Genomic DNA, 246,578 nt, shown 5'->3' on the forward strand with positions numbered 1-246,578 from the left:
GGACAATGTATAAGGGATATGGAAGATTAGATGATTTTTGTTGGCATGGCATCAAAGATCTCTTGATCTAACCTCAAAATTTTGCCTCTAGTTATTCCTCCTTTAAGACATCTTTTTTAATTCTGCAGCTCCAATGGAAAAAAAAATAGAGCAATTATAATGTATATGAGAGGAAAAACGAACCTAAAAATTGCAAAAAGGTTTCTTATTAATAGGAGTTGAGAAAAATTAAGGGATTTCAAGTGCCAAACCACAAGGAAGTCAAGATATGCAATCTGTCCATTAGTTTGTAGTGTGTTAAGATTCCAAGTCAAAGATAGATAATGATATTATCTTTGCAATTTTTTTTTCTGGCAAGAATAACAACTGGGGCTGGCGCTGTTGCACAACAGATTAAGCCACTGTCTGCAATGTCAGCATCCCATTTGGGCTCTGGTTCGAGTCCCGGCTTCTCTACTTTCCATCCAGCTCCCTGTTAGTGCACCTGGGAATACAGTGGAAGATGACCTATGTCCTTGGGCCCCTGCATCTGCTTGGGAGCTGAGGATGAATCTCACGGCTTCTGACTTCAGCCTGACCCAGCCCTAGCCATTGAGGCCACTTAGGGAGTGAATTGGAGATCTTTCTCTCTCTCTCTTGCTCTCTTTCTGTAATTCTGATTTTCAAATAAAATAATATTTAAAAAAAAATAACAACTTTTAGGAGCATGGCAATAGAACAAAGTAGCAATATTCTGAATTGAAATGAGAAGGTTTTAATGAAATGTTTAGCATAAGTGCCTTTTACATGTCAGAAACTGACCTGTTTGGAATACATCACTGCATAAAATAGACAAAAATCCTCACCCTGGGGTGGGCATTTAGCTTAATGATTAAGATGCCTTTGTCCCTTAATGGGGTATTTGGTTGTACATACAGCTCTGTCTCTTGATTTCAGTTTTCTGCTAATGCACACCTCTGCGTGGCAGAGGCAGCAATGATGACTTAAGTAATTGGGTTCCTGACACCCATATGGGAGACCTGAACTGAGCATTTGACTCCTGGTTTTTGCCTTGGCCTAACCTCAGCTATTGTGGACATTTGGAGAGTGAATTAGAGAATGAGTCTGTCTCTGTCTCTCTCTCAAATAAATAAATTGTAGAAACATTATAAAATCCTCATCCTTGCTGAATTTGTGTGGAGGACACTAAACACCATAAGTAAGTAAAATATGTAGAATAACCAGAAATATATACACACCATAGGGGAAAATAGAGAGTGTTTTACAAGAGATAAAAAGCGCTGTGGTGTGGTAATGTTATAATTTTAAGAAGGGTAGACTTGATTGGCAAGATGTCATTTGAGTAAAGATTAAAACTGATGAGGAAGCGAGCCCTGTAAGTATTTGCAGAGGGACCAACCTGTGCAAAGGTCCTAGGTAAGATTGTATCTTGGAGGTTTAGAAGCAGCAAAGAGTTTAGTGTTTTGGTACTGAATGAACAAAGAATAGGAGAGAGGAGAACAGAGATTTCATTATATATTTTGTACAAAATACTTTATTACAAACTAACTGTATCCTATGAGCTTCTAAAATTTAGCAATTACCTTTTCAAAAACTATTTATTGATTGGTCAATATGATTAGGCCAATAAGATCTGAGTTATGGTCTGTTTTGGTTAGGTGTTGTTTTTACCTATTTTATAGTTTCTCAATGTAGAATCTCATTTTGTAGATAGATGGGAGCTATTACCTAAACTGGTGTTTCATCCAGGTATGTTGGAAGAGTACTTGTAAAAGAATGTTCTCTTGTTTGGATCTAAGGCTGCAAAGTTGCCATATGTAACCATACAGCTATAGATTTGGCTGATGATGAAAAGGACATAGTTTTACTGCAAAACATACCTATGAGAGAAGAACTGCCAACAATCTCCCTCTAGTGTCCAAGAAGGAAAATGTGCAAATTGTACCGGAATGGAATTCATTTGGAAAAGTGCAAAGTAAGTTGATAGGATGGAGTTCATTTTGAGCTTTGCCATTGATGACTTGGTAACTGTGGACCAGTTAGTTCTTCATCAAAATCTTCAATAAATAGAGTTTTGTCTGTATTATTGTGTAGTATCTTACACCTGATGCTAAATTATGTCTGAGATTAGTTTTTACTATGTGTATTGGTCAATTGGTAACTAAAGTTATATATGTATGTTTAGTGCATAAACATTTAACAATATCAAACTCTTAGATGGGACCAAGGTATTTTGGAGAAAGTCAGCATTTAGGACTTTCTATCCAGAATATTTATTCTAAGACCTATTGCTTCTTTTCTCCAGGCAATATGAATGCTTAGGAAATAGCAATTCATTTAATGTTAGCTTAATTAAACACAAGAAAACAGGTCTGTAAAAGGAAATCAAATATTAAATTCTGAAAACTGGGTCTTATGCCATGATTTACCTCTTTTTGTAGTAAACTGAGATTTGATAGATTATTTTTAATTGATAGAATGTTAGGTCTTCTTTTAAAAATAATTGTTTTAAAGACAGTTTTTCCCTCTAGATTTTTAGTTAATTACTTAGCTTTTTCTATGCATTAACATTTAAAATATTTTACCTGAATATAAATGAATCTTAAGGTTTATATAAGTGAAAGAAAAAATGGAAATTAGCTGTAAACTTTTAAATCGCTTTGAAATATGTGTAATAAAAATTTGAAAGATACTCTTCACCTACCCACTCAATTTTACCCCCTTGCCCAACATTAGGAATCAAATATTTACTCAAATGTTTGGCTTTTGCACACAAACTCCAAAAGTTAGACTATATTTTTATGTATTGTACCTTTCTTATTTAACTATATAACTTGGAAATATTTGCATGTGATAACTGTAGACTCTCTATATTTGTATGCTTACATGCTTATAAATACACAATACATGCTTATATAAGACTATCTGCCTCTATATTTGGGTATTTACAAGCTTATCCATCCACCTATATGTCTATCTCATCTATCATTCATAACATTTCCTAACAAGCTCCCTCTGTTTATCATTCATTCCCATCTCTTTCTGCTCATCTACACCATTTTATCTCACCAAGGTCTGACTTTCTCTACTTTCTGTTCAGAAAGAAAATACTGCCAATATAATCTGAGTTTGCGTTTTCTATCAGGAATACAATGAGACTCAGACTGTTATTTTAGTTCTAATTCCAAGTTTTGCAAAGAAGTAAAGAATTCATTGGGTTGGGTCAGATGTGACTACAAGTCCATTTACTGTGTTCAGAAAGCAGGTGGTGTTTATGGGAATGTGACTGCCCGCAACCTTGTGCTGCAGCTATGAGAACTGTCATTGTGAGGCAATGAAGTAGGTTCTCTGAGACAAGGATGGGGATCTGAGTATCCAGTTCATCAAATAATCTGTTTAAACACAAAATGCTTACAACTTTCAATTAGAGTATCAAACTGTCCCAAAGATGATCCCTGGCTTCTGGGCCTGCTCCACTGTTTCTCATCACCTGTCAGATACTTTCATTTGATTTGGATCTATCCCAAAAAAAAGTGCCTGTCTAGTGATGAGTTGGAAATGTAAACATTACCCAGATTCAACATTTGCCAACTCATGATCAATCTAGTCTTAATTCATTCCTCCCCCAAGTTATTTAGAAGCAAATCACAGATAAAAATTCATTTTGACTTTTTTAGAAAGTCAAGATTTTTGATAAGCCTCATTCAAAATGATAATGATCCCACCTTAAAACTTAGCAGTAGCTCTTAAACTTATTAAATATCCCATCATATCATTTTCAATTTATTTGCTTGAATCTGATCTATGTAAGATCCATGCATTGTAAATTTTAATGCATTCCTTTTTTAATTGAAAATTTTTTTATTTACTTGAGAGGGAGATGTACAGGGATCTTCCACCTATTGGTTCACTTCCCAAATGGCTACATCAGCCAGAGCTGGACTGAGCAGAAGCGAATAGCCCAGAACTTAATCTAGATCTCCCATATGAGTGGCAGGGAGCCAACTACTTGAGCCATTACCTGTTACCTCCCAGGGTATTGCAGCAGTGGGAACTGCAACTGGAAACAGAATAGTCAGAATATGAACCTAGGCATTCTAATGCAGGTTTTAGATATCCCCAAGCAATGTCTTCACCACTGTGCCAAATACTGATCACCTAAGCCATGTCCTAAGAATTAGTTCCAATATCCACCCCTTAATGGTCTTTCAGTTTACACATTTCTTCCTTCATCACCCTTTTACTTGGCAGTGTTTTTGTTGCTATTGCTCTTTGTTCATTGCTGCTAAGTCGTTTGTCGTGTACAGTCTAAATTTTATTGCCTTCAAACCCAAGGAGCTATGAAACTTTCCTTAGTTCCTTGTGTACCTGAAAATTGGTACTTAAATCTAGTGGCTTCATTGAGTTCAGATTAATTTTTTTTTGCAAAGTAACCTAACAGGTGGCACCTCCACCTGTTAGGTGAAGCAGCCCATTAAAAAAGAATGGTTGTCTCCATTTCTCTAATGTCATCAAATGCTGATGATGATTGCTTTGATTCCATAATTCTTCAAGATTTAAGAATGATGATATCTTATTCTTACATTTATTTTCATATTTTAACCTCAATATGAAGAAACTTCCCAGCAATCTATTTGCTTATCCAAATAAGAGACATCTCTGTAGAAATACTTTCAATGTTTGAATTTTTGTGATCTGATAGGGAAGAAATGAATTATTGATACAGATAATAAGAAAAGCAGTATACTGTAATCAATACACAGTTATTCTTAGGTGTTGAAACTTAACTGAAAAGTGATCACAGTTAAATATAAGAGTGGGAATAAGAGAGGGAAGAGATGTGCAATTCTGGACATGCTCAAGCTGACTTGCCCCAAACGGTAGCGTTAGAAACATACCAGGGGATTCCAATTCAATCCCATCAAGGTGGCATGTACCAATGCCATCTCACTAGTCCAAGTGATCAATTTCTGTTCACAATTGATCATAATGATAGGACTAAGAACCAAAGGGATCACATAAACAAGAATAGTGTCCGCAAATACTAGCTGATAGAATCAAAAAGGGAGAGAACGATCCAACATGGGAAGTGAGATACACAGCAGACTCACAGAATGGCAGATGTCCTAAACAGCACTCTGGCCTCAGAATCAGCCCTTAAGTCATGCAGATCCGGCTGAAAAGCCCATGAGAGTATTTCAGGCATGGAAAGCCAAGACACTCTGGCAGAAAAAAAAAAAAAAAAAAAAAAAAAAAAAAAAAAAAAAACCACCAAAAACACAAAACCTAAATGAAAGGTCTCCGTGAGTGAGATCCCAGTGGAAAGAACAGGTCATCAAAGAAGGAGGTACCTTTCTCTGAAGGGAGGAGAGAACTTCCACTTTGACCATGGCCTTGTCTAAATATGATCAGAGTCGTTGAACTCATAAGGCTTCCATAGCCTTGGCAGCTCATGACAAGAGCCTAGGGTGATTACTGAGGCCATAAACAAGAGTGTCAATTTGTTAAGTCAACAACAGGAGTCACTGTGCACTTACTCCTCATGTAGGATCTCTGTCCTCAATGTGCTGTACATTGTGATTTAATGCTATAACTAGTACTGAAACAGTATTTTTCAGTTTGTGTTTCTGTGTGGGTGCAAACTGTTGAAATCTTTACTTAATATATGCTAAACTGATCTTCTGTATATAAAGAGAATTGAAAATGAATCTTGATGTGAATGGAAGGGGAGAGGGAGCGGGAAAGGGGAGGGTTGCGGGTGGGAAGGAAGTTATGGGGGGGGAAGCCATTGTAATCCATAAGCTGTACTTTGGAAATTTATATTCATTAAATAAAAGTTAAAGAAAAAGAAAAGCAGTATAAAAACTTGCTTTTTCCTCTTTGAAGTTTTCAAAATAACAAAGTGTTACTTTGAATTCTATGGAAGTAACCAATGAGTTTTTTTAAATTGTTAGAATAATTGCTCTAAATATATTTTGTGGGGTTTATATATTACAGTTATTATCTTACTGATGTCTAATTTCTCAGTGGAGACTTTTTAAGTTGGCTCCTAAATCCTTCAAGTATGTTGAGCCTAATATTGTGTATTTTCTACCTGATACTTACAATTAATATTTTCTATGAAGATTGGTAGATACTTTTAGGAGATAATAATACTTAAAATTTAAATGCTAGTGTACAGGGTTTATTTTGAGTGCACCCCATGAATCTTACACTTTTTTCTATTCTAATGGCAAAAAGTCTGGTATCCCATCACACAAATATAACCACTATTGCACAGAAGCCACAGAACAATCTTAGGATAATTTTGCTAGATAAACCTATTTCCCTTCATATGAAGTGATATCATTTGTTCTTCCCACTGACAGTATATGAACGTTATCATTTTTTCCAGCCTTTCTGTAGAGGTATTGACAATGTTTGAATTTCTGCAATCTGATAGATAAGAAATGAAATATTTGTGTAGTTTTAATTAGCATTTCTCTTATTTTGTAAGTATCTTTTTAATATTTTAAAGAGATTTGTAACTTCTTCCTCTAAATTCATGATTGTAATTCAACTCTCTAGCCTAACTTAGTGACTATTACCTTTAATACTAGGCTGATGTAGTAGAGATTGCAAATATCCTTTTCTTGTGTCTGACTTTCTCATTTAAGCATTAATTGATTCTGTATTAAATAAAGATGCCAAATTTTATAATGAGGCATATAGATATAGATAGATAGTATTAGTTTTAATGTGAGTGATATTGATTGATTGATTAAATAATGCCAAATACATATTTTATATTTCTGGAGATGATTATATAATTTCTCCTTAGCTTCATTATATTGATATATTTCCTAAACTTGTTTCAAATAAACCTAATTCAGTTGTGGTGTATTGTTTAAAATTTCTGTTGCATTACTACTATGTTAATGTTTTTCACATCATTATTCACAAGAGGGTTGGTCTGTTATTCATTCTTTTGTCTTTCAACTCTCCTTCTCTCAACTTTTCACTGTATATGTCCATTAAATAATACTTATCTCTCTGTGAAGATCGCCATGTAGTCTTATCGGCAAGATAATTGAATATTTAATATGAGTTCTTATTTCAACGTCTCCTCAAACATAGTACTTCTCTGAATCTTATTTTCTTATAAATTTCTAAGGATGATCTTGTAACATCTCTGATTTTCGCATTCACAAACCTTTTTGTCCTGAGCCTTTGCACAAGAGGATCATTTAGTTCATATTTTCCTTCATTGAGTATCTTGAATATGCCACTTAATGTCTTCTTATGTAAACGCAGCAGTTGAAATGTCTAAAATAAGTAACACAATATGGCCATTGCCTAAAGGATTTTTTAAGTTCAGTAAGTTAACCAGAATCTGCTATGGCATTGTCCATGATGGATTGACTTTTCCCTGTGTTGAGTTCTTGATATGTAGTTTCAAATATTTCTTTTTCTCTTGCTATTTTAGAAAAATTTCTTAAATTATTATATTTAGTGTTTGTTTCCATTGCTTGAATTTCAAATTTTGGGTAAACTATTGTAAGTATGTTGGATCTTCTTTGCTAGTGTCTATACTGATAATTTTTCTTGAATTCCTTTTATCTCTTCTATTATTTCTTCTTAGTTTTTATAATTTTCCTCCTTTCCCTCTTATTATTTCTCCAAAAGCAATAATGCTACATTGCTGTTTCCAGCTTAACTTCATTTCCATAATATTTTTCTTGTTAAATATCTTTTCAAATACATCTTTTCTTGACACATATTAGAACTTTTCTAATTCTGATTTATAATTGTCTTTAATAATTTCAATACTTTCCTTAATTTCTTCTTAAATGTTATGAAATATCAGGGTACTGTTTTAAATGCTCTTTGGGCATTGCCTTTAGACTTGTTGTAGTGATGCTATTTTAGTCATTATTGTTTTCTCCCTGTATTAAGTTTTTGCAGATTGGGCCACAGTCCAATTTAATTGTCCATTTTTAAGTCAAATAATTTTTTCTTTGTACTTAGAGAGAACATTGGGCCAGAAAAACTTTTCTAGCTTTGTTTCTCCTGGCACTTCCTCTTCTATAGTTTTAATGAAGTAATCTTGAAAAGGGTCTCATATTTTTGATATCTGCCTTTTCCCCATGCTCGCTTATTTAGACTTTTTCTTTTTGTCTCTATTGTCCCTGGCCTACTCAATTCAGATTCTATTCCCAAGTGTTTCTCCTCGTCAAGTGGCCTTGCTTCTTGATAGGGGATCACAGAGATCTTTACTTCCTGATTTTGTTTACTCTTTTCAGATTGGCTATGTTTTTTCCAATGCAGACCTGTTAGAGATTTAGATTCCTTTTCTCTTGGAGACCCATTGCTTTTCATTCAAATTCTTCTTTTACAGAAACTGATATTAAAGTGAGCCTTGAAAGTTGGTGATTTTACTTACCTTGTATCTAACTGTATCTGGATGTAGTCTCTGTGTGTTGCTGTTATTGTTGTGTTGGTTTTGTAATCCATTTTTTCTTGCTCTGATCTTAGGTAGACTTGAGGAGCTAGAAAAGGTGTACCATCATGGATTCTCAGATTTTAACTTCAACTGTCTACCCACAGGATTCTTAATAACACTCCCCTTTTATTGGGGCCACCTTATTTGATGGGTTATCTCCAGCAGAACTAGAGGTAAGATCAGAGTGACATAAGTAAGGAGGGAAACAACTCAAAGTGGTAATTTTGGAAAGAACCAAATAAAAAATGAACAAGTAATGTTAAGGTGGTGAACAGTCACAGGGAACAAAGGAGGACACATACCAAGATCATTAAATTTAGCCACACTGCTTTTCAAGAGCCAGAGAAAGCCAGAGAAATTGGTAGGAAATAAGATTAAGCAGGTGTTGTTAAGCTATGGTGCATTCATTTTTTTTTTTTTTTTTGACAGAGTGGACAGTGAGAGAGAGAGACAGAGAGAAAGGTCTTCCTTTTCCATTGGTTCCCCCAATGGCCGCTGCGGCCGGCGCACCGCGCTGATCCGAAGCCAGGAGCCAGGTGCTTCTCCTGGTCTCCCATGAGGGTGCAGGGCCCAAGCACTTGGGCCATCATCCACTGCCCTCCCGGGCCACAGCAGAGAGCTGGACTGGAAGAGGAGCGACCGGGACAGAATCCGGCTCCCCAACCGAAACTAGAACCTGGGGTCCCAGAACTGCAGGCGGAAGATTAGCCAAGTGAGCCGTGGCGCCGGCCAACTATGGTGCATTCATTGGACCCTCCACAACACTGTAGATCTTCCTTTGTATCTGAGTAGTTTTACAATGTCACGTGAACAACTTCTGCACAGGCCCTCACAAAGCAACATGGCCTGTTGTGTACAGTTGGGTAAGGTAAAATTTTCTGAAGTATTTCTATAAAAATCGGCAATGTAGTTTTTGAGGAGTGTTGCAACCTTCTAATGGAAGGAATGGATGAATTTATTTATCAGTTCTCCATTCAATAACACTGGAATGACTTTTCAACACCTTTCTCCACAAAAGTCCCTTTGTAAGGACTTCTAGCTCCGCATCTTTCTTTCCATGATGAGTGTGCACTACTGCCATCTGCTGCATGAATTTGGACCTCTCATCGTGTTTCAAAATGACAGCAACTGCGTAAGATCAGATTTTTAAAACATCAAAACCCCTTTAATAAAAAGGCATTCTTTTATTGTTAGAGAATAATAGCATGATGAGTTTCAGTTTCCATCTCCTGCAAATATAGATTACTTAGAAGCATTGCTTAGGATGATTTCCTTAGAGGCATTTCAACTTTTAATGGCCACCAAAATGGACAATCAGATGAGTGTGTCTGCTAGGCAGAAAGTGATTTACAAATGAGTGGCAGATATTGTACAAATTAACCAATAATTAGCAGTCTTAGGCTGTACTAACACTTAGCCAAAGGGAATGAAGAGTGTTGGGCTGTAACAAATAATAACTCTGGTTGGACCTTGTAGCTATGTGCTTTCCTGATGGAGTACCTCCTGAAATCATGAGAACATACTGGACAAAAGTCAGATAATTCAGTGAATTTGCAACTAACACTTAAAAGCTTCTAAATGTGTTGTCTCTTTCATGTTAGAAAGGATCCCAATTTCTATATTCTTGGCTTAAGCGTTATGTAGAGGGGAAAATACATTCAAGATTATTTTTAAACTTTTGAGTAATTGTATTGCATACCAAGATCATATGTATATAACACATTTTGTTATTAAGAAGTCAAGTGGATCAAAGATTTAAGCATTTCATTTTCTTGTTCATCAAAAAAACCCATTAATATTGGAGAACAAGGTTAATACAATTTTAGTTATAACATCTAAACAGCTGTTATAAGAGGTAGTATTTCATTTTCAGCATATTAAATTTGCACATATATTCTCAACACTACCAACCAAAATCTGTTTTATGGATTTCAGAAAGAAAAACAAAAATAAAACCAAACTAAACCTGAGCTTATGACAACTCATACGTCTTGATAATTTAAACACTAAGTGGTCAAGTACACATATATTAAAAAATGATTTCATGAAAACTTTAAATGAAATGAGATATTCCCCAAGTGTTCACATATTTAGCACTGTCTTGAATTAATTAAAGGTACTGTGATTCCAAGTGACTATTAATTTACTGAATAAATTGAACAAATCAAATTAAATAAATGGACAAATTGAGTTAGTAACAGAACAACCTGATGATTGCTAGATCACTCAATTTTTGATTACCACTTCCTTTTTCTTTGATCTACGATGATTTCATTTTTGTATCATGTACTCCTGTGTTTTATTGTTTCCATCTTTCATTAACTAGGTACATTTTTAAATGGAGAAATGACCTTATCTTCTTGGCAAAAAGCTTGTTATTTGTTTTCCTTTTCAGTGCCCAAGTGGAATCTTGCTAATCACAATCAGACTCCATTGGCTGAGTTCAAATTCAGCCGTCATTCACATTAAGAGGAAAAGTGAAGAAATTAATATCATTAATACAGTCCTAGAGGTAAAATGGTAACAAGAAGGATTTAAATAATGTTTTTAAGTAATGCAGATCCCCTGTTAGGGTTTAGAACTGTGTTAGACTGCTGTGTACTTTTTGTACAAAAATATTCCTCTTTTCTAGAATGCTTTAATAACCATTATGTCTAACAGTGAATCTGTTATGGGTTGAATTATGCCCACACTCAGTTCATATATTCCCGCCCCAACCCACTGTACCTCAGAATGTACCCATATTTGGTTATGAGCTCTTTAAAGATGTAATTATATTAGGATGAGGTCTTTAAGCTAGGCCTTAATATAATATGAGAAGAGGAAAGTTGGCCATAGACCAAGAGATGACCATGTGAGAATACAATTAGATCTGCAAGCCTATGAGAGAGTCCTCAGAAGAAACCAAACCTAATGATCTTGATCTTGGACTTCTAGCTTCCAGAAGGTTGAGAAAATTAATTTCTGTTGTTTAAATCATCATGTCTCTAGTATTTTATTATGGCAGATCAAGCAATCTAAGATTCCATCCTCAGAGCAGAGGGCCTTTTAAAGTTCTCTGCTCCTGGATCTTTTACTTCTGAGAGTTTTGCCACCTTAGGAAAAGTTGCAATATATGTGCCCACAAGTTGGATCATTGTGTTATGTATACCTTTTACCAAGAGCCATACCTTGGCTACTTTGGGGAATCAGTGTTGTATCTGCTGCAAGGAAGCAAAAGCACTTCCTATCTCTTCTGATGGAGTTCCATTTTCTTAAGATATTTAGTTGTATCATTATTTTATTTGATACTTGGTTTTTATTATTTTTATTATTGCTACACATTCCAAACCAGTTACTGAAAAAATTCCTTAAGCTGGTTGGAGTTTAATATCTGAGATTTTCATACTCCAAAGTCTTTTTGAGCTCAGCTATTATAATCTATTCCTAGAGGATCAAAATGTAGGCGTTATTAAAATGATCTTCCAAAGATAAATTAAGCATATTTTGATTTTCTGTTACCAAGCCCAGTTAGGAGTCAAATACAGATTTTGAGTCATCACTTCAGAATCTATTCCCATTATATAAAAAGCAGTTTTTCCATTATTTTCTCATTTGTACCACAGTTCATTTTATGTGTGGTGTGAGTATAGTTAAAATTTTTCCATATTCATTAGTCAAAGTTTCAGATAACTGAAAGGGAACAAACACATTGCACCATGACTGGATTTGCTACCCTGACCTTTCATTTTTTTAATATTCCCTCCTTCAAATGACCACATCATTTGTGACTGAATGAAGTGCCAGATTTTGAATGATGCTTGTTTTGGAAATAACTGAATAATTACAGAGTAGAAATCAATCCATCCTGTTGTTGGCCAGTAGAGGTTCACAGAGATTTTACCCAGCTCACTGTGGCTTGCAAATCTGAGCATTTAACAGTTGACTAAAACCAACCAACCAACCAACCAACACAATCCTCCCCCAAACAAAGCAAAAACAAAAACAAAAACAGACATTTAAAAACAATAGGACTGGAAACTACTACTGGTCCAGATTATCTAAAAGTTGCTTGTTTTTTTTAAAGATTTATTTATTTATTTGAAAGTCATAGTTACACAAAGAGAGAGAGAGAGAGGTCTTCCATCTGCTGGTTCACTCCCCAATTGGTTGCAGTGGCCCAAACTGCACCGATCTCGGCACAGGAGCCAGGAGCTTCTTCTGGGTCTCCCATGTGGGTGGAGGGGCCTAAGGACTTGGGCCATCTTGTACTGCTTTCCCAGGCCATAGCAGAGAACTGGATTGGAAGTGGAGCAGCCGTGACTTGAACCGGCGCCCATATGGGATGCTGGCACTGCAGGCAGCACCTTAACCCGCTATGCCACAGCCCCGCCCCCAAAATTGCTTGTTTTATTGTTCCTTAGGATTAGATTTTTTAAAAATTTTATTTATTTAATTGAAAGGCAGAGTTATGGAGAAAGGAAGAGAGACATAGAAAGGGGAAAGATCTTCCATTCTCTGATTTATTTCTACAATGGAAGAATGGACTAGGTCTGGCCCAGGTCAAAGCAAGAAATCAGGAGCTTCATCCCAGTCTCCCATATGGATAGCAGGGGCTTTCATCCTTGGGCCAGCCTCTGATGCTTTTCCCAGGCCATTAGCAGGGAGCCAGATTGGAAATGGAGCAGCCAGGACTCAGATTGGTGCCCATGTGGGATGCCAGCATGTCAGGCAATGGCTTAACCTACTACAACACAACATGGTCCCCATGATGAGATTTCTTACAATTGAATCTCACTCAAGAATTAAACATATTTCCCTTTCACCACCAAATATTTCTTGGTATTTCACTACTGTTTCCAAAAATGAATCTTAAAACAGCTTGCCTAAACTCAGTACTGGGAATAAAGGGATCACCAGGATGGATATATACTGTAAAAAAAACCACAGAAAATATGAGATCATAAGGAAAAGTATGATATTAAACATTCAAAGATTATTTCTAAGTCATACCTGTCAATAGTCACCTATGTGTACAAGAATCATTGGAAGTTTATTTACTCAAGTTTCAGATAACATTATTTGTATTTTTAATTGGTTGGATGCAGCAGTAGGGAAAAGATTTGCTCAGTAATTTTCTTTCCACTGGATGGCAGGTAAAGTATTGAAAAGGTGACTGATTTATCAGGCTCTAAAAATAGAGCCAATGGCTGACCACTTTTTCTGCTTCTGATTGGCTTACTGTCAAGTTCCCTTGAACAGTCTCTCACTTGTGTAAGTTCATATCAAGCATAGCTGGTGACACAAATGTAAACAACGAAGTTGTTTCTCATTAGCTGAACTTCTTGTCCACGCGATGGAGGCAGGAGGGAGCTTAACAAGGGAATCTTGGCCAGCGCCACAGCTCATTAGGCTAATCCTCTGCCTTGCGGCGACGGCACACCAGGTTCTAGTCCCGGTCGAGGCATCGGATTCTGTCCTGGTTGCCCCTCTTCCAGGCCAGCTCTCTGCTGTGGCCAGGGAGTGCAGTGGAGGATGGCCCAAGTGCTTGGGCCCTGCACCCCATGGGAGACCAGGAGAAGTACCTGGCTCCTGCCATCAGATCAGTGCAGTGCGCCGGCCGCAGCGTGCCGGCCACGGCAGCCATTGGAGGGTGAACCCATGGCAAAAAGAAGACCTTTCTCTCTGTCTCTTTCTCTCACTGTCCACTCTGCCTGTCAAAAAAAAAAAAAAAAAAAAAAAAACAAAAAAAAAAAAACAAAAACCAAAAAACAAAAAACAAACAAAAAAAAAAAACAAGGGAATCTAAGGCACAGATCAAATATGAGATGTAATTTTTCATCTGTAATCTAAAAATTATTCCTATCCAGAAACACAAGATTTTCATTTTATCATTGCTAGTTTACTTTAATAAAATTTATTCAAAATGTCACTGACAGCAGCACAAGATACAGTTGTTCTTAGCCAGTATGAGAAACATAACACATGATTAAATCCTCAGTGTGTGGACTACAGGTCCAGGTATTTGGATTTAGTGTGGAGAGGGACACCCATAAACTTTATTTTCCATTTCCTTAAAAACCACCAAGGTCTAACCAAATGAATAAAGATCTTCATGTCCATTGTCTGCATGGGAGATGATTTGAGGTCCTATAGTACCAACTAAATAGTAATCTGTCTTTTTAAATTTGCCATTGAACAATGCTTTTGTTCTTATTGACTCAAAGTGACCATTATTTAAGGTAATTTCTTTGGGTTCAGCCACAAATGTAGAAGTATTGCCCATATATGACTTATTATTAACATGTGCATTTAAGTTCCAAGGAAAGAAAAGACTTTAGGGGATGTCATTAATCCTTTATATTTCATAGTCACATGATTTCAAGCAAACTTGGAAGTTCTAGGTATCTTGTGAGAGACTATGTTCTGATTCTGGCGGAATTCTGAACCCAGTGAAAACAGAGGAAGCCTCAGAACTGTGGCTCTTAAGAGGGCGTAGAGGCAGATTTCTGTGTCAAGTAGGCTGCAAACCTCCCCCAGGGCTAAGAACCCAACTTGGCCATCTGTGTGTCCACAGAACCCCAAACTCAATAAGTGTGTGGTGAATGCATGAACAGCTGCTCAGCAGACTGCCATCTGAAGTCTCACTAGTGTGGGAGAGACATAGTGGGATGAAAAATGGTAAAGAGCAACACAGAAGAGGAAGACAACAAGGTGTACCATTAGCTTATGGTTGGAGTTAAGTATTCAGAAAGAAACCAAGATGCTACTCAGAAAGTTGTGGCTTTTCTATGGAACCAGAATGACCCACAGCTAGAGGAGCAGAGAGGAGAGGGAATGTACAACCAAAGGAGAATGTCCATAGAGGCACTTTTTTTCTGGACAAGACAACCTGTCATCACATCTGAACAGTCTTGTTAACACTCTAATTATGTTATTTCAAGTGACATAAAAATCAATTTTCAAATTCAAATATAAAACTGTGTTTCCATACTTAGTAAAACACACAAGAGACAAACACATGTCAGGTTATGAAAGTAATCCAAAGGATTATGTTTATTGGCATTGGTTGGCTTTATGCATGCATCTCTACTTGTCTACCTATGGTTTGTATATGTCAGTTTCTTTTTGTCAAACAGTTGTCCAGAAAACGTGATCGTGAATGAAATTAGCTTTGTGACCATTTTAGCTAATGCTGTATGTTTCAGGGTTTGATTTCATATGTGTGATTTTCTTTCTAATTAATACTATTATTTATTTTCATTTTACTGGAGAGAGAGAGAGAGAGAGAGAGAGACAGCTATTTTATTTCTGATTTGATTCTCACATACCCACAAAAGCCTGGGGGAACAAAGTTGAAATCAGGAGCCTGGAACTCACTAGGGGTCTCCCATGCAGATACCAGCTGCCCAAACTCACAAGCCATAATTTTTTTGCCTCCCAGAGTGTGCATTAACATAAAGTGGAGCTCAGAGAGGAACCCCAGCATTCCAAAATGGTGTGCAGGTGTCCCTCACAGATTCATCCTGCAAGGCCTGCACCGTCAGGGAGAATGGGACGATGGTGTTCTTCCACAAGAAGCACTGGGCACAGGCTCCGGTGAACATGTCCGCTTTAATTAATGACCACATACACTTTTAAAGGGCATAACTAATTCAGGGCAATATAACTCTATAGGACAGAACTGACACTGGCTCCAATATGCCTCTCCAATCAGCTTGAAGGTCACATAGCTAGGGTAGCTTTCCAGGTGGGCCTGGGACCCACCTCGGGAGCAGTTTACCTGATTGGCAGAAGGCAAGGGTAATTGGCAGAAGGGGGGGAAATGTTCCTAGGGCTGCCACCACCTGTCATTAGTCAGGCTAGCTGCATGGGCTAGGCAGGCAAACTCACGGGATCACTCACAGTATCTCAACTGCTATGCCAACTGCCCAACTCCAATATGGAAGAATATTTGTGCAAAGAAGTTTCATGTGAACTTTAATTTTAAGTATTCATAAAAGTTTGCTTTGGGGGCATGGAGAGTATTGTGTGAGGCTCTGAGGAATCTCTGACTAATGCTTCCTGGAGTGAGGGGTTTCTCGGGCATGAATGCATTGCACTTTACATTTCTTTTCTATTTAGTTGTACACATGAAGATTTTGGCCTATGGATATGGGTAGGATTTTGGTTGGAGGTAAAGGAAAAGGGAATGATGCAGAAACAGATGAAATGTGTGCAATTTTTTTCTTGTCTCATTTGAATTTTTTTCGGCATATGGTTTAGATCTTTATCCTTCAGAGTAAATAGTGGGGCGATTTGTTGCCTACATATCCAGTTGTATTTTCTATTTTCCTTTTTCTTTAAAATATCATTCAAAAAATATCTTAACCAGTAAATTTTCAACTCCGCTTTCTCTGTATCTGTAATGTTTCTTGATTGACACATCAGAATGAGGCAAAAGATATAACCTTTTTGTAAGGTCTAAAGGCTGAATCCCAAGTGTTTATTTATAGAGTCCAGATCAGTTTCCTTGCCTTCCACTAGTGCCTAAAATGCCTCACCTTTCCTTATAAACTTACAAGTCATTTCTGCTCATGTGTGTGTGTGTACATAATTATGGCATACATATCATTATATATTACCTATATATTATACATGTAAACTTGTAGTGGCAAGGACGATTAACATGAGATTTACTCTCGTACATCTTTCTGCATAAAAACCATTATTGTTGACAATAGGTACAATGTTCTAGAGCAGAACTCTAGATTTCTACAGTTTATCTGTTTATCCAAAACCTTTAAAAATAACTTTTATTGAAAAGAACAGAATTGAAAATTATTTTGTGAGAGAGAAAGAGATAGAAACAGTGAACCCATTCCCTGGTTCCCTCCCTGAATGCCCATAGTGGCATGGACTGGCCAGTCTGAGAGCCCTGAGCGTCAGGAATGCAATCCAAACTTCCACATGGTGGCAGGGACACAGTTGCTTCCGTGATCATTGCTGCTTTCCAGTTTGCGTATCAGCAGGAAGCTGGAATTTGGAGTAGAGCAAGAATCTGAACTAGGTACTACAGTATGGGACTCAGGGGTCTTAACCCTGGGGCTTAACTGCTCGGCCAAGTATCTGCTTTCTGACTCAAACTTTGTACCTGTTGATATAGCAACTTCCCATTCATTCTTCCCCCAGCCCCATTCTTTAATTCTCTAAGTCTGACTACTTTATATTTTAAGTACTCCATGTAAGCGGAATCATGCAGTACTGGCTACCTTATCTTATCCAGCGTGCCGCCTTTAAGGGTCATTCATTTTATTATTCCTCAGCATAATTTGTAATAAGTGCTTGTAAAGCCTATTATGATGAGAAATCTTGAGGGTGGGGATTGTGGTGGCTTGAGCCACTGCTTGCATCCCATATTGTAGTGCCAGTTTGGGTCCTGGCTACTCTGCTTCTCATTCAGCTCCTTGGTAATGAGACAGGCAAGCAGAGGTGGCCCAAATATCTGAGTTCCTGCCTCCCACATGGGAGATTTGGGTGGAGTTCTTGTCTCCTGCCTTTGGTCTCGCTCAGCCCTAGCTATTGTGGCCATCTGGGGAGTGAACCAGCAGGTGGAAGAAATTTCCTCCTCTCTCTCTCTCTCTCTCCCCCCTTTCTGACTCTCAAACTCTATCACTCTTTAGAATCAATCAACCAATCCTTTTTAAAAGTATGAAAATGTCCACCCTAATGCATTCCAAAGATAAAATACGTCAGAGGATTCGTTGAATTTTAGTTCCTGCCTACTTGCGTATGAAAACAAAACAAAGCAAATCTTTCCCAGAATGAGTAGTTTCAAGACAGTTTTACAGGTAAGAACAGAAAGATGGCAAAACTGGAGCTGTCTCTGAAAAACAAGCTATAAATCCACCCTTAGCGTTGTTTGGGGAAAAATAAAGAGGTCACTAGTGTTTTCATTTAGCAACAAGTTAAATTTGCGCTCCTGGACATGCTAGTGTGTCACATGATCAGGTGTGAACGCTGAGGAATCGAAGTCTGAAAATTTCTGAAAGTATATTGCTGATATACTGTCCTTATCTAATTCCAAGTCGTGGCTCAACCTATTGACTTCATTATTCCACGTCATGAATGCCTGTGAAGAAAAATAAAAGCGCCTTTCCAGCATTGCCTTGCATTGCTTTGGAAGTCAGTGCTCTTCTCTCCCGCGCTTCTGCGCCTGCTTTAGCGGCTGTCACTGGCGCCCCCAAGCGCCGCGAGCCCGCGCAACCCAGTTCTTCTTGCAACCGCCTTCCACCTTTGCAGACGGGAGTCGGACCTGGGGAGCCTGCGCGGCTGACAGGAAAGACTTCCCTTAGAATTCCCTGGGGCCAGGAAGCAGGGAGAGCCTAAGAAGGCAGGACTTCAAAGTCTTCACGCCCCTGTTCATTCCAGTATGAGATTTCCTATTTGCAAAGGGGACAGTTGCCTGGCATGGTAAAGATGCCCAATGGAGCTATGAGGTCCAAGCCCTCGGAGCGCACCCAAGGGCACCTCCTTCCTGGCAATGCTTCGGAGACATAGACATATCCTAGGTGTGTGGCGGGGCTAGGGGTGGAGAAGGATGAGACGGAAAAGACCCAAACACCTTCCGAGGGTGAGAATCAGCTCGCTCACTTTCCCCTTTTGGCCATCTTTCCCCAAAGCTTCTATGCGGAACAGTCAGGCGCCCTTAGGTGCACCTACACTGCGCTGCCTTCACGCCCTCGCCGGGAGGCACACGCAGAAAGCAACTCTAAGTCGCAGATGCTCATTTCTCCAAAGCATATAGCGAGCTTCTCCAGGGCTCCTCACCGAAGCAGGGGCGCAGGACAGATGGGAGGACCAAGGCAGAGCAGCGGCGGTCACACTGGGGCAGTTCGCCCCTATCCAGCTCCACTTTGGTCCTCGGATGCTTGCCAAGGCCCCTCTACTCCTGGGAGCTGTGGGCAGGAATTGGGAGTCCCCCACCTCTGCATTGTTCCTCTGGAGGTGAATCCCATTTTTCCATTCCTTTCGGAGTGGAGGAAGAGTGGGAGGGTGAGCAAGGGAAGAAGCAGGCGGGGGAGCTGGGAAGGAGAGGAGGGGGCGGGAGCGTGGCGGGTGAGAGAAACGTTTTCACTCTTTGTCACTGTTGAATTGGGGGCGGAGGAAAAAACCCACGGAGAGAAGCTATAAAAAGCAAGGAGGGCGGGGGGTGGGGGAGGAGAGAGCAAGAGCCCGCGCCGGGCGCAAGTCCGCTCCCAGGGCATCGCCGCGTCGCCGGCCGCGCACGGCTGCCCCGTGTGAACCAGGGGACAGCGCTTCGCGGCGACTGTGAGAGCGCGCGGTCAGCGCGGCTCGCCTCGCGACTCCAGGGTCGGGTACCGAGGAGGCTCCCGACCCCAATTTGCCGCTCCTGCAACCTTGAAAAAGGAGGACCTGTGTCATGCAAAAGTTGAAAATAAGGGTAGGAAAAGAGAGGAGAGAAAAGTAACTGAGACCGAAGGAGAAGGGACTGGTGCGGATCTCCTGTTCAATTAAGAGGAGCCTAGAGGCGCGGTGATCCGAGCGGGAGCACGGAGGTGCGCAGCGAGGAGCGACGCAAGCGGCGCGATTCGCCGGCTGGGTCTTCTTGCACCTTGGGTCACGCCTCCTTGGCGAGAAGGCGCCTCGCCTTTGATTGCTTCCAGTTACTGCAGAACTTCCTGCCCTGGTGGAGAAGCGGGTCTCGCTCGCTCCTGGCCTGAGGCTTGAGACTGAGTTCCCAAGGTCCTGAATCCCCGCACCAGGAAGGGTTGGGAGAACCAGTGTCTGCCAGCCCTCGCTCCCCAAGCGAGGGGCCCCGTGTTGGGGTCGTCCCTGCCCTTGACTCCGCATCCTCCTGAGCTTTGCGCCTCCCCGGGAACCCCTCGCCCGGAGATGGCCGGCAAGGACTCGTCCCGCTGCCTACTCCTACTGGCCGCGGTGCTGATGGTGGAGAGCTCACAGCTTGGCAACTCGCGGGCCAAACTCAACTCCATCAAGTCCTCTCTGGGCGGGGAGACGCCTGCCCAGGCAGCCAATCGATCTGCGGGCATTTACCAAGGACTGGCTTTCGGCGGCAGTAAGAAGGGCAAAAACCTGGGGCAGGTAGGAAAACCCTCCCAATACACTCCTCAGCCAGGAGAGCTAGGGACCTGCGCTCTTGGGCTCACCCTTTGCCCTGGCGCCCCGCAGCCATGGGAGCACAGCCCCAGGTGGGGCGCGCGCGGCCGCTGGGGAGGGGATCCCTGCAGCTGGGTGTGTGCGGGCAAGGGTGCCTGGGTGGCTGCCGGTCCTGCACTGCACGGAAAGGGCGGGTTAGTGCTGGCTCTCACCTGGGCTTTGGGACACGGGCACGTCTTGAGGGCGAGTGCGTTCCGGTGGCGGAAAGCAGCTAGGACAGTTCTTCCACAAAACGTGAAGATGCGGCCGATGGAGATGTTAACTTCAGCTAACACAGAGTGACTATTGTATCCCAGGGACTGCTCTAAGCGTCTTCCGTGTTCCCACGTTTAATCTCCCCAGCGCTCTACACTGGGCGCTTTCCCATTCTGCAAAGAAAGTAACGGAGGCACGCAGAAATTAGTGAGTGGCCCCGGCGAAGGGTCAGTGGCCGAGCGAGATTTCAGTGTGGATAGGGTCGGTCCAGGTCCTGGCGACCGTTATATTTTACTATTTGGAGGGGGATATTTACTCCTTCTCAGGTTTTCCTCTCCCAAGCACATTCTCCCTTCAAAGTAGAGACACAGAAAACCACTCCAAGAGACGCGCAGTTCTTACTTCTGTAGAAATGTAAATTAGTCTTCCACTAGGAAGCCAAATAATAAGGTGACAATGACAGTGACAGTATCCTAGGCACAGGTGATACAGCAGGGACGCCTGGGGCGTTTTTGCGAGGCGGAACTTTCCGCAGCCGTCTCTTATTGTCACGCAGGCAGATAGATTGACAGTCGCTTGCAAAGAGTTGCACAAACGCGCACACCGGAGCCAGGAGCGCGCGCTCTGGGCACCTACTGCAGGCTACTCGCCGCGACCAGGAGAGGGGGCTCTGCGGGCAATGGGAATCGCGAAAGCACCACCTTCCGCTCCTTTGGGGGGCAGCCCGAAGCGAAAGCATCCCGCAAGTGTCAGCCGACTATGGCGGCCCGTGCTCCCAGATCCGGAATTCTTTGTGTGTGTCTCTGTGTGCTTTTCTTCAAAGGAGCCTGAGGCTGAGAGTCTGAGGGCTCTGGACGTCTTGCGCCATCCCTGCCCACAGCGCTGGCAACAGGGAGCAGGTTGACAGCGAGGGCCAGTCCGGGAGAGAGCGCGAGGAAGACTCAGGCCCGAGCTCGGCCCCCTACTGCCCTCTCATGGGGACAGTTTTGCTAATTTTGCAGTTCGAGAAAGCTTCCCAGGGCTTTGAAATGTCATCTCATAGGATTGCAAAATCTAATTAGAGGATTTTTTTGAGGTTTTCAAGAAAAATAAACTAACTACATATGCGTGCATTGCACCTCCCGCGGACAGATGCACCTGCCTCTGAGCTTGTGTGACCACTTCACCCTCTTTGCCTGTCCCTAAGAGACGTCCTGACATAGTCTGTAGCAGTGTGGCAAGCAGGCTTTTCGCAGTCCATCATGATACGGGGTAAGGGTAAGCGAGAATGGGCTTTTATAGTAAGACTTTTATTTTTTTTTAATGCTATTGACTTCGAAATCCATGTTATCCACTTAACAGTCTTACTGTGCAGCCTGCCCAGGACACAGGGACCAACCCCATGATCATTCTAGGTTTCATTAGATTCTAATCCATGCTTGACCTGGGAGCTTCTGTAAAGCACTTCTGTATCTGTCACACCACTGGGCACAGACACCTGATGTTCCTCGGTGAGATTATCAGTTACATAAGCCCTGTCACCAGCCATGGCCTTGCAGAGTAGACTGAGGGATATTTCCCAAAGCCTGCTTTATGCTTTGATAGTACACCTGCACATAAACAGGTGCAAGGATGTATATTTATTTTACTACCTCTTCAAATATCTACTGAAGTATGTTTTTTTTAGAGTTTGCAACTCTGCTTGCATCACCTCAAACTGAAGATACATTTATTAAGAGATTAATTGAATTTCTGATATTACCTGTATAATTTAGCAGCTTTATAGTATATGTTTAAATCTATCTAATTAATTATAATACCAGGTCCTTAAGGTTTAACCTTAGGTTTGTGAGAAAAATGCAACATATTGGAGACAACGGTAAAAGAAAATGAAATGTGGGGTTGAATGGCAGGAGGACAGCTAGTTAATGAGAGGATTATATTTTGGATATTCTGGCTTCTCACTTGTTTAGCAGTGGATCTAAAATGTGTACTTTTATGAGGAAACAAGTAGTAAAAACATCTCTTTGAAACAAGAAAAGGAACTCTGAATAATTACTGGTTTCTTTATCTTCCTTATTCCGCTAGTTATGTGGTCACTGAAATTCTCAGTATTCTTATTTTCCAAGACAGGATGGAAAATAGAAAGACTACTCAAGATGAAAGCTATCACTTCCTTTTACAGAGAAATTTCTAGAAGTGTAGCTGAGCTGAATTTTTATCCATCACAGTAGAAAAATGCAATTGAAATGATTGGAAGTGAAGTACCAGCTGGTCAAAGTGGCTAAGGATGCAATGTCCTTCAGATGCCTAATGTGTTTGATTTTCCCCTACCTCTTATCTCGATTGAAGATATTAAAATATCCCACCTTTCAGAGACATAGGATAAGAGACTGCAGGATGCAACTTCAAATAGATGCATGAAAAACTTACTTTTTATTGAATAAAAATTTAGTAATTGTCTATTTTAATTTTCAAAATAGAAGTTTAAATAAAATTTTATTGTCGTTGCAGAAGCAATTGTTGAAATAATTTAATCATTCATTAATCTACAAAGTGAAATTTAGACTAAACAGGCTCCAAGGTTTTCTCGATTCGACCTAGCCTGATTTCATGTGAAGAGAAACACACTTATTTGTAGGAATTTTACTTGTTTTATAGGCAAGGTAGAGTGTTAATAACATCACTCTAGAGAGTGTACTCTTGAATGCTAGGAGAGATTTAGAGGGCCCAGAGAGAGAAAACTGTGTTCTGGAGGTGTTAACCATTCTGATTCTTAGGTTGGCTTTCAAAGACACAACTATGGCTCAGGATGGAAACTGACATGGAAATTTGAGAGTGGTGATACTCAGTTGTTTGATACAGAATTAACAAAAATTTTTGCTGAGTTATTCACCATAAAGTTTTAATTTGGCTTTATATTTGCAACTATTGCAAATCAGTTTTAAAAGGTGGCCCATGTGTATCTATGGGGTAAATTAAATTGCACGACCGTCACTAATATATATGTATACTTCAGTTCCCAAGGACACTATTTCAAATGTCTGCAATTAAAAGCAATTTTAAACACAACCTTCAACATCCTGTGGATAAATGTATTTCGATTAAGTGTGCCTTTGCTAGCATCTCTCTGGAGTTTGAGGTATCAATTTTCATTTGCCACCTTGAAAACAAATTTAAAAAATCCAGCAATTAAAATAAATTTTTATTTACTATTCACTGTTTCTGTGTAAATGAGAAACATTTAGATTTGTGTTTGTAATTCTTTTTTATTCTTTACTTCTTTGTCATTTTTAGATTAGCAGATTTTAATTTGAATGCAATGCTGTAGTATTTTCAAATTTTTTAAGTGATGGATAGAACATGGCAAATGATTGTATTTTAAAGTAGACAAGCCCCTTGGAAGGTGTCTCTAAAAGGACACTCAAACCTGCTTAGCATCAATGCAGATTCATGGTTTTCTAATATAAGGCGGGTACTTATTTTAGAGGACAGGTTTGGATGTAGTCAGGTTTTATGAAAAGAGTACTTGAAATACAATGAGTCAGAAGCTTGAGGGAGTGGGTTTGAGAGTACTAAAATTTGTAGATTGAATTTTTTTTGTACATAGGAACATCCATGGAAGTGCTCACTGAAATAAATTATATACTTTATTTTCTGCAGGGTATCTTTTATTTTTGAAATTATCCATCACTTTTTATTTATTTATTTATTTTTGGTAAAACCCCAACCCAACCTAACCTTCGAATGAGAGTGAACAATCCACTATCTTCTCTGGACATTAACTGATGCCTAACATAATCAGGAATGCAAACCATTTTTTGGATGAAGTTTTCCAAATAATTTAAAAGATTTTGAAACAATTTACAAGACAATTCCTTTCCTTTCACTATGAATCATAAAGGATTGACAATTGATATAAGTGAAAGGTTACCTTGTGAATAACAAGATAAGTATTTTAATGATAAGCTAAGTTTGAGCATTCAGCATTTTATTTTCATCCTCGACTAGAGAGCGCAAGAGGACAAGTTTGCTTAAATTCACTGCAGCTGTGACTCTGACCCTGCCATAGTCTTCTTTAAGTCCCCTCTGTACAAACTTTTGCCTCCTCTCGTCCTTCCCAGGATGTCTCAAGCAGTACAGCTTTTAGAGTACATAACGCAAGGGCATTAAAGTGTGATTGGCATGTTCTGTTCTAAGACAATATTGGCGCTTCCTCTTCTTTTTTCTGCACTGTCATTTTGCTGCACATTAAAAATATTTTGTTAAATTTTCTTGGAAATTTACATGTATTTGCCATTTTCAGATGCAGGCTGTTCATCCTTTGGCATTGAGGTGACATCAAAATGAATTACAATCTTATTTTTACCCATGACTTCCTGACTCCCAGTTAAGTTGTTTTATTGCATTATACTGCTAGTCACTTGTGATCATCTATAAAAAGGAGATAAACCTGCTTCTTGTTATTTATCTGACCATTGAAAAGATTTATGGGCTACTTATGTCTGTATGAGCCTCTTATTAAGTCATTTAAAAATTCTGAAGCAAAACCCAAAAGGAAATAAGATAAATCATAATTAATAGATTAACTTTTGTGTTGTATATAATTGCTTTAATATTACATAGAAAGATTAAATATGAATGCAAAAAAAATAGTATTGCTGTTTAAGGTTAGCTAAGGTCAATTTTCTTTTCCTCATCTTTCTGTTCTTGCCAGGAACAAGGGGAGAATGTCATATTTTTCTCTTAGTTTTGGTTATATTAGGACAGATATAAACTGCTCTCACTAACAAAGAGATGAATTGATACAAAATTTGGAGGAATTTTTTTTAATAGGAACAGGTCTCTACAGGAAGTCACCATCCAATTATTTAAAATAGGGGCTTCCCAATGTGTCTCTCGTGTTTGTAACTTTGTTTTTTTGCCAACTTTGGGTTCAAACTAGTGGCGGAGAGGCCATGAATAACACCAACTTTGGTACATAAAACAACTATAATGTAAAAATTTCATAGCCATACATTTACTGTCTCTACTCTGTCTAAAATAAATATAAAATTAGTGAGCAAATAAGTACATTAAATGGCAAAATTAATCAAAACATCACAATAGAAGGAAGAAAATTCTCAAAATGGAATATCTGTCCAAATCTTTCCTAAGAGATATTTAGCTCTCCATGTTATATTTTATCATGTAGAATAAGAATGTTCTTTCTTCTGGGGACTGGGAGATTTGAGTGATTATCATATTTCCTTAAACTGGCTTGCAAGGAGTTATGGCATCTTTGAATTACAGTAAGAGCTACCATTGTTTGTGATTATTCATCCTCTGCCAGAGCACAACTCCTAAAGCTCCAATTGCATTAACTCTTTATCCTTGAGGCAGCCTTGTGAAGCAAGTCTTAATGTAACCCTCATAGTTTGTAAATGATGGAATAGTTTCTAAATGACAAAAAATTTCACAAGACATGGAGAGATTATACAATTTGTACAAGTTATGCTGCAGTTAAGTGGAGAAAGCTAATTTCCAAATCTTAGCAATCTAAGGTTTAGCTCTGTATACTGAACCACTAGGCTATGCTGTTACCATTTGCTAAATTTATCCTGGATTAAAGGGGAATGTGGGCTCTTCTTTACTCTTTTGTATTTTCTAATACTCTGAGTGTAACCCTAGTTTCATTAAATCCACATAAAAGCCCAAACCCTCTATTGCTGCCAACTGCTACTCTGAGCATCCCAAAGTATGTCCGTACTCTGTGGATGCAAAAGCAAGCATCCTGTACAGCCCTTTTGTCTCTGCTTCTCCTTGCTTCCCTACCATGGGACATATCTGTTATCAAGGGAAACACAGACTCTCCTCTTTTTTTCTACTCTTTCTCTTTAAATAATAGTATTGGCCCAAGCAGAAGGGGATGTTGGATGAACCCTATCTCCTCCTCTTCTCATGCAAACCATCACACAGTATCATGTAACCATCCCCCTGGAGCTGAGTGTACCAATACAGCAGTGAGGCAAAGGCATCTCAATGGCTCCTCCACAATGGTTTCAGGTTGGTTCTCCTGGCATCACTTGTACCCTGAAAAGATGGTGAAAACTGTGTAGGTTTTGAATTTATTACTTTAGGGTTCCCTTTATCTTTGACACCTCCTATCTTCTTTTCAAAGAATCAGATGATCTGCTTCAGGTTGTAGCTGTATAGTTTCTGGTCATGCTCCAAATTCCCACACACCATTGACTAACTTAATGTCTTTCTCCAGTCCTTTTGCTTTACTTTTTAATCTGTATAATGGGGTTAGCAACAACAACAGCAACCATAATAGTAACAACATCTGACTTTTTGGGTGACAGTGAGATCACATGGAATGACACTTATAAAAAGATAGAACAAATAGAACAGTGCACTGAATTATCATGCTGACATCATTGTTACAGTTGCTATTATAGAAATAAAGACAATCAAGTGCTGATGCATCAGATGAGAAGTGACTGCTTAATCTCCCCCACCAAATGGGATGCTGTGACTAAATTAATGCAAAGTCCATGAAAAAAACAAATGAACTCAATTATGCTAAGGTTAAGAATTGTAAAACCAAACAAGGCAAAATAACCTTACACACATACATGCTGTCACATTTCTCATTTTGAATGTTAACATTAGAAGGATGACAAGTCAGTGTTGTACAGAATAAATCTAGCACTTAAATGAGAAAATAATGAAATCATGGAAAGTACAGAGAAACAAGGTTAGCAGACATTAAAACAAAATCACAATAAACGAAGGCAGTAGGAACCCAATAACTGAACAACCTGGTATAGCCTGCTGCCAACAACATTAATTTGATACTCTCCAGAGTAAGATTGCCCCTGTGAATGTAAGACTTGACACTTTTTGCACACTGTCTGGGCCTACATGGCTTGCTGGGAATTTGGAAGGCCAAATCTTTGATGGTCAGCTGTCTTTCTTTCTTTCTTTCTTTCTTTCTTTCTTTCTTTCTTTCTTTCTTTCTTTCTTTCTTTCTTTTTTACAGGCAGAGTTAGACAGTGAAAGAGAGAGGCAGAGAGAAAGGTCTTCCTTCCATTGGTTCACTCCCCAAATGGCCACTAAGGCCGGCGCGCTGTGCCAATCCGAAGCCAGAAGCCAGGTGCTTTCTCCTGGTCTCCCATGAGGGTGCAGGGCCCAAGCACTTGGGCCATCCTCTACTGCCCACTTGGGCCACAGCAGAGAGCTTGACTGGAAGAGGAGCAACTGGGACAGAACCGGCGCCTCAACCGGGACTAGAACCCGGAGTACCGGCACCGCAGGCGGAGGATTAGCCAAGTGAGCTGTGGCGCTGGGCTAGCTGTCTTTTCTAGGAGGACTCAGAAATTGGGAGCTGATTATTTCTATTCAGTTCTCTTTACTTTTGTATTTTATTTATTTTGAGTAATTTTTTGTGATTCCAGTAAATTGGAAATATTTCAATATAATATTTAATAAATACTTTAATATTAAATTAGGACTGAAATCAATCTTATAGAAGCATGTGATAAATGTCTTTTAATATATTAAAAACTATTTGCCATCAGTCTTTCTATCTGGTAATAGACCAAAAAAACCTCATCCAAATGGCAGGGCAAAGGGAAAAATTACTTAAAATCACCTGAAATTATAGTCAAATTGAAATAATGGTTTTCATTTGCTCATTCTAACTTCACTTCATCTTAACCCTTTGGAAATTTTCTTAGCAGGCATTGTGTTCATCTCTTGCAGTACAAATTCTTTTCTCCAGAAATCATTCCCTGTACTCTACAGGCTGTTGTATATTCATGATACCCATTTTATTCCTTTGATTCTCAAATACTGTGTGATTTTTGTTTTCTTCTCTTGCTCATTTTTTTTTTCCTTCACTGATTCCTCCTCAACCATCCCTAACGTCATGGGTGTTTACTCAGTCTCTCTCCACAGGCTCCTTTATTTCTTGTGTACTTCTCTGCTTGACAGATAATTTTCCTTCTTTGGAATCATTTGCCATGTATGCAGAAATTTATCTTTTGCTTGATAAACCCCTGAGCCCAATCTCTTGCTCAACTGTGTTTGAAATCCTATCAGAAACAAGAATAAAATTCTTCCGTGGCAAAATTACGATTTTTTGAAAAATCTAACTTCAAATGGTCAAAAGTCCAGTCCAAAAGTTTTCTCAAAGCTATTAATAAAGCTTGTAGACTAATGCAGGCTATAAGAATCAAGTACGATTGTCCAAAAGTCTTCCTATGCTCTGTTCTGTTTCATTACTCACTGGTGATGAATGAAAGATTTGTAGGTTTCTATTTCTATTCTACATTTTGTATTTTTAAAACCATATGTAATTGAATTCTTGAGGTCTAAAGGGCTTTTGATTTTTTTTCTCTGATAGACTTTTAAAGAGGTTTGTCTGATGAGAATGTGCTTACAAAATATTACATATTATAATACGTATATACATATGTTAAACAATGTATAGTACTAACATTTATAGCTTGAGTTATGTACCAAAGAGTATATTTTTTGCTAAGTAATCACTTGTTAATTTTCATGTGAAAAAAACCTCTTAGAATTTACTTTCAATTTGATGGACTCTTAAGAAATAATTGAATACTTAATCACCAAATAAGAGAATTCATCAAATATGTTTAACCGTTGTTACTCAAGATGGCAAGATTTATAAAACAGACTGAAAGTGTTTTTTCATCTAATGTTTAAGAAGTTGTACAACAAATTAAAATAGGCATAGCTAGACCTAAGAGACACATTAGAAACCACCTAGTGTGACTTCCTCATTTTGCCCAGGATGGAGCCAGACTGGAAGATATTTGTGATCTGCCCAACATACTGCAAATAGTGATTGTGACAAAGGAATTTTCATTGGATCTTGGTTCCTCTGAGTTCTAATACAAGCCTTTAAAAAATGAAAAGCAATGCCCTTTGTAAAATCTATACTAACAAAGCTTTGTGAAAGAATTGAATTCACTTGTTTTGCAGGGAATTAAAGCTGGTGGGAGACAGATTATATGTAGAGCTTCCTTTCGCTTCAATCTGCATATGTTAAAATGCATTATCAAAGATTACAATGTCATGATGACAACTGTGTCAGTAGGTTTTAAACAAAATTAATGAAAGGAAGAGGCTTGGACTGTTCTGTCCTTGCCCCTTTTTCCTGTTCTGCTATCTTCGCCTTGCTGCAGGGTGTGTACTAGAAAGGCAGGGGCAACAAACAAAGGGAAGAAAACAGGGTGTGCCGTGGAGACCACCGGTCACTTGACCTTCGTCCAAGCATCATCTAGGCTGAAGGCCAATGGCTTTAAACATTTTCTGACAGAGAGAAATGCTGCGATCAATATATTTCCTACAAACTCACTCCCGGAAAAGAAACAAAAAAGGATTTCCAAAATAAATACTTAGGATGGGTAATGCAGAATGATGTTTTTACATTTTAGTTTTTTCCATTTTTTTCTGTCCTATATTATTCTATTGTTTTACACATGCACATACATGCCCACACATATTAATACCAGTCACTAAATCGATTGATCAAATTCTGCAGTTAGAAAACCACCAACCCTTGAGATACTACCCGGCTTGGGCAGTCAACTCAGGATACACTACTTGGAGATCAGAACTATTTCAGGGGCCAGTGTGGTGGCGCAGCAGATTAAAACCCTGGCCTTAAATGCTGGCATCCCATTTGGGCGCCTGTTCTATTCCCAGCTGCTCCTCTTCCGATTCAGCTCTCTTCTGTGGCCTGGGAAAGCAGTAGAAGATGGCCCAAGTCTTTGGGCCCCTGCAACCACATGGGAGACCCAGAAGAAGCTCCTGGCTCCTGGCTTCGGATCAGCTCAGCTCCGGCCGTTGCGACCATCTGGGGAGTGAGCCAGCAGATGGAAGACCTCTCTCTCTACCTCTCTCTATAACTCTGTCTTTCAAATAAATAAAATAAATCTTTAAAAAAAAAAAGAAATATTTCAGGATAGTCTTGGAATTGGCAGCAGAGGGATATTAGAGAGAGACAAGCAGCGTACATGGAGAGTAGCTTCCATCTTCTTAAACCTCTTCCATTTCCCATATCAACTGCCTCTGGCTGGAGAGTGATGGATCTCTTCACATAGGGATGGGCTTAACCTTTTCGCTTCTTCTCTCTTCTTCCCACAGTACAAGAGCAATAACTATAGGGGAATTTGATATGCTGATGTTTCAGGCATAAACATCTCATAATTGTGTTGTTTTCTTTGGGCATATGCCTTGAACATCATCATACTTTTTTCCTAAGAATATGCTCTTGAAGATGGTTACAATTTGTACATGGTCCAGCAGTACAGATTCAGGCCACTTGGTTAGCCTATTTTTAAAAAATATGCTGGGCACTGAACAAATAATTTAACACCTTTAAGCTTTGTTTCTCTCCATAGTAAAATGGTGGTCAGAGTAGTGGTGTCTTTTCCTGTCTCTACAAGCCATAAAATATTGCCGATTTGCATCAACATTATTATAGATTGTTTAATGAGAAACAAATTTCAGATCTGCCCATCCTCAATTTATGGAGGGAAAATCTGAATTAGATAGTTAGAATCAACCCAAGAGCAATATATGGTTACTGAATATAAATTCAGTTTCCATTTTGATAGATTACCTCCTGTATTTTTTTAAATGGGCACATAGATTGGAAGTGAAGGTGTTTTCTAGTTTGTCCCCTGCCCCATTTCTGTCCATTCAGTTGGGTTTCCTAAAAATCTCAGTATCAGTAGTAGTACCTTGACATTTCAACACTTGTTTTCTAATTTTTGCAGGCTACAAACAGCTCTTTTGTCTACTTTCAGAATACTTTACCTATCATGTTCTGGTAGAGCATTATACCTTTTTTCCCCTTTCATGTCTGGATTGTTCTACTATTTTTATAGTTTTAAAATGTCTTGGAAAGGTGTGATAAAAATCTCATTATTAGAAATCAGTGTATTCTTAAGATTCTGAAAGTACATTTGAAGATTCTATTTTGGACACTTTAAAGGTTACATGGTTCAGAATGGATCAAGATCAGAGAAGTAAGCAATTGTGAAGACAAGTTGTATTGGTGAGAAACAACACAGTCTGGGACAGAGGAAATGTATTCTGTCAAACATTTTTTCCAACAGGAATGTAGGTATTTTTCAAAGCTTTTGAAAACACATCATTACGTTGCTAAGCGGGCATTTCCTATTGAACAATTTAATAAATCTGATTATCATGTTACATGAGATTCTTATCTCTGAGTGGTAAAAACAGTGAACAAACATAAGAAAAAACTGAGTAAAAATTGTATCCTGAGAACCGATGAGGGTTTTTTTTTGGTTATTATTAATAGCTTAGTTTAGGGCCATTTTAGGATTGGAGAAAAACAGCCCAGTTACAGAGCTTTCACAAATCTCCTTTCCTCCCACCTCCCTGTGATTTCTTGTGTTATTTACAATTTGTTAGTGTGGCACATTTGTTGCAATTGATGGACCAATATTAATATATTATTATTAACCGAAGTCTCAGTTTACATTAGTGTTCCTCTTTGTATGTTACTTTCTACAGGTTTTGAAAATATATAATGATACATATTCACCATTACGGTATCATTCACTGCCCTGAAATCCTCTATCTTTCACCTGTTTAAGCCTTCCTCTTCTCCTAATACTTGGTAACCATTGATGTTTTTACTGTCTTTGTCTTTTTCACAGTGTCACATAGTTGGAATCATATAGTATGTTACATTTTCAGAATGACTTCTTTCACTTCGAAGTATGCATTGAGGGTTTCACTGTGAACTACAGTGGCAAAAGTAAGCAAAGGATGGTAGGTTTTTAAATTTTGTGATTAGATCTCCAGAAACAGTCTATATATTCATCTTCCTTGGGATTACACTCACTTGGACATTTGACAGGCAACTCATAACGAACATGTTCAAAACAAAATACATGATTTATTTGTCTCAAACTTGGTTCGCTTCTTAGATTCCATATAAAGATTGTTAGCATCATTATTTAACCATTTGTACAATTTAGAAACATTATGTTCTCCCTAATCTCCATCTCTCCTCCAAAGCAGTTATTCTCTAAATTTACAGGATTCTACTTCTCCATTGGTATCTATACCATTTGCTGCTTTATTGCCATCCCAGGGGCCTTGACTCACACAGCACCATTATTATTTCTCAGTAGACTATTATAATATTGTAATAGCCTTGTACTTCTCCAAAATATTTTCCAGATTATTTCTAAAGTAAGATTTCTAAAGCAAAATCTCATTAGTCCATTCTCCATCTATGTCCATTTCTAGAGCATGTTTTCCATGTTTCTCACTACGGCACACGGTATTACCGTTTATCTTGTTTCTACCTACTTTATATCTCAAGCCACACAGCTCATGAATGGTAGAGCAGGGATTTAAAGCCAAGGAGTCTTACTTCCACACTTAAGCACTGTGCCATGCTGCCTCATATATGTTGGAGGCAGAAGAACCCAGCTAAAAACCTCTGATGAATTCATTTCAGAATTCAGATGGGATTCCAATTTTTGAGGTAAGTGAGTCAGCTTGCTAATTGCTAACTTAGTCCTTAGGTGTATTCGATGTTGTGATCACAGTCAACAAATGTTTACTATGTGTAGAAGCCTTGATGGGTCCTTGGTGCGTGTAAAACAAATGTAGTGTTCTTGAGGGATCAATTTGCAATTGATGGTAGAAAGAGGTCATGCTTCTATTTCCAATACAATTTTACAGCTGGAAAAATTGATGAGTTTTTCATTTTCTTAAATATAACTAAGGGATAAACACTTGCAGTTCATCTCTTAAGTTATCTAACTAGCTTCAGTTATATTAAGAATGGAAACATTCTGATTCATGCTGTAAGCAAAGCATAAATAACACCAAAGTCTAGATCAATCTCCATGCAAAACCTTTTTTTTTTTTTTAATCAGAAGTATAGTCAAGTTATTTCAGTCATTCTACAAGGTGACCCTCTGGATCCTTTGGTGACACTTGGGATGAATTCTAAGAGTAAACTGTTTTCATGAACAGTCACAAAAAGTTCTTATTGTGCTGGACTTTATGCTGAAAATGTAAAGTAGTGATTTCTGCCTTTTATTGTTCCAATATTTTAGAAGGAAATAAAGTTTGATTTTTTTCCATCGTAAATACCTCGCAGTTCCCCAAGGAAGTCTGATTCTAATTTTATAATTTACAAAGTACTAAAGAAATATTAGTGGGAAGTGGCAGGCTTACAAGGAATCAGAAATATGGGGAGAAATAACAAATATAGAGTGTAGGAATCAGTGGTGACCTCAGCGAGGACTGGCTGTCAATTGAAGTGGACACAGTCTTACTACAGAGAGGGTGGAGGGAAGGAATGTATATTGAATAATGTCAAGGAATTTGATAAATAAAAGTGAAAGCTTAAAAAGTTGTCATGGATTTTTTAAACATGCCTTTTTAAACATTGTTTTTCTATATTAGTCACCACAGAAAACTCAGTCCTTTGCTATTTTCCTATAAATCTTTCTTTCGAAACTAACTTCAGAAGTAGTTATATATTTATATTTCCTAATCTATAGTTTTATGACCATAAGCATTGTGTTGTTTGCATAAAGCAAATGCCCCACCCCTCCCAGAAGGTGAGGATGTGAAAGAAATGTGATGGTGCTTCTGGAAACAATTCCAGAAAATTCCAAAAAAAAAAAAAATGTGCTGAGTCAATGAATCAGTATTTTGATTGCAACTGTGTACTTTTTTATTAATTACTTTAAGGGGACAAGCCCTCAGTTGGGTTGATAGATTCTTAGTATTATCTTATAATCATGTCTTCTTCATTAGAGGGACCTGATCAGAATTTATGTAATACTGTTGCTATTCTAGAGAAAATCATGCGTTCCAGAAGCAGTTAATAAGTGTAGGCCAACAGTATGTTCCCCACCCCAAATCCACTCTTTTCCTGAAAGAGAAGTCAGAGACAAATCATGTCCAGCCAACTCCCTAGAGTCCATTCTAGTGACACACTTTTCTTCATATGTGCCTTGTTAATTAAAATATGTGCACTGAGACAAAAAATAGGTCTCTCAAAAGTTATTCTTTTTAAATGCAAACATATTCTACTACATTTTCAGAGAAAAAGGCTAAACTTCTTAACTCAGTATAAATGTTTTCTCCTTGGTCAAATTATTACAATGTTTCCAGAATCTTTAGAAATCCTCGTAAATTTCCTTGCTTGCCTATTTGCCCTGCTGCTATCTTCCCAACATTCTTCAGAAGGAAATGGCTTTTTAACAAGAAAAATTCTCTTGAAATTACATTTTCAAGGGGGTCCTAGCCACAGCAGCTGCAAGGCATTGTAATTGAAGCCTAGTCTCTGTTGGTTCTCATTGTTAAGTGCACAAATGACCAGCTCTGAAGTCTTGTGCCACAGCCACCTACTGATTGATTACAAATTGGATTGGCATGTGTATTATGAATTTTCTTGTTAGAAAACATAAGCTTTCGACACAAAAGAGCAACTAGATTTGATTATTTGGGACATGCAAAATTAAGTAATATCTAAAAATATGAGCCCGGGTCTTGGGAACCATCAAAGAACAATAATGTAACAACCTCACCACTCTGTTTTGAAAAATATCCACTGTGGGAGAGTTAGGAACTATCTAGAAAAGATGCTCTGATGATGGGACCAGGGTGTTATGGATTTTCAAGACCTACTTAAAATACCTTAGGAAATCAAGGGAAGGCAGCCAATGCAATGTACAAATGATTGATTCATATCCACCCTATCAGAATTAAGAATTGAACACTCAGATGAGTGCCAATAGAAGTCATCACAGAGGGACTTAATGTTTGGTTGTGAAGGAATTAGATTTTGTGGTTAGGATGCAGATGGAAAGACAAAGAACGTAACTGACAGCTACTTGTGATTTATCATAAACAAAATCCAGTTAGATAAATAGGCTGACTTCCAAATCACAGTTATTGCTTATCAGTAAATAATGCAGTTTGATATTCAGTGGGATTTCATGATATTCTTGCAGTATACTCTCAGCAGTTTCCTGCCTCCAGAGTTAATGTGGTTGGAGTACATGATGTCTTCCTTCCAGAAGAGAGGGAAAACTATGTGTTGAGCACCTGATTTATGCCAGGAGTTTTGTTATCTCAATTTTCTCCATACCCTATGAACTTCTGTGATATACAGAGCACTAAATATGTATTTGAGGGAGGCAGTCATACAGGAAAGAACCATGTCACTCACAAACAAGCTTAATACTTGACATATGTGGTCCCATGGGGCTCAGCTTCAAGTTCAGTTATTTGATTACATTTTCTAATATGAGAGAATTTGGCATTGATGAGTTAAATGGAGTGACACCACTCAAGTTTTGTTTTTGTGAAAGTGAATGAGATTGTTTTCCCCATATGAGGCTTTGTTTTGATTTGTTTTAGAGGGTCCCACAACTCTATAGAACTATGCCTGTATATTCTGCAAACACTATTGAAGTTCTTGTATTGTTGTCTCCAAAGAGGAATCCAAGATTATTGTAATTTTCTTTTATCTTCAAGGGGAGTAGGTTAAAAGCAAAAGCAAACCACTACTGACAAAAACCAACATTTAAAGACCTGATAAGTACTAATGAATAGTTAAACATGGTCATCAGGATAGTTTGTGACAAATACAGCTTCTGCAATTACAAATAAGTAGTAGTTTGTACTTTTCTGGATATCAATTTTAGTGGAGGAAAAAAGGTAGTTAATGCTATTGGTTCAGTGGAGTCTGGATCATCCACCATATTTTCTCTGACCAGATTTTCATTGATTAGAAAGCCAAGGCATATACCAAAATGTCTCATTGTATTTTAGAAAGGCTTGGAAGGCAGATACTCCTTTGTTGGTCTGATTGTTGCAAACCCAGCGTTAGGAACATAGAGCATTTTGGGAATGTGCACATGCTTAACACCTGCAATTTTCTATGAGTTGTAGTCATACTTCATCAGTCACCAGAATGAAAAGCCAAATGCCGATCTGAAGGAGGACTTCTGAGGCAATTCTTCTGGAGCTAGCAATATACCCTACTTGTCATCTCTCAGACATAAGCCTTTAATCCCCTCTTCCTAAAATTGTTTATTTTAAAATGTGAGAAAGTTTAAGGATGTCACAGCTGAGCTGTGAGCTTTCTCTTTAAAGAATCCCATCCTTCAAACCCATCTTCAGCAAGGAAACTGGCATTTCATGTGCTAAGCAGATGGCGTTCTGCAGCACTGGCCGGCCCTCATCTGCAGCTGGGCTGGTCTGGTACACAGGTGTCCTGATTTGGACCTTCTTGAAATTCTGACACCACACTCTCCTCCATTGGGAAGTATGACTTGGCGATGCTATTTTCCAGTGACAACAGATATACTGGCCTAGCAATAACAGCTCTGACTAAGGTGATAACATAACTCACTGACTCACATTGTGCTGGGGCTGAAGGTGGATGGCTTGTTCTAAGAGTCTGGGCCAACGTTTTGGTTTTGATTTCCTCTTTTATATTGCGTATTGTCATCCATGTCTCCTCCCTTCACCTCTCAGAATTTTGGGCACTTCTTAGAAGGGTGGAAATGTCCTGAAGAGGGAAAAAAATGCTGCAATAACCCAACAAACAAATAAGCAAACAAAGCTACAAATTGCAGTGAAATGGGTGGCTTTTCCAATCATGGGTAAATATTGAGCAACCACATGCCAAAGTTAAGTAGTCTTCGCGGGTGTGAAACTGAGGAAAACTAGACAAATTCATTAAACTGGACAGCATTTGACAAAAACTGTAAAATGAAGGAAGCTTCAAAAATGTAGGCAACAAAGAGAAAATTTAGTTGCTGCATAATCTTTTACAGAATTCATTTCTGTCTCACCAAAAATATTTCTCAGTGCAGAGCCCAGATGTTTTGAAGTTTTTTTTTTTATACAGAAAGCAGTACTTAAGAACTTTCCCATTCCTTTCCATTTTAGTAACAGCTGCTTCTAACAACTGCTTATAATGAATATGGCTAAATATGAAAAACAGTAGTGAAAATAAATGAGGAAGTAGATTGTACTACAATTCAGCCCATTAGATTGTGTTCTTACCCTGTCTTTTTGCTTTCAAAAAGTGAAGGTTTATTCTATAGAATTATGTGTTAGTTATTGATTATAGATTATGAGAGCAGCTTATAAAATAAAGTACTCAAGAAAACAGATATGTAAGAAACAACATAGGTTTACTCAGAGTAAATCATGACATGTTAAGCTTATTATTTCTTTAAATTTTTTATTTCATTTGTGAGACAGACAGACACACAGTGGGAGGCAAAGACAGCTCTCATCTGTTGGTTTGCTCCCTAAATGCCGACAGTGGCCAGCTGGATAAGGCTAGAGCCAGGAGACAGGAACACTATCCAGGTCTCCCAAGTGAGTGTCAGGAGCTCAGTTACTTCACTGCTGCCTCTCAGGGCCTGCATTTAGTGGGAAGCTGGAGTCGGGAGTTGGAACCAGGAATCAACCCCAGGTACACCGATGTGCAGCACAGGCAACTTAGCTGTTAGGCTAGAGACATGCACCCCATTTTGTTATTTCCAGAAAATTATTAATGTTGTAATTTCTTGAACATGGGGACTGGCATCTGTGTGATGATGAGTCCTTCCAACTTTGATTATTCGCTTTGTGATCTAATGGTCTCCTGGCTTTAAATATGCCAATGACTCCCATATTTCTATCTCTAGACAAAACTTGTTTCTTGAACTTCAGATTAATATATCTAAATACTTAACATTTGTACTAATAAATATTTCATACTGGATATATTCAAGCCCCAAATTTTCCCTTTTCTAAACCTGCCACACCCATGGTTTTCCCCATCTCAATTGATGGTAACCCTACTTTTCTATTTGCTCAACCAAAATACATAGATTAATCTGTAACTTCTCTCTTTCCTTTACACCCATAATTCATCCATTAAGAAAACCCCTTAGCTAAGCTCAAAATATATCTCTAGACCTAAGAAGACATATCTGTTAAAGGCATAGCTTATTATCAGCTTTTCAAAAAATACCTTAGGCATTTAAATTAGGTTAAATAGGATACAAACAGGGCAAAGTAGACCTTCCTAAGAAAATGACTTCATATGGGTATAATAAATATCCCTCATTTTATAGTCTTGGATTTGTTTTATCTGTCTGCATTAGAGCATTTAAAAAATTGGTATTCTAGGAAACAGTTAAATCATCAAGTCTACCACTGCTAGGGCAGGAAAAATAACTGATGGAGCATTTAACTATACCCTATAAAACAAAGCACTTTATAAATCCACAAATCCAATCTTTTATTATAGGAGTTGGATTCTGTAAGCGTTTTTTAGTGACTAGAAAACATAACACCCATGTGTAAGTATTCACTTGGCTTCTCTGATGCTTTACAACTAATTTTTGGTTTCCCTCTATGTTATTGCATATAGATGTTTAGTAATGGACACTAAGCTGACAAAGAGAATGATTTCTATTATTCTCTACGATGTTTTACAATGATAAGCTGTGACTTGGCTCCCCTAACTTAGACTTTAATAACTTTGTTCTAATTTAAATGACTTACTGGAGTGACAAGCCTTATTTATTGTTTAAAAGGTTAAGGAAAATGATATCATGCATCGGGTGTTAGGATATTGTTATCACATCATTTATGATATAATTTTATAAAGAGTATTAAGTTTCTCTCCTTTAATTTTCATTCATGTTACCTATGTAATGGTTTACCTATCATTGTGCTGTATAGATATATGAGAGAATTGGTTCATTTTAGGAACTAAAATAATCTGTTTAACCCCAATATCAGTTCCTTTTGTAATCACATTTACAGAAATTACCACTCCTGTTTTTTTTTTTTTTTTTTTTTTTGACAGGCAGAGTGGACAGTGAGAGAGAGAGACAGAGAGAAAGGTCTTCCTTTGCCGTTGGTTCACCCTCCAATGGCCGCCGCTGCAGCCGGCGCACCGCGCTGATCCGATGGCAGGAGCCAGGAGCCAGGTGCTTTTCCTGGTCTCCCATGGGGTGCAGGGCCCAAGCACCTGGGCCATCCTCCACTGCACTCCCTGGCCATAGCAGAGAGCTGGCCTGGAAGAGGGGCAACCGGGACAGAATCCGGCGCCCCAACCGGGACTAGAACCCGGTGTGCCGGCGCCGCAAGGTGGAGGATTAGCCTATTGAGCCACGGCGCCGGCTCTCCACTCCTGTTTTAAGACAGATAAAATATACAAAGCTGTATTAATTGACATCATGGGATTGATAAATTAAACATTAAAGCAGATTGGAGATGTAGATCACTGGGATAAGATAGAACTATCTAAAAGTGATACTAGAAAAATTGGGTATCCATGTGGCAAAAAAAATGATATCCAGACATTACTTTATTACATATAAAATTCAACTCAAATGCATTAAAGTGTTTTAAAAGTAAGAATATTGGTTTATCCAGTGTCATTTAAAAAAAAAAAAAAAGAAAACATGTGCTGGCACTGTGGCATAGCAGGTAAAGCCATTACCTGCAGTGCCAGCATTCCAAATGGAAGCTGGAACGAATCCTTGCTGCTCTACTTCCAATCCAGCTCTCTACAAATGCACCTAGAAAAACAGCGTAAGATGGCCCAAGTGCTTGGGTCCCTGTACCCATGTGGGAGATCAAGATGAAGCTCCTGGCTTTTGGCTTTGGTCTGGCCCAGACCTGGCCATTGTGGCCATTTGGGGAGTGAAACAGTGGATGGAAGACTTTCTCTCTGCTGCTGTGTCTTCCTCTCTGTAACTCCACCTTTCTTAGATCTTTAAAAAAAAAAAAAAAAGTAGTAAACAGGCCACTCACTGGGAGACGTATGCAATATAAATAGCCAAACCAATCCTTGTCTGACTAAGGATTGGTGTCCAGAATATACCAAAAATTTCTGTAAATCTGTAAAGAACAATCTGGGAGATAAATAATATAATAAAAAGTGTAAAACACATGATTAGGCATTTGATAGAAGAGTAAAACAGTGGCTAGTAATTACTGGAATAAAGTCTTAGTCTAAGGCAACAAGAAGGCATATTAAGATATTGATCTTCCATTTTAAAACACTCAATTATCAAAAAGTAAGAACACTGACAACAGTTAGTCTAGGTGAGGATGTGGGACTGTAGCATATGATTCATGTGAATCACTAACACTGCTCAGCAATAACTTGTAATTCTGAACATTTCAATTCTATTCCTAAGATTATAACCCAAGACATGGCTGAGCATGTACACCAGAAGACATGCACCAAAAGGATCCTAGCTTTTAATATCAAAAGATGGGAAACGAGACTTGTCTTTGCTAACAAAGTTTTCTTTATCTATCAACTATATATCATATCTATCTATTTATCTATATATCTAAATCAGGGTAGATTAACACAATAGAGTGTTATGGAGGAAAATAAATCAATGAATCACACCTAGAAGTGAGCATGATTGATTTGAAATGCAATGGTTAGTGACAAAAGACTATTTACACATTTATCTTACATATTTTTTAAAAAGCAATTACTGAAACAAGAAAGGCAAAGATAGAGTACTATCCTGAACATTCAAGATAGTGTTAATTTTGCAGAGTCAAAGGAGTTGGGATAAGGAGGCTTGAAAAATAGTATCAGGTTATTGTTTCTAGTTCTTAGTTTGTATAGTGGGTCACATTTGTGTTTTTGAGAGAGAGAGAGAGAGAGAGAGAGAGAGAGAGATCTTACTCTCACATCCCTTGGTTTACACTCCCCCCTCCCCCAAAGTTGCTGCATCAGCCAGGGCTGGATCAGGCTGAAGCCAGGGGCTAGAAACTTCATCTCAGTCTCCCAAGAGGTGACAGGAATCCAAGTACTTGGACATCGTTCACTTCTTCCAAGTGCGTTAGCAGAGACCTGGGTCAGAGGAAGCATAGCCGGTTCTTGAACTGGCATCCCATATGGGATGTTGGTGTCCTAAGCAAAAGCCTAACCTGCAGCATCACAATTCCAGCCCCAACATTTGTGTTTGATAACCTAAAATATTCAAATATATTTTGCATATATCAAATGTTTTGTAAGATAGCTAAAAAATAAGAAATTAAAAGACAATTAAAAAAATCTGAGAAACTGTATAATGTGAGGATCTTCCATTCAGCTGGGATATCTGCAGATGGGCGTAGAGAGAAAGGCACACCCTCTGAAAAGTGCAGTCATTTTAAAGACTAGTTTTTAGAGGTCCTTCCTTGAGGATGATAGGATAGGCAGTACTAGAGAGAGGTGTGTAAAAGTAGAACTTGGATTTCAGAGGATGTAGCTGAAGTTTTTGTGAGTTTCTTCCCTGATCGATAGTTAGAACCCCTATGCTATATGACCCTGTGTATCCCTCTGCTTATTCACCATATATGAAAAGATCATGTTTTCAGTATTTTCTGCTTAACCCATGAATGGCTTTCTTTTTAATATTTAACTTCTTCTTTGGAAGACAGAGAGAAACAGACACAGAGGGAAGGAAGCTTCCCATTCACTCCGCAAATGCTTGTAATAACTGATCGGGCAGGGGCTGACACTGAGCTAGGAAGTCAACCTGGTCTGCCACATGGGTGGCAGGAACCCGACTGCTTTAGCCATCACCATGCCTTCATTTTTGCAGTAGCAGGAAGCTGGAGTCTGGAGCTGGCACTGATGATTGAATCTAGGTACTCCAATGTGAAATACGGGCATTGTAAGCAGTGTCTTAACTGCAAGGCTAAATGCCTGCCACCAGTTTTCTTTTAGAAAAGCATTCAGGGTCCAGAAATAACCCCTTATACAAAACATGTCTCTATCCTATCAATGCAACTTCCTAGGAAATTTGAGAGGTGAAATTGCATATAATGAAGAAGAAGAAAAATGAATATTAAGTTCCAATAATGAAGCAGAAATATTGGTGAAATTTATTTTAATTATATTTACAAAGAAATGTACACTTGTTCTCCTGTGAATTTTTTTGCATTTACTTGCTCCCTGGGTTTCTCATGCAAGTAAAGTAGGTGGTAATTAATAAGCTGTAGTAAAAGGTTGAAATCGCTTTAAAATCTGTTTATAAAAATTTTCTCTGTAGCAATATTATATACAGGAGATTTGAGATCTTCTGGCAGGTTAGCTCTGGATGCCTTCTGCTTGTTATGCTTGAAGAGTATAGTTAAAATGATTTTTGTTATTTAAATAATGAATTACAACTAATTAGAGACTTCTTGTTATGTAGATGAGAGGATCTGGTGGTGCTGCTGCTGCTGCTTCTGCTTCTGCACTTTAAAAGCCAAAAAACAAAAGCAAAATGGAAAATTAGTTTTTCTAATTTATTGAAATTAAAAGTTGCCTTATGCCAGTGGTTCTCATTCTTATCCACAGACTCTTGGGTGTGTCCAGGACATTTTCAAAAAGTTTAAAAGGTCAAAATTCTTTCCATCATTAATAAGATTCTTACAGGGTCTTTAGATGATTCTGGTTTGAGAGTAATTTCATTAGATAATTTGTATTCTTTCTTTTCCAGTGATTAGGAGCAAAGTAAATAGAAATTTTCAAGAGTTTCAGAATTTAATAGGATTATAAAGCAAGTAACTTGTCTATTTTTTTTTTATTTTGATGTTTAGTTTCTGATGTTCATATTGAGGTTGCATCACACATATATATTCCTTAGTCGATATTTACTCAGAACCTCATATGTCACAAATATTATCCTGGAATGAGGAATACAAAAAGCAAAAGCTCCTGTTTTCTTAGGATATTTAAAGTAAATATTGGATTTAGGTTAAATCGATAACAGCAAAAATAGTATAAGAAGACATGGATGTGTACTTAGTAGATTATTTCAATTAGGAAATAGGAATAGAAGAACTATTTCTGTTGTCTAATGACTTTCATGCTGAGCTGTCTTAATTATGAGTTAATGTCTGTTTTGAAGGGAATCATTGGACATTTTGTACTTTAACATTGACAGGGGCTTTACCCAAGAATCTATGGCACATTCGAGGATTACAGGCACAATAGCCTTATTTGTTTCTTACCTTTCCGGAAGACAGCCTACTGATGGGTAAATCACACTTAAGTGAAAGGAAAAAAAAAAACACAGGGTTTTGTGTGTGTGTATGTGTGTGTGTGTATAAAGAACAGCTAATTTAAAACCATAAAATGATGGTAAACTTCACAGATGGCAAAATGCTCTGGGGTCCCAAGAGGAAAATAAATTCGTTTGAAGTACAAATTTGAGAAATCGAGGCCCAGCCACCTGGGGCCAATGCTTATTCTCTGTAATCTGAGGAGAATTCCCACAGAATTACAGAGACTTAGAAACTGGTTAGCAAGTACTCATTTAAAGAAAAATCTCTGTTAGCCAAGGAACCTAAAATTGCTTTTGCGTAACAAAATGCCTGATTCCACTTTGATAATGATTCAAGAATGTCCCTTCCAATGCTGTGTCAAAGTAAGGGCTTGCTCATTTTATTAAAGTGACTTACTTGAAAAATATTGCTGTCCCTTTGCCCTCCCCCAGCTGCAAGTTCCCTTGCTAAAGTATGATTTCATAAATTTATTCTGAAATAAAATTTCATTTTTCCTTTGCTCTCCTCCTTCCAGCTGCAACTTACTATCCGGTTTTGTGCAATAATTAATACATATGTTTAAAATAAGAACTCATCTTCTCTCCTCTACCCTCCCAGCTGCAGATTTCTAGCTCCTTTGCGGTTTTTTTCCCCAGATTTTTGTTTGTAGCAATATTTCATAAATACAGAAAAAGCTCAGATTCTCCAGTACCTCCTTCCAAGCCCACAATGTTGTGCCAATTCCCAGTGGTTCTGATTACTGCCAGTGGAGATTAGCTTAGGCCCTTCCTCAATTGCAACATTGCTTTTACATTTCTCTATTTTATTTTAGATTTGAATTCTCTACTCCCCAAAACATTACATGCCCATTAGCCAAACAAGGGCATGTTATAATTTTCAAATGTTGAAATGAAAGCAACTGTGTTCTATGGTTGAAGATGGCAGACATCCTACTCTTTAAAAATAATCATTTAATGTATGATCTATAATCACGTTATATTAAAAATGTAAGTATATCACAGCAATTCAGGTGTCGAGAAGTTATGATTGCTTGTATTATGATAGTCCTTGTGTTTGTGTTTTTTTTTTCATTTATTTAATAGATTTGCAAGTGGAAAATTCTTTGTTATTCTGCAGCATATAAAAAGACATAACAAATAATCAAATATGCCTCGTCATGATACCAAAAGTCCAGTCTTTGTCAATACTGCCAAATCAGAATAGCAAGGACGAGGTTTGGAGATAAAAAAAGAGCAAGTTTAATAGTCTACCAATAGATGAGGAAGGCAGCAGACCGACGTCCCAATAACTACTATCCTCCTGAGTGAGGGCAGTTCAGTTTTGTTTTTTAATTTTATGTATTTGTTTCAAAAGCAGTTTTATATTGAAAGAGGGAGAGACATAGACAGAGATCCTTCTTCTACTGGTCCACTCCCAAATGCCACAACTGCCAGGGCTGAAGCCGGCTGGAGCCAGGAGCCAGGAGCTTCATCTGGGTCTCCGATGTGGTGGACCACTGCTTTCTCAGGCACATAAGCAGGGAGTGGGATTGAAAGTGGAGCAGCTGAGACATGAACCAGTACCCATATGGATGCCAGCATCTCGGGCAACAGCTTTACTGGCTATACCAGGATGTTGGCCCTGTTCAGGGATTTTAAATTCAAAGGGGATTATAAGTGAGGGCTTAGGAGTAAACAGACAATGAACAGTATATTTTTTTTCTAAATCCTGAATGTCAGTGAAGTTTTTTGACAAACATGCCGAAGGAGAATTAATAACTTGATCTTAACATGGGTGGAGCATAACAGGATGTTCTGCATGGGTAAGTAGCTGCAAAAAACCATTATTTTGCTGGTGTCCGAATTAGGCAAAGCATTTTGTTGGGAGATTCTAATGTTTCATTAATCATAATGAGGTCCACTTACCCTAAAGCATATACATAGTTAGGTTTATTATCCTCTCAGTCATCCCTACACCATTATACCCTATTACAGTCATAGGGTAACTATTCTATTTCTGTTAAAAAATTCAGTTTTTATTATATTTATTTGTCATATTTTTGCATACTCTTGAAAATTTCTGCTTAGCGAAATTTCAAATCTAGGAAAACTGTTTTACTATTACTACTATGCTACCAAAGTAATTTTATTTGACTCATACTGTTTTATACTTTAAAACACTGAAAACTTGGAAACAAGTATACGTCTAGTAAGACATTAAATAATTTGAAGTCTAGAGATGGTTCCATGTGACTGTGTGTGTGTGTGTGTGTGTGTATTTGTGGGAAAGGTATCCTTGTGTGAAGGAAGTATTGATGGAGACTGATCTTCCACACTGAAGCTGGAGTGAGTTTTCAAAATTTCAAATCTGATGAGCTCTCTCCCTTTTAACATAAAGTCTAACCTTCTTAATTGAGTCATGAAGCCATGATTTATGGATTTACCTTTCCTTGGCATGTGGTTCTGTTTCTTTTTTTTTTCTTTTTCTATATTACAAATTGTACTTGGATGGCTCTTACTCATATATTTTAAGATCCTATATGTCTTTCTCTAAAAATACAACTTCTCAAAACAAAACAAGTTTTCCTTCCAGGTGTTCTAATAGCATCTTGCATTTACTCTCATTGTAACAGTTGATATACCAAATACTTATGTTTTTGCTTTTCACTCTGTATTCCCATTCAAACTGAAAGATCATATCTTTTCTACTATCAGGTACCCAATGTCTAACCCTAACAGAAATAGAGTATGCTTTTTACCTATATGGTATACTTGGGTTTAATGGTGATGTTTAGTGATTATCAATTCCTTTTAACCCTGTTTTAACAGAAGTTGAAACATGAGTAGGGGTATAGCTAACAGAGATCTTTGGAGTCGACTCAAATGAGGAAAGGAGTAAAGATCAGGAGATGACATAGGGTCTCATTTGGGAAGCTTTCTCATTCTGAGAATTAATGTTTCCCAAGAGATCAGCAATCCCATACAACCATAAACAATTGAACTCATCTCCTGCCATTTACCTCATGTCCTGGCTGTATCAAATATGTCACTCTATGTATATACTTAGTATGACATCATCCAACAGTATACCACTTCCACTCTTAGCCATACACTAGCACCATCTGATGGCCAGGCCATACCTTACACCAATGAAGTCAGATCTCTTGGTGTAAAATCCAGATACCATTAGCTTTTTTTTTTTTTTAATTTATTTTATTTATTGAAAGAGAGTTACAGGAAGAGGTAGAGTCAGAGAGAAAGAGTGAGGTCTTCCAACCGCTGGTTCATTCCCCAAATGGCCTCAATGCCCAGAGCTGAGTTGATCTGAAGCCAGGAGCCAGAAACTTCTTCCAGGTCTCCCACGCAGGTGCAGGGGCCCAAAGACTTCGGCCATCCTCTACTGCTTTCCCAAGTTATAGCAGAGAGCTGCATCAGAAGTGGAGCAGCTGGGACTCAAACTGGCCCCCATGTGGGATTCCGGCACTGCAGGCTGGGGCTTTAACCCACTGTACCACAGTGCCAGCCCCACTATTAGCTTTTAAAGTTCTCCAGATAATTTTAGTGTGTGTCACACTGTGATTCACTGCACTTGAAGAGGACAACAAAACTGCTGATTTGGAATCACATTCAATTTCACACTGATTATCAAGGAAAGCCATCTTTGGGTTAGAAAATGACTTAGAATTATGATATCTGGCACCACCACACCTAAGGTATTTGATTTTTTTTCTCAAACCACTTTTGCAGTGTTATAATTTTAAAACATATTTATTTAAAAATGTGATTTGTTTTCTTTATGCCAACTTCCTTAAGCCATTGGTGACAGCAAATTTAGATTTTTCATGACCACGAGAGAGACAAAATTCTTCTATTACTCCTGGGTCTGTTGACTCAGAGAGGATATTAAAATCCTTTGCAGTAGCCTCAGTTTAAGAAAAAACTTAAAATTAATACAAACACAGCACTTATGTGTTATGAATTCAGAATCGTCTTATTAAAGGAAAAAAAGTATTAATCTAAAAAAGTAAAGTTGATACTTGTTCTTCCAAGGTAAATCCTGCCACTTATTTTATCAATTATCTTGAAAATTTGAAGTAAACTCCAGTTTTAAATATCTTCTCTTTACAACATTGCAAACGCTGTTCCTTTGAAAAGTTTTCTGCCTATCAATGTGGGACATATTTTTCATATTATACTGCTTATTTCACTTCCTCTTCTTCAAAAAGACATGTTCTATAATCAGGGAAGGCTAAGATTTCATTTCAGTTGACTTTCAAAATGATGTAGTTTCCCATAAAATTTGAGAACAGCATTTGTCCAAAAGGTTCTTATTTAACAGTTATGCATTTCCCTAATTTTCATTTGATTTGTCAGATTCTCAGCTGCCCTCTTACTTCTCTCTCACTGAGTCAGATTGAGCGGTGCACAGTGTGGGTGTGGGGAAGGTGTGAGCAGACAGGAAAAACCAAAGTGGAAACCACCTGTACTGAATACAGCCATTAACTGAGTCAAATAGAATTTAACACTTGACAAATACTTGCAAGTAACATGATCCTGGACTCACTAACGATTTCAAACCAATCCTAGAAACTTGACGCCGATAAACAAACCTTCAAGGTTATCAACAGATGGTTTGCTGAAGGTGTTCTTTTTTCCCACAGCTGGGGGCTCATGAGCAAAGGAAGGGGACCTGAGAACAGGGCAGGCTTCCTTCCTGGGGCAGACTTAAGTATGGGGAAAACTTCACTGCTTTGAAATGATCATTGTATAGTAGAAATTCTTTCTGATTCACGTTGCAATACCCTATTCATGTTACCCAGATTATATATACAGGCATGATTATTATTAATAACATGAGAATAGTCTACTTTGCAAGTTATTTTAGTATGAGTCCTTGATCCATTACCCTGTTGCTTTTTAATTTTTATTCCCACAATTCACATTCTAGCTCATCATCTATGTGCTAGTAAGTCACAGAGAATGATTACTTTCTAGCCCTTTCATTTTTATCTTCAACCCTCTCTTAAATATTAAAAGTGATCTCTGAAGTTGTATTAAATTTGTACGCAAAAGGGAGCTATTTGTTTAAAGTCCCATTGGCATTAAAATTCTGGTTTTTGTATAGCTAAGCTGTTTTGAAACAAGGACCATAATTTTCCTTGAAAAGCTTCTCCAATGAATCTGATAGATTGCCAGATTTGGGAATCCAAGTGTTTATTAGATGAGGTTGAACAGCCTTTTCCTGTAGCCAGGGTTGCTTAATCAGTGGAATAAGATACCTCATGGAACTTACTAATAACTGTATGATCATAATGTGACTTATCTAATGCTAGGTGTATGGGTCCATTAGAAACCTGATACCCAATAAAAAACTCATTTTATCGCCTCACTTAAATCTTTGAAAATATTCTTCAGGTCTTTAATTGCAGGTTCAGAACGATAAAGCAAATAAGATACATGGTGTGCATACGTGATTTAAGAAAATGACAAACACCAAACACTACCTGAGAAAGAAGAAAATAGGATGATGTCAGAATGCTGTAAAACTATCTCCATCTATCTTGGGGAAAATTGTGTTAAGAACTCCAAGAGGAAAGAGCAGATCTTCTTTTTTACATTTTCTGTTTTATTTTGTTTTCTGCTGTTGCTGTAATAAATTGCCACAAAATTAGTGGCTTAAGTCCAAACTGTTTACAGTTCAACAGACCAAAAACTGGGCTAACATGAAGGTATCATGGGGCGAGTTCCGTGCTGGACACACTCAGAGAAAAATCTAGGTTTTTGCCTTTTCCAGTTTCTAGAGGCTGCCCACATTCCTTGCCTCAGGGCACTTTCTCTCTATTTTCAAAATCAGCAACAGCAAGTAGAGCCTTTTCACATTACAGGTCTCCAACCCTACTTCTGAAGTAATCTCTCATTCTTGGTACAGATGGGAATGCTTATCTAGTTTTAAAGACTCATATAAGATTGGGCCCACCTAGATTTTTCAGAATAATCTTTCCATCCTAAAGTCTTTAACTTAATGACATCTATGAAGTCCCTTTTGCTATTTAAGGCCACTTTATAGGTTCCAGCAATTTGGGTATGTATATATTTTTACCTTTAGACAATTGTTTTGTTTGCCAAGCTTCTGTTAGTTTATAAAATTAGAAATTATATTGTGAGGCAAATTTTTAAAAAAATTTACTAGAAGTGATTTTCTGGCAACTCTATCTCTAGTGAATTTAAGATAATTAAAGTGACTTGCAGTTAATCGTAGAATAGATTCTACTCACCCTTGAACATTTCTTACAAACACATCATTGTGAATTTTAGCATAGGTCCATCAATAATAAGCAACATATTTTTCTTTTTTATTTTTATTTATTTATTTATTTATTTATTTATTTTTTGACAGGCAGAGTGGACAGTGAGAGAGACAGAGAGAAAGGTCTTCCTTTTGCCATTGGTTCACGCTACAGTGGCCGCCGTGGCCGGCGCACTGAGGCCAGCGCACCACGCTGATCCGAAGCCAGAAGCCAGGTGCTTCTTCTGGTCTCCCATGGGGTGCAGGGCCCAAGTACTCGGGCCATCCTCCACTGCACTCCCAGGCCACAGCAGAGAGCTGGCCTGGAAGAGGGGCAACCAGGACAGAATCTGGCGCCCTGACTGGGACTAGAACCCAGTGTGCTGACGCCGCAAGGCAGAGGGTAACATATTTTCTTCAGTGACTGCTAAAGTTGAGATCCGGTTGAGCACCAGATGCAGTAGTTAGTGTATGAAAAATGCTTGTCTCTGATAGTTGAATCACAATGAAGTGAGATGTCCATAGTTTGAGAAGTACTTTGGAACTGAGGCTGAATAATGGAGTATATGCATATTCACTCTCATTGTTTGGCCTGAAACAGTGGCTTAATTTAAATGTTCTCTCTTGCATTATTTTTTTAATCATCAATTTTTTTTTTTAATTTGAGAGGCAAATAGACAAGATATTCCATCCACTGGTTCAATCCCTAAATGCCTGCAGTAGCTGGGGTTACACCAGGATGAAGCTAGGAGGCAGAAATTCAATCCCAATCTCTCACTTGGAGGAAGGGTCCCAAGGATTTAAGTCATCACCTGATGCTTCACCTTTAAGAGTGTGCATTTGGGGCCAGCACTGTGGCACAGCGGGTTAAAGCCCTGGCCTGAAGCGCCTGTATCCCATATGGGTGCTGGTTCTAGTCCCAGCTGCTCCTCTACCGATCCAGCTCTCTGCTATGTCCTGTGATAGCAGTAGAAGATGACCCAAGTCCTTGGGCCCCTGCACCCATGTGGGAGGCTCGGAGGAGGATCCTGGCTCTTGGTTTCAGATCAATGCAGCTCTGGCCCTTGTGGCCATCTAGGGAGTGCACCAGTGGATGGAAGACCTCTCCTCTCTGTCTCTATCTCTCTCTGTAACTTTATCTTTCAAATAAATAAAATAAATCTTAAAAAAAGGGTGTGCATTTGCAGGAAGCTAGAATGGGCAGTGGAAATAAGACTTAAAGCCAGGACCTCCAATATGGGATGCTAGTATCACCAGGGACATCTTTACAGTTAAATCCAATGCCCTCTCCTTTTGCATTCTATTTTATCAATTCTTCAATCCTTCCACTTCTTTCTTTCCTACACATATATAGGCATATTTTTTTTTTTTTGACAGGCAGAGTGGATAGTGAGAGAGAGAGACAGAGAGAAAGGTCTTCCTTTGCTGTTGGTTCACCCTCCAATGGCCGCCACGGCTGGTGCTCTGCGGCCGGCGCACCACGCTGATCCGAAGGCAGGAGCCAGGTGCTTCTCCTGGTCTCCCATGGGGTGCAGGGTCCAAGCACTTGGGCCATCCTCCACTGCACTCCCTGGCCACAGCAGAGAGCTGGCCTGGAAGAGGGGCAACCGGGACAGAATCTGGCGCCCCGACTGGGACTAGAACCTGGTGTGCCGGCGCCGCTAGGCAGAGGATTAGCCTATTGAGCTGCGGCGCCGGCTAGTTTTATTTATTTATTTATTTTAATTTTGACAGACAGAATGGACAGTGAGAGAGAGAGAGAGAGAGAGAGAGACAGAGAGAAAGGTCTTCCTTTTGCCATTGGTTCACCCTCCAATGGCCGCCATGGCTGGAGCGCTGCGGCCGGCACATCGTGCTGATCCGAAGCCAGGAGCCAGGTGCTTCTCCTGCTCTCCCATGTGGGTGCAGGGCCCAAGGACTTGGGCCATCCTCCACTGCACTCCCGGGCCATAGCAGTGAGCTGGCTTGGGAGAGGGGCAACCGGGACAGAATCCGGTGCCCTGACTGGCACTAGAACCCGGTTATGAATGAAAGTGATGTTGATCCATACATCTTCATCAATGCTAATTTATGACCATCCCTCAGAATAGCAGTAAAAAAAGAGCATATGATTCTCATCCTGATGAGCTTTTGCTCATGTGGTAGTTCAGTTTGGAATGTAGACTTAAATAATTTCTAGAGCATTGCTTAACCAGTTTTTGCAGGTAAGTTACCTGTGGGTAAGTACTGATTTTTGCAGGTAAGTTACGTGTTGTGCAAATTTAGGTTTTGCAGGAATTTATGGAACCTAATAATTTACATTTAAAAATAAGGCATCTGCTGATGTGATAATGCTGCCCCATTCATGAGACAGATGAGTTTTACCCTTCTGATGGTATGTTGTTGCTATGGTAATCCTATCTTGTGGGACAGGAACCTGCAGATTCAGGCATTTGGTGTATGTGCTAGACTGAGGAGCTAAAAGTATAAAATTACCATGGGTGGGATTGTGACTGGATGTCCCTGAATCAGAATCTGTCCAAGGCAGAGCTATAGGCCAACTTCCTGAGCCTTGGAGGGCTCTTGGTACAATGAAGGCTGGTGGGATCATACAAGGAGGTGGCATCCTGAGGCTTCTCTAGCCTTAAAGGGTTTCACTTTGGAGACCAGTCTCCACCACAATACCAAGAAGGTGGAATATGAGTACAATGTTAGGGCCCCTTTGATGGTGAACTCTAACTAGTCAGAGTGAAGCCAGAGAAAACTCTGGTGGAGACCTGTGCTGGCCCTAATGTGCAGATTGGTCATCTGTCTTGGTATGGAGATAAAGACTGAACATGCTAGTGCCCGATTCCTTCTTAGTGTCCCCAAGATAGCTGACACACACAGGGAGAATTCCATGTGAAGATGAAAGCAAAACTCTGTTTAGGACATCTGCCATTCTATGAGTCTGCTGTGTATCCCGCTTCCCATGTTGGATTGTTCTCTCCTTTTTAATTCTATCAATTATTATTAGCAGACACTAGTCTTGTTTATGTGATCACCTTGACACTTAATCCTATCATTATGATCAATTATGAACGGAAACTGATCACTCTGACTAGTGCAATGACATTGATGTCCTAAACAGCACTCTAGCCTCAGAATCAGCCCTTAAGGCATTCGGATCTGGCTAAAAAGCCCATGAGAGTATTTCAGGCAGGGAAAGCCAAGACATTCTGGCAAAACAACAACAACAACAACAACAACAACAACAACACAAACCTAAATGAAAGATCTCTGTGAGTGAGATCCCAGCAGAAAGAACGGGCCATCAAAGAAGGAGGTACCTTTCTCTGAAGGGAGGAAAGAACTTCCACTTTGACTATGGCCTTGTCTAAATAAGGTCAGAGTTGGCGAACTCAAGAGACTTCCACAGCCTTGGCAGCTCATGACAAGAGCCTCGGGTGATTACTGACATCATAAGTAAGAGTGTCAATTGTTAAATCAACAGCAGGAGTCACTGTGCACTTACTCCCCATGTAGGACCTCTCTCCTTAATGTGCTGTATTATGTGAATTAATGGTAAAACTACTATTCAAACAGTACTTTATACTTTGTGTTTCTGCGTGGGTGCAAACTGTTGAAATCTTTACTTAATATATACTAAATTGATCTTCTGTATATAAAGAGAATTGAAAATGAATCTTGATATGAATGGGATGGGAGAGGAAATGGGAGATGAGATGGTTGCGGGTGGGAGGGTGGTTATGAGGGGGAAGCTGCTATAATCCAAAAGTTGTACTTTGGAAATTTATATTTATTAAATAAAAGTTAAAAAAAGAAAGCAAAGATCTACAAGTCAAGGGCCAAAAGATTGCCAAGAAACCAGCAAAAAGTGGGGGACAAGTGTGACTGGTGATTCTCCCTCAGCAGAAACAACACTGGTAGAACCTCAGCGGAACCCACAACACTGCCACCACTTTCAGATTAACAAGGTTCTCATAGAATTGAGCTTAGAGGAATCTTATATGCAGGCTACCCTTAATACTTTAAGAAGTGCCATGAATTAGGTGCTGTTAATCATCTTTGGAAAGTCGTGACTTATCTAAAGCTATATCAAGCATTTTATATGTTAACTAATTTAATCTCTCAAACAGTGCCAAGAGATGGGCATTTTCATTTCTATTTCACAGAAATGGAAGTAAGGGTGAGAAAAGTCAGGTGAATTTTAAGTGCATAGTTGAAATCAAACAAATACTGTATTAGATTACTTGGATGGTTAATGTGTTTGCTTACTGTTGTGACAGTGTGTAGACCTACAACCCCAGATTCATTACATAGAATGTTAGAATCAGATTGAGTTTTAATTTTTATACCATATAAATTGGACTATACCAAATTTGCTTGTAGCATTTGTTTAGTGAACAGTGGTTTTCTCTTCCCTTTTCTTTTTCCTCTTGGCACTGGGCAACATGGAACCAGGCGAGCAGAAGCATGTGAAGCCCTCTAGCAGATAAACATTTTCCATTCACATTTTGTAGAGACTGAAAAAAAAAAAAACAAATAAAAATTCAAATGGCAAACATTGTAAAGGCATTCCTTCATAAAAATAAATTTTTGGTGAAGAGGTCTTTCATTTGGAAATTAGATCCAGCTTCTGTTTATGGAAAAAACAAGTAAAGGGCAGAGAGAAACAGTAAGTCTGCTAACTTTATAGTCACACGCTAATACTAAAGAGTTCAACTATGCCAAAATGTAGACTTAAAAGATTTGAACAATTTGTTTGCATATCTATGCACTGTGAAATCAGGCATTGTAAAGAAACCATCTTGCAACTAGTTCAGAATGATATAATTCAGGACAGATTTTTCTTTTTTCCCCCTCTACCACATGGTTTTGAAATGAAGATTTCTCTTCTTTGAAGGAAGATGGAAAAGTCATTATGTTCCAAGTGCAAAAAATTAAGTTCAGAGTAAGATTTTCAGGAATCGTAACATTTCACTTCCCTCTTAACTTTGATTGGGTGGGTGTATTTCTTGTCAGGAAAGGCCAATGAGTTTCCCAGAGTTGAGATCTGTACTGGTTGAATGAAGGGGGTGCAATGATAAGACTTTCCCATTCCAAAGGACAATGATTTCTGTGTGTTGTGAATTCAAAATGTTTATTTTTCCTAATCATTCCAGAAATTGTCCTTAATACATTGTTACATGCTTTTCCTTATGGAAAACAAATAGTCTTTCATTCTCTTAGGTTAGAATCGTTCATTCTTTTGAACATACAACATATTTTTTTTTCCATGAGCAAGAACTGAACTGTGAGAAATGGTAAAATAAGGTCTCTGGCTCCTAGGAATTTAAATTTGCAAATAATCTCAGATTTTGGCTAAGAGCCTTCAGTGTATTACTTTATTTAATCCTCACAACAATCAGTACTAATTGGCCCAAACTGCACCACTGTTGTCTATGAAAGCCATTTCCTCAAATTTATTCCTGAGTTAGAGAATCATCATATGAAAGTTAAATTGTTTATTTAGAAAAGCTTCAGGAGAAGAAAGCCTTTAGAATTACCAAAACCTCTAGCAATTTCCTGGAGTTGTTATAACAAAGCACAGTGAGCTCGGTTGCCTAAAACAACAGCAGCTTACTGTCTCATAGTCTGGAGGGAGAAGTTGAGGGTCAAGGTGTTGGCTCTGAAGACCCTGGGGAAAGGTCTTTCCTTGCCTCTTCACAGCTTTTTCTGCAACTCTTGGCATCCCATGGCTTTGTATGTTGTAGAGATTTGTGATGCTGAGAAGTGCAATGCCTGTCTCTGCTGGGGCTTTACGTTTCTAAGCTGAGAGTCAGGATTTGTTTTTGTTTTTTCAGTCAATCAAGAGAAGAACCCTATTCGTATAAAATTGGTGAGAGGTCAGGCATACATAGTTTCCCCTCCCAGGAAGCCTCAAGTCTATGATCTTAGAACCAGTTAGAGTTAGTACAGTTCCAATAATTGTGGACTGGAGAATAGTTCTCCCCTTCTATAGGCTTTTTTAAAAATTATTTTTATTTTATTTTTTTAATTTTTAAAGTTTATATAAGGTGAAAAAATTCATATATACAGATTTAGGAGTATAGTGATACTTCCCACCATTTACTCCCTCCCACCCATACTCCTACCTTCCCTCTCCCTTCATTTCATATTCTTTCTTTTAATTTTTACAATGACATACTTTCAGTCTATTTTATAACCATAAGCTTAACCCTCCACTAAGTAAAGAATTCAACAAATAGTAAGAAGAAACAAAAATCACTGTTCCTCTTCCTCGACAGTAGAGACAAGGACTGTAAACAATAATTAAGTCTAAAAATGCCAGTTTTGCTCATACACATTACATTTTTGGTACTTTATTTGTTACCACAGAGCAGGGAAAATATAATATTTGTCTTTTGGGGACTGCCTTATTTCACTAAGTATATTAGTTTCCATTTGCATTCATTTTGTTGTGAAAGACAGGATTTCATTCTTTTTTACTGCTGAGTAGTATTCCGTAGTGCATATATACCATATTTTCTTTCCATCCAGTCAGCAGTTGATAGACATCTGGGTTGATTCCATATCTTAGCTATTGTGAATTGAGCTTTTAAACATGGGGGTTCAGATAACTGTCTCATATATTGATTTCATTTCATTTGGGTAAATTTCCAAGAATGGGATGGCTGGGTCATGTGTTAGATCTGTTTTCAGATTTCGGAGGAACCTCTGTACTGTTTTCTACAATGACTATACTAGTTTATATTGCCACCAACAGTAAATTAGGGTACCTTTTCCCCACATTTTCACCAGCATTTATTTTTTTTTTTTATTTCTGTAAGATAGCTATTCTAACTGGGGTGAGATGAGATCTTATTGTGGTTTTGATTTGCATTTCCCTGATGGGTAGTGATCCTGTGCATTTTTTCATGTGTCTGTTGGCTGTTTGAATTTCTTGCTTCAAAAATGCATGTTTAAGTCCTTTAACCATTTCTTAACTGGAAGATTTGTTTTGTTGTGGTTGAGTTTCTCGAGTTCTTTATAGATTCTTGATATTAATCCTTTATCAGTTGTGTAGTCTGCAAATATTTTCTCCCTTTCTGTCAATTTTCTCTTTACTTTGAGGAATGCCCTACAGGTTTTCAAGGTAGTGATATCTGAACTTTTTTTTTTTAAAAAAGGCAGAGTGGACAGTGAGAGAGAGAGAGACAGAGAGAAAGGTCTTCCTTTGCTGTTGGTTCACCCTCCAGTGGCCGCCGCGGCCTGATCCGAAGGCAGGAGCCAGGTGCTTATCCTGGTCTCCCATGGGGTGTAGGGCCCAAGCACTTGGGCCATCCTCCACTGCACTCCTGGGCCACAGCAGAGAGCTGGCCTGGAAGAGGGGCAACCGGGACAGAATCTGGCACCCCAACCGGGACTAGAACCTGGTGTGCCGGCGCCGCTAGGCGGAGGATTAGCCTATTGAGCCGCGGTGCCGGCCGGATATCTGAACTGTATGGACATGGGCAATAGAATTCAAACCTTAGCTTTTTCACCTGTAAAATCAAGATAATAACCATTATGTAAGAATATTTTAAAAAGATTTACTCATTTATTTTAAAAGAAAAGTTATATATATGTATGTGTGTGTGTGTGTGTGTGTATATATATATATATGGAGAGAGAGAGAAAGGGAGAGAGAGAGAGAGAAAGAAAGATACTCTATCTGTTGGCTCACTGTGCAAATGGCTGCAATAACCAGGGTTGGACCAGGCTAAAGCCAGGAGCCTGGAGTTCCATCCATGTCTCCCACATGGGTGTCAGGGGCCCAAGTACTTGGGCCATCATTTGCTGATTTCCCAGGTACATTAGCAAGGAGCTGGATCAGAAGCAGAGCAACCAGTAATTAATGTAGAGCTCTGATGTGGGATGCTGGCATTGCAGATGGTGGCTTAACCTGTTGTGCCACAACACTGGTGGAACATAAGGATTTTATGAGATGAGGCACAAAGTGTCAGATGTCATTGCTGGCAGATGAAGGCCTACAGAAGTTTTCTTTCTTTGTCTTCTGGTTCACATGTGTACACCATAGATGTAAGGGACCACTATTTTGAAAGTCTGGAGCAGGGCCTTTTCAATTTTCATATCTAACAGAAATAAATAGTAAAATGTAAAAAGATTAGTATTTGAAAGATCAGAAAGATATTGACTAGCTACCAAGTGCTTATAACGCATTGAAGTCGCAGTTTTAAACTGCCCCTTTGCTCCTTGAGAAGAAGATTCCACCATGAGTAACCATTCAAGTACTAAAAGAAGTTTAGTGTCTAGTGTTAGAAAATTGATGGTGAAAATTCTGCTAGATTGACAAACTTATAATAATCTTGTCTAAATGTTATAAACAATTCTTTATTCTAATTAATACAAGTGCTAGATTATTGATGTCTTAAACAGAAACACTCTAATTAAAACTCCAGTCAATAACATAATTTCAAAACGTTTGAACTGTGGTTTCTAAAGCTACAGCATGCACAAAGAAACAAAAACTGGCATTAAACAAGGGCTACCCTATTTAAAAGTAGGAATTCACTAGATTTGTATCACATCTTTTAAGTTCAGTAAGTAGTTCTAGTGGATTTTTATCTTTTGTTATTCATAAACTGTGCATTGTGTTTTAAATATTTTGTCTTCTTGTTATTTCTATTTGTCTTTCTATTTTATCTCCCCTTTACACACTTTCCTCTTCTGTAACTGCATGTACTCTTATCTCCTCTTTCTGTATTTCTTTTCATATTACATTTTGCACAATCACATTTATTCTTTCTCATGCTGATAAGATTTCAAAATGGTCCCTTCCTTTCATAGGCACTATTTTTCTGCTATCAGTACTTGAAGGGTTGAAATCTTAACACATTTTAAATACTTCAGTTTATGTTATAGTTTACATTATTTATATGTCCGTTTAATAACAAGTTAAAAATATGAAACAATTTGACCGAGTTTTGTTTTAATTTGCTGTTTGTTTTGTCATTATGTAACCATATCCTAACTAAAGAAAAAGTGGATTACTTATCAAGTTCACGTTAAAAAACTATATACATATATATATATGTATGTACATGCATATGGTTTACAAATTTTTTTTTTGAGGTAGGATCGCTATTAATGTATGCTAAAAAGCCTATAATCTATGATGACCAAGGCTTTTAGCTGGATGACTTACCTAAAGCTGTGATGCTCACAGAACACTAAGAAAGTAGACATAAATTACCACCAGGAAAGGAAGGTAACTAGCCTAGGAACACAAAAACTCAGCTCTGGGGCCAGGATATTAATCCAAGCCTTTCTGGTCCCACGGTTTATGTTTTCTGGAAGCCAAGTCTTGGTTTCTGTTGTTGTTAGTTTATTTTTCTTAAAGAAACTTAAAGTGGATATCTTTAAAGCATTACTTTCAGGCATATTGGTTAAATCTGTGATTCTCATTTTCAATGTTTCAGTTACTAATCTGAAAAATTTTCACATAGAATCAGGAACCTATTTTTATCAGTTATACAGTTATATCCTAACAATATCTATTTAAGAGATAACATGAAATTACTAGGGATTTTATTTCCTCAAATATAACGTTTCTGATGTGGTACTCAGTAGTAAATATGCTTTCTATAGTTAGCACCACTAAACTAATTGCTGTTTATAAATAAGTCATAGAACTTTTTTTCCTGAATAGCTACAACTCTTCAAATATGACTTATCTTAAGAAAATCTGACAAAAGATATATTAAGCAAACACTGTTGGAAAGTACTGTTGATATTTTATAGAGCTATTCCCTTTATGTGAAAACTCATTACAGATTTTTATTTAAAATTTTTAAAAGACCATTCTTATTTTAAAATCAATATTCTTTTTGACTAGAGCTACTGAATTAAGTGAGGAAGTTATAAACTACCTGGTGGTACATTTCAGAAATTACTTTTAGGAGGAACTGACTGGTTTTCCTTATTTTAATGAAGGAAAGTACACATATATAACTGTATGGCCTTGAGTAATCAAAGTGATCAATTTGAAAGATAAAAGTGGATATGCTTCCTGCAGAAGGAAGTCTAGCAAAGTAACTTGTATTGGGGCCATATTGAGGGCTACCACATTTTGAGATTGAAACAGAATGGACTAGGAAAACCCAGTACATTCAAAATAGATTAGAACAATATGATTCACTTACTTTGTGGAAAAACAGGATGTTTTAACAACTGAGAAGAAAAGAAAAAATCCTTCTGCTTGAATATTTCAAGAACTGCATGCCATTTAGCATTCTCCTGCCTTACCTACTTAAAATGTTCACAAAAAGAGTGTTTCATATGCCCATTGAGCTTCGGATCACCCTTGTTCTTGAACAGTTCTGACAGCTTTAAGACTGTAATTCTAGAAACAGGAGCTTGATGTTAAGCATCTACACATGTTCTCCATTATTTCCTCCAGAAGAAAACAATAGTTGGGTAAGATTGTGCTCTAATGGAATCCATTTTCACTAAATAGGTACATTTAGTCAGTTGTAATTTGGTAGACCATAAAAGAGAAAAGAGAAAAAACTATTTAAAGTAAGGAGTCAAGTATATGCCTATTAAAACATTTCTGAGTAACTGATTACACATATGAGCATAACTGAAGATTTGAATATTTATTTCAAAATATACCTGAAGTCTTAGATATCATTAAAAAAACTCAGGACTCTTATCATGGTTGTTTTCATTGTGGACTTACATGTGCCTGTCTCTGATTAGTTTTTTTGAATGAAATTTCAGGGAAGCTTTTCAGTTGACTCTGTAAAAGAATTAAATCCTAAATAGGCTGAGAAATACATGTCTTGGGTGCCTAGATAGCTGATTGGCCCCCAAAATCTTGTTGACACATTATGATCTCTAATATTTTAAGAGGAATTAAATATTTTGCATGTTGCTTTACATGTATAAACATGATCTGTAAAAATATACTTCAAAAAGTTTGAGCAAAATACAATTAAAATATATTTTGGTGCCAGAATCTTGAAAATTTTACAGAGTTTTTCATAATATGCATTCTATGAGCTCTCTGAATACCCTTTGGATACTTCAGAAACATGCACTTGGCTGGTAAAAGGTCTTAAAATCATTTTAAAGGACACAGTAATTGAAATTTTTTAGCCAGGAAAGAATTTCTAGCACCATTTGAAGTGTTAATATGAAATAACTATTAATTTGGTCATTCATTTATTCATTCAGTAAACACTTGTTGAGAGCCTGCTGCTTTCTGACTCTGTGCTCCATCGGCTATACAGACTCCTCCCATGTCGCTTCCCTGGGGTAATTCTTTGTAACTGAAAGAAGAGCTGGGCCTCATGGGTGACCACTGTGGAAATTAAAATTTGTTTCGCACAAGGTGAACATTTCTAAAAATCATAGGTTTTGTAAAAAAAGAAAGAAAGAAAGAAAAAAAAAAAACCCAGTTGAGCTGTTTTGAGTTATAGAACTCTCTAAGAATGTTCTAGACTGCTGTCTGTCAGTTTGTAGGGGATGTATAATGTACGATAGTTGGTGAAACTCTCTAAGCTTCCTATCATCTCAGTGAATTATTTAAAATATGGTATGTATTTATTTTTGGTTAAATTAAATTAGATTTTTAGAGTTCACCTTGACCTCCAGAGAAGAGCTACTCAGACATTTTTCAGAAAAGCAGGGAAGAAGCTTACTGGTTGTTTTTCTGTCGCAACTGCCTTAGGAAGGAGAAAGCCACTTTGCACAGCTGTTTCCCCAGTCCTGATAGTTTTTAGACCATCAAAACAGGACACAAGGGAATTATGGAAATCTATCTCTACCCTTTGACCCTCTAATTTTGTGCAGGAGGCTAATCACCAGACATTTCCCTTTCTTTTGATGTCTCAGGCTTCAAGGTAGTTGTAGTCTTCAAGACCCATCAGTTCAAAATGGACCTGAATCCGCAGAGTTTACCTTAGACCTGTGGGCTCAAAGGTGCTTTCAGGAGCCTTTCTTGGTAACATAGGAATTTTAAATTCTGTTCTCTGTGAGAGATGTTCAATTATGTTTCCTGGGAATAGGATGCAATCCTGATCAGAACACTTGAAACAAGAAATCTCCAAGTTGTTTGCACTTTTTTCCTTTGAATAGCTTGTTCTATGTTTTTCATAAATTGAATTACAAGCTGTTTTAAGACTCTGATCTACAAGTCGTTCTAAGTGTGGACAGCTTTGTGTCTAAGCATTGCTGTCATTTAAAAGACGCCATGAGTCCGAAGATCCAGAATGAAGAAACATACAGTATCGACGCACATTTCTTTTTATTTTCTTCACAAATGAAAGACTTCTGAAATAGACTCTTCAAAAACAATTCCTCAAGACTCTTCCCAGCACCTCCTTTATTGCTCTCAATATCACAGACTTGACAGTTTGGGACAAATGTTCATTCATGTGGATCATCGAGTAAAAACACGGAAGTAAAACTGCTCTTGTGCATCTCCTGGAGAAAGGTACATAGAATCCTGTCAGTGACCTCCATCTACACACGAGAATATTTTGTTTCCCCCTCCTTTCTATTATAGATAATTAGGTAAATTCATGTGAGTAAATTTATTTAAAAACTATTTAATGGCAAGTGATAGACCATTTAGGCTTTTATCTAATCTGAAAATTAAAAAAAAAGACTGCAAATGGTGAAATTTCTGAGATAAAGTTTTAATTTTAACTTATAAATTCTTTATTTTTTAACTTTTTATTTAATAAATATAAATAATTTGCAAATATTTTTTCCAATTCTGTTGGTTGCCTCTTTACTTTCCTGACTGTTTCTTTTGCAGCACAGAAACTTCTCAATTTAATGTAATCCCAATAGTTAATTTTGACTTTGCCTGCCTGTGCCTCTGGGGTCTTTTCCAAGAAGTCTTTGCCTGTGCCTATATTTGCAGGGTTTCTCTGATGTTCTCTAATAATTTGGTGGTGTCGGGTCATAGATTTAGATCTTTAATGCATGTTGAGTGGATTTTTGTGTAAGGTGTATAAATTCTGATTAAGGGGCTAGCATTTGGCCTAGCTGGTAAAGCTGCCTTCTGTGATGTCACTTCCCATCCAGCCCCCTGCTAATGGCCTGGGAAAGCAACAGATGATGGCCCAAGTGCTTGGGGCCCTGTACCCAAGTGGCAGACCTGGAGGAAGTTCCTGGCTGCTGGCTTTGGTCTGGCCCAGTCTTGGGTGTTGACATTTGGGGAGTGAACCAGCAGATGGAAGATTTCTTTCTCTGTCTCTCTGTCCTTCCCTCTTTCCATAACTCTGACTTTCAAATAAATAAAAATAAATCTTTAAAAATATTCTTATCAAAGTGGGAACTCTAATCAACATAGTTTCCATAATGTCTATAGCTAAAGAGATATGAAATAAATGGAATAAATTTCTGACTCACTGTCAAAGAAGTTGCCTTAGAAAATAAAATTGACTATTACTATTTTTAATATAACATTTAGTATTATTAATTTGCCGGAAACAGAGATGGAAACAAGTAGGATTATAGGAAATTAGCATTAGTTAATAGCTCTAGTTTTATATTTTATTAATGCTATCAACTTACTTAAACCTATGAATCCATACTTTTTTAAAAAAAACTGCTTGTCTTGAGAAGCAGCTTATTTTACTAGAAAAATGAATGAGGAAATAAGTATTTTTTATGTCCCTAAAACTATTGAATTCCAGTAAATTTCTTATGCCCCATGTGCTGACCAAACAGGAGCCCTTGCAAAATTTCCTCCAGTGTCAGGTATATAGGACATTCTATGGAGGAGCACCAGGACTTCAAAGAAGAGCAGCTGGGGGCCATATGGGCCAGCAGTAACTATGAGAGAGCTAATTGGTAGGTTCCCTCAGCAAGGTCTTCTTTTTATTCCCTAGTTATTGTCCTATTGCACAAAAGAAGTCCTGGCATTGAATTACAACACAGAAAAAGAGGATGTGACTCTACTGCAATTATTTTTTTTTCTTTCATAGTAGGTCCACTCTGTATACCTTAACCTTTAAATAATTTAATTTCACAATTATTATAAGTTTTAATTGTGGACTTGTCCTGAGGATCATTTGTGTATTTGTGAGCATGTGTGTGTGTGTGTTTTGAAACACTTTTTTTTTTTTTCCTGGAAGAAGGAAGGATGGGTGCATCTATCTAAATTGCAGACCAAATGAATAAATGGATTCTGAAAAATCATCTGAAGTGAATGGAAGCAAACTTTAGATGAGTTGTGGCTACTTTGGCCTTCAGAAATGGCCAGCAGTGCTTGAGCATTCTGTGCAAACTCTGGAAGTTTGGCTCTTGTCTTTAGAGGTCTTGCACAGATTGGAAAGGACTCAGAGATAAAGCTCCACGGCTCAGCTTGGTGAGAGGGAAGGATGGAGTGTGAACTTGATAGTGGAGAGTTTGCTAAACACAGCATCTGCTGGCAGTTTACAAAAACCACAGAATGCTCTTTAAGTTCTTCAAACCGAATTGCTTTAACCACTAGCTAAGGTTACAATGCATGATATTATTATGCTGCAGGCTTCCCCCACCCCTCCAAGTTAATATCTTTGTTTTGATTTTGGCTGGGGAAGTTCCTTTGTTGGTCAGCCACAACATTTCCATTAATTCACATAAATTCTCCATCTCACAACTCCTGCCAGTTTTCTCCCTGCCCAAACAGGATAGATAACATTAGCAGTGTTGCGTGAAACATCTGAAATTAAAATTATATTTTCCCACAGCTTCCGACCACTGGATTGTGAATAACTTTAGTATCATTCACAATGTTCATAATCAAAGCAATGAACTTGGAAGGATTTTTTTTTTATTTTAACTGGGAACTGAGCCTTTATGCATTTTATTAAAATTGTTTAAAGATTTTAAGAATAAAAGGAGTACCAGAGTTGCTTCAGAGATAATTTCTTGATCTTGTGAAATCTAGTTTTCCTGTCTAGGTTGCCCAGAGCAGTAGTCACTAAGAGCTGGTACTGTTTCCCCCCTTCAATTCCTGGCAGCACAGAAGCTGTTAGGTCTCCCACGTCTAATCAAGTAACCCCGTCAGTCAGAACCCAAGTGGCCCGCACATTTACTAAATACCTACTAGATGTGAAGCAAATGTGTCCTCATGGGTGCCCTGGCAACTACATGGTCAGAGTTAACTGGAATATTTTTTAAAGGTTTATTTATTTATTTGAAAGAGTTATACAGAAAGAGAAGGAGAGGCGGAGAGAGAGAGAGAGAGAGAGAGAGGTCTTCCGTACGTTGGTTCACTCCCCCAGATGGACGCAATGGCTGGAGCTGCACCGATTCAAAACTAGGAGCCAGGAGCTTCCTCCTGGTCTCCCTCACGGGTGCAGGGGCCCAAGGACTTGGGCCGTCTTCTACGGCTTTCCCAGACCATAGCAGAGAGCTGGATCGGAAGTGGAGCAGCTGGGACTTGAGCTGGCACCCACATGGGATGCTGGCACTACAGGTGGCAGCTGTACCTGCTATGCCACAGTGCCGGCCCCAGCTGGTATTTTAAGTTTAAGTAAACTGGAGAAATGAGGCTGTCACTGGGATGGTTAGGGGCCTGCATTTAGTGAACATTTTCCATGTCCTAAGTCTGGGAATATGGATCCATATATATTTCTTTTGAATGCCTGACAACAACCCAGAGAGATTATGGTAGGTTTATTATTGTTGTTATTCATTCAAACTTTAAAACTCAGTTGTATCCACAATAACTCTGTAGGATAAGTTCTAATGCTCTGGGGGCATGATATAGTAAAGGAAGATTTCTCTTTTCCAATATGTGTATGAAGTGCTATCTGCCACATAATCTTTTTTCTTTTAATGATTCACATTTCATAATAGCTTACTAAAGGCTCTGAGTAGTTCTGGCAGCAAAGAAACTTGTTTTGTTGAAGCCAGCATATCTCACATTGATTTTAATATACACCGCTTATCTTCACTAATGCCTATTAACATCTCACAGAGCAGAAAATACGAATGGCTGCTCCAGACTTTCCACAATAGCTTGAATCTAGAAGCAAAACTTAAATGACTGGTAAGTGGGGAGGAGACAACAGGTAGAGAAGAGTGTGATTCTAGCAATTCTGCAGTCCAAATTAAAGCTGCTGGACTCAGGTAAGCAAAGGTTCATCCCAAGCTCCAATCAGAAAACATCTGGAGACTGGCACTGTGGTGCAGTGGGTTAAGCCTCCATCTGCAGTGCTGGCATCCATATGGGCACAGGTTCAAGTCTTAGCTACTCTGCTCCCGAGCCAGCACCCTGCTAATGTGCCTGGGAAAGCAGTGGGGGATGGCCCAAGTTCTTGGGCACCTGTACCCAATTGGGAGACCTGGAGAAACCTCCCATTTCCTGGCTTCGACCTGGCCAAACCCTGGCAGTTGTGGCCATTTGGGGAATGAACTGGTGGAGGGAAAATCTCTCTATCTCTCCTCTGTCCCTCTCTCTCTCTTTCAAATCAATCAATCAATTTTTAAAATTAATTTATTTATTTGAGAGGTAGAGAGTTACAAACAGAGAGAGTGAGAGACAGATAGAAAGGTCTTCCACCTGCTGGTTTACTTCCCAAATGGCCACAATGGATGAAGCTATGCCTATCCAAAGCCTGGAGCCAGAGGCTACTTCCAGGTCTCCCTTGTGGGTGCAGGGGCCCAAGCACTTGGGTTGTCTTCCACTGCTTTCCCAGGCCATTAGCAAAGAGCTACATCAGAAGAGGAGTAGCTGGGACATGAGCCAGTGCCCATATGGGAAGCTGGCACCACAGGTGGAGGCTTAGCCTTCTATACCACAGCACCAGCATCATAAATCAATCTTTAAAAAAAAAAACAAAACAAAACAGAAAAATAAGAAAACTGTTGACAAGTGCAGAAAGAAATATGGAAGAAATTTGGCACTTCACTACAGGTTGGCACTTAATAAACCCAAAACTTTAGCATTTCTGCTACATCCAGATAAAAATCTTTCCTCTAAGAACATGGTGATTCCAGGACTTAGGGGAGTATAGTTCTTACATGTAACTGCTAATTATAGAACAAACATGTTCAGGTGGAGATGATCTTATTACATTTGCTTTTAAAAATTGTTGGGTTTTCCTGGCTCCCTGCTTATCCCAGAACTTTGAGAAAAATCTCAGCAAGTGACTTTCATTCAAAATCTGATAGCCAAGAGGAGGGAGGGTGGGACTGAGTGCAAGAGGTAGGGTAGTGTGGGAAGCATCATTGTGCTCTTAAAAGTGTATGTTTGAAGTACATGAAATTTGTTCCCTTTGTATAAATAATGTTTTTAAAAAAAATCTGATCACTTTCAGGATGAATGGGGTCTTTTAGAGCTTAATGTTAGCATGGAAACAAAGTGGAGGGATGGAAAGGAGGCCATGAGAACAACCAAATGGCAAAAGGAGTCACAGAATTAACTGTCACATACTCAAAGCTGGTGGGTGACATAGGCAGAATGGCTATTAAGGATTTAGAAAGTTTGAGATTGAGTATCAGTGGTTTGTGGGATTTGGCAAAATACAGTTAAGGAAAACTGGAATTCTGGCCTATACACATGTGTGTGTGTGTGTCTGTGGTCATGAATGTGTGTGGGTACATGCGTGTGTGTGTGTGTGTGTGAGGCCAGATCAAAATGAGTCAGCATGAAACAAAAGCACTGTGCCAAATTGGAACTGTGTTCAGAAGGTATCATTAACTCCATCCAATTGAATGGCTGTGCTAATAGAAATGTAAATTACATTTAAATTATGATGTTCTCTAAAGGTGGGACCAGGAGTTTGGACTCACATTAGTAGGAAAAAGAGTCCTTGGAAGTCCTTGAGTAGAGGGGTGACATACAAAGTGGTCTTAGAAGGATTGAGTTGGTGCCACATGATGAATCTGGAAAGAGCGCAAGCAAGTGATTACAGTGCAGGCAAAGAGTATTGAGGACAGTGTGGTGAACACCTGGGTTCCTACTTCATTGTGATAGAGCTAAATGGAGGCATCTGAAGGATTACTGGGTGGAGGGAGAAGACAGCTGATGAAGAATGCAGGTGTGCATTCCTGGGTGATTCCTAATACGGAGGCCGAAATAATGAACAGAATTTCATCCATATAATACATCAACTTTGTCAATACACAGAATAATTAATTGCACAATTAATATAAATAGTCATCATTTTCTATTAAAATGTAACATTTCAATAATTGCTAAAATTCTATTCACAAAAGATATCTGAAAGGAATTGTTTCTATTCTCAATCTATGAGTATGTTCCCAGAATAAAACTTCTTCAACTAAGAAATAAACGTCTCAGGCCTGCTGTCTTTAACTTTCCACCTTAAATAGTAGCTATAGGTTTAAGCTTTCTTATGACTGTCATTTTCTTCTAATTGTACAGAAGGAAAGGCAAAAAAGAGACGTTTAAAGAGAAGTTTTAATTTGAGCTTTGAATATTTTTTTCTACTTGCTCTTTCTTTCTCCTTTCTGTTTGGTGCCACGGGAGATGGACGTGTAGGAAATGCATCAGGGACTTTCTTGGTGCCCAGTTTATTTTGACCAACAGGAGTATAAGCAGAAGATGCCGTGATGAGAGAGCTATATTGGAGAGTGCTAATTCCTCAGGTATATTTTCAATGTCATCAACTTACTAGATTATAATCAGTCACACTAGGAGAATTTCAACCATGGAAATGAGCAAATACTACAAATCAGGTATTTCTCCCCTCCAAAATTTGGATTACCAGCATGCCACAGGAGAAGTAAGTTCCAAGATATTTATTTTTTTGGTTCCAGCTGTACTTGGCTACCTAGGTTGACTGTGTATTTCAATTGAAGGTACATGGCATGAGCTCTCCCTATACCGTTAACTTTCTTCAGGTTTCCATAACCACTCACCTTCATCCTTCACACTCATAGGGGATCATGGTTCCCTGCCTGCTGATCTCAAATTAGTGTATGCCACTTGTTTTGTTTCTCTAACCCTGTATCGTCCAATACGACAGCCACTAGCAACATGTAGCTATTGTCCAGTTGATGGCGTGACCACCACAGTGGTGTGACTGAGAAGCTGAATTTTGTTTCTTATTTAGTTAAAATTAATTAGCATTTAAGCTTAAAAACAAAAATACTGTCAAATATTTACCATTAAACACAACTTTATTATTTGATAGGGCTATATTTTACTTGAAGATTTATTATTTGAACAGATATAATCTGTACTGTAAAACACATTAGATTTCAAAGACAATACTGAAAGGAAAACATCTTAGTAAGACCACGTGTGTGGTCTTATCCAAAATTTTATATTAACATGAAATATATATACATATATGTTACTATATAATTAACATGTTAATATAAAATTTTGTTAATACATAATCAGATGCACTTTTAATATGTTAATATAAAATTTGGATATGTTGGGTTAAAATAAATATATTATTAAGATTTATTTTACCTGCTTCTTTTACCTTTTTTAACGTGCTTACTAGGCAATTTTAAATGACTTTATGGCTCTGCTATTGGAAAGTTCTGCTGTAAAGTTGACCCAACTACTGCTAGTGGTCCCTTTATCACACCATCCTCAAACAACTGGAATATGCTTTTCACTTCCTTCTGGAACCTGATTCGGTTACCATCAAACAAACAAGCAAACAAACAAATAACACCCTTCTGTGACTTTTTCACTTTATTCCTTGTGAGCAAATTATCATTTTATTTTTAAAGAGCTGAGAATCAGGTTTTTTTGCAGAAGATATATTCAGTGGGTGTCATTAGTGAGGCAATAGCTAATAGTTGGCTTCTAATACCATTTCCTCAGTGATTCATAGAATTTTGTAGTATTTTGTGGAATAATTCTCAAAAATATTTCCCAGTGTAACAAAATATTGATATTGCTAAGTAGCTACCACATGACAGACATTTTTTGGATATATTAATTCAATTCCTCCAATATTCCCAAGAGACAAGAATACTTTGAGATACCCTCATATCACAAACCAAGAAACCAAGGTGTGAAAAAAATTATTTGCTCAAGTCACAGGACTGGTAGATATGGAGACCAAAATCAAGACCAAGTTTGCTTGCCTTTGTAATCTAGGATCATTCCAGCATACCAAGCAATAAATATTTCTTTCTCTAAGGCATTTTAAATACAATTTATGGGTAAAAGTTACTGATTTTACTAGATACTGATTTTAAAAGTCTCCTCTAGATGGAGGTGGTCTATACTACACTGTCTCTCACCCTCAGGTCTCATTCTACCTATTCCATGACCCTAGAGGTAACAACTTCTAAAGACACCTAGAAAAGACCAGATCTCACAGTATGTCTATGAAAAGTTTTGCCTCTAGGGATGGCTTTGCAGAAAGAAGAGGCAGAAAGTTATTGAAATCAATCAACCCATTTGGGCATCCTGTATTCAGCTGTCAGTTCCAATCCCAGAGCCATGTGAATCACTAGGCGATCTCCTTTCCCTTTTAGGGCACTGGGAAGGGATGAAAACATGGATTCAATGATGAAAATTGTAACCATTTATAAATGGGACCCAGGTCTTTGACTTTGGAATTGAAGACTTCACAGTGCTACCACCAATTTTTATTTTCAATGTAGAATTTGTTTCTCCTGCATTTGACTCTGATTTACTAATGCAGTTCTTCATGGGAGTTTTAAAATGATATTTATACACATGTTAGCACTTGCACTTGACTTCACATATCCTCTCTTGCTAAATGGGTGTGAAATAAAAATATTTTTAAAATGCAGATAGGCCCTGTATTTGAACCCATGTTAAGTCTGGAATTATGTACAGCTGTGTGCCATTAAATAGTAAAAGGCAAGCAACAGGAACTTCCAGAGTAACTGAAAAATTGGTCATGGTTTTGTACTCCTTATTTAGTGCAAAGAATTCTCTGGGTGCACAATAAATAGTGACTGATGAAAAGTGAAAAGCAAAGAATGCTTCCTCCTATATCCATTTTATTTTTTGGTGTGATCTGATATAACTGTGTGACCATCTAGACATCCTCTCATCTTATATCTTCTGAAACTGAAAGTAGAGGGTATAAAAGCAGAGCTCGGAATCAGGCTGACCTGAGTTCAGCCATGCTAAGTGCCCAGTGTGGACCTGTTCTTTCACTTCTCTATGCCTCAATTTCCTTCTTTGCAAGAAGAGGATAGATAGTATGTCAGGATTTTCAGGTGCATGCAACAGAAAACAGCCCTTAAGCAACTATTATTTTTAAAGAAAATCTATTGTAAGGGTATGAGGTAACTGAAGGCATCAAATGAAGGACTGAAGTGGGGCTCAGAGGACACGTACCCATAGAGCTCCAAGGAGCTTACAGGTGTTATTAGGGTGCTACAATTAGAATTAAAGAGCCAATTGTATTGCATGGCTATGCCTCTCTACTCAAGAAGCAAATTTCCCAGAAAGAATATGAGTAAGTTTCTTGCATGCCCTTCCTTGGTCAAGGGAGGGCAGCCAAAGGCAGAGTGCCCTGATTGACAGCACCATCAAATGTAGTCAGTGATGGAGTCCTGGTTCTAAAATATCTGATTGATGGAACACAGGAAGGGGACATGGGAACCGGATAAGCAAAAGAAACAGAAGTGTTTTAGAGACTGCAGACTTACAGTCATTCAAATGATGTCACTGCCAAAGGCACACACATTGTATGTAGAAAGTATCAATAAAGATAATTTTAAAGTTATATGCATATTTAATATTAAATATATGTATAACATATATAATATATTCTGAACAGAATTTTGATTTCACTGGAAAGTTTACTAGCAGGTCATTTTAACATTTGTTATCTAACTGGGGAGAGATATATGGAAAATAAAATGAATAGTGATGCTGTCTCAAATAGTTAACATGCAAAATAGTTAACATCCAAAAATCTGCCTTTGCTGTTTCACATATAAGCCAACAATAAATCTCACACCATCTATTTTGGTTATGGTAAATCATAGTCGTATGTGGTCATGATTGTGGCTAATTGTGGGATAAAGGATGTAATTTTAGAGTATGAATGAAATATCCTCCTGTTGACATTTTATGCAAGACAGTCTGGGAACAATAGGGTGAGAGCAAACAACTATGTGATATGAATCCTCCTACAGAGAGAATAATAAGGAACGTTTAAGGATTCTGATTCCTAATGATGTTTTTAAAAGCCTGAATGCTCCATATTTAGAATGTGCCAGCTGTTTCAAATTAAGGAGGCTGTAGACTTCTGACATGAGTTCATTGATGATGGGATTTGTGTGTGAGAACAACTCATACAGTTATGTGTGAACAGAAAATCCTGAACTATTAGTTTATAGAGGAATACATTCTGTGGTAAATGGCTATTCCACACTAAGATTGTCAGTCTACATTGAGATTTATAACTTTTTAAAGAGAGGATTTATTTAGCACTTGATCTGAAATGGCCTATGGACTGTGTGACAACTCCAAGAACTTAAAAGGGACCAACTTTGTATTTAAAAAAAAAAAAAAAAAAAAAAACTTCTGCTTTCACTTCACAAAAGGCAATGTCTTTCATTAAAACTGAACAATTAGCCCTGTCAAAGCAAAGCCTCAAACAATTAAAGTAAGACTCAAAATTATTTCCTTTCTTGGAAATCTTTAGTAACAGGCGAAATATTTATACAATATGAAAAGAAGGCAGAATGTGCCCTTTGCTTCTATAACATGTCTCAAGTAAGAGAAACTTGGAGTGCACTGATGGTGGCCATTTGGTGTCAAGATATACTGGTAGTGCCTGCCAAAACTTTTCAGGGAATTCTCTAAATAAATATGAGTCAAAGGAAATTAAAAATTGTGCCATTTTATAATTATACTATGCACAGTACACTGTAGTAGGTATTCAAGTGACTCAGTCACCACACTTTCCATTCTAGAAATGACTTAGGGTTCACATAATTGTCTGACACCATTAGTTGGTGATGCAGAGAAGGCTTGACTTCCTGGGATCTAGTTTCCTGATTATCTTCCTATCTTCCTTCCTTCCTCCCTCCCATCCTCCCTCCCTCCCTCCCTCATTCCCTCCCTCCCTCTCTCATTCCCTTTCTCCCTCCCTCATTCCCTCTCTCCCTCCCTCCTTTCCTTCCTTACCTTTCTCCATCTTTCCCTCCTTCTCTCCTTCCCTGCCTCCCTTCCTTCTGTTTTGTTAAATGTTTTGAGATACTTGTAGATTCACATGTATTAGTAATAAATAATATATAGAGATTTTATGTATGCTTTAACCAGTTTCTCCCAGTGATAACATCTAGCAAAACTGCAATACAATATCACAACTAGGATATCAGTGTTGATGCAGTCAAAAGACAACATTTCCTTTTATTATTGATTTTTTATTTATGTAAGGGGAACAAATTCCATATGCACAGATTTAAGAGCATAATTTAAAATTCCCACTAACAGTGTAATTAGGGTACCTTTTTCTCCACATTCTCACCAACAGTTGTTATTTTATTTGTGGATACTAACTATTCTAATTGGGTGAGGTGAAACCTCATTGTGGTTCTTATTTGCATTTCTCCAATGGCTAGTTATCTTGAGCATCTTTTCAGATGTCTATTGGCCATTTGTACCTCATTCTTTGAAAAATTCTTATTCATTGAATTTAGCACATTTCTAAACTGGATTTTTCACTTTGTTGTTGTTGAATTTCTTGAGCTCTTTATACATCCTGGAAATTAATACTTTATGAGATGTACAGTTTGAAAATATTTTCCCCATTTTCTCAGTTGCCTTCTTACTAAGTGTTTTCTTTACTGTGATAAAGCCTCTTAGCTTGATGTAATCCCATTTGTCTATTTTTGCCTTTGTTGCCTATGCTTCTGGGGTATTTTCTAAGAAGTTTTTGCCTATGTCAACTTCTTGCTATGTTTCCCCTGTGTTTTTCTCTAGTAATTTGATGGTTTCAGGTCTTAGATTTATACCCCTGATCCTTTGTGATTTATATCCCTGATCCAATGTGAGTTGACTTCTGTATAGGGTGTAGGATAGGGGTTTAGGTTTCATACTTCTTCATGCAGAGATCCAATTTTCCCAACATCATTTGTTGAAGAGGTTGTGCTTTTTCCATGGAGTGATTTTAGTTCATTTGTCAAAGATTAGTTGGTTGTAGATGCGTGGATTAGTTTCTGGGGTCTATAATCTGTTTGGTTGCTCGACATGTCTATTCTTCTGCCAGTACCAGGCTGTTTTGATTATAACCGGCCTGTAATATGTCTTGAAAACTGTTATTGTGATGTTTCCAGCTTTATTTTTATTGTTAAGGATTGGTTTAGCTATTTGGGGTCTCTTGTGTTTCCATTTGAATTTTATGGTCATTTTTTTTTCCAGATCAAGAAGAATGTGTTCAGTATTTTGATTGGTATTACATTGAATCTGAAAATTGCTTTTAGTATGAACATTTTGACTCATGACATTTGTTGTATATCCTACTGTTTATTTAATGTTTTATAATTTTCATCCTAGACATCTTTCATATCCTTGGTTAAATTTATCCCAACGTATAAAAATGTTTTGTAGCTATTGTGAGTGGGACTGATCTTACAGGCATGGCATTGTTTGTGTATACAAAGGCTATTGATTTTTGTGTATTGATTTTATATCCTGTAACTTTGCAAAACTCTTTTATGAGTTTTTTTTTAAATTTAATTTAATTTAATTTTTTTGACAGGCAGAGTGGACAGTGAGAGAGAGACAGAGAGAAAGGTCTTCCTTTGCCATTGGTTCACCCTCCAATGGCAGCCACGGCCGGCGCGCTGCGGCCAGTGCCCCGCGCTGATCCGATGGCAGGAGCCAGGTACTTCTCCTTGTCTCCCATGGGGTGCAGGGCCCAAGTACTTGGGCCATCCTCCATTGCACCTCCAGGCCACAGCAGAGAGCTGGCCTGGAAGAGGGGCAACTGGGACAGAATCCGGCGCCCCGACCGGGACTAGAACCTGGTGTGCAGGCGCCGCAAGGCGGAGGATTAGTCTAGTGAGCCATGGCGCCAGCCTTATGAATTCTAATAGTCTCTTAATGGAGTCTTTTGGTTCCACTAGGTATAAGGTCATATCATTTGCAAATAGGAATAATTTGACTTCTTTTTTTCCCGTTGTATCCCTTTTAATTTCTTTTCTTGTCTAATGGCTCTAGATAAAACTTTAAGAACTATATTAAATGCTAATGGTGAGAGTGACCATCCTTGTCTGGTTCTGGATTTTAGTGGAAATGCTTCCAGCTTTTCCTTATTCAACATGATGCTACTAGGGGTTTGTCATATATTGCCATAATTGTATTGAAATATATAAGAGACAAAACTTTCATTACTACAAGGATCTCTCATATAGCCTTATATAGTCACATTCACTTTTCTCCTTCCCTACTTCTATCATAAAACTGTCATATATTTAGAATCAAACAGTATCTAATCTTTCATGATTGGCTTTTCTCACTCAGTATTAGCTGTGTGTCGATAGTTCATTCCCTTTTATTACAAAGTAGTACTCCATGGTATGAATATACTAGTTTGTTTAATTATTGAGACACATGTGAGTTTGTTTTCAGATTTTAATCATTAAGAATAGATTTGCTATAGACATTTACATAGTAATGCTCATTAGTAGCAATATTTACTATAGCCAAAGGTGAAAATAATTCATATCCCTTCACAGTCCATTGAATGGATAAACAAATTCTTGTCTATAAGGCTTGAAATCCTGATATGAACTTTGAAAACAACATGCTAAGTGTAATGAATGATAAAGCAAGCTAAAACAAAGATGGGTCAGGGGAGAGGGAAAATCCCTGTTCTCTGAAATGATCAAGCAAAGCATCCTTGAGCAGCCTCCAAAAGATGGGCTTTATATAGCATGCTTTGAAGAGTAGGCAGGGTTCTCACATAGTCAAGGACCACAGGGGAGGCAAAGGGCAGTACTAGAAGATTGCCCTAGAAAAGGCTCATCATAGGGCTGGCACTGTGTCGTAGCAGATACAGCCTCCGCCTGTGACGCGACATCTCATATGAGTGCCAATTTGACTTCTTGCTGCTCCATTTCCAATCTAGCACCCTGCTAATGGCCTGGGAAAGCAGTGGAAGATGGCTCAAGTGCTTGGGCTCCTGCACCCACGTGGGAGACCCAGATGAAGCTTCTGTTTCCTGGGCCTTGTCCTAGCCCAGTCCTGACTGTTGCAGTCATTTGGGAAATGAACCAGCAAGTGGAAGATCCTTGTGTCTCTTCTTTTCTCTGTAGCTCCTCCTTTGAAACAAATGAATAAATCTAAAACAAAAAAGAAAAAAAAAGAAAAAGTCCATCCTGGGGAGAGAAGGAGGCTCCTGGTTTCCAGGAATAATAGACCAGTGTGACATTATGGTCAAGTAGGGAGAGATTCAAATATAAAGGGAACAAATATATGATAATGTGTTTTGAAGGCTAGTAGAGAAACCTATTTGTACTCAGACCCTATACTCACACGAGTTTCCAAAGGAATTCAAACAAGGATACAGGCTTTAAATAGGATATGAAAAGGTTTTCATTTGTGTAGTTGGTTCTTACTATTTTAGGCTGAAGATTGGATAAAATTTAATATTTCATAAGAAACTTCTTTATTTTCTTAATTACAAGCTAGAACTGTTTATTTGCCTAATGTGTCAAAATGAAATAAGAATAATTTTATTGTTAAATTTTTTTCTCCTTCAAATTGACCAGTTCTTCAAGTCTTCCTTGGGCACAATTTTATTTTAGTCTAATTCCATCTATTTTCCCCAGATAGGCTTATTTCTGATAAGTAAATAGCAGACAACAATTTAAATAACTTTTGAAGGCCCCGTTAGAAATTCTTATCAACTTACAATGGGGTAACATATCAATAAATCCATGGTAAGTTCAAAATAAATTTAATGGACCTAACCTATCAAACCTCATTGCCTAGTCTATATTAATCATGCTCAAACACTCTCATTAGCCTCCAACTAACACAAACTAACACAAAACTTGTTTTTAAATGAAGTGCTTAATATCTCATGTAATTTGTTATACACCGTATCCAAGAAATGCTTGCAATAAGTGCTCTGTAGAGTGCCAGTTATTTCTCCTGTAACACCAGGGTTCATTGGGAGCTGTGGCTGCTGCCACTGCCCTGCATCACAGAGGATGGCCAGCCTAAGAAATCACCCAGATACCAAATGTGAGGCATTGTTTCTGTGAGATAGATATGTGTTCTCGCCATTGTGATGTCCAGAACTTGAAGTTTGTGGACCATCTCTATGTGCCACCTGGCAAAATTATGAGTAAATTCTTTTTACCCAGTTGCTTTGTCAATTTGGCAGCATGTTCAAAAGCTGGAATCTTGATCTGTATGGAATCTGTTACACTCATTTGCCCTCTTTGAGTGGGGGAGATAATGGCTTTCTTTATATTGTAGTAAGGATAAAAAGTTGATAGTGCTTTAATCTAATCCTTGTATTATTAGGTAATAAACTTTGTGAAGGCTTGGACTTTTTATTATAAATCCTTATTATATAAATCCTTATTATTATAAATTCTCCATGTACTTCTGAATCTGGCACATAGCAACTAATTATTATTGGTGGCAACAATACCATAGTCCATATATCTTCTTTTACACATAGCACCTGTTAAATAAGTTCATTGATAAATAAACAAATTATGTTATATGAAGTCTAATTTAAAAATAATTCAACATATACTATTTTATGTAATCATAGTAACTAATCCAGAATAGAGTTTTTTTTACTTGTTTTTTTTTTTTTTTTTTTTTTTTTTTTAAGATTTATTTATTTATTTGAAAGCCAGAGTTACACAGAGAGAGGAGAGGTAGAGAGAGAGGTCTTCCATCCGCTGGTTCACTCCCCAATTGGCTGCAATGGCCGGAGCTGTGCCCATCCAAAGCCAGGAGCCAGGAGCTTCTTCCAAGTCTCCCACGCAGGTGCAGGGGTCCAAGGACTTGGCCCATTTTCTATTGCTTTCCCAGGCCATAGCAGAGAACTAGATCGGAAGAGGAACAGCTGGGACTAGAACCGGCGCCCCTATGGGATGCTGGCACTTCAGGCCAAGACGTTAACCCACTCCACCACAGCGCTGGCCCTGAGTTTTTTTTACTTGTATCCAAAGCAAACAAACAAAATTGTTACAGAATTATTACTTTTTATCCTTCTAGAAGTAGATGTATAATATAATATTGAGCAAAAGACAAATCATGTGTCTTCCATTGGCTTCATTTAGTGTTTAAATAAACATTATGGATATTGCAAACAGATAGATAAACAAAATATAACATTGTCATATTATGTTATATAATATGTTAATATATAACATGATTAAATATTTAGAAGTTTAATTATTTCTAAAAAATGAGTTTTAACATTTAAATTTGATTTTTGAAAACCTTTTGCCAGAAATTAGACATCAATAGACATCAGAGAATTCGTAAAGAAATAAATCATTTTAATGTATGTTTAAAAATTGCTCTCCTATGAGTGAGTCTTCTGTTCACATGAAGAGACTCAGAAATGAGAATTCCATAAGTCGTTTCTCAATGGTTTACTGAGAACTCACCAAAGGAAAAATCCTATGACTGTAATGTAATTGGAAAAACCTTTATTGTAATGTAAAACTTCTGAAAAACTTAGCAAGATTACAGAGAGAAGTCTCTGAAAATGTAACATTTCTGGAAGAATTCTTTGGTGGAACCACACCTCAGCAAGTATTAGGCAACTCACATGATAAATTGTGACAGAGACTGGTTAACCATTCTTCAAAAATTCTTTTCTGTTATACAGCCTGCATTTTTGTTTCCCATTATTGTGAGTGGGACCAAGTAAATGAATTGTGTTTTCATTTATAAACTTTGCTAACAAATATTCAACAGTTGCAACAGTTATTGTAACAGTTATTTAGAATACCATCTTTATCAATTACAAAGTTATTTGTTGTACAGCAAAAAAAATGGATAGACATGTACATACCTGTGCATTTATGTACACATATATGTACATATGTATATATGTCTGGGGTATATATTGACATACATATATGTGTAGATGCCATAAAGATGCAACTATATATGCTAGGTTGAAATTAGTGAGTGCCTCAGAATATGTTGAGTTTCAAATTACCTCGATAGCAAAAGAAAACACAATGAAACAGAACAGACATATCTATCTGTTTAGCAATTGTTTTGATAACATTAAAACTTTATTTCAGAACTTTTATAATATCCTATTTGGGAGAAACATCTTGTAACATATCTCAGTGGATCAGTAACCATAACACATATGCAAAAATGAAATTCTATGTGTAGTTTTGTGGGTGAGTTTTTAAGACTTATGGTAGTAAACTATTTGAAGTGACTAGTTTTATGAATTGTCCTCTTATGAATTTGACCATTTATAAAGGTCTTCTGTGGTTAAATGTCAAGGCTGAACAAACAAACACCTGCATACTGTGATATATGAGAAAAGACAGCAACTGCATCCATACACGTGTGCTACAAGTTTGAGTAAGTTGGTAGTGAGGCTGAGAATAGCACTGCATCTGCCTGTGTTGTGTGTTACATGCACACTTAGCAGAGCCGATCCTGAACACGTGTAAGCCCTTATGGTTTTGGCCATGGTCAGCAATACTGTCTAACAGTGATGTGGGGCTCCTTCTAGGATAAATCATGAGTATATAATTTACCATGGAGTAGCCTATTTATGGTACACAAGAGAATACCTTGCTGTTTTTTTCACCACAGTTATTAAATCTTAGCAGCAGTTAAAATCCAAGATGCAGTAAGACTGCATGAGATGACAGGGTGCTTCCTACTCTCTTCCTGGCCTTGAAAAAAATGATGTTAAGTAGTCTGATTAAAACTCAGGAAATGGAAAGAATGTGAATTTTGAGTCAGGTGAACTTTTCTTCAAATCTTGGCTTCTTATTTAACCTTTGTTAACTTACATTTTAGGCTTTTTTTTTTTTTTTTTACAATATGGAGAGCCATGTACCTGGTCACTTTTCCTCATCTTCCAACACCACCTCTTCTGTCAATTCTCTGTTTTATAAATTCTAAAGTACAAAAAAAGTTTTTGTAGCACTAATGCCAATTCATTGGATAAGAATATAAAAGCCTCTTATATATTGATACCTATAGGAAAATGTAAGCTACAGTTCTAAGAACTTTATGTATATTATGATTTTAATCCTTACATGATTAAATAACCTATCTGATGGAGGTTATTAAAAGCAGTTTGCTGATGCTTTTCATAATAATCATAAGGAAGAATAGTATCAACTTCTTTATAGCAGTAATTTAAGCTCTGCGAGAATAAGATAGGTCTTATCTTCTTGTATTTTAACAAGATGTTAAGGTGTACTTAATCACTAGTCAAGAAATAGTTAATATTTTTTCTTGATACTTTTATTGCCTCATCTAGAAAGATTACATTCCAAACACTCTCTGCCTCTAGAATCAAGAAACTAAATAATGAATATCTAGTTTACAAATCTAGTTTGTGAATAACCTTGATGATATAGTTTTGTAAATTGGTTTGTTCATTTGTGTAAAGATGTGGGTGGAGAAAAAATGAGTGTGGCAGAGGGAGGGGAGGGGAGAGAATGAGAGAATGAGACTCTAGAGTGAGAGCCAGCGAGAGAGAGAGAGAGAGAGAGAGAGAGAGAAAGAGAGAGAGAGAGGCTAAAGAGACAATTCTAAATTTCAGGCAAGAGAAATTATCCTTGAAGACATCAAATTGCATTTCACTAGTTTGCATTGCGAAGGGTGTGTTGGCAACAAAAATTTTAGCATTACCATTACCCTTCCTTATCTGCACTTATTAACTAGTATCACAAATTTATGGATATTCCATTAACAATGAATTTCGGGTACCAAAGAAAGTAGTGTCAGGTTGCTACATCTGGATTATTTTCAGGAGCGGAAAATAAAATAACGAGGATGCCAATTGGGCCACCCACTGCAAAATGTGGGTGACCAAATGAGCCAACAGAACCTCTAATGAGTATTTACGCCAAAGGACTCTGCATGTAAACTACTTCCAGACTGATGTGGTGCCAACCTCAGAGGATTAAGCCTTTCAATGGCTTTTGTTGATCAGCAGCCAAGGCATCTAGGAACAAAGAAGGGGTCTCCTTATTAAACGTATCAAGAATATTACTTTCAGACAAGAAGAATGTGGAAAAGGGATCAAAGGACACTATAAAGAAGATGGAAGACAGTAGAAATAAAGTAACAACAGCATCCGTCATACTCTGGATGCGGGGTGATTTTATTTAGTTAAGGCGTTATTTTTCAGAAGGCTTTAAAGTGTTGTTAAGCATTTATGTGGTCTGGCCTGCATTATAGGTAGTTGTGTGCATGTCTTTGGTTTTGCTCATCATGGGGGCAGGGACTTCTTTGCTCTGTCCCATCAGTGTGCCATTACAGTCCTTTACCCTCCCAGCATTAAGCAGAGTATAGAAATAAGCTACTTAATAATGATTTTTGAAGTATACTAAGTGTAATTATGAGACTACTCTTGTTTTAATACTAGAGAGGCTGTGAGGAGAAACATAACATAGTTTTCTTTTCGGACAGATAAATCAGTAATACAAAGAAATCACATGTGTAGAGAGGGAATAGCACAGTATCGTTTGGTCTGGGTTTATTCTGACTCATGGATGCTGTATATTTTAGACAAATCAAATCCCCAAAGCAATGCAAATGACAGAGTGCATGAGGAAAATCACATTCTCCACATGTTTATATAGAGAAACACAAAGGAAGACAACATTTGCATACTGTGACAAAAGTCAGTGCTAGAAAAGATTTTAAGATGGCCACCCAAACAAATGTTTACTTCAGTAAAGCAAAGCAAGGCAAAACCAAACCAAAACTAATTTGGCATTTTTAAATTTTAAAACATAACAATAGCAGTAACTTTATTTCTTTATTCTTTTTCCAAATAGCTAGGTTGACATTTTGGAAACCTTACCTCTCTGGTCCTTCTCAATGTCATCAATTGCATTTAATAGCAAGATTTCTTAAGAAATAGGGTAAAATGTGATGGATGCCTGTTGGTTTTCTCTATATAACTACACTATATAAATGGAAGATTTTTCTAATGATCAGCAATTCCATAGTCCTAAAATTCTGTAAGTTGAATAGGCCCAGTAGAGTTATAGCAGTTCATAAACTAGACCAGAGCGAAAGCAGAGAGATTGAACTTTGATCCAAGGCAAGGAACACCTGTTAGGTCAATCATTTGAGAGCTGTATAACAGCAATAGTGATGGCAAATAAAGATAGTCTTGATGGGTATGACATGAGGAAAAAAAGTGGTCATGTAATCATCATAATAATGATATTAGTAATAGTAATAGCTATTGTTGATTGCCTGATGCACAAGAATTTTGATGAGAATTTCACATACATCATTTCATGAAATCTTTAGAGTGATAACCTCAAAAGTAGATAGCCTTTACTGTATTTTAGATGAACACCATTTGCATACTTGATTACATATATTTAAAAATTTCTGAAATGTGTATTTTTTAAATTAAATGATCCACAAAATACCAGAAGACATTCTCAGTTTTTTTTATTTTTTAAAGATTTATTTATTTATTTGAGAGGAAAGTTACAGAATGAGGGAGACACAAAGAGGTCGGTCTTCCATCCACTGGTTCACTCCCTAAATGGTTGCTGGAGCTAAGCTGATCTGAAGCCAGGATCCAGGAGCTTCTTCCAGGTCTCCCACATGGGTTCAGGGGCTCAAGCACTTGGGCCACCTTTTACTGTTTTCCTAGGCCATCAGTAGGGAGCAGAATCAGAAGTGGAGCAGCTGGGACATGAACTGGTGCCCACATGGGGTGCCGGCACCACAGGTGGAGGCTTAACCTACTATGCCACATCGCTGGCTCATCTCAGTTCTTTATATTAGTTAATACCTATGGTCTTTAGGATAACCTTGTGAAGTAAATAGTAATATTATGGCTATTTTGTAAATGTAAAAATTGAGATCAAAATAAAAAATCATGCATCTTGTAAGTGGTAGAACTGGAATTAAATTCCAGCATGTCTGGGTTGAGTGTACAGAAGTTTGACAAAAGCTCAAAATGCAAATTCTGATGAAAACATGGGCCATGGTTGACTTTTGCAACTCATAATATCCCTGAAACTGTACACTAAAAGCTTTTACCCTTTACTTCTCATTCAGTTCTTTAGTTCTTGATGTCTTATGTCTCTAGGGAGTGGGGATCCATAGATTTGAGCTGAGAGGAAGGTTGGAATTGTGAGGGTATCTGAACAGTTCGAACTCCTGGGATTATTTCTCTGTGTCTTCTTTTATCTGTCTCTACCTCTACCACCACCAGTCAATTCCAGATTGACAGATTCCAGTCAATTCCAGAGCGTATGTGGTCTCCCTAGTGGTCTATTACTTGACTATTCTTTCTCCTGGCTCTCTAGCTTAGAAAATAGTAGCCTATTTCTCATACTGGAAGCAATCATGCAAAGTAAATATTAAAAGCTTTCAAAAGCTAGAGACCTCAGAGAAATAGAGGGGTGAAATGATGAGATAACAGGGGAAAAGAAACGTTTCCTTCTTTAACAGTATTCTCCCAGTTAAATACACTTGCTGCAAGTTATTTATTTATTTATTTTTTGGTGTGTGTGTAATTTGGGCTGAATTTCTGGGCAAAGGGCTGGGAAGCCTGGGAAATGATGAATTAGAAAAAGAAGCGTTAGTGCTGCTGAGAGAGTTGTTTTTGAGAGTGGTGGAGTCAGAACAGCAGTCAAGGTTCTGGACAAGTGGGAGCAGCTGAGATACACATTGACCTCTGTGAGATGAAAGGAAAGGTGTTCTAAACAGTGTAAAGGTTTGACCCGAACCAGAGTAAGTGAATCCTGGATTGATTCTGAGCTAAGAATGTGAAACTGTTTTTTATTTTTATTTTTTTATTTTGGGGAGGGGGACTCACCCTAAACTTAAAAAAAAAATGAAATAAGCATAAATCAGCTAGATTCCAAGAATCTAGCACTCAGCTTAATTCCAGAAAGGAACTAGGATTTATTTTAGGTAAAATGCGGAAATTTCTTCTTCAGTATTTTGTTTGAGTTTGGGAGTGTCACTAAGTTGACCAGTAACGTTTCTGTAAAATACATATTGGCAACATGGGAAAAGGAGGAAGAGTATGACTGTATATCTTCAGGGATTGTCTTTTTTATCTTCTTTTGAATGGGGAAGTCAATAATATTAACTCCTTTCCTCTTAACGTAAGGATCTGCAACAAGCGCCAGCTCTTCAAATTTCAATAAAACCCCATGTGTGACAACAGCTCAGGATTCCTGCCAACACAATCAAAGCCAAACTGCCCAGAAAGCCATATGGAAAATGAAGAATCAATGACTTCATTATCCAGCTCACTTTATGCATCCATAAAAATTCTACTATCTGCTGGGCACACCGTTCCCCAGCAACTTGAAATGTAAAAATAACATTTGTAGTAATTTTAAGAATCTGTGAAGCATGGTACATTATTTTTAATTTTACTTTAAGTCTTAATCACAGTGAAGAGCTTCCCAGTGGTGCTGGAGGGAGGGGAGAGAATATATGAAATAAGTGTGTGTGTGTGTGTGTGTGTGTGTGCTCATATAGATGTATGCTAACATGTTAGAGACAGGACTAGCATGAGACTTGTATCATCTTTTTTTTTTTTTTTTTTTTTTTTTTTTTTTTTTTTGACAGGCAGAATTAGACAGTGAGAGAGAGAGAGAGACAGAAAGGTCTTCCTTTTCCATTGGTTTACCCCACAATGGCCGCTCCGGCGGTGCGCTGCGGCCGGCGCACCTCGCTGATCCGATGGCAGGAGCCAGGTGCTTCTCCTGGTCTCCCATGGGGTGCAGGGCCCAAGCACTTGGGCCATCCTCCACTGTACTCCCAGGACACAGCAGAGAGCTGTACAGGAAGAAGAGCAACCGGGACAGAATCTGGCGCCCCGACCGGGACTAGAACCCGGTGTGCCAGTGCCGCAAAGCGGAGGGTTAGCTTAGTGAGCTGCAGCGCCGGCCAACTGGTATCATCTTAAGAAATTTGCTGTTTATTATCTCCATCTATAAAAATGGTGGCAACAATATGAGATTACTGGGAAGCTATGGAGAAAGTTTGAAGAGCCACATCAGTAGATTAGGGCTTTACTTAGGTTATACACCTCCAAATCTTATATTCTGCTTTGTTTCACTCTCTGAGGTTCCCACCCTTTCTCCTTCTCCCTGCTTTCCTTCCTTCTTTCTTTTCTTTCTTTGACAAGTATTTATCAACCTTAGGTATATTAGGATTGCATATTAGGTACCTTGTTGAACAAACTGCTGGTGGGGAGGACAAACAGATCTGTGGCCTTGGATTATGGCATCACCCTCAGTAAAATCCAGACTGGAATGTGGGTCACAGCTGAGGCAGTCTTACCTGCCCACACGTGGCTCTCCTTCTGGCGCTTTGCCCTGTTTGTCACCATGCTGTCTCCAGCCACAGGGACTTTCCATGAGCCATTTCCACTTTCTGGCACTTTTCCTCTTCTTGGCTTTCCCTTCAACTGGTGGACTCATGGGCATCCCTCAAATCTCAGCTCTTTGGAAAAACTTTCTCTGACCCTCAATCTAGATATGATTTTTTTTTGCTATGCGCTGTTATATCATACTATCTCCTACTCAGACTTGTCCTATGTACATCATTAGTTGCCATCAAATCCGAAACTACAGTAAGCTTTGTGTGGGAAAGTGTTGTGTCTGCCTCCTGCCACCAAGGTGTAGTCAGAGCCTGACTCAAGATCTGGCCTCTGTTGAGCACCCAATATTTATAGTTGAAGGAATGAGTGAATAATTGAATGAATGAATAGATCCATGGAGGAACTTCATTGTTACCCATTCTTTTTCCCATGAGTAACTGCAGAGCTTTAAATAATGTTTTTTTTTTTTTTTTTTTTTTTTGACAGGCAGAGTGGACAGTAAGAGAGACAGAGAGAGAAAGGTCTTCCTTTGCCGTTGGTTCACCCTCCAATGGCCGCCATGGCTGGCGCGCTGCAGCCGGCACACTGCACTGATCCGAAGGCAGGAGCCAGGTGCTTCTCCTGGTCTCCCATGGGGTGCAGGGCCCAAGCACTTGGGCCATCCTCCACTGCACTCCCGGGCCACAGCAGAGAGCTGGCCTGGAAGAGGGGCAACCGGGACAGAATCTGGCGCCCCGACAGGGACTAGAACCTGGTGTGCAGGCGCCGCAAGGCGGAGGATTAGCCTAGTGAGCCGCGGCGCTGGCCTAAATCACGTGTTCTTTAAAATTCAAAAAGTAAACATTTTAAAGTGTGCTCCTGTAATGCACAAATGGACTATAATAATGCAGACGATTCTTGGAAGACAGCTCCCATCATGACCTTTATTCTACTTATTATAAAGCAGAAACCTAGGTCTGAAAACTTGGTAGTTTTGAGGCAGCCTCCAGAGAATTATGACTTCCAGGCTCTTCATTAAGATGCATATTGTTTAAAGAAAAAAGAACCCAGAGGCTTACAATATGCTCTTTCAAACATGACTTTGTGAACAATGGTCAAGCCATTTAGCTTACTTCCTAACAGATGAGATTTAAATAAAAAACACAAGTACATTCCTGGGAAAATTAGAATGGTTGAAAATATAGAAGGGATGGAGAGTGGACTATTAATAAGAAAAAAATTCCTCAAGAAATTGACTGTGTTGGTATTCAGTTGCAGCCTTTGCGACTGAAATTTAGAGTATGTATTATATGAATTTGGGCCTGTACTGCCCATCCTTAGATAAATCCTATTGCATTGAAGGTATATGAAAAGATCAGTGAATTGCTATATTTTTCTTTAAACTCAGAGTCTGATTCCAAAGGGAAACATTTGTTATTCCTCTGTGAAGGCACATTACATCACAAAAGCCAACTTTTTACTAGAGTCAGTACACTAACTACTAGTTGATAAATATTGTGTTAAATAATTTCAGTCACCACATGAGTATAAATGATCTATGGCTTACTACAAACCTACATATCTAAGTTCATTTGGAACCACAAATTTAATTAAAATCCTTTACATTTTTCCAAATTATTTATTTATTTTTAAAGATTTATTTGTTGGAAAGGCAGAGTTACAGAGAGAGGGAGAAAAAGAGAAAGAGAGAGGGAGAGAGAGAGAGAGAGATCGATCTTCCATTTGCTGGCTCACTCACCAAATGACCACAATGTCCAGGGCTGAGCCAGGAATAAGCTGGGAGCCAAAAGCTTTATCTGGGTCTCCTGTGTAGGTGGCAGAGACCCAAGAACTTGGGCCATCTTCTGCTGATTTCCCAGGTGCATTAGCAGGGAGGTGATTGGAGGAGTTGCATCCTGGACAGGAACTGGCATACATATGGGATGCTGGTAACATCACAGGTGGTGGCTTAACCTGCTGAACCACAAAACTGGACTCCCACATTATTTTTAAATCTTTTTTTTTTTTTTAAACTTTTATTTAATGTATATAATTTTCCAAAGTACGACTTATGGATTACAATGGCTTCCCCCCCATACCGTCCCTCCCACCCACAACCCTCCCCTTTCTCACTCCCTCTCCCCTTCCATTCACATCAAGATTCATTTTCGATTATCTTAATATACAGAAGATCAGCTTAGTATACATTAAGTATGGATTTCAACAGTTTGCTCCCACACAGAAACATAAAGTGAAAAATAATAGATGATTTTTTTTTAAATGATGATGAAATCAGAGCAGACCTATTGTCATGTTTAATCCCAGTGAGAGTCAAGTTGGGAATTGATAATTTCTTTTTTTCTTTTCTTTTTTTTTTTTTTTTTACAGAAGATCAGTTTAGTATGCATTAAGTAAAGATTTCAACAGTTTGCACCCCCATAGAAACACAAAGTGAAATATATTGTTTGAGTACTCGTTATAGCATTAAATCTCAATGCACAGCACATTAAGGATAGAGATCCTACATGAGGAGTAAGTGCACAGTGACTCCTGTTGTTGACTTTACCAATTGACACTCCTGTCTATGGCATCAGTAATCTCCCTATGCTCCAGTCATGAGTTTCCAAGGCTATGGAAGCCCTCTGAGTTCTCCGACTCTTATCTTGTTTAGACAAGACAAGGTCATAGTCAAAGTGGAGGTTCTCTCCTCCCTTCAGAGAAAGGTACCTCCTTCTTTGATGACCTGTTCTTTCCACTGGGATCTCACTCGCAGAGATCTTTTGCCAGAGTGTCTTGGCTTTCCATGCCTGAAATACTCTCATGAGCTCTTCAGCCAGCTCTGAATGCCTTTAGGGCTGATTCTGAGGCCAGAGTGCTATTTAGGACATCTGCCATTCTATGAGTCTGCTGAGTATCTCACTTCCCATGTTGGATCACTCTCCCCTTTATTTACTCCATCAGTTAGCATTAGGAGGTACTAGACTTGTCTATGTGCTCCCTTAGACTCCCAGTCCCTTCACCATGACCAGCTGTGAACTGAAACTGATCACCTGGAACAGTGAGATGGCATTGGTACATGCCACCTCGATGGGATTGAATTGGAATCATCTGGTATGCTTCCAACTCCACCACTTGGGGCAAGTCAGCCTGAGCATGTCCCAAATTACACATCTCTTCCCTCTCCCATTCCCACCACCATGTTCAACAGGGATCACATTTCAGTTAATTTTCAACACTTAAGAATAACTGTGCATCAATTACAGATCTAAACCAGTCATATTAAGTAGAACAGATAAAAAAACTACTAAGAGGGATAATGTATTAAGTTGTTCATTAACATTCAGGGCTATGCTGATCAAGCCACCATTTCCCATAGTGTCCACCTCACTCCAACAGGTTTCCCTCTTGGTGTTCAGTCAGTCGTCACCGATCAGGGAGAACATATGGTATTTGTCCCTTTGGGACTGGCTTACTTCACTCAGCATGATGTGTTCCAGATTCCTCCATTTTGTTGCAAATGACTGGATTTCGTTGTTTCTTACTGCGGTATAGTATTCTAAAGAGTACATATCCCATAATTTCTTTATCCAGTCTATCGTTGATGGGCATTTAGGTTGGTTCCAGGTCTTAGCTATTGTGAATTGAGCTGCAATAAACATTAGGGTGCAGACCTCTTTTTTGTTTGCCAATTTAAATTCCTTTGGGTAAATTCCAAGGAGTGGGATGGCTGGGTCGAACGGTAGGGTTATCTTCAGGTTTCTGAGGAATCTCCAGACTGATTTCCATAGTGGCTTGACCAGTTTGCATTCCCACCAACAGTGGGTTAGTGTCCCTTTTTCCCCACATCCTCGCCAGCATCTGTTGTTGGTAGATTTCTGCATGTGAGCCATTCTAACCGGGGTGAGGTGAAACCTCATTGTGGTTTTGATTTGCATTTCCCTGATTGCCAATGACCTTGAACATTTTTTCATGTGCCTGTTGGCCATTTGGATTTCCTCTTTTGAAAAATGTCTATTGAGGTCCTTGGCCCATCTCTTAAGTGGGTTGTTGGTTTTGTTTTTGTGGAGTTTCTTGATCTCTTTGTAGATTCTGGTTATTAACCCTTTATCTGTTGCATAGTTTGCAAATATTTTTTCCATCAAAATGTCCATTCTCCCAAAAGCAATTTACAGATTCAATGCAATACCAATCAAGATACCAAAGACATTCTTCTCAGATCTGGAAAAAATGGTGCTGAAATTTATATGGAGGCACAAGAGACCTCGAATAGCTAAAGCAATCTTGTACAACAAAAACAAAGCCGGAGGCATCACAATACCAGATTTCAGGACATACTACAGGGCAGTTGTAATTAAAACAGCATGGTACTGGTACAGAAACAGATGGATAGACCAATGGAACAGAATTGAAACACCAGAAATCAACCCAAACATCTACAGCCAACTTATATTTGATCAAAGATCTAAAACTAATTCCTGGAGCAAGGACGGTCTATTCAATAAATGGTGCTGGGAAAATTGGATTTCCACGTGCAGAATCATGAAGCAAGACCCCTACCTTACACCTTACACAAAAATCCACTCAACATGGATTAAAGACCTAAATCTACGACCTGACACCATCAAGTTACTAGAGAACATTGGAGAAACCCTTCAAGATATTGGCACAGGCAAAGAATTTCTGGAAAAGACCCGGGAGGCACAGGCAGTCAAAGCCAAAATCAACTATTGGGATTGCATCAAATTGAGAAGTTTCTGTACTGCAAAAGAAACAGTCAGGAGAGTGAAGAGACAACCGACAGAATGGGAAAAAATATTTTTAAATCTTAATTTACTATATATAACATTAGGTTTTCATTGGACTTCAAATATAAGCAAAATCATCTCAGAACAATTAATATTTTTAGAAGAAAAATTTAAAAGAATCATAAAATATTAAAACAAGTGAAGTAGTTTACATGTACTAAATCACATTTTTGGTGGGATGCTTCAGTTTTTACTGCTTTTTAATTGGAAAGACCTGTGTAACTCTTGGCTTTAACATTCTTGGGAAATCTCTTCCTGCCAAGCTTTGAGAAATATCTCATTAGGCTCACAAAAGATTATGCTGCCATAGCTCATAATATTGCAGCTGAAATTAAGTATTCCAAGAAATATAACATATTAATTATCTGTCAACAAAACAAGGCAAAAGCATATTTCTAGTTTATGTTAACTGCTTTCTTAGCTGGCATCTAAATGTCAAGAAACAAAATTTATGACCTGGTTAAAGTGATAAGAATGTGGGAATACTAGCAAAATGTGGAAAGAGAGAGGAATACATTTCTCTTACCTTTATTTGTTTTTAAATCAAGCAGGTTTAATGGTAATGGATGTTGTATCTGTGAGGGTTTCCACATAAATTGAATCAATAGTTCGTGTGTTTGTGAGTTTGTGTGTGTATGGGCAAGTACATGTGTTTCTTTCTCTGTCTCTCTCTATACATATATACATACATACATGTTATATAAGCAAATGTATTTTAAAAAGTTAACTTACATGGTTGTGGGGATGGCAAGTGTGAAATCCATAGGTTGGAAACACAGAGGTGATATGCCAGAACTGTACATATTTGGGGGTACAATGTAATATTTCAACATAGGTATGCAGTGTGTTCCAATGAAATCCAGTGCTGAGGCAGAAATTTCTTGTGTTCTGGGAAACCTCATTTTTTGTCCTTCTGACTTTTCAGCTGATTATAGGAGGCCTACCCATATTTTTGAGGACAATCTCCTTCCCTTAAAGTCATGTGATTATAGATGTTAAGCACATGTGAAAACACACCTTCATAGCCATCCTGAGTCTGTCTAAACACCTGAGTACCGTAGCCCACCAAAATGATACATGAAACAAATTATTGCAATCACCAAGGTGCTCACTAGTCTCCAACTTTAGTATTCATCTGTCCTTTAGTGGCAATTTAATTCCTAGCCATAATTTAAATTTTAAAACACAGCGGCTTAGAAAAGTCTTGTATTGATGCTAGTTGTCTTTTTTCCTTACGTTGCTCCCCCTTCATCATTTCTTAGTACATTGGTACATTCATCCAAGGGTCGGAAAGAGCAGAGAGTAAATAAATCTCAACCCACTCAGCTATGCACTTGATCAACAGATCAAGTACACAAAACACATTTGCAGTCCACTGAAGCTTTGGGACACTTTTCTCCTAATAATGTTGAAATAAAATTAAACTAAAAGAAACACAATTTCAGTGATGTGATTAATCAAATTCACATATTAGATAACAAGGTCTGGCTGTAGGTTTAAAAATGACCATAACCGAGAAATGGAGATGAGTGGAAACATGCTTTGAGATCCAGAAACAACTAATTTGATACAAACATACTGTGATTTCTATTGTTGACAATGTCATTGATACTGCTAATACCACTGTGATTCAAATTTACATTCACAATTGAAGGATGTGTTTTCAGAGGTGAGTGAAAAGAAAGATATCATGTTTTGCCAATCAAATACAGAGACCTCGTTAAGAACCATTCCATTGTTTGATGAGAAAAAAAAAAAAAGAATCGACTAGCTGAGACTTGGAAATCATCTGTGGATTTATTTTCTCTAATGTTGCTCTGATGACAAGCATAACAATGCTAGTAGCTAACACATAAGTGCTAACTGAGTGTTAGATATTGTTCTAAGTGCTTAACATATGTTGCATTATATTATTCTCATAGAAACTCCCTGTGGTAAGATTTTACAGATGCACAGAGACATGAAGTAACTTGTGTGAAATCACACAGTTTGTAAATAGTGGAGACAGATCAAAATAGCATGTGGTCTTTTAACTGGATTATTGACTGCTGGTTTCTTTGTATTTACCTGAGTTGTACAGCAAGTGATGGCAGGACAGGAGTATGTGATTTTTTTTTTTTATTCAGTGGAAAAATTTATGGAGCACATTTTGAACAGGCAGTGCTCACAATTTGCAGGCAGTGTTTCATACTGCCTATCAACTTACAAGTGTTTGTTAACTAATTTGTTGATGTTAGAAGCTCAAGAAAGAGAAATCCCATAAACTCAGTCCTGCATGAAAGTCTGAGACTCTTAACTGTTACTCTTAACCTGTGTGTGTGTGCGTGTGTGTGTGTATGCATGCATGCCATGTGTGTCCAGGCTGTTGGTAGCTACAAACCTAAGAGTTTGAAATTCTTTATAAGTTTAAAATATTTTGAAATGTATTGTTCCATTGTTGGTTGACTCTGCTGGAGTTCTAGAAACACTTTGTTGTGGAAATGTCAAGGTTTTAGAACATTTAGTGAGCTTAGAAATTTAGAAAAATTAACATGGTGTTAAAACATTAAGTATTAAAGGTTCTTCAGCTCTAAAAGTTTTGTAAAAACAGACAACCCAGAGCATGTACCATTTTTCATCAAGATCAAAGCACTTTGTTTTCAGAAAGAGCTAGTGAGTTTAGGATTACTATTTAGAACATGCGACGCTTTAGCACCTGCTGGTTTTTCAGAGATAGGGGAGATGAGATTCCAAGACCATTCTTGTGTCTGAAGAGTTTCAGCAAAATCTAATGTGAATATAAACATTCTCCTTTGTCCAAATAGTAATTTTCCAAATAACAGATGATGCATTTAGGAGTTAACCTTCTTCTTACATTAACTGGTATAAAGGAAAACTCAGATAAAGAGAGAACAGAAAAGTGACATGCTTGGATCTCTGGACATGTGTTTAGTTATAATGAATAATAAATATACATTGACCATATCATTAAGCTATAGTCCATTAGCTGGAGCAGGCCTATTATGATGGAATGAACAAACCAAGTAAGAAAGAAGAAAACAAGAAAAACATAAACCAGCCCACTTCATTGTTCTTTTAGAGTTTAATTACTCTCTATTGTTATGATTTAGAAAAAGAGAATTTGGCTAATTAATTATAAGCATTTTTTCTAATTGTAAATTATAACTAATACAAAGGAAAGTTTACACATTTTATAACAATATGAATATAATATGAAACATCTTGAAACCTTAGGCAGTGTGTTTTAGAGCTAGTTGACAATATTATTTATTTATTTATTTCAGAGAGAGAGAAACAGACTCAATCATCTTTACTGGCATCTTAAATGCTAGGCCAAAGACCCAAGCTATAAACTATTGTTTATAAAACAGATTTACAATGGATATCTAGATATCCATGATTTTCTTTTTACAAAACTAGTTTTACCCTTTCTGTCTAAGTTTTCGCTTTTTTCACTCCAGTAAGTAATTATTTCATCAACTGATGACATGTTAAGGAAATTCAGAAGTCATATTTCAAAAATTCCTTGTATTTCATTGCATATAAGATGAATTGAGTTATCTGCACACTGTGGGAGAAAAGGTAAACGGGTTTCACAGGAGCCTAAAAGTATTTGGTGAATGAATACTGAATGAATAAGTGAAAGAGGAGTGACATTTGCTAATAATAACTTTTAAAGTTACTGCTCACTTTTACAAGTTTCTATCATTACAGATTTACTCATATTTTTAATTTTTTTACTTGATTCCACATGAAGTGTATTCCCTATTTTAAAATGTAAAAAGTTGAAATTCCCATTAAAACTTGACTATTTTGCTATTCTGTCCCCAAAATGAAGAACTTATGGAAATAATGAGTTTAGGTACCACTTAATCACCATATCCTCTTAGGAGACATTTGAAAATATAGACATAAAGAATCAAGTGGATTTCCCAGATAAATAAAAGATATTTAAATAAAAGGGAAAGGGGTAATTTCCTTGTGTTGAGTACATCAAGCCAACTATTTCTTACTGACATGAAAGACCAATTTTCTAGAATTCCTGAGAAGGAAGAATGAGATCAATCAAGAGCACAAACTTATGAGGCAATCAGACACTCATAAAAACAGCTTAATAAAGTGAATTTTTGTGATGTGGATATGTGGGATATTTCATTTCTAATCCACAAGGAAAACCCTTTTATATGTTTGGAATATTTTCCAATATGGACAAATAAAATCTTTTATTAGACATCTTGTGATTTCAGAAAGTTAAACACAATAATTGAGCATATATTTTTGGTTTTTCGAAGTATTGTTTGCTTGATATGATTAACCATTAAGAAAATAAATTTAAACATGTCTATTTAATGTCTTTTTGAAATCTCTTAAATTCTAAATAATAACTTTAATAATACAATGACAACATTTTGTTTTATTTAAGGGATAATGGGACCACTAAAAAATAAGGCTGAATCTATTAGGAATGAGGGCAGTTGGTAGAACTGGAATAAAAAATTACAAGCAGCTGTGCTCAACTGCGTAATTTTTTGGCCTCCTTGCTTAATTAAGATTTTACCAACTATATCCTTTAAAACTGTTACTAGTTATGTACCCATGAATTTAGATGTACTACACAACGCCTGCTATCTACTCCATGAATTAAGATTACTCTTATTTAGTGTATATGAGAGGGATTGGGACAATATCACCCTTTTTCATGAATACAGATACAAATCTTGTGAATTATAAGTAATGTGCATTCCAATGTACATATTATCATTGGTCTCAAGTTTATATCTATTTTTGATTGCTCCTATTAGAAGAGATCATGAATTATATTTATATTCATACTTCAGCTTTAAATAGTTAAATTTGTCAGTAAAGTTCTCAATAAAAATAAATGTAGTAAAACAGTTCATTTTAAGGCATTGTAATATAATTTATGCAATATTAAAAAGGTATGAAAATATGATTCAGGAAGATGGGCAAAAGGTCTAGGTCCACTTAGCCTTTAAAGCCTGCAGCTTTAAAGAAGATGTCTGTATCACATTAAGATAAACTAAAAGCTCATTACATTTCTAGTAAGTTATTATTTTTAAGATAATCAACATTAAAATTTATCACTAAGTCATATTCATTATTACTTGATTTATGAAGATGATAAATTTCCATTGAGAGAACATGTAAAGTTGCTTTGCTGAATAATTTCTCAAAGTTCTCTCCAATTGAAATAAGCAGTGGTGTTAATTAGGAACTTGAGAGATCACAACATGCAATGAAGAAGCCTTTCCATACTCTCCATAAATGTTTCTATTCCAGCTTTTACAGACATAGCCTTCTGTTTCACATTGATGGGGATTCTGTATACCATGGACTGCTTAAAACCTGCTTTGTTGGCCGGCGCCGTGGCTCACTTGGCTAATCCTCCGCCTGCAATGCCGGCACCCTGGGTTCTAATCCTGGTTGGGGCACCGGGTACTAGTCCTGGTTGTTCCTCTTCCAGTCCAGCTCTCTGCTGTGGTCCGGGAGGGCAGTGGAGGATGGCCCAAGTGCTTGGGTCCCTGCACTCTCATGGGAGACCAGGAGGAAGTACTTGGCTCCTGACTTCAGATAGGCACAGTGCCAGCTGTGGCGGCCATTAGAGAGGTGAACCAATGGAAGGATGAGCTTTCTCTCTGTCTCTTTCACTGTCTAGCAAAAAAAAAAAAAAAAAAAAAAAAAAAAAAAAAAAAAAAAGATCTGCTTTGCTGTGTTGCATTAACATGGACAATTTTCAAATCTGATTTAGCTTGTCATTTGAAACAATGGAGTAGTATGTTCAAGAATGTTTTGGTTCGTGATTTAAATGCAGCTATGACAATCATCTCTGTTTTCCTCTCTTCTTTTCTTATGATAAACTTTCTTAGGGGCAACTCTGGTGTAGAAGTTAGGACACTGGGTTGCCCACATCCCATATTGGAGTGCTTAGGTTCAAGTCCCGTTTCTGCTTCTGCTTCTAGCTTCCGGATAATGCACAACCTGGGAGGCAGCAGGTGATGGCCCAAGAATGGCAATCCCTGCCACATGATCTAAATGGAAAATATAAAGAATAAATGGTAATACTATGGAATAGAAAAGGAATCAATAAAACAACTAAAACTTTTGAAATCCATAAGCATAGTTCTAGGACTTTAAGATAATGCCTTCGAATTCTTTTGTGGGGCTGGTGCTGTGGTGCAGCGGGTTAATGTGCTGGCCTGAAGTGCTGGCATCCCATATGGGCGCTGGTTCTAGTCCCGGCTGCTCCACTTCCGATCCAACTCTCTGCTATGGCCTGGGAAAGCAGTAGAAAATGGCCCAAGTTCTTGGGCCCCTGCACCCTCGTGGGAGACCCGGAAGAAGCTCTGGCGACTAGCTTCGGATCGGTGCATTTCCTCCAGCCGTTGCGGCCAATTGGGGAGTGAGCGATCGGATGGAAGACCTCTCTCTCTCTCTCTCTCTCTCTCTCTCTCTCTGTGTCTCTGCCTCTCCTCTCTCTGTGTAACTCTGACTTTCAAATAAATAAATAAATCTTAAAAAAAAAAAGAAATCTTTTGTGAGGTTTTAGGTAGCACAGGAGTTACATCAGGGTGGGGAGAGACAACAATGATGGTTATTTTGTACCTAGGATATTATGTAAATCAATGAGAATAATAAGATGTTTATAGCACTTTCCAGTGTTCTTTCTTTTTTTTTAAAGATTTATTTATTTTGCTTGAAAGTCTGAAGTCAGAGTTACACAGAGAGAGGAGAGGCAGAGAGAGAGAGACAGGTCTTCCATCCACTGGTTCACTCCCCAATTGGCCGCAATGGCCGGAGCTGCGCCAGTCCAAAGCCAGGAGCTTCTTCTGGGTCTCCCACGTGGGTGCCGGGGCCCAAGGACTTGGGCCATCTTCTACTGCTTTCCCAGGCCATAGCAGAGAGCGGGATAGGAAGTAGAGCAGCCAGGTCTCAAACCAGCGCCCATATGGGATGCCGGCACTGCTGGCGGAGGCTTTACCTGGTACGCCACAGCGCAGGCCCCTTTTCAGTGCACTTTAAATAACATATTATCTCACTTGACTACTCAATGTTGTAGTAAGTAGAAGAATCATTATTATACTCACTGTGTATTTGTGAAAAATTGAGGCTTCTTTGGAAATTTTCAGAGATATTATACAAATTGTGTACCAGATCTGGATTTCCTTACCACATTGTATAGCAGGACCTTTGTATCATACACGAACTGGATGTTAAGAGGTTAAGATAAATCCACTAGAATGATTAAGTAAATAAGCAGAGATTTGAAGACTGAAGTACTCCGTTTTGTTACCAGAAAGTGATAGATCTGATTGCATTACCATTAGTCCCACGATTCTGGGATTCTGGAATGTCCAAAGGAGGCTGAAGTATTCCCCCTTATGTGGGGAACACCCTGAATTTCATAAACATTCTCAATGGACCCAGAATAACGCCATCTCTCAGTAGCCTCCAAGCATCTGAGGCTTGGTTAGGGAGGGTACGAAGTCTCAAAACTTTTCCTTTTCATCTACAGAGTGAGGCAAGTCAACCATAACCTTAAAAATCATCAAAAATGTAATTGATCCTCCAAGTGGTAATAGTTAAAGCCTTGTCTGTCTCCCCGTCACCCTTGTTTTATTAAATACTGATTACTTTGCCATTTGTAAGTAGAGCACAACCACTGGGAATGTATGAGCAAAGTTCACACTAGAAGAGTGTTCTAGCCCTTTCTTTAACATTGTGCTATAAATGTGTTTTTGTCTATTTCCATAGAGAAAGGTGAAGTCCAATCTCCCCTTTGGAGGAATGAATACAGTGATGGGGATGGCCAGCACTCAGTGCTGGTTGCCTTGGAAACAGCATCTCAAATCTTACACTAACATCTGGTGTGCTTAAACTTAACAGCTGGTTGTCTACAGAAGAATTTGAACAAGGAATTGAAGCACAAATGGGAATACCACAAAATAAAAGTGGTTACCTAGGAGGAATACCAAGAAATAACTAAGCTAAAGCAGGAAATTAGATGCAACTCGCAAAAGAGAGAAATGTATCAGAGTTAAAAATACAGATAAAAGAGAACCTTGTTCCTATAAAGTAAAATAAAGATTCTATGTTCACATTTTGCCTTATTTTTATGAGTAAATTTATTAACACATATTCAGAAGATGAAAGATTAAAATTTGGAGTAACAAAACTGAACTCTGTTTTTAATCTCTTCAAATCTTAATAGAAGTGGCAACCATGAATACCAGTTTAGTTAAATCTCTTGACTATTCATGGTAAGATGTTTTCCTAGAAGACGTTGATTAATAACTTTTAGTTCCCTCTTTCTATTCATGAAATTAAATATATAATTATTAAATTTTAAGGATTTGAGGCCAGTTGTGTATATACATACATACATATACATAAAAGATATATTTATTTATTTGAAATTCAGAGATACAAAGAGGAGGAGGAGGAGAGAGAGAGAGAGAGAGAAAGATTCTTCCATTTGCTATTTCAGTCCCCAAAAGGCCATGACAGTCTGGACTGAGCCAGGCCCAAACCAACAGCTTCATCAGCATCTCCCACATGGGTGGCAGGGGCTCAAGCACTTAGGCCATCTTCTACTGCTTTCCCCAAGCTGTTAGCAGGGAGCTGGATTGAAAGTGAAATAGCCAAGATTTGAACTGGTGCCCATATGAGATGATGGCAGTGTCGTAGGTGGTGGTTTAGCATGCTATGCCACAATGCTGGTCTTGCTAGTTATATTTTTGAGAAGGTTGATTATTCTTTATGGATTTACTGTATACATACTGATGTTAAAATAAAAGTCATTTAAAATCATACTTTCACTTTACCTAACATATTTTGGCATCAATATTACTAAGCATTTTGAAGGACACAAGATCTGACTATTTATGAAAAATTATAAATAGGTATAGTGAAGGATTTTAGCCTTCATCTGAGTTGGCAAGTCCATTAAGCTGTCAATTCCTACAGATAAAAAAGCCATGCTATAACTGGCCTTTTACTAGCTGATTTCAGAATAGCTAAAATAGACATGGGACCTTTCCTATAAAGAAATTGCTCAAAACTAAGAGTAGACTTCCTTATAGGGTAAGATATAATCATAGTGCATTAAATGAAACTTCCAATGTAATAAGAGTGCAAGATTTCTTTTGAGTAGATCTCCTAGAAAGAACCAGAAAAACTGGATAGGAGTTGAAAGAGAATTAGACCTCTGCTTTATGGAGAATAGAACTTAGCAGTTGATGTTCAAGAAGGAAAAGACAGACCCTCAAGGTCAGTATTTTCTCACCAGAGCCAAGACTGGATTGTTGCTGTTTAGTCAACACCACAGCAAACAAGCAGCTGTTTCCAAATATGTGTTTGTGTTTAATGACATGTAAACATGTAAAAACAATTAGTAGGTTGAATGTATTATTTTCCATTTAATACAAATGTTTTCTCAAATGGTAGAAATAGTAATTATTTTTTAACAACCAAATTATTGATAAATTTTTTTAAAAAATAAAAAATTGTAAGAACAGTTTGAGGCTCCCAGAACCTAGAACTAAGAGTCGTTAGTGTTCTTCCATATTTGCTTAAAACTTTGTTAATATATTTAACTCTATCATTAGAAATACTCTGGGAAAGGTATTTGGGCTAACAGTTAAGGCTCTTGTTAAGATGTCTGCATCCCATGGAAGAGTGCCTAGGTTCCAGTCCAGGCTCTGTTTCCCAATCCCAGCTTCCTGCCAATGCAGGTTTAGGGAGGCAGCAGATGATGGCTCAAATAGTTGGGTTCCTGCCATGTACATGGAAGACCTGGACTGGGTTCCCAGTTCCTGGGTTTGGCCTAACCCTGTCTGTTGTGGCCTAACCCTGTCTGTTGTGGCTTAACCCTGGCTGTTTAGGAAGTGAGTCAGCATGATGAGAGCTCTCCCAACACCCTCCAGTTCTTTGTCTCTCAAAAAGGAAAACAAAGAGTGCTCTGGACACTGTTTCCCTTCCCTCCTTTCACAAAATTACCCTCCACTCCCTTAGTCACAGGACTACAGGTCTCCTTTTAAATCTTTCAAACTCTCCCAAATTTTCACCCTTTTGGAGAATATTTAATAATACATAGGAAAGTCATGCAGAAGAGATGATTTTGATTGAATCTTGATGAATGTAAACATAAACATGTGGCATTCAGAATGCCAGAAGAGATCCAGATGTTATGCAGTGAATGGAAGTTGTCTGCAGTGTTGAGGAACAAGTGAGGTGCACTGTTGCTTGGGATGCCATCTGCACAAAATATTAGAATTCACAGAGGAGGATAGAACTCTAGAGTGGGTGACTATACAGGAAAATAAGAAATCTGGGAATTTCTATGCTAGAAAGATGGGAGAATTTTGAAAATTCATTTAAGACAAGGGTAAGAACCAGGTAAATGTGTGCTAGAAGCCATTGAGAAAGATGGAGGGAGCATAAAGGTAATTCCTGTCAAAAGAGTTGATAATGACACAGTGAAGGATAACCGATTGAATTTAGCTGTTAGAAAGTTAGGATTGACCACAGGTGAGTGATGAATTTCTTTTGTACATTGGTAGAATCAACTTTCAGGTTAAATGGTAAATTGAGGAACCAATTAGTGGCCAGAAAGAGCAAACCACATGTATAAAATATTCATTCAACAAATTTATCAATCAAGAATGATCAAAAATTAGGGAATTTGCTAATAGGGACTTTGTACAAGGTAAAGAAACATTGTTAGTAGATGGGTGGCATTGAAAATACAGCATCTTTTTTAATGTAAACTCTCACTAGCCGAAATCAGTAAAATAATTCAGGTAGTGAGGCAAACTTTAACAAGAGGAGGGAAAAATAACTGAAGGAGCAAGAATCTAAGGAGCCTAGCAGAAGAATGAGCAGTAGGGAAGAAATTGACTTCTTTAAGGAGGATTATGCAAAGCTGACTCTATGAAATATAGGTACTCTTTTTTTCACTTATTAAGCATCTACTGTATTCCAGACACTGTTCTGGATATTATAGACAAAGCATTTTTTTTAGAAAGCCATATCTCCGTGGTACTTATACTTAGTGATTGGAAACAGATGTAAGGGAACAGAACAGATAGCATGTCAAGTGGCTGAGAAGTGCAATAAGTAGGGGAAAATAAAATGGGAGAGGATGCCAGGGAGTGGAGTATTAGGGATCCATCCCTAAAATGTGCATTGGGCAAGTACTTGAAACAGGGAAGGGATGGAGCCATGTGGCCCCATGAAGAAGAGTCTTCCAGGCAGAAACAACAGCAAGTGCTCATCCTGCCAGTGGAAGGGGATCTGGTTGCATGTCCAGTGCGACTGGCGCAGGGTGAACCCAGGGGTGAGTCGTGAGAAAGCAGCACAAGGTCAGCTCACAGTCAGCGGAAGAAGTGCAGGTGCCCACACTGAATGAAATGCAAAGCCATTCACAGTTGTATCAAGTGATCTGACGTGACAGGACTTACATCTCCATGGGCCCACTTGAGCTTCTGGGTTCTGAATAAAACAGTGCAGGGGAATTTGGGATTAGAAGGCACCAGTGGAAGTCTTGAAGAAAGAGAGAGCAGTGCAGATGGTGGGAAGAGGTTGATTTTTTAAAACATTGAAGATAGAGCTAACTGAATTTGTGGAATTGATTTGAAGTTGAGAGCAGAAAAAAAAGGAATCCAGGATGGCTCCAAGGTTTTTGGTCTGAACAACTACCATGTCAACTTTGTATTTACTGTCAAGAGGGCTGATGTGAAAAAGAAATATAGCATCGATAATATTTTTGGAAGATCTCCAAAGGATTGTCCCTACCTGTAAGGATTTTTGAAAAACATGTATCTACTGGGGCCATTTTGATAGTCTAATTTGGAAGCGAATTATGAAGACTGTGCAATGCAAGACCTGCTTTGCAATATATAGGAGGGCTGGATATTCAGTGCAACAGTTAAGATGCCACTTGGGATGTCTACATCCCAGGTTGAAACACCTGAGTTTGAGTCCCCGCTCAGGTCTCCATTCTAGCTTCTTGCTAATGTGCACCCTGGGAGGCATCAGGTGATGGCTCAAGTACTTAGGTCCCTGCCACCCAATTTGGAGATTCAGATTGAGTTTCTGAATCCTGGCTTTGTCCTAGTGTAGACCCAGCTGTTGTGTTGTGGGCATTTGGGGGAACGGATGAGATCTATGTGTGTTTATCTTTACCTCCTCCTCCCCCTCCCCCCTCCCTCCCTCTCCCTCTTCTTGAAGACCTCACTCAGGAGTCAATGTTTAGAAAGCACTGAACACAGAGCATGGCCTGTAAGAAATAGCAGATAGTTGATACAATTTTTTTAATGTGCTATGTTAACTGTGTTTATGCTATTTCATGTTTTTGTCCTGATGTCTAGTTTGTTCTATTAGTTGGAAACAAACAGTAAAAGGGGGTCACGCCATACGGTTTCTGTAATGCAAAAGAAAAGCAGACTAATTACAATTTGATCCTGGGAACATGGCAATTTTTCTACTAATTGAAAAAGATAACTTGTTAAAACAAGCAAACAAAAAAACCCTGAATTTTAAAAGCTTATTTCATTCATTCTATAGATGGGAAAGCAGAAGCCCACATATGTTAAGTGATATGCACAAGGTCTACATGCTAATTGATGGCTACTGGGACTTGAACCCAAAAATTCTGTATCCCTGTATACAGTGATCCTCACCACAAAGCATTGTCCATCTTGTTTGAATCCAACAATCATTTGTACAAAGATCCTGTGTATTTGCAAGCACTCCCTTTATATACGTAAGAGCTACAAAGATTTTCTTTGTACCTTTATTTGATGCATGAGTAGAAAATAAGCAGAAGTCACAGCAGTGACAGAACTAAGTCTTTCTACCAATAGTTAAAACAAAGAGCCAAAATCGCCACCCACCCACACACAGCGCAGTCTAGAAATGTGTGAGTAATTCACATCACCTGGCACCACGGGCTTTGCAGGTGTTCATAGCACACATCCTTTGCTGGTAAATAGTTTCCTGGTGTTGCTTTAGTCCCAATGTCACTGCATAAAGAAGGATCTCAGACATCAAAGGAGGAAAGAAGATTAAAGCATCACAGCCCCTTAGAAACAAGACATTGTCAGCTCTACCATGGACTCTCCCACAAAGTTCCACCTTACCCAACCTCAAGCCAAGTGTCCAAGAGGACGTGCACAGATCTGGTGGGCAGATGTTGGATTGCATGTTGGCTGTTTTACATGTTGTCATCTGTATACATGTGCACGGTGGAGGGGGCAAAGAAAATGGGTTGGGGTTGAGGCTAAAACATTGGCATCAACTTACACAGAGATCCAAGAGAGGAGGGGGTGCTCCAGGCAGTGTAATCAGTGCATTTAAGAGGGACTTTTAGTGCAATTGGACTAGGATACTGGCATGAAACCTGAATGGACTGGCTAAGGATTTGTCTATGTAGAAAGCTCTGTACATAATGTAAATCATATAGTTTGCTGCACAGCCTTTTATTTGGAGATGCTTCAAGAAATATAAAAAAAGCCCTCATACATTTCATTGTTTAGAAAAATAATTCACTCAACAAGAAGTTAATGACTACTATATTCCAAACATTGTGTCAGACGCAGGAGAGGAGGTACCTCCAGCTCTGGCCCACAAACACATGGTTTGGCTATTCTCTCAGGAAACCTGAAAAGATAATAAGCTCTGCTAGTCAAATAAAAGGGCTGGTTTTCAGCAAGGAATAAACTTCTACTCTACATAATATTTCATAGCTGATGTGTTTTCACCTGCATGTTTTCATTTTGATGGCAATGTAGCCAATAAACCCTTGAGGGAAAGAAAGCAAATGCCTCCTACAAGCTTACTTTGTATAAATTTATAAACATCGTTGATTGAGTGAGCAAAACCTGCCATCAGAAAATATGGGAATGGGCAACTCAGCATAGCACAGGGGCTCTCAGAGTGTGTTTCTGGACCAGCAACTTCAGTGTCAACTAGGAATTTATTAGAAACACAGATTCTCAGGTTCTGCTGCACAACTACTGCAGTAGAGAATTCAAGGGTGAGAAGTTGTAATCTGTATCTGGATACATCTTCCAGGTGATTCTGATGCCCAAGTTGAAGAACCTTAAGGGCTGTTAAAGAATTCAGAGTTAGAAAGTCTGGGTTTAGGGCTGGCGCTGTGGCGTGGCAGGCAAAGCCACTGCTTGCAGTGCTGGCAAACCATATGGGCCCCGTTTCAAGTCCCAGCTGCTCCACTTCCAATCCAGCTCTTTGCTATGGCCCAGGAGGGCAGGAGAGGATGGCCCGAGTCCTTGGGCCCCTGTACCCACTTGGGAGACCCAGAGGAAGCTCCTGGCTCCTGGCTTCAGATTAGCACAGCTATGGCCATTATGGCCAATTGCGGAGTAACCCAATGGATGGAAGACCTCTCTCTTTCTCTCTGCCTTTCCTTCTTTCTCTGTGCAGCTCTGATTTTAAGATAAACTAATAAATCTTAAAAAAAAAAGTCTGGGTTCTGCTGCTAGCTCCTAATCTTACTCAACCCCTGCCAAGAAACAGTCTGAGTAGGCTTCTGCAAGTATACAATTGCAATTAATAATTCTTATCCAAACGTCTACTTGGGCAGGGAGTTTTATTTAGGAGTCACTGAAATGCTATGGAACTGAAAAGAGGCAGTAGCTGTACACTATTGTTAAGGTAGTAAATGCCATCAAAGTATTCATTTTGAACGGTTAATATTATGTTATGTGAATTTTGCATTAATATGTTTTGTAACTTTTATTTAATAAATATAAATTTCCAAAGTACAGCTTTTGGATTACAGTGACACCCCCCCCCCCCATAACTTCCCTCCCACCCGCAACCCTCCCATCTCCTGCTCCCTCTCCCATTCCATTGCATCAATATGTTTTTAAAAGTTCTTACCAGTAGGCTCTTAAAACTATATATAAGAAATAAATGAAATTTGCTCCATTTATATAAATTAAAAATTTATTTAAAGCAAGAAGTTCTTATTCAACCCATTCTTTACTAGAGGGGAGACTATGTGAAGGCTCTTTGCAAACCAAAAGGTGCTATACAGATGTGAGCTTGTGGGAAGGCTGTTTTGAGATTCTTTTATTTTTCCTGAAAGACTGAGAGCTCTGCCATTTCAATCCTATATTTAGCAAGTGTTACCAAACAAGGTAGCATTTTAAAGTAAATCTTTTTTTTTTTTTTTTTTTTTTTTGACAGGCAAAGCGGACAGTGAGAGAGACAGAGAGAAAGGTCTTCCTTTGCCGTTGGTTCACCCTCCAATGGCCGCCATGGCCGGCGCTGATCCAATGGCAGGAGCCAGGTACTTATCCTGGTCTCCCATGGGGTGCAGGGCCCAAGCACTTGGGCCATCCTCCACTGCACTCCCTGGCCACAGCAGAGAGCTGGCCTGGAAGAGGGGCAACCGGGACAGAATCCGGCGCCCCGACCGGGACTAGAACCCGGTGTGCCGGCACCGCAAAGCGGAGGATTAGCCTAGTGGGCCGCGGCTCCGGCCTTAAAGCAAATCTTTACAACAGATTTCAGCACTGTCACAAGGTGAAGTGCTATGGCTGTGAGTAGGGGAGTGCTGGCTGCAACTGATTTGTTTAGGGCCGATAACATCCAGAGATGTAAACCTGTACCTGCGGTTGCACAGACACCTGAGTTCTTCCAAGACTGAGAAATTGAAAATGACTGGATACGTCAAGACACTCCATGTAAACCTGGAAGGTTTTTAATTAGGCACTTCTTTTCCACTTGTTGCATACTCAGTGATAATGGTGTTGCTTTTGCTCCTTGAAAGATGCCTTGAGATTGTTTGATCCCCACCTGGTTGTGAACTCCCATAACAGTAGTTGCTTGTTTCTGTCCTGTACGAGTCTCTTGGGGGCAGTGTCTTAGCCATCTTTATGTCTGCTTAGACATAGTGGTTTTCTGTGTGTACCCTTTATAAAAGGCCTACCTTAGTAGGTCTTCAGTAAATAGTCAGTGAACCACAATGGTTTGGAATGGGTATATTTTCCTGTTCTTTGAAATCATTTTATTTATCAAAATTAAGAGTGTAAAGTAATCCCTTAATATCATCAAATATACAGTAAATGGAATTCCTGAATTTTTATAATTTTAGAAATTACCAAAGAAAAGTGACTACAATTAAAATTTTGGTAATAAAAACCAATGGTGTTTTTTTGTTTGTTTTGTTTTTTATTTTTTTTAACTTTTATTTAATGAATATAAATTTCCAAAGTACAGCTTATGGATTTCAATGGCTTCCCCCCCATAACTTCCCTCCCACACGCAACCCTCCCCTTTCCCGCTCCCTCTCCCCTTCCATTCACATCAAGATTCATTTTCGATTCTCTTTATATACAGAAGATCAGTTTAGCATACATTAAGTAAAGATTTCAACAGTTTGCTCCCACACAGAAACATAAAGTGAACAATACTGTTTGAGTACTAGTTATAGCATTAAATCACAATGTACAGCACACTAAGGACAAAGATCCTACATGAGGAGTAAGTGCACAGTGACTCCTGTTGTTGACTTAACAAATTGACACTCTTGTTTATGGCCTCAGTAATCACCCTAGGCTCTTGTCATGAGCTGCCAAGGCTATGGAAGCCCCCTGAGTTCACCGAGTCTGATCATATTTAGACAAGGCCATGGTCAAAGTGGAAGTTCTCTCCTCCCTTCTTTGATGGCCCGTTCTTTCCACTGGGATCTCACTCGCAGAGATCTTTCATTTAGGCTTTTTTTTTTTTCCCCAGAGTGTCTTGGCTTTCCATGCCTGAAATACTCTCATGGGCTTTTCAGCCAGATCCACATGCCTTAAGGGCTGATTATGAGGCCAGAGTGCTGTTTAGGACATCTGCCATTCTATGGGTCTGCTGTGTATCTCACTTCCCATGTTGGATCATCCTCTCCCTTTTTCATTCTATCAGCTAGTATTTGCAGACACTGTTCTTGTTTCTGTGATCCCTTTGGTTCTTAGTCCTATCATTATGATCAATTGTGAACAGAAATTGATCACTGGGACTAGTGAGATGGCATTGGTACATGCCACCTTGATGGGATTGAATTGGAATCCCCTGGTATGTTTCTAACTCTACCGTTTGAGGTAAGTCAGCTTGAGCATGTCCCGAATTGCACATCTCTTCCCTCTCTTATTCCCACTCTTATATTTAACAGCGATCACTTTTCAGTTAAGTTTCAGCACTTAAGAAGAATTGTGTATTGATTACAATATTCAACCAAAAGTATTAAGTAGAACAAACAAAAATACTAAGAGGGATAACTGTATAGTGACACATAGAGTGCCTAGGCAAATTGTGAAATTATTGTGTAAATGGCACATCTGCAAAATATCTTAGTTTCCAGGAGCCTGTTATTTTCAGGGTCTCATTAAAATATGTCCATTTGTGATATTCTCTGACAACTGTGGCATCTGTTAGTAGGAAGAGTGTTTTTGGCTGTTGAGATGGTGAATTTAAGGATCCAAGGCTGGACTGAGGATATGTGTAGAGTTAATGAACTCTAGTGAGAAATGTGAAAAGCTCATCCTCACCACACCCAGGTTATGCACCCAAATTCCCAGACAATTTCTGTACTATTTTCAGCAAAATTTGTCCTCAATGAAAACCATACCACTCTATCACTGGAAACATATTTTTGCTTTGATTGGGTATTAGTTGAGGACTCACCAGTGAAGCAGCTAGACAGTGGAGCATGGGTGTGTATTATTACCCCATCTCTGTATATCCAGACATGTTTATCTAACCATGGAAGGATCCCACTGCAGACTTGAGCAAGAAGGAACACATGGACATTAAATAAAGTGCTCCTGAGAGCCCTCCAAGCATGTGTTGGCAGTTTATGACACAGACAACTAATTTGTTAATACTTATGGAGTTCATAATTTTGAAGACCAAAACCTTTATGCACAGATGATGTTAGCCATTAATTAATATGAATTATTATAATATAATCAGTAATGGGCTGATTACTCTGCTAACTCATTAACTCATTCTTTCTGTAAAGCTGGATATTGAGGATTTTGATTTCTTGTTGGGAGTTTGCTCAGAAAGTGGGACTGGAATTTTTAAGCAAATTTGCTCATTTTTTGAACACTTCCATATAAGAAAGTCATTCTACTATCTCTTGGAATCATCACTTACAAGTTGTAAGTGGTTTTCTGTGTGTACCCTTTATAAAAGTACACCTCCAGTTCTCCTTGCTGTGGGACGAGCAGTTTGATTTTAAGGACCCATTGTTGGCTTTTTCAAGCCATTCCACTTAAAAAAAAAATCCCAGGCAGATTAGATCAGCAGGTATTAGACAGTTCTGTGCTCCAGGACAGGAGATAAAAGGCAGCGCATGACCAGACCCTCATGCTTTTGATCTATCCTCTAACAGGAGCCTGGCTAGTGCTGGCTTTTTGTATTAAAAAATCCCTTCATTCAATGTTAATGTGGAAACGACTTTTTTGTGTGAATAAAGCTCTGGTGATCTCATTTAAACTCAGGAAATGTTATAGTCAGACCATAATCCATCCTGTCTGATGCCTGCTGTGCCCAGGTGTGCTTGTCTCTTCCCTCTTTCAACAGAGTAAGTGAATCCAAACACTCTGGTCTCTATTTTGTGCAGTTAACCTAGGCAGGACTCTTATGAGGACTAAATACACAGTAATATCCCTGACTCAATTTTTAAATGTACAGTAAACTTGAAATTTAGGAAATTCAACCTGGAAGGCAGATTCCTTGTGATTTGTCTCTTTTCCTGGGGAAATGGACTCATATCATTATTCTGCAACTATTAGATATGAACTCAGGTTGAAGAAAGTCATCTTGGAAATATCTGTAAGTTGTCAAGCCTAGGGGCATGGCCTGCAAAGTGTATGGATGTTTCTAAAATTGTAATTAGTGGAAGCATAATGAGGGGAGCTGATTAGGTGTTTATAAGAATTGTACACATTATTTGAAATGAATTTCATTTGAAACCCAGAGGCTCTGTCTACATTTTTGGTGAAAACCGTTGCGCCAATGATATTTAACTAACTTAACATGGCTAAGTTGAACTTTGTTGAAGTTAGTTTGTTGAGCATGGCACAGCAGGTGTCAGATAAATGTTTTGCTGGTGGCATCTCATGAGGCAAGATTAGGAAAATGGCCTTTACTTGTTAGTGCTGGTTTTTGTATGGTTACGATTAAGGTGTAACAAGAAATTGGATTCCCTTAATACTACCAACGTGTCTAAAAGAAGTCATTGCTAGTTACTTACTTGCTTCATTGCAGTACACCTCATTGTGGTGGAGGTTAACTAGGAATAGTAGGATCCAAGGAACTAGGAACCTTGGATCCAGTAGGATCAAAGGTAACTAATTAGGGGTAAGGGGCACAGAAAAGTTAGAAAGGAATAACTAGGATGAGACTATCATCAGCTCTCTCTGATCCTCAGAAGTATCTACTGTCATAGTTCCCACCTGCCAATAGCTTAAAATGATCTCCAGAGGACACTTAGGAGAAAGGTTCAAATACAGCCACTACTCCTGATGTCTATCAGGGCATCATTAATGCTGTGGCAGATACCATCAATACCAGTTAGAAATGGAAGAGCCTACTTTTAACTTAGATAATTTATTCATGCAAATACAATTAGCTGTAGGAATGTTATATAATAGAATTGATAATAATTCACTTGAAAAAGTGAATACAATGGCTCAACATGAAATACTTGCAACTAAATTCCCAGTCAGAAAATGCTCATTGACAACTTCCCTTTGTTGTTAAAAGCATGTGATTTTCAAAATAAACATCTATTTTCAGAGTAGTTTTAAATTTACAAAGCAAAAATTGTGAAATAGTATAAAGAATTCCTATATACCCAACACCAACACCCAGCTTTCTCTATTAACATCTTATATTAATATGATGTATTTGGGCCGGCACTGCGGCTCAAAAGGCTAATCCTCTGCCTGCGGCACTGGAACACCGGGTTCTAGTCCCGGTTGGGGCGCCAGATTCTGTCCCGGTTGCTCCTCTTCCAGTCCAGCTCTCTGCTGTGGCCCGGGAAGGCAGTGGACGATGGCCCAGGTCCTTGGGCCCTGCACCCACATGGGAGACCAGGAGAAGCACCTGGCTCCTGGCTTCAGATCAGTGCCGTGCACCGGCTGCAGCGGCCATTGGAGGGTGAACCAACGGTAAAGGAAGACTTTCTCTCTATCTCTCTCTCTCACTATCCACTCTGCCTGTTAAAAAAATTAAAAAAAATGATATATTTGTCATAATTAATGAACCACACCCACTTCCTCTATTTATTTTACCCAAACTTCCTGTTTCCTTCCCACACATCCCAGCTTCTAGTAATCATCATTCTGTGTTCACACTGATATTTTTTTAAGCTCCCACATATGAAGGGCAAACATATGGTACTTATCTTTCTGTGTCTGGCTTATTTCATTTAACGTTATGTCCTCCACTCCATCCACTTTGCTGCAAATAGCATGTGATTTAAGGTACATCTTTGTTATATAGTTGTAGGTTAAAAATGGCTTATATAGATCTTAGATGGTTCTTAAAAATAAATTTCAAAATATCTTCAAAATGACCCTTTTAATTTTCAGGCAATTTTTTTTAACCATTTCCAGATGGGTTCTTATGAATTTTTGTCAATTCAATGCTACTTGCTTCCGACCATTGTTGCAATGAAATTTTGTTAATTCATTAGTGGACGAATTACGGAATGCTAAATTATTCCAAGCATTATATGGCCACTGTACAAAGAAGGAAGATGAAGAATTCAATAGAGCGTACTCTATATTATGGTACAGATAAGCATGGAATGTCAACATGGTACAGATTAAAAGGGACTCTGACTCAGCTGGGAGTAGAGTAGAGAGCTAGTCCAGGTTCACAAATAAGAAGTTAATTGATATAGTTTCTAAATGATGAGTTGGAAATATTCTGATGATGAGGTGAATGGTTGAAGGATGCTCTTGACAGGGGGAAAATGTTCACAGATACAGGGTCCTGAAGGAACCTGGCTGACTAAGTGTTGTCCAAGTAGCCCCAGATAGTTGGAGTGTATAATACAACCACTGGAGAGGCAGAACAGGGATGGTATACCATGATAAGAATGAAAGTGTTTTCTGGTCATCTTTATAGTACAGCTCACTTGGAGAAAACAAACAAAAAGCAAGGTCAAGTTCATGCAGCATTCTAGAGATCATTTTGGGTACACTGTTTGATGTGAGGGGTTTTGAAGAAAAAAAAAGTTTGGAAGAAAGTGTAGGGTTACAGATTGATTCTAGCAGAGTTGCATAAAATTTCATTAGCCGTTTGGCTAATGAATGCTGTTTTTCCCCTCCACTTGCCAAAATAGCACCCAAGTTGTGCTGAACCAAGGCATATCCATCCCAGTTCCTGGGGGATCTTGGCTTTCTTAACTGTACTCTGCTTCTCTTTTCTGCTTGCCCTCCCCTATCTCATATTTTACATCCCTATATTTGTGGCAAAAACTGCTGGAATGTGAGGCCAGCCATGGAGGTGTAAAAAAGAGTCCAAGGCCAGTACATCTGGGGAGCTTTAGTCATGAACACGAGCCAACAAAAGAAGCAGAAATACAGAGGAGCATACTCTTTGCAAAGGCTGGAGGAATCAGTGGGATAGATGGAAAATGACTTGAATCTGGAGACATTATTTAATTTTTCTCATCTGGTAACAAATCTTCTGACCTCTCTTGCACTATTAAGAATGTGCTGGTCACCACACCAAAGCAGATGAACTGGGATGTGGGTGGCGTGGGGGACCGACTTCTTCAATATGTGCTCTTTGGGATTACTAACACATTGAGTATGTCATCACAAGATGTACCACATTTCTGAGGCTGATATTTGAACACTAGGGTCACACAAACCAAAGCATCTATCATTTGGCTCATAATTTCCTCCTTTTTTCAGTCCTCTAGAAAGGAATTTAAATAGAATATATCTGATAGAAACAGAGTAAAAGTGAATGAGTGATGTCTTTCTCTGTGCCATGTTGTTCACTGCACATCAATTTCCTTTGCCCCTGTGTGCTGACCTTCCCTTCTTTCTTCCACACAACAAGATTTGAAATTGGTTCAGGGGAACAGAATGCTGAGCAAGTAAGTCCATGTGCTGCATATTGATATATCGATTATTTTTTTTGGGGGGGAAAGTATTTTAATGAACAACATGTGGTCATACTATTGTTATTATCAGAAACCAAAAATAAAATTACCCTGCAAGCTGTGGCTTTTCAACTCAATCGTTCTGAAAACGTCTGAAACAAATGAGTAACCTTAGCTATTGTAAAATTTCATCTGTTATAAAGTCAGGCAACTGGTCCACCAGGATGCTTACACCCTATTATTATGTTGAGACTCTGACACTGGCTCAGATGCTCTAAAAAATAGGTTGGTCTGATATTTGGAGGCCAGAAATGGTTAGATTGACAGTATAAGTATAGTTGGAGTGTGTCTTGCATAAATTGCTATGTGATAGCCGTCTTATCAAGCCAGCATTTCAAATAAATCAGAATGGAGCAGAGATCCTTACCCATTTTACAAGTTATAAAAATATAGCCTTTGGGCACATAGAAAATGGGGAAGGATAAAGTTGGTAAAATTAGCGGGTTTGCACCATCTGTTTCTCTTGCTGCTAGATAAGCTGGCTTGTTTGACCTGAGGTGTTAGTCTTTCATCCCATTACAAATATAACCTTCATCTAAGACCTTGCATCTCTTAGGTAGAGATATTATAATCCATCTGGTCTAAAACTCCTTACAAACTTACCACTTATTTTTTTCCAATTTCAGAAGCAAAATAAATAAAATAAAATAAAATAAAATAGTTCCCTAGGCAGAGTTCTGTTAGAACTATGAATCCTAATTTGGTGCTACATTTTTATCATAAAATATCTTAGTCAATTCAATCTGCATGCCACTCTCTACTGAGGAAACTTCTTGCCCCAATTCTCCAGATCACCTTAAGTCATTGACTCTCCATACCAGTGTACCTGGGAGGATGAAATGCTGCCTGCTTTCTGGTTTATAGACTCTCAGATCAAAGAGGAACAATGAATAATTTTGAAGCCATATTTTCATAGGGCTTAAAGTATCTTGTAAACAGACATGAAGTCCGTTCACTGCAGAACGAATATTGAAAATTATATTTTGCTCTGCCCTTTTCCATCTTCCCTATCATAAAAGAGCAATCTTTAATTTTATCTGCTTCTATCATCTGTTTATTCAAATCATAAAATGAGGCCAGTAGTCATTTGACTATTTTTCTGGCCTAATTCTGAGAGGAATTGAACAAGACATAAGCAAGATTATAGAAGGATTGCAGTTTGAATGTTCCACAAAAAAATGAAATCAGCCAACACAATAACTATCGGGTCAATTAAGTAATTATTAGAACAATGCATTAGAACTGTTGGTGAGTGTGTGGTGTGTGTGTTTGTGTGTGTGTATCAATGGTCTGGTTCAGTCAACAATATTTGTGAAATAAAATGTTTAATCAAGAAGTTACAATCTTGGTGCTTGATACTTCCTTCAAGAAGCCCTGGCTTTATAGATCCAAGTTCTTCCAATTTTTTTTAATATGAAACCATAAGGCACAAATATGAAAGAGATACCAAATGTCACTTTGAATCTTGTCATATCAATTATTTTAAAATAGTACTAATTTTTCTTGCTAATATATACATTTAGTGCAAATGAGAAAATGTTTAAGAAGGTAAAATAAAGGTAACATGTAAAATAAAATTTCCTCTTTCCTCTGCTGTATATACTCATTCACATTTCCATGGGTATTGTTTGTTTCCTGATAACTGGAATAATGTACACATTTAGGTGTGTGTATGTGTGTGTGTATGCATGTATGTATATGAGTATTTAGATTTGCATGCTTACATGTATAGAGATATTTATACACACACAGATAATAATAGTAATCTCATATCCTTAAGTCTAACCCCATGATATATTTTTAAATTTCATTTATTTGAAAGACAGAGAGAGAGAGTGAGATCTCCCCTCTGCTTGTTTATTCTCCCAGTGTCCACAAAAGCTGGGGCTGGACCAGGATGAATCCAGGAGACTGGAACTCAATCCAGGTCTCCCACATGGGTGGCAGGAACACAAATACTTGTGCCATCACCTGCTGACTCACAGGACATGCAGTAGCAGGGAGTGGAGCTGAGACCTGAACTCAGATATTCTGATATGGGATCTGGGTGTCCCAAGTACCAAATGCCTGCCTCCCTCATGATATTTTAAATGAAAAACTGCTTACTTAAACTTACGTGACAATTCAAACTGTTAAGTATTTGTGATTTGGGCTGGAGAAATGCTTACTAATCTTGAGTTATTCTATAATAATAAGTTAAATCTTTTCTAGACAGAAATTCCAAAAGATGTTTTCATATGTACCTGAATATCAGTTTCTTAAATTTTAAATGTGATTTTCATTAGAAAAGGGAGAGTTGATGCCCTACAAAGAATAGGAAATAATAAAAACACACATCATCTGTTTATCATGCTAGGTATGAGGAGGAGGAGTCCTTATTTTGTAAAGAGCCACAGGATACAAGATACAAAGAAAACTGAGAAGCTATACATTGCCAACAAGACACAAGTGTACACCACATGAGGATATTAAACAATCAAGCCGTAATGGCTGTGCTGACAGCTCTGAGTCCACACTGCTTTCTGCCCGAAGAGCACGGGTGTTTTGTTATGTGTTATTTTACTTTTCCACATAGTTTTAGAAATTCTCAAGCCCTTCCCTAAGCACAGTGTCTAAGGACCAGGAGTGAAGATGAACCTTCCTGGAAATAGTGGTGGTTGTCAGCGAGCCTCTTACTTGACTCACGTCACTGTCATAAAACAGATTCCCTATTTAGACTCTGCCTACCTGATGGTAAGAGTGCATCCATATCTTATAGAGACCAAGCACTGCTTAGAAATATTTTTAAAAAATTTTCTAAAGATTTTTTTCTATTTTTCTATATTAGACGTAGCAGTACAGACAGGAGAGAGAGATGCAGTGAAAAGTCTTCCATCTGCTGGTTCACTTTCCAAATGGTCACCATGGCCACAGCTTGGCTGTTCTGAAGCCAGGAGCCAGGAGCCAGGAGCCAGGATCCAGGAGTTTCTTCTGGGTCTCCCATGTGGGTGCAGGGGCCCAAGCACTTGGGCCATCTTCCACTGCTTTTCTAGGCCATAGCAGAGAGCTGGATCAGAAGAAGAGCAGCTGGGATTCCAACTGGTGCTCATGTGGGACGCCAGCACTGTAGGCGGAGACTTAGCCTACTCAGCCACCCCTGCCTGTGTGATACTTATATGGGAGGTACCATTAATCTCTTTTTTATTTTTTCTTTTTTTAAAAAGATTTATTTATTTAAAAGTCAGAGTTACACAGAGAGAGGAGAGGCAGAGAGAGAGAGAGAGAGAAAGAGAGAGAGAGAGAGAGGTCTTCCATCTGTTGGTTCACTACCCTGATGGGCCAGGAGCTGTGCCGATCCAAAGCCAGGAGCCAGGAGCTTCTCCCAGGTCTTCCATGTGGGAGCAGGGGCTCAAGGACTTGGGCCATGCTCTACTGCTTTCCCAGGCCACAGAAAAGAGCTGGATCAGAAATGGAGCAGCCGGTATCTGAACCGGTGCTCATAGGGGATGCCAGCACTGCAGGCTGCAGCTTTACCCACTATGCCACAGTGCTGGCCCCCTATTAATCTCTGAGTCAACTGTATGAAGCAGTGTTTCCCTACCTTACCTTATTATATGATCCCCAGGACGGAATTTGTCAAAAATACAGATTCCTGGACCCTATCCATCTTACAGAAACAGAATATTTAGGAATCAGTGATTAAGTAGCTTTTAAGATAAGATTTATTTATTTGAAAAACAGTGTGACAGAGAAGCTGCCTTTCCCAGTTGCACTAGAAGCAAGGCGGACAGGAAGCAGAACTGGCACTCTACTACGGGATAAGGGCACCCCAAGCAGCTGCTCAAACTATTGTGCCACAGTGCCCACCATTAAGTAGTTTTTAAAGAAACCTCATGGGCAATCCAAAGGCATAATGAGACATCACATCACCCTAGATTGTTTTTTTAATTAATTTATTTGAAAGGCAGTTACAAAGAGGCAGAGAGAGAGAGAGAGAGAGAGAGAGAAACAGAGACAGAGACAGAGATGAGAGGTCTTCGACACGCTGGTTCACTTTCCAAATGGCCGCAATAGCTGGAGCTGCGCTGTTCTGAAGCCAGGAGCCAGGAGCTTCAGGTCTTCCCACATGGGTGCAGGGGTCCAAGGGCGTGGGCCATCTTTTACTGCTTTCCCAGGCCATTGTAGAGAGTTGGATCAGAAGTGGAGCACCTGGGACTCAAACTGAGGCCCATATACGATGCCAGCACTTCAGGTGATGGCTTTACCCACTATGGCACACTGCCGGCCCCTAGATTGGATTTTAAGAAAGACAAACAATAATAAGTGTTGGTGAGGATGTGGAGAAAACTGAACCCTTATACACTCTTGGTGGAAATGTAAATTAACATAACCATTGTGGAAAACAATATAGAGTTTCCTCAAAAAAGCTAAAAATAAAACTACCATATGATCCAGAGTTTTATCCAAGGGAAATGAAACCCATATATCATAGAGCTATCTACACTCCCAGGTTTACTACAGCCCTGCTCATAATAGCTAAAAAAGGGATACAACCTAACTGTCCATCCAACAGTGAATGGGTGAATGACACAGATACACAATGGAGTATTATTCAGTCATAAAGAGGGACAGAATCTTGTTATTTGCAGCAAAATACATGGAACCAGGGGTTCATTATGTTAAGAGAAATAAGCAAACACAGAAAGACAAGTGTCACCTGATCTCACTCATATGTGGAGTCTTAAAAATATGTGATCTCATAGAAGTTGAAAATATAACAGACTGAGGTGGGATTGGAGAGGTGAAGATGGGGAAATGTTGTTTGATGGGTATTAAGTTATAGCTAGATAGGAGTAAGACATTCTGGGCATCTATTGTACAGAAGGGTGACTGTAGATAATGGATTGTATATTTCTGTGTTATAAAGAAAATATAGAAGATATGGTTTTTGAAATTTTAATTTTAAAGAAATGTTAAATGCTTGAAAGGATAAATATAGTTACCCTGATTGGATATTATACAATGTATACCTATAATGAAGCACCACCACATAATTCCCTATAAGTTGGTACACTTTTTATATGTCTTAAATCTTTTTCAAAGATTTATTTATTTATTTGAGAGGCAGTGTTGGGGGGAGAGAAGTAAAGAGGGAGAGAGAGAGAGAAAGAAAGACACAGAGGAGACAGGGACAGAGAGATCGATCCTCCCTGCACTGGTTCACTCCCAAATGGCTAGAATTGCTGGAGTTTGGCTGGTCTGAAACTAAGAGCCAGAAGCTTCTTCTGGGTCTCCCACATGTGTGTAGGGGCCCAAACACTTTAGTCATCTCCTCCTGTTTTCATAGGTGCACTAGCAGGGAGCTGGATCAGAAGTGAAGCAGCCATATGGGATGCTGGTGCCACTGACAGCAGCTTCACTCTCTATGTCACAGTGTTGACCCCTTAATTTTTTAAAATATTTATTTTATTTATTTGAAAGACAGAGTTACAGGGAGAGGTAGAGACAGAAAGGTCTTCCATCTGCTGGTCCACTCCCCAGATGGCTGCAATGGCTGGAGCTGTGCCAATCTGAAGCCAGGAGCCAGGAGCCTCCTCCGGGTCTTCCACATGGGTGCAGGTGCCCAAGGGCCCAGGCCATCCTCTATCACTCTCCCAGGCCACAGCAGAGAGCTGGATCAGAAGTGGAGCAGCCGGGTCTCGAACCGCCACCCATATGGGATGCAGGCATTTCAGGCCATGGCATTAACCCACTGTGCTACAGCGCTGGCCCGGCCCCTTAAATTTTTTAAAAATAGGCCGGTGCTGTGGCTCACTAGGCTAATCCTCCACCTTGCGGCGCCGGCACACCGGGTTCTAGTCCCGTTTGGGGCGCCGGATTCTGTCCCTGTTGCCCCTCTTCCAGGCCAGCTCTCTGCTGTGGCCAGGGAGTGCAGTGGAGGATGGCCCAAGTGCTTGGGCCCTGCACCACATGGGAGACCAGGATAAGTACCTGGCTCTTGCCATCGGATCAGCGCGGTGCGCCGGCCGCAGTGCACCAGCCATGGTGGCCATTGGAGGGTGAACCAACGGCAAAAGGAAGACCTTTATCTCTGTCTCTCTCTCACTGTCCACTCTGCCTGTCAAAAAAAAAAAAAATTGTATCTCATGGTAAAAAATTTCATGAAGTTTCTTCTCTGTGTTCACATTTTTTATTTAAAAATTTTTTTTTTTGACAGGCAGAGTGGACAGTGAGAGAGAGAGACAGAGAGAAAGGTTTTCCTTTTGCCGTTGGTTCACCCTCCAAGGGCCACCACGGCTGGTGCACTGCGGCCGGCGCACCGCGCTGATCCGATGGCAGGAGCCAGGTACTTATCCTGGTTTCCCATGGGGTGCAGGGCCCAAGCACTTGGGCCATCCTCCAGTGCACTCCCTGGCCACAGCAGAGAGCTGGCCTGGAAGAGGGGCAACCGGGACAGAATCCGGTGCCCCAAACGGGACTAGAACGCAGTATTAGGCCGAGGATTAGCCTATTGAGCCGCGGCGCCGGCCGAGATACAATTTTTTACCATGAGATACAAAGACACACCCTGCTGATGTTACTAATTATGGTCATTTTATCAAGGAGGAAACTGAAAGTCAGTAACTTAGTTTTGTCTCACACAAAAAATTAATTCTGGAGGCATAATTCAAATTGATGTATAACTCCCAAATTCATCCTACCATGTTACCTTTTCAAAAGTCATGTGGTCAGGCAAATTTATAAGGCTACAATGAAAATTTTATAGTGAAACAATCAATCCTAGATTTGTAAGATGCCTTAAAACCGCACAGTGTCTCCCTCTGTTTTAGTTAGGATTACAGAATTATAAAGAACTTTGTCCTGGGATGCAGATTATGAAGGACTCTAACCATGCTGCAATCCTAAAATGCTGCTTTTTCCAGCATGAAATAAATGTATTTTGGCCTGTATGTTGTGAACAAGTGGGGAAATAGGAAAAAACAAAGACAATCAAGAGTCAGGTAAGCCACACAGTTTAGATTTCTCTAGGTGCTGAGACCATCTGGAAGAGTTTAGCTCTCCACATTCACCCTGCGATCAATAACAGTAATGTACATGTTCCTGCTGAGGATGTGGTGTGTGTTCAAAGTAGAGAATTCCCTAGCATCTCCCTTCTGCTTAGGGACATACAGAGAACAGGGCGAAGCAAGGGCACTTCGAGAGGACCTTGCCTTTACTTCATGGAATTACTGTTTCTCAGGATTTGAGTGAGGCTTTTCAAATACGTTAGGGAAGCTAATGGAACACTGGAAGAAATCCATCACTCCTAATTTATAATCCAGGCAGTTTTAGTTGATACTCTCTCGGCTTTGAACTTTCATATCAAAAATCAATTTTCTAACACCATATCCTGAAAATGAAAATGAGTAAAAGGTATTCAAAGATTTTCCAGGGAGTGCACAGCATGAGCTGTTTTAATGAAATCAACTTCCAGATCTTCCACTTCCAGGTTCTTTTTCTTGAAAATGTACAAGCTTATGCATGGATTTACAATTATTTTTCTTGACATTTTATAGAACAGGGGGATGGAGAAATCCTCACACATTCCAAATGTTATTACAGTGCATTAGCTAGAAATATAAAAAGCTCTTTTGGTTGACAAACTGAAGCAAAATTTGGAATTTTGTTTTTATCAAAGATATTCTTTTTTTTTAAATGGTAAACTTGGACTTATTAACTTTTTAGCTATTTCAAATCTTTAGTATTTTTTAAAGATTTATTTATTTATTTGAAAGGCCGAGTTACAGAAAGGCAGAGGCAGAGATAGAGAAACATCTTCCATCAGCTGGTTCACTCCCCAGATGGCCACAACGGCCAGAGCCGCACTTATCTTAAGCCAGGAGTCTGGAGCTTCTTCAGGTCTCCCACATAGGTGCAGGAGCCCAGGGACTTTGTTGTCTTCTACTGCTTTCCCAGGCCATAGCAGAGAGCTGGATTGGAAGTGGAGCAGATGGGACTTGAATCGGGGCCTATATGGGATGCTGGCACTGCAGGCAGCAGTTTAACCTGCTATGCCACAAGAGCCGGTCCCTATCATAGATATTCTTAATGAATAGGGCACCTTAAATTCACATAGGTACTCCCTCTCCGCTCCCCAATCTTGTCCTTAAGTCTTTATTTTTTAAAAATTTTATTTAAGGGATACAAGTTTCCTGTATTTCATATACAGATTTAGGGACATATGATACTTCCCACCCTACCCTCCCTCCTGCTCATGCTCCAACCCTTCTCCCTCCTCCCTCTGCTTTTCCCACTCTTTTAATTGTTACAAAGATCTATTTTCAGTATACTTTATACTCATAAGGTGAACCCTATACTAAGAGTCCAACAATTAGTATGAAAAAGTCTTTCTTTTTAATGACATTTCTTTTACTTATTTGAAAGGCAGAGTTACAGACAGAGAGAAAGAAGAGAGAGAGAGCGCATCTTCCATTTGCTGGCTCACTTTCCAAATGGCACAATGCCTGGGTCTGTGCCAGGCAGAAAAGACAGGAGCCTGGAATTCCATTCAGGTCTCCCATGTGGGTGGCATGGGGTCTGAATACTTGGGCCATCTTCCTCTACTTTTCCAGGCACATTAGTAGGGAGCTGGATCAGAAGTGGAGTGGTCTGGGCTGGAACCCTGCAACCATGTGGGATACTGGCAGTGCAGGTGCTGGCTTAACATGCTGTGACACAATGCAGACTCCAATTCTTTAAAAGCAAAACTTGGCGCTGATTGGAAATTCTGGATATAGGACATCCAAGAGAGCTGATAATTTGGAGACTTTAAATTTAGCTGAATGGGGGCCGGTGCTGTAACACAGAGAATTAAGCCACCTCCTGCAGCACCAGCATCCCATATGTGCTCTGGTTTGTTTCCCTGCTGATCCACTCTGATCCAGCTCCCTACTAATGTTCCTGGGAAAGCAGAGGAAGATGGCTCAAGTGTGTGGCCCCTGCACCCATATGGGAGAGCTAGATGGAGCTCCTGACTTCTGGCTTTGGTCTGGCCCAGCCTTGGCCATTGTGGCCATTTGGGGAGGGAACCAGCAGATGGAAGACTTCTCTCTATCTGCCTCTGCCTCTCCCTCTCTGTAACTCTTCCCTCCTTCCTTCCTTTCTTCCTTCCTTGCTTCCTTCCTTCCTTCCTTCCTTCCTTCCTTCCTTCCTTCCTTTTTTTGACAGGCAGAATTAGACAGTGAGAGAGAGAGAGAGACAGAGAGAAAGGTCTTCCTTTGCCGTTGGTTCACCCTCCAAGTGGCCGCTATGGCCTGTGCAATGCAGCCAGCGGACCGCGCTGATCCGAAGGCAGGAACCAGGTACTTATCCTGGTCTCCCATGGGGTGCAGGGCCCAAGCACTTGGGCCATCCTCCACTGCACTCCCTGGCCACAGCAGGGAGCTGGCCTGGAAGAGGAGCAACCAGGACAGAATCTGGTGTCCCGACTGGGACTAGAACCCGGGGTGCCAGTGCCGCAGGCGGAGGATTAGCCTAGTGAGCCGTGGCGCTGGCCACTCTGCCTTTCAAATAAGATAAATTAATCTTTAAAATAATTTAACTGAATCATTCCCAATGCAGTATTTTAATCTCTGAATAAATGTTGTGATTATAGGTTCAGTGCTTTAATAAATAATTAAAAGCTACTTTATTAAGTTTTGCCAAGTTACTGTGAAGGTAATCATATAAATATTTAATATTCTATAACATTAGTATAATGAACGCATGTTGAAAAAATTTAGATGGCAGATATGTAAGAGATTATAGATTTTTTGAAAATCATTTTAGAGATAACAGGCACAACATTTGCAAATCACTGAGCTGATTGTATCTGGATCATGGCTGGTGTTCAACAAATACAGACTGGATAAATATGTACTTCTGTATTGCATATTGAGTGAGTACCAAGCAGCTGCCTTAATGAAGCCATGGCTGCACATCCAGAACTTTTCCCCTAAAATTTAATATAATACAATTTTCCTGGCCTTGTGTTTATAAATCCTGAAAGATGCATCTAGTACACCCCTATCCCTGGAGGTAATTGTAGACAAAGCGAAAGATGAGATTGCACAGCCTTTGGCAGGCAGTGTACAACTGCACATAGCCAGATTGAGTTATGGGTCTCCGCACCTCCCGCAGGTGCAATTTTATTGTTTGATTCTGAAATGACCACCTTCAGGGTAGTGTAACTTGCATGTCCGTGGAAGTATAGATCTGTCATGTGAAATGTCTTAACAAGGGAAATCAGTGTTTTCCCTAAATACTTTGTGTAAGCCTGTGCGATGTGGCTTCCCAAATATCATGGCCAACCTTCTACTAAGCTTTCAGAGCTCCCAGATCCTTCCCCATCCCAAGCCCTTTGCTGCTACCTCCCTCTGTCCACTGGCCTCAAATGTTTTTCATTCCCACAGCTGGGTCATCCCCTGCAGGCTTTTTTCTGCTTGCCCGGCTGATGACGTTTTTCTGGCTCCAGAAAACTTCCGAGATGGTTACAGCAGTGCTTGCGGGGACAAAGGATTGTCCCGATTAAAACAACAACAACAACAAAACTAGGACAGTCTTGCAAGAGTCTGGATGGGTGGCCAACCCACATGAACACTTTGTGATGATTCCCTCAGCTTTCCCCCTTCCTCATTAGACAGGAACACTACCTTCATTTTGAAAACTTGGGAGTCAAACTGAAGTTTTAATTGTGGTCAAAGGTCTATTGAATGGTTGGTGTCACTGAGATACCTGAAATTCTTTTCTCATTTCATTATTCTTAGGTATCTGATTATTTCTGCTTCTGCATGTTCTAAGGTATGGACAGCGATTGAAACGTAGGGACAAATTCAACCTTAAGTGTTAAGTCTTGAATGCTAGACATTTTCCCCCTATAGTTTTAGAATGACTGGGAAGGGGAAGGCTCAATTATTTCAAATAATATGGAGTAATTACACTTAATTACACTTAATTGTACTTTGCATTAGAATATTATATAATTATTATTCTTTGTGTGATGGGCTTTGTCTTATAACTATAATTTCCATTGAGTCTAGATGGAAATAAAACTGTTGTCAAGAAATGGAATGAGAAAACTTTGTTTACAGTTTTGTCAGTGCTTTCTGCCAGTGTTCTGTCCTTCCAACAGCTGCAGAAGAACATGCTGTTGGTATTTGGAAGCCTCTAGAAAGAGGTGTGGCCAAGTTTATTTTTCTAATCCCTAAATTCAGCAAATAGGTCATCACTCAATCACCTTATCTATGTGTGCATTAAACCCTCACTAATAAATACTCATGCTTGTGAGATGTCACAGTGGGAGCTGAAAGCCAAGGCATGCATCAAAGTCTGCAGATTCTCTGCCACTGAGCACATATTCCTTATTTCCAGAAGTTATTCAACCTCTCTTCACTAGAATGTTAAAATTTTTAAGCAGTGACTTGAAATTAACACAGAGAAAATGGACTTAGAAAAGTCCTTTATATGCCAAAAAGAAATGCTCATTTCTGATAGACTTTATTTTCAAGCTGTGTCCAATGTGTTCACTCTTTTTTTAGTTCTTGTCCTGCTTGTAATGATCACTAGCACTGCTATTTGTGGAAACCACTCTATTTTTAACCTAGAAAAGGGGTTGGACAAGTGTCTGTGTTTTTATGGAGTGATCATGGACAGCTCTCATACATTTTTAATTTATGGCCAATCATCTGCTATTATTAGCTATCCCAGATTAATTCATCTGCTAAGTGTGAGTGAGGCTGAGTAATGAATGATTCTGCCTGAAGTTGTGTTTTCCTGAATGCTTACAAAACTTACTTTCTGACTGAACTGTGCAACATTTTCTGTGAGACAAGCACGCTAAGATCTCTCTGTAATTCTTTCACTGATTTACACTCTTCCACACAGAATATCACTGTCCCTCTGACAAAAGAAGAAACCATGTTTAGCCTGTTTACCTAATGTCCAAGGTACTGAAGAGCTATATAAATTGACTCTTAAGTTCCCTAACAAGTGAAGAAAGAAATGAACCTTTTATCCACCTCTAAAATAAGTTCCAGATAAACATATTATTCATTTCGTTAAATGGAAACGTAGACTAAGGCACTCAAGCTTACTTTTTGTTTGTCACAAAAGCCATTATCAAATGGGAACAGGTGAGAACCTTTGGAAGCCAACATAAATGGAAAATAAATATTTTCCATTTGATATGTTGCAAGTGACATTTTAATTAATGTGTATAGTTTCCTCCAGCAGTTCATTCATTGCCAGTCATGCTTCTTCAGGGTCTTTCATAACTACTATAATCTCTCTCTCTAGCCATGACACCATCATTTTTTTTTTTTGATAAGGAAATGCCCAATGGCAAGTTGCAGAATTTTCATATTTGAGTAAAAATGTCTTGTTTAAAGCACTTAAAAACACTGCATTATGTTGAAAACATAATAATAGCCATTATTGGGTTAGACCTACATTTTCTCTAATGGGAAACTTTCTGGCTGAGTTGATCTTTGCTGGGTATGCTAATTTTAGAAGGCAAAGCAAGCTCCCAAATATCGATTGGTTTCCCTAAAACACGTCTCAATCAATCTATTTAATACCTTCTGGATTTCATTCATATATAAATGCTGTTTACTGGAACCTGGGGTTTCATAAAAATATAAGAAGCTGAGTAATATAACCTTGCATTTCAATTATTAAAATTTATTTTTTAAATTTTCAAGGTGTTTTGGGATCCTATTCCCAGTACAAGTTTACAATATCCAAAACCTTTCATATTAAAAAAAGTTCCTATATTCTTTTTCTGACTGTGCCTTTTCTATTTCAAGCTAATTAAAAGATATATTGCAGAATAATAAAACTGCATATCCTCTAAATTAGTCTGTCAAAGCAAGACTCTTTTAAAAAATTGAATTGTGAGAATTTTCCCATGCTTTCATTCAGATAAAGGATTATAATGTGTACTAATTTTTCTAAGATCCTTTGCATCAAATAAGTACTGCTTCAATAGTTTTTATTTACCATCAACTGAGAAGAAAAGATAATGATGAACCTTACTACTTTAACAAACAACTTCTTTTCTACCACTAGAACTGTTTTTTCAGAAAAGAAATAAAGTATTATTCTATATTCAGAATCCTGGGAGTGTCTGTTGTTTGTCTTGTAAATAGCACGTGATATTTTAGGTAGTACATGTTTATTTCCGTTGGAAGAACATGTCCTATTTTTTTGAGGAAGGAAAGAAACTTGTAAGACATCAAATGTCTCTTGCAAAACAATTTGATGAAATAAATGTAAATAAATCAGAAACACGTGAATTGCATTTCAATTAAAATTAATGGGCTTAAATATAAAGAGGGTAAAGTGCTTGAGGGAAAGAGTGTGGTAAGGCGGGAAGTGACATTTGTTTTGTTTTCATCAGTCTTGGATTCTTGAAAAATGGCCCAACACTTCAACCTCATTCATAGTCTCTTCAGACTCATAATGGAGTTACAGAGTGGGAGAATCATGCAAATTAACTTTACAGTTTTATCTGGCTCCAATTCCAATGTATGTATCAAACATTGCCACTTTGTAATTCTTCACAATCATTCTTAATTTGAAGTTGGTGATTATCTATGTAGTTATTTTAAGGGTACACAAGAAACTGTAGTCAGGCTCAAGCACACCTTTTTTTTCCCACTCAGACTCTGAAATAAACTTGATATTTATTGTTTCTTTCCGATTGAAGATGACCAGATCTAAATGGAAAATACACCATGGGGGCCAGAAGTGTATACACATATGTATGACATGGGCAGAAGGAAAAAAGCTGTTGGAAGAAATGGTGAGAGAGCAAGAAAAAAAGGAGTAAGAAACACATGCAGAGCTGGACCATTGACTCCAATTCCACGGGGAAAACACTCAAATTGCACAAGTTATGCAAAAGTCACAAAAAATGTATCACAGTTTTTTTTTTTAATAACCATCAGCTTTTTTTTTACTGTAGTTATCCATAGTGCAGATTTTTAATGGAGAAAGTAAAAGACATTTTCTTGATATTAACACAATGTCTATTCCACTGTGTTTTACACTGCTTTTTGTTTATACTTTTTAAACTTTTATTTAATAAATATAAAATTCCAAAGTACAGCTTTTGGATCACAGTGGCCCCCCCCCAAAAAACTTCTCTCCCACCTGCAACCCCCCATCTCCCACTCCCTCTCCCATTCCATTCACATCAAGATTCATTTTCAATTCTCTTTATATACAGAAGATCAATTTAGTATATATTAAGTAAAGATTTCAACAGTTTGCACCCACACAAACACAAAGTGTAAAGTACTGTTTGAGTACTAGTTATATAGCATTAATTTTGTAATTATATCATTTATGCTTACTTAAAAAGAAGTACAGAGCTTTTTTATGTTTTGTGTGTTTCAATTAAAATAGAATTATTCAACGACTGAATATCAGGGAAAAATCAAATTCCCAAACAATATTTTACAAAGTTTACAAATATGTTTCCATGCCTCAAAATATGAGTAGGATTGATGTATGGTCTGATATTTTAAGTCCTCAGTTCTCAGTCTTTGAAAATGGGAACAACTTAAATATTCTCCAAAACTTGCAAAAAGGCAAGAAGCACATAGGTAGAGCATATACAGATGGGGGAGTCTGTTTCTTCTGTAGTGGTCTTGCTTTCTGGCTTGCTGAAAACAGACAGGTGCAATTGGACTTCAGCATCTCCCTGGCACCCAGAACCCTGCTGCTGCTCATCACCAAGTCTGGAATGGGGATGCTGCTTGGTTTCCCTGAGCCAAACAGTTTATTTTCTCAAACTGTTCTGGAAGTGTTTTTCTTCCTTGCATTTCAACAGGCAGTTATTGTGAGGAGTCACTCAAAATATTTTCTCCATAATTTGGCGTCTAGCACAGTACTTTGTTGTTTTATTTAAATTTCTTTTCATTCCCCTTTAGTAAATGGAAAGTTGAGTGTCTAAACTATTTCATTGCACCTTCAATTAGTAGTAATCCAACAATTACAACTGTTTCTGAGTCTCCAAAGTCACTCTTCATGGTCTACTATCAACAAAATGTCTAAATTCTAATACCAAAGTTGTATTAATGAAAATACACCAGTATTACCATGTTAAGCTTTGTCACTATCAAAAGCCAATCTTTACAAGGTCTTCAATTAAGTAAGTGTCATTCTGTAGGTTGACAACATTATTACAACGGTCTATTTCCTTTCAGGAGGGACAGATTTATTTCCCACCATGACTTGTGACAGCAACATTTCCTGAGTGTATCAGGAGCTAATGCTTTGCCATTTGTGTTGTTCCACTTGATAACAGGCATACCCCTGTAGCAGTGATAAGGAATGTGAAGTGGGGAGGTATTGCCACAGTCCCCACCAAGGATCATCAGCCTGCATGGTGTGTCGCAGGAAAAAGAAGCGTTGCCATCGAGACGGCATGTGTTGCCCTGGTACCCGCTGTAATAATGGTAAAGGTTCTCACTTAATGTTTATGGGCTTCTTTCTTTTTGTGTAGGGAGACTGTCTTGCAAGTTAGGCTCATTTCTCCCTATTTAGACTCACGAAATAAAAGGAATCTTTTAGGACTTGGATAGATTAGATTACCATTTAGGATTATCTCCCAGACTTTAGTTTTCTCCAGGCTCTCACCACCTTCTGTATTTTGTGACTCATACTGACACAGGATGTTGGCATGTTGAAGTGTTATGTATAAATAGCTAGAGGTTCCATTCTGCTTATCATGCAAGTGAATACTTTCATGCCAAAGAACCAAAAAAATGGAACCTACTGTAGTTTAATAATGTTATAGTGAGTCAGTCTTCCAGTTTCATACCTTGGTCCTGTTATTCAGGATCTGTTGTGACACCCTTAAATGGTGAAGCAGTAATTGGTACCTCCAAATGGAGACACAGGATTCCACCTCAGCATGATTTTACCCAATATTAATAACTTATAGGCAGAAAATTCACATTAATTATGAAATGAAGACTCACAGACAACATGTGACAAAAATATTAAGTAATTGCAGAAGGCAATCAGAAACATATAATTATTCAAACAAAAGAGCAATATCAGGCTCATACTCCACATCTATTTGTGATCTCTGGGTATAGACCTACTGTGAGTATGTTGGACAGGAGGTAAAGGGAAAAAGACCTCAACTAGAGAAGCTTACAGTGTGCCCTAGGATTGTATTGTTAATTAACAAAGTGATCTGCATCATGGGATGGATGACTAGTCACAAGGTTTAAAAATAATATAGGATAACAGGAATTTGATTTTGTACTGTCAATCTAAGTACTCATATATTCACAATAATTCAGTGTAATTCCGCTTTTATTTTTATTTGCCCAAGGTCACTTGGTCTTGAGAGAAATGAGAATTTAATCAAGGAATCCTGGCTCCAGTGTCAAAGTGTGCTATACCCTAATATTAATAAATAAGTAAATGAACATATGGATGGAAAAACAGATGTTCAGATAGGCAGATGAATGGCTTTAACTGTATATCAGGAGCATATAGAATTGTATTGGTCTAATTGCTTGCATCTCCATTTCTAGGCATCTGCATCCCAGTCACTGAGAGCATCTTAACCCCTCACATCCCAGCTCTGGATGGCACTCGGCACAGAGATCGAAACCACGGTCATTACTCCAACCACGACTTAGGATGGCAGAATCTAGGAAGACCACACACCAAGATGTCACATATAAAAGGTAGGGCTTTGTTTATTTTTTCTTACTTCATAAGAAGTAAAAAAAAAAAAAAAAAAACAAATAATTCTATTGACTATAAAAATAAATCATAAGTAGGATATTTTAATGGCAACTTTTTAACTGAAATTCTTAATTCTGAGGATGCTGGAGATTTCTTACAGAATATTACAAGAATTGCATCACCTTGATAAATCATGCCATTTTCTAAACAGGCCTTCCTTTTTACATGGAATTTGGAAGAAATATTGTATATAAACATTGTTGTCACATATATATCAAAGAATAAAATATTTTTGAAAAATAAATGGGAAAATGTAGCCATCTGATTAAATTGTTAGACTTCTAAGTCATTTTATCACCTTTGCAAATTAAAAAAGTTACCATAATTTATTTATCTGGTCATCAGTTGATGGACATGTGGGTTGATTGTATGTCATAGCTATTGTGAATTGAGCTGCAATAAGCATGAGTATACAAATAATTCTTTTCATATGCTGATTTCATTTTATTGGGGTAAATTTTCAAAGAATCTCCATACTGTCTTCCATATTAGTTGTACTAGTTTACATTCCTGCCAACAGTGTTTGGGTACCCTTTTCTCGACATCCTCACCAGCATTTGTTGTTTATTGATTTCTGTGTAAGAGCCATTCTAACTAGGATGAGATGAAACCTCATTGTGGTTTTGAGTTGCATTTCTCTGACAGCTAGTGATCCTGAACATATTTTCATGTGTCTGTTGGCCATTTAGATTTCATCCTTTGAATAATGTATATGCATGCTCTTTGCCCACTTCTTACAGGATTGTTTGTTGTACTGCTGTTGAGTTTCTTGAGTGCTTTATTGAAGCCTAAACACTGATGGTAAAATTTTGAAAGCATAAAACACTTCCATTTTTTTAAAGAGTTCTTCCAAGTGTCATCTGTGGATTACTACTCCCTCAATATGTTCTGTGAAAAAAAATGTCATATGTTCAAAAGAGTTTTGAAATAATGCATCTTCCCTTTTTTTATAAATTTACGATAAAACATTTATATACTGAAAGCTCTGTGAAGTCCAATGATGATAAGGAAAACTAGTCACTTTTTTCAACATTCTGTTTCTCATGCTTTCTTGTTTTTTAGAGCTGATATCCCATGGACTATCTGACCTATTAGTTTTGCCTGGAACACTAATAGTTGCATAGATTGTGCTAAGGGTCTGGCAAATAATTCCTCTTATCTTTTTTTCTACCTTTCCAGAAGTTCAAAAATTTTTTTCCATAGCTCCTAATATTTCTACTCCACAAAATTCATATGCATTTGATATTACAGAAGTGTCCTTTATTCCAACAGATGCCTATCTTACTGTATGGTTTCAAATTTACTCATTATTTTCATTTACTTATATATGTAACTTTTCTGATGGCAAATGAAAGAACCTACTGTGCTGAATGGCTAGAGAATTATGATTAACCTGTGATGACACACAACCCTTTAGACCAGGGGTTGACATGGTTTGGCTTGTGAGTCCAATTTGTCCTGCCTCCTGTTTTTATAAATAAAGCTTAATTGGAACACACATTTATACATTTATTTAGACATTGACTGCGGCTGCTTTTGCAATACAACATCAAAATTGAGGAGCTGTGATGCAGCTTATGGCCTTAAAACCCTACCATATTTATAACCTCACACAACAGAAATATGCAAAACTCTGATTTATCAGAATTACACATCAACCCCACCATGATGTATGGGGGCTATACTGGCTTAACCACTTTTCGCTGGCTAAAATACCTAGATTTGTGCTTCCATGTATTTCTATGATAAGTTTGTAGATACTGCTGGGCCTCTTTGCCCTCAGATGGGCTCATTGTCAATTATCTGCTCTGCTTTGCCTCATGGCTCTATGAAGGCTGCATTTTCTGGATTCCTTGTTAGTTGTGTCTGCCAACATATTCTCCCACTTCCACTGCCTGAGGTAGGGTTTGTGGCAACACTGTGTCTCCTGGTGGCTTCAGCTGCTACCTGTTGGGATTCCAGTCCTGGCCAGTTATTTCAGCCACCAGGTTCTGACACCACCTGATTCTTTGGGTCCTTTAGCCTAAATGTGGTAGTGGCCTCCTGTGACTGCTCACCCTTCTAGTACATTTCACCCCTGCCACCACCTGTGGGACTAATTCTCTGTATGAAAAATAGTCTGCCTGGGATACTTGTAGTTTCCTTTTCCTGGCTGGGCTCAAAATGATTCATGGTCCTATGAGTCCCTGAAAATTTCAACTTCCTTCTTCACTAGGAGGTTATTTAAACCTTTCAAGAAGATATCAAGTTAACTAATTTGAAAGCAATCCTTTTACTTTCTTTTTTTCACTGACCTAGAGGGGGAAAAAAGTAATGATCAGTGAAATACCTATTAGTAGACTATGAAAAGTAACTAGAAGATGATGCATAGTCCTGGCTATTCATTGCATTTGATGTTTAGTTGGCAAATAATGGAAACAGACTGATGTTTATGTGATTTAAGGGAGAGTCAATTGGTATGAATCTAAGACATTTCTAGCACCTGAAAGCTAGAATAAGTAAAAGTGTCCTATGAGCTTCTGACTGCAAAGTTGATTTTTTTCTGAAGTGTCAGAGTAATATCATCTATTGATCCTCATTTCTGTAGGGCATGAAGGAGACCCCTGCCTACGATCATCAGATTGCATTGAAGGGTTTTGCTGTGCTCGTCACTTCTGGACCAAAATCTGCAAGCCAGTGCTCCATCAGGGGGAAGTTTGTACCAAACAACGCAAGAAGGGCTCTCATGGGCTGGAAATTTTCCAGCGGTGTGACTGTGCGAAGGGCTTGTCTTGCAAAGTATGGAAAGATGCCAGCTACTCCTCCAAAGCCAGACTCCATGTGTGTCAGAAAATTTGATTGCCTCTGAGGAAAGCATCACTAGCAGACTGTGAATTTGTGTATTTAATGCATTAGAGCATGGTGGAAAATAAAGTTTGGAATGCAGGAGAATGGCTAAAGTGAAGAATGTAATAAGAATGTAGATCACAGAAAGAAAAAGAGAACTGGATTAGAATGGTTGACCAATGCAACACAGCCTTGTGTTTCCATTATGCAACTTGTTTATGTAAATAATGTACACAGTTGTGAAGATGCTATTATTAAAAAAAAAAGCACACAGTGGAAATTACTGACGATTACCATGTGACTTTCCAACAGTTTAGGTTGTGCTGGAAAAGAGATTTCCTTCAAATTGGTGATTGACTATATGAATAGCACAAAAGCCATATTTCTATTCCAAATTGTAGTTTAATAAAATATTCTTAGTATACCTGGACAAACGGTAGGCTGTAAAACATGAAAACAGTTGGTAAACAGGAATTAAAAACCTGGAGCATAGTTAATTTGCAACATAGAATCACCTTTTAATTTGGGACACTACTTTTACCACTCAATTAAAGGCCTTCACAGACAAGAAAAAAGTATTTCCCAGATGCCATCAAAATAGTGGCAGGTATTTCATCAAACTCATTAGAAAAAAAAGCAAGCTTATTTTTCCTTAGCTTGCTTATTTTCAGTTTTCAAAAATATAATTTCACTTGTAAAATTAATAAGATCCAGCATAAAACATTCTCTTCAGATTTTGAAGGAACAATATTGCACCCCTCTCAATTGTATGTGATTCCTATTCTGAATGTATTTTATTCTCCAGACTATGTCATATTTTATCTCACCAGAAAACGTTGTCCATTGTCCAGGTTTTGGCAACCCATAGGTTATATATTTGAAGCACAAGCTGACTTTTCATCTTTGAAGCCAGAGACTGCACAACCTAAATGGAAGGTCTTCATGGGATTTGCTATCATAATACTCATTATGCAGATGGGTATAGCATAAGTCACTAGCCCTTACTATTCTTAAAATCCTTGTTTGATATTTTTGAGGCTCTAAAATAATCTTCATATGAGTAGGTCTCACAAAATGGACTCCCAAAATAGATAGTGTACTGGAGTTCCATTGTCCTTTGTAAGCTTCTATCCGGCCAATGGCACCCTCTAATTTTTCTGCACCAGACTCTCTGCAACAGCTACTTTATTGCCAAAGATATAGTTTCTCTTGAGACTAAAAAATAGAAATGGAATAACTTGTAAAATTTATATATTGTGAATCTATGCAAACCACAGGTTCTAAATTCTTGGAAACCACTGTACCATATATATATATTTTTTTGCTTAACTCGGTTCTAAGTAATATGTCTAGAACATAAAAGAATAAAAAGGTTATCTTATAATTATTACTTTAAGCATTTATAGACCATAAATGATTGTCTAATTTTCTTTTACTTAAAATCCACTGCAGTCTCAAATTCAAGTTCTCACAATACAAATGGAATCTTAGTCAGTATATGTATTAAGGATTTCAGCTTACTATATTTACTAGATTGATTGAGATTTATGCTTTCCACACATGTCTGAAAAACAAGTAAATTGTAAGCTAATTTATCCAAGAGCCAATGTTTGTACAAACAGATGGCTATAATCTCTGTGATATGCAAATGTAAGATTTTCAGTCAAATGTTTCTTATTCAGCAATTATATTTACAATCTGGTTTTCATATTGCTTCCCCAATATTAACCCTTTCAAAAATTATTATTTGAAGTAATTTATTTACTGGAAATGTTAATGAGATGTATTTTCTTATAGAGATATTTCTTACAGAAAGCTTTGTAGCAGAATATATTTGCAGCTGTTGACTTTGTAATTTAGGGGAAATGTATAATAAGATAAAATATATTAAATTTTTCTCTTCCAAAAAATTAAATTCAAATTTCCTTGTGTTTTTCTTCTGGAGAGAATATTCATAAAATAATAAATTCTCAGAGTTCTACTTGCTTCCTCTGATTTCACCACCTGAGTTGGGAATCTTTTGGATGGCAGCAGCATGAAATGACCCAAAGCAGTTTACTGCTAATAAAGACTGTTTATTTCATGACAGAGGAGTTGTAATTGTTAGAAAGTCACCTCTTTCTTCTTTAAACCAAAGTATCCCAAACTTTGCTTTCTACACATTTATTTATTTATTTATTTATTTTTATTTTTATTTTTTGACAGGCAGAGTGGACAGTGAGAGAGAGAGACAGAGAGAAAGGTCTTCCTTTGCCATTGGTTCACCCTCCAATGACTTTGCCTTTTGGGACATCTTAGAACAAGGGATCTCCACAAACTTCTTCAAAACACTTGAAGTCAGTATGAATTCATATTGGCTTCTACTAGAATGAGTCCATATACTTTTTCTCTCCAGGCCAAAATTTTCCAAAATGGAGATACAACATGTTTAAAGTTAGTAGTTCTTTTCCATATAGAACAGAGAAGGTACAAAATGTCTTTATTTGTATATGGAGGTAGACTAGCTTACATTGGCCTTGAGTAAACTCAAGTTTACTAACTAGGAAGTGGATCTTTCCTTTGGTTTCTGAATCCAGGGTTATCAGGAGCATTTGACAAACAGAGAGTTCTGGGATGGTAGTAAAAACCCATGTTAAATTAAGATAATAATCACCCAGAAATGTAGAAAATAAACATTGTGTGACAGTGAAATAGAGTCAGTGTAGCATTGGCAGCTTAATGAAGCTAAAACCATCTCACAGCTAGAGGTAAGCTTCAAAAAGCACCAATGAAATAATATGCTCATTGTTTTCATTAGTCACTTGAACTACTATTAAATGGTTAGCCAATGGAATGGATAATCAAATTTATATTTCCTAGTTAAACTCTATTTTTAGACAGTAAAAATCATATAGGTTGTATTTTTCCTTTCCACCATGCTCAGTGAGATGCTCTGACATAGACAAATTGTCTTGACTTTAGTTTTTAGCTTAGAAATAAAAATAGAATTTCCAGAAATACATTCAGTGACACTTTTTTCTTCATTCACATTCAGGTTGATTAAGAGAAAGATTCCAAAACTTAAAGCCAGATGACATATTACCCTGTTGGTGACAAAATTAACATGGGAGAATGTGGCATATGTTTGTGGGCAAGCGGTTATCTCGACACTAAACACCAGAAATAGATTATGCGCTCATTCACAGGCAGCTCCAGACTACATCAGTTCTACCATGTGGGATGCCCTGTAAAACTCAATAATGGGCAAACAAGAATGACATGCTTCCTTCTAGCAGTCAGCACAAAAGAAGGGGTGAGGAAGGTTCTGAACCATGCACTTCTTGTTCAAGAATCTCCTTCAAAATTCTACAAAACTGGAAAATTCTTACCACATGGAAAATGTGAGTAAGGGATAAAATGAGACAAAATTTACCATTCCAGTCCAGATTAAATTAACATTAAGGATTAACCTCCCATATAATTTTTAGAATTTTATATTTTAACTCATTTTACATAACTATTTCCATTATATTATCTAACACAAACTATATGAGATTCTCTCATGAAATTAAATGACACACTCAGTATCTGATGATATTATTTATAAATTTACTTCAATAAAATTTCCAATACAGAGATGCCCCATACTGGAATATAAATCTTCTATCATAAATTCCCTGGGGGAGAAACTAAGGTATAAAAATGAAATCCTCTTGCATGTTAAAGTCAAAATAAGTTGAAATCCAAAAGAATTAAAATCTGAACTGGTTTTCTTCCTTTAAGGATGAGTCCAAAGAAATCAAAGTTGAAAATTATCATATTAATGACTAAATTTTTTCTCTTTTATTCCTTATTCTGCTCTGTTTTAGCCAAAGGAATTTTTGATTCCTTAGTAAGGCAGATTCCTTCCGCAGCTGTGTCCTGCACAGTTTCTCATTGGAATAAGTGTACAGTAATAAGATCTTAGGAGTTTTGTTAGTTTGACAATAATCTCTGATATAGTTGATTTTTAATAAAGTCCAATGAATTATTAGGACACACAAGAGTAATCCAAGGGTACCACCACATTTAGAAAACAAGAGAACCTCTAGTTCTTTGGCAAAGTATGTTAACACATGGAGCAATTAGTGATGTCAAAAGATCTAAGAAAGGTGTGTGGAACAAAAATAGATGAAGAAAAATCTTTGGTTTTGCTTTGCTAAAAATGCCAGCCAATCCAAATCATGTATGTGGAATGCATGACTTCTCAATTTAAATTTATACAGGAACAACATCCCATGAAGAATTGGGTATGGTAGGTTGGGAGGAGAATTCACTTGTGAATTATCTCCTTTTACAGAGTGGTATTTGAGGCATTGCTGCCTCATGCACAGCTGGTCACGTTTATAAATTTGCCATAATGTTAGGCTCATTAGCTCTGGTTACACACCTAGCATATACAAAATATCAGCAGTGCTTAGCTGAGAGTGCAGTCTGTCTAGAGATGAGGCCTCCATAATGTCTGCAAGTTAAACTTCAGTAGGGCCATGCCCCAGTTGTTGAATATGCTGCTTCATGTTTGGAAGTATTTACTATCTCATTGCTACATTTGTTCTCATTGTAGAAGCACATCAGCATACTCCTGAACTAAAATTACTATGATATTTCTGAAAAGTGTTTCTCGTTTAAAAATATTTATTTATTTATTATTTGAAAGGCGGACAGAGAAAGAGAGAGAGAGAGAGAGAGAGAGGACTACCATCTGCTAGTTCACTCCCCAGATGGCCGCAACGGCAGAAGTTGGGCCAATCCAAAGCCAGGAGCTAGGAGTTTCTTCTGGGTCTCCCACGTGGGTGCAGGGGCCCAAGCACTTGGGCCATCTTCCACTGCTTTTCCAGGCCATAGCAGAGAGCTGGATCAGAAGTGGAGCAGCCAGGACTTGAACCAGCACCCATGAGGGATACCAGCACTGCAGGCGGGGGCTTTACCCCCTAAGCCACAGTGCCAATCCTAAAAAGTATTTCAACAAAGATTATATTCCTATGATCCCAGGAAACACTCTCAACTTATATTCCTTCTCTTGACTTTTCCACTGAATACCTACTATGTGCCTGGCAAAGCTGTAGGCACAGTGAATAGAAGGGAATTGAGCCAATACATTTTGCATTCTAGTTGTTTTTTAAAGTGATGGCTAGGAAGCAAAAAACTAACTACGTAACAAACCTGTCAACCCTATAGGGGATAGTGTACTATGAAGAATATTGAAGCAAAATGAAGGACCAGAGATAGAGAGATAATTAATTTTATTGTAGATTCTCTAGTCAGAGATGATCTCTTAGGGAAGGAAAAAATATGAATAGAAGAAAATAGACTGTGAAGCATCCAGGCAATAACTACTGAAGGCCTGGATTAGTGAAGAATTCAGAAGATATAAGAAGTTGGACTTAATGATGCTTTGAAGGTGCAACCAACTGGATTCACTGTTGGACTTGGTGGAAGTTGTAAGAGAAAGAAGGGAATCTCTGTATTCTGGCACCATGACCAGGTACACAGGAAGAGAAGCTGTTGATAAGAAAAGTTTAAAAATATCTTTCTCCTGTGCAGTGCCCTTGGATTTAACATATAAATAAAAATTGACCTTAGTTACCCATGGTAACTCTCCCACCAGGCATCTTGAGATCTTACAAGGTGGGGTTGGGGGGGTATTCTATGAAAGAGGGATTACATCGACAGAGAGAGAGCTTGTTGCATGTACTAAGGGTAGTAGGTGCAAACAAATGGAAGGCTGAGAGGTGGCAAGAAGATACAGAAAACAGAACAAAGAAGGATCACAGCACAGAAACTGAGAAGTGCAACTGAGGGTGTAAGAAGGACATGTATCAAGCAGAATGCTGGAAATCCAAAAGGAAGCTTCAATCTGATACAGATGTCAAAGGGTGTCAAAGAAAACTTAGAGGAAGAGAATAGTAGATCACAGCAGTAGGTTTAGAAAATTACTTTAGCAAAATGTGTAGCTCAGGCAACACTCCCATTGACATTGGGCCAATGAATTGCATTTAAGAGTAATTTGTCAAAGCAAGTCACAGCTCTCTTTGAGTATTAAGTAATTGTATAGTGCAGGACCTGGGAATTCTAAATAAATAACAATATGCAAGTAATTGAAGTACTTTCATGAGAAATATACTTGCCATCATACTTCTCACACATACGTCATGAATACCACAGCATAAACCTTTTAAAATTTCCTGTGGGTCAACATCTCTTTTAGATGCCATGGACTTGTTTTATTTGCTCCATACCTTCCCACTTCACTGCACCTGCTACACCAGTCATCATTCTGTGTTTAATGACCAGTCAGCCTCCAGGGCCTTGTAACAGATGGAGAACATCAGATCAGCTAGCACACGTAAAATATTCTGCCTTACTTAAGCTTTACCAATAGATCTTGAAATTGAGCTGGTTTCATCTTCCATTTCTTTGGTTAACTTGTCTATTATTTCTTCCAGCTGCACTCTTGTCTGATTCAAGAGTCATTGATTCTTTGCCCAATTGCATGCCGTTCTTAAAGCTAATTTAGATAACAGTAAAAACAAGCAATATCAATTGGAGTCTCACAGCAATGTTCAAGTTGTTTAACACATACCTTACAACTTTCCAAGATTCAAATATAGTGATGTTTTTATAATGCCTGAGAGAAATTTTATCTATTTCAAGGGACCTTCATTTCTCCAGGGTGAGCGACTTCCCTAGCATACTATGTCCTTCAGTTTAAAACTGTTGAAAATTAATGTTACCGTGGAGAAACTTGGGGACACTGAGCAAAATTTTCCTTAAAACCAATGAGGTAAAGACAACTTAAAAGCATTTAGAATTTATTTCTTTAACAAATTTGAAGTTGTTCAAAATATTGCTTAAAGGTTACAGAAGAGAATAGATGTCTGTTATTACAGGAAAGCCTACCAAATGTTAAAAATAGAACAGGTGTCGAGGATAACCATCTGGGAAGAAAGGGGGCAAGCCAAAGCAATTCAAGAAAATGTTCAGGAAGCAAAGGACACATAGACTTTCCTTTTAGAAAACATGTTTTCATGGCTTGAAATAAGGTGAAGACAATATTAATTGGGTGAAAACTGGAAGTTAGGGGTGGTGGCCTCACAGATAATGCAATGATTTAGGGACTATCCAAATAGTATTGCACTAATACTACATTCTTCTCTGGCTCTTCTAGTCATCATACTCAGAGTGTCTCATCATCAGTTAGCAAGAAAGATTGTTTAGAAGGACTCTCCCATGAAATACAGATATAATTATAGTGATAGTAGTCTTACATGAACACACTTCTTACTTTGCCTCAAAATGCTATTTAATGTTTTACTCTGCCTTCTTTCTTACACTAAGATTCTAAGTCTTCTTTCTTGCGAACATTTGTCATGGACCAGGTGCTGCCTTAGCAGCTTCTCAACATCATCTCATGCCATTTGTCACAGCTAACAGATGTGGAGGCAGAATTCAAGACCATGACTGTCCGAGGCCAGAGTTAGCCCTCTTAAAAATTAGCTGTCTACCTCCATGAGCACAACCAGCCTTTTATGGCTTGGGAGGATTCTGTGTCTTAACTGCTGTCACAGACTTCATCAGAGCTCAGGCTAAAAGCTAATTTTGATAACCATCTCAACACTACAAGCTTTGCTAACTACTTCCTTAAGCAATTTCTTAGCTTTCTCCAAAACCATAGTAGTTAGGACAGTAAATACATGACTCTCTCCCCAGAAGAAGATGTGCCTCCCTGCTGGCTTCTTTCAAGAGACAAACTCAACCATCAGTCAGTATATTAGCCAATGTTAACAATAACAGTTTATGGATATGTAACATTCCGCAGGTTGTGAGACATACAGACACTATTTCATTTGATATGTGGACAGTTGAAAAGAAGTTCAAAAGTTCAAAATTTCACAAAAAGAATGGAAAGTAGGAATGGGACTTACCAAATGAAGATTTGGAAGTATGTGGCCTGAGTTAGCTTTAGCATGGCTAACATTGAAACAGCAATTGAATCTCCCTTCCACCTCACCTCACATTCTGCTGTGAGATAGTTTAGGGTAAAAAAAACATATTATGATTTCTTTGAAAATAATGTTATCTTTTGAAAGGCCAGCTCTACAGAGTTTATACTCTGTTCTGCACTCCTTACCCAAATACTACCTCTGTTCAGATGATACACAGAATTACAAAATATTATTAAAAAGCTAGACATGATTCTTTGACTGCATATACTTTAAAAACTGTCCAATCATCTTGTCCTGGAAACTGAAGGGCAGACTGAACAAAATGGCTTGCCAAGGTCACTGGGTTGGAGAGCAGAGGAAGTAAACGTGGAGATTCGCCCGAACCATAATAAATATGCTTTGATGTCACACCTGCATTTTATTTGTGGGCCAAGTTTTCTTACATGTTTTTTAGGAATATAGTGACATATCTTGTTTGTTTGCATACCATGGCCTTGAGAATTTATCAGCTTCTGGAGAAATGGAAATTCCTTGTGTTATCATTTGACTCCTCAAAGAAAAAGATAGATGAGTCTTATTGTCAGTTCAGCTTTTGTTTTCTTTAAAACTTTGGGTTTTGATGAATAATTTTCACCAGAATATAAAAGTTTCCCTCAAGAAACATTTGTTGTCTTGAGAAAAAACATCAACTTGGAAAATCAGAATCAGGTAGAAACAAACTTTATGACCACAATTTACTAGCAATAAGGAGGTTTTCTTCTTGAAACACACAACTTTTAGTTGATAACTCTTTTCTATGAAATTGGACCAATCTGGAGAGATTATCATTGATTATTTGATGTAATTATCAAAGATTGCAATATATTTGAACTCAGTTATCTTTGAAATTTTAAGAATATATGAAGAATGGCACCTGCCTGAGCTGTTGATCTCTCTTTGTATTCCTGTGTCCCAGATCTACCAAAATAAACATCTCCAATGTGCATGGCTCCCTGAATCTCCAGCTCCTGATTTGGTTTTATGAAAGGAAGACACCTGATAATGTGAACAGAGAGCTCAGAGAATCTGTCCTCTTGTTGCTTGCCTTGACAGGGCAGGGTGCTCAGTTGATGTATTTCTCTGTCACAAGTTGTGAGGATTGGGATGGAAATCTTCTCTCTAACTTCTCCAGGCTTCTGGAATGGTGGTACCTCATGTTAATCCTAGATCTGGGTGCTTCAACTTATTTGTTTCTTTTTATTACCCCTGCTGATACCATTACCATCCATTTCCCAATCTTTATTCAATCACCCCACGTCCAACATCTGTTTCCTGCTGAGCCTGTGACTGACACCTTGTCTGTGGATGTCAATCTGATTTTCCTCCTTCTGTTTTCCTTCAGAGTCCATGAAAGTCTGGTTGTCATATCATAAGGATGGTAAATGGTCAATACTAGAGTTTCATGTGCCTTCCAATTTTGTTTAGTTGTTTTTTAAGATTTTATTTATTTATCTGAGAGTTAGAGTTACAGACAGTGAGTGGAAGAGAGAGAGAGAGAAAGGTCTTCCATCTGCTGGTTCACTCCCCAAATGGCCACAATGGCCAGAGCTGTGCCAATCCAAAGCCAGGTGACAGGAGCTTCTTTGTGGTCTCCCACGTGGGTGCAGGGGCCCAAGCACTTGGGCCATCTTCTATTGCTTTCCCAGGCCATAGCAGAGAGCTGGATCAGAAGAGGAGCAGCTGAGAATAGAACCGGTGCCTATATGGGATGCTAGCACCGCAGGTGGAGGATTAACCTACTGCACCAGGGCGCCGGCCCCTTTTGTTTAGTTTTGTCTTTACAATGTTGTTTTGTGTAGCTTCCAAGAAAATTTATATGATTTTACAATATTTAGAAAATTGAAAGTTTATCACTTAGTAACAGATTTCTAGATTCTCCTGGAAAGTCCTATAGCACAGGAAATTCTGGGCCACAATGTCTTCCTGTCAATTGACTGATCCTAAGAAAGAACTGTAGGTCTTTCACTTGCGTATGTTCCCACTACTCTATGATGCTTAAGTAGCAGTTGCTATTTTTTAATTGATTATGAGTAAGCTTGTTTAAATTATGGAAAAATTATTTTTTCATGATTCTTGGACCACAACTACTCTTGAGTTTCACAGTACCTTCAGAAGAGCCTCTAGATCCAGCATTGTTTGATCTTCACCGTGTTTCCTCTCTCACTCCCATTCTCTCTCTCTGCTCCAGTCACACTTATTGCCTTTCTGTTCCTTAAACTCATCACACTTTTTCCTATCAGATTTGTCCATCCTTCACTCTTCTTGCTCAGGTCCATTTCCAATGGAATTTTACACGGATTTGCTTCCTTACTTCATAGAGGTTCATCAAGTGGTATCATTCAATAGCTCTCAGAGTCTGAAGATCTATATTTTAATAGGAGACTCTTGAACTCATGCATCTAGTATCTTGTTTCTCATTTTTCTGATTTATCTGTCTTTTGTTTTGTTTTCTCCTGTACCGCTACTTCCTAGCCTCATCCTGTGGCAAATGCATAACTTGAACAAACACCATATGACCTTTGCATGGTCCAGATTGTGAATATTGCTTCAGTGCTGGGATTAAGGGGTATAAGAGCTATTGTGCAGTATTAAAACCAGATGGTGTTACTTTAATTAGAGTAATGGGGGTTCTTAATCAGGAAAAGTGCACCAATAAAGCCAGGATATATCATTAGGAGCACTAAAAAAATCAGCAAAGTATTGCAAAACCATTACTTTGGAATATTATTGAAATTTTTCTGTAAAAATACGTTTCCATTAACATGTACTAGTAAGCTCTTTCTAAAATTGCTTCCATAATCTTTTTTTCAGTTCTTCCAATGAAGAGACAAAAGAGCATAAATGTCTTAAAAGGCACATAAAGAGAGAATTTTGGTGCTTTATTTGTGGGATAACGGTGTGTATGTATACGTTTTCTACTTGTATAAGGTGTGTTTTCCTCAGAAATAAATAAAATAAAAGACAAATCCTCCCTTTGGAACCATTACCCACTAAAGATTCCTATGAGAGAAGTGAAATTTAATTTGGGAAGGATGAATGGAACAATCTGGTCCCATAAGTAGTGCAATATACTTAGCTCCACTCCAATCATTTTAATAACTCACACCAACTCTTGATCCTGTGTGCTTGCCTGTGTTTTAGCACTTGTACGTGCATCTCTAGAGACCTCAGCATTCCTTCCATGTTTCTGACACTTGTGCTTATACATTTTGGGGCTGATCCTCTCTCCTCCATTAGATTTGAAATTTATGATGCATCAAGAGCTTTGTAACTCCCCACTCCACTTAGTAGCTCCGCAGCTGAAGACATGTCTTCTCCACAAACTCTCCCTTAGACCCTCTGACCCCTGCTGAGCCTTTCCTTTGCAAAATTCACGTTGTACATTTTACTGTATCATACTCCACAGCACTTTGCTGAAATAACATTTGCTGAGAACTTGTCTTGTGCTACACACATTTTTTTCTGTACTCCAAATTCATTACTTAATTAAATTTTCAATAACTTCCTGTATCAGGTACCATCTTTATACCAAGTAAGCAGACCGGACTGAAGTATTTGCTCAATTCAGAAAGCTGGTCAATGCTAGCACCCACCTAGATTTCTTACTTTGGAGATGTCTTTTTCCATTCTGCTTGATCACATTGTACTGTATCCTATATACTCAAGTGGTTCCCAAATTATGATGAATTGATTTACAATTTTTAGACTTTATGAGCATTCATAGGAACGTATTAGGAACATTCATTAGGAACCATATTTTGAATTTTGATCTTTTCCTCCAGATTAACAGTAGGGAGCATAATAACTCTGGAGATGCTAGGTAGCAGCAGTGAGGAGCAGTTGGCCCCACGGTCATGCATGTGAGTGTACTGTGTTGATAAGCTATGATCGGCAGATTAGGTGAATTAAATGCATTTTATATTTATAATATTTTTCAGTTCACAACGGACTTGTCTGAAAGTAATGCAGACATAAGTCTAGAAGCATCTGAATATATATGTCTATTTTTACATATAAATTAGTTCAGTCTCAGCCCAATTACCCTCTGTAGTACCCAGGTCTATCCATGGGACACACTCAATAAATGCATCTTAGTGAATTCAGAAGCCTTACTTGGAAATCAAAAGTTTTCATGAGAGTCTCCATAGTCCTACAAAATCTCTCCTAGCTGGTGAAAAAAAGTTTTAAATTTATGAGACTTTTGCATTTCTATTTTGAAATTACTGGAGTAAGCCAAAGAAATGGATTTATACTGTGATATGGAGATTATTATTTTCTGAATCAAAGCAAGAAAATTTGAGTCTGCAAAATCTCCCTTACAACAACACGACCTGAAGCAATAATTCCTTTCTGGTATAGACTGAGTTATAGTGTAATTTAAAATACTTCACCTTAATTTATGCTGTGAAGAGAAACAGATACCAGTAAAGAGAAGAAAAGAAGGAAATACTACTGATTAAGCTTCTCTCTATTTTTGTGTAAGTTTAACTGGTATTTTAAACTTTTAAAATTTTGTTTTGAAGAAATTTCAAAAAATTAGCCATAGGAAACAAGGATATCTGTGTTTCTTTGTCCTTGTGTAGGAATTCTCAGAAATCTATGGTGCTAACAAACAGTGTAAGGTGTTCATAAATATTGCAAACTGATTTGCAAGAATTTGTGTGTGTGTTATCATGCGAAGGTGAGAATGTTCATAGCTGCCATCAGTTCCTCTAAGGGCTTTGATCAGTAACTGCGAAGTTAAAGATCAATAAGACTATTACTCATTTGATTTTTATACTGACCTAAAAGTTGTTCATTTTTCTCATGATCAAATAGAGTAGCATATTTCATTTACATGAAATAAATTTTTAAAGGTTTAATTTCAGGATGGTGAAAGTAAACAAACAAAATTATTTACACATTAGGAAAAGCAGTTCTCAGGATCAGTTTATATTCTCAAAAGAGATTGAGGGCTCCCTCCCCACACATTCAAATGCGTTTGTTTATCTGAGCTATATGTATTATTATTTACCATATTAGGAAGTAAACAGGACATGTTAGAATGTAAGCATGTACAAGCATGAATTCCACTAACCCTTAAAGCAACAATACTGTTACACACTTTGAAGCCTTAGAAAACTTTATCATGAGAGATGAAGAAGCAAAAATTACTTGTTCTTATGAAAATAGTTTCAACTTTACAGCCGTGAAAAGCTCTAAGGGGCCCTCATGCTTTCTCAGACTGCATTTTGAGAACTACTGTTTAGAGAAACTAAATTTGCATTTGGTACTATTTTCATATCTATTTTTGTCTTTTGAAAAGATAAACACAAATTTGAGACTCCTTTCTGGAAAACAAATTCAATTTTATCAAATAAGTGTTAATCAACTGTGGTACCCTCACTCACTCTATTCTTGATTTTCTCCTGCCTTTTATTATTGTATTACATTTAAAAAAATTTTTTTAATTTTATACAAAGTATAAAATTTCATGTATTTCACTTATACAGATTTAAGAATATAGTGATACTTCCTATCCTACCACCCTCCCACTCCCATTTCCACCTTTCTTCTTCCTTCTTCTCCTAATTCTCTCTTAATTTTTATAATGATCTACTTTCAGATTATTTGCACTCATAAAACTAATCCAACACTAAGTAAAGAGTTCAACAAATAGTAAGAAGAAGAAAAAACACACCATTCAGGGCTGTAAACAATCCTCAAAGCTCAAAATGTCAATTTTACTCCTATATTTTACATTTTAGGTACTCTCTTAGTTACCACAGATCAGGGATTTTATGTAGTATTTGTCTTTTGGGGACTGGCTTATTCACTAAGTATAATGGTTTCCAGTTGCATTTGTTTTGTTGCAAAACACAGGATTTCACTCCTTTTTTATGGCTAAGCAGTATTCCATAGTGTATATATACCATAATCTCTTTATCCAGTTAGCAGGTAATGAACATCTGGGTTGATTCCATATCTTAGCTACTGCGAGTTGAGCTGCAATAAACATGGTAGTACAGATAACTATTTCATATGCTGATTTCATTTCCTTTGAGTAAATTCCCAGGAGTGGGATTTTTGCATCATACGGCATATCTATTTTCAGCTTTGTGTGATATCACTATACTGTCTTCCACAATGGCTGTACTAGTTTACATTCCCCTTGACAGTGGATTAGCAATATGTTGATTGCTGTATGAGAGCCATTTCTATGTGAGGTGAAACCTCATTGTGCCTTTTATTTGCATTTCCTTGATGGCAGTGATCAGTGATCCTGAGCACTTTTTTGTGTGTCTGTTGGCCATTTGAATTTCCTCCTTTTAAAAATTGCCTGTTCAAGTCCTTTGCCCATCTTAACTGGACTGTTTGTTTTGTTTTCGTTGAGTTTCTTGAGCTCTTTATAGATTCTTGATATCATTCCTTTACTAGTTTTATAGTTTGCAAATACTTTCTCCCATCCTGTCAACTGCCTCTTCACTTTGCTGAGTGTTTCTTTTGCAGTACATTAGCTTCTCAGCTAGATGTAATCCCAGTTGTCTATTTTGCCTTTGATTACCTGTGCTTCTGGGGTCTTTTCCAAGGAGTCGTTGTCAATGACAATGTATTGCAGAGTTTCCCCAATGTTCTTCTCTAGTAATTCGATGGTATCAGGTCATAGATTATATCCTTGATCCATTTATTGCATTTGTTTTATCTTAATATATTGTGCACATTAAAAAATTCTCCTAATTCCTTTTCAGACAAGATAGTATTTAATATTTGAAGATACAAAAAGTAAACATTAAATCACCGTGAAATGCAAAGATGCAGACAACAATTTCTTAATTTATTCTGAAATTACTAAGGATCATGTCATGAAATGATTAGAAAATCTGTACCTTTGAGTACATTAAAAACCATACTGTGTAATACAATAATTGCATAGTTAGAAGGAGTAGTGGCTTTTTATTCAAATCTTGTCATTTAAAAATTTTAATTAATATAAAGAGAACAGATTTCATGCATTTCATATTTACAATTCTAAGAAGATAATCATACTTTCCCTCCCACGTCTTCCTTCAATCCCTCTACCTCCTTCCTTTTTCTCTTTAATTTTTGAAAAAGCTTAATTTCAATCTACTCTATAATCACAGGTTTATTGTACCACTAAACATAATAGTCAACAAATAATAACAATGAGGACCACAGTTCAACAGGAGTTTAAAAAACAGCTAAAAACAACAATCAAATCACAAGACGGTCATTTCCTTCCTATGCATTTTTGTATATTTTATGTTAGCTACCACATAGCAGAGAAAACATACATTTGTTTTTACAACTGGCTTAATTCACTAAGCATAATGGTTTCCAGTTGCATCCATTTTGTTGCAAAAGACAACATTTCATTCTTTTGGTTTACAGCTGAGTAGTATTCCATAGTGTCTATACACACCACATTTTCTTTATCCAGTCATCAGTTGATAGGCATTTGGGTTAATTCCACATCTTAGCTATTGTAAATTCAGCTAGAGTAAACATGCATGTACAAATAATTCTTTCAAATTCTGATTTCATTTTGTTTGGGTGCATTCCCAGGAGTGAGATGGCTGGGTGTCATATGATAGAACTATTTTCAGATTTCTGAGTGATCTCCATACTATCTTTCATTATGGTTGTGCTAGTTTATGGAGAAGGTACATAAAGTAGCAATGTTTTTGCTTCAGTGCTTCAATTAATAAATATGATTTTTAAAATTTTCCTTTAATACTTGGTGGAAGAATTATCTTGGTGCATGGTGGATGTATTGGCTACCACTCGGGACACCTACATCCCCTATCAGAGTGCTTAATTCCAGTCCTAGCTGCTCTGCTCCGCTTCCAATCCAGATTCCTACTTGTGTACTTGTGAGGCAGTGGATGAGGGCTTAAGCACTTGAGCTTTTGCCACTCCCAGGGGAGACATGGATTGGTTTCCTGGCACCTGACTTTGGCCTTGTCCAACCCCAGCTTTTGAGGCCATTTGGGAAGTAAACCAACAGATAGAAGATCTCTCTTATCCTCTTTCTCTCTCTCTCTTGCTACCCATTCCCCCACCCTTGTCATTCTGTCTTTCAAATATATAAATAAACCTTTTAAAAAGTATCTTGGTAGAAATATTAAGTGTTTTATCATATTTTTGTTAGCTGCAATTAACATTTTGATTAATCTCATACACAAGGGAGCCATGATGCCATGTGTCTTATATGAATTGAATATATAACAGTTAAATATGTCAGAACAGTGAGGGTCTTGAATGGGATTGAGTAAAACAGAAGCAACCAATATCTGTGTCTGTGGATTGTTCATCATTGACAAGAAAATACCATATCTTTCATGTGCAACTGGTATATTTCCCTCCCAGTCAGTAGCCCATTGTTAAAGATAAATGTTTGAAAACAGGAGATTTTTCCCATGAAACCATAAATCTGTGTTTGTGGTATTGTCTAATCTCTGTTGTGGGAATGGATCTGACATCACCATCTGAAAATTATGACTTCTTTCAACCCAAAACCAGGATACAGAAGATGATGAAAAAAATTTCCTCTTTAAATTCAGGCAAATGTCACAATTGTGTATAATTCTGTTACCCACTTTGAGAGGAAAATGGACTTAGGGTTTGCTATCCTTTAATTAGAATGATCTTTCAGGAGATGTCATGGTTTATGTGTTCTCTAAAGCCATTGAACTGAGACCTTCCTTCCCCTCTGGCTAATCCTGGGCTGGAGAATGCAAATGTCATCACTGTAATATTACAAGTCATGGAAACAACCCAGAAAAGAGGGTTTTCATCCAAGGGTTCAAATCAAGTCCATATTTCCAGGTCCCCAATCACTTCTCCATGTTCTTTCATTGAACATTTCCAGCATACATCACACCTTGCTGGAAATATTCTTTAAATTTCACTTATCAGAATGATATGATGCAAAAGTTGTGCTTTATGGTTGGAATGCAGCCAGCTGCTTATTTATCTATGTATCTCTCCTTCAATCCCTGATATCACTCTCCAAGAAAAATGCTATTGCTTTCGTTATACTCTCTTGCTCCTCCTTACTTTTCTTTGGCATTTGAACATATGTTGGAAGCAATGACATCATACGCTAACATGCTCTAACAGAATACAATTGCTTTCAGGCTAGATGCTCACAGCAAATATTAAACATACATCCTATCATCCTAGCCCTTCCCTGCACATGACTGACCATCTCTACAACACCACAGAGAAACTGACTCACAGAAGGTCACTGTGTGATCTAACAGTGCGTCTGAGAACAGAAGCCAGCAGCCCCCCAGGTCTTTATAACATTCTCACTGGATAGTGGTGTTTCCTTTAGGGAAGGAAGCACTGTCTGGGAACAGGCCAAGGATCTGGTCAAGAGAAGAACAGGTTGGAGTTTTTTCTACTCTGAATGAGAATCATTTCAGATACCTCCATAGCAGCTTGTAGGTAGATGTGATCTTTGCTGAGTGTGTATGAATATATCTTTCAGTGCAAAGATGATTGTGCTCCACCTTTGGTAATGATATGAAGAGAATTTTCAAAAAAAGTTTCAGAGACTAAAGGAGAAGTGCTGTTCTCTCCTGAGAATCCCAAACACTCTTTGAGAAAAAAAAAGCCAAAATCAACATAGAAACCAACAAACAAAAATAACTTAGTATGTAATCTATGAACACTGAGAAAATACACTCACCCATCATTTTGAAAAATTAATAGATTTTGTTGCTGTCAATTGAATTAGTTGGACAGCTACTTTAGGTGACACTATTAAACTTGATATTTTGACTTATTCAGGCCTCAGAACCAGAAAGTATCAGTACACCACCCAACAATACCCTTTGATCCTTCACCACCATGGTTGAACTCAGCAACACTCAGGGGGAAATATTCAGGTAAAAGAAAAACAGGGGCTGGCTAAAGCCACCACCTGCAGTGCTGGCATCCCATATGGGTGCCAGTTGGAGTCCTGGTTGCTCAACTTCTGATCCAGCTCTCTGCAATGGCCTGAGAAAGCAATAGAAGATGGCCCAAGTCTTTGGGCCCCTGCATCCATGTGGGAAGACCAAGAGTAAGCTCCTGGCTTCAGATCCATACTGCTCTGGCCATTGTAGCCAATTGGAGAATGAACCAGTGAATGGAATGAACCTCTCTTTCTCTCTGCCTTTCCTTTTCTCTCTGTGTAACTCTGACTTTCAAATAAATAAATAAATATTTAAAAGTAAAGAAAAGCACAAATTGTTTTCCATCTGTATTTCCAGCCCAAAATAGGTTCTCAATAAATATTTGTTGGCTATAATGAAAAAATTGTTGTCTAAACCCATGTTTTTTAAAGGATTATCATTTTCCATGCTCATTTTATGCAGAAAAATGTATTATTACAGAAAAGGAGGATTTTTAAAATTTATTTGACAGGTAGAGTTATAGATAGTGAGAGAGAGAGACAGACAGAAAGGTCTTCCCTCCGTTGGTTCACTCCCCAAATGGCCGCCATGGCCAGAGCTGCCCCGATCCGAAGCCAGGAGCCAAGTGCTTCTTCCTATTCTCTCATGTGGGTGCAGGGGCCCAAGCACTTGGGACATCCTCCACTTCCTTCCCAGGCCACAGCAGAGAGCTGGACTGGAAGAGGAGCAACAGGGACAGAACCCGGCGCCCATGTGGGATGCCCGCGCTACAGGTGGAGGATTAACCAAGTGAGCCACGGCACCGGCCCAGGAGGATGGTTTATGTGATACTACATAATTCTTTATTTGGTGGAGGGTTAAGCTTGTGATTATAAAATAAACTGAAAATATGCCATTGTAAAAATTTAAAGTAAAAAGAAGAGAGAAAGGGGGTGTGGGACCATGGGAGGGAGGGAGGGAGGATATGGTGGGGAGTAGCATTATACTCTTAAATCTGTATATATGGAATACATTAAATTTGTTCTCCTTATGTAAATTAAGAATGATTTGATAACATTTGCTGTGAAAATACCTTTGAGATATATCATTATTCATTCAACAGACATAGGTGTCACTATTGAACTAAATGTGTAATTAACTTGATTCTACTTTGAACTCTTACTGACTTATTCCATTTTGACATTAGTAAGCCCAAGTAATGAAGTCACAAAACTCAATTAGTTTTTATTTTTCAGAAAAACAAGGCCAAAAGGAAGAATCAGAAATTTTTTTTACATATAAGCAACATGAGAGTGAAATTTTTAAAGTTACTGTTTGTTCATATTTATAAAGTTACCTATAATCTAAATAATTTTAAAATAGTTTACTATATCTTCAAGTTAAATATGACAACCATAAAGAGATAAATAGACATTTGTCAATCAGTAGTCTGGAATCCACTATAAAGTAACATATAAACTCCTACTAGGGAGTGATAAACACAAATTAATTACCAACACAATGGGAATGGGCTGGAAGGAAAGAATAAAATATATAAAATACATCAAAGTAGTACTTAAGTTAGTAACCTTTCACCTGACTTACGTTGGTCAGGATCCAATATTGACCAGAGGGACTGGAGCTCATTCTGATGATGTGATAGTAAAAAGCTGTGAGTTCAATATGTCTGGTGGTCTTGGCACCATTCCTAGAGAACTCAAGTTCCCAGCACATAACTAAAGGACTTCAACTTTGGTCTAAATGGCAGTCTTTGTTCTGTCAAAAAGGACTAAAAATGGAAATAGACCATGGGGACACATTTCTTTCTTTCCTACTGACAGACTTCATCTCTGAATGAGTGGAAGGGACTCTGGTGGTCACCCTGGAGAAGTGGTGTCCAGCACCCTATTCTCACTCTGCCTTGAGGTCATGGTGGACTCGGCTCTTAGAGGACTTCTTCTCAAGGCCTAGTGCTTTCTTTGGGGAGCATAAAGGTATATAAAATTTATCACTTGGAAATACAGAATGATTTCATGTGCAGCCTTCATATTAGAGTCCTAAAGGAGAAGTGATGAATAAGCTGAGAAATTTTATTTAGCAGAACTATTCCCTCGGGCATGAGGAAGAGTGGGCCACGGTCATCTTTATTAGAAATTATGCACCTGAAGGCTCCCAGACTGAGTGAGAGATCACGCACAACCCACTCTAAAACATTTTTTTGAAAATCTTTAGAATACATTAGTGCATTAATACTCAGGGGTTTGACTCCGATTGCCTGATATGGAAATCCCAGCTGCTCATCCTAAAAAGCTAACACTTTATATTATAAAGTGTTTCCCCTCTCTTCTCCCCAGTTTTCCCCTTTCTTTTAATTCATGATATTCTTCTATAGAATCCTTACATGGTCCCTACGGTTTCTAAAATTACTAAGGAAAACTATGTGTTTTTTTTTTTTCCTTCCAAAGTCATTGTAAGTGGCTGGGGTGAATGATTATTGTTCATGGATCAAGCTACAAAAATATATATAAAAAAGCAAGCTATGGTGAGGTGATCTAGCCTCCATAATTGTACAATTCTACTGATATTCCAACCTAAATGGAGAATGGTGCAAAACTCAGAAACTCCCTGGAGGGGTTCAATCTCAGTTTGAAAAGGATACAGGCAATCAGAAAACAAATCATAAAATTAACTCTATAGTAGAGAGTAGAGGAGTCCCTATGCAGTTCTCACAAAAGAAAATGTCATATGCTAAGTAAGACGGTAAAAGATGGAAATGTATTTACCTCCTCCAATTTGTATCTTATTTGGCCTGTTGGTAAAATTTGACATTGCTTTTCATGCCCTGTCTCTTGGAAAGTTCTCTTCCTTTGACTTCCATCATACCGATCTACTATCCGAGTTCCTGCTCTGTAACATTTCTACCTGGAAAATTTGATATGCTTCAGGGACCTAGATCACCTTTAGTTCCCACTCTGCAACTCTTCCAGGGATTTCCTGTCTTATCCTTCGGCTTTACATTCCATCCACTTGATAATAACCCCTGACTTGGCCAGGGATCTGTCAGAGGCCAGTGGCAGAAATCCAAATTAAACTCAATGAAATATTTCTGAAAAAGGACATTTACTCACTTATGCAACTTTTGAAAAATTGAGGCATAACTGAAAGTGCTCAATGTATTCATTCACTTAATGTTGTTATTGAGGAACTACTACAAGCCAAGCACTATTCTAAAGATTTGATAGTAGAACAATTTACCAGATGGAAAGCAAACTTTGACATCATGTGGTTTTACAATAAATATAGAAATAACTGATTTTAAAAGCATACAAAATGCATTGCATGCTAGATGCCCACAAGGCATCTAGGAAATTAAGGCAGAGAAAGGGGGTAGAGAAAGCAGGGCTGGACTGGCACTGTTACTTTAAATAGTTCAGGAAAAAGATCACTTCAAAGGAGTATGTGAATTCAGACTGGAAGGAGCTGAAGGAATGAGCGATGTGGGTAGCTGGAGAAAGAGCATCATAGGCAGAGGAAAACCAGCTGATGGCAATTCCAGCTGCCCATGCTTAAATCGCCTAGGTTAAGGTAAGTCTATAGAGTGTGAAAATTGCAAGATGTCCAAAGTAACTGCAGAAAAGTGACCAGGAGAATGAGTAATAGAGAGAAACAGAGTGTCAGCCAGTAGGCAGACCAAGTACAGTCTTCTGAGCCTTTGAAAAGATCCAGGCTCTTACTCTGATTGAAATTGGTATTGTTGCTGTATATCAAGTAAAGGAATGTTGTGATCTAACTTATATTTTGATGAGCCTATTTTGCTGCCTAGAATAAGAGGACAAAGATTGGAATTATAAAACGTAGTGGAATCATGTATCATCCCAAAATTTAGGACCTTAACCTACAAGCATTAATTAGTACTAATGTATCTTCAGGTCATCTAGATGTTTTATTTTTCTGGTTTCAGCTGAGGCCACTCAAGCATCTGTGGTTGACTGGCCGGTAGCTCTTTTGATCTTAGTGTTTGGAGGATTGGCTGACTGTAGGCCGGACTCAGGACATCGTTGGGACAACTGGGATCTCCTTTGCATGCTCTCCAGCACTTGTTCTGATGGTGGCAGTGTTTCAGGACACAGCAGAGGCATGCAGAGCGTTGTGACCCTGTCTCACAACTGGCACAGTCAACTCTGCCACATTCTGTCAAGAATCACTGGCTAGGGAATACTTCTCTCAGTTTATGGGAAAAGCAGCAAATCTATAGCTCTAAAGGTTTACAGGTAGGCCAATGACTTCAATTGGGTTTTATCTTTAAGTACGTGTTTGAAGTTTCTATATTTAGAAGACAGATCCAAGAGAATTTACCGAAGAGTCAGAGTAACACATGAGAATAAAAGGAATTGAAATTTGACACAAATGTTTCTGACTCCAGCAATCAGGATAACGGAGTCGCTATGAACTTGGAGAAGGAACATAGCTGGAGGAGAAATGATTTCTCTCCATCAGGATTCTATTTCTAAATTCTGATTGTCACTATTGGTGGGTTGGCTTTCCACATGTCTGGCAAAAATTGGCACCAATAGGTTCAAATATATCTTTCTGGATTAGTAATTGAGTGGAAAGAGGAAATCTCTTTACCTATAGTAATATGTTTATGAAACATAGTTTTATGCAAAGTTCTGAGATGATTCTTGTTATGAGTTAAATTCTTTTTTTTAAAGATTTTATTTATTTATTTGAGAGGTACAGTTACAGACAGTGAGAGGGAGAGACAGAGAAAGGTCTTCCGTCTGCTGGTTCACTCCTCAAATGGCCACAACGGCTGGAGCTGCGCCGATCCAAAGCCAGGAGCCAGGTGCTTCTTCCTGGCCTCCCATGTGGGTGCAGGGGCCCAAGGACTTGGGCCATCTTCCACTGCTTTCCAAGGCCACAGCAGAGAGCCAGACTGGAAGAAGAGCAGCAGGGAATAGGACTGGCATCCACATGGGACAACAGCGCAGCAGGCAGAGGACCAACCCATTGCGCCATGGCGCCGGCCCAGAGTTAAATTCTTAACTAGTTATTGTGACTCTGATTGACCAGCTATGGGTCATGTATATTCCTCAGAGTCTGTGAATTCAGTAGGTCAATTCTAACAACACAGGTCATTCCTCAAAATGAAAAGAGTATTCTGTTGCCACGAAGTTGGAAGAATGAATGGTAGGTGGACCAGAGTAAGATATGTCCACAACAAATTCAAAATCTGCATCCCCTACTAACATCTCTCCTTAGGTTATGTCAATTGGATACACCATGGACATCTTCAATCTAACACATAAAATACTACATTCATTACCTTTCTCTCTTACTTGTCAACAATAGAGATCCTTGTGTGTTTCTTTTTACAGCACATTCTGTTTGTTCATATAAAAATCTCAGAAGTCATCACTCATTTCTAGCATCTCTTATGTTCTGTGAATTAGGAATTTCTGTAAATTTTGAATACTATTATTTTGGGCCATTGTCTACGTAATTATTTTTGTAGTCTCTGAGTGATTGCTTTGTCTTCACTTTTACCCCTAGTTATCCATAATTTACTTGGAATTCACTTTGAATTTATTGCCCACAGTGTTATTTCTATAAAAGAATACGACTGCATGATTTTCTTGAAGAATGTCATATCAGCAGTCTGTCTTATTCCTAAAATAACGCAGCTTGAAACTCTACTTTCCTCTCCAGGTTCCCACTTTATTACTTTTCACCCTTTAGACTATGCTCTTAGCAGACTAAACACATTCAGTTTCTCTAAGAAACTCACTATTTCCCTCTTATCTTGGTATTCTGCATATTTGGTTCCATCTATTTGAAAAATATATATCTTTCTTTATTATTATACTAATATCTACTAGTCTTTCAAATTTTAGTACAGAGCTTCATTCTTTAAACTCTTCTGCTGGTCTGAGACGGTTCTCATTCTCTATACCTGCAATATTGGAACACTGCACACACTATAATTCATTGCCTATTTGTCAGTAATCAATCATTAGATTTTAAATTTCATGAGAGCAGTAATTGTGTCTGTATTGGCTGCTATTTTCCATCGATAGTTTGTTCAAGCTAATTAGTCAAAATATCATGGACCAATGGATAACAAAACTGATTTTAAACATTTTTTATAGTGAATACCTTAATCAGACTGTACAGCAAAGTTTTTGTTTTTGCTTTGCTTTGTTGTTTTAGTATTATGGCATTAACTATTGGAAAGTGCTAATTGGAGACTCAAAAGAAATGGGAGAGAGTATGAGAAGAGTTGAGCTAACTTGGGCCAATTTTTCAAAACATCAAGATGAAAAAAAATCCCATTTCTTTGGTTAGCATTCAGTTGGGGAAACAGTGGGTCAATGGCTGTAATGGAAAATTTATTACAGTAATTATGTTTTAGGCAATTTTGGGAGGAACTGGGAAACGAAGGTCTGTAAATTGGAGTTAGAAGATCAAAGAGGGAATCCTTAGCCTGTTCCCCAAAAGGACAGGTATATCCAAAGCTAAAGTGAGCTCATGCAGTGGGAGCATGTGGGATCTGCAGGTCCACAATTAAGCACTTGGCTGTAGCCTGGGACATCTGTTGGTCAACAGGAGATCCAAAGTAGGGAACATCTGGACATAGAGCCAAAGATAGCGAGAACAGACTGGACCTCTTGCACATCTTTAATTCTACCTTGACCATAGTTGAGTGAAAAAAAAAAAAAACAATAGAACTCTTTGCTTCTTTTTTTTAAAGAATTATTTATTTATTTATTTGAAAGTCAGAGTTACACACAGAGAGAAGGAGATGCAGAGAGAGAGAGAGAGAGAAAGAGAGAGGTCTTCCATCTGCTTGTTCACTCCCCAATTGACTTCAGTGGCTGGAGCTGTGCTGATGTGAAGCCAGGAGCTCTTCCAGGTCTCCCATGTGGGTGCAGGGACCCAAGGACTGGGCCATCTTCTACTGCTTTCCCAGGCCACAACAGAGAGATGGATCAGAAGTGAAGCAGCCGAGTATCGAACCAGTGCCCATATGGGATGCTGGCACTGCAGGCGGCAGCTTTACCAGCTATGCCACAGCACCAGCCCCAACATTTTGCTTCTACTCGGCAACTTCTACTGAAATTCCTGTATGAGGCTTCCTGTTAGATTATATTTGGAAACTCTGGCATCAGAATACTCTCTGTTAGGCAGTCATTTGTTACAGTGGTTTAAACTCCACTGTGACATCAGTTTCTCATATTGGAGTGTGTGGACTGGGGTCCTGACTTCACTTCTGATACAAGCTTTTGCTAATCCACACCCCAGGAGGCAGCAAGTGTTGACTTAAGTTCTTGGGTCCCACGTGGGACACCTGGACTGAGTTTCAGGCTCTAGGCTTCAGCTTGGCCCAGACCTAGCTATTGCAGTTATATTAGGAAGTGAACCAGCAAGGGAGATTTCTCTCTGTCTCTTTCTTTCTCTCTGACTCTCAAATAGTTGATATACTTTAAGAAAACAGATTACTCCCAGCGAAGACCATGCCTTCTTTGATGATACAGCCTTTCAAATTATTGAACAAAATATTTCACAAGCCAGCCTGATGCTTTTGCATTGGGATGCTGTACTAGTGCCATTGCTTTCCAAAACTGAAGCAACACTGAACAAGATGTCCAAGGTGCCCACTAAAACAACAACAATCATATCAAATATGTACTACTCCCCCTTTAAATTAATTTCTGGGAATCTTAGAATAGACATTGTTTCCTGACCAGTAAAGCCAAGAAATGTTGAATTGTCTAAACCTGTTATAGGTTAACACTAAAATTTAAATGCCTTCTTATAATGAAGTTAAGTGTGGGTTTTTCGCAATAAAATTTCTTTTGCTGAACAGAACTTCATATAAATTATCCTAGAAAGTCATCTATCACATAGATTCAAGGTCCTCATTTGTGTCTTATTTTCAAAAGTGTGGGAAGCTTAACAATTCATTAATTCCCACAATCATTTCTTCATATCTCACACTAGAAGGGGTTCTTTTATTTTTTTAAAGATTTATTTGTTTGTTTGAAAGGCAGCGTCCCAGAGGGAGAGAGAAAGAGAGAGAGAGGGAGAGAGAGAGAGAAAGAGAGAGAGAGAGAAAGAGAGAGAGAGAGAGAAAGAGACAGATCTTCCAATTACTGGTTTACTCCCCAGATGGCCACAATGGCTGAGGAGCCGGGAGCTTCTTCTGGGTCTCCCATAACAGTGCAGGGACCCAAGCACTTGGATCATCCTCTGCTACCTTCCCAGGCACATTGGTGGGGAACTGGATTGGAAGAAGAGCAGCCGGGACTTGAACCAGCTCCCATATGGGATGCCCGTGTCATAGACAGCAGCCTTTACACACTATGCCACACTGGCTGAAGGAGGGGCTCCTTCTCTACCCATTCTATACCCTTTGAAATAAGCTTGCTCTAATACTGTCATTTAATTCCCTTTCAGAGTCCTTTTTGCCTTTCTGCCTTTGTCTTAATTGTTAGAGAGATTTTCTTCCTGGCATTTAGAGTCCTCCTGTGGAGGACAAAGCTGCTCTACTTCAGACCATTAATCATTTCCTGGCCAAGAGACAAAGCTGGAGGCTTAGAACTGTCTGTGTCATTATAATTGATTTTTAATAGAACTAAAACAACTGTGTTGAGAAATGTCACCAAAAGGGATATTTCAGATTAAGTGTGGGAGAGAGAGGAGTGCTTGCCTTTTCTACAATGTGGGCACATTAGAAATCCATCTTATACAGTCCTTAGAATTCTGATCAAAGACTCAACAAAATAGAATAGTAACAACAGCAAATACACAACTTCTATGGAACATTGTATGCTTAACTCAAAGTAACCTTTTCTGAAAGCTATTTCCTGACTTGAAATTTCCTTTAATGTAAATTGATAAAACAAAAACACTAAGAATATTCATTGTCCGGGCTAGTGCCATAGCTTAACAGTGCCAGCATCCCATATGGGCCCTGGTTCAAGACCCGGCTGCTCTACTTCTGATCCAGCTCTCTGCTATGGCCTGGGAAATCAGTAGAAGATGGCCCAAGTCCTTGGGCCCGTGCACCCATGTGGGAACCCCGAAGAAGCTCCTGGCTCCTGACTTTGGGTCGACCCAGCGCTGGCTGTTGTGGCCATTTGGGGAGTAGACCAGCAGACAGAAGACCTCTCTCTCTCTCTCTCTCTCTCTCTCTCTCTCTATGCTTCTGCCTCTCTGTAACTCTGCCTTTCAAATAAATAAATAAAATCTGTAAAAAAAAAAGAATCTTCATTAAAAAAAAACTTTTAAAATTAAGCTTTAGAAAACTCAGAAGTTTATCATTTTAAAAGTTATGATTTCTTGTCTTTCACATTAACTATTATTTGCTACCCTAAATGAGGAAGAGAGGATTTAGGTGAGCAGCCAACAACAATCTAAAGAAAATTTAAGACTGAAGTAGCTGCACAGATTGGAGTAAATCGTCAGTCCCCGGAAATAATCTCTTCCCAGGAAACCAGTTGCTATCATTGGATAGATATTGATACTGGACACTAACAAGAAGAAAGATAAAAAGAATAATACTTTAAATATATTAATGCGTATGAGATAGGAATTAATGTAGATATTGTTATTATGATTTTTGGAAAGTAGACTCTCCAATATTTATGCTAAATCAAAGAAAAAAGTCAAAAGCACAAGCAACCACATTACAAAGTGAAATTCACTACATGTTATGCAGGAGCATCTGAAACAGAACAGCTGCCTGAAATGTTTTAACATTTTCTGTATAAAATAAAGACAAAGATGTTAACTATGTAATCTTGTATCAAGATTCTAGTTAAAAGATTCTATTAACTATCACTGATACAATTTTCATGATTTAATCCAAACTCATGAAGCTTATCTAGAGCTCAGGAAATCAGACCCTACCCTTTAATAAGATGATCAACATTCCTCCAGCAGAGGGCGGTGGTGCATGCTTACAGCTCAGCTCTGAGCAGTGCAGAAGCTAAGACACAACTATGGGCTGAAGAAATCAGTGGGAGGGAAAATGTGGGGAGGTAGACATACAAAGCACAGCATAGAATTCATTATTAGTGTCTTTAAATTTGTTAATAGTAGAAGATAAGACAATTCAGATCTGAAGTTTATTGAGATGTTGGTAGAAAGGGCAAAGGGAGAAAATCCATTTTGAAATGTTTTTACTATAAATAACAAATCAGCTTATTTAATGGTGATGAAAAACAGTCTTTTCACCTTTTATTCTTTTTTATAAACTTTTAATTCTGTTTCTTTTTTTTCACTTGGCAGCATTAAAATATCTATAGTTGTATTGTATGCTATAGTAAAACGAGTGGTAACCACTTGTTATAAATTTGTTGTATATTAAAGTTTTTTTTTTTTTTTTTTTTTTTTTTGACAGACAGAGTTAGATAGTGAGAGAGAGACAGAGAGAAAGGTCTTCCGTTTCCATTGGTTCACTCCCCAAATGGCCACCACGGCCGGCGCTGTGCTGATCTGAAGCCAGGAGCCAGGAGCTTCCTTCAGGTCTCCCATGCATGTGCAGGGCCCAAGCACTTGGGCCATCCTCCACTGCCTTCCCGGGCCACAGCAGAGAGCTGGACTGGAAGAGGAGCAACCGGGACAGAATTCGCTGCCCCAACCAGGACTAGAACTCTGTGCCATTGCTGCAGGCGGAGGATTAGCCTGTTGAGCCATGGCAATGGCCCTAAAGTTTTTATATATGCTACATTAACTCATTTATTTTCTCAATAACTCTTAATTATTTCCTTTTGAAGGTGAAGAAACTGAGATTAAGTAACTTTTGTACATCTAGCTTAGTGTTCTGCCCTGACAATCATACTTTAGAGAATGCCCTCCACCATTCTCTACTTATATATTACTCTACTATAGAAGCATGATTTGACTCCAACTCCCATTATGTAAACTCAACTGCAACGAACAAGCTAAAATTTTCCTACTGTTCAGAAATATGAAATATGTTTTCACAAGTGTGATCATTTTGTTGAAAGGTATATTTTTATTTTTTAATTTTTTTTCTTTTTTGCAAGGCAGAGTTAGACAGTGAGAGAGAGAGACAGAGAGAGAGTTATAGACAGTGGGAGAGAGACAGAGAGAAAGGTCTTCCGTTTCCATTGGTTCACTCCCCAAATGGCCACCACAGCCGGCACTGTGCTGATTTGAAGCCAAGAGCCAGGTGCTTCTCCTGGTCTCCCATGCGGGTGCAGGGCCCAAGCACTTGGGCCATCCTCCACTGCACTCCTGGGCCACAGCAGAGAGCTGGACTGGAAGAAGAGCAATTGGGACTAGTACCCAGCGCCCCAACTGGGACTAGAACCTGGGATGCTGGCACTGTAGGCAGAGGATTAACCAAGTGAGCCATGGCGCCGGCTTGAAAGGTATATTGATACTTAATTTCACTGAGAACAGCCCACTTGTATCCAGGATGCCCACAGAAAGAATTCTTGGCTTTTTGTATTTTCATTAATCAATTTTTATTATTTACCTTTTAAGTTTGTCTTTTGACCTGCATTTTGCTCATTCTTATTTGTTCATCTCTCTACATAAACTTGTTAGACATCTGAGTTTCCCAAGCTTCATTGTACAACAATTAATTTTGATGTGGTAAACCCCAGTTTTCACCCATTCTCTTGTAAAGTCTTATTCAAGAAGACCTTCCTTAACCTTGGGTCCCAATGATATAATCTAATATTTTATTCTGTTATTCTATGGTTTTTACTTTCAAATTTAGGTTTAAAACATTTTTATTTATGGCATAAAGTAAAGACTGAATTGTGCCTTTCTCAATACAGTGAAATTTTCCTAATGCTACTTTTCCCAACAGTTTTGGAGTGATAATTCATCAACTAAATTCTCATACACATCCACATTTCCTTGTAAATTCTCAATGGCCTTCTAGTGATCTAGTTTTGATGCTAGTTTTATAATTTTTTTCATTTTGATATCTTTATTGCATTGTACATTATATCGGGTCTAATAGGATATAATTTATAAACAGGGAAAATCATCCATGCAGGGTAGAATTGCATGACTTTTGACAAACACATGGAGTGAATATAATCACAACCATAACCAAAATACAGAAAAAAGTCTATCACCTCTCAGATTCCCTCATAGCCTTTCGTAATCATCACTTAACGTCAACCCATCATCTGGTAATCCCTGGTCTGCTTTTTTGTTACTTTAGAGTTGCTGTTCCCAGAACATCATCCACTGGACTCTCACAGCATTTCAGCCTTTTGAGAATGGCTTCTTTTGCTTAGTATATCTTTTTTGAAACAACCCTTGTTGTTGCATTTATTAGTGGAGAGTTCTTTTTATTGCTGGGTAGTAAGTCACCCTTTGGATATATTATAGTGTGTTTATACATTTACCAGTTAAAGGATATTTGTGCTATTTTCCACTTTGGGTAATTTTAAATAAAAATAGAACTACAAGGGCCAATGGTGTGGCATAGTAGGCTTGGCCTTCGCCAGGGACACTGCCAGTATCCCATATGGGTGTTGCTTCGTATCCTGGCTGCTCCTCTTCAGATCCAGCTCTCTGCTTATGACCTGGGAGAGCAGTGGATGATGACCCAAGAGTTTGGGACCCTGTAAATGCATGGGAGACTTGGAGAAAGCTGTAGGCTTCAGATTGGTTCAGCTCCAGCTGTTGCAGTCATTTAGGGAGTGAACCAACTCATGGAAGACCTTTCTCTTTGTCTTTCCCTCTCTCTGTATGTAATTAATCTCTCAGATAAGTAAAAAAAAAAACTTAAAAACTTAAAAAATATATCTATAAATACTGATGTATAGGTTTTATGTGAACAAAGACATCAAGTTTAAGTTGGGTAAAAAGCAGGAAATTACATTGGTAGGTTAAATATTTAACTTTATAAGAAATTACCAACCTGTTTCCCAAAGTGAAAACACCATGTATCCTGAGTCGCAATATGTCCCATTTCTAGGTGCTCTGTAACCTCTCGAACAGCTATACTGTCATTTCCTCCCCGTCCTTTCAATAGGTGTACTTTTGTACCTGACTGTGGCTTTCACTTCCTTTACAGATATAGTGTCTCTTTGTTCATTTTTGGAATGTCTTTTGGGGATTCTAGTTCATTGCCTTTGTGTGTCTATTTTATTTTTTAAATAAACATATTCTAATTCTTTTGTTTTTAAAAATTCCATTTTCTATGAACTTCTTTGAGGTACTCTAGTGCTTATTTTAAAACAAAAGATTGGGGCTGGTGCCGAGGCGCAGTAGGTTAATCCTCCGCCTGCAGTGCCAGCATTCCATATGGGTGCTGATTCAAGTCCTGGCTGCTTCTCTTCAAATTCAGCTCTCTGCTGTGGCCTGGGAAAGCAGTAGAAGATGGCCCATGTCCTTGGGCCCCTGCACCCACGTGGGAGACCTGGAAGAAGCACCTGACTCCTGGTTTCGGATTGGCACATCCCCAGCCATTGTGGTCATTTGGGGAGTGAACCAGAAGATGGAAGACCTTTCTCTCTGTCTCTCCTTCTCACTGTCTGTAACTCTACCTCTCAAATGAATAAATAAAACAAATCTTTAAAAATATTTATTTATTTATGTATTTATTCAAATAGCTGAGTAACACAAACAGAGGGATATGTGTGCATGTGTGTGTGTGTATGTGTGTGTGTGTGTGTGTGTAGAGGAAGGGAGGGAGAAAGAAAGAGTGGGGGAGAGAAAGAGAGATCTTCCATCTGCTGGTTCACTCCCCAAATGCCTGCAACAGCCAGGGCTGGGCCAGGCTTTGGCCTGGAGCCAGGAATTCTATCTGAGTCTCCCATGTGGGTGGTAGAGACCTGAGTATTTGAGACCTCATCTGTTGCTTTACTAGGTACATTAGCAGGCAGCTAGATGGGAAGCAACATTGCTGGGACTTGAATCAACACTCTGTTATGGGATGTGGGTATTGAAAGTGTGGTTACTTAACTTGCTGTGCCACAACACTGATTCCTCCCTGTGCATTTCATAATAAACCTTTATATTTCTACAATTTATGATATTTTACTGGAATTCAGTGAATGTATTTATTAAACTAGGGGAAATTAGTGTTAGCAATGTTGTGTCTTTTGCACTGTAGGTGAGAAGGGTTCAAATCGAATTAGTGACTTTCCCACAATCAGCAGCCATAACCTACCTTGAAGCCTGCACTACTGACAGGAGTTTCTTTTTTTTTTTTTTTTTCTGCCTTTTATGTCTCTTGTGAGCACCTGCCTGAAGACTGATGGAGAAGAGTCTACAAACTCATGCAAACTACCCTTGTATTTGAAGCTTCATACTCACCTGGGTTTCTATATGCTCAAACTCACCAATTCTTGACTTTTAGCAATTTCTTGAGATCCTTTGCCAAATTCTTCCTACCCATATTTTTGGCAGTAGTGTTTTCAATCATACTCAGACGTGAGTTGAGAGCACTTGCCTTTCTTTCTTTCTTTTTTTTTTTTTTTCTTTTTTTTTTTTTTTTTTTTTGACAGGCAGAGTGGACAGTGAGAGAGAGAGACAGAGAGAAAGGTCTTCCTTTTGCCGTTGGTTCACCCTCCAATGGCCGCCGCGGCTGGCGCGCTGCGGCCGGTGCACCGCGCTGATCCGATGGCAGGAGCCAGGAGCCAGGTGCTTTTCCTGGTCTCCCATGGGGTGCAGGGCCCAAGCACCTGGGCCATCCTCCACTGCACTCCCGGGCCACAGCAGAGGGCTGGCCTGGAAGAGGGGCAACCGGGACAGAATCCGGTGCCCCGACCGGGACTAGAACCCGGTGTGCCGGCGCCGCTAGGCGGAGGATTAGCCTAGTGAGCCGCGGCGCCGGCCTTCTTTCTTTTTTTTTTTTCAAAAATTTACTTATTTGTTTATTTGAGAGGTAGAGTTACAGACAATGAGAGGGAGTGACAGAGAGAGAGGTCTTCCATCTGCTGGTTCACTCCCCAAATGGCGGCAATGGCAGGAGCTGAGTCAATCTAAAGCCAGGAGCCAGCAGTTTCTTCTGGGACTCCCATATCGACGAGGGGAGCAAGGACTTGTGTCATCTTCTACTGCTTTCCCAGGCCATAGAAGAGAGCTGGATCAGAAGTGGAGCAGCTGGGTCTAGAACCAGCACCCACATGGGATGCTGGTGCTGCAGGCGGAGGATTAACTTACTGTGCCAGAGTGCCAGCCCCACTCTTGTCTTTCTTTAGATTGGGGGAGAATAGATCACTTTGGAAATTCAGCTCACTGAGATGTTAAAGGACAATTATGATTTTGTAGATATTCTGGGTTTTGCTTGTCAGGACAGGAATGGGTTTCCTTCCATTTTTCCACATCCTGAATAGAAATATGAAACTGCTACTGTAATATGCTTTGATATCTGGTAATCAAAATCCAATATCCTTGCTATTTGTGAATTTAATCTTTCTGTATCGATTTTTTTCACAGAAAAATCTGTTGGAATATAAACTAGTTATAATATGGAATAAAACTTATGGAAAATCTGAAGATGAATGACAGTTTCTATGCTTCTCCTGTGCCAGTCTCAGAGTCTTTGGAAAGTTTATTGGAAATCTATATTATGAAAAGCATGCATAGATTTCAAAATTCTTTTCAATGCAAATAAACTCACACTGATTTGTTATAACTTATAAGACCTAGCTTGAAGCAATATGATAAGACATCAGTTTGAAAAGAGGCCCTATCAAAGTAACACCAATTCTGATGAAATTGAGTAAGAATAAATAGCAAATCTATGATGAAGCGTGGGTGTAAGAATGGTGAAATCATTGATGCTGTACAAAAGTTTATTCCTCAAATAAATCAGCAGTATACAAACATAGAACTCATTTAAGGAGGGATGGGACAATGATGAAGATGAAAAACATAGCAGCAGATCATCCATTTCAATTTGTGGGAAGAGATTAATCTTATTCATAACCTAATTGAATAGCACCAATGATTCACAGCAGCCAACACCAGACATCTCAATTGGTTCAGTTTATATAATTTTGCCCAAAAAAATTAAGTGGAGTAAACTTTCTACTTGATGGTTGCCAAAACTGTGGCAGAAAACAGCAGCACTTTCAATAGACAAATTAAACGAGTGGGATCAAAATCATGAATTGTTTCTTCAAAGAATTGTAACTGAAGACGAAACATGGTTTGACCAGTACAATATTGAAGACAAAGCAAAACTGAATGGACACCAAAAGATGGAAGAGGTCCAGGCAAAGCAGAAGTGGAACCGTCAAGAGTAAGGGTCATGTCAGCAGGTGTTTGGGATTCTCAAGGCATTTTTCTAGTTGACTTTCTGGAGTGCCAAGGAATGGTAACATCTCCTTATGAGGAGTGTTTTGATAAATGTAGTCAAGGCTGCAGCAAAAGTGTGCCTGGAAAGCTTTACCATTGAGTCTTCCTTCACCATGACAATGTTTCTGCTTGTTTTTCTCACACAACAAGGTCAATTCCATAAGAGTTTGTATGGAAACACACTAGGTTTTCACCTTGCAGTCCTGATTCAGCTACTTCTATCTTTGCTTTGTTTCCTTTTTTTAAAAAATTTTATTTATTTATTTGAAAGTCAGAGTTACACATACACACACACATGCATGCATGCACACACACATACAGTGAGAGAGAGAGAGAGAGAAAGAGAGAGAAATAGAGATCTTCCTCTGCTGGTTCACTTCTCACAATGGCCTGAGTCTAGGCTGGTCTCTCACAGGGGTGCAGGGGCCCAAGCATTTGGACTATCCTCTGCTGCTTTCCCAGACACATTAGCAGGGAGCTGGACCAGAAGTGGAGCAACTCTGACAAGAACTGTTGCCCACATGGGATGCTGGAATCACAGGCAGTGACTTAACCCACTATGTCACAACTTTACCCCCCAATCTTTTTATTAATATTTCTTTGAAAGGCAGAATGACAGAGATAGAGGAGGACACATATACAGAGACACATAAAAAGAGAAGGAGAGGGAGAGGGAGAGGGTGAGGAAGAGGGAGAGGGAAAGAGAGAGAGAGAGAGAGAGAGATTTTATACTCTGGTTCACTCCCCAAATAGCCTCAAGGGTCAGAGTTGGCTCAAGCTGAAGTAAAGAATTGGAACACTGGAACTCCATCTGGGTCTTCCACATGCGTGTCACGGTGTCAAGTACTTGAGCCACCATCTACTTCATTCCCAGGCACAATAGCAGGGAGCTATGTCAGAATAAGGGCAGTCAGGACTCAAACTGGTGCTCATATGGGATGCTAATGTCACAAGCAGTGGTTCAACTTTCTATGTCCATGTTTCTTAATCTTACAAATTCTTTAAATTACATCTTTTGTTTTTAAATCAATTATATAAGAAAGACTGCATTGACATAACTCAATTCTGAAGACTGTCAACTCTAAGAATGGGCTAACTTGATGGAGTTAATGTTGACAAATAATATTTGTATTTTTACTTTTATCTTTAAATTCCGTTTTCCCACAGATTGTGTGAAGTCTTCACTGTGTGCATATAATATCTATGTAAGTGTGTATATATACACACAAATATCCAGAAAGTTTCATGTCCTTTGGTAAGTGTTTCTAGCAACTGTAGGATGATAAGTTCTGCAGTTATCTGTTAGGTCCATTTGGTCTATAGTGTCAATTAACTCTGTTATTTCCTTGTTGATTTTCTGTCTGGTTGCTCTGTTCATTGCTGAAAGTGGGGTTTTGAAGTCCCCTATTACTATTGTATTGGAGTATATGTCTTCTTTTAGGTTCACTAACATATCTTTTGAATAGCCAGGTGCTCTATAATTGGGTGCATATATATTTATTATAGTCACATCATCCTGTTGAATTGATACCTTAATCATTACATAGTGCTCTTCTTTCTCTCTTTTAATAGTTTTTGTGTTAAAGTTGATTTTGTCTGATATTGGGATGGCTACACCAGCTATTTTTTGGCTTCTGTTAACATGGAATATCTTTTTCCATTCTTTCACTTTCAGTCTGTGTCTTTGTTGGTGAGATGTGTTTCTTGTAGGTAGCAAATAGATGGGTTTTGTTTTTTAATCTATTCAGCCAGTCTGTATCTTTTAACTGGAGAGTCAAGGCAATTTACATTCAAGGTTACTATTGATAAGTAATGACTTGGCCTTGCAATTTTTCCATAAATATTCCTATTGTTCACTTTAGATTTGCTTTGTACTTCTATTGGGAGATTTTCTGCCTTCAACTTCTTTAACATTGATGACCATGTTTCTGCGTGTAGCACATGCTTAAGCATTCTTTGTAAGGCTGGATGTGTGATGACAAATTCTTTTAATTTCTGTTTGTCATAGAAGGTCTTTATTTCACCTTTGTTCATAAATGAGAGCTTTGCAGGGAATAGTATTGTGCTTTGACAGTTTTTTTTCCTCTTAAGACTTGGAATATATCTTGTTATTTTCTTCTAGCATGTAAAGTTTCTTATGATAAGTCATCTGTGAGTCTAATTGGAGATCCTCTGAAAGTAACCTGGCATTTCTCTTGTGCATATTTTAGTTTAACTGTTGTAAGTTTGATTACAGTGTGTTATGATGGACATCTTTTCTGGTCATGTCTGTGTGTTTTATGCACTTGGGTTTCCTTTTCTTTCTCCAAATTGGGAAGTTTTCTGCAATTATTAAACTAAATAGGCCTCCTAATCCATTCCATGCCTTCAGGAACACCTAAGATCTGTATGTTTAGTCATTTCATAGTATCCCATGAATCTCTATCACTGTTTTTAATTTTTTTCTAATTTTTTTCATCTTTGTTTTAATCCAACTATAAAAATTTCAGAGATTTGTCTTCTAACTAGGATATTCTTTCTTCTACCTCACTGAGTCTATTGTTAAGGCTTTCTACTGTATTGTTTTTATTTGAGCTACTGAATTATTCATTTCTAGTATCTCATTTTGATTTCTTTTTAAAAATCTCAATTTCATGAGAAAATTTTTATTCTTGTCATGTATGGATTTTGTTGATTTGCTTCTGATTACTTCTATGTAATCATGACTAATATTTTGAATTGATAATATTTCTTTAACTCTTTATTGAAGTGAACTTCACATAAGATAGAAATAATCATTCTAACAAGTATCATTCAATGGAGTTTGTGCATTCACAGTGTTGTGCAACCAATGCCTCTGTCAGATTCTAAATCATTTTCATCTATGCAATAGATAATAAGGCTATATACTCATTAAGCAGTTATTCTTCATCTCCCCCTTTATCCAAGACCTAATAACCACCAGTTTGCTTTCAGTCTCTCTAGAGTTACTTGCACTGAATATTTCATGTAAATGGATTCATACATTATGTGACTTTTTGTGTCTTGCTTCTTACACTTGACATAAAGTAACATAGTTCATCCATAATGTAGCATATATGAGTGCTATATTTTTATATTGAATAGTTGATATTCATTTTGTAAGGATATACTACATTTTGTTTATCTATTAATTTGATTGGCATTTTTGCATTATTTTGCATAGTTCTGCAATGAATCACTGTTTATGAGCATTTGTTTTCATTTATTTTGGAGAAAAATTGCTGTATCTTAGGGTAATACTTTCCTTAACTTCTGGAAGAACTGCCAAGCTGTTTCCAAGTAGCTGCACCATGTGCACTCCCACCAGTAATTAGGAGGTTTTACTCTCTCTACTTTCTGTCCGACAGTTTTTATTATTAATTTTCTTTATTATAGCCCTCCTAGTGTAGGTAAAGTTGTATCTCACCACAGATTTTGATGTAAAGTTCTCTAACAACAAATTCAGTTAAAAATCATTGTATTTTATCTGCTTTGACAGAATTAAGCATTTTGCTCTGAGATTTGTGTAGTGTTTGCTAAATATTTTATAATTGTTTTATAGAAAAAGTTATATATTTTATAATTTGTCATTTATCAGTGTAATCCCACTCTTTAACATTTTTTAAGCTTTTTACTATTGTTAAGGAATATGTGATTTTCTTTCTCAGTTCAAATTTCATCCAGTCGGGCCCTCATGGTTATTTTAAAAAATAATTTTTATTGTTTTCTTTTATAAGGAATTTAATAATACATTAGATTCTCAGGGTCACAGAAAAAGCATGATAATTACTATAATATAATTCTCCAGTTAACGTGATGTTAACACAAAGAGAACAGATTCAGTGTAGTTCATAGATACAATTCCAAGAAGATACTGGTACTCAAGATCCTCCTCTTTCTTCCTTTCTTTGCTTTATAGATTTTGAGAAAGCATATTTTTAATCTGCATTATAGTCAAAGACTTAATTTGCCACTAAATAAATAATTCAACAAGTAAGAAATAAAAAACCCTGATTCAGCATGAATATAGGCAAGAGCAATAAACACTTTTTATTGTTTTCTTTCCTTTTATTTATAAATATTTTCTTTCCTTTTATTTATAAATTCTTATTTTACTTCTGCTTGTTTTTAAATGGTTAGCTCAGATCTTCAATTTTGTAGCTACAAGTCATTGTGATGATTGACATTCATAACTTATTCCTGATTTTATGCACCTAAATTTATCTAAATTTCATCCAGCAGGAAGGATGCTTTCAGATAAATTTTTATTGCTAAGAAAGTTCTGGCTGGCGCCACGGCTCACTTGGCTAATCCTCTGCCTGCAGTGCTGGCCCACCGGGTTCTAGTCCCGGTCAGGGCACCAGATTCTGTGCCGGTTGCTCCTCTTCCAGTCCAGCTCTCTGCTGTGGCCTGGGAGTGCAGTGGAGGATGGCTCAAGTCCCTGGGCCCTGCACCTGCATGGGAGACCAGGATAAGCACCTGGCTCCTGGCTTTGGATCGACGCAGCGCTGGCCGTAGCGGCCATTTGAGGGGTGAACCAACGGAAGGAAGACCTTTCTGTCTGTCTCTTTCTCTCACTGTCTAACTCTGCCTGTCCAAAAAAAAAAAAAAAATGTTCTAATCAATGCCTACTGTTTTGAAACCTAAAAGTCAAGTACATTAATATTTAAAGCTCACGTACACTGGAGAAGGTTCTCACAGTGGGAATGGGGACACATTACAGAGTGAGTCTGTGCTCTGGACTACGTGTTCAACTGGGTGGGTGAGATTTGCTTACACTAAGACTCTGGGCTGTGAATCTGCTAGTTCACCTTGGCAAGGAGAAACGGTGGGACTCTGAACACACCAGCCAACGCCAGCATACCCTTCCCAACTGACTTTAGCCAGAGGCTCTCCATCATACCCATAATTCCAGGCTCTTGCCTAACCCACAAAGAGGGGCCAGATTTCCCTGACCCCAACCAGCACATACGGCTATAACTCAGGTAAAAGCCTTAGGCATATCACCTGAGGAACAACACCTCAGCATCCAGGATACCCAGCAAGGCTCTTTGCACTGAACCTAACATAGCATAATACCATTACACACTTGGCTCTCTGGCCTAGAGAATCTACGCTCAACTCAGTCCCAGTGTGGGCCTTAGGGATCTGGGCTCTGGGTTTCAGCCACTCTCATGGAAATTTTGAGGGTTTGGATTCTGTTGCTCACTACTATCCTAAGGTAGTGAAAACCAACCCAAACCACTAAGCAACACACAGCAAGGGGCCCCAAAGTGTTTTTTCCTGCAGGTACAAAGGCAAAATTGTTCTCACATATCCAGTCACTCTCTCAGATAACACCAGTGGGTCCCACTCCAACAACCAAGTGTTAATGCAATTTTTTTGAGTTCTGGATCTGGGCAGTAGCAATGAGTGTTTAAATCAACTCATCTCCTAGAGCCAGCACAGACATCACAACACTATGCCTGACTTGGATCCTGGCTGGGAATCTTCATATCAGGCAATACCAGTAAGGCCTGTATCAAGACTCAAGAAGCTCATTATGGGAGTCTATCTATCAAGAGATGGCTAAAGACCTAAGTAACAGAAATCACAATGGCCACACTCAGACAAGGGAACAAGGTGGAGACCCAAATTAATAAAATCAGAGTTGAAAAAGGAGATGTTTCAACAGACACCACCAAAATAAAAAAGAATCATTAGTAATTACTACAAATAGTCATATGCCAATAATTGGAAAATCTAGAAGAAATGGGTAGACATATGGACACACAGATTCTACCAAATTTGAGTCATGAAGACATAGGAAATCTAAACAGAACAATAACCAAGATGGAGATTGAATCATTATAAAGACCCTCCCAAAAAAGAAGAGCACGGGACTGAATGGCTTCACTGCTGAATTCTACTGGACATGTAAAGAAGAACTAATTCCAATACCTCTAAAGCTATTCAAAACAATTGAAAGGGAGGAGATCTTTCCAAACTCCTTCTATGAGGTCAGAATCATCTTAATTATAAAATCAGAAAAAAGATACAACAAAGAAAGAGAACTATAGATCAATATTACTAATGAACACAGATGCAAAAATCATCAACAAAATATTAGCTAATCAATTCCAACAACACATTTGATTGACAGCAGATTTCTCAATAGAAATATTGTAGGCCAGGAGGGATTAGACAGGTATAGTCCATTTTCTAAAAGTAAAAACTGCCAATCCAGAATAATTTACCTGTTGGAGCTCTCATTCATACATGAAGGTGAAAAAAGATCTTCCAAGGGAAGCAAAAATTGAAAAAATTTTCCATCACATGACCAGTTTTAACAAATGGTAATTCAGGTTGTACTACATATAGAAACATAAAAATGAAATCAGCATCACAAGGAAGGTGAAGGCAGAAAACTCCCTATTAGGAGAACAAATGAGATCAAAAGAAATCATAGGAATATTCACTAAAAACTTTCAGAGTTGGCACTTTGGTGTAGTGGGTAAAAAATCACCTGCAATGCCAGCATCCAAGATGCGTGTCAGTTCAAGTCCTGGCTGCTCTGCTTCTGATCCAGCACTCAGCTATGGCCTGGGAAAGCAGTAGAAGATGGCCCAGGTCCTTGGGCCCTGGCACCCATGTGGGAAACCCAGAAGAAGCTCCTGGCTCCTGGCTCTAGATCAACGCAGCCCTGGACATTGTGGCCAATTGGGGAGTGAACCAGCGGATGGAAAACCTCACTCTCTCTCTCTGACTCTCCTCTCTCTGTGTAACTCTGACTTTGAAATAAATAAAATACATCCTAAAAAAACTGCAAGACCAACCCACCACTTATTAATAATTAAGTATTGAGATCCTTAGCCAATTTCTTCACTAGATTGGTTGGATTTTTTTGTCGTTCTTCAATTTTTTGAGTTGACATAATCTGCATACTTATCCCTTGTCAGATAAGTATCCTTGTAAATATTTGTTCTCACTCTGTTGGATGTGTATTTAATCTATTGATTGTTTCCTTTGATGTGCAGAAGCATCTGATTTTGATATAATCTCATTTGTCTGGTTTTGTTTTTTGCCTGTACTTTCGGGGTCTTATACAAGAAGTCATCACATACACCAATGTCTCAAAATATTTCCCCTACATTTTCTTCCAGTAACTTCATAGTCTCAGATCTTGAATTAATATCTTTGATACATCTTGAGTTGATTGTTTATATGATAAGATTCAGAAATTTAATTTCCTTTTTCTACATATATATATCTAGTTTTGCCAGGACTGTCTATTGAAGAGATTATCTTTTCTCCAATGTATGGTCTGAGAACTTTTGAAAAAAATTAGTTGGCTGTATGTGTATGGATTAATTTCAGGACTCTCTATTCTGTTCCATTGATCTATGTGTCAGTTTTTTTTTTTAATTTTTTATAAGTTTTATTTATTTCCTTGAGAGGCAGAGTTACAGACGGAGACAGGGAGAGACAGAGAGAAAGGTCTTCTATCTGCTGGTTCACTCCCCAAATGTTTGCAATGGCTGGAGGTGGGCTGATATGAATCCAGGAGCCAGGAGATTCTTCCAGGTCTCCCACATGGTTGCAGGGGTTCAAGCACTTTGGACATCTGCAACTGCTTTCCCAGGGCATCAGCGGGTTTCACTAAAATTTTCTCAGAACTCTCTAATCATGTGGATGTGTGAAAATGGTTTCTTCCTGATGCCATAGCTACACAACAATATTAGTGAATATTAAATGCATTAGGCTAAGTTAAAGAATTTTTACTCATTTCTGTACTAATATAGAAATGACAGATCTAGAAGGACAGAAAGTAGGGTTTCCAGCAAGTAGGGTATTAGGAGTAATTATGGAACCATGAGAATAGGTAATCTGGGGGAGTGGTTTTATTTTTATGTATCTGATTGTGGTGGTATTTTCACAACTTTTGCATTTGTCAAAGTTCATGAAACTGTATACTGACATGTACATTCTACCTTACACAAATTACACCTAAATGAAAAGAAAATACTAGAGCAAATATTGAAGAAATGCTTAAGAACAATTTAATTTTAACTGTGAAAAGACATCATAGTTACTAAATGGAGTAAATATTATTTCAGTTTCTTTAAAATGTTTTTACAGAGTTTACATTCTCATGTAGATTTGAAACAAAAGGACTTCTGAGTAAATAGGATAGGGTTGGTCAAAGATAAAAATAGAGGGTCCCAAGATGGCGGTATAGCAATAGGATGATCTGAGTCATGCAGAGCAGCCCCCAGTGGACCAGGTGAGACAGGAAATTGTGGGTCCACAGAGCTGCAAATAACAGCAGAGGGAGAGCTTGTTAAATCGCTTTTGAAGTTTCATGCAGGGAAAAAAGAAGGGACAGAGGAATAAATAGAGAGGACAGGCACCCCCTGCTCACATCCCTTGCCCCCTTCGCCCCACCTGTACCTGCAGTCTCAGAAATCTGAATATAGACCTACCATATGACCCAGCCATACCATTCCTGGAATTTACCAAAGGGAAATGAAATCAGCCAATAAAAGAGTTATCTGGGGGCCGGCACTGTTGCATAGCAGTTAAAGCCACTGGCTGCAGTGCCAGCATCCCATATGGGCACCAGTTCGAGTCCCAGTTGCTTTACTTCTGATCCAGCTCTCTGCTATGGCCTGAGAAAGCAGTGGAAGATGGCCAGGTCCTTGGGCCCCTGCACCCACATGGGAGACCCGGAAGTAGCTCCTGGCTCTTGGCTTAAGATCAATGCAGCTCTGGCTGTTGTGGCCAGTTGGGGTGCGAACCAGCAGATGAAAGATCCCCCTCCCCTACCCCGTGACTCTGACTTTCAAATAAAACTGCAAGACCGGCCGGCACCACGGCTCACTAGGCTAATCCTCCACCTGCAGCACAGGCACCCCGGGTTCTAGTCCCAGTCGGGGCGCCGGATTCTGTCCCGGTTGCTCCTCTTCCAATCCAGCTCTTTGCTGTGGCCTGGGAGTGCAGTGGAGGATGGCCCAGGTCCTTGAGCCCTGCACCCACATGGAATACCAGGAGAAAGCACCTGGCTCCTGGCTTCAGATCAGTGCAGTGCACTGGCCGCAATGCGCTGACCATAGTGGCCACTTGGGGGGTGAACCAATGGAAAAAGGAAGACCGTTTTCTCTGTCTCTCTCTCTCTCACTGTCTAACTCTGCCTGTCAAAAAAAAAAAAAAAAACCTGCAAGACCAACTCACTACTTATTAATAATAACCTTGAATATAGATGGATGAAATACCCAAATTAGTAGATAGACTGGCTAAATTGATTAAAGAAAACTACCCAAATATTTGCTGCCCTCAAGAAATACAACACCCATAAAGATACACACAGACCAAAGTTCAAAGGATAGAAAAGGTATTTGATGCAAATGGAAATCAAAAGCAAGTAGGAGTAGCTATACCCATATCAGAAAAATAACTTTATGACAAATACTGTTAAAAAAGTCAAAGAACATAATTTTGTAATTATTAAGGGATCAATCCAAAATAAGATGTGACTATAGTACACATATATGCACCCAATGCTACAGTACCCAATTTTATTAAAAAAAGGTTAATGGATCTAAAGGGAGATATGAACTGAAGTACAATAATCTTGGGGAACTTCAACACTCCACTTTCAGCAATGGATATACCAGCCAGAAAAAAAATCAAGAAATAACAGAATTAATCTACACAATAGAACAAATATACCTGATAGATAGAACATTCCAATCCACAAATGTAGAATACACATTCATTTCATCAGTGTTTAGAACATTTTCAAAAATAGAGTGTATAGTGGGATATAAACAAGTCAACAAATTAAAAAATAAAATCATATTATGCATCTTTTCTGACTACAAGAAAATAAATCTGGAAATTAACAACAAAAGAAATTCTAGAAAATATACAAAAACATGAAGATTTACCAACATGCTCTTGAATGAACAATAGGTCATAGAAGAAGTCAAAGAAGAATCAAAAAATTTCTGGAAATGAATGAAGACAACAATATAACATATCAAAACTTACAGGATAAAGGAAAAGCAGTGTTAAGAGGGAAGTTTATAGCAATTGTTGCTTACATTAAGAAATTGTACAGTGACCAAATGAATGAGCTATCAATGCATCTAAATGACCTAGAGCAAACCAAACCCAAAATTAGTAGGATGAAATAATTAAAATTAGAAAAGAAATAGCAAAATTGTTCACTCACCCAAAAAATGAGATCAGTGAAGTGAAGATCTGGTGTTTTGAGAAAATAAACAAACTGATATATCATTGGCCCAACTAACCAAAAAGAGAGGGAGAAGACCCAGATCAATAAAATCAGAGATAAGAAAATGTAACAACAGATACCACAGAAATAAAAAGAATCACCCGGAGTACTACAAAGAGCTGTATGCCAACAAATTGTAAAATCTAGAAGAAATGCATAGTTTCCTGGACACATACAATCTGCCAAAATCGAGTCATGAAGACATAAGAAATCTAAACAGACCAATAACCATTAAGAAATTGAATCACTAATAAAGACCCTCCCAACAAAGAAAAGCCCAGGACCGAGTGGCTTAGAATTCTACCAGACATTTAAAGAATAATTAATTCCATTTCTTCTCAAGCTATTCAAAACAATTAAAAGGGAGGGAATTCTCCCAAACTCCTCCATGAAGCCAGCATCACTCTAATCTCTAAACCAGAAAAAATACAACAGAGAAAGAGAACTATGGAACAATATCCCTTAGGAACATAGATACAAAAATCCTCAACAAAATAGTAGCTAATCAAATCCAACAACACACTGAAAGATCATCAACCCAGACCAAGTAGTATTTATTCTATAGATGCAGGTATGATTCAATATATGCAAATCAATAATTGGCATATAATTATCTCAATAGAAGCAGAGAAAGCATTTGATAAAATATAACATCCTTTCATGATAAAAACCTTTAGAAAATTTGGTATAGAAGAGAGAATCTTCAGCACAATCAAGGCAATATGTGACAAAGACACAGCCAGCAACATATTTATGGGGAAAACCTGGAAGCATTTCCACTATGTTCTAGAACCAGATAAGGATGCTCACTGTAACCATTACTATTCAATATAGTTCTGGTAGTTTTATTCAAAGTGATTAAGAAAAAAAAAAGAAAGAAAGAAATCAGAGATACTAAAGAGAAAGCAAAATGTCAAATTATCCCTGTTTGAAGATGACATGATCCTATACACAAGAGAACCAGAAGACTTCACTAAGAGATTATTGGAACTCATAAGAGAGTCTGGAAAAGCTGCAGGATATAAAATAAATAGACAAAATCAATAGCCTTCATATACACAAGAAATGCCATGGCTGAGAAAGAACTTGTAATGCCAATTCAATTCATAATACCTAAAATAAATACAGTGTGGTAAATTTAACCAAGTGCATGAAGGAACTGTATAATAAAAGTTATAAATCATTATGAAAAGAAATAGAAAAAGACATCTAAACAAATGAAAAAATTTTCCATGTTCATGGATTGAAAGAATCAATGTTATGAAAACATCCATACTACCCAAGGCAATGTATATGTTTAATGTGATTCCAATCAAGATTCCAAGGTTATTATTCTTGAATCCAGGGAAAAATCCTAAAATTCATATAGGAACACAAGAGATCCTGAATAGCTAAGGCAATCTTAAAAATAAAACTGGAATCATCACAATACCAGATTTCAAGAGATATTATAGGGCAGTTATAAACAAAACAGCTTGGTACTGGCCCAAAATAGACATGTTGACCAATGGAAGAGATTAGAAATTCCAGAAATTAATTAATACATCTATAATCAACTAATCTTTGACAAATGGCCTAAAATCATTCCTTGGTGAAAGGACAGTCTTCAACAGATGATATTGGGAAAGTTGGATCTCCACATGCATAATTATGAAACAAGACCCCTACCTTACAAACTGTACAAAAATCAATTCACAATGGTCCCAAGAATCTAAAACTAAGACCTGAAGCCATCAAATTACAAGAAGAAAACACAAGGGAAACACTTTAATACATTGGTCTAGGCAAAGCCTTCTTAGATATGACCCCAGAAGCATGGAAATGACATCAAAAGTAGATAAATGAGAATACATCAAGCGAAGAGGCTTCTTCACAGCAAAGAAACCATCAACAAAGTAGTGACAACCAAAAGAATGAGAGAAAATGTCTGAAAATTTTACATTTGATACAGAATTAATATCCAGAACATAAGGAGCTCAACAAACTCAGCAAAAAATAAAACAAATAATCCAGTTAAAAATGGACAAATGATATGAACAGGCATTTTATATAGGATTAAATATCAATGGCCATCAGATACATACATGGAAAGATTTCCAGGGTCACTAGCCACCAGGGAAATGCAAGTAAAAACCACAATGAATTTTCACCACATTCCAGTTAGAATGGCTATCACCTAAAAATCAAAAACCAGTAAATGTTGGCATGGATGTTGGGAAAAGAGTACCCTAAACACAGATGTTGGGAATGTAAACTAGTAACAACCATTTTGAAGACAGTGTGGAGAGTCCTAAAAATCTGAAAATAGATCTACCTTATGACCCAGGCATCCCATTGCAGGGAATTTACCCAAAAAGTGAAATCAGCAAGTGAAAGAGATATTTGTACCTCAAGGTTGTAGCAGCTCAAGTCACAATAGCTAAGATAAGGAATCAATCCAGCTGTCCATCAACTGATGACTAGATAAAGAAAATGCAATATATATACATGATGGAATACCACTCAGCCAAAAAAGAATGAAACTCTGCCTTTTGCAACAATTAGAGGCCATCATGCTCAATGAAATAAGCCAGTCCCAAAAAGAAAAATATCATATATGTTCTCTTCTTGTGGTGACAAATATAGAGTACTAAAAAAGTAACGCATATGAGTGAAATTGACATCTTGAGATTTGATTATTGTTTATAGCCTTTTTCAGTATTCCTGAGAAATTGCTTTTTTTACTTACTATTTGTTGAATGTCTCATTTAGTGGAGGATTAAATTTGTCATTTAAAAAGTAAATTGAAATCATATAAATGAAAAATTAAAATAAAAATAAGAAAGGGAAGTAGGTGGAGGGTAGCAGTGAGGGAATGAGGGTGGGGAGTATAATTATGTTCTTAAAACTATATGCATATTAACTACATGAAAACTTTTCCTTTTTACTAATAAACAAATATATTAGGGAACAAATAAAGGAGCAAACAATGCATCTCAGGAAACTAGAAAAAGAACAAGTCAAACCTGAAGTTAGCATAAGAAAATAATAAAAATTAGAGAGGAAATGAATAAAATAGAAATAAAAAACTATAAAAATATCAGTGAAATTATTGACAGAGCTGATTTTTGGGAAAAAAAAAAAAACAAAGAAAATCAATGAAACACCAAGAATAAAAGGAAGACGCAAATTAATAGAATCATAATTGAAAACACTGTTACAACTGATAACACAGAAATACAAATACTCAGGCTATATTTCTGTGAATTTCACCATTATAAAGGTTACCATGAATTAAGCTAGTTAATGTGTATTGCAAAAATTCTAGAAAGGAGAAACAAGAAAAAAGAGTGTTGAAAGTAATTATGTTGTAATATATATAGTTTTATCATTGATTGCATCATCCTTTGTGGTTTGACCACCAAAATGAAATTTACAGTCAGCACCACTTTATTCCAGTAAAACTTTGTTATTGTTGCGCAATTTGTTTATTTCTTCCTTTATTGTTTTTTCATTATTTTATTTTTGCCATACTTTTAACTTCTAAGGCATAGATTTTTAAACATGATTTTGAGAGTACAGATTCAGTTAATTTCAAACCATTTGTTAAAAAGGTAGAGAGTTCAATGTACATCTCAGCAAACACATCAGACTTTGTAGAATAAGGATGGAATATTTTAATTGGTTTTGAATTGAATTAGGCAAGATATTTTAGATAATTTGTAGCTTTTGTTAGGAGGAATAAATCAAGTATATTTTAATATAAGTGCATTATAACAGTATGATGTGTCTTATAAGTACTATAAAGGATTTTCATATACGTATTTTGCTTTATTAATTACAAATCAAAGATAAGCTCTCACAGTTTTCATAGTTTTAAAAATTAAATTGTTTTCATTTTTTATCAGCTCAAAAATCACTAATCAATATGTCAATGGTTTTAGTCTTCCTGCCTTGTTTCTTCTGTCAATTGAGTATGAGATATTTTGCTTTAAAGGATGAACATCTACCTAGTGTTATTTTTTGCTCCTATAAGATAAATATCAGAAAGTCTATTGTTATAAGTTTACAGAAAGAAAACTAGATGACCATTTTTTTCTGTCTCTGGGTAGTCTTTATTGCCCAAATTCTTGTGCTTTAATGCTGACACCATGTGATACTTGGAAGTTCTTTTCTGATTCAGAATATATAGGAAAATAATTGAAGATAGTTGGGGCTCAAAGAATTTCTTGAATTTAACAGTCGATGTATCTCAACAGTTTTGATCCTTATATAATGTTTGTGAATGATTATCCAAGGTAACAGTCATTTACTCTTGTGAGCTGGAGTCCAGTGAAAGGCAGACTTATTTTTCCATATATACAAATTTATTTCTAATTAACAGAATATAAAAATCTTGGGTTAATATATAATGGTTGTACATGCTTATGGGGTATAGGACAATATTTCAATCTATATATATAAGGATATACTTATCATGCCAATCAACTAGACTTTCCATTTTCTCATCTCATTTTGTGTTTGGAGCCTACTAACTCCTCTCTTCTAGTTCACTATACAGAATACAATACATTTTTGGTGAACTATAGTCACCTTATTGTCCTGTGGAACATCAGAACCCATTATCTGCACCTGACTGTGTTTTAGTACCTATTACCCAACCTCCACCCCATGCTCTCAATCTTCCCAGCATCCAGTAATCTATATATATGTAACTGCCACAAATGATAAGGAACAAGTGGATTTTTTCTTTCTGTGTCTGAATAGTTTCATTTAACATAACGATCTCCAGTTGCGTGCATTTTGCTGCATTAAATGTCAATAATCAATTCTATTTTATGCCTGAATAATATTTCATTATGTATATTTGCCACACTTTATTCATCCATTGATGGGCATTAAGCTTGATCCCATATCTTATTTATTTTACACAGTGACACAAAGAAGAGGGATAGTTATTTCTTTCACATGTTGATTTCCTTTATTGTACATATGTATGTGTGTATATATGTATGTATATGTTTATAAATCTATATCTCTGTAGAACCATGTGGGATCATATGGTAGATATACTTTTAATTTTTAAGGAACCTTCATATTACTCTCCATAGTGACTACATTAGGTTGCTTGATCAAAAACAGTAGATTAGAGTTTATTTAAATACTCCCCAACATTTGTTATTTTTGGTCTTTTTAATAGTAGCAGTTCTAACTAAAGTGAGATGATTCCTGATTAGGATTACGATTTGCATTTCCTTGATGGCTAGTTATATAGAGCATATTTTCATTCATTCGTTAATCATTTGTTTCTTGTTTTGTTTTGAGAAATGTTTATTCAGATTCTTTGCACATTTCTTCACTGTATTGTTGGTTTTTGTTCTTGAGATAGTTGAACTCCTTGTGTATTCTGGATATTAATCCTTTGTCATATGTACAAATATTTTCTCTCATTCTGTTGGTTGTCTTCCCTCTATAGATAATTTCCTTTGCTGTATAAAAGAGTTTAGTTTATTATAAACACACTTGTCTATTTTTGCTTTTATTGCCTGTCTCTGAAGTCTTCTCCAAAACATTACTGCTTATAACTGAGTTTTGCAGTGTTTCTTTAAAGTTTCCTTTTAGCAGCTTCATAGTTTCATCTCTTACATTTAGATCTTTGACCCATTTTGAGTTGATATTTGCATAGAGTGAAGAGTAGAATGGCTTGTTTCAGTCTTTTACATATGGGTATACAGTTTTCCCAGCACCATTATTGAAAATATTGTTCTTTGTTAAGGATATGCTACAGGCACATTTCTCAAAAATAAGTTGATTCTAGATATGTGGACTAATTTCTGAGAACTCTATTATGTTTCATTGACTTATGTCTCTGTTTTTATGGCAGTAGCCATGCTGTTTTTGTTACAATAGCTCTGCAGGCTATCTTGAAGTGTGGTATTCTGATGCCTGCAGGTTTATTCTTTTTGTTTACATTATTTTGGCTATTTGAGCTCTTTGGTGTTCCTCTAAGATTTTTAGGATTCTTTTTCTAGATTTGTGAAGAATATTATTGGTATTTTGATGTGGAGTCTGTAAATTGTTTTGTGTAATATGGACCTTTCAACAATATTAATTTTCCCAATTCATGAACATGGGAGGTCTTTCCATTTTTTGTGTCTTGTTTTATTTCTTTCATAGGCATTTTGTAATTTTTATTGTAGAGGTTTTTCACATTCTTGGTAAAATTTATCCCAAAGTATTTTATTTTTTATTGCTCTTGTGAATAGGCTTGCTCTTCTAAATCCCTTCTCAGTGAGTTAACTGTTGGTGTACAAAATGCCACTGATTCTTGTGTGTTGGTTTGTCTGCAATGTTACTGAATTCCAAAAGTCTGTTGATGGAATCTTTTAATTTCTCTCTATATAGAACCATATCATATGTAAATAAGGACAGTTTTACTTCCTCCTTTGCTATTTTTATGCATTTTCCCTTTCTTTTGTCTAATTACTCTAAAATTTTCAATATTAAATTGTGCAACAGTGGAGAGTGTGGATATTTTTGTTTCGTTTTGGAGTTTACAGGGAATGGAAGAAATAATTTCACTTTCTGCCATTCAATAGGATGTTGATTATGTTTATCATAAATAGCCATTATTTTGTTGAAGTATATTTATTCCATGATGTTAAATTTGGTCTAAGTTTTATAATCATAAATGGATTTCTTGTTTCATCAGCTTCTTTTCTGTGCCTACTGAGATAAGCATTTGAATTTTGTCCTTCATTCTGTTGTAGTGATGCATCACATTTACTGGTTTGTGTGTGTTGAACTCTGCTTACATATCAAGGGATTCATTCCACTTAATCAGTTTAAATAGTACTGTTGGATTCAATGTACTTGTATTTTTTTGAGAATTTTTTTTCATCAACATTCATAAGGGATATGGTTTATAGTTTTCTGTTTTTATTTTATTCTAGCCTAGTTTGGGGATAAATGTGATGCTAGTTTCATAGTATGAACTTGGAAGATTTCCCTTCCTCTCACACTTTTGTATTAGTTTGAGAAGAATTGGTATTAGTTCTTCCTTAAACATATGGTAGAATTCATCAGTGAAACCATGTGGTCCTGGGCTGTTTTTGCTGGGAAAATCTTCAATTACTAATTGTCCCATTGTTCATTATTAATATGTTCAGGTTTTCTATGTCCTCATGCTTCAATTTTCATAAGTTATATGTAATCAGGATTTTCTAGATTTTTTAATTTGTTGGCATTTATTGTTGAAAATAGTCTCAAGTGATCCTTTTTGTTTGTAATAATCATTTTTCATCCATAGTTTTAAGTCTTTCTCCTTAGTTTAGCTAACTATTTATCAATTTTATCTTTAAAAAATTTCATTTTGGGCTGGCATTTTAGCATATCAGGTTGGGCTGCCGCCTGCAGTGCCAGTGTTCCATACGGATGATAGTTTGAGTCCTGGCTGCTCTGCTTCACATCCAGTGCCCTGCTAATGGGCCTAGGAAAGCAGCAGAGGATAGCCCACATGCTTGGGCCACTGCCTTTATGTGAGAGACTGGGAAGAAGCTCCTGGCTCCTGGTTTCAGTCTGGCACAGTCCTGGCCATTGTGGCCATTTGGGGAGTAAACCACCAGATGGAAGTGCTCTCCCTCTGTAACTGCCTTTCAAAAAAATAGAATGTAATTTTTAAAAAAACTCTTCATTTAATTAATCTTTTACAATGTTCTTTAGATTTATTTATTTTTAGTCTTTTATTATTCATTTCTTTCTACTCACTTTGTTCTTATGCGTCTAGATCCATTTCATTGTTATTTCTTATGTTTTTTTTTTTTTAATGTAGGTGCTTATTGTGAGAAACTTTCATCTTGGTATTGTTACTGCTGCATCTCATATGTCTTTGTATTGATATGTTGTCTTTCCATTTTCATTAGTTTTAAGGAATTTTGAAAATTTCCCTTTTGATGTCTTAAGTGACCTATTGTTCAGTTAGAAGCATGGTGTTTAAATTCCATGTATTCATACTTTTTCTAGTGTTTCTTTTCTTATTGACTTCCAGTTTTATTCTATTGTGGTCAGAAAAACTAAATAATATGACCTTGAGTTTTTATATTTGCTTGTTTTGTGACCTAATATATGGTTTATATTAGAAAATGTTTAATATGATCTTGAAAATAATTTGTATTTTGTAGATATTGGATGGAATATTCTGTATATATTTGTTAGGGCCATTTAACCTATAGCATAATTTAATGCCAATTTTTTTAATTGATTTTTTCTGGATTTTTTCTATTGATGAAAGTAGAATGTTTAAATCCCCTACTAACATTGTATTGAATGAAGATTATCTCTTCTTGTGGATCTGGTAATATTTGTTTTATAAAATTGGGTGCTCCAGCTTTAGGTGCATATATTAATAATCATATTATTTTCTTGTTGTATTGACTCCATGATCATTATATAGTGACCCTCTATCTCTCTAGTTATAGTTTTATCCTAAGCTCAATTGTATGTGATAAAAGTCTAGCTATTACTACTAGACTTCAGCGGTGATTGAATATCTGTATGCCCAGTCCACTCAAATCACCAGCAGAATCTACCTCCTCCCAACACAAGCACACAGCTTCAACAATAGCCACTCCCTTGAGTAGTGGCTGGGGACTGTACCCCAGTAATGCAAGCAAGTCTGTGGAGCCATATCTGCACTGTCACTGCCACTGAAGGTATGAGGCGATGACACGATGGCATATAACTGGAACTAAAGTCAAAAGAGCCTCCCAAGCTAACACTCAAAGACTCATCTTCAGGAAAAAATTCTTCAGTCCATGAAAGTCACCCTTTAACAGCAACAGAATGTTGCCAGATGCAAAAATGTCAATGTAGGGACAAAAGAAATATGATGAAGGGGGGGGGGGGCTGTGGCATAGCTGGTAAAGCCACCACCTGCAGTGCCGGCATCCCATTTGGCGGCCATTTGGGGAGTGAACCAGTGGATTGAAGACCCCCCTCTCTCTCTCTCTCTGCCTCTCCTTCTCTCTGTGTAACTATTTCAAATAAATAAATAAATAAATCTCTAACTAAAAAAAAATCAAGGAAAGAGTGTGCCCTTCAAGGAACACAATATTCCTTTAGAATCAGACGGAAAATAAAGAAATATTGACAAGAAATCTGATTAATAATTCCAAAATGATGAATATAAGAATACTAAGAGTGGGGGCCAGGGCTGTGGTGCAGTGGGTTAAAGCCCCAGCCTGGAGAGCCCACATCCATTATGGGTGTAGGTTCTAGTCCTGGTGGCTCCTCTTCCAATTAGCTCTCTGCTGTGGCCTGGGAAAGCAGTAGAAGATGCCTCAAGCATTTGGGCCCCTGAACCCGGGTGGGAGACCTGGAAGAAGCTCCTGGCTCCTGACTTAGGGTCAGCTCAATTCTGGCTGTTGCGGGCATTTGAGGAGTGAACCAGCAGATGGAAGACTTCTCTCTCTGTGTGTGCCTCTACCTCTCTCTGTAACTCTGACTTTCAAATAAATAAAAATATATCTTTTTAAAAAAGAATACTAGTGGCCGGCACTGCGGCTCACTAGGCTAATCCCCTGCCTTGCGGTGCCGGCACACCGGGTTCTAGTCCCGGTCGGGGCGCTGGATTCTGTCCCGGTTGCCCCTCTTCCAGGCCAGCTCTCTGCTGTGGCCAGGGAATGCAGTGGAGGATGGCCCAAGTCCTTGGGCCCTGCACTCCATGGGAGACCAGGAGAAGCACCTGGCTCCTGCCTTCGGATCAGCACGGTGCGCCGGCCGTGGCGGCCATTGGAGGGTGAACCAACAGCAAAGGAAGACCTTTCTCTCTGTCTCTCTCTCTCACTGTCCACTCTAGTGCCTGTCAAAAAAAAAAAAAAAAAAGAATGTTAAGTGATACAAGAGAATGCAGGTAAGGGAAATCAATGCATGATACGAATGAAAAATTTAACACAGAAAAAGTGTTAGTGTTAAGGTTCTAGCAAGTGTGTAGTGCATCCTTGTAGAGGCTTGGAACTATAAATACTGGAACTATATAGACAGGTGTATAAATATATGAAAATATAATTATGGGTAGATAAAAACTATAAAGGCTTATATTTCCTACCTCAGTCCACAGAAGGGGTTTGGAAACAGTGACATCCCAAAAATGATGAGTACACATGCAGCACAAAATTTTGATTTCCAAAAGCTGCTTTCCACTTGGAAGAATCAAGAATCCTTGTAGAAAACAGCTGATTCCAGAGTAAAGTAGGAGAAAATATAAGAAGATTCTGGAATATCTCATTGTGCCAGTATGCAAGGAGCTACTGAAAGATGATGGACACATGCCAAAAGTAGAGAAGGTTCATTGAAGCAGCTCATACTAGCATCAAAATTTACAATGATAGTACAGAATAGAACATCATGAGTGAATATTGATATAAATAAGCAAACGAGGAGCTGGCACAGAGGGTTAAGCTACCACTTGTGACTCTGGCATCCCCAATGGAATGCTGGTTTGAGTCTCTGCTACTCCACTTCCAATCCAGCTCCCCACTAATATGCCTGGAAAGGCAACAAATGGTAGCCCAAGAACTTGGGCCCATGTCACCTATGCAGGAGGTCTGGATGGAGTTCCTGGCTCCTGGCTGTTGTGGGCAATTTTGGAGTGAACCAATGATCAGAGATATTCATATTCTCTCTCTCTCGGTCACTATACCTTTCAAATGAATAAATGTTTAAAAAGCCCACCAATGAATAGATTCGCAGCTTTGCTAGTGTTTTAATTTTCTGTTGCTGTACCACAAATTATCACAGTCTTAGGGACTTTAAATAACACTCATTTATTGCAACAGTCTTTGTGGATCAGAGGTCTGGGTTCTTCTTTGCTAGGTTCTTTAAATCAACACCTTGCCAGGCTGCAGTCCAGCTGTCAGGGAGCACGGTGGTCTCCTCAGAGGCTTAACTGGGGAGAGACTTGCTTCTAAGCTCCCTCAACTTGCTGGCAGAATTTACCTCCTTGCAGCTGAAGGGCTGCAGGTTTTGATTTCTTTCTGAAAAATACCTTTAGCTCAAGGAGCGCATCTGCTTTTTTTTCATATAAGCTTCTCAAATATAGCCACTTATTAATGATATCTTGCTTCTTCCAAGGCAGTCATACCATCTCCAGTGTGCTGGAAAGACTAGGTCTTATGTGACAATGCATAACAATTATGGGAGTAATAGTCTCTCATTTTTGCCATTCCGTCTTGGTGAGAAAGAAGCAAGTCATTGGTCCCACTCACACAAAAGTGGGACATTTTACACGATGCATAATCAAGAAGGAGATTTTGGGAGCTTCTCTAGAGTTTGTCCATCACAATTAGCCCTCTGACTCTAGAGGATTCCTGTTCTTCCCTTATGGAAATGGACATTTCCTTAGTCCATGAATCATTAACGTAAGGCTTTGGGGAACAATCCCCTAATATTTAGGCCTTTGGGGAACACCCAAACTGATATCCAAACCGTAACTATATATTACAACCTATTCACATCTTATCTTTTTCATTCTTCCTTTTCTTTACATATATTATCTGATGCTTTAAAAATATGTATGCTTTATTTCTGAATCTTTAAAAAATATTAATGATACTCAAGCTAAAATGGATTTATTAGTCTAAAATCTACAACAATGTTAAAAGTGATAAATTCATTAAAATATAACAAACCATATAAGTGTAAAATATAACAAACTGATGAGTGTTATAACATTGAGACCGTGTAGATAAAAAAAAACATTGATGAACCACATCCACGGTAATTTTTCATATGAATCATGGCATAAAATCCTTATTTTCTCTTTGTCACATATTCAGTTACTCCTTTTCCTTTTCCCTCTCAACAAATTATATCCCTTTCCACTTCTTTTCATTTCGCCTAAATTATCTTAAAGGGGCAGGAAATCCAGAGGCTGGAATTTCTTTGTGAAGTAAAACCACCTCTTTCCCTTTGCATCTTCTATTTTAAACGCTCTTCTAATTTATTCCCCAGTTTTCTTTTATTTCCCTTTTTCATGTATCCCAAATCCATTTCCATTTTTCATTCCTGTATATTTTTAGCCTCTACTTTCTTCCTGTCAAGTCATTCCTGCTTATTTTCCTTCACCACCTCTACTTTTCCTAGCTTCTGGAGAGCTGGCATCAGGGCCGCCTGTTGTCCTTAGCTGCCTCTGACACGTGTTTTCACTTTAGCTACAGAAGCAATGGTTTTGGTGACCAGGAGCCCAGTGCAAAATGACACCGAGGGAAGGTAGCAATAATAGTGCAGGTTAAAGGGAAAATGTGTGCCTTTTTGTTGTTTTTAATTGTAATAAGTCAATATACTATAGCTTGGTTTCAAGTTGAGAGGCAGATCTCTCTGAACAGTTTCTATAAGGGTAGTTATGAAGTTTCTACTTGTCTCAGATAGGAAGAAAATTATTACCAATTGTAGTTAGTGTACCTGAGTCACAGAGTATACCACCAGTGGCTAATGATGAAAAGTTTCCTTTCTTTAAGCCTTTCTTGAATAAGCAATGAACTCAAGGAGATTGTTTCCAAACACAGCATTTATGAGAAAAGAAAGAGAAGAAACAGTTGGAAAATCACTTACTTCTGAAGGCATAGGGAGAATCCTATGTAGATGCAAGTCATTGATGACAGATCTAATTTTTTTTAACTTTTACTTAATAAATACAAATTTCCAAAGTAAAACTTTTGGATTATAGCGACTTTTTCCCCACATAACCACCCTCCCACCCACAACCATCTCCTACTCCCTCTCCCATCCCATTCTTCATCAAGATTCATTTCAATTATCTTTATATACAGAAGATCAATTTAGTATATATTAAGTAAAGATTTCAACAGTTTGCTCTCACACAGAAACACAAAGTACAAAGTACTTTTTGAGTACTAGTTATACCATTAATTCACATGGTACAACACATTAAGGACAGAGATCCTACATGGGGATTAAGTACACAGTGGCCTCCATTGTTGATTTAACAACTGACACTCTTATTTATGATGGCAGTAATCACCTGAGGCTTGTCATGAGTTGCCAAAGTTATGGAAGTCTCTTGAGTTCACCAGCTCTGATCTTATGTAGACAGGGTCAAAGTCAAAGTGGAAGTTCTCTCCTCCCTTCAGGGAAAGGTACCTCCTTTTTTTTTCTGCCAGAGTGTCTTGGCTTTCCATGCCTAAAATACTCTCATGGGCTCTTCAGCCAGATCCTAATGCCTTAAGGGCTGATTCTGAGGCCAGAGTGCTGTTTAGCACATCTGCCATTCTATGAGTCGGCTATGTATCCCACTTCCCATGTTGGATCGTTCTCTCTTTTTAATTCTATCAGTTAGCATTAGCAGACACTAGTCTTGTTTATATGATCCCTTTGACTCTTAATCCTATCAGTATGATCAATTATGAACTGAAACTGACCACTTTGACTAGTGAGATGGCATTGGTATATGTTACCTTGATGGGATTGAATAGGAACCCCATCTAACTACCCAGATTTCTAACTACCATTTGGGGCAAGTCCGATTGAGCATGTCCCAAATTGTACATCTCCTCCCTCTCTTATTCCCACTCTTATATTTAACTGGGATCACTTTTCATTAAATTTAAACACCTAAGAATACTTGTGTGTTAATTAAAGAGTTCAACAAATAGGATTAAGGAGAATAAAAAAATACTAAAAGGAATAAATTATTAAGTTGTTCCTCAATAGTCAGGACAAGGGCTGATCAAGTCCTGTTTCTCATAGTGTCCATTTCACTTCAACAGGTTTACTTTTTGGTGCTCGGTTAATTTTCATCAATCAGGGAGAACTATGATAATTGTCCCTTTGGAACTGGCTTATTTCATTCAGCATGATGTTTTCCAGATTCCTCCATTTTGTTGCAAATGACCAGATTTCATTGTTTTTTTACTGCTGTATACTATTCTTTATAGTACATATTCCATAATTTCTTTATACAGTCTTCTGGATGGACATTTAGGTTAATTCCATGTCTTAGCTATTGTAAATTGAGCAGCAATAAACACTGTGGTGCAGACAACTCTTTTCTTTGCCAATTTAATTTCCTTTGAGTAAATTCTAAAGAGTGGGATGGCTGTGTTGTATGGTAGGGTTATATTCAGGTTTCTGAGGAATCTCCAAGTTGACTTCCATAGTGGCTTTACAATTTGCATTCCCACCAACAGTGGATTGGTGTCCCTTTTTCCCCACATCCTCACCAGCATTTGTTGTTAGTTGATTTCTGTATGTAAGCCATTCTAACTGGGGTGAACTGAAACCTCATTGTGGTTTTCATTTGCATTTCCCTGATGGCTAGTGCACCTGAACACTTTTTCATGTGTCCGTTAGCCATTTGGATTTCCTCTTTCAAAAAATGTCTATTGAGGTCCTTGGCCCATGTCTTAAGTGGGTTGTTTGTTTTGTTGTTTTGGAGTTTCTTTCTTGATCTCTTTATAGATTCTGGTTATTAATCATGTATCTGTTGCATAGTTTGCAAATATTTTTTCCCATTATTGGTTGCTTCTTCACTTTCCTGACTGTGTCTTTTGCAATACAGAAACTTCTCAATTTGATGCAATCCCAATTGTTAATTTTGGCTTTGACTTCCTGTGCTTTCGGGGTCTTTTCCAAGAAGTCTTTGCCTGTGCCTATATCTTGCAGGGTTTCTTTAATGTTCTCTAATAATTTGATGTTGTCGTGTGATAGATTTGATCTTTAATCCATGTTGAGTGGAATTTTGTGTAAGGTGTAAGTGCTTCATGCTTCTGCATGTGGAAATCCAGTTTTCCCAGCACCATTTGTTGAATATACTGTCCTTGCTCCAGGAATTGGTTTTAGATCCTTGATCAATTATAAGTTGGCTGTAGATGTTTGGATTGATTTCTGGTGTATATTCTGTTCCATTGGTCTTTCCATCTGTTTCTGTACCAGTACCATGCTGTTTTGATTATAACCTCCCTGTAGTATGTACTGAAATCTGGTATTGTGATGCCTCCAGCTTTGTTTTAGTTGTACATGATTGCTTTATCTATTCAAGGTCTCCTGTGCCTCCATATGAACTTCAGCATCATTTTTTCCACTTCTGAAAAGAATGTCTTTGGTATTTCGATTGGTATTGCATTGAATCTATAAATTGCTTTTGGGAGAATGGACATCTTGATGATATTGATTCTGCTAATCCAGGAGAATGGAAAATTTTTCCATTTTTTGGTATCCTCTTCTATTTCTTTCTTTAAGCATTTGTAATTTTTATCATAGTGATCTTTGACATCCTTGGTTAAATTTATTCCAAGGTATTTGATTATTTTTGTGGCTATTGTAAATGGGATTGACATAACAGCTCTTTCTCCAGCCGTTGTATTGCCTGTGTATACAAGGTTGTTGATTTTTGTGCATTGATTTTATATTCTGCTACTTTGCCAAACTCTTCTGTGAGTTCCAATAGTCACATAGTAGAGTTCTTTGGATCCTCTAAATAAAGAATCATATCATATGCAAAGACGGATAGTTTGACTTTTTCCTTCCAAATTTGTATCCTTTTAATTTCTTTTTCTTGCCTAATGGCTCTTGCTAAAACTTCCAGTACTATATTGAATTGCAGTGGTAAGAGTGGGCATCCCTGTCTGGTACCAGATCTCAGTGTAAATGCTTCCAACTTTTCTCCATTCAATAGGATGCTGGCTGTGGGTTTTTCATAAACTGCTTTGATTGTATTGAGGAATGTTCCTTCTATACCCAATATGCTTAGAGTTTTCATCATGAAAGCATGTTGCATTTTATCAAATGCTTTCTCTGCATCTATTGAAATAATCATATGGTTTTTCTTTTGCATTTTGTTAACGTGGTGTGTCACATTGATTGATTTGTGAACATTGAACCATCCCTGAATACCAGGGAAAACATTCCACTTGGTCTGGGTGGATGATCTTTCTGATGTGTTGTTGCATTCTATCGACCAGAATTTTATTGAGGATTTTTGCATCTATTCTCACCAGGGATATTGGTCTGTACTTCTCTTTCTCTGCTACATCTTTTTCAGGTTTAGGAATTAAAGGGTTGCTGACTTCATAGAAAGTATTTGGGAGGATTCTCTCTTTTTCGATTGTTCTTGATAGTTGGAGAAGAATTGGAGTTCTTCTTTAAATGTCTGGTAGAAGTCAGCAGTGAATCCATCTGGTCCTGGGCTTTTCTTTGTTGGGAGGGCCTTTATTACTGATTTGATTTCTGTCTCAGTTATGGCTCTGTTTAGGTTTTCAATGTCTTCCTGGTTCAATTTAGTTAGGTTGTATGTGTCCAGGAATCTATCCATTTCTGATAGATTTCCCTGTTTGCTGGCATTGAACTCTTTATAGTAACTTATGATGACTCTTTATTTCTGTGGTGTCTGCTATTACATTCTTTTTTCATCCCTGATTTTATTGATTTGGGTCTATTCTCTTCTTTTTTAGTTAATTGAGCCAATGATTTATCTATTTTGTTTAGTTTTTCAAAAAACAAGCTCTTTGGCTGATCTTTTGTAATTTTTTGTATTAAATTCTGTTGATTCCTTCTCTAATTTTAATTATTTCTCTTCTCCTACTAGATTTGGGTCTGGTTTGCTGCAGTTTTTCTAGATCCTTGAGATGCACTGATATCTCGTTTATTTGGTGCCTTTCCAATTTCTTGATGTAGGCACCTATTGCTATAAACTTTCCTCTTAACCCTGCTTTTGCTGTATCTCATAAGTTTTTAGATGTTTTGTTGTTATCTTCATTTACTTCCAGAAAGTTTTTGATTTCTCTTTTGATTTCTTCTATGACCCACTGTTCATTCAGGAGCCTGTTGTTCAGTCTCCATTTGTTTGCATATGCTCTAGAGATTCCTGATTTTCTAATTTCTAGCTTCATTACACTGTGGTCCGAGAAGATACATAGCATGATTCCAATTCTTTTGAATTTGCTGAGACTTGCTTTATGGCCTAGTATGTGGTCAATCCTAGTGTAGGTTCCATGTACTGCTGAGAAGAATGTGTATTCTTCAAGTGTAGGATGAAAAGTTCTATAGATATCAGTTAGATCCATTTGGTCTATAGTGTCAATTCAATTTGCTGTTTCCTTGTTGATCTTCTGTCTGGTTGATATGTCTACTGCTGAAAGTAGAGTATTGAAGTACCCCAATAATATCTTATTGGAGTCTAAGACTCCCTTTAAGTTCCTTAACATATCTTTTGAATAACCCAGTGCCCTGTAATTAGGTGCATATACATTTATAATAGTTACATCTTCCTGTTGACTTGATCTCTTAATCATTATATAGTGCCCCTCTTTGTCTCTCTCCTAACAGTTTTTGTGTTAAAGCTTATTTTGTCTGATATTAAGATGGCTACACCAGCTCTTTTTTGGTTTCTGTTTGCATGGGATCTCTTTTTCCAACCTTTCACTTTCAGTTGGCATGCATCTTTGTTGGAAAGATGTGTTTCTTGTAAGTAACAAATAGATGGGTTTTGTTTTTTTAATCCATTCAGCCAGTCTGTGTCTTTTAACTGGAGAGTTGAGGCCATTAACATTCAATGTGGGTATAAGTAGTGACTTTGCCCTGCCATTTTTCCAGATATTTCTTGTATATGCTTTGAACTTCCTGTGATCTTTTTCTGGGATATTTTCTTCCTTTACCTTCTTTTGTACTGATGGCTGTGTTTCTATGTTTCTGTGTGTAACACATCTTTAAGCATCTTTTGCAGGGCTGGATGAGAGGTGACAAATTCTTTCAATTTCTGTTTGCTATGAAAGGTCTTTATTTCACCTTCATTCACAAATTAGAGCTTTGCAGGATATAATATTCTGGGCTGGCATTTTTTTTTCTCTTAATACTTGGGCTATATCTGCCATTCCTTCCTAGCCTGTAGGGTTTCTGATGAGAAGTCTGCTGTGAGTTTAATTGGAGATCCTCCGAGAGTAATCTGATGTTTCTCTCTTGCACATTTTAGAATCTTTTTTTTTTTTTTGGACAGATCTACTTTGTGAATAATGATGAATCAATCTAATTTCTTTTCACTTAGTCCTGTGGCTCTTTGTTTTATTTATTGTTTTTATTTGGTTGTCCAGATTCTGGTGAACAGGCATTTGACTTTTAGGGATCTAATTATATTAAGGTTTGTTAGTCTCAGCGTCATTCAAAAATGGTCACCGGCTCCAGTTTATTTCATTGTTTCCATTTCTTTAGGATACTCAGGTGAACCTTGAGGTTTGTGAATATATGCCTATGTGCAAGCATGTGTGTGTGTGTGTGTGTGTGTGTGTGTGTGTTTTCTTCTGACAGAAACAGGGCAATACACTGGACAGGCCCATGAGTTTATCATTCAGTTTGCATCCGACCTTGAATTTTCCAAGCTATGACTTTGGAGATGTTGCTTATTCTATTAGTATTTCAATATCTTCTTTGTAAATAAAATCTGTTGTGAGGATTAAGCATATTAACACATATGAAACAGTTATTACATGTAGGGTTTGCATTCCAGTATTTGTTATTATTTTGTTTGATGTCAATATTACTATAGAGTATATGTGGTGTTTTGTGATATGAAATGAGTTTTACTTAATACTAAGTTTAGATGTTAGAGATAGCTCTATTTTTATGGATTAATCTTCGATAATGGGAACATGGTGAAGAATTTAGAAAGCAACACATTCTGATATATTCCATGATGACTTCTGAAATATTAAATTTAAAAAAAGCAAATTATTTAGGAAAATAAATCTCAGAAAATATCCATAGAAACTTCAAAGGAAATCTTAAAAAAAAACACACACACAAAACAGGATTCCCTTAGTTTGTACAGCAAGGATGCTAAATCAGCCTTATATTGATTGCTTTTTCCAAATGCCTGAGGATTACAAGAATTGACCCCAAATAGGCAATTATCCTGACCCAATGCCTCCACCTCCACCTTTCTCACTGCCGTTCTCTCCTCAGCTCTTAGGCAGGAGAATCAGATTCAGGCATGAGGCTCTGGTTCTGCTTGTTGTTCTTTACTGTTCCTGAGCATTAACAAGAAAGATCTTCCTTAAGTCTATGCCTCAATTCTGAAGCAATCCCTGCTTCTTGGACTTTAGCCTGTACCCTCGTCTGGACTCTGTCCCTCTATTAGTACCTACAATAGGCCCAGACCCACTGGATTTTATTTTCTTGGCCTGGCTTCAAGATTCATAGCTTTTCTCACTGCTGGCCTGCTGCTAGCTGATCAAGGGCTCCCTCGTGGACATGGATCTAGATGCCTGTTTAACTTCTGTCCTCAGCATTTCAAAATTATTAGTCAGGATCTGGACTAGGGCCAAAGGAATATGAATATTTTAAGATGCACAGTTACTCCCATACTTTCCTCGCCCCCTGCATCTGGAAGACAGATAATGACTCCCCCAGAGTCTTGCTTATCCATACCTCATATTAATTTTAGTTATGATCCTAAGTTAATAGCTCATTCCTGGCTATTAAGTTTAAGAAAGCTTGAGTGGATCTGGACACTTCTGGCATGCTGAATTACCACAAAGTGACTTTTGGACATGTGGAGAGACTGGTAGAATTGAAGGCAAGTGCCATGGAGTACTTAAGGTTTAATGCACACCCCAAGTCTTCCCTCACATCAGTGGATACTGCCATTTTCATTCCAATAGGATAGATCCATGACAGTTTGGATTAAGTGTAAGATAAGTGCAGGTCCAAGCCAATTTACTGTCAGTGTGCACTTCCATTCCTAAAACCCACTCAATCCCCAGGTATTTGTGCCTCCAGCTGCATCACTATAAATACAAGGTCCATGTTTGTGAGGATCCCAACTGCTAAACTCATCTGCAGGAATGCACTGCCTCATGGAAGCCCAGTCCCCAGGCAGCCTTTCTCTCCTTAATTCCTCTGGTCTCAGGTTTTTTGGTTTTTAGGGTTTTTTTCCCTGTATTTTTTTCCCGCTCTGGGAAAAAGGTAACTTGATTTCACTAACTCTTAGAGATATCCAAACACAATCTGAATCTGTAAATGGAATAAGGGTAACTAGCAAGATAGCTCTTCCTCTGAGAGTCAGATTGTGAAGCTTTTGACTTCTCAGTCTGTCCTCCATGTTTCACCACTCCGTAGTGTTGGCCTTTCTCATATTCTTACTTATGCATTACTTCTTTGATCACTTGAGTGCTCTCTTTCTCTCCAGATGTCTTAACTTTTCTATGATCACCTAACTTCACTCTGTATTATCTTCCTCCTTGACATCTATTTCATTCCTTTTCTGTAGACCTTCCCAGACAACCACTTTCATTTTATGTAAGAAATAGTGCTCATTAAGTGTCAAAGTCTCTCTTTTAATTTTGTTTTATATTTCAGGACTATTACATAGATACAAAGAAAAAGTAAGAGTTAATTTATATATACTTGATTATCAGTACTTAATTAACAAAGCATTTCTTGTATGACAGAAAAAATTTGCCTCATGATTAGTATATATTTTAGATTTCCATCTCAAAACTCAAGACAAGTTTATATGTATTTCTTATATTTCTGGAAGGATAGAAATTAAAACAAAGTAGTCATTGCCTATGATTTTATGTAGTTTTTAAAATGTATGTAAAATAGCAAAATACTTGCATGCAATATGGAAAATGTCTACATGAACATACTATATAAATAAAATATCTTTTGTCATTGGAGAAATAGAATATTTTTAAAATGACATAGCTATTATAATTATAATAAAAATCAATGTTTGGTAAAAATTACTGACTTATTATCAATTAGGAAAGCCCATTTTGTTTCTTGTAGTCCAGGGGAAAAATGTGACTGTTGATAACATGGGCTGTTAATTATGTACCATGCACATTATATACTTGGTAGTAGGAATTTAATAGCAAAATATGCTGTGTAAATTTTGAGAGAAATAGATGATAAATATTATCTTTTTATATATTGCAAAAAAGGTTTTAGAACTTATGTAACATTGAGTGCACAAACTGAATGAATGCTAAGAATTAGTGATTGATTAAATATATTAAATATATATATTATATATTTCTGCAATATATTAAATTTTCTGCATGTACCTTAGGTTATAAAGTATTTTTCTGGTTCTGTTTTGAAAATTCCAACTACTTTGGAACTTATTGCACACAAAAAATGACATCAAACCTATAATCACATGCATCTATACATTAGAAACTCATTATCTTTAAAATTTTTTTAAATTAAAAAATATTCATTTGACACAGAGAGAGATAGGGAGAGAGAGAGATCTGTTATCTGTTGGATCACTCTTCAAATGCTGCCCACAACAGCCAGGCTAAGCCAAGCAGATGCCTGCTGCTTGGAACTCAATCTGAGTCTCTCAAGTGAGTGGAATGTTTCAGTCATCACAGATGCCTCTCAGGGTCTACAGAGCAGAAAGCTGAACTGGGAGAGGACCTGGCCTTGAACTCTAAAATGGGAAGCAGGCTTCCTAAGCAGTGACTTAATTCATATGCCAAATTCCCAGACATCATTAGATTTCTTAAATCCATATTTGATGTGCTTTATGTTGGCCACTTGGTTACACTTATTTCCTTTGAGAAGAAAGAAGTTTTAAAGATAAAAAGATATAATTGATACAGCTACTCTCTTCTTAATTATCTTTCTATCTCCTTTACAAAGCCAGTCAGGATCTTACAGAAAAATACTTTGTCAGTGTGGAAGGAGAGTAAATGAGCTGTTTGTCAGATGCATATAAAGTCAATTACCATTAAGATATTTGTAAACAGAAATGGGCCCTTTAAATTCTAAAAATAAAATGCATACAGCATAATATCAGGTTAAAACAGTAAGTTAAAAAGAATGGTTATGGCTACCAGATGATAGCTTTGTTGTTGAGTGAAGGAGAAAGGAATGAACAGGGTATGAAAAATATTAAATTGAAGAAAAATGTATCAAAATGTTTTTAAAATTTTCAACTGTACATAAGTAATAATGTGCATTGACTACTATACATACATTGACTACTCTACAGGATTATTTATTATTTCAAACTTCTAGCCGGCGCCGTGGCTCACAAGGCTAATCCTCCACCTTGCGGCGCCGGCACACCGGGTTCTAGTCCCGGTTGGGGCGCCGGATTCTGTCCCGGTTGCCCCTCTTCCAGGCCAGCTCTCTGCTATGGCCAGGGAGTGCAGTGGAGGATGGCCCCAGGTGCTTGGGCCCTGCACCCCATGGGAGACCAGGAAAAGCACCTGGATCCTGGCTCCTGCCATCGGATCAGCGCGGTGCGCCGGCTGCAGCGGCGGCCATTGGAAGGTGAACCAACGGCAAAGGAAGACCTTTCTCTCTCTGTCTCTCTCTCTCACTGTCCACTCTGCCTGTCAAAAAAAAAAAAAAAAAAAAAAAAAAAAAAACTTCTAAGTGTTCGAAATATGACTTACACAGCCTGGGAAACCATCAACCATCATGTATTAAACGATTCAAGAGTTTTTTTAGTTTTGATTTTTGTATTAAACAGTGGAAATTACTACTAAGTAGTTCCTTTATAAAATATATATTTGTGATCAGCAGATATTCTCTTTAGGTAGCATTTCATTATGATGTATCTTTGAAAAAAATCAGTCATTAACAGAGATTATTTCTATTCTCAAAGGATACAGTGTGCTTTGTTAACACAGAATTTGGACTCAAGCCAATACCATATTCTTTTGAGGAAACAAGGTAGTCATTATAGTACATTCAGTTGTATACTAAGCCATGAGCAAAAATTTCTTCCTGTTCTCAGTTGACCAACATCATCACTCAGATCAGAAACTTCGACAGCATATTTTCTTTGTAGAGTGATGAGTGAAATTTATGTAAAAATATTTCACCACTTTTCTAAATGATCCTTTCATTCATGAAATTGAGGCAAAGTGATTTAAACACAGTGAAAAAAAATAGCTATGTAACTTTATGTGTTAGTTCTGGTTGAAGAATTTATAATAATACCAATTAGCATTTTTATAGGATTTTAAGTGCTTATAGGTAATGCTCAAATACCCTATTCGTTATCTTTTCATTTCATTTATTCAACAGCTATTGATTGAGCGTCTACTTTGTGCTAGGCTCTGGAATAGGTGATAGAGAAAGAACAGGAACATGGACATGAAGCTTTATCTTCAACAAACTTAAAGGCCATACATGAACATCATAACAACCTATGAGTTAAAAACTAATACCTGTTTTACATATTAGGAAACCAGACCTCAGAGACACTGTGTCATTTGACAAATTACATTTAATAAAGACAGAAATACCAAGTCTTAAAAGCGATCCATATATTCTTAACTTCTTCATCTAAGAAAGCATTTGGCAGAGTAGTAGAGTGATGTTGAGTAGTATTGGTGGAGAACTCCCAGGTAATGTGACTCCCCAAAATAATTTTAGGGTCTCTCTGGATACCCTAAGTAGTGAAGAAGTTGAGCAAGCCCTTTCTGCAACCACCCAAAGGCATGTTCTTGATTTTCAACATTACTGGGTAGATCATTTTGGCTTTTGGTTCACCAAAAGCCACATTTGTTGTACACAGCTCTATTCCCTATATGCCTCTTAGGTCTATTTTTGTTATCTTTTCCTATCATCATTTATTCACAGCAAGATATAGTAAGACTGTTGTTTAGCATCACATCAATTATCGTCATCTTATTTTTTAAAAGGATTTCATTCTCTGATTGATTGATCACCTCTTCTTATAAATATAAATTCCTTTTGGTATCTAGTCCCTGAATTTGATTAGTTTTTTAACATAGAGTAATTTTGAAGGATTCCCTTTATGTATGCTTGTGCCTGGACTGTAAAGACTGAGCATTGAAAGAATATTAGAGTAGCTTGAGGGACATTTGGCAAGTCAGCATTCTCTGGGAGAAAGTCAAGCTCTGTATGAAGACTTAGAAGCATTGAGAAAAATTTCTTTAAAGTCTATGGTGCTTTCAGCTTTTAAGATATCAAGTTTAAGAGTTAAACTGAAATCCATTTAAGCTTTCAAACTGGCCTTTGCCTCTTGGCAATAGAACACAATACCACAGTGATGAAGACATTCAGATTTAGACAGACATGGTTGAAAACTCTGCCTAAAATTCTGAAAAATAATGCTACGCCACATTTCTACCAAAAGGGCACATTTTAACATTTGACTCAATTCTGTATTAATGGTCAAAAGCAATAGAAGAAAAGAAAGGAATAAGCCTTAGAAATCTTGTTGTCAAAGAATTTGCTTATGACCTCCCTATGACTGTACTCTGAAACTAAATGTTTTCTCTTGAAAGGCCGAGGCATAAAGATTTTGTAAAGCCAGTAAGTGGAATTTTATATGTATTAAAAGAAAAGAATATCCTAGATTATATTTTCTAATCAATACAATAGAATAATCCTGGAAAAACTTCAGAAATGTTTTGGGTAATAAAGTGAAATAAAGAAAGATAACATTTCTAAAATAACTAAATCCATTTCTTAATTCTGAAAGTCCTATTCCTGTCAACACCATCCCTGTGCCCCACTAAAATATTACAGTTTATCTTAAGAGGACTGGCAAACATCTCAAAACTAAATGAATTTTTACTTAAAATCAAGTACTACACACATGGCAGAGACCATTTGATAATGTGGAGGTCAGTTACTTATTTGTATTTGTTATTCCAGAACAAAGAATGGTGAAAACCAAGGTGACGGTATCTTTTATTTTTTTTAAATTAATCAGTTAATAAATAAAGCAGGCAATTTATGAAGAAAGATAATTCATACATTTTCTTCATCAGTTTTGGAGAAAGATTCTTAAAGCTAGCAAAAAGTTAAGTGTGTGTATGTTACTACTGGAATTTTAACATTTCTTATATGCTACTCACTACTTTGTAAGGAAATACCACTTCTTTTAGTAAAATAAGATCCAGAAATTCAAGGCATGACGCAGGAAGTAAATGAGCCTCATAATGATAGCTGCTGTTTGCAGGTTATTTACCCTGTGGTCGGAACTATTTTAACTGTATTTCCTATGTTTATATACCACTTAGTGTTGCTAACATAAATATATATTATTTTCATTCCAATTTTAGTGACCAGGAGACAGGTTGGGATTATAAAGTGGCTTCACTAAGACACATGGATTATAAGTGGAAAAGCAAGTGTTTAAACAAAAATCTATCTAGTCCAGAGTGCATAACCTGCATCAGGGAATCAAGAGCTCTTAACAGGAAAAAATGTATTCTAAATAAACATACATCGTTTTTACGATAACTTAAGCTTTTTAAAAGATATTTATTTATTTATTTGAAAGAGTTACATACAGAGAGAAGCAGAGGCGAGAGAGAGAGAAGTCTTCCATCTGCTGGTTCACTATCTAATTTGTCACAATGGCAATCCAATCCGAAGCCAGGAGCCAGGAGCCAGGAGCCAGGAGCCAGGAGCCAGGAGCCAGGAGCCAGGAGCTTCCTTCAGGTCTCCCATGTGGGTTCAGGGGCCCAAGGTCTTGGGACATCTTCCACTGTTTTCCCAGGCCATAGCAGAGAGCTGGATTGGAAGTGGAGCAGCGCCCATATGGGATGCCAGTATCACACAAGCAGCAGGTTTACCCACTATGCCACAGCGCCAGCCCCACCTTATTTTTTTAAAATTTTATTTAAGTTATACAAGTTTCATGTATCTTATATATACAAATTTAGGCACACAGTGACACTTCCTGTCGCTCCCCCTCTTCGTGGAGGAACGACACTAAACCCTGCCTAGGCTTCATATCCGAGTCACGGCACCATTATGTCGCTCCCCCTCTTCGTGGAGGAACGACACAGGACCCTGCGTTGTTCTTTTGTCTGCTCGGCCCTTCCCGGGTTTTCCTGGTGCATGTTGTCTCTCTCCTCCTTTATAGTCCTCTTCCACCAATCCCAACTCTGCTACCCACACACCGAGTATGCTGCTCTCCTCCAATCAGGAGCAGGTCCTGCTGTTTATTGGTTGAAATGGAGGCAGCTGTGTAGAAGTTGTTTCCTCCTCTCCCAGCGTCATATTGTGGGAGAGCAGATGCATAGAATAAGTCTTAATTCCAGTAACAGTCTAATCTGAGTTGCTCCCCACACTTCCCACCCTCCCTTCCCCCACACCTATTCTCAAATCCTCTTCCTCCTCCCTCTCCCATTCCCACTATTAATTTTTTTATTTTTTTATTTTTTTAACTTTTATTTAATGAATATAAATTTCCAAAGTACGAATTATGGATTACAATGGCTTCCCCCCAATACCGTCCCTCCCACCCACTACCCTCCCCTTTCCCACTCCCTCTCCCCTTCCATTCACATCAAGATTCATTTTCGATTATCTTAATATACAGAAGATCAGCTTAGTATACATTAAGTAAGGATTTCAACAGTTTGCTCCCACACAGAAACATAAAGTGAAAAATAATAGATGATTTTTTTTAAATGATGATGAAATCAGAGCAGACCTATTGTCATGTTTAATCCCAGTGAGAGTCAAGTTGGGAATTGATAATTTCTTCTTTTTTTTTTTTACAGAAGATCAGTTTAGTATGCATTAAGTAAAGATTTCAACAGTTTGCACCCCCATAGAAACACAAAGTGAAATATATTGTTTGAGTACTCGTTATAGCATTAAATCTCAATGCACAGCACATTAAGGACAGAGATCCTACATGAGGAGTAAGTGCACAGTGACTCCTGTTGTTGACTTTACCAATTGACACTCCTGTCTATGGCATCAGTAATCTCCCTATGCTCCAGTCATGAGTTTCCAAGGCTATGGAAGCCCTCTGAGTTCTCCGATTCTTATCTTGTTTAGACAAGGTCATAGTCAAAGTGGAGGTTCTCTCCTCCCTTCAGAGAAAGGTACCTCCTTCTTTGAAGACCTGTTCTTTCCACTGGGATCTCACTCACAGAGATCTTTTGCCAGAGTGTCTTGGCTTTCCATGCCTGAAATACTCTCATGGGCTTTTCAGCCAGATCCGAATGCCTTTAGGGCTGATTCTGAGGCCAGAGTGCTATTTAGGACATCTGCCATTCTATGAGTCTGCTGAGTATCTCACTTCCAATGTTGGATCACTCTCCCCTTTATTTATTCTATCGGTTAGTGTTAGCAGGTACTAGACTTGTTTATGTGCTCCCTTTGACTCTTAGTCCTTTCATTATGATCAATTGGGAACTGAAATTGATCACTTGGAATAGTGAGATGGCATTGGTACATGCCACCTTGATGGGATTGAATTGGAATCCCCTGCTATGTTTCTAACTCTACCATTTGGGGCAAGTCAGCTTGAGCATGTCCCAAATTATACATCTCTTCACTCTCTTATTCCCACTCTTATGTTTAACAGGGATCACATTTCAGTTAATTTTCAACACTTAAGAATAACTGTGTATTAATTTCAGAATTAAACCAGTCATATTAAGTAGAACAGACAAAAAAACTACTAAGAGGGATAATGTATTAAGTTGTTCATTAACAGTCAGGGCTATGCTGATCAAGTCACCGTTTCCCACTATTAATTTTTATAAAGATCTACTTTCAGTTTACTTATTGAACATAATGTTAACCCTAAACTAAGTAAAAGAGTTCAACAAATAGTAAGAAAAAAACCCACTATTCCTAAACAGAAGAGACAAGGACTATAAGCAATCATCAAACCTCAAAGTGTCAATTTCACTCTTCTACATTACATTTTAGGTATTCTATTAGTTACCTTGGATCAAGGAAAACATGGTATCTGTCCTTTGGAGACTGGCTTATTTCACTAAGTACAATGGTTTCCAGTTGCATTCATTTTGTTGCAAAAGACAAAATTTTACTTTTTTTCTTTTACATCTGAGTAGTACTCTGTAGCAAATATATACCATAATTTCTTTATCCAGTCAACAGTTGATAGACATCTGGGTTGATTCCATATCTTAGCTATTGTGAATTATGCTGCAATGATCATGGGGTGGGGTACAAAATAACTCATTAATATACTGCTTTCTTTGTGATTATCCAAATGGTCTTATAAAGCTTTCTTCTAAACAAGAAATTTTAGAGCTCAAATCTCTTTCAAATTTGGAGACCCTGTGCTAAATCATTTTGTCAATAATGGTTATACAAGTCATCAAGAATACCTATGGTTGTAATTGAGGACTCACTTTTTGCTGTAGATCACATATAATTTTGAGTCAATTTGAATTATCTATTTTTCTTTTTTTTCTTTCTTTTTTTTTTTGACAGGCAGAGTGGACAGTGAGAGAGAGAGAGACAGAGAGAAAGGTCTTCCTTTGCCGTTGGTTCACCCTCCAATGGCCGCCGTGGCCAGCACGCTGCGGCCGGCGCACCACGCTGATCCGATGGCAGGAACCAGGTACTTATCCTGGACTCCCATGGGGTGCAGGTCCCAAGCGCTTGGGCCATCCTCCACTGCACTCCCTGGCCACAGCAGAGAGCTGGCCTGGAAGAGGGGCTAGCGGGACAGAATCCGGAGCCCCGACCGGGACTAGAACCCAGTGTGCCAGCACTGCTAGGTGGAGGATTAGCCTAGTGAGCCGCGGCGCTGGCCCTGAATTATCTATTTTTCTTAATAAAATAATTAGGAAGCTACTAAGCTTAAGGAAGCGAGAAGCTTAAGCTTCTCCTCAAAATCATCCAGAAGCATTTTGAGTTTAATGTTTGGTGCCTGAAATTTGCAGCTTATTCCTATCATAACCTCTGTCTTTGATAAAACTAGGCTTTCTGTCATTTTATCTTATTTTCCCCCAAAGAAATCTTTTATTTAACGACTACAAATTTCATAAGTACAGCTTTAGGAATATAGTGAATCTTCCCACTATGCCCCCTTCCTGCCCCCACTCCCATCCCACTTCTTCCTCCCTCTCCCATTCTCAGTCCCATTCTTCATTAAGATTCATTTTCAATTAACTTAATACACAGAAAACCAACTCTATAATAACTGAATATTTAAACAATTTGCACACACATGCACAAAGAAAAAATTGAGAACAAGTTTTATATTTAATTCTCATGATACAATTCATTGAGATGGAGGTCCTGCATGGGAAGAAAGTGCACAGTGACTCCTGTTGTTAATTTAACAATTAACACTCTTATATATATGATGTCAGTGATGACCTGAGGTTCTTGACATGAGCTCCCAAGAATATGGAAGCCCTTTGAGTCTATAGTCTCGTTAGTATTTACACAAGGCCATAAGCAAAGTAGAAGTTTTCTCACCCCTTCAGAGAAAAGTACACCCTTTTTTGTTGGCCATTTCTTTCCTCTGGGATCTCACTCACTCAGATCCTTCATTAGGACATTTTTTTTCCTACAGTGTCTTGGCTTTCCACACCTGAAATGCTCTCGAGGGCTTTTCAGCAAGACCAGAACGCCTTAAGGGCTGATTCTGAGGTCAGAGTGCTACTTAAAGTGATTGTCATTCTGAGTCTGCTGTGTGGACTACTTTCCATGTTTATAATTGTATCTATTGTTATTACCATAAATTTTATCTCGTTTATATGATCACTTTAACACTTAATCTTATCTATATAATCACTTTATCACAATATGATCACTTTAATACTTAATATGATCACTTTAACACTTAAGATGGCATTTTTACCACTCAGCTTAATGGGACTTGGGTTCCCATGGTCAGTTTTTAAATTATACCCTTAGAAGTAAGCCCAAAGGAGTGTATGCAGAACTATACAGCTTTACAGTTACAAACTTCCTTCTTCCTTTCTTGTTCTCACTCTTATTTTTTACTGAGATAAATTTTCAATTGACTTTATACACATGTGGTTCACTCTATGTTAGGTTTAGAGTTCAACAAATAATATTAAGAGAAAAAAAAAAAAACTGTTCCTCAACAATGAAGACAAGGGATGTTGAAATCATTGCTTCTCAAAGTGTCAATTTCACATCTACAGATTTTGTTTTAGCTGCTATATTATTTATCACAGATCAGGGAAAACATTTGGTATTTTTCCCTTAGGGAATGGCTTATTTCACTAAGTATGATGTTTTTCAGATTCATCCATTTTGTTGCAAATGACCACATTTCATTTTTTAACTGCTGTGCAGTATTCCATAGAGTACACATCCCATAATTTCTTTATACGGTCTTCAGTTGATGGAAATTTAGGTTGATTCCATGTCTTAGCTATTATAAATTGAGCTGCAAAAAACATGGAGCTTTCAGATAACTCTTTTATTGGCTGATTTTATTTACCTTGGGTAAATTACCTGGAGTGGTATGGCTGGGTCATATGGTAGGTCTATATTCAGGTTTCTGAGGTGGCAGGTTTGGGTGGGGCGAGATGGGGTGAGGTGGGGCAAGGGATGTGGATAGGGGTTGCCCAACCTCTATTTGTTCCTCTATACCTTCTCTTTTTGCCCTGTGTGTAATTTCAAAAGCAATTTGCCAAGCTCTCCCTCCCACTCCTATTTGCAGCTTTGTGGACCCACAATTTTCTGTCTCACCTGGTCCACTGGTGGCTGGTGCCAATTTCCAGGTCTGATCCTCTGTGGATTCCCTTTTGTTATTCGCTCTTTCAGCATGGACTTGCCCATTCTATGTTGCTCTCCTGGACTTCCCATCATGAATCTCCCAGGGTCTGTCTCCAGAGTTTATCTTTTCCCATTTTTTTTTTTTTCTGACAGGCAGAGTGGACAGTGAGAGAGAGAGAGAGACAGAGAGAAAGGTCTTCCTTTGCCGTTGGTTCACCCTCCAATGGCCGCTGTGGCTGATGTGCTGTGGCCAGCGCACCGTGCTGATCCAAAGGCAGGAGCCAGGTGCTTCTCCTGGTCTCCCATGGGGTGCAGGGCCCAAGCACTTGGGCCATCCTCCAGTGCACTCCCGGGCCATAGCAGAGAGCTGGCCTGGAAGAGGGGCAACCGGGACAGAATCCGGTGCCCTGTCTGGGACTAGAACCCGGTATGCCGGCGCCGCTAGGTGGAGGATTAGCCTGTTGAGCCGCGGCGCTGGCCTTTTCCCATTTTTAACTCCCTATTTTGTCTCACATGACTCGGATCATCCTATTGCTATACTGCCATCTTGAGACCCCCCTCCACCATTTTTATCTTTGACTAATCCTATCCTATTTACTCAGAAGTCCTTTTGTTTCAAATCTACATGAGAACATAAACTCTATAAAAAATTTTAAAGAACTGAAATTATATTTACTTCATTTAAAAACTATGTTGTCTTTTCACAGTTCTCAAATTTAAATTATTCATAAGCAATTCTTCAACATTTGCTTTAGATTTTTTTCATTTAGGTGTAATTTATGTAAGTTAAAATGTACCCTGTCAGTATATAACTTCATGAACTCTGACAAATGCAAGCAGTTGTGAAAGTACCACCACAATCAAGATACATAAAAATAAAACCTCTACCCCAAATTACCTATTATTGTGGTTTCATAATTACTCCTAATACTCTACATGCTGGAAACCCTACTTTCTGTCCTTCTAGATTTGTCATTTCTACATTGGTACAGAAATAAGTAAAGATTCTTTCACTTAGCCTAATGCATTTAATATTCACTAATATTGTTGTGTGTAGCCATAGCATCAGGAAGTAACCGTTTTCACATAACCACATGATTAGGGAGTTCTGAACAAATTTTAGTTAAACCTGGATTAAAGAAAAAAACTTAAGAGTTACAGGATTTTAGACCTGGAGTCTTCCGTTTTCATTCAAAGGGTAGTGCATTTTAGCAACCTTGAAGCCAAACATTTGCTTTCTAGTTAGAAACGTTCCTTTTTATTTCAAATACAATTTATTTCCATTTGAAAACCAATGGGGGTCCCACACTGTGGCAAAAGCTGCCTCCTGTGGTAAAGCTGCCTCCTGCAGTGCCTGCTTCCCATATAGGCACCAGTTTCAGTTTCAGCTGCTCCTCTTCCAATCCAGCTCTCTGCTGATGGCCTGGGAAAGCAGTGGAAAACAGTCCAAGTCCTTGGGCCCTTGCACCGATGTGGGAGATCCAGAAGAGTTTCCTGGTTCCTGGCTTTGTATTGGCCCAGATCTGGCCATGCCACCATTTGGGAAGTGAACCAGAGATGGAAGCTCACTTAGTCTTTCACTCTAATTCTTCCTCTGCCTCTCTGTAACTTTGCCTTTCAAATAAATAAATAAATATTAAAAAAAGAGCAATGGAATCTGCAGGAATGAGGCTAATGTTTTACCTTCTAACATATTTAGATAATGAGGCATCAAAACTTTCTCTTCCTCACAGAGGAGATATAGGGATGTAAACTGTCAGATTCCTAATCTCAGGTCCCTTTTTCGGTGCATGGAATTCCCTGTTGCATACAGGCAGAATCCGTCTGTCACTTATCAGAATTTCCCATAAAGGGGAAAAGCGAAATACAGAAAAGTAATGTCACTGAGCCGGCGCCGTGGCTCAATAGGCTAATCCTCCACCTTGTGGCGCCGGCACACCGGGTTCGAGTCCCGGTTGGGGCGCCGGATTCTGTCCCGGTTGCCCCTCTTCCAGGCCAGCTCTCTGCTATGGCCAGGGAGTGCAGTGGAGGATGGCCCAGGTGCTTGGGCCCTGCACCCCATGGGAGACCAGGAAAAGCACCTGGCTCCTGGCTCCTGCCAGGATCAGCGCGGTGCGCCGGCTGCAGCGGCGGCCATTGGAGGGTGAACCAACGGCAAAAAGGAAGACCTTTCTCTCTCTGTCTCTCTCTCTCACTGTCCACTCTGCCTGTCAAAAAAAAAAAAAAAAAAAAAAAAAAAAAGAAAAGTAATGTCACTTTTGTTACAATTAATTAATTATAATCAATCAATCATGTTCGCATTCAAGTTGAGAGAAATATAGATATTAAAAGATTAAATCAAGAAAGAAGATTAAATTAAGAAGATATAGAAAACATAAGCAGACCTATAACAAACAATGAGATTAAAGCAGCTATTAAACTTTTCCCATCAAGGAAAGTTCCAGGACCTGAAGGCTTTACTGCTGAATCCTACAAAACAGAGGAGCTAACTCCAATGCTTTTCAAACTTCCAAAATATTGAACAGATGGAACTCTGCCAAACTCTTGTTAGCAGGCCATCATCAGCCTGATACCATAACGGAACAAATAAACACATGAAAAAAAAAACTACAGATCTATTTCCTTAATGAACAAACATGCAAAAACTCTCAACAAAACACTAGCAAACTGAACCCAACACTACATCAGAAAGATCATACATCTCAATCAAGTGTGACTTATCTCAACATTTGCAAATCAATAGACTACACAAATCACATCAACACGAGGAACAAAAACCATATGATCATATCCACAGATACAGAGAAAGTATCTGATATGATGATATGATACAACATTTTTTCATGATAAAATCTCTCCACAAATTAGATATAGAGGAACATAATTCAAAATTATAAAGGCTGTATATGACAAACCAACAGCCAATATCATACTAAATGAGGGAAAGCTGAAAGGATTTTTTCCATGAGATCTGGAAAAAGACAAAGATGTTCACTTTCACCACTTATTCAATACAGTATTGGAATAATTATCAGGGGCAATTAGGGAAGAGAAAAAACAAGGGACAACAAAAGTAGAAAGCAGGATGTCAAACAATCTCTGCTTGTAGATGACGTGATGGAAAAACCTGAACACAACAAAAAGCTGCTCCATAAAGTTGTGGGTTACAAAATAAATATACAAAATTGGCAGCCTTTTCATATGCCTATGATGAACTTGCTGAAAGAAAAATCAAGGAAGATATCCCACCAAACAGCCATCCAAATAAATAAATAAATAGGGGCCAGTGCTGTATCATAGCAGGTAAAGTTGCCATCTGCAGCTCCAGCATCCCATGATATGGAGACTGGTTCCAGTCCTGGCTGTTCTACTTCTGATTCAGTTACCTGCTAATGCACCTGAGAAAGAGCAGAACATAGTCCAAGTTCTTGGGTCCCTGCACCCACCTGGGAGTCAGGGAGGAAGCTCCTGGCTGCTGGTTTCAGATTTGCCAAGCTCCGGCAGTTCCAGGCATTTAGGGGGTGAACCAGTGGATGAAATATCTCTTTTTCTCTCTCTTTCTGTCTCTCCCTCTCTCTTTGCCTATGCTCTCTCTGTAACTCTTCCTTTCAAATAAATAAATAAATAAATTGTTAAATAAATAAATATAATTGTAATAAATATGTAATATTTATTGTAATAAATATATAATTTATTATATAGATTATAATAAATATATAATAAATATAATATAAAATGTAATCTAGAAAGTGAAAGATCTGTACAATAAACTTATAAAACATTGATAAAACAAATCATTAAGGAAACAAAAAAGGAAAGATGTTCTTTGTTCATGGATTTGAATAATTAATAATATTAAAATATCTATACTACCTAAAGCAATCTACAGATACAATGCAATACCTATCAAAATCTATGACATTCCTTACAGAATTATAAAAAAATCTTAAAATTCAAATAGAATCATAAAATACCAAAAATAGCTAAAGCAATCCTAGCAAAATAAAAATCAAATTTGAGGCATCATAATAATGGTCTTAAAAAGCATACTACAAAACTATAGTAATGAAAATAGTAGCATGGTACTGGCAAAAAACTGACACATAGATCAATGGGACAGAATAGAGAGCCCCAAAATTAATGCACACACATACAGACAACTAATTTTTGAAAAGTTCTCAGACCACACATTCGAGAAAAGATAATCTCTTCAATACACAGTCTTGGAAAAACTGGATGTATATATGTAAAAAAAATGAAATTAGATTTCTACATCTTAACATATATAAAAGTCAACTCAAGATGTATCAAAGACCTGAATTTAAGATCTGAGACTGGGGCTGGTGCCATGGTGTACTAGGTTAATCCTCTGCCTGTGGTGCCGGCACCAGACCTCTGCTGTGGCCTGGGAGGGCAGTGGAGGATGGCCCAAGTGCTTGGGCCCTGCACCCCATGGGAGACCAGGAAAAGCATCTGGCCACTGGCTCCTGGCTTCAGGCCAGCACAGTGCCAGCCTTAACGGCCATTTGGGAAGTGAACCAACAGAAGGAAGACCTTTGTCTCTGTCTCTCTGTCTCACTGTCTGCAATTCTATCTGTCAAATAAATAAATAAAATCTTTAAAAAAGACATAAAGGTCTGAGACTATGAAGTTACTAGAAGAAGATGTAGGGGAAACATTTCAAGACATTGTGTGAATATGATGACTTCTTGTCCAAGACCGACCCCGAAACACAGGCAAAAAGCAAAACCAGACAAATGGGATTATATCAAACACAGAAGAATCTGCACATCAAAGGAAACAATCAATAGATTAAATGCACATCCAACAGAGTGGGAACAAACATTTACAAGGATACTTATCTGACAAAGGATAAGCATCAGATTACGTCAACTCAAAAATTGAAGAGCAACAACAACAACAAAAAAATCCAAACAATCTAGTGAAGAAATTGGCAAAGACCTCAATAGACAGCTCACAAAAGAAGAAATACAAATGACCAACAATTATATGAAAAAAATGCTGAAAATCACTGGCCATCAGGGAAATGAAATGAAAAGTCAAAAAGTTCACTATTTTATGAATGGCTTATCCAAAATACAGAAAGCAACAAAAGCTGGTGAGGATAGGGAGAAAGGGGAATGCTTGTACAGTGTTGGTGGGAATATAAATTTAGTGCGGCCATTGTGGAAAACAGTATGCATCTCTTAAAAAACTGTAAAGAGACTTGTGATATGATCCAGCAATCCCACTACTGGGTATACACCCAGAAGACATGAATATATTGTATCAAAGAGATAGCTGCATCACTGTGTTTATTGCAGCATTGTTCACAACAGCAAAAGTATGGAATCAACCAAAGTGTTTATCAACAGAATACAGTATTGAAAGAACATGTTTTATATAGATACATGCACACATACATACATATGTGTATATGTGTGTGGAATATTTTTCAGCAATAAAAAAGAATAAAATGCAATCATATGCATCAAAATGGTTCTACCTGTAAAAGTCATACACAGAAAGACAGACACTAAATGTTCTCCTTTATATGTGAGAGCTAAAGCTTTGTTAAAAATAATTTAAAAATGGCAGAGTCTGCGCACCAGTGCTGGAAGGGGAGGTGAGATAAAAACCTCGGTAACCCAAGACATTGGCGGGGAAAGACAGAAAGAGCCTAGAGGGAACGAAAACCACACTGGGGAAAGTTCACCAGGTGGACTGGGGGAGAGAAAAAATGAACAAATAAGGGGAACCGGCATGGACATTAGCCTCTCTCTCCACTCACCTTACAAAGCCGAGCAAGACAAAGAGCATGTGCCATTTTACCTATGTAAAGAGGCACCAGCCATTAGCCAAGCAGAAAAACCTGACTCTGGTGGGGAGAAATAACAGGAGGTTAAGACTTAGTTAGTGAAAGTGAGGAGCTAATGAACTGAGATTGTGAAAATCTGAGGGGAGGGCGAGAGAACTCACGGAGTACACAAGCTCGGTAACTTGGGCAAACTGGTGAGAGACTGTTGAGAAATTTGAGACCACACTGAGGGCCGTATAAACTCTTTGTGTGGTCCCAGGGGTAACCAGACAAATACCCACAGGGGCCAGATTTCATACATCAGCTACCCTCAGTTCCACTCAGCAGTGTGGAATTACTTCCCAACTGAGTCAAAAAAAAAAAAAAATAGAGAGAGCGAGAGAGAGAGAGAGAGAGAGAGAGAGCAAGCAGGAGAAAAATCTGGGTGAGTCACCTTTGGCACACCCTTAACCCTGAAGAACCAAACAGAGCTCTCTGGCCACACCCATCACAGCCTCTAAGGATCCATCAAAAGCAGACAGTCCACTTAATCTAGAGTCACAGTATAAGGAGAAGAAACCAAAGAATATCTCCAATATGCCAAACAACAAGGCAGAAACCGAGGTAACAAGAACAAGGAAGACACTATGACACCCCCAAATGAAATAGACACGCCAATTCAAGATTATGAAGATGATGAGATAGAAGAAATGCAAAAATGAAATATTAAGGAGGTATCAACATGAAATTAAACAACTAGTAGAACATGAAACTGTGATAGTGATGACAAATCACAATGAAATGAAGAATTCAATAGATCAAATGACAAACACATTAGAGAGCCTTAAAAACAGAATGGGTGAAGCAGAAGAGAATCGGACTTAGAAGACAGAGAACAGGAAAATATACAGTCAAACCAAAGAAAAGAAGAGGAAATTAGAAATCTAAAAAGAAATCTAAAAAACATTGTCGGGAATCTTCAGGATACTATTAAAAAACTCAACATTCGGGTTCTAGGAGTTCCTGAAGGCATGCAGAGGGAGAAAGGATTAGAATGCCTTTTTAGTGAGATACTAGCAGAAAATTTCCCAGGTTTGGAGAAGGACAGAGACATCCTAGTACAGGAAGCTCATAGAACCCCTAGTAAACATGACCAAAAGAGATCCTCACCATGACACGTTGTAATTAAACTCACCGCAGTGAAACACAAAGAAAAGATCCTAAAATGTGCAAGAGAGAAACGTCAGATTACTCTCAGAGAATCTCCAATCAGACTCACAGCTGACTTCTCATCAGAAACCCTACAAGCTAGGAGGGAATGGCGAGATATAGCCCAGGTACTAAGAGAGAAAAACTGCCAGCCCAGAATATTATATCCTGCAAAGCTCTCATTCGTGAATGAAAGTGAAATAAAGACCTTTTACAGCAAACAGAAATTGAAAGAATTTGTCGCCACTCATCCAGCCCTGCAAAAGATGCTTAATGATGTGTTTCACATAGAAACACAGAAACACGGTCATCAATATGAAAGAAGGTAAATGAAGGAAACCTCACAGCAAAAGATCACAGGAAGTTCAAAGCACATATTAGAAAATATCTTTGGCAAATGGCAGGGCAAAGTTACTACTTATCAATAGTCACATTGAATGTTAATGGCCTGAACTGCCCAGTTAAAAGACACCGATTGGCTGACTGGGTTAAGGAACAAAACCCATCTATTTTCTGCTTACAAGAAACACATCTTTCCAGCAAAGATACATACAGACTGAAAGTGAAAGGCTGGAAAAAGATATACCATGCCAAGAGAAACGAAAAAAGAGCGGGCGTAGCCATCTTAATATCGGACAACATAAACTTTACCACAAAAACTGTTAGGAGAGACAAAGAGGGGCACTATATAATGATCAAGGGATCAATTCAACAGGAAGATATAACAATTATCAATGTATATGCACCTAATTACAGGGCACCACTTCATTTAAAAGATCTGTTAGGGGACTTAAAGGGAGACTTAGACCCCAATACAATAGTACTGGGGGACTTCAATACTCCACTCTCAGAAACAGACAGATCAACAGGACAGAAGATCAACAAGGAGACAGTAGATTTAAACGACACTGTAGCCCAAATGGATCTAACTGATATCTATAGAACTATTTATCCTACACATAAAGCATTTACATTCTTCTCAGCAGTACATGGAACCTTCTCTAGGATTGACCACATACTAGGCCATAAAGCAAGTCTCAGCAAATTCAAAAGAATTAGAATTATACCATGCAGCTTCTCAGACCATAAAGGAACGAAGTCGGAAATTAGCAACTCAGGAATCCCTAGAGCATATGCAAACACATGGAGATTGAACAACATGCTCCTGAATGAACAATGGATCATAGAAGAAATTAAAAGAGAAATCAAAAATTTTCTGGAAGAAAATGAGGATAACAGCACAACATACCGAACCTTATGGGACACAGCAAAAGCAGTGTTAAGAGGAAAGTTTATATCAATAGGTGCCTACATCAAGAAATTGGAAAGGCACCAAATAGATGAGCTTTCAATTCACCTCAAGGATCTAGAAAACCTGCAGCAAAGCAGACCCAAATCTAGTAGAAGAGAAATAATTAAAATCAGAGAAGAAATCAACAGGATTGGATCCAAAAAAAAAATTACAAAAGATCAGCCAAACGAGGAGCTGTTTTTTTGAAAAAATAAACAAAATTGACACCCCATTGGCCCAACTAACTAAAAAAAGAAAAGACACAAATCAATAAAATCAGAGATGAAAAAAAAATGTAACAACAGACACCACAGAAATAAAAAGAATCATCAGAAATTACTACAAGGACCTGTATGCCAGCAAACAGGGAAACCTATCAGAAATGGATAGATTCCTCGACACATGCAACCTACCTAAATTGAACCAGGAAGACATCAAAAACCTAAACAGACCCATAACTGAGACAGAAATTGAAACAGTAACAAAGGCCCTCCCAACAAAGAAAAGCCCAGGTCCAGATGGATTCACTGCTGAATTCTACCAGACGTTTAAAGAAGAACTGACTCCAATTCTTCTCAAACTATTCAGAACAATCGAAAAAGAGAGAATCCTCCCAAATTCTTTCTGTGAAGCCAGCATCACCTTAATTCCTAAGCCAGAAAAAGATGCAGCATTGAATGAGAATTACAGACCAATATCCCTGATGAACATAGATGCAAAAATCCTCAATAAAATTCTCGCCAATAGAATGCAACAACACATCAGAAAGATCGTCCACCCAGACCAAGTGGGATTTATCCCTGGTATGCAGGGATGGTTTAATGTGTGCAAAACAATCAATGTGATACACCACATTAACAGACTGCAGAAGAAAAAACATATGATTATCTCAATAGACACAGAGAAAGCATTTGATAAAATACAACACCCTTTCATGATGAAAAATCTAAGCAAACTGGGTATGGAAGGAACATTCCTCAATATAATCAAAGCAATCTATGAAAAACCCACGGCCAGCATCCTATTGAATGGGGAAAAGTTGGAAGCATTTCCACTGAGATCTGGTACCAGACAGGGATGCGCACTCTCACCACTGCTATTCAATATAGTTCTGGAATTTCTAGCCAGAGCTATTAGGCAAGAAAAAGAAAGTAAAGGGATACAAATTGGGAAGGAAGAACTCAAACTATCCCTCTTTGCAGATGATATGATTCTTTAATTAGGGGACCCAAAGAACCGTACTATGTGACTATTGGAACTCATAGAAGATTTTGGCAAAGTTGCAGGGTATAAAATCAATGCACAAAAATCAATAGCCTATGTATACACAGACATTGCCACAGCTAAGGAAGAACTTCTGAGATCAATCCCATTCACAATAGCTACAAAAACAATCAAATACCTTGGAATAAACTTAACCAAGGATGTTAAAGATCTCTATGATGAAAATTACAAAACCTTAAAGAAAGAAATAGAAGAGGATACCAAAAAATGGAAAAATCTTCCATGCTCATGGATTAGCAGAATCAATATCATCAAAATGTCCATTCTCCCAAAAGCAGTTTATAGATTCAATGCAATACCAATCAAGGTACTGAAGACCTTCTTCTCAGATCTGGAACAAATGATGCTGAAATTCATATGGAGACACAGGAGACCTCGAATAGCTAAAGCAATCTTGTACAACAAAAACAAAGCCGGAGGCATCACAATACCAGATTTCAGGACATACTACAGGGCAGTTGTAATCAAAACAGCATGGTACTGGTACAAAAACAGATGGATAGACGAATGGAACAGAATAGAAACACCAAAAATCAATCCAAACATCTACAGCCAACTCATATTTGATCAAGGATACAAAACCAATTCCTGGAGTAAGGGCAGTCTATTCAATAAATGGTGCTGGGAAAACTGGATTTCCACGTGCAGAATCATGAAGCAAGACCCCCACCTTACACCTTACACAAAAATTCACTCAACATGGATTAAAGACTTAAATCTATGACCTGACACCATCAAATTATTAGAGAGCGTTGGAAAAACCCTGCAAGATATAGGTACTGGCAAAGACTTCTTGGAAAATACCCCAGAAGCACAGGCAGTCAAAGCCAAAATTAACATTTGGGATTGCATCAAATTGAGAAGTTTCTGTTCTGCAAAAGAAACAGTCAGGAAAGTGAAGAGACAACCGACAGAATGGGAAAAAATATTTGCAAACTATGCAACTGATAAAGGGTTGATAACCAGAATCTACAAAGAGATCAAGAAACTCCACAAAAACAAAACAAACAACCCAATTAAGAGATGGGCCAAGGACCTCAATAGACATTTTTCAAAAGAGGAAACCCAAATGGCCAACAGACACATGAAAAAAATGTTCAAGATAACTAGCAATCAGGGAAATGCAAATCAAAACCACAATGAGGTTTCACCTCACCCCGGTTAGAATGGCTCACATTCAGAAATCTACCAACAATAGATGCTGGAGAGGATGTGGGGAAAAAGGGACACTAACCCACTGTTGGTGGGAATGCAAACTGGTTAAGCCACTATGGAAGTCAGTCTGGAGATTCCTCAGAAATCTGAATATAACCCTACCATTCAACCCAGTCATCCCACTCCTTGGAATTTACCCAAAGGAAATGAAGTTGGCAAACAAACAAGCTGTCTGCACCTTAATGTTTATTGCAGCTCAATTCACAATAGCTAAGACCTGGAACCAACCCAAATGCCCATCAACAGTAGACTGGATAAAGAAATTATGGGACATGTACTCTATAGAATACTATACAGCAGTCAAAAACAACGAAACCCAGTCATTTGCAACAAGATGGAGGAGTCTGAAAAACATCATGCTGAGTGAATTAAGCCAGTCCCAAAGGGACAAATATCATATGGTCTCCCTGATCAGTGACAACTAAGTGAGCACCAAAGGGAAACCTGTTGAAGTGAAATGGACACTATGAGAAACAGTGACTTGATCAGCTCTTGTCCTGACTGTTGATGTACAATGTAATACTTTATCCATTTTAGTATTTTCTCTTTGTTTTGTTCTAGTACTATTGGTTGAACTCTGTGATTAACACACAACAATTCTTAGGTGTTTAAATTTTACCTGAAAAGTGATCCCTGTTAGGAATTTGGAAAACCTTATGCTGAGTGAAATAAGCCAGTCCCAAAGGGAGAAATACCATATGTTCTCCCTGATCAGTGACAACTAACCGAGAACCAAAAAGTAAACCTGTTAAAGTGAAATGAACACTATGAGAAACGGTGACTTGATCAGCCCTTGCCCTGACTGTTGATGAACAACTTAATTCGTTATCCCTCTTAGTATCTTTTTTTGTTTGTTCTACTTAATACTTTTGGTTGAATACTGTAATCAATACACAGTTATTCTTAAGTGTTGAAACTTAACTGAAAAGCGATCACTGTTAAATATAAGAGTGGGAATAAGAGAGGGAAGAGATGTACAATTTGGGACATGCTCAAGCTGACTTACCTCAAACGGTAGAGTTAGAAACATACCAGGGGATTCGAATTCAATCCCATCGAGGTGGCATGTACCAATGCCATCTCACTAGTCCCAGTGATCAATTTCTGTTCACAATTGATCATAATGATAGGACTAAGAGCCAAAGGGATCACATAAATAAGAGTAGTGTCTGCTAATACTAACCGATAGAATAAAAATGGGAGAGAATGATCCAGCATGGGAAGCGAGATACACAGCAGACTCATAGAATGGCAGATGTCCTAAATAGCACTCTGGCCTCAGAATCAGCCTTTAAGGCATTTGGATCTGGCTGAAAAGCCCATGACAGTATTTTAGGCATGGAAAGCCAAGACACTCTGGCAAAAAAAAAAAATGACCTAAATGAAAGATCTCTGTGAGTGAGATCCCAGTGGAAAGAATGGGTCATCAAAGAAGGACGTGCCTTTCTCTGAAGGGAGGAGAGAACTTCCACTCTGACTACGACCTGGTCTAAATATGATCAGAGGCGGTGAACTCAAAAGGCTTCCATAGCCTTGGCAACTCATGACAAGAGCCTAGGGTGATTACTGTTGCCATAAACAAGAGTGTCAATTTGTTAAGTCAACAACAGGAGTCTCTGTGCACTTACTCCTCATGTAGGATCTCTGTCCTTAATGTGCTGTACAGTGTGATTTAATGCTATAACTAGTACTCAAACAGTATTTTTCACTTTGTGTTTCTATGTAGGTGCAAACTGTTGAAATCTTTACTTAATGTATGCTAAACTGATCTTCTGTATATAAAGAGAAACGAAAATGTATCTTGATGTAAATGGAAGGGGAGAGGGAGCGGGAAAGGGGAGGGTTGCTAGTGGGAGGGACGTTATGGGGGGGGGGGAAGCCATTGTAATCCATAAGCTGTACTTTGGAAATTTATATTCATTAAATAAAAGTTAAAAAATTAATTAAAAAAACCAGAAAAATGAAAGAAATGCCTCATGTATCAATTTTGTGGCAAATACAGTATTTTGTCAAACTTCATTTTAAGACTTTAAAATTTGTCAAATTGTTAAGAATTTAACAATCTTTGACTATTTTAAAATTTAATTTACATAATTGAATTTGAACATCTTTTAATTTGATAATTGTTTCTAGTCCTTGTCTTTATTCCTCTTAAAGTAAATCTTCTATATTTTCATTATTTTATTTTCAAGTGCTATTCTATTTCATAGAAATTTCTTAATTTATTCTTCAGTGAGCTTTTGAAAAATGTATACTTTAAGAAATTGTGCATTTCATGAAAGTAGTCAAATTTATGATAGCATATAATATTATTTTCATTAATATTATAATTTTAATAACTTTTGCATAAAAGTAGTGGCTTTTTATTGATGTGACCATTTAATTTAATACAATTATTGATTTAGTTAAATTGAAATCTTATTTGATGTTTCCTATTTGACCTCTTTTCCTTTTTTTTGTTTTTTTTTTGTTTTTGTTTTTTTTTTTTTACAAAGAGAAAGGGAAAGGCAGAAAGAGAAGGAGAGGGAAAGGGAGAGAGATCTTCCATCTGCTGGGTTGCTACCCGAGTGACTACAACAGCCAGTTCTAGGCCAGGCTGAAGCCAGGAGACAGAAGCGCCATCTTGCTCTTTCACATGAGTGGCAGAAGCCCAAGCAGTTGGGCAATTTTCTGATGCCTGCTCAGGTACATTAGCAAGAAGTTAGATCAGAAGCAGAATAGTCAGGTTTGTAAGAGTACTGTACTATGGAATTTCACCTTCTCAATTGACTGCTTAACCATCTATGCCACAGCACCAGCCCAGCTCCTATTTGATATTTCTTTTTTTTTGTCAGTGTTTTGAGTAATGCTGATTAATTTTATTTCCATTATTTTAATTTCACAGGGAGTTCTGTGGTTTATAATTGCATCTTTATGTAGTATAGTCTAAATTTCAAATAGTAGTATATCTTTTCATAGGGTTTAGGCTGTAATTCCAAATGACGAAATCCTGAATGCCATAATTCCAAATGTTGAAATCTTAAAATATCTAAATTCCTAAAGTCTAAAATGTTAAAATCAAAGTTTCAAAAATATAATTTTGGAAAAGATAATACACCAAGAGGGAAACCTGTTGGAGTGAGGTGGACACTATGGGAAATGGTGGCTTGATCAGCATAGCCCTGACTGTTAATGAACAACTAAATACATTATCCCTCTTAGTAGTTTTTTTTATCTGTTCTACTTAATATGACTGGTTTAGATCTGTAATTGATGCACAGTTATTCTTAAGTGTTGAAAATTAACTGAAATGTGATCCCTGTTGAACATGGTGGTGGGAATGGGAGAGGGAAGAGATGTAAAATTTGGGACATGCTCAGGCTGACTTGCCCCAAGTGGTGGAGTTGGAAGCATACCAGGGGATTCCAATTCAATCCCATCGAGGTGGCATGTACCAATGCCATCTCACTGTTCCAGGTGATCAGTTTCAGTTCACAGTTGGTCATGGTGAAGGGACTGGGAGTCAAAGGGAGCACATAAACAAGTCTAGTACCTGCTAACGCTAACTGATGGAGTAAATAAAGGGGAGAGTGATCCAACACGGGAAGTGAGATACTCAGCAGACTCATAGAATGGCAGATGTCCTAAATAGCACTCTGGCCTCAGAATCAGCCCTAAAGGCATGCGGATCTGGCTGAAAAGCCCATGATGGTATTTCAGGCATGGAAAGCCAAGACACTCTGGCAAAAGATCTCTGCGAGTGAGATCCCAGTGGAAAGAACAGGTCATCAAAGAAGGAGGTACCTTTCTCTGAAGGGAGGAGAGAACCTCCACTTTGACTATGACCTTGTCTAAACAAGATAAGAGTCGGAGAACTCAGAGGGCTTCCATAGCCTTGGAAACTCATGACTGGAGCATAGGGAGATTACTGATGCCATAGACAGGAGTGTCAATTGGTAAAGTCAACAACAGGAGTCACTGTGCACTTACTCCTCATGTAGGATCTCTGTCCTTAATGTGCTGTGCATTGAGATTTAATGCTATAACGAGTACTCAAACAATATATTTCACTTTGTGTTTCTATGGGGGTGCAAACTGTTGAAATCCTTACTTAATGCATACTAAACTGATCCTCTGTAAAAAAAAAAAAAAAAAAGAAAAGAAATTATCAATTCCCAACTTGACTCTCACTGGGATTAAACATGACAATAGGTCTGCTCTGATTTCATCATCATTTAAAAAAAATCATCTATTATTTTTCACTTTATGTTTCCGTGTGGGAGCAAACTGTTGAAATCCATACTTAATGTATACTAAGCTGATCTTCTGTATATTAAGATAATCGAAAATGAATCTTGATGTGAATGGAAGGGGAGAGGGAGTGGGAAAGGGGAGGGTTGTGGGTGGGAGGGACGGTATGGGGGGGAAGCCATTGTAATCCATAAGTCGTACTTTGGAAATTTATATGCATTAAAGAAAAGTTTAAAAAAAAACAAATAAATCATTTAAAAAAGATTTTTTTAAAATTTTTAAAGGAAATGTTGGAGAAAAGCCTCTTTTAGTATTTGCTGTTTTCCAAGTAAACTGCCACCAAGATGCCATGTTTTGGGAGTGACATCCCCTGGAGTCCTTCAGATGCCACAATTTACATCAACTTCCAGTGAATTCCAACAAAATCTTCCTCAAAATTTTTCCCTGGTTTATGCAGGGTTTCTTTTTCTCTGGGTCTGCGACCACATCATAATGCTTCCCTCATACACACATGCACTCACACAGCTTTCCTCCTATCTGTCATTCAAATGCCTCAGTCCACTGGTTAGGTATTCAACATGATGACCCTACTAATTGCTGCAAATGTCTATTCCAATTTTGCATTCCAGAACAGGGGAAATAACCACAGGTTGGGATCAAAGACTCATGCATTCCACTGTTAGATGAATCTAAGCTAAAATTGCATTGATTACCTGATTTCCATAAGCTCTTGGTTTCACTAAGGCATAAGAGTAACATTTTGGGTCTCCAAGCAGTACTGTCAATTCAGAAACAGTGTGAGGAGTTAGGCTAATGGGCAGATTAGGTCTCTGTCAGAATGAAAAAAGGGACAGAGTCCCTTTAAGAGTGGGCAAAGTGCTTCTTCCCAGAGGGTTATCTTTACCAACAGTTAGTTTTATCAAATGAACAGGCTATCCCTGACTACAAATTCCAGCCCTCTGATGGGTTTTTATCCCTGCCTGTGATTGGTTGCTATCTCAGCCCTCTGGTTGTTATTCTAGATGTCTGATTGGTTGTTAATTGTTAGTCTGCTCCTCCCCTGATTGGTTAACTTCTGTATATAAAAGAGTCAGTACCCCCAGGCTTTCTAGGCAGCTCCTCCCTTGGAGCCCCTTCCTGCCTGCTGCAGCTGGAGGCTTCTCTAATAAATCTCGCTTTGCTAACAAAAAAAAAAAAAAGATAATACAAATTCTTTAAAAGACATTTACTTTTATTTTCAAAGGGAATTTGTTTGATAATAATATAAAAATTTGAAGACTTTGTAAAACACTTTACACAACAAAATGATAAAATATAACATACACATTTTATAAGAATATAAATTCAGAAGTACTATAGACAGAAAAATGTAGTGATTATGAGCAAATAGTATTCATGAAGAAAGAGATCAAAAAACAACATGTATAAATACATGTCACTACGGTTAGTGATTATGTACACCCAGCTTTATAATGGTGATTGTCTGAAATGCCATGGTGGGTAATGTAAGTCTTTGTTCTTTTCAAATAAAGATTTATGTATTTAATTCAAAGGTGGAGTTATGCATACACACACACACACACACACAGAGAGAGAGAGAGAGAGAGAAAGAGAGAGAGAGAGAGAGAGTCTTTCATCTACCCCAAGAGAGAGAGAGAGAGAGAGAGAGAAAGAGAGAGAGAGAGAGAGAGAGTCTTTCATCTACCCCAAATAGCTGCAATGCCAGCACTGGGCCAGGCCAAAGCCAGGAGCCCAGAACTACATCTTCTGTTGCATTCCCAGGCACATTGTCAGGGAGTTGGATGAAAAACATAGCAGTCAAGGTTTGAACCAGCCCTCATATTGGATGCTTGCCTTGTAAATGGAGGCTTAATCTGTTGTATCACAACCCTAGCACCAGATAATGTTAAGTCTTGATGTGATCAATCAAAAACCCATGGGTTACCACCCATAATGCAGTAATGCAAGGAGCTGAGATCTTGAGAATTTTCTTTCACAAGTGTTGATGTAGAAAAAGGACATTCCTTCATTTATGAACAGCTTCAAAATATATCCATGAACAGCCTTTACATACAACGTCAATGCAACAATACTGTACTTTCCCAGATTCCATTCACAAAAAAACAAAGAAATAAATAAAATGAATTAGAACTCTTCAAAAGTCTTTACACATTATACCTTAAATATTAAAAGATGAAACACTAGTATAGCAAACAGTAAAAAGTTAGATTAACTTAAAATAGTATCTGAGGGTAGGATCTACAAATTAAAAAAAAAAACATTTAAATCACATAAAGATAAACAAAAAGAGGCTGCAACATAGAAAAAATACATTAGAGGGCTAGATTATATGAGGTTGCATGGATGTGATCCAGAAGAGCTGGCTGACTTTTATAATCTCTGACTCTATTTTGGGGTCTTACATTGCAATGAATAGTTGTTTTGTAGGGCAGTATCTCTTCTGGGAAAATTCATTCATTTTCTACATGTCACTGTTCATTTTGAACTTTTTCTGTTATTCAATGTGTAGCGACATAAGTGTTTCCTACTAAATTTTCTCACCTCCTTTCTCATGCATCCATGTTTTTGGATATGAAGAAATCCATTCTGCTTTCTTTCACATACTGACCACAGATACCGTAGAAACAATGCAACTGATCCAATAGCAACATCGCCGGGTAAGTGTCTTCCTATCCTTCTGTGTCTGTATTTTAGAACCAGTCACTTTACTGTCTTCCTCAGGCAAATGTGGCTTTAATTCATTAAAGACTCCTAGAATTTCACCATCTGGAAAGAATGCTATTGCAAACACATGATGGATTTTTATAATGAGTTTTTCATTGTTCCTGTATTGTAAGGCCAATCCTGTCCCCAGAATTCAACTTTCTACCCATCTTACTAGGTTTTTATTTATTTATTTATTTTGCCATGGGAATTTTAATTTTGGGGTTTTAGCTTTCAGGTTTTCAACTTCAAGTATTTTAATATTTGGGGATTGCCATTTTCAGGATTTTATACCTTAGGGATTTTGATATTTTGGGATTTCAACATTCAGAAAGGGTTATAGTAGGATTGTCTCCTTAGGGGTTATTAGCGTCAGTTTTTATGTGTAGTGTAAGAATATACTCCCAATTCTCTTCATCTCTATTTCCTTGTTTTTATTATTTTAACTTTACATATATAAACTTGTAATATATTGGTCCTACATTTGCTTTAGTCATTTATTTGACAGCACTTATAAGTCAAGAAAAAAAAACCACATTTGCACTTTAGTTATTCCATCACAGTGCTCTTCATTTATTTTAGGCTACCTGTGTTTAATATGGTGTTGTATTCCTTCTAAGGACTTCCAACGTTTCAAGTAGTCAGTCCAGATCTACTCAGAAATTCTCATTGTTATTCACCTGAAAAATTCTTTAATTCCTAAAGCCTCATAAACATTTTTATTGGATATAGAATTCTTGGTTAAAAATTAATTTTTCCTCTTTAAGTTCTTTCTAGACACCACTCTACCTTCTTTTGGATAGGACAAAATGTTCAGCTCGGGAGTCTGTTGGAATTTTTATTTACGTCTCTCAGTAATGTATTCTTTCACTCTTACTACCTTTAAGCTTAATCCTTTGTCTTTGACTTTTATCAGTGTTTGTAGGTGTAATTTGTTGTTTACTTCCTCTTTTGAAGATTCTTGAATCTTTAAATTGGTATCAATGAATTTTATAAAAGTTTTTGACTATTTTGTTTTCAAATATTGCTTTCTGCATGTTTTCTCTGTGTATTCTATTCTTCCTCTAACTTTCCAATTGCACTGCACTGAAATTGTTAATTTGATCTCTATTTTAGCATTGATTCTTAGAGTCTCAATTTATTTTCAGAAATTTACTTTCTGTTCACTAATTTTTTTTCTTTTTTTTATTTTTTTAACTTTTATTTAATGAATATAAATTTCCAAAGTACGATTTATGGATTACAATGGCTTCCCCCCCCCCATACCGTCACTCCCACCCACAATCCTCCCCTTTCCCACTCCCTCTCCCCTTCCATTCACTTCAAGATTCATTTTCGATTATCTTAATATACAGAAGATCAGCTTAGTATACATTAAGTAAGGATTTCAACAGTTTGCTCCCACACAGAAACATAAAGTGAAAAATAATAGATGATTTTTTTTAAATGATGATGAAATCAGAGCAGACCTATTGTCATGTTTAATCCCAGTGAGAGTCAAGTTGGGAGTTGAAAATTTTTTTTTTTTTTTTTTTTTTACAGAGGATCAGTTTAGTATGCATTAAGTAAAGATTTCAACCGTTTGCACCCCCATAGAAACACAAAGTGAAATATATTGTTTGAGTACTCGTTATAGCATTAAATCTCAATGTACAGCACATTAAGGATAGAGATCCTACATGAGGAGTAAGTGCACAGTGACTCCTGTTGTTGACTTTACCAATTGACACTCCTGTCTATGGCATCAGTAATCTCCCTATGCTCCAGTCATGAGTTTCCAAGGCTATGGAAACCCTCTGAGTTCTCCGACTCTTATCTTGTTTAGACAAGGTCATAGTCAAAGTGGAGGTTCTCTCCTCCCTTCAGAGAAAGGTACCTCCTTCTTTGATGACCTGTTCTTTCCACTGGGATCTCACTCGCAGAGATCTTTTGCCAGAGTGTCTTGGCTTTCCATGCCTGAAATACTCTCATGAGCTTTTCAGCCAGCTCCGAATGCCTTTAGGGCTGATTCTGAGGCCAGAGTGCTATTTAGGACATCTGCCATTCTATGAGTCTGCTGAGTATCTCACTTCCCATGTTGGATCACTCTCCCCTTTATTTATTCTATTGGTTAGTGTTAGCAGGTACTAGACTTGTTTATGTGCTCCCTTTGACTCTTAGTCCTTTCATTATGATCAATTGTGAACAGAAATTGATCACTTGGAATAGTGAGATGGCATTGGTACATGCCACCTTGATGGGATTGAATTGGAATCCCCTGGTATGTTTCTAACTCTACCATTTGGGGCAAGTCAGCTTGAGCATGTCCCAAATTGCACATCTCTTCCCTCTCTTATTCCCACTCTTATGTTTAACAGGGATCACATTTCAGTTAATTTTCAACACTTAAGAATAACTGTGTATTAATTACAGAATTAAACCAGTCATATTAAGTAGAACAGACAAAAAACTACTAAGAGGGATAATGTATTAAGTTGTTCATTAACAGTCAGGGCTATGCTGATCAAGTCACCGTTTCCCATAGTGTCCATTTCACTTCAACAGGTTTCCTTTTTGGTGTTCAGTCAGTTGTCACCAATCAGGGAGAACATATGGTATTTGTCCCTTTGGGACTGGCTTATTTCACTCAGCATGATGTGTTCCAGATTCCTCCATTTTGTTGCAAATGACTGGATTTCGTTGTTTCTTACTGCGGTATAGTATTCTAAAGAGTACATATCCCATAATTTCTTTATCCAGTCTACCGTTGATGGGCATTTAGGTTGGTTCCAGGTCTTAGCTATTGTGAATTGAGCTGCAATAAACATTAGGGTGCAGACCACTTTTTTGTTTGCCAATTTAAATTCCTTTGGGTAAATTCCAAGGAGTGGGATGACTGGGTTGAATGGTAGGGTTATCTTCAGGTTTCTGAGGAATCTCCAGACTGACTTCCATAGTGGCTTGACCAGTTTGCATTCCCACCAACAGTGGGTTAGTGTCCCTTTTTCCCCACATCCTCGCCAGCATCTGTTGTTGGTAGATTTCTGAATGTGAGCCATTCTAACCGGGGTGAGGTGAAACCTCATTGTGGTTTTGATTTGCATTTCCCTGATTGCTAATGACCTTGAACATTTTTTCATGTGCCTGTTGGCCATTTGGGTTTCCTCTTTTGAAAAATGGCTATTGAGGTCCTTGGCCCATCTCTTAATTGGGTTGTTTGTTTTGTTTTTGTGGAGTTTCTTGATCTCTTTGTAGATTCTGGTTATTAACCCTTTATCTGTTGCATAGTTTGCAAATATTTTTTCCCATTCTTTCGGTTGTCTCTTCATTCTCCTGATTGTTTCTTTTTTAAGATTTATTTATTTGATTGAAAGGAGAGTTTGAGAGAGAAAGCTAGAGAGAGATAAAGAGAGAGAGAGAGAGATCTTCCCATCCGCTGGTTCACTCCCCAGATGGCTACAATAACCAGGAATGAGCCAGGTGGAAGCCAGGAGCCAGGAGTTTCTTCCGGATATCCCATGTATGTACAGGGGCCCAAACACTTGGGCAATCTTCTGCTGCTTTCCCAGGCATATAGACAGGGAGCTGGATCCGAAATGAATATCCAGCAAGGACTCAAACGGGAATCCATATGGGATGCCGGAATTGCAGGTGGCGGCTTAACCCACTGTGTCACAAAGCTGGCCCCTAGAGTTTTCACAAATTAATCACATTTGTTTTATATTTTCTATTTAATAATTCATACATCTGTATAATAGGAGTCTGGTTCTGTAATTTTCTTATCTCTCAACATTCTTTTTTTTTTTTTTTGCTTCTTTGTGCATCTCATAATTTTTTGGTAAAATCTGATTATCTTCTGTAGAATAGTAGAGAATAAGGGAAATAAATTTATGCCCAGAAATGGGCATTTTCTTTTGTTAGACACTTGGTGACATAGTTGAATCAGTGTAGTCAAAGATGAGGTATGTTTGGGGTGTGTTATAATTGTTATCCTCAGTTCTTGACAGACTTCAAATTAACTTGTGTGTAGGGTAGAAGCTGGCTTGCCAGAGTGTTTTCCTCAGCGTCTGTTCTACCACAATTTTTAGATATTCCCTTTTGCACTGTGCCTCTGCAAGTATCTTTGACTCCTGCCCTTCGCCCAGACTACTGTTCCTTGTTAGTCAGTGGCTGTTGTCCTTCTGGTGTTCACTAGTAGTGGGTGTCTCACAGCTCTTTTGGGTCACCTTCTACACCAGGTAGATGCTGCACCCCTATGCAGGGGAACCGGGAACTTCATAATGATCTTGCTTCTCTTCAGGCAGCAGGAGATTTTGAAGGTTGTGGCCGCGGACCTGTCCCTGTTCTTCCCCCAGAGGTGAGGAGTGTTTTCATTCCCCTGTACCAAATGCAATTGGTCTTCATTTGTGGGCTGAGGTCAACCAATTTTGCTGCTGTTCTTCCTCATGTTAACAGCATTTGCACCCTAGACATAGAAGGAGCTTTGTGATGTTTTCTGGAAAAGCTGTTATTTTCTTTCCCAAATCATGAAGGCACTTTTTGCCTTTTCATGATCTTACTTTGTCTTGTGAACCCTACAAGAATCTGCAGAAAAAAGCCCGTAAGTGCATGCCTATTGTGGCCTGTGGGCAACTCCCAGTGATTCTAGACTCAGCATGGCCCATATCAGCCTTTAACAATTTAATTTAGGGCTGGCGCTAATTAGCGGGAAAGCCGCTGCCTGCAGTGCTAGCATCCCATATAGGCGCTGGTTCCAGTACCGCTGCTCCACATCTGATCCAGCTCTCTGCTATGCCCTGGGAAAGCAGTAGAAGATGGCCCAAATCCTTGGGCTCCTGCACCCGTATGGAAGACCAAGAGGAAGATCCTGGCTCCTAGCATCGGATTGGCGCAGCTCTGGCCATTGCAGCTATTTGGGGAGTGAACCAGCGGATGGAAGACCTCTCTCTATATATATCTGCCTCTCCTCTCTCTCTGTGTAACTCTGACTTTCAAATAAATAAATAAATAAATAAACCTTAAAAATATTTAATTAAAATTGGTTACTTCTTGCCATTGGCTTGTTTGGCGTGCAGTGTCAGCCCAAGTCAAACGAGTGGCAGAGTCCTCTCTGTCTTTGTAGGTCCCTGCTGTTCTTTAGATGTGGAACAGTTTGATTGCCCTGTAATCTCAGCTTTCCGATTAGCTCACGATTATCTCTGTGGTGTTTGGTTGTTGTTTTGCTTTGCTGTCAGAGTAGGTACAATGGTCTTTTCAGCTTTTACATCTGAAATGCAAGCCAAAATCCTTTATTTCTATGAGGAGCTATTATTAAATCAATTGTGCAATTTAAAATAAAAGTTATGGAGAATGAACCGAATAACCACTGGTAGAGTTCTGGAAGACAGCTGAAGCAGCACTTTAAACACATCGATAGCTGTTCCTTCCTGCTGCTGGGGGTTGAGGGAAAAGTTTGTTTAGTTACTGTAGGGCTCAGAACACTCTTCATAGCTGTTTACAAACGGTGGTGATTTTGAGCTGAGGAACTATAGTAAATAAATACGCAATCCTGCTTGATGCTGCCAATTACAAATAAATCCAGAGTTGACTATCATATAAATTGCACGGACAGATACCAACTATAATAGGGTTAAGCTGTCAGAGAAAATTACAACCACTTCATAACTAAATTTTCTATTGTAAGATGTATAATGATTCCTCAAATGTGTTAGGAATTGAGAAATTATAGCTCTTTCCTTTTAGTACTTCAGTAAAATGCCTTGAGTTTCTAGGTACAGCTGAAACAAGCAGACACTGTCAAAGAAATTTCAGAGGATGAAAAATGTGTAGTAAACAAACAAAAAATAGAAATTTTAGCACCTCTCTTTAGTAGCTTTATTTCTGAGAATTCCAAGCCAAATTTAAGGAGTCCTGCTTCAATGACTGGCTTGCTTCTCTCTTTCCTCATGACAGCCCTCATTTAAATACATACCCCTCATGAAGTAAACACTTTGACTTCAAAGTTCAAATAAATGTGTTAATTTTTACTTACATTGTCTATCTGGATTCTTTTGAATGGTTTCACTTGGGTGTGAGGTACTCAACTCTTCCCTAGATTAATAATACTATGGAATTCAAACTTGTGTGCTCCCAGGAAAAGTTATAGAATCTTTCCAGGGCCAGCTCTGTGGCACAGGAGGTTAAGCCTCTGCCTGCAGTGCCAGTTTGAGCCCCAGCTCCACTTTCAATACAGCTTTCTTCCAGGGGCTGGGAAAGCAGTCGAAGATGGCCTAAGTCCTTTGTTCCCCACACCCACATGGGAGATCCAGAGGAAGCTTCTGGTCTCCTGGCTTCAGACTGGCCCAGCTCTGTCTGTTGGGGACATTTGGAGAGTGATCCCGCAGATGGAAGAGTCTCTCTATCTATGCCTCTGCCTCTCTACAACCCTGCCTTTCCAATAAGTAAATCTTTTTTTTAAACAGAATATTTCCAAGCTATAACATTGCCATTTATCAAATAAGAATGATAGTACTACTATTATATCTATACTTGTTCCAAGGAGACTCATTTGAAAAAATTAGCAAGGTGCCAGACACAACACAGTATATTTAATTTACTTCTGTTGTCATTAATATCACTGCTGCTATCATTAACAGAAGACCACAATGATTAGCATTTCATTTAAAAACAAAGTGTTTCTACTTTTAAACTCAGTAATATCAGGTAACTTGAAATGCCAAATCATCATTTCTCAGTTGATAAATAATCTCAATAATTTTTAAAAAGTAAGATATAATGAAAAGATAAGCTGTGGATTGAGAGAGAATATTTTAAAAACACAAATGCATTTTTTAAAAAAGCCTTTATCCAGAATACACAGAGAAACTATAAAACTCAACAAAAACAGCAAGAAACAAATCCGTTAAAAATGAGAAAACCACCTGAAAATACACCTTGCTAAGCTTCTGAAAGATGCTCAGTATTTTTTGTAACCAGGGAATTACAAATCAAATAATGAAACACCACTATACACCTACTAGAATGAGTAAAATTTGAAACAGTGACAACACAAAATGCTGATGAGAACGCGCAGCAGCAAGAAATGTCTCTCCTTATAGAAAAAAGTCAAAATGGAATAGCTACTTGGAAGACATTTTGGCAGTTTTTCACAAAGCAAACATTATCATACTACATGGTCTAACAATGTGCTCCTAGGTGTTTACCCAATGTATTGAAAACTTGCGTTCACATAAAAACCTGCACAGGAATGTTTACAGCAGCTTTATCTATAATTGTTAAAATTTGGAAGCAACACCAAGATGTCTTCCTGTAGGTGAATGAATAAACCAAAAATGGTACATTCATACAAAGGAATATTATTTGGCAATACAAAGTTAGTATTGCCACTGAAAGACATGGATGAACACAAAATAGACATTATTAAGTGAAATGAGCCAGTCTGCAAAGGCTGCATTTTGCATGATGATTCCAATCGTTTGACATTTTGGAAAGGGCAAAATTATGGAGACAGTAAAAAGATCAGAGGTTACAAGAGATTGATGAGGGCTGAGGGGATAAATCGGTGAAGCATGGAGGATGTTTAGGGCACTGAAACTATTCTGTGTGATACTACAATAGCAAATACACATTAGTGTACCTTTAAAAAATCCACAGAACTGCACAAAACAAGGAGTGAATCTTATGTTAATTTTAGACTTTAGTTAATAATTATTTATCACTCTTTGTTCATATATAAAATATATTAATAATGGAGAGACTGTGCTGATGGGGTAGCAGGAAGAGCTCTCTCTCTGCTCTATTCTGTAAACCTTAAACAGCTTTACAATTTATTTTTACTTTACAATCTATTTTTTTAGTAAGTGGCCATAGCATTGATAAAAAATAGTCATAATATTCTTACTTTTGGCCGGCGCCGCGGCTCACTAGGCTAATCCTCCGCCTAGCGGCGCCGGCACACCGGGTTCTAGTCCCGGTTGGGGCGCTGGATTCTGTCCCGGTTGCCCCTCTTCCAGGCCAGCCCTCTGCTGTGGCCAGGGAGTGCAGTGGAGGATGGCCCAGGTGCTTGGGCCCTGCACCCCATGGGAGACCAGGAGAAGCACCTGGCTCCTGGCTCCTGCCATCGGATCAGCGCGGTGCGCTGGCCGCAGCGCGCCAGCCGTGGCGGCCATTGGAGGGTGAACCAACGGCAAAGGAAGACCTTTCTCTCTGTCTCTCTCTCTCACTGTCCACTCTGCCTGTCAAAAAAAAAAAAAATTCTTACTTTTTCTACATACTTAATATTTTGTATTTGTCACTTAAAGTCATTTTTATATTCAAGAAATCTGATACATTTTTTTCTGTGATATCAAGCCAGAATATATGAAATCATGACTGTTTGGAAACTATATTAGAATAATTGATAGAAATTAAGTAGGTTTATTTATATTTAATTTGATATATTTAGTTTCACTTTTCAAATTAGGAGCATATTAGCATTTTAAATTTCTCCTATCAAATATCTAGAAAGCTTAAAACTAATTTTGCATGCAATGCATGTTCTAGATGAAGTTTTAAAATATATATAAACAGTTTAATTAAACTTGTAACTGAATCAGGTGATTTCAGTTTAATCTAATAGAGTCAGATTTGTAAATTGAACTTAATAATCCAAAAAAGGAACTTGAAAAATTTTATAAGCATTTTAAAATGTAATTAGTTATAAAAATCCTTCTATGCAAAAATATATTTTGAGCATTATAAAAGCTTACATTTTCAGCTGATTTAGTAGAAATTAAATGACTTTTTTTATCCAAAATCTAGTACAGCCTTTAATACTATAATGTGAAGCTTGAATGTCCAAAAAATTATTACAGTATTTTGTGTTTAGTTAGCTATCTGTCCATAGGAAACATTTTCATTTGGCATCATTAATATTACAGCCTAGTAAAATTTATATTTGGAAACAAAGATTTAGAAATAATGTAAATGGAAAAAAATCTCTTATTGAGAGGAAAAAATGTGTTGTCAATCATAAAAGTTTAAAGTAATCTAAATACTTAAAAGTATAAAAATTGATAAAGGAAGACTCTATAGTAAGAGGGACTACACAGGCAAAGATAACTGAAAATACTTGACCAAACCCAGATCAATAGTCTGGTAGCTAAAAACAACTACAAAAGCTTTTGCCTTAGCTTTCACGTTAGCACTCTGAAAGCCTCTGCACAATTGATCCAGGAAAACTGACAGAAGATTAAATATCTGGCTGTACCACTCTGTCTTAGCCATATCAGACTTGTGCCTTTTACATGTCCCAGTTGCATACATACTAACTACTTTGAGGTCCTTGCTCTGGTAGGTTCCTGTTTCAGCCTTGTCTTTCCCCTAAACAGCCTAGGAAGAATGCTATTTCATCACCCAACCCTGACCAATGGACTGCAAGCTATGGTCCATTAATCTAATTGGATAACTGACAAAATTCTATTTACATAAACCAATCATAATTGAACAAGCATGAATCCTCTTTTGCATTGGTGGACCGGAATGGAAATCAGGAGTATGGATGTAGGATGGGGTTCTAAACTTTCTTTAGAAGACAAGTCTTTTCTTGTTTTGTAGAAGTTCACCAGAGCTGCTGCTATTATATGTTATACAGATTGCTTTCTTGGAAATAACACTCTCCTCTTTGTCATTTCAGCCCAATATTACCTTTGTGGTCAGAAGTAAAATAAGAAAAATGAAGAAAAAGAAATTAAAAATAAAATGGAGGGGCTGGCACTGTGGCTTAATGGTTAAAGCTGCCACTGGTTCATGTCCTGGCTGCTCTATTTCCGATCCAACTCTCTACTATGGCCTGGGAAGTCAGCAAAAGATAGACAAGTCCTTGAGTCCCCGCACCCAGGTAGGAGACCCAGAGGAAGCTCTTGGCTCCCGGCTTCAGATTGGTGCAGCTCTGGCAGTTGCAGCCAACTGGGGAGTGAGCCAGCGGATGGAACACCTCTCTCTCTCTCTCTCTCTCCTTCTCTATGTAATTCTTTTAAATAAATAAATAAATCAAAAAAAAAAAACAAAAAACAAAAAACAAAAAGTAAAGCAGAGAATGTGGATGGAAGCTCTTCATTTCTCTTCCTTTTAAGAGAAAATAAAAATAAAAGTAATTAATAACAAAACTTACATGGAAAGCACTAATAGGTCATTATAGCATTTAATATTACTATATATTCTGATACAAATTTGATTGCATCCATTTATGTTAAAAAAATTATGCTTTTTCTGAGAAGCCAACAAGATGACGGCAGTGGTGCAGAAGAAGCAGCGGACCTGCTGCAAGTTTACCTACCCGCACATCAACCTCCACCAGCTGCTGGACACGACCTGGTGCAATGTTGCAGTGCCTGGCAACTGCAGAAGGAGATCCGGGGCCTGTCAGAAATGGCTAGCCTCTGAACTGGCAGCGTGCAAGGCCAGCAAGGTGGCGCCACCATGGAGAAACAGGAGATGGTGAAGACGCACCTGCAGGACAGGAGCATCCTGCCTGAGATGGTGGGCAGCACGGTGGGCGTGCACAATGGCAAGAGCTTCAGCCAGGTGGACGTCAAGCCAGAGATGATCGGCCATTAGCTGGGCGTATTCTCCATCACCTACAAGCCTGAGGAGCACCGCTGGCCAGGCTTCGGGGCCGCCCGCTCATCCTGCTTGTATCCCTCAAATTGCCCCAGGCAACAAAGCACGTGTTTCCAACATAAAGGAAAAAATAAATATATTGTATGATGACATGTTAGCAAATCTGATATACATACATTTTAACATATTTCAGTATTAAAATTTGTACATATTTTAAACATAAATATTTGTACATCAACTCTTTGAATAAAAAATCCTTGATTTATGAATCTGCATGTCAAGAGTACATACTTTGCTCAGCCTCAATCAGATCAGAAAATATAGTAGAAATCAGAAAATAGAAACTAATTTCTCAGTGTAGCCAGGGATACCCCACATACAGGATACAAGGAAAATTAATGACATAATGAATAAAATTGAATTAATTGTTTTATATATTATACTTTGACTCTTACAAAGAAAACAAATCCTGCAATTTTCATGGAACTTTTAGAACTGATTACATATTAGGCTAGAAAGAAATTCATTCATAATTCCCAGATAGAAATTGCACAAATTTTTTATTCCACAATGGAATAAAATTAGATAATAATAGCAAAAGTTAAAATAAAAACAAGAAACCTGAACATTTATCCATTTGTGTCGCTCCCCGTCTTCGTGGAGGAACGACACAGGACCCTGCGCTGTTCTTTCGTCTGCTCGGCCCTCCCCGGGTTTGCTGCTGGTTCTTCCCGGGTTGGCTACTGTCCCTTCCACCTCCGTGGAAGGGCAGTTCCCCCCGGCCACATTCCCCACTTCCACAGGGGAGCAGCACACCGCCAGCCGGTTCTCTCGGGGGCTGCACAGGTGTTCCCCTTAGATGTTCTCCTTAGATGTTCCTGGTGCATGCCGTCTCTCTCCTCCTTTATAGTCCTCCTCCGCCTATCCTAACTCGGCTGCCCACACGCCGAGTACGCTGCTCTCCTCCAATCAGGAGCAAGTCCTACTGTTTATTGGTTGAACTGGAGGCAGCTGTGCGGAAGCTGTTTACTTCTCTCCCAGCGCCATATTGTGGGAGAGCAGATGCATAGAATAAGTCTTAATTCCAGTAACTCAGTCTAGTCCGGTTTGCTCCCCACAGATCCCCCTTTCTTTTTATTTTTTTGGCGTTGATACGCGCCTGTCTTCGGTGTCCCGCGGCACACACTCTGCTCTACTTGCTAGAGTTGCCACAGGTTCTTACAAGTCCTATCAATCAGGCAAACCGAATCCGGGTCCTCTCTTCGCCATGTTGTGAGGAGGTTTTTAGGCGCTGATGCGTGCCTGTGTTCGGTGACCTGCGGCTCATACTTTGGTCGAGCCGCCTGCTGGCACTTACCGCCTTAATCAGGCAGACCGAATCCAAGCTTCCTAACTGCTGTATTGTGGGGAGGCCTTACTGATGTTAATTCGTGCCTGTCTTCAGTGACCTGCGGCGCATAAGCTGCTAGCTGCCCGCAGGTGCTCATCGCCTCACTTAATCAGGCAGACCGAATCCAAGCTTTCTCATTGCCATGTTGAGGGGAGGCCTTTCTATTTCTCTATTTCTCTATCTCCGGGCATTCCTATTTCTCCCATTTTACTTCTATCTTCCAGCATTCCTATTTCTCTCACTTTACTTCTAAACTTCTGTTTCTCTTATCCCTGCGGCTTCCCGGCGGCGCTCGCCCCGAGGCTGCTTCTCGGCACCTCGCCCCGCGGCAGCTTCACGGCTCTGCACGGCTTCCCGGCGCCTCGCCCCGCCGGCGGGCTCCCGGCTCTGCGAGCACGCTCCGCGGTCTCCACGCACTTCGCGCCCGCACCACGGCCTCGCGCCAGCCCCGCGCTCCCCATCCATTCACGCCCCGTGCTCTCTCCGCACGCGGCGGCTTCCGCGAATGTCTCCGCCACCACCGGCACACTGGCATTCAGTCCAAGTTCCCCGGACTAACCTGGCGAATTTCAACCTGGCGGCCCACGTCTCCGCCTCTGGTTCCAGACCTTCGCCTCTTGCTCCCCGGGGTGACCCAAAGAATTCCAAGGTGGCTTATGTCTCCGCCTTGGCCTGCACTCGCGGCTTCATCCTCCCTAACATTTTTCTCCACCCGGCATGTTTCCTCAAGTTCTCTTCCTTTTTTTCTTTTTTTTTTCTTTTCTTTTTTTTTTTTTTTTTTTTTTTTTTTTTTTTTTTGACAGGCAGAGTGGACAGAGAGAGAGACAGAGAGAAAGGTCTTCCTTTGCCGTTGGTTCACCCTCCAATGGCCGCCACAGCCGGCGCGCTGCGGCCGGCGCACCGCGCTGATCCGATGGCAGGAGCCAGGTGCTTTTCCTGGTCTCCCATGGGGTGCAGGGCCCAAGCACCTGGGCCATCCTCCACTGCACTCCCTGGCCACAGCAGAGAGCTGGCCTGGAAGAGGGGCAACCGGGACAGAATCCGGCGCCCCGACCGGGACTAGAACCCGGTGTGCCGGCGCCGCTAGGCGGAGGATTAGCCTAGTGAGCCGCAGCGCCGGCCCTCAAGTTCTCTTCCAACAACACTCCTCTCATTTCTCCTGGCTTCTCCCCACAGTCCGCATCCGTGTCCAAGCCTCCTCCAGGTTTCACTTTCGCTCTCAATCTCCTAGCCTCCCCACCATAGTCCGCATCCGAGTCTATGAAAGCTTTCACTTTCGCTTTCAATCCTAACTTCTTTCCCACAGTCCGTATCCGAGTCTATGCCTAGGCTTTCAATAGCTTCTTCCGGCACCTTTCTCGTCCGGCTTTCCCCTAGGCTCTTTGCTAGTCTCTCTCTCTGGTATTTTCCACTTCTTTCCGTTTCTTCCCTCCTAAGTTTCCTATCCGAGTCACGGCACCATTATGTCGCTCCCCCTCTTCGTGGAGGAACGACACTGAACCCTGCCTAGGCTTCATATCCGAGTCACGGCACCATTATGTCGCTCCCCGTCTTCGTGGAGGAGCAACACAGGACCCTGCGCTGTTCTTTCGTCTGCTCGGCCCTCCCCGGGTTTGCTGCTGGTTCTTCCCGGGTTGGCTACTGTCCCTTCCACCTCCGTGGAAGGGCGGTTCCCCCTGGCCGCTTTCCCCACTTCCGCAGGGGAGCAGCACACCGCCAGCCGGTTCTCTCGGGGGCTGCACAGGTGTTCCCCTTAGATGTTCTCCTTAGATGTTCCTGGTGCATGCCGTCTCTCTCCTCCTTTATAGTCCTCCTCCGCCAATCCTAACTCGGCTGCCCACACGCCGAGTACGCTGCTCTCCTCCAATCAGGAGCAAGTCCTACTGTTTATTGGTTGAACTGGAGGCAGCTGTGCGGAAGCTGTTTACTTCTCTCCCAGCGCCATATTGTGGGAGAGCAGATGCATAGAATAAGTCTTAATTCCAGTAACTCAGTCTAGTCCGGTTTGCTCCCCACAATTTGGAATTTGGTAACTCTCTGAAATAACTTTTCTATCACCAAAAAAATAAAACATTCAATTGCAGACCACTTGGATATAGTAATTGCACTGCAAGTTATGGATGCAGTGGAAGAGCAAGAAACAAAAAACTGTAGCCTTTAACACCCTTGGCATTAACCAAGAAAGAATGAAAATAAATATTCTACTCAAGAAATGAATAAAAGCACTCTACAGAAACCAAATTAAAGAAACCCAAGAGGAACCAATAAAAAGAAGCAGAAGCTAACAGACCAAAAAAAAAAAAAAAAAAAAAAGGAAATATAGTGGAACTGCTAATTGTGTTTAAGGGCTGGTTCTTTGAAAAGACCTAGGACATGACTACTCTCTTCCAAAGCTAGCAAATGAAAAGGCATAACTAAATACATAATTTAAAGGTGAGAACGGCTATATAACCACCAATATGGAGATAGATCAAAATATATAACTAAGATGTAAAAATTGAAATTTTACATTTCTTTAATGCTTTTTTGGAATAGTGGGTGACCACAGCTGAACAAGGAAGGAATATTCTTAAAACTTAACATTAATGAAATCAATAATCTGGCTGAAAATACAGAAATGAACGTTAATGAAATCAATAATCTGGCTGAAAATGCAACTGTCATATAGTATGAATTGCATTAAGAAAAATAACCACAACTATCATATTCATATGTCTCCTATGAATAAGACTTGTTAATACTCACCCCTTCTCCAGGAAAATTTCCTTTATAGACATGCAATTTTTGCAATAATTTCAGCATGTTTTTTCATTATCTCCTAGCCTTTTTAAATGAGAACTTCCCACACACAATCCCATGACACTTAATATAACCTATCTCTTTCTCACATGGTTTTTTCACTTGATTTTAGAATGTTTAACATTTTTTTTGGAAAAGTTAGCTAATTAGTTGAAGTCAATGGAAATAAGTGATAAGGCTTTGGAACAAAATATGGCATCTGCTATCCTTTTTGGTCAAAAGTTTTCTGTAGTCATTTTCCTTTAGCATGCATTTTCTCACTAAATAAAGGGATGCTAAGGACTTGAAGATTGAAATTTCTTGGATATTTTGGGTAATTCATTTTAACTTAAACTAATAACATATGTAACATAAGGCAGGTACAAGGCAATGCAGAATAAAGAGGGAAAGTGATTATTTATGAGAGTCCTTTCTCTTTCTTGTTACACTATGAGTCTTATCCTTGAATCTACCAAATATTTTTCCAACTCCAGTAGTTGGTTCCCTGGCTAATTAAAAAATAATGTCTTTGTGGTTGACTGGTATTCCAATCATGCAGCAGATGCCTGTTATGCACAAACAAGTCAGACATTTCATGGAATAGCAAATATCATGGTTTTGCCTCTCCTACACTCAATGCCATAATCTGACAATTTTACGAGAAACACAGAAGATAACAGGTGTTGAGAGCCCTTCACACTGATGAAAAAGATCTTGGTTGCATATGTTTTACATATTTTAAGTAGTTGTGAAGAAAAGTATTTTGTTTATAAAGATCACTGCACATATGGTCAACAACTGGATTTTACACAGAGGCTTCATCAGTGTAAACAATCATCAAAATAATGAAATTAGCTATTTTGGTCCTCTGTGCTGCTTTGTGAATCAGAACAAGTAATTAATCATTTCCACCATCCTCATTAAGAAAACTTTACTAAAAGCTTGGATTTCTAAGATAAGCACATTGCTATTTTATTCCCTTGCACAGCTGTTATATTTACAGTATGAAAATACACAGCATGTATAATCTCATACACATAGGTAGTCTCGAACATTGCTTAACATAATAAATACATTATTCACAATATACACATTTTAAATTTTTAGGTGTCTGTGGAAAATACTTGTTTTTCTCCTCTAAGGACTTTTATCTTTGAAATACGCCTCCAAGGCTCAGTGGAGTGTCTGCTCCTTCAGTGAATATCCAAGGGTGTGTGCTGGATGGGGCCAGGGAGCGCTGGCCACTGCTCGAGGGTGGAGCAACTGTCCAGAGTGACACCCAACTTGGGCACGGTAGATCTCTACCGTCTCTTGCTCCATGAAGACGGAGTCCCCACCTGCACAGGCTACAGGAGTCAGTTGTCAGTGATACCCTGCATGCTGCTGCATGATTGTACCAGCTCCACTGCTTCACAGCATGTATCTCTTCTTTCTGTCGATTTTCCACTGCAAAAATTTCTCCAACTGTACCCTGGTAATACCGTTTCTTCTGGTATCTTCCCAGGATGAAAATCAGAATGTCTTTTTCCTATTCAGCCATCCATTTACTACTTATTGAATTCATTATTTAGTGCAGGGCTTAGCTTATGATTATAAGTTAAATTGAAAGTATGTCATTGTCAAAATTAAATGGAAAATAAGAAAAGCAATAGGAAGGAAGGTGGAAATGAGGGAGGAAGGGAAGGTAGCCTGAGAAGAAATAATTATACTCTGCTTTTAAAGATTCATTTATTTGTTTATTTCAAAGGCAGAGTTACAGACAGAAGTTAGAGAGAGAGAAAAAGTGAGAGATCATCCTCAAATGGCCCCAACAGCCAGGACTGGGCCAGGTTGAAGCCAGGAGCCAGGAGTTTCTTCCAGGTTTCCCATGTGGGTGTTGGGGGAAGTAACACTTGGGCCATCTTCTGCTGCTTTCCCAGGCATATTAGCAAGAAGCAGGATTTGAAGTGGAGCAGCTGGGACTCTAACAGTTACCCAGAAAGGATGGCAGTGTTGCAGGAGGCAGTTTAACCTGCACTGCACCATAGCACCAGCATCTATTATACTCTTAAAATTGTATATGTGAAATACGTGAAATGTACTCCCTTTAAATAAAAAAAAATCTATTCTTTAGAGAAACTGAAAAACATTTGGAGGTTTTACTGAAATAAAAGAACAATTTGCATTGACAAATTGAAAAATCTGGTCTTGCCAGAATAGACAAAGCACATGATAATCAAGAACACGGGACAACTAAGGAAAATATTAATCTCAGGGGGGAAAATGAGACTATGGAGAAATATGGCCATTTTGAAGAGAAAAATTTACAAAATTAGGAAGCAAAAAAAATCCGAAATTTTATGTCCAAGAAAGTTGACTTTCAGATAAAAAAGTTACCATTTTGAACATGCAAAAATACAGAATTTTAAAAATCTCTTCTTGAAGAAAATTGTCAAAGGTGGATTTCTTTTTTTTTGGGGGGGGCGGGGCCTCTGGCAGGTGCTTCAGGTCAGATGAGGTCAGCAGGGTGGCGCCCCATGGTGGGATCCTGATGGCTGTCATAGGAGTGGTAGAGAGACCACACAGACAGAGGTGCATTTGTGTCCCTGCCACGATGTGGTACAGCCAATGCAGCCCTCGCATGAGCCTTTGCCGTTCTGTTTTGACTTCCAGCTGCCACAACTGAGTGTAACAAACCCATTTTCTTATAAGTAGCCTGCTCAGGTGTTCTGTTATAGTAGTGAAACCCAGTATGGGCCGGCGCCGCGGCTCACTAGGCTAATCCTCCAAAAGGTGGATTTCAACTAATAAATAATTGTAGAAATAAGGCAAAGGACTACAATGGACACTTAATATGCTTAACTGTGCAACCGAAATCTAAGCTTAGTATGATATAAATGTCTTATGTCAAGACACTGTCCAAAGAGTAAAACCAACAAAAATTGGAAGATGAAGGGGTAAAAAGTTGATTGGGAGAGTAAATTTGATGAATTTCTGGGATTCAAAGGATATCACTTAAATGTGACAAATCATGTGAAAGAAATATATTTGACACTACAAAGTAAACATTAAGGAAGAAAATATAATTGACTACTTAGAAAAGAAATGGAGATAGGAAGTTCTCCAAAATATTGTTAAGTAAAAAAATCACAATAGATAAGATATGGATCGATCTACTCATCCATCAAGTGATGACTGGATAAAGAAATTTCATATACAATATGAAATACTACTCAGCCATAAAATGAATGAAATCCTGTCTTTGCAACAAAATGGATTGTCGCTCCCCCTCTTCGTGGAGGAACGACACAGGACCCTGCGCTGTTCTTTCGTCTGCTCGGCCCTCCCCGGGTTTGCTGCTGGTTCTTCCCGGGTTGGCTACTGTCCCTTCCACCTCCGTGGAAGGGCGGTTCCCCCTGCCACTTTCCCCACTTCCGCGGGGGAGCGGCACACCACCGGCCAGCTCTCTTGGGGGCTGCACAGGTGTTCCTTCAGATAGATGTTCCTGGTGCATGTTGTCTCTCTCCTCCTTTATAGTCCTCTTCCACCAATCCCAACTCTGCTACCCACACGCCGAGTATGCTGCTCTCCTCCAATCAGGAGCAGGATCAGCTCCTGCAGGTCATCACTCAAGTTGGTGAGAGGCAGCTGCATAGAAGCTGTTTACTCCTCTCCCAGCGCCATATTGTGGGAGAGCAGATGCATAGAATAAGTCTTAATTCCAGTAACTTAGTCTAGTCTGAGTTGTTCCCCACAATGGATGCAACCAGAAATCAGGATTCATAAAATAATGCAGTATCAAAAGACAAATAGCATGTTTTCCCCGATTGTGGTAACTAATAAAAATGTTACATACATGAGCAAAATTGATATTTTGAGATTTGATTATTGCTTACTGCCCTGTCTATTCTGTTGAGGAATAGTGGTTTTTGTTTCCTTCTTACTATTTGATGGATTATTTAATTAGTGTGGGGGGGTTAAGCTTTTGATTATAAAATAAACTGAAAGTATGCAATTATAAAAATTAAAAGAAAAAATAAGAAAGAGGAGGGAGGGAGGGTAGGAACGTGAATGGAAGGGATGTTAGGGTGGGAAGTGCCACTATGCTCCTGAATCCATATGTATAAAATATGTGAAACCTATTTATTTATACAAATAAAAAATAAAAATAAATAAAAAGGGAAGTTGCAGAATTATTTGTGATATTTACCTTTGTATAAAAAATAAGCTATAATAAAACAGTTTTATGTTTATTTTCATCACAGTTTAAAAATCTTGAGACATATAAGAGAAAATAAAAACAGTAACAAAAAACAGTTACTGATAAAGGAGGAGTTATACCAATCAGATAGGGAACATCTATGGGAGGGGAATTTTATTTAAAAAAACTGTTTGAATAGGCTATTCTTCAGAAAATTAAAGAAAGAAGAAATCTAATTCTTCACATTTACATGTGTTTCTAGGTCTCAGATATTGTTAAAAGCTGTTTCCTTTCTTCTTTATCCAAGATCAATTTCATCACCACCAATTTTGGACCCTGCATTCTGTTTCAAGTTCAACCCATGTCATAGAAATCTTTGTCTTCCCTCTAAATTTCCCTAATAGACCAATCCTATATATTATCTCCTCAACAAAGTCTACTCTCAGTGCCCTTACTCTGACTGATTTATAACTTATTTGAAATATTTTTACATATAGTTATTATAATACATTGCTTAATTTTTTATTTGTCTTTACAATATTTCTAAATATGTTTATTAATTTGTTCGTATGTCCCCAAATATATCAGAAACTATTTTACAATCTCTAAAGTTAAAGGAATACTGGATCCTGTTCCTCGCTGAAATAGTGGCTTCTTGTTATATAATCTTGACCTAGTTTAACTCTCTGAGATAGCTTTCATTGTCTCCTTTATACCTGAAAATATTAGACAATATTTTGACATTGTCCCAAAGCAGTGAGTTAGTATGAATAATATTAGTAAAAGTAGTACCAAAGAAAGAAAGGGATCCCAAACAGCAAATGTACTGAGTTCTTTAGTTCAACACAATTATCTTCATCTTTCTCCTTCCAATCTTCTGAAAACTAATTCATTATTTAATGAATATTGTTTGAGTAAGTGCCACATTCATTAAGTAACTATAATAACTACAAGACTACTGCTAGACTGGGGAATATAAAGATTAAAACACATTGGCCAGCGCCGCGGCTCACTAGGCTAATCCTCCACCTTGCGGCGCCGGCACACCGAGTTCTAGTCCTGGTCGGGGCGCTGATTCTGTCCCGGTTGCCCCTCTTCCAGGCCAGCTCTCTGCTGTGGCCAGGGAGTGCAGTGGAGGATGGCCCAAGTCCTTGGGCCCTGCACCCCATGGGAGACCAGGATAAGTACCTGGCTCCTGCCATCAGATCAGCATGGTGCGCCGGCCGCAGCGCGCCGGCCGCGGCCATTGGAAGGTGAACCAACGGCAAAGGAAGACCTTTCTCTCTGTCTCTCTCTCTCTCACTGTCCACGCTGCCTGTCAAAAAAAATTAAAAAAAAAATTAAAAAAAAACATTAGCAACATTTCTGCAGTCTTGTGGCTGTGCATGTGACAGTTTTTATATTTGTGAGTGTATGTGTGTGTGTGTGTGTATGTGTATTTGAAATGTAGTGAGTGATTTAGATTCCATTGTATCTTTACTATTTTGTTTTTAGGTAAGTACATTCACAAAACTGTGTTGGCATTTATGCAATCAAAATCGTATCTTCTTCAAATACTTAACAGATATTTGAAGAAACTTTCATATTTAGCTCTGAGCAATTTCAACATAGAAATTAACATAAACTATGACTATTAACCTGGAAAGGGTTAAGGAAGATACTGTATTATTGATTCATTCTATTAACTGTACAACAGTGAAGCAATACCTGAAACATAAATAATAAATATTTTCTTTAAGAAATTTTCATTCACAATATGTCATTAAAGAAAGATTTGACTTAATGATTGGTAAGCATAAGCTCTCATTGACACCAAGTAATTTTCAAGTCCTTCAAAATTAAAATGCTTGATTTTGGTGGAATGCTCACTGCTTCTGTACAATTGCTATTACTCTGAGGTGGTAACAGAAGAGGTGTTGATGGAGCTGGAACCTGTAAGGGAGGTGTAAATATCACTAAAATACAATATCATGAGTGTAGAACCATGAGGTCAAACATATGCTTCATGTTGACATTTTTATTGCTAAAAAAGAGAAATTTCCCCATAATATTATGTAGGACACTGTATTGTTCAGCTTTTTCACTACTGTAACAAATTCCCAAAAGAAGCCAATAATAAAAGAAGATTTATTTTGGCACATGGTTATGAAGATTCACAGTCCAAGAATAGCTTTCCTCTTAGGCCTGGCATCTGCTGAAGATAGTGGATGGTGAAACATATACAGAGGAAGGGCTATGTAGTGAGCCAAGAAGTTGAGAGACAGAGAATATACTCATCCATACAACCTCTCTTTATAAAGCCATCATGATTCAATCACAGGGCCGCAGCACACTATTCTAATCCAATCACTTACTTTCACACATAGCAGTTAGATGAAGTTTCCATCTTCTTAGTATCATTAAAATAAGACTTTGGGATTTAAATATACACATGATATATGATAAACAGTTCATAAAATGATATGAATGTTCTGACTTGCCCCAAATGGTGTAGTTAGAAACCTACCAGGGGATTCCAATTCAATCCCATCAAGGTAGCATATACCAATGCCATCTCACTAGTCCGAGTGATCAATTTCAGTTCACAACTGACCATAATGATAGGTCTAAGAGTCAAAGGGATCACATAAACAAGACTAGTGTCTGCTAATACTAGCTGATAGAATCAAAAAGGGAGAGAATGATCCAACATGGGAAGTGAGATACACAGC

General features: G+C 38.2%; 1 protein-coding gene and 1 non-coding gene across 2 annotated transcripts; one reads left to right on the plus strand and one right to left on the minus strand.

Moving 5' to 3' along the window:
- Positions 1-19,591: 19,591 nt before the first annotated feature.
- On the plus strand, positions 19,592-134,173 carry DKK2 (dickkopf Wnt signaling pathway inhibitor 2). The gene is made up of 4 exons (XM_002717198.6): positions 19,592-20,566; positions 127,973-128,123; positions 129,216-129,371; positions 132,020-134,173. Exons 1-4 carry the CDS (start codon positions 20,357-20,359, stop codon positions 132,268-132,270), a joined length of 768 nt encoding a protein of 255 aa, XP_002717244.1. The 5' UTR covers positions 19,592-20,356; the 3' UTR covers positions 132,271-134,173.
- Positions 72,721-72,836, minus strand: LOC127483380 (U5 spliceosomal RNA). Its single transcript, XR_007909553.1, has one exon. It is a non-coding gene; the product is annotated as a U5 spliceosomal RNA (small nuclear RNA).
- Positions 134,174-246,578: the final 112,405 nt, after the last annotated feature.

Source organism: Oryctolagus cuniculus, chromosome 8 (genome assembly GCF_051225735.1).
Source record: "Oryctolagus cuniculus isolate XC-2025 breed Fujian yellow rabbit chromosome 8, ASM5122573v1, whole genome shotgun sequence".
In the NCBI taxonomy this organism is placed as follows: Eukaryota; Metazoa; Chordata; class Mammalia; order Lagomorpha; family Leporidae; genus Oryctolagus; species Oryctolagus cuniculus.

What these genes read in the sequence shown, in the direction of transcription:
- DKK2 (XM_002717198.6), top strand. Translation starts at nt 20,357, where the DNA reads ATGGCCGGCAAGGACTCGTCCCGCTGCCTACTCCTACTGGCCGCGGTG. An exon ending in AGGGCAAAAACCTGGGGCAG is followed by an intron (nt 20,567 to 127,972) that starts GTAGGAAAACCC and finishes ACTTGATAACAG; the next exon opens with GCATACCCCTGTAGCAGTGA. An exon ending in CAAGATGTCACATATAAAAG is followed by an intron (nt 129,372 to 132,019) that starts GTAGGGCTTTGT and finishes TCATTTCTGTAG; the next exon opens with GGCATGAAGGAGACCCCTGC.